Raw genomic sequence first — 283,196 nt, 5'->3', positions numbered from 1 at the left:
AGCCTCATTCTTAACAGCAAAGTTAACCATCCCTAAGCCTCATTTCATCTTAGGTTTGCAGGTTATTTCCCACACAGCCAATGACTGTTTCGGAGTGTCCGTGTCATCCCTCCAAAGGCACTGTCGAATAATCCTGTTCAACTGATTGATAATCCCTGGAGGTAGGGCCGAATTAATCAACTGCAGTCTACACGCAACCTCCTTTCCAGTCTACACACAATAGGAGTAAGATCATGAATTTTTAGTCTTGTGATACCCACTGGCAATCCAAGATAAGTAAAGAGGAAAGTACCAATCCGACAGCCAAAAATATTAGCCAATTGCAGCATATGATCGTCATCAACATTAATAGGAAGCATAGAGGACTTATGGTAATTTATGTGTAAACCAGTAGATTCAGAAAAACAATGTAGCAAATTCTGTAGAGCAAGGAGCTGCCTTTCATCCGCTGGCATAATGGGCAAAGTATCCTCTGCATATTGGATTATAGGGTAGTCTGGGTCTGAAGTAATAATTGGCATCTGAACATGTCCATTGGCAAACAGATCATTTACGGCGGATTGTAACAAGTCAGAGCCAATAGTGTATGCCAATGGAGCTAGGGGGTCACCCTGCCTGACCCCCCTCTTACGAAGGAATTGTTTCGCAAAAAAAAGGGAATTGTTTACCTGGCACCCCGTTCAAAAGGACAGAAGATGTACCAGAAGAAAGTAATTCCCTTACCCATCTGATAAATATCTCATCAAAGCCCTTACACTTCATAATCTGCAACAAAGCTTCATGCTCGATGGAATCAAAGGCCTTCTCGAAATCCAACTTCAAAATGATAATAGGTTTCTTGGAGATATGACATAGATGCAAATATTCCGAAGTCCAAGCCAGATAATCTTAGATAGTTCTGCCTCTTAAAAACCCATATTGATTTTTATGAATAATTGAAGAATTTGATCTTGAAGCCTATTTTCTGCTAATTTAGTGATAAACTTGAGGCATACATTTTTCAAAGATATAGGACGATAATCGTTAACCTTCTCCGGGAAGGCTGTCTTGGGTACTAATGTAATATAAGAGCTGCTGGTATTATGTAATCCAGTAGTTCCATCATGAAAATATTTAGCAAGCTGATAGAAATCATCACAAATAATGTCCCAACACTTCTTTAAGAAAATACCACTGAATCCATTCGGGCCTGGAGCTCTATGCACTCGCATATACTTAATGACAGAGTCCATTTCCTCCTTTGTAAATGGCTGAGACAAAACTTCTAGCCCATCAACATGTTTAACCAACCTTTGTAAATTAAAGCCCATATTAGTGCCCATAGTCCGGACCATTCTAGATTTAAAAGAATCAAGGAATTTCCATACCATCTGATGATGATCATAAATGATCGAGCCATCTTCAAGTTTTAAATTTGCCACAGAATTCCTTCTGAACTGCTGGCTGTCAATTGCATAAAAATACTTTGAATTTTCTTCTCCTACCTTTATCCATTTAGCAGTACACCTATTTCTCCAATATTTACTTTGAGCCGATAGCAGCTTTTGAAGATGAAGCTTAACTAACTTTCTGAAATTGCATTAAAAAAAACTTTCTGAAATTGAATTCAGGCCGGGACAACACTTTATATTCCTCCATTTCATCAAGTAGAAAGATAACTTCGTTGCAGCACTCAATCAGCAGTTTAATTTCTGATAAAGAAGTCTGCCACTTCTTTAAACATAAGGCCATTGGCCCGGCTTTATAAATAAAGCCATAGCGGCAACATAGTAACGGTACAATGATAGTCCGAGATCACCAGCATATCCACACGCTAGACTAAGGTCTCATACAAGTGCCTCGTGGGCAGCCCACAACAAGAAAATAAAGACGACATGATAATAGAAATAGTCAAGTGCCCTCCGTCCTTATCCTCGCATAGAGCCGCCTAAGCTCGCCCAGCGCCTCGTCCAGAAGGTCCCTGTCCCGCTGTCTGACCAGAACCCTCCAGCTCTTCATGTGAATAGACATGGTGAAGAGAACGTTAGCTGGATGTCCGATCACCTTTCCTTCGATAGCTAGCTTGTTGCGTCTGTTCCAAAGCGTCTAGCCTAGGGCTGCGAAGGCGAACCAAGCTAGCCTACGTAGAGGTCCGGAGAGACCTTGGACTATCACGATGAACTCAACGACCCCTGTCGGATTCCAATTAAATGGGAGGAGTTCCCGCACTCCTGCCCACATGAACTTGGCCAGGTGACATGTGAAGAAGATATGATCGCAGTCCTCAAGCATGCCACACATAGCACAGCTCCCGTCAGATGGCCCACGCCTCTTAGCCACCTGTTCCGCCGACGGTAGCTTCCCCCTGACCAATTGCCACAGGAAAACTCTGATTTTGGGCGGCACCCTCGTTCGCCAAACTTCCTTGAAGTACGTAACTGACGCCCCTTGCGACAGTCTGAGGTACGTCGAGTGTGTGTGTGGAGAAAACCCCGGAAGGTTCCAGTGCCCAAGACACCTGGTCCTCCCCCCCTTCGAAGGGTTATAGCTCGAAGATTCTGCAAAGGTTCTCCCATTCGACTACCTCGTCAGTACCAAAGGTTCTCCTGAACCTAATGCGCTATCCCTCAGCCGTCCTCACTCCAGCCACAGTGGCAAAGTGGTTATCACAGCAGGCGAACAACCGTGGGAAAAGCAGGTGGAGAGGTCCCTTCCCTGTCCACCAATCCAACCAGAAGTACGTCCGTCTCCCATCTCGGACATGGTGTCATGCCCCTAGCTTAAAATGCCATTTCATCTTCTGGATGGCGTTCCAGATCTGAGACCCTCTCGTTGGAACCTCTGGGGAGAACAAGTCTTTGTCGCCAAGACTTAGCCCTAATGAGGTCTGCCCAGAGGCCTTCCTCTCCCTTGTATAGTTTCCAGATCCATTTCAGCATGAACGCAATGATCATGGCTTTCGTGTTGAGAATTCCCAATCCCCAAAACGCTTTCGACTTACACACGGTGGCCCAATCCACCATGTGATACTGACGCGACGCACGGGGCCCGAGACGCGTTCATATCCCCGTGAGTCGCGTCGTATAGGAGGTAGAGCCCCATTGCGAATATCGGTAGGCTCGACAGACACGAGTTAGTCAGTTCTAGCCCCCCCCCCCCGCTGACGCCAGGAAGAGCCCCTGCCATGGATCCACCCTATGGACAACCTTCCCGATGAGGAAGAACCAGTCCGCCACCGAAAGTATTATCGCCGACCGGCATGCCCATGTATCAGATGGGGAAGCTCCCTAGCTTACAGTTCAACGCATCCGCCACCCTACCTCGCTCGTCATCGGAGATCCCTGTCACAATGACTTCACTTTTGTTGAAATTTATCTTCAGCCCTGACATATTCTCAAAGCATAGAAGAAGGAATTTCAAGTTCGCCATTCCCAATTGCGTCGGTTCAATCATAACCATAGTGTCATCTGCGTATTGGAGATGAGTAACTCCCCCCGGAATCAGGTGAGTCACTACCCCATGTAGGTGCCCCGCCTCCCTGGCACGAGTCAAAATTGCAGCCAAGGAGTCAGCCATGAAGTCAAACAGGAGAGGGGATAATGGGTCCCCTTTCCTCACTCCCCTTGCGTTACAGAAGTATGTACCAATCTCCCCATTGAGATTGCTAGCTGTCTGTCCCCCGGACACCAATTGCATTAGCCAGTGCACTACCACCGCCGAGAAACCCTTTCTCAGGAGTACCTCCCCAGGAACTCCCAGTTGACCCTATCATAGGCCTTTTCGAAGTCCAATTTGAGAAATAGTCCTCGTAGTTTCTTGACCCGTAACTCGTGAGCAATCTCGTGTAGTGCCAAGACTCCCTCGTGTAAGCACCTTCCCTTAATGAACGTTGTCTGGTTTTGGTTTATCGTCCTTGAAAATAACATTGATAAGAGCGATAGGCCTAAACTGCTTGATGTCACCCGCCCCTTTAACCTTCGGGATAAGGGAGATAGTCTCGAAGATCAAGAGGGCAATGTCGACTCTCCCTAGAGTGAAATCGTTCAAAATCTGTAGAATGGGACCTCGAAGGATATCCCAGTATCTCTTAAAGAAGGCCACCAGCAGCCCATCCGGACCAGGTGTCGAGGGTACTCCTCAGCAATGCTCTCCATATGGGGCTTAGGGTAGATGGGATCCTGTAGGCTGACACGAGGCATCGACCCTCATTGGGGCTTGTGGAGGAAAATCTTTTACGTCAAATGCCACAATGACAATGACGCCCCCCGTTATTGGCAGCGTCGGCTTTGTCGTCGGAAAGGAGGTTGATTACCTCGACTTCCCGATGAAGGAATCAGTCCAGGGCTGGCGACAAAAATGGTTCTATCTGCGAGATACTCCAGTAGCTGGACGCCGCTCTAACTTGCCTTTGTTTGAAGATGTTCTGGTGGCCACGCCGAAGAAATCCTGGCGGAATACCTTGACTATCGAAGAAAGCACCATAGCCGACCAACTTTTCGGAAAGGTCTTAGATCTGAAGAATGCAGGGGGTCTGACGATGTGTGGTACTGAGGTGGTCTCGGTGTTTCTAAAACGTCGTGTGCAACCATCGATGTCTCGGCCTCATCAGTTGCGGCTGTACGTCGGCAAAGACGATAAATCGAGGATCTGCTCAGCCGACCTGGCTGATGAGGAACTCCGTGACGAGGTGCGGCGTCTTACTTGCTTCAGCCAGAAGGACAATATTGTCCTGACTTCAGCCCGCCCCCATTCGATTTCAAACATCTTCCAGCCGAAGTAATTCTCCTCATATTTGTTTCGAGTGCTATTTCTTATTTTCTTACCCGAACTTTTAATAATTTCTTTATCTGTCGACATGCTTCCACCATTGCTCAGTGCTACCCTCCTACACCTGAAAGCGGGGTAGAGCTAGAGGACGATGATGATTCGGAGGAAACTGAAGATGCGCAGCACGCTCTCGAGGATAGCGACATTCAGGAAGACGAAGCTCCCGAGGAAGATGCTCGTATTAGGGCTATGCGACGCAGGAGGATCAATGAAGACTTGATGACAACGGCTGAATCAAGTCCTAGCGAGCAAGATGATGATGCCGATGAAACTGCATCGCCTCCTCCAGCTGCAAAGAGTTCGACAGGCTTCTTTGCTGTCGAAGATTATTTAGACCTGTGAGTCTCCGCTTTTCCCTTTGTAACTAGCTCCCTTCAATTCTTGTAGTGTAATGTTCTTGTTTCCACGTAGTTCTGACGACGATGATGAAGTCCCTCTCGCAAAGAGGGCCAAGTTAATTTCTGAAAGGACTGAGTCAACTAAGGAGTCGAATCCTTTGCCTGCTGATCCAATGCCTTCTTCAAGGACGACTGTGGCGAAGGTTCCCGAGTCGAAGGTTAACCCTTCTGCCGGCGCCCCTGTTCCTTCAACTGCCCGTGATCATGTAAGTAAACCACTTAACTCGATATTCTTTTATGATTGGTTACCGAATTTGGCTGAGATTCTTCATCTTCTTGTCTTGCAGCCGATTTTCGCCACAGTTGATGTTGTGGCAGATTTCGCTGATCAATTTGCTCGCCTAGAATCGGAAAATGCTCAACTTCGAAAGGCCATCAAAGTTTCGGCTGATCAAGTGCTGGAAGCTAACAAGCTCTCAGCCGATGCTCAAAATGAAAACATCCTGCTGAAAGATGAGCTGAAGAAGCTGAAGAAGAAAATGAAGGACGAGCAAGAGGCCATACGTGCTGCCATTGTAGCTGATGAAAAAGAAGGCGCTCTCCGTGAATCCATTACGAACTTGCTGAGTAAGTCCCTTTTTGCTCAATGCATGATATCTTTCCAACACTATCTTCGGTATTGCTTATTCGTTCTTTTCCAGATGCTCGCAAGCTTCGGGAGGATTCAATGTCTGATGCCCTTTCGCTTGCCACTGACTCCAATATTCAAGTCCTTGGTCTTTTGCAAAAAAACAAGGGGCTTTGTCGAGGTTATTCTCGATGATATTCCCGAAGGTGAGCCAAAATAAGACCCTTGGCGAGATGGCAGACTATTTCTCCGTCGAATCTTCTGAGGCTATAGAGGTACTTAAGAGACGCTCCCGTTTGTTTGGGGCGGTTCTTACTTTCGAACTGCTGATGGGGCACGGGCTAAGCTCAGATTTATAAAAGTTGTCTAAGGCATTGCCCGTAGATGATGACAATAGCATGGTCAATCTTGAGCCTTTCAAACAGTCAGAAGTGATTTGTGCTAACCAGCTCCTCAAGCTAGTCGATGAAGAGAAGACCAAAGCTGCGCCTAAGGCTGCACCTGATTCATCAACGGCTCAACCTTGAAATGTCTCTTGCTCCATTGTTGTAATTTAAACCTGATATAGTTTGATCTAGCTCTGCTTTATACTGGCTCTGTTGTCAGTACCAACAATCTTTTGGATGTAATATATGTGCTCCCGATGGGAGTTTTTATTTGTGCTTTTCTGAGTTGAAAATTGTGCTGCAGATTCCCTCAACTTCTTCCCGTGCTGATCCTTTTTTGAATTCTTCGGCTAACGATGAATCCGAACTTGTCCGTCGTTTGCACGATCAAATATCTCGGCTAAACAAAGACATAACGAATCTTCACGCTATGGCGGCCTTGGTGAAAAGGAAAAGCGAGATTGCTACCGCAATCGAGCAACATGCTCTGGACCATCTTCGTGCTGCTACCGAAAGCTTAAGCTGTGAGCATCAGATCCCCTTCCAATTTTCATCAACTTTCTTGTTAAGTAATCTTCTACTGACTACTTTTTGTATTTCAATAGTGGTGGCTTCCGATGAATCAGAAGAGAACAGGCGAATTCACGAAAAGATCGAAGCGAAGACCGATGTCTCTCATCCGAAACATGAATTGTGGTCAAATCGACCAAAGGCTGTAGCCGTGGCTAAATTTGAGCATCGGGTGGAGAAGGTGCATTACAATTTCGATAAGTACCATGCTCATCTCTCGATGGTATGGAAAACCATGTTTCCACTGGACCCAGCACCCGAGACTTTGTCTGCTTTGTTCACCCGATTTAAGAATCCTGAGAGAATTCGCCTGCTGGTGCGAAAGGAACTTCTTGCTGGAGCTGAACTTGCACTTGCCTCTGTTTTAGCCTGCCACCCGACCTTAGATTTGGAGGTCATAGCAAACACCAATAGGAGGTTAGATCAGTATTATTTCATAGCTAGACACCCTGCATATGCTATTATTTCTCGGATGGAGACAGGAATTGAAAGAGACTTGAAGGCTCGAGAAGACCAAGAAGCCCTGTCATGAAATTGTGTATATATAACCTTGCGCTGCAAGGAGTAATCATGTGTATACTTTGATGTGTTTTTATAAATCATTTGTTTTTGAACTTGTTAGCTCGATAAAAAAGTTTTTGTTAGGGCGGCTGAGTGATCAAGTCAGCCTGCTCACCCGATGACTCCGTTGTATTTTGCATTATTTGCAGATTCGATTTGTATGTTTCGTAAGAGCGGCACCCATCAAATGAACGAGGGATTTAGGCTCTTTATGTATTTGGCTTCGTCACACGGTGCACCGGTATGAGCCTTTTTGTAAGTAATATTTTTGCGTCGACTGAAGCACTCGCGAATTATTTTGAGGCTTGGATGGTTTATTTCGTATTGATAACCATAGCTCCCGATGGGAGTATTAATTAATTATCGGTACTGTAAGTAGCCCCCGAGTGTTATCGAGTTTGGCTTATGTATCATGCAATTATAGCCGAAGCTCCCGATAGGAGTAGTTAGCTAATAAAAGAGGACTCGAATGTGGTGACCCTGCATACCACTGCATGTTGTAGTATGCCAGTCGTTGATATAACATTCACGAAGTACCATTCCGCAAATATTACATCCCTCGGAGTAGTACAACAGAACATAGCAGGTCCATAACTCATTCATTTATTATTACAACTATCATACACATGTCATCTCGGAGCTCCTCTTGGGTCCTAAGAGGAATACTACTGGGTTCGAGGCGAACCCAACTTAACTTACAATATAAGAGTCTCATTAACGTATACATTTATTTCCTCGAGCAGCTAAATACTAAGAGTTCGGGCTGCTCGGCTACTACTACTACTCGAGATGTTTAGGCTTGATCTCCTCCGGAAGCCTCCCCGGATCCGTAGACGATGAGGTAGTCTACGCCTTCGATACCTCCTGAGAGGTCTGGTTCTTCATAGCCGATGATCTCGGCTCCTTCATTGTTGTCGTAGTCCTCCTCCAGACGATTCAGACAGTCTAAGCATGGGATTTAAGAGTGGTATGAGTACGAGCGTACTCAACAAGTTCATTGTAGATAAGAGGTGTTTAATGCACTAGCTACGATATTAGACCAGAAAGTCTAATACCAATGCAAGTTTTGGTAAACATTTCTTCAAGAGATTGCTTTTATTCCAAAGAGCTATGTCCGTCATCCTTCACCGGTTTACTAGAACTTCGTGGAGCTCCTTTCCGGCCGCGTTCGCAGTTCCTCATCCCGGAACAGGGAGTGACAGGTCACAGTTCTTTACACTCTGCAGAGGTGTGTTGCTTTACCCATAAGAGATCTTAACCTTGGTGCCAACCGGGCAGCTTTCCCGTCCACACTTCCTTCGGTGTGAGGCCCGGTATAAGGTCTAGCCAATCATGTTCCTCCGCTACCTCGAACACCCACCCTTTGTTGCATGCCCCGACCCTGGGTCCACGCCGGTCCCATTATTCCCGTAATTTCAGGGTGGACCCCGACCACGACGATAGTGCTGGGCTCTACCATACACTCCTACGCCGGTAGCTGCAACCCATCATAGACCGCATTACCGTGGGGAATTAGAATGGGATCCCCACCCTCCGGTTGTTCCGCAAGACACAACTGCTACAGCAAGCAATGCTTTACCGTGGGGAATTAGAATGGGATCCCCACCCTCCGGTTGTTACGCCAGATACAACTGCTATGGTAAGCGCATCCGTTGATGAACGAGAGGTGGAAACACTTTTGACTACTCCGTCCCACTCCGGATCTTATGGTTAACACGGGTATTACGGCACAAGAATCACTGGCGACATTTGTTGTTTAATCCTAGATGGATATAAACCCTTGCAATGGAACCTCCACCATATCAACACAATCCATGGTTGCATTGCCCACCACATAGTCATATTCATAGTTATGAAAATAGTGGTTTTGGTTTTTATGCAATAGTGATAACCATAATACTTTACAAGTAATTTGATAGAAATACTCAAATGACATGAGCAAGTGATGAACTTGCCTGAACACTGCAAAGTTTTGCAGTTGGAAGGTATGGACTGACCCTTGTCCTCTGTCTCTGAAAAATAGCATCATTGTCCGATAAGGGCAATGGTTAAAGAAGCAATTATGCATGATTCCAGTTTTAGGGTTTGTTCCCCCCTTCCGATGTCGTTGTAATTTCATGTGAGAGGTTAATACTAAGAATAATTCAGGGATACTTTGTTTAGGATAAATACAACCTTGAAATATTGTCAAGGTTTTTTTAAAGTTCAATTGCATTAATGGACTTATTTTCATTTTAGAAAATAATATATGTGGTTTAAATTCTTATTTAAATCATCAAAATAAGACTTATTCTTAATTGTCTTCAAAATTTTTGTTTGGTATTTTATTTAAATAGAGAATTTTATGCTGATCCATTTTCCTATTTTTAATTATTTTTTTAGAGCTTTTATCAATTTTCTATTGAATTTCAAAGTTTCAGATTTTTATCAAATTGTGAAAGGACATATATGCCCCTGGGCCCACCTGTCAGTGGAGCCCAGTGGGTTGGGCTAAACCAGCTCGGGTCCAACCGACCCGAGCGGTCGCTCGCTCACTCCCTCACCTCGCGCCGCTCGACCTAACCCTAATCCCCTCCTCTCTCACTGGCGACCTGCGTCGCCCGCACCGTCGCCGGCCGATTCCGGCGGTCTCCGGCCGCCATGGCATACGCCACGGGGCGCAATCGAACCGCCAGACGATGGCGATTCGTTCCCTCCGCGTCGATTTGGAGCTGACGCCGTCCCTCGCTCGTCATCGACCCTCACCGCCATGCCTAGGGTTCGGGATCCGCTTGATCCCGTGGCTCCCCAAGCTCCGGGCGTGATGGTGCTGTGGCCGCCACGATGGGGTGGTGCTGTGGCGCCGTGATGTCTACGCCCCCTCCTTTTCCTGTAGACAGTGTTGGGCCTCCAAGAGCAGAGGTTTGTAGAACAACAGCAAGTTTTCCCTTAAGTGGATCACCCAAGGTTTATCGAACTCAGGGAGGAAGAGGTCAAAGATATCCCTCTCATGCAACCCTGCAACCACAAAGCAAGAAGTCTCTTGTGTCCCCAACACACCTAATACGTGCACTAGTTCGGCGAAGAGATAGTGAAATACAGGTGGTATGAATATATATAAGCAGTAGCAACGGCACTTAAAAGTGCTTTGCCCAGACAAGATAAACAAGCAGGAGTAACGCAGCAGTAGTAACGCAGTAAAACAGTAAACAAGCAGCGATAGCAGTATTTAGGAACAAGGCCTAGGGATCATACTTTCACTAGTGGACACTCTCAACATTGATCACATAACAGAATAGATAAATGCATACTCTACACTCTCTTGTTGGATGATGAACACCATTGCGTAGGATTACACGAACCCTCAATGCCGGAGTTAACAAGCTCCACAATTCAATGTTCATATTTAAATAACCTTAGAGTGCAAGATAGATCAACAGAACCAAACCAAGTACTAACATAGCATGCACACCGTAACCTTCACACTATGAAAGGAGGAATAGATCACATCAATACCATCATAGTAATAGTTAACTTCACAATCTACAAGAGATCACGATCATAAACTACGCCAAGTACTACATGATGCACACCCTGTCCACTTTACACCATGCAGGAGGAATAGAATACTTTAATAACATCACTAGAGTAGCACATAGATGAATTGTGATACAAAACTCATATGAATCTCAATCATGTAAGGCAGCTCATGAGATCATTGTATTGAAGTACATAGGAGAGAGATTAACCACATAGCTACCGGTACAGCCCTTAGCCTCGATGGAGAACTACTCCCTCCTCATGGGAGACAGCAGCGTTGATGAAGATGGCGGTGGAGATGGCAGCGGTGTCGATGGAGAAGCCTTCCGGGGGCACTTCCCCGTCCCGGCAGCGTGCCGGAACAGAGACTCCTGTCCCCCAGATCTTGGCTTCGCGATGGCGGCGGCTCTGGAAGTTTTCTCGTACCGTGGCTTTTCCGTCTCGAGGTTTTAGGTCGAGGGGGCTTAAATAGGCGAAGAGGCGGCGTCAGAAGGTCGAAGGGGCGCCAACACTATAGGGGGGCGTGGGCCCCCCTTGGCCGCGCCGGCCTAGGGTTTGGTGGGCCTGTGCCCCCTCTCTGGCGGCTCTCGTGTGTTCTGGATGCTTCCGAGCAAAATAGGAACCTGGGCGTTGATTTCGTCCGATTCCGAGAATATTTCTTTACTAGGATTTCTGAAACCAAAAACAACAGAAAACAACAACTGGCACTTCGGCATCTTGTTAATAGGTTAGTTCCAGAAAACGCATAAATATGACATAAAGTGTGCATAAAACATGTAGATATCATCAATAATGTGGCATGGAACATAAGAAATTATCGATACGTCGGAGACGTATCACGCCGCCATGGCCTGGCTTGGCCTAGCGCCGCCGCGCCCTGGCTTGTGCCGCCGTGGCCGCCATGGTGGTTGGCCTGCTCGACCCTGGTACGTCCTCCACCTCTTCTTTTCTCTTATGTCCTGTTCTTCTTCCTCTCTCAGTAGCTCTAGCCAAGGCTTTCCTCCTCATGGAGGGCCTGCCGTGCTGTTGCTGTTGCTCTGTTGCGCCTAGCTTGCTGTGTGGCGTGTGCTGCTGCTGCTTGTGCTACTGCCATCAATCCTAGCTACGGTGCTGCCCTATTCTGCCTATTAGCTGGGCTTAATTCTTGCTATCTTGATTGTGCACAGTTCTGTGCATGTTCCAGAGCCACATGCTTGTTGAATCTTGCATATCTGGCTTGGATCCTTCCCTGTGCCTCTGTTCTAGTTACTATTCTTGCTAGACATTCATGTGTATTCAATTTGGCTGCCCTGGCTTGATTACCATGTGTATTCCTTGCAATTTGCAAGTTCCAGGGCACTGGTATGTTGTCCCTTATGCTCAATTTCATGTGTATGCTTGATTGAGCATTACTGCTGGTCTAACTGCATGATTCAGTGATGAGCACCAAGTGCTTTACTTATTTATCTTGATCTAGTGGTTCATCCTGCCTTGGATGTGCTTCTGGATACAATCATTTAATTATCTATTTGGTTGTCTGTGAAACACTTGTTGATTATCTGTGGCCAATTAAATACCTGGTCCATGCTCTGTTGCTTAGTGATGCTCTAGCATGCCCTAGCATGCTATGACAAGCTCTGATGATCATGTGATCATCAACAGCTGATAATTGGTTTGCTTACCTGTGCCTGTGCATTGCTGTTATCTATTTATGTGTATGTGTGTGGCACAGATCAGTGCTGGTGCTTGCTCAAGCATCAGCTGATACTTGCAGTGATCCTCTGGATTATTAGCAAATGTTTATTCCAAGGTTTGTTTGTTAATATCAATTATCTGTGTTGCTTTAATTGATGGAGTGGATAATTGATGTGAACTGTGATCAGTGATGATCATCACAATTGATTGGCTTAGGCTAGATGGATGCCCACAGTGGTTGGGAACCCTAGCCCTTCTTTGAACCCAATCAGGGTGATGATATTTGTATTTGGCTTGTTGGTTTGGCTGTTCTAGGGTTTGAGGTGACCCTGGCAGTAGTTATATGCTGCCCTAGGGTAGCTCCCCTATTTGGTGGTTTTCTGTGATGGATAGATGCTCACTGGCTAGTCACTTAGTGAATTTCTAGTAGCCTTAATGTTGATAAACAGGATAGGCACATGTTGCCTGTCAATCTGATGGTTTAGCTAGGCTAATAGGTGCTTTGTGAATCTGAATGGCTACAAGGAGTAAATCCATGCTGGATTTCTCTGGTTTTGACACTGTGTTGTCACAACCAGTGTTCCCTGGTTTATTTTCCTTTTAGCCTTGGTTGTACTTGCTGGCACCAATTGGTTTAGTAACCAAATGATGATACACCCAGGGTTTTCCTACCCTTCTGTGCTCCTGTGATGCAAGCATGCTTAATTTTGAGCAAGGTATGATCTTGCTCAGGCTCTTGTGTGGTATACCTCACTCCAGCTCCTAGAATGTGCTGTTGGTGTAGAGGTTTGCCTCTGTGTTGATCTTATGGTTGCTTTGCTTGCCCTGCTCCTCCTGGTGACTTGATGAACTTGATTTTAATTCAGTGGTGTGCTGGAATAGATTGAACAGTGAGGCTGTTCTATCTGTTCTAGCTGTTCTTGGTGTTCTTGGTGTTCTTGGTGGCTTACCAGTTCAGTTCTGCCGATGGTTGAATCAAATGGCTAGGGTTTGGCTGGGAAAAGCTTTTATATGTTGCTGGCTTGCTCTTGCTGGTCGACAGCACCACCTGCAGCTTGTGGTGACTCACCCTGGTGTGTGTGTGTGTGTGTGTGTGTTACACATGCACATAGCCTGGTGAGCTGCCTGGTTGTGTGTGTGTGCAAGTGCTGTGCACTTGGGCTTGATTCTATCCGTGGCATGGCTCTGCTCGGCAGAGACTTGAGCATACCACTTCATTTCATTTGTTTGCTAACCTGCCAAGTGGCTATGCCACTTGACATAACACTTGTTTTTATTTGCTTTGTGTTTGTTTGCAGGAAAACAACCTGATGCTCCAAGGATCATGGAGATCATCAAGTACAAGGCTAGATGAAGACTAGCTTGTAGTGTTAGGATAGAACATTAATTTGTACTTTTCTTTTCTTTTCATTTTTCCATTTTGTCCAATTCTTGTAATATGTTGTAATATGCATTTGTTCCAATTTTGAATATTGTAAGTGACAATGTATTATGTGTGTGATGATCAATAAAGCCCAAGTTTTCCTTATTGAGCTTAATGTAATAGTTGTATTACTTGTATCATTGCTTAATGGTAATTGTTGGTGAAATTATCTCAAATTTGAATTATGTGATGATTATTTAATGTTTGAATTTGAAATTCAAATTCAAATTTGGTTTGAATTTAATCAAACAACTTAACTTGTAATTCAATCATGCAACTTAAGTTTGTGATGCAAACTCTCCCCTCTCTTCTCAAAACCCTAGTTTAGTTGAATAAGGAACAGGTTTGTCGCACTCTCGAAACCCTAACCCTGTAAGGTGTCGAGAGAGAAACTTGTTCCCCTTCGATGCAGTTTTTGTTTAAAAGCGCGAAATTTCCCCGTAAATTACAATGCAATGCACACCCCTTTCTAAAATCTACCCCTCGATCGTCTCTAAACCTGGGATATTACAGCCTTTCCCCCTTAAAGAAAACTTCGTCCCGAAGTTGTGGTTGTAATACCTGAAAAGTTCGGGGTATGTTTTCCTCAGGTCTTCCTCCTTTTCCCAGGTGGCTTCCCTCTCGGGATGGTGCTTCCATTGTATCTTGCAGTACTTTATCGCTCGATTCCTGAGTTGTTTCCAGTTTTCCTCGAGAATCTTCGCTGGCTTCTCGATGTATGTCAAATCTGGTTGTAACTCAAGCTCTTCATGTGATACTGGTTCATCAGGGGTCTTTAAACATTTTGTGAGTTGCGACACATGAAATATGTTGTGAACCTGTGATAACCTTCCCGGTAGTTCCAATTCGAAGGCTAACCCTCGGTTTTGACTCAAAATCTTGAAAGGTCCGATGTACCTAGGGCTAAGCTTTCCTTTTACTCCAAACCTCTGGAGTCCTTTCATCGGGCTCACCTTAAGGTATACCATGTCTCCAACTCGTGGCTCCCATGTTCTTCTCTTTTGATCGGCATAACTCTTCTGTCGGCTCTGGGCTATCTTGAGCCTATCCCTGATAATGTCGATGATTTGTTGCTTTTCCTTGAAATAATCAGGGTTAAACTCTTTGCTTGCTCCGGCTTCATACCAACATATAGGTGATCTACACTTTCTTCCATACAGAGCTTCAAATGGTGCCATCTTGATGCTGCTTTGGTAACTATTATTATATGAAAACTCTGCTAGTGGTAAGTGCTCCTCCCATGATCCTCCGAAGTCTAGAGCACAAGCCCTGAGCATATCCTCTAAGATCTGGTTGGTTCTCTCGGTTTGTCCAGCGGTGTGGGGATGATAAGCGGTACTATAGTCCAACTTGGATCCTAAAGCTTCGTGTAGTTGCTTCCAGAATGCTGATGTGAACACGGATCCTCGATCCGACACGATCTTCTTGGGCACTCCATGCTTACTCACGATCTCTTTGATGTAAAGATCGATGAGTTTCTCTCCTTTATCCTGCTGATTTACCGCTAAGAAGTGTGCAGTTTTCGTCAACCGGTCCACGATTACCCATATCATGTCCTTCTTTTTATTGGTCATGGGTAGTCCGGTGATGAAATCCATCCCTATTTCCTCCCATTTCCACTCTGGAATAGGTAAAGGTTGTAACTTTCCTGCCGGACTTTGGTGTTCAGCCTTCACTCTCTGGCAGGTATGGCATTCCGCCACATATTGTGCTATCTCTCTCTTCATATTATTCCACCAGAATAACTCCTTTAGATCCATGTACATCTTTGTACTTCCCGGATGAATGGAGTATGGTGTTTGATGGGCTTCCCGGAGTATTACTTTCTTGATTTCAGCAATATCCGGAACACAAATTCTCTTCTGGAACAATAATGATCCAGATTCTCCGTGGTGAAATTCTGATGGTCTTCCCTCATCTATTCTTCTCATCTCCTCCACGATGAATGGATCGTCTAGCTGACCCATCATTATCTCATTCTTCAGGTTGACATTTAGCTCATCGGCTACTTGTAAAGCCGATAGTCCTTCATGAGTTTCCTTCTCCCAAAGTTGTATTTGGGCTTGACTTATTTCCTTCCTCAACTCCGGTGAGATTTCTTGTTCCACTCCGCCAGTGCTCTTCCTACTCAAGGCATCTGCTACAACATTGGCCTTCCCTGGAGTGTAATTGATGGTCAAATCATAATCCTTGATCAATTCTAGCCATCTTTTCTGCCTCATGTTGAGTTCCTTCTGAGTGAAGAAATATTTGAGACTCTTATGATCTGTATAGAGCTCACACTTGGCTCCATAAAGGAAATGTCTCCATGTTTTGAGTGCAAATACAACTGCTGCTAACTCTAAATCATGTGTTGGATAATTCACTTCATGAGGTTTGAGTTGCCTCGATCCATAAGATACTACTTTCCGATCTTGCATGAGTACGCAACCCAATCCATGCTTGGATGCGTCACAGTACACGGTGTAATCCTTGCCAACTTCCGGAACTGCTAACACCGGTGCCGTGGTGAGTTTCTCCTTTAGAGTTTGAAAACTCTTCTCACACTCCTCTGACCACACGAATGGTGTGTTCTTTCTTAACAGCTTCGTCATTGGTCCTGCTATCTTGGAGAATCCTTCAATGAATCTCCGATAATATCCTACCATTCCTAGGAATCCTCGGATTTCCTTGACAGTCTTGGGTGCTTCCCATTCTAAAACTGCTGCTACCTTGCTCGGGTTAACAGCGATTCCATCTTTAGTAATGACATGACCAAGAAATTCCACTTGATCTAGCCAAAATTCACACTTGCTGAATTTGGCATAGAGTTGATGTTCTCTTAGTGTTTGCAACACTAACCTCAAATGTTCAGCATGTTCGGCCTTGTTCTTGGAATAGATCAAAATATCATCGATGAATACGATGACAAACTTGTCTAGATATGGCATGAAAATCTTATTCATGAGATTCATGAATATTGCTGGGGCATTGGTTAATCCAAAAGGTACTACAAGGTATTCATGATGTCCATACCTTGAGACAAAGGCAGTTTTCGGAACGTCTTCCTTCTTGATCTTTATCTGGTGATAACCGGATCTTAGATCAATTTTGGAAAAGACTCCCGCGCCCCTAACTTGATCGAATAAATCTTGTATTCTTGGAAGTGGATACTTGTTCTTGATTGTGACGTTGTTTAGATTCCTGTAGTCTCTGCACATCCTTCTTCCTCCATCTCTTTTATCCACGAAGATTACAGGTGATCCCCATGGTGAAACACTCTCTTGTATGAATCCTTTTTGTTCCAAGTCATCCAGTTGCTCCTTAAGTTCTTTCAACTCCTTGGGCCCCATCTTGTATGGTGCTTTAGCAATCGGAGCTGTTCCTGGAATTAGGTCGATAGTGAATTCTATCTCCCTATCTGGTGGCATCCCAGGTAATTCCGCAGGAAACACATCCTGGAATTCATTCACTACAGGTATATCTTCCAATTTCACTTCCTTCATGCTGTTCAGCTGTAGCTCCACTTCAATCTGTGTATGTTTGTCGCCTTGGTAAATCATTCTACTTCCATCGGGCTTTTCAAAGATATCGTCTTGTTCACACAGTCGATCAATGCTCCATTGGCTTCCAACCAGTTCATACCAAGAATGACATCAATGTCCTTCATCGGTAAAATGAACAGGTCCGCGTCAAACGCGCACTTATTGATCATGATGACTTGTTTTTGTTTGGTATGGGTTACTACTATCGTTCCCCCCGCAGAAAGTATGGTTATGGGTGTATCTAACTTAGTGCAACTAATCCCATGTTTGATGATGAATTGTTGAGAAATGAATGATGTAGTTGCACCAGTATCAAAAAGTACTTTGCCAGGATGAGTGAGTATCTGGAGCGTACCTATCACCGCCTGATCGGAGTTGACCACCTCCTCCAGACTAGTGCAGTTCAGCTTGCCGAAGGGCTTCTTATTCTTCCAGTTCCCTCCGGTGTTCCCTCCTCGGCTTCCACTTCCTCCAGACTGACCTCCCCCAGTGTTCCTCTTGGGGCAGTCCTTCAGCATGTGCCCCTCCTGGCGACAACCAAAGCATATGATCTTTGGCTTCTTGCAATCCTTGGCAAAATGCCCTGTGAATCCACAGCTTCTGCAAACTATTTGATTTGCAGACTGGAATGCTTGGTTCTTCCTACTACCGTAGTAGTTGCTGTTGTTGTTGTGGTTGTTGTTGTTGTTGTTGTTGTTGTTGTTGTTGTTGTTGTTGTTGTATCTGGGCTTGAAACTCAAGCTGGTATTAGGCTTGTTACTAACAAACCTCTTAGGCTCAAACTTGGCCTTCTTCCTTTTCTCCTCCTGCAGTTGTTTGAAATCATCTTCCAGAGTGATGGCAGCATCCACCAACTCTTGAAACTCCGTCGCTCTCATCATACGGAGCTGTACCTTGAACTGGGGACTTAACCCCCTCAAGAACCTTTTCTTCTTCTTGTCCTCGGTGTTGACTTCTTCAACCGCATACCGGGATAGTTTAGAGAATTCCCTGACATAGGTCAGGATGGCCTTGTCCTTCTGCTCGAGACTTTCAAATTCTCGACGCTTCAGTTCCACGATACTTTCAGGGACATTGGATTCCCTGAATTTCCTTGCAAACTCCTCCCAGGTAAAGACTTTTCCAGCCGGATAAACGGCTACAATATTGTCCCACCATGATGCGGCAGGTCCACATAGCAGATGGGTAGCATAACGGACCTTCTCTTGGTCGTTACATCCAACGGTATTGAGCTTTCGCTCGGTATCCATAAGCCAATCTTCCGCGTCCATTGGCTCGGGCGCGTATGCGAAAGATATAGGCTTGGTGTTCTGGAAGTCTGCTAAGGTGACTCCCGGATTCTCGGGTCTCTCTACCCGGTTACATTTGCAGCAGCTCTTGAAAGAATTTGTTCTGCTGCTCCAACGTCACACGTTGTCTTTCCTCCACCAGCTGCATGTACTGGACGAAATTCTGCTGCGTCATGGGTGGTGGTGGTGGAAACTGATCTCTGGCTGCTCCCTCAGCCTCTTCCTTTTGTTTTGCTTCGCGCTCCATGCGCTGCGCTTCGGTCTCCTCTCCTAATGCTCCCGACATAACCCCCTAGTTTTGCAACACAAGATGATACTCATAATTACTCCATGCGCAAGTTTTCTGAGCTCAACTTTGTGCACAGAACTAGTCACGCAATGGAAATCAAGAAGCAAATCCAAATCATACAAAACATATACCATGTATATACATACTTAAGTGGTCTTATTACAATACTCAAGTCGATGTGAGTATGCAAACTCACTTATTAAAGTATATGTACAAATTTATACAAATATTACACACTACAATACACGTGGTACTTGTGTATTATAGCCTCGCCTCCCTTGGTGGACTCTAGTCGATCTTCACTCCCGGTACATCCCAGGCTTCCATCCGGTCGAACGTGTCGTCCTCCTGATAGACCCTGGAACATAAGGTCTCCCCGTCGGCTGGTAGTCAGAATCAGATGATGATCCTAGGGAGAAATCAGTGTTCACAAACTGGTCGTTAAGTGCATCATAGTCCACCCATCGGGTGTACTCCCCGGTAGCTCCACCATAGGTATTTCCAACACTTGTACCCGACTCAACCTGGGTCGGATACCCCCCATCAACTCCTTCTTGGGTTCAGTAAACTCCTCTAGCATCGTATCAATTGCTCCCGTCAGATGATGGTTCAACTGAAAGAGTAATGATATGAAGTTGCGGCTATTGTCCATGTATTTTGCAGCTGCTATTGGTTTGCATTTTGCATATTTGTAGTGGTTAAGCATGGGATCCTCTTCCTCCTGATTATGAGGAATGTGGGCAAATTCGGAACCCATAAGCTCTTTTGTCTTATGCTCCCGAATATCTGTGATGGCTCTCATAACAGCTATATGATAGGCTGTGTTGATAGTTCTGGCTTCACCTGCTGGCATTACTACGCTCATTCCCAAAGATTCGGGAAGTCGCAGTCCTACCCTACACTTGGCCAATACAGTACCATCATAGTACATGTATTTCTTTACTTGGATCTGGGGATCACACCCAAATTCAAGTAACATGGCTCGTAGAATATCTGCAAGTCCTCCTTCATATTCACTCAGTGTGGAATCCATCACTTTCACGTTTCGTCCGGGATGTGAACTTGCCATGTTGGCTGTAGAAATATAAAGATTATAAGATTAGTAATAAAGCATCATAATAGAGATAATAAAGAATTATCGCACTAAAAGATATGATTGTTGTATTCTCAATTGAATATACACCATATTTTTAGAGAATTCTTTACTAATCCTATTCGAATCCTAACGTTTGGTCCCATTTACTAGGTTCCAACCTAAGGTCAAAGCTTTTGCTCTGATACCAACTGTGGTGACCCTGCATACCACTGCATGTTGTAGTATGCCAGTCGTTGATATAACATTCACGAAGTACCATTCCGCAAATATTACATCCCTCAGAGTAGTACAACAGAACATAGCAGGTCCATAACTCATTCATTTATTATTACAACTATCATACACATGTCATCTCGGAGCTCATCTTGGGTCCTAAGAGGAATACTCCTGGGTTCGAGGCGAACCCAACTTAACTTACAATATAAGAGTCTCATTAAGGTATACATTTATTTCCTCGAGCAGCTAAATACTAAGAGTTCGGGCTGCTCGGCTACTACTACTACTCGAGATGTTTAGGCTTGATCTCCTCCGGAAGCCTCCCCGGATCCGTAGACGATGAGGTAGTCTACGCCTTCGATACCTCCTGAGAGGTCTGGTTCTTCATAGCCGATGATCTCGGCTCCTTCATTGTTGTCGTAGTCCTCCTCCAGACGATTCAGACAGTCTAAGCATGGGATTTAAGAGTGGTATGAGTACGAGCGTACTCAACAAGTTCATTATAGATAAGAGGTGTTTAATGCACTAACTACGATATTAGACCAGAAAGTCTAATACCAATGCAAGTTTTGGTAAACATTTCTTCAAGAGATTGCTTTTATTCCAAAGAGCTATGTCCGTCAGCCTTCACCGGTTTACTAGAACTTCGTGGAGCTCCTTTCCGGCCGCGTTCGCAGTTCCTCATCCCGGAACAGGGAGTGACAGGTCAAAGTTCTTTACACTCTGCAGAGGTGTGTTGCTTTACCCATAAGAGATCTTAACCTTGGTGCCAACCGGGCAGCTTTCCCGTCCACACTTCCTTCGGTGTGAGGCCCGGTATATGGTCTAGCCAATCATGTTCCTCCGCTACCTCGAACACCCACCCTTTGTTGCATGCCCCAACCCTGGGTCCATGCCGGTCCCATTATTCCCGTAATTTCAGGGTGGACCCCGACCACGACGACAGTGTTGGGCTCTACCATACACTCCTACGCCGGTAGCTGCAACCCATCATAGACCGCATTACCGTGGGGAATTAGAATGGGATCCCCACCCTCCGGTTGTTCCGCAAGACACAACTGCTACGGCAAGCAATGCTTTACCGTGGGGAATTAGAATGGGATCCCCACCCTCCGGTTGTTCCGCCAGATACAACTGCTACGGTAAGCGCATCCGTTGATGAACGAGAGGTGGAAACACTTTTGACTACTCCGTCCCACTCCGGATCTTATGGTTAACACGGGTATTACGGCACAAGAATCACTGGCGACATTTGTTGTTTAATCCTAGATGGATATAAACCCTTGCAATGGAACCTCCACCATATCAACACAATCCATGGTTCCATTGCCCACCACATAGTCATATTCATAGTTATGAAAATAGTGGTTTTGGTTTTTATGCAATAGTGATAACCATAATACTTTACAAGTAATTTGATAGAAATACTCAAATGACATGAGCAAGTGATGAACTTGCCTGAACACTGCAAAGTTTTGCAGTTGGAAGGTGTGGACTGACCCTTGTCCTCTGTCTCTGAAAAATAGCATCATTGTCCGATAAGGGCAATGGTTAAAGAAGCAATTATGCATGATTCCAGTTTTAGGGTTTGTTCCCCCCTTCCGATGTCGTTGTAATTTCATGTGAGAGGTTAATACTAAGAATAATTCAGGGATACTTTGTTTAGGATAAATACAACCTTGAAATATTGTCAAGGTGTTTTTAAAGTCCAATTGCATTAATGGACTTATTTTCATTTCAGAAAATAATATATGTGGTTTAAATTCTTATTTAAATCATCAAAATAAGACTTATTCTTAATTTTCTTCAAAAATTCTGTTTGGTATTTTATTTAAATAGAGAATTTTATGCTGATCTATTTTCCTATTTTTAATTATTTTTTTAGAGCTTTTATCAATTTTCTATTGAATTTCAAAGTTTCAGATTTTTATCAAATTGTGAAAGGACATATATGCCCCTGGGCCCACCTGTCAGTGGAGCCCAGTGGGTTGGGCTAAACCAGCTCGGGTCCAACCGACCCGAGCGGTCGCTCGCTCACTCCCTCACCTCGCGCCGCTCGACCTAACCCTAATCCCCTCCTCTCTCACTGGCGACATGCGTCGCCCGCACCGTCGCCGGCCGATTCCGGCGGTCTCCGGCCGCCATGGCATACGCCATGGGGCGCAATCGAACCGCCAGACGACGGCGATTCGTTCCCTCCGCGTCGATTTGGAGCTGACGCCGTCCCTCGCTCGTCAACGACTCTCACCGCCATGCCTAGGGTTCGGGATCCGCTTGATCCCGTGGCTCCCCAAGCTCCGGGCGTGATGGTGCTGTGGCCGCCACGATGGGGTGGTGCTGTGGCGCCGCCATGGCCTGGCTTGGCCTGGCGCCGCCGCGCCCTGGCGTGTGCCGCCGTGGCCGCCATGGTGGTTGGCCTGCTCGACCCTGGTACGTCCTCCACCTCTTCTTTTCTCTTATGTCCTGTTCTTCTTCCTCTCTCAGTAGCTCTAGCCAAGGCTTTCCTCCTCATGGAGGGCCTGCCGTGCTGTTGCTGTTGCTCTGTTGCGCCTAGCTTGCTGTGTGGCGTGTGCTACTGCTGCTTGTGCTACTGCCATCAATCCTAGCTACGGTGCTGCCCTATTCTGCCTATTAGCTGGGCTTAATTCTTGCTATCTTGATTGTGCACAGTTCTGTGCATGTTCCAGAGCCACATGCTTGTTGAATCTTGCATATCTGGCTTGGATCCTTCCCTGTGCCTCTGTTCTAGTTACTATTCTTGCTAGACATTCATGTGTATTCAATTTGGCTGCCCTGGCTTGATTACCATGTGTATTCCTTGCAATTTGCAAGTTCCAGGGCACTGGTATGTTGTCCCTTATGCTCAATTTCATGTGTATGCTTGATTGAGCATTACTGCTGGTCTAACTGCATGATTCAGTGATGAGCACCAAGTGCTTTACTTATTTATCTTGATCTAGTGGTTCATCCTGCCTTGGATGTGCTTCTGGATACAATCATTTAATTATCTATTTGGTTGTCTGTGAAACACTTGTTGATTATCTGTGGCCAATTAAATACCTGGTCCATGCTCTGTTGCTTAGTGATGCTCTAGCATGCCCTAGCATGCTATGACAAGCTCTGATGATCATGTGATCATCAACAGCTGATAATTGGTTTGCTTACCTGTGCCTGTGCATTGCTGTTATCTATTTATGTGTATGTGTGTGGCACAGATCAGTGCTGGTGCTTGCTCAAGCATCAGCTGATACTTGCAGTGATCCTCTGGATCATTAGCAAATGTTTATTCCAAGGTTTGTTTGTTAATATCAATTATCTGTGTTGCTTTAATTGATGGAGTGGATAATTGATGTGAACTGTGATCAGTGATGATCATCACAATTGATTGGCTTAGGCTAGATGGATGCCCACAGTGGTTGGGAACCCTAGCCCTTCTTTGAACCCAATCAGGGTGATGATATTTGTATTTGGCTTGTTGGTTTGGCTGTTCTAGGGTTTGAGGTGACCCTGGCAGTAGTTATATGCTGCCCTAGGGTAGCTCCCCTATTTGGTGGCTTTCTGTGATGGATAGATGCTCACTGGCTAGTCACTTAGTGAATTTCCAGTAGCCTTAATGTTGATAAACAGGATAGGCACATGTTGCCTGTCAATCTGATGGTTTAGCTAGGCTAATAGGTGCTTTGTGAATCTGAATGGCTACAAGGAGTAAATCCATGCTGGATTTCTCTGGTTTTGACACTGTGTTGTCACAACCAGTGTTCCCTGGTTTATTTTCCTTTTAGCCTTGGTTGTACTTGCTAGCACCAATTGGTTAAGTAACCAAATGATGATACACCCAGGGTTTTCCTACCCTTCTGTGCTCCTGTGATGCAAGCATGCTTAAGTATGAGCAAGGTATGATCTTGCTCAGGCTCTTGTGTGGTATACCTTACTCCAGCTCCTAGAATGTGCTGTTGGTGTAGAGGTTTGCCTCTGTGTTGATCTTATGGTTGCTTTGCTTGCCCTGCTCCTCCTGGTGACTTGATGAACTTGATTTTAATTCAGTGGTGTGCTGGAATAGATTGAACAGTGAGGTTGTTCTATCTGTTCTAGCTGTTCTTGGTGTTCTTGGTGTTCTTGGTGGCTTACCAGTTCAGTTCTGCCGATGGTTGAATCAAATGGCTAGGGTTTGGCTGGGAAAAGCTTTTATATGCTGCTGGCTTGCTCTTGCTAGTCGACAACACCACCTGCAGCTTGTGGTGACTCACCCTGGTGTGTGTGTGTGTGTGTGTGTGTTACACATGCACATAGCCTGGTGAGCTGCCTGGTTGTGTGTGTGTGTGCAAGTGCTGTGCACTTGGGCTTGATTCTATCTGTGGCATGGCTCTGCTCGGCAGAGACTTCAGCATATCCACTTCATTTCATTTGTTTGCTAACCTGCCAAGTGGCTATGCCACTTGACATAACACTTGTTTTTATTTGCTTTGTGTTTGTGTGCAGGAAAACAACCTGATGCTCCAAGGATCATGGAGATCATCAAGTACAAGGCTAGATGAAGACTAGCTTGTAGTGTTAGGATAGAACATTAATTTGTACTTTTCTTTTCTTTTCATTTTTCCATTTTGTCCAATTCTTGTAATATGTTGTAATATGCATTTGTTCCAATTTTGAATATTGTAAGTGACAATGTATTATGTGTGTGATGATCAATAAAGCCCAAGTTTTCCTTATTGAGCTTAATGTAATAGTTGTATTACTTGTATCATTGCTTAATGGTAATTGTTGGTGAAATTATCTCAAATTTGAATTATGTGATGATTATTTAATGTTTGAATTTGAAATTCAAATTCAAATTTGGTTTGAATTTAATCAAACAACTTAACTTGTAATTCAATCATGCAACTTAAGTTTGTGATGCAAACTCTCCCCTCTCTTCTCAAAACCCTAGTTTAGTTGAATAAGGAACAGGTTTGTCGCACTCTCGAAACCCTAACCCTGTAAGGTGTCGAGAGAGAAACTTGTTCCCCTTCGATGCAGTTTTTGTTTAAAAGCGCGAAATTTCCCTGTAAATTACAATGCAATGCACATCCCTTTCTAAAATCTACCCCTCGATCGTCTCTAAACCTGGGATATTACATCGAACAATTGTTCGAGTGATGAATTAATAAAGATAGGAGCCCAATCAAAAAAATTATTCATAATATGTGATAGACTAAGAAGCCTTCATGTAGCGAATAAAGAGTAGATGTGTCCTATGCGTAGAATCGCCGCAAGTGGGCGATGTTCCATGGATTGTCAATGTCCTTGCCCGAAGCAGGATTCCTGAGACGATAGGCTCCTCCTGGTATAACTTCGGTGACTATGAACGGTCCTTCCCATGGAGACTCAAGTTTCAAAGTTCTTTCTTGCTTCAGTCGTAACACCATGTCACCAGTGCTAAAACCACGGTTGCGAACTCTTCGACTGTGATAATTTCGAATTGCCTGTTGGTATACAGCCGTCCTGGCTCAAGCAATGTCTCGAGCTTCGTCAAGAAGGTCTACAGCATCTTGCATCGCGATATTGGACGTTGTCTCCGTGTACGCAGTCACCCGGGGAGCTTCGAAATGAACATCGGCTGGTAAAACAGCTTCAGCTCTGTACACGAGGAAAATGGAGTGTACTTGGTTGACCTATTTGGTGTAGTCCGTAGGCTCCATAGCACAGATGGTAATTCTTCGACCCAAGCTTTAGCTGCGCCAGTCAGACGCTTTTTAATGCTGTCGCATATGAAGCCATTTATCCTTTTGACCTGACCATTGGTTTGAGGGTGTGCAAATGAGGCAAATTTAAGCTTGATATTACCATCATCGCAGAATTTGCGGAGTTCCTTGGAATCAAAATTGCTTCCATCATCTGTAATGATGCTATGAGGCATACCGAAGCGACAAGTTATCCCTTCGAAGAACTTAACAACAGTGTTAGCTGTTTGATCTCTGACCGGTACGGCTTCAATCCATTTAGTGAATTTGTCGACTGCGACCAATAGGCATGTGTGCCCTCCTGGCGATGATCTCGGCAGTGGACCAACTTGGTCGAGTCCCCATTGTGCAAAAGGCCAGGCCAAAGGTATTGTCATCACACTACAAGAAAAGTTCTAATAGCCAACGTCCCAAAATCGTCCGCTAAGGGGTATTTTTCATCGCCTATGGGCCTAACCCGACGATATGGGTTCTGTTGTCGAAACTGCGTCAGGCAAAGTCCTACCACGTTTTTTTCGGTCCGTCGCGCTTGGGCGCCCTTCCGCCACGGAAAATCGGACCGTTGCAGAAGTGTTTCCGGGAGCCCGTTGACTGCTGACGTCATGCAAGCGACACGTGGCGTACGCCGTTAAGCGCGGTTAACGGCGTTAACCGGCTAAACCCCGTGGTAGATGGTAGGCCCACACGAGGCCTGCCACGTCTTAAGCGGGCCGGCCCATTAAGTTTGCGGGCCGGGCCAGCTGACTTAGTTTGACCGGTCAACTATATAGCTGGGCTGGTCCATTAGTTACGTGGGTCGGGCCTAGCCTCTTAGGTTGATTGGTCAAAACTTTAATGGGCCGGCCCACTAAGCATGTGGGCCGGGCCGAATGCACTCGTTTGACCGGTCAACAGGCAAAAGGGCCGGCCCACAAGACATGTGGGACCCACTTTCCTGTTATCGGGCCGACCCATTTACAAAGTGGGGTCCACCTTAAAGCAAGTGGGCCGGCCCAAGAAGTTATTGGGCCGGCCCAATTAGCATGTGGGTCCCACTTTCCTGCTATCGGGCCGGCCCATTTAGTACGTGGGGTCCTCAATAGATCAAATGGGCTGGCCCAACAAGCCAGTGGGCTGGGCCAAAAACACAGGTGGGGCCCACTTTCCTGTTAAAGGCCAGGCCCATTTAGTATGTGGGGTCCACCATATAGCAAGTGGGCTGGCCCAACAAGATAGTGGGCCGGGGCAAAAACACAGGTGGGTCCCACTTTTCTGTTAAAGGGCCGGCCCATTTAGTATGTGGGGTCCACCATATAGCAAGTGGGCCGGCCCAACAAGATAGTGGGCCGGGCCAAAAACACAGGTGGGTCCCACTTTCCTGTTAAAGGGCCGGCCCATTTAATATGTGGGGTCCACCATATAGCAAGTGGGCCGGCCCAACAAGATAGTGGGCCGGGCCAAAAACACAGGTGGGTCCCACTTTCCTGTTAAAAGGCCGGCCCATTTAATATGTGGGGTCCACCATATAGCAAGTGGGCCGGCCCAACAAGATGGTGGGCTGGGCCAAAAACGCAGGTGGGTCCCACTATCCTTTTAAAGGGCCAGCCCATTTAGTGTGTGGGGTCCACCACAAAAGCTTTTGGGCTGGCCCAACAAGTTAGTGGGCCGGCCCAATTAGTATGTGGGGTCCACGGTAAATCAGGTGGGCTGGCCCGACGAGTTAGCGGGCCGGCCCAATAAGCTTGTGGGGCCCACTTTTCTGTTACTGGGCCGGCCCAGTAGTGGGTGGGGTCCACCTTAAAGCAAGTGGGCTGGCCCAATAAGTAAGTGGGCCAGCCCGTTTAGTTGGTGTGTATATGCCGGCATAATAGGCGCTTTAGGATTTTGCGGGCCGGCACATATGTGATTTCGATTAATTGTGCCGTTTAAGTGATGGGAATTTGTGATTTAGATACTGAGAATATTTACGCAGCACATGATTTCTGTCGGATAGCCTCACTTACCACAAGCACCAAAGAAAAAATGCGCGAAAGAACTATAAAAACTAACTAAATATTACATCAGCTGCAAGGCTTTGAAAAAATATTACAGAACCCATAGAAATTGAATGGTAATTAAACCTAGCAATACAATGAAGCGATCCGGCAATCTTCTAAGTTGTCCATGCAGCACCTATATCTGAAACAAAGACATTACAAGTTAAGACAGCAACAATGGAAAGGCAAAGACACTACAATATTGTTTGCCAAAGAATTTGGAACTCATCATTTCGTCGGTATAACGAGATCATTGTAATGCGCACAATAAGCAAACAAAGAGTGCATGCCGCATACCAATAGCCAATATAACAGAGCATGTTAGAATGAAGCAATGAGACTTACTATCGTCGAGTCCCATGCAAACCAACATGTTCAGGGAGTACAAGATTGGCATGAACAACATAGTAGCAGGCTATAAATTTTGTAACAACGACTGAGCAAGATGAAGTTATGATGGCTACATCTACAGAGCAGGGAATGTAAACCAAAAATAGAAGTTACGATGGCAAAAGCTAAAGAGGAGGGAATGTGAACCAACATGTGCCAAGTGCAATTACTTCATTTTGTCCGTGAACTAAATAATACTCCTGAACTTATAGTGAAGGGGATGCAAATCAAGATGTTTTGGGATATAAACTTGTAATGAGCAACACATAGAGGATAGTTAATGCTGGAGCTTAGGATGGAGCAGATACAGAATATAGTGGGATCACCTGTGAACTTGTATAAGAGGGAATGCAAACCAATATGTTCAGCATTCCATATGTGAGCGTCATGCCAAGTCAGAGAAACAAGTCAATAATGCAGCTTTTGAAGAACAAGATGGCACGCAAAATTATTATCTAGTAGTATGACAAGTTTATTTGTACTACAGGCTAGATAGCAGAGTGATAGCATGCCAAACTAAGTCCTTACTTTGTTAGCTTACAATGAACTAGATACAAAACAATGGCATCACCTGTAGTACAGGGAATGCAAGCCAACATGTTCATGGAGTAAAAAATTGGCACAAATAACATAGTAGCATGCCATATTTTTTGTAACAACGACTGAGCAAGATAAAGTTATGATGGCTAGATCTACAGAGCAGGGAATGTAAACCAAATATAGAAGTTACGATGCCAAAATCTATAGAGCAGGGAATGCGAACCAACATGTGCAATTACTTAAAATTGGCCATGAACTAAATAATAGCAGGATGTTACTATAATAGCTAGGAATAAAACAGATAGGAGTTATAATGGCATCACTCATAAACTTGTAGATAAGGGAAACAAATCAATTTGTTTCGGGATATAAAGTTGTAATGAGCAACACATATAGGATAGTTAATGCTACGGCTTAGGATGGACCAGAAACAGAATATATTGGGATCACCTGTGAACTTGTAGAAGAGGGAATGCACACAAACTTGTAGAATCATATGGCAGACAAAATTATGATGGAAGTAGCTGCTGTGATGAGTTCAAATAAATTTGTATTGCAGGATGGCAGAGCGATAGCATGCAGGAACTAATAGCAGGCAGTTACTTTGTTAGCTTACAGCGAAGTGGATAGAAATAACAATGGCATCACCTGTAGTACAGGGAATGCAAACCAACATGTTCAGGGAGAACAAGATTGGCATGAACAAAATAGTAGCAGCCTATAATTTTTGTAACGACGACTGAGCAAGATAGAAGTTATGATGGCTACATCTACAGAGCAGGGAATGCAAACTAAAATGTTCAACCGCTTAAAGTTAGCAATGAACCAGAAAATAGCAAGGTGTTACGGTCATATCTAGGAATGAACTAAAAGAGCTTCAGACAAACAAGCATCTGAACCCAGAACATGGCGCTAAAACAAGGGACTTACATTAGGAGAAGCACTCTGTGGGAGTCACAACAGATCTTCCTAGGGTTGATAGATCTGGTGATGAGTACGCTACATGTGCTACTTGGGGTTGGAGAGACGGCCATTACAATTCATGGTTACTCATCTCATCTGCAAAAAACATAACGGCGCGTCGTTAGCACAAACAGGTTCCCCCAAGATTAAACAAGAACTTGCAGGCAAGCAATAGAAAACCGATAGTAGAAGAGTTTAGATCATGCACGGCGCCGGTGAAGCAGATCCGGTTCATGCACAGCGGTGTCGGTGAGCAAGATCCGATGCGGTGGACGACGGATCCGGCGAAGCGGCTCCGGTGGGGTGGACGATACCGCAGCTGAAGCGACTGCGGTAGACTGCTGGATGAGCATATGGTTTGGAGGTTCGGCGGGGATGATCCGGTCCGGTTGATGACGGTGTCGATGAAGCGGCTCCGGCAGGCAGCCGGATGACGAGGATCGCGAGGCCTCGGGTAGGCCAGGGAAGTCCGGCGGGGATGTTCCGGTGCGGTGGTCGTGGAGGTGGGAGAGAGAGGGACTTGGAAGTTCCGGTGGGTGTGGTCTCAGAGGAGAGACTGAGGGAAATGAAATTTTTTCTGTTAGTTTCCGGGGCTAGGGAGGTGGTGATCGAAAAAAATGACGGGTAGACCCCCCACCAACCGACTTATACATGGAAATTGTTGTCATCTTTACGAGGGTAGAATGGGAAGTTAGAAGCGTGTGAAATATTTGCATTTTTCGGCCGGGAAGTTTTGCCGCTGGAATGAGATTTCGAATTTGGCTACAATCCAAGTAATACAAAAATATGAGACCGTACTAGTACGGCCAAATGTCACATCAAGTCATCATCACGTTGAAAATTAGCATCATTAGAAAGTGCTTTTCAATACAAATCCAACGATACTAATTACATACGGAGTATAATATAATCAAGATTGTGTTGCTCAAGTTTTATTGTCAAAGTTCGTCTTGGAATACGCGTGGGCCTTATTCCTTGGGACGGAGGTAGTACTTACCACTATGACTAGTCTAATATAAAAATGGTAGACCATGCGAAGTAGCTCTACTCAGGCATTTATTCCCAGCGGTCATATCAAGCCATTATCACAAACAAAATCAGTTACTCCCATGTCCTCCGAACTGCAATTCAAAAATGCCTCTGAAATATTTCGGAGTTAATTGGCTAGTGGTTTTGCAGCTCAACTGATTTTGAGTTTGAGTGTGGCTACAGTCGAAGCTATATCTGTATCTATCCATCTATATCTATATCTGTCCACCTATCCACTATATATAAAAAAATCTCAGTTTTTGAAATCAGATAAGCCATCACCATGATGCACAAGCAATTATTGGCCGTTGGCACATCAGTTCTCCAACGCTTGATCCAACGGTCAAAGTTCCCTTTTTTAAGAGAAGGTCAAAATTCATTTGATTCGCTCGGGAACTGCGCGCGCTAAAACGAGTCTGACGAAGATGTTTCACGGACGCGCCTTGGCGATACATTGAATGCATATCGTGCAAGGTCAAAAAAAATGCAAATATTGCAGGATCGTATGTGGCTCCTATGAGCTGAAGTACTCCATGAAACCATGAACATACATGTAGATGGGAATCCCATGTAGATGATCTGAAGAACGACCCGCTGCATCTTTCACAAATCCCTCTACATGACATCATAAACTTTAATTAGGAAGCAGCCACTTAACAATCATTGCCCAAAATCTAACGGGTTCGACAATAAGCTGGTAATTCTCTATTATATATAAACATGAAAAAAATAATTTAGCAAGTAAGAAAGGAGTGTCAATGCCACCAGGACTTACAAAAAAAGGGAATTAGCACTTTGTAATCTCTTTGTTTTAACACATACGTTCTGCTCAGGAATCCAGGGCCTAGGGTCACATCAAGTCATAATCAGAACCAAAGTCGGTTCCCATGTTCTCCAATTCAAAATACGTACAAAATATTTCAGTGTGTGAAATAATTGTATTCGATAGGCGGGAGGTAAATGCTACAGTGTTGAGATTTTGAATTAGACGGTTGTTAAGCTATTGATTATATGGAGTCGAAATTTGGTAGCATACATAAGTATCTCTGTTCACAACTCACCTCTACAGAAGCAGGAACAGCTGTTGAGTTGAAGCACAACACAAAGGAGAAGCCACTGTTCCGTTCATTGCACTCAATACAGCGATGAATGAACCAGACCAGTTGACAAGCTTCTAGACCTGGGCTATATGTAGAAAGCTGGAAATCAATGGATCACAGAAAATCATCAGTGTCAAGCTTTAATGCATTAGCCAACGCGACCAAAAGTCCGAACTGATGGAAAGGGCTAGGCAATCCACTTTATACATCTCAACATAGCCAACGCAACAAAAAGTCCAAACTGACAGAAAGGGCTAGACCGGGAGAAGAGAAGAAAAGGTTTGCGAAAGCGATGACTCGAACTTGAGACTATGGGCTCTGATACCATGTCAAAGCTTCATCCACAAGCCAACGGAACCACAAGTCAGAACTGATGGAAAGGGCAAGGTAATCCACTTATAATATTAACAATCAGTAGGGTTCCGGTTCAAAAAAAAATCCACATCACAACAAGGAAACGACCACCAAGATCATAGCAATTGCAGATAAATGCACCTACGAAGTATGCTCAGACTAAGGAACCATTTTACAAGACCAAGATACTGACCTGTCACTGTCCCCGTTCATCTCCAATTATCTACCAGATACTCTTCTTACTACTTACTAGCATTCCTAACCTGCTCCAGTAGGGCCTCCTTCTGTGCTGCTATCGTTCTTAAATTGCCGACTTCTAGTCTTAGCGCAGCTGATGCATCTCGTTCTACTTGGAGTTGCTCCTCTAGAACTTGAGCATGCAAATACTTTGACTTGGATGGACTTGCACTTCACCAGTCCAGCATTCCGTAAGAAAGTGTTTTTGGCAATGCCTTTCTTTTTTATTGCCATGGAAAATGCCTTCACACATTCTTCATCGGTTTTTTCCAGACCGTTTTTACCGGGTTTTGCCATCTCTAATTTCATATCTTCCTGCAAAAAATTCAGTTCGTACACATGTGTAAACATGATAGTTACTACAGAGAAACTTGCTGATAGTAGATTTATCATGTGTATGACCTACTTTTATTCCTACAGTTTGACATGTCTGATTCACATCACATGAATTTTAATAAACATCTATAATATCATATTGACATGTACTTTACTACTCCTACAAGTTGGGATGTGAGTCGTCACAAAATTTCAATCTTAGGGAAGACTTACAAGAACACTCTGTGCGACTTATCCAATCACTTCAAGTTTGTTCTTCTGGCATGCTTCAAAAATCTCTGGCAGAGTCATCTCTTTGTTTGGTTCCCTTTTACTTGCATTATGTAACATCTTCATTTTAGTACTACCATTTATAAATCGAATAACGCGGTTGAAATGGAGGATCATAATATATGCTGCACATTGGTGTATATACTCTGCATGATCTTTTACTAAAATATTTCTAAATAGCAGTATAAAACAACATGTCCTTACTTTTTGCCGAATATGCACTATAAGGTTACGAGATCCCGTACGGCTAGGTAAAAGTAGTTTACCGCGGTTTATCTGATTCTGTTTAGCCAAATTCTGCAAAAAGGAGACTAGTGAGACACTGCTATAAATAAGAATCCAAGATGCGATCTGGTCTCAGTCTTACAAATCATACCATATTCTTTGGATCAGACCAGTGCTTCACAAGATCTCCCCACTGTTTGTCAGTCATTTGCTTAAGAGGAGATCGAGTTGGAACACTCTCAGTAATCTTTCCAGTGAAGTATTTCTTATTTAGCCTGCTGCGATACTGGCGCAGACAGTCTGAGAATAGACTGTTGAGAACATGCTTTACTTCCTCTTGGTCATCATCGAACTCGAACCTTAACTATTCACAACAATATAAACCGTTGGTGCGATATACATAGAGCCAACAACAAGCTAGAAGGAACGGGACGAGCCAATGTGGTATGAGTAACATTACCAAGAGAAAGATGACTTACGTGTAACCTGTGCACTAATTTTTCAAAATGCGCAGAGGTGTCTACGTGCTCTTTCCATGTTGGGAAGATAGGAATTTCATTCCTGACGAAAATTCCTACATCCGATGCTAATTTACAAGATTCTTCTGGGTCCAGTGGCCTTCTGCCACCTACGATAGATGAAAGGCGAAATCTTGATTCCATCCCAGCAAGCTTAGCTACGAACATTTTCCCTACTGTTGGGCCCCTCGTTTTTCTTGATCGTGGTGCAACTACAAAGTTAAGCATTACATCAAGCTATCAAGGTAGATATATATATATATATATATTTATCTATAAAGTATAACTTTATAACGGAGAATGAAACTATAAGCATTGGAAAATGTACCTTCTTCGGTGTGGGGCTCATCCTCAGGGGAGTTGTCTATGGCAGGACTAATATGGGTCAGTGGGAGATCATCAACAGTTTGTTCATGTTGTGCTAGCAGTGTTTGTCCAGTTGTGGTTGTGTCACCGACCGGTACGGTGTGTCCTTGGGCGATATTTCCTACCACAGCCTCTCGCCGATCCCAATTGTCGCTGAGAAGTAGCCGTGGAAACTGGTTCTGCTGCCAATTGTGGTTGAGAAGTTGCTGTGGAAACTGGTTCTGCTGCCAATTGTGGCTGAGAAGTTGCTGTGGAAACTGGTTCTGCTGCCAATTGTGGCTGAGAAGTTGTTGTGGAAACTGGTTCTGCTGCCAATTGTGGCTGAGAAGTTGCTGTGGAAACTGGTTCTGCTACCGATTGTCGCTGGTTGACTGGATTGGTAACAGGTGGCTGATTCAACCGCTTGGGGTGTTCACCACATTTTTTTTATTTCAGTACTCTTAGCATTTGCGTTATTTTCTTCAACTAGTGCCATGAATCGCTGAGACTGTCTAGTAGCAGAAGCAGATTTCTTTTTTGGTTGCAGTTGTTCTATCACCGATTCAGGCTGTTGAATGGTCTTCCTCTCATTGGTGGTTCCTGCGAAATTCTTACTTGAAGCTGCAGATTCCTAGCACACATAAACGATATTTCAGTCTACAGAAGTGCCATATATGATGATATGCAAATGGAATAGAATGAAGAACAGTAAAGGATGACGTGCATGCTGAAACATATATATGATGCATTAAGGAGACCTAGAGGTGGCATGTGAACATGTTTGGTGGGATTCAGGATACAAGTATACAACACATGGAAGTTGCAACAGATATCTCAAAGTAAAAAAACAGAAATCACCTGGTGGGGTTGAGGAGAATGGTCAGGCAAGGCATCTTCCTGAGTCAGCTCTCCAAGAGGCTCAGCAGGATCAAATTGTGAATCATAACATTGTTATTTATCTTTGGGGAGGGGAAAGGGTTCTTCTCCCATTTTGTTCAGGTTTGCACTAGAGGCAATAGCGTTACAGATGTTTGTGCCCACACGGCTTGCATATCTGCTACATATCTTCCGTCTCCGTTCCTCTTTTAATTCATTCTGTAGTGCAATAATATCTAGCATGCATTACAAAAAAAATGCTAATGAGATGGCGGTGCAAGTAAGCAAAAAAATACTTTTCGAAATCACCTGCATAACGAAAGCGGCCATATCAACCTTCTTGGGAGTGGGCGCGTGTACGCTTTGGTTTCCTGCCGTGGACCATGGAGGCGCTTTGTGTACCCATCTCTCCAGTCCGGTGGACGGAAGGAGTTGGGGATTAAGATACGAGAACCCGGCGATGGTGAATGTCGCTGACAAGGCGGCGGTGGAAGTCGGCTACGGAGGAGCTCGTATGGTACAGTGGTCGTCAGTGGGGGTTGGGGGAGGTGGAAGCTACTCCGGCTTGCTAAAAAGCAAGGGAGACGGTGGAACGTCGTCGGTTACTACGGTGGCCGATGAGAAGGCAGTAGTGCTGGTGTGGGAGTGGGACAGTGGGCCGGCACCGGCGCCAGCGTGTGAGATGATCCGGTGGGTCATGCAAGGTGGAAGCGTGAGAGAGAGATGCGGGGTTCGGAGCCGCCGGTGATAGGTCTGAATTGAGCGGTCCGGGGGGATAAGATCGGCACTGTACTTATTTCACATCGCTTTGAATTTTCGAAGCGGGGGGGATTTCGGCGGGAATTTTGGGGCAGAGTTGAAATTATTACTGGTTGGTGGAAAACTGTGGAACCCTAGCCTACGAAATCCCAGGTCTGAAGCTGAGGGCCCTTTTGTTGTGGCTTTTTTTGGCTTTTTGGCTTTGGCAAAAGCCAAAAAAAAGCACTTGAATAGGTGCTTTTTTGGCTTTTGGATTTTGGAAGCCAAAAATATTGTTGCTTGCATTCTCCCGATGGGAGTACCTTCCGATGCTAGTGTGAATCGGTTTGTCATGCTTTTGACGCTGTTTCTTGCAGGTGTTCCCCGTGCCTGCATCTGTCGAAGATTCTTCGAGTGCTCTTCCTGAAGATGATCGGATCCAACGTATGAAGGATCGGATCACGCAGTTGGACAAGGATCTGCGAAGCACCTATGCCTTGGCTGCTATCATCAAGAAGAAGGGCGAGATTGCGGTTGAAGTAGAACGCTATGCCCTTACTGAACTCCATAAAGCCACTGAAAGTTTAAACTGTAAGTTCCCTGGTCCTTGCATTCATTGTTCTTCCGCCAAGAACGTATTGCCCGATCTTCCGTTAATTGCTCTGCTAGTCATATCTTTGAACCGTGCGGAAGAGAATAAGCGGGTTCACGAGTGTGTACACGCATTGACCCAGTTATCATCAGCCGAAGAAATTTTCTGGCGGGAGCAGTCGAAGGCTTCGGCTGTTGCACAATTTCAGGATCGGGTCCAACAGGTCCACCATTTCTTCGACAAGTGCTACAAAGCCCTGAGGGTAGTTTGGAGGACAATGTTTCCCTTGAACAGGGTTCCTCCTACGCTGCTAACTCTGATGTCGGAGTTTGGAAATACCAAGAAGATTCACGACTTGGTGCGAGCTCAGGTCTTTGCAGGGGCCAGGTTTACACTTGCCCTTGTCCTTGCACGTTATCCCTCAGCGAGTTTGCTGTCTATCGCCAACGCAACTGGTGATTTGGAGACACTGTATCCGAAGGTATTGTTGCCTGCCAATATGATTGTCGACAAGCTTGAAAAGGATTCAAAGGTACCTGAGGAAAAAGAAACTCCACAAGGGTGATTCCAGGGGTTAAGGTTATTTTGTAAATAAGTATTTTGGCTACTTTATCCAAGTGCTAGGATTGTTCAGCCGAAACTTTTTATTCGGTAGATACATGTGTATGTACTTTTACCGTGTTGGTGCCGTTGGCAAATTTTGAAGGAGCAAATCTTAATTGCCCGTTTAGATGTATGTATATTCGTTGGTCAGCAAATCATTTGAGTGATCAGCTCGTGTTGCGGGTTTTGCTAAGCCCGTTGTATGCGCAACTTTGCTTTCAACCGATGTATGTTTCGACGGTCATTCCTGAATATTTCGGGTGCAATGAGTCTGTCGTTGAGCCCGTTGTTCTTTGATATTTCCATAAGTAAAATATCGAACGTGGGTTGTGTTTATGTGTATTTCCAAACTCTTGCTATTTACGGCGCTCGTAGAGGCATCTATAGCAGAGGGAAGAGTTAATGTCCTTGTTTGTTTTGCATCCTGTAGCACTCGTAGAGGCTTTTTTCGGAGCACGATCCTTTTGCCGCGCACTATGTTGTACCATAGTTCACCACGGGACGTGGGCAAGGTTTACAATGATGCGGTTTAGGTGCTCCGGTCAACTGCAATGCTTTTCAAGGAATCAAAACTTAAGTTCTTATTAATAATAAAAAACACGGGACTAAAGGGCGAAAAAAGAGAGAGCCCTGTTTGAAAAGGAAAGGGAAGCTAAACACTAGTAGGTTGCTTAAGTGTTGAAGGGGTTCTTCTCATCTTCTGGCTTGTTCACCGTGTTGGTGTTTTTCGAAGCGTCGTTGATTTCGTCAGAGGCCTGGGCAGTGATTGTCAGTGTCTTGCTGCCCCCTATGTATTTTGCACCATCAACTGCCGAAGCTTTTGCTGCCGAAGCTTGAGCTGCCGAAGTTTGTGCTGCCGAAGCTTCAAGGGCAAGGTCGGCTAACTTCTTCTTTGCTCCTCTGGCGCGTTCTTCTTCCTTATTACTGCGTGACGATGTCTTTGATGGAAGGTCAGTAATTTCCTGCCTCAGACCAAACTTAGCAGCAATCCTCTGAAAGTCCCGATCACAATTGTCCGAGCGTGAGAAACTTCCATAGACTGTAATGTTTGTCCCGTTGTTCCCAGGCATTTCCAACTTGAGGTATGCGTAGTGCGGTACAGCCATGAACTTGGCATAAGCTGGTCTCCCGAGTATAGCGTGATACTGCGACTCCCAGTTCATGACTTCGAACTCGATCTTTTCCTTCCTGAAATTGTCGGGTTTGCCAAAGACGACGTTCAGGTAAATTTTGCCAAGAGAGTACGCCGGTGAAGTGGGGAGGATCCCATGAAAGCAGGTGTCTGATTCTTCTAGCATTCTCATGGTGATCCCCATACTCTTAATTGTGTCGAGAAATATCAGATTTAGTCCACTTCCACCATCCATGAAGACTTTGCTGATGAGGACATCCCTACTACACCACTACCTCTGTCATTGATAAATGAAGATGAACCTGCTGTGAAGCTCAAGTCCAATGAAGTTCGGATTGGACCAATTACAAGGGCTCGTGCGAAGCTACTTAAACAACAGGTGAACTTGTTTCTAAACGGTACTTCGATTGATGAGAACTTTATACTGCCTAAGTCCTATTACTTATGTATCATCAGGTATCAAGAGGAGACGAGCATCGCACGAGGAGTAGAGGAGCAGCTGGACATGAACACGGACGTCAAGATGGACGTGAAGCTGGACATGGAGCTGGACATGAAGATATCTCATGGACGCGCGAGGGAGGAGCGGGAGGCATGCGTGAGAGGAGAAGTCGACATCCAGGCCGGTCCAGCACCCGGTTAGACCGGCCAGCCCGGTCCCTGGCCCGGTTGACCGGGCGCCAACCGGATGGGATGCATCGTACCGGGCCAAAACCGGAACGTTGCGAAGTTTCCGGTTGCCGCCCGGTTGACCGGACCCCAAACCGGCCGATCCGGTCCCTGGCCCGGTTGACCGGATTCCAGACCGGATTCGTCCGAGTCTGTCTCGACCAGATCTATTCTGGGTCGGTTATTTTTGTATCTTTTCGACCAGAAGTCGTCCCGGACGCCTATATAAGTGCCCAGGACGCCCCCCTAGCTGCTTTAGACCACGTTTAAGATAAACCCTAGTTCTTAGTTGTTTGCTCTAGCAAAACTATTGAATCCCTACACCATATTGCTTGATATTGTGTAGATCCTGAAAAAGTCTTGTGTGATCTGCTGTTCCATTGGGAATTAGACGGTTGCAACTTACCGCTTCGTGGTCGGCGGCTGCGTGCGCAAGTGTGTGGAGTTGCGAATATCTTGCAGGGTTGAGAGCTGTTGCATTGGCGACAAGGACCAATCGAGAGATCTCGTTGCGTCATACAAGTTATCATCCACTACATCGTCGTGTTTTTCCGCTACCATCACTCCGTGATCATCATCACCACCGTTGCTTACTGAGAAGATCGGGCCACCCCATATCATCTTGGTATCAGATTTCCAGTTTTCCTCGGTAAGCCATCCACAATCCACCCCATAGTTGAGTTGTGAGTGTTTTCCTATCCAGAAAAGGCCATAAAAAGTTAGGGTTAGGGTTTGCCATAGCCTTAGATTGCACTAATTTCAAGTTTTAGTTGCTTTTCGTAGTTGTTTTTGCGTATCTTTTCTTTCCATCTAGTCTTTTAGGGTTTGAGTTTACTCTCTCATCTTGTCTTACTTTGTTGTCTAGTGTCAGTTTTTGTTACTCCGAGTCCACATAGCGTACAGTGTGCTTGTTCCCAACCATAGACACAGCCTTTCGATATAAAGTGACTAGGAACTTCCCCAGAAGAGACTAGTTTTACCGCTCGACAGGCTGCTCGTTAGGTTATCAGTGCTTTGCATATTTCTGTTGGCCGTGTTATCAAGGAGTTGTGTCAGAAAATCAAAAAAAAAAGAGAAAATTGAAAAGAAGCAAAAAGAGCTACATAGCTGCGTGTGTTATACAAAAAGAAAAATCCAAAAAGAAAAGTGTAGTGCTAGTTGAATCAAGTGAAGGCCTAAGTTTACTTTACTGCACCTGTAGTTGAGCAATCTTGTGCCTGTCTCGTTGAGCTTTGCTAGCGTCTCTCGTGTGCATTGCAACCTTTCTCACATATAGTTGCATTGCCCCATTATATCGCCTTGTGTGAGTATCATTGGTTGTCTACGGTCAGTGCTAGAGCTTGTTATTGGTGCAAATAGGTAGCCTACCTACAGCCCCACATATACCCTGCTTTGTCGTGTGATTTGTTCTTATACCCTTGATATTCGCTTCGCCACATCCGTGCACTAGTTGTTACTACAAGTGGTAAGCAACACTAATTTACTTTGGAACGGTAAGATCTCCTTTTCTTATCAGTTTTGAGTGAGTTGTGAGGGTACCACCATATATTTTTGATTTAGTGCACTAACCTACTAACGATGTCTGCTGGTGATCATAAAATTGTTAACCAGGAAAACAAGAGTGTTGCAGATATCATCACATGGAGGGAGTATGAGGCTCTTCGTAATGAGATGCGACGTGAATTCCGCGCTCAGGACGATGTGCTTAATGGGAAGATTGACGAGATCTCCCAAAAGCTGGATGCTACTCATGTGACCATCACTACAATGCAAGATCAAATGACGGATGTACAATGCAATCTTGCTGATTTGCGCTTAGCTGTTGAGAATTTGACCGCGCAACATCAACAAGAAGATGACGATGATCCTGAGCTTCAAGATGACGCACACAATGCTCGTGATGCGCCACGTGGTAATCGTCCTCGCGGTTGGGCTCCACTTGGCCGCAATGGTCGTGGACAAGATGAAGAAGATGGTTTGGGTAAGCCCAAGTTTTCGATACCCAAGTTTGAAGGAGGAGCTGATGTTGAAGAATACCTCACTTGGGAGCTCAAGATTGAGAAGTTATGGAGCTTACATCCACATTATACTGAAGATCGGAAGATCAAGCTTGCTTCTTCTGAATTTGATGGCTATGCTTTGCGTTGGTGGGATGCTTTTGTTCGTAACCGCGAAGAGGATCATGAGCAACCTATATGCACATGGCGTGCTATGAAGGAGGCGATGACTTCTCGTTTTGTGCCTACAAATTACTTGCGGAATATATATGATAAGCTGACACCAATATGAATCAATTGTTACATCATGCAAGAGAGGCTGAATCACAGTTGGCTGACGAAGCAAAGATCAAAGGTCGAGCTGCAGGAGCTGGGCGTTTCACACCCCGCGTGGCCCCATCTACGGCGCCGGCGCCTTCGACGCGCTCCGCACCTTACTCTACTCCGCCTAGTAAGCCAGTCTCCAATGTGTCTAACACAAAGAAGTCCGAATCTGCTGCAAGTACGAGTGGCTCTAATGTGTCTACTGCGTGTAACCGTGATATGGTTTGTCATACATGTGGTGGCAAGGGTCACTTCAAGAGAGATTGTCCTAACCGCAAAGTCATGATTATCAATGAGGACGATGAGTACGAGACTGGAGATGATGTTGATCCTAATGCTCCAGAAGATGATGACTATGACACTGATGGTGAAGATGCATATCCGTCTGATGCTCGCACCATTGTTGTGTCGCAGCATGCTCTTAATGTGTTGCCTAGTGCATCTACTCAGCGCTGCAATTTGTTCCAAACAAAGGCGTTAGTTGGTCCTGACAAGGCTTGTAAGGTCATTATTGATGGCGGGAGTTGCCGCAATTTAGCAAGCAAGGAGCTGTGTACCAAGCTGAAGTTGAAGTATCTACCGCACCCGCATCCATACTATATTCAGTGGTTGAGCGACAATGGTGAGATGAAGGTAAACCACATGATGCGTGTTGAGTTTGCTATTGGACCGTATAAGGATTGCATTGATTTTGATGTCGTTCCTATGACGGTGTGTCACCTACTATTGGGTCGGCCTTAGCTCTATGACCGTTCTGTGCAACACAATGGCCGTGCCAATACATATCACTTGGAGTTCAAGGGAAAGAAAATTAATTTACAGCCTATGACACCACAGCAAATTGTCAATGAGTCTCGTCAGAAAGTTGAAGTCAACTTGGAGGATGCTTCTTTAGATAGGCGAGAGAATTGTAATGTTGTGAGTGATATAACTAAAAGTGAGAGAGTGAATTCCTTAGTCTCATTAGCCACCAAAGAAGACATGAGGGAATTTAGTGAGGATCCTACAGCCATGCCTCTTGTGCTCTTGTACAGGGGTACAGTTTTGGTTTCTAACGACATGACCCCTCTTCCTCTTGGTGTTTCTAATGTTTTGCAGGAATTTGGCGACGTGTTTCCGGATGAGGTACCCGCAGGACTTCCACCATTGCGAGGTATTGAGCATCAAATCGACTTGATTCCCGGAGCTTCGCTACCCAATCGGGCACCATATAGAACGAACCCCGAAGAGACGAAGGAGATACAGAAGCAAGTACAAGCGCTACTCGACAAAGGTTATATCCGCATAAGCCTTAGTTGTAGCGACCCAGGAAAATACCTCTAATTAGATTTGATTGTTCTTTCTCGTTTATGCATCATCATGGCATCATGCATCATAACATCCATGTTTTACTAAATAAAATTATTTTTATAAACCCTTCTTATTTTATTTTGCCCTCTCATATGGTTTATATATAAAGCCTCCCCTTGTCTATTCATTTAACAAAACCCGAAACTAAATTTCTAAAACTTTGCAATTTGTTTTGTTTCGGTAATAAAGCTTTTCAAAATGTACTTGGTTTCTTCCCGTTTACTTCATTTCCTTTTCTATGATGCCTCTTGTTTCTCCCATAATCCTTTCCTGCAAAAATCAAATGCTAATATCAGATTTTGGTAAAGGCCACAATTCTTTTCTTGGACCTTTTCTTCTATCTAACCTTCCTTGACGTTCAGCCCAACAACACTGGTGGCCCTCTTAACATTTCCAGGAAAGGACTCATGTAGCTTGGCTTCAGCTCACGCAACAAGCGTGAGGCACTCGTGGAGTCGTGGTCAACTTCACTGATGCCCTCCTCTCATCTGGATATTTCTTTGGAGCAAGCATATCCGCGCACGCCAATCCATCAGGGGCCTCCAGAAAACCTAGCATCCTCCATCTTCCCCTACTTGCGCCGCCGCTAAATTTCCCCTCTCATGAAAAATCAGAGACAGTTTCAGAAAAATTCAGAGAGCTCGACACTGTTTCCGGTGGACCTGGTCGTCGCTCTGGATGCCGCCGCGCCTGTCTGAGTACGGGGATGGAGTCCCTGCATCATCCTCGACCTCCTCGATGAAGAATCGTGACCGAAGCCGCCTCAGGTCGTCGTCGCCATCAAGGTCTTCACCCCGCTGCCGTCCGTGCTCGTCAGCGTCAGCAGCGGCGTCTTCTTCATCTTCCTCTCCATCGCTGGGCGCGGAATTCGTCTCCGATGAACCAAGGTGAGCACCCGCTCCGTATCTCCCTCTTCTAGTTCCTCTGCTCCGACTCTGCTTGACTCCACGCGCTCCGCCATCCCGGTCCTTGTGCCGTCCGTGTGTTCACTGTTCTAGGCAGACACGAGTGGACGTCCTGGTTTCCTGGCCATCTCGATCCGTTTGCCAGTTCCTTTGTTTTCCCGGTTAGCAGCAAATTCAGCTAACTAGACTCGTTGCCGATAGAACACGCAGCACAACCGCTGATGGTCACTGCCGCCGATCGTTGCCACAGCTTGCCAGTCTTGCGACACTGTCTCCTTTCTTCAGTTCATTCAGTTAACTGTTCTTCCTCCAGATCCTGTGCAAAATCATGGCCACCTCCGTCCGGCGCGCGTCCAGTCTTCAGCCTAGCATCGCTCCAGGCCACAGCCCCGTTGACAAACAGCAGCGCCATCATCTCTCCGTGCGTACGCCATGCACCCATTCCCGTTTTGGGTTGGTTCGAAAGCAAGCGAACCACTTTCTTTGCTACCAGCAGTCACAGCAGCCTAGTTGGTGCGTGCGCCTTGCTCGCTCCAGTAATTCTGGTTGTGAGATCAAATTCCATCTTGAGCAAAGCTCTTTTTCTTTAATCCTCATGTGTTTCCTCTGGATCATCAATGACAGGCCGGCCACTTTGGTCTTTGGTACTACAACACAGTCAGCATCTTCCTGCCACTTAGGCAATCAACTCCTAGCAACCCAGACGATGCTCCTTTGGTGAGAACCATCTCTGTGTCCGTTTACCTGCTTCTCCAACTTCTTCAAAATTCCAGAAAATGATACAAACTTGTAAAATCTATATCTTTCAAATGGTAACTTGGATTAAAAAGTATGTTATATGATTTTCGATCAGAAAAATACATTGAATATGAATATGACATCCCTATAATTGTTTGCATCCCGCATCATGTTGTTACGTTATAGTTTGCATCGCACCTAATAATTAAACATGGAGTATTTGGGAATTACCGGCTACGGTCCTCCTCCGATTAATTTTGAAGTAGCGCACCATGCCATGGCAAGTCTTGCCATGCTAATCAACAATTAAATTTGCCGATAGAAAAATAACTTGAATCTAATAATTGTTTGTCGGAATTCCGATTCCGTTTAAATTGGATATAAGTTGCATCGCCGCATCATGTTTTCCATGTCATGCATGCATACCATATCTTGAGCATGCCGATTCTTCTTTCGTAGTTATAAGATTTGCATCCGATGTTTGTTGTAGCATTTGCTTCTTCTCGGATAGGATCGCGAAGTGGTGCTGTGAGATACGACAAGTTCTTCGGCTGATCTTCGGCAAGCTTTAACAGGCAAGCATTTCCCCTATACTCCTGCCCCTGCAGAAGTCGCTCACCTATTTTATTTTGCCTTCTCCCTCATGCTAGCTTTAAGTTGCGTTCTGGTCACGTGTCCCTTCCACTTGTTACCCCAAGCAGCCCATATTGCCACCACCACCTCCTACAACTATTGTTTGGTTATCGGGTCTGCCTTGCGAGTCGTAGTGCATGCTAGTGCTGTTTATATCGTGTTACCGTTATGCTATCTTATCGGGTTATCTGTTGGGGAATCATGACACATGGTTTATGGTTATATATGTTGAGGATATCATGGTTACTTGTTAATAGTTGTTAGCGGAGGCATCGGTGGGTCAGCTGATCGTTTTGTGACGGCTCACTTGTGTTTCCTAAATATCTTAGGACCCCGAGTTCTTGTTATCTGCTCCGAGATTGAGCGCTCTAACCACACGTGGGTATGTTTAAGGTCTCCCTCGACCACCGCCGAAATCTACAGCTTTGTCCAAAGGCCACAACTAGTTTGTAATGTTTTACCATTTGTTGTTTGCGTGCATGCCACTGTTACTTATTTACTTTGGGAAGCCCCTGGGTGCCTTGTATCCCTTGTTTCGGTATGCACGTATAGGTCGCGGAGCCATTGCGAAGTGGTTTATCGCCCAGTGTGTGTTTAAACCACCTAGTACGCCGTCGCAAACAGCCTAGGTCCGCTTCGGAGATACTACGGACTTCGATACGGGTTCAACTTGGTTAGGTGGCTTCCTGGACATTGTTGTCGTGAAGGAGAGTGCGAGTCGTTATATCCACCGTCGCAAGTGGGTTGATCGTGCGTGTGGGCACATTTGGGCACCCTGCAGGTTAAATCTTATCGATAAGCCGCGTCATGATTATGGACGACTTGGAGCTGTATGACTCGACCATAGACAACTTACACCTGTTGTTCATTAATAATAACTTGCGTAGTAAGTTAGCACAACTTCAATAATAAATGGTTAAAACTTGACAACCGTGTGAGTACCCTTGTAAGTACTTCCTTGCGAGGGGGGAACGCATCGGCTGTGTTATGTTTGCAGAGTATAGAACTGTTAGTTTATGCGCTCTCTCACCTTCTCTGTTTAGACGAATGTTGTAGAGTGTCTCTATAGGTTTTTAGTGCTTGCGCGCTGCCGCTTAACCCCACCATATTGCCTATGACGTTCCTCTTGCGTCCTCTAAGTCCCCTGCGTGCCTCAAGTACAAAGGACGACTGGTTGACGATTGCTTATACGTCTTGAAGTCTTGTTAAGTACGAACCCGTACTTATTGCTGCTTCTACGGGATATAACCGGGCAGGTATGAAGATATGTTCGATGAAGGCGACGCTAGCAAGGTTACCCTTCCGGCTTGGCCTGGGCAGGGTTATGGACGCCACTGGTTATCTTCGGGACTCTTAGTCCAAATTTGTATCTTGTCCGTACTCGGACGTATTTGATCTTCTGTATGATTTGGATCTTTGTATTGTATATTTGTATCTTGACTCGTTGGAGTCGTTGTTGTAATATATCTGTATCTTGTGGGCTCTATTGTAATCCTGTTGTAATGTTACTGCTCGTGATTGATTCCACCCGCATCGCGTGCATGCTTCGGCGTGTACGAGGCGCTTGGTGGTGCGTCTCCTAGAATCGATATCGTGCGGATTTCGGCGGGTTTGCTGGGATCCTCATGGTACCGGTTTTGGGGCGTCACAAGTTGGTATCAGAGCATCAGGTTGACGGTACCCCACTAGTCCAGCCTGTAGGATAACCTTGCCAACGGTCGTTGAGTTTAGAGTGTCCAAACTATTTTCTAAAAATCGTTGGATAGATCTTCTTACCTCTATTATTTCTCCTCTTACCTTGCGAGTTTTGAGTCTTCTCTCTTATCTGAGTTTTTCGAGTCTTAGGTCTTTACGCGGGTTGGACGATCTTTGCCTAATCCTAATAGGTCCGATCTTCGGAGGATCCCGACAGAAGCACATCATAATCAACGGAGCAACAACTCTTGTTAGTGGTGTCGACCTGAACAACATGGAGCAAGAACTCTTGTTAGTGGTGTCGCGACGATCTACACAGCGCATGAAGATCCGATAGTTTAACCAACTCCCCCTTAGGTTGACGTGGAACCTCGGGGCGAGGTTCCTTGTTAGTGGTGTCGATTGTAGCGACCCAGGAAAATACCTCTAATTAGATTTGATTGTTCTTTCTCGTTTATGCATCATCATGGCATCATGCATCATAACATCCATGTTTTACTAAATAAAATTATTTTTATAAACCCTTCTTATTTTATTTTGCCCTCTCATATGGTTTATATATAAAGCCTCCCCTTGTCTATTCATTTAACAAAACCCGAAACTAAATTTCTAAAACTTTGCAATTTGTTTTGTTTCGGTAATAAAGCTTTTCAAAATGTACTTGGTTTCTTCCCGTTTACTTCATTTCCTTTTCTATGATGCCTCTTGTTTCTCCCATAATCCTTTCCTGCAAAAATCAAATGCTAATATCAGATTTTGGTAAAGGCCACAATTCTTTTCTTGGACCTTTTCTTCTATCTAACCTTCCTTGACGTTCAGCCCAACAACACTGGTGGCCCTCTTAACATTTCCAGGAAAGGACTCATGTAGCTTGGCTTCAGCTCACGCAACAAGCGTGAGGCACTCGTGGAGTCGTGGTCAACTTCACTGATGCCCTCCTCTCATCTGGATATTTCTTTGGAGCAAGCATATCCGCGCACGCCAATCCATCAGGGGCCTCCAGAAAACCTAGCATCCTCCATCTTCCCCTACTTGCGCCGCCGCTAAATTTCCCCTCTCGTGAAAAATCAGAGACAGTTTCAGAAAAATTCAGAGAGCTCGACACTGTTTCCGGTGGACCTGGTCGTCGCTCTGGATGCCGCCGCGCCTGTCTGAGTACGGGGATGGAGTCCCTGCATCATCCTCGACCTCCTCGATGAAGAATCATGACCGAAGCCGCCTCAGGTCGTCGTCGCCATCAAGGTCTTCACCCCGCTGCCGTCCGTGCTCGTCAGCGTCAGCAGCGGCGTCTTCTTCATCTTCCTCTCCATCGCTGGGCGCGGAATTCGTCTCCGATGAACCAAGGTGAGCACCCGCTCCGTATCTCCCTCTTCTAGTTCCTCTGCTCCGACTCTGCTTGACTCCACGCGCTCCGCCATCCCGGTCCTTGTGCCGTCCGTGTGTTCACTGTTCTAGGCAGACACGAGTGGACGTCCTGGTTTCCTGGCCATCTCGATCCGTTTGCCAGTTCCTTTGTTTTCCCGGTTAGCAGCAAATTCAGCTAACTAGACTCGTTGCCGATAGAACACGCAGCACAACCGCTGATGGTCACTGCCGCCGATCGTTGCCACAGCTTGCCAGTCTTGCGACACTGTCTCCTTTCTTCAGTTCATTCAGTTAACTGTTCTTCCTCCAGATCCTGTGCAAAATCATGGCCACCTCCGTCCGGCGCGCGTCCAGTCTTCAGCCTAGCATCGCTCCAGGCCACAGCCCCGTTGACAAACAGCAGCGCCATCATCTCTCCGTGCGTACGCCATGCACCCATTCCCGTTTTGGGTTGGTTCGAAAGCAAGCGAACCACTTTCTTTGCTACCAGCAGTCACAGCAGCCTAGTTGGTGCGTGCGCCTTGCTCGCTCCAGTAATTCTGGTTGTGAGATCAAATTCCATCTTGAGCAAAGCTCTTTTTCTTTAATCCTCATGTGTTTCCTCTGGATCATCAATGACAGGCCGGCCACTTTGGTCTTTGGTACTACAACACAGTCAGCATCTTCCTGCCACTTAGGCAATCAACTCCTAGCAACCCAGACGATGCTCCTTTGGTGAGAACCATCTCTGTGTCCGTTTACCTGCTTCTCCAACTTCTTCAAAATTCCAGAAAATGATACAAACTTGTAAAATCTATATCTTTCAAATGGTAACTTGGATTAAAAAAGTATTTTATATGATTTTCGATCAGAAAAATCCAATGAATCTGAATATGCCATCCTATAATTGTTTGCATCCCGCATCATGTTGTTACGTTATAGTTTGCATCGCACCTAATAATTAAACATGGAGTATTTGGGAATTACCGGCTACGGTCCTCCTCCGATTAATTTTGAAGTAGCGCACCATGCCATGGCAAGTCTTGCCATGCTAATCAACAATTAAATTTGCCGATAGAAAAATAACTTGAATCTAATAATTGTTTGTCGGAATTCCGATTCCGTTTAAATTGGATATAAGTTGCATCGCCGCATCATGTTTTCCATGTCATGCATGCATACCATATCTTGAGCATGCCGATTCTTCTTTCGTAGTTATAAGATTTGCATCCGATGTTTGTTGTAGCATTTGCTTCTTCTCGGATAGGATCGCGAAGTGGTGCTGTGAGATACGACAAGTTCTTCGGCTGATCTTCGGCAAGCTTTAACAGGCAAGCATTTCCCCTATACTCCTGCCCCTGCAGAAGTCGCTCACCTATTTTATTTTGCCTTCTCCCTCATGCTAGCTTTAAGTTGCGTTCTGGTCACGTGTCCCTTCCACTTGTTACCCCAAGCAGCCCATATTGCCACCACCACCTCCTACAACTATTGTTTGGTTATCGGGTCTGCCTTGCGAGTCGTAGTGCATGCTAGTGCTGTTTATATCGTGTTACCGTTATGCTATCTTATCGGGTTATCTGTTGGGGAATCATGACACATGGTTTATGGTTATATATGTTGAGGATATCATGGTTACTTGTTAATAGTTGTTAGCGGAGGCATCGGTGGGTCAGCTGATCGTTTTGTGACGGCTCACTTGTGTTTCCTAAATATCTTAGGACCCCGAGTTCTTGTTATCTGTTCCGAGATTGAGCGCTCTAACCACACGTGGGTATGTTTCTGGGTCTCCCCTCGACCACTGCCGAAATCTACAGCTTTGTCCAGTGGCCACAACTAGTTTGTAATGTTTTACCATTTGTTGTTTGCGTGCATGCCAGCCTGTTACTTATTTACTTTGGGAAGCCCCTGGGTGCCTTGTATCCCTTGTTTCTGGTATGCACGTATAGGTCGCGGAGCCGCTGCGAAGTGGTTTATCGCCCCAGTGTGTGTTTAAACCACCTAGTACGCTGTCGCAAAGCCTAGGTCCGCTTCGGAGATACTACTACTTCGATACGGGTTCAACTTGGTTAGGTGGCTTCCTGGACATTGTTGTCGTGAAGGAGAGTGCGAGTCGTTATATCCACCTGTCGCAAGTGGGTTGATCGTGCGTGTGGGCACATTTGGGCACCCCTGCAGGGTTAAATCTTATCGATAAGCCGCGTCCGCGGTTATGGACGACTTGGAGCTGTATGACTCGACCATAGACAACTTACACCTGTTGTTCATTAATAATAACTTGCGTAGTAAGTTAGCACAACTTCAATAATAAATGGTTAAAACTTGACAACCGTGTGAGTACCCTTGTAAGTACTTCCTTGCGAGGGGGGAACGCATCGGCTGTGTTATGTTTGCAGAGTATAGAACTGTTAGTTTATGCGCTCTCTCACCTTCTCTGTTTAGACGAATGTTGTAGAGTGTCTCTATAGGTTTTTAGTGCTTGCGCGCTGCCGCTTAACCCCACCATATTGCCTATGACGTTCCTCTTGCGTCCTCTAAGTCCCCTGCGTGCCTCAAGTACAAAGGACGACTGGTTGACGATTGCTTATACGTCTTGAAGTCTTGTTAAGTACGAACCCGTACTTATTGCTGCTTCTACGGGATATAACCGGGCAGGTATGAAGATATGTTCGATGAAGGCGACGCTAGCAAGGTTACCCTTCCGCTTGGCACAGGCGGGGTTATGGACGCCACTGGTTATCTTCGGGACTCTTAGTCCAAATTTGTATCTTGTCCGTACTCGGACGTATTTGATCTTCTGTATGATTTGGATCTTTGTATTGTATATTTGTATCTTGACTCGTTGGAGTCGTTGTTGTAATATATCTGTATCTTGTGGGCTCTATTGTAATCCTGTTGTAATGTTACTGCTCGTGATTGATTCCACCCGCATCGCGTGCATGCTTCGGCGTGTACGAGGCGCTTGGTGGTGCGTCTCCTAGAATCGATATCGTGCGGATTTCGGCGGGTTTGCTGGGATCCTCATGGTACCGGTTTTGGGGCGTCACATTAGTCCTTGTGCTGTTCCTGTTATTCTTGTTCCTAAGAAAGATGGTACATGGCGTATGTGCGTAGATTGTAGAGCGATAAATAACATTACTATTCGATATTGTCATCCTATTCCCCGTTTAGAGGATATGCTAGATGAATTGAGTGGTCTTTCTTGTTTTCACTAAAATTGATTTGCGTAGTGGTTATCATCAAATTAGGATGAAAGAAGGGGATGAGTGGAAAACCGCCTTTAAAACAAAATTTGGTTTATATGAGTGGTTAGTAATGCCTTTTGGTTTGACTAATGCACCTAGCACTTTCATGAGACTGATGAACCATGTTTTGCGTGAATTTATTGGCAAATTTGTGGTTGTGTATTTTGATGACATATTAATTTACAGCCGCAATGAATCTGATCATATTATACATATTCGACATGTTTTGCAAGTGTTGCGTGATAGTAAACTCTATGGTAATCTTGAGAAGTGCACATTTTGCAAAGATAAGGTCATATTTCTGGGTTATGTTGTCTCTAAGCATGGAGTAGAAGTAGATGTGTCTAAAATTGAAGCTATTCAAAATTGGCCTACTCCCATGAATGTGAGTCAAGTAAGAAGTTTTCATGGTCTAGCTGGGTTTTATCGCCGTTTTGTGCCCAATTTTTTTACTATTGCTGCACCTTTGAATGAATTGACTAAAAAGGGTGTTGCATTTGAGTGGGGCATTGCCCAAGATCATGCTTTTGATGAACTGAAACGATTGTTAACTTCTGCACCGTTGCTTGCACTTCCTGATTTCAGTAAGCAATTTGAGATTGAATGTGATGCTAGTGGTATTGGAATTGGTGGTGTGTTGATGCAAGAGGGTCGCCCAATTGCATATTTTTCTGAGAAACTTTCCGTGCTAAGTTGAACTATCCAATATATGATAAAGAATTGTATGCTTTAATTAGAGTTCTTGAGGTTTGGCAACATTATTTGTGGCCAAAAGAATTTATCATACATTCTGATCATGAAGCTTTGAAATATCTGAAAACCCAATCTACTTTGCATAGGCGTCTTGCTAAGTGGGTTGAATTCATTGAGTCTTTTCCATACATTATTAAGCATAAGAAGGGAAAATATAATATTGTTGCTGATGCTCTATCTAGGAAGAATATGCTATTAACTCAACTTGATGTTAAAATTCCTGGATTAGAAGTGCTATGTGATTTGTATGCTACGGATCATGATTTTGCTGAACCATATCGCTTATGTGCTCTTGGTAAAGCATGGGAAAAATATCACATACATGATGGGTTCTTGTTTCGAGCTAACAAACTATGTGTTCCAAAATCGTCTGTGCGTTTGCTCTTATTGCAGGAATCACATGCTGGAGGTTTGATGGGTCACTTTGGGCGTGAGAAGACGCTACTCATGCTCGCTGATCATTTTTATTGGCCAAAGATGAGGCGGGATGTGGACAGGTATGTGAAGAGATGCATTACTTGCAACAAGGCCAAGTCCAAGCTGAAGCCTCACGGTTTGTATACTCCATTACCGGCACCTACTACACCTAGGGAAGATATTAGTATGGATTTTGTATTGGGTTTGCCGCGTACTAAAAGAGGCCATGATTATATATTTGTGGTAGTGGACAAATTTTCTAAAATGTCAAACTTTATTGCCTGCCACAAAAGCGACGATGCGTCGCATATTGCTACCCTGTTTTTCAGGGAGATTGTTCGACTACATGGATCGAGTCCCGAAGAATATTGTTTCTGATCGTGATGTGAAGTTCATGAGCTACTTCTGGAAGACAATTTGGGGAAAGCTAGGGACAAAGCTACTATTCAGTACTACTTGTCATCCCCAAACTGATGGTCAAACTGAGGTGGTGAATCGAACCTTGTCACAACTGTTGAGATCCATGATCAAGAAGAACCTGAAGGAGTGGGAAGAGTGTTTGCCGCATGTAGACTTTGCTTACAACAGGGCGGTACATTCTACCACGGAGCTATGTCCTTTTGAGGTGGTGTATGGTTTCAAACCCATTACTCCACTTGACTTGTTGCCTTTGCCCATACATGAGAGAGTTAATATGGAGGCATCCAAGAGGGCAGATTTTGTGCGAAAAATCCATGTGAAGACTAAAGAGTTGATAGAGAAGAAAGGCAAAAGCAATGCTGCAAGGATGAATAAGAAGCGCAAAGAGATGTTGTTCAAGCCTGGTGATATGGTCTAGGTACATTTTCGCAAGGATAGGTTCCCGAAGCTGCGGAAGTCTAAGTTGAAGCCTCGTGGTGCTGGTCCTTAATTACAAAGTGCTTGCCAAGATCAATGATAATGCATACTCGATAGATCTTCCAGTTGATGAGTTTGGTGTCAGTAATTCTTTCAATGTTGCTGATTTGACACCATATGACGGAGAAGACCTTGGAGCGTCGAGGTCGACGCCTTTTGAAGGGGCGAGATGATGAGGACATCCCTACTACACCACTACCTCCGTCATTGATAAATGAAGATGAACCTGCTGTGAAGCTCAAGTCCAATGAAGTTCGGATTGGACCAATTACAAGGGCTCGTGCGAAGCTACTTAAACAATAGGTGAACTTTTTTCTAAACGGTACTTCGATTGATGAGAACTTTATACTGCCTAAGTCCTATTACTTATGTATCATCAGGTATCAAGAGGAGACGAGCATCACACGAGGAGTAGAGGAGCAGCTGGACATGAACACGGACGTCAAGATGGACGTGAAGCTGGACATGGAGCTGGAGATGAAGATATCTCATGGACGCGCGAGGGAGGAGCGGGAGGCATGCGCGAGAGGAGAAGTCGACGTCCAGGCCGGTCCAGCACCTGGTTAGACCGGCCTCCAGACCGGCCAGCCCGGTCCCTGGCCCGGTTGACCGGGCGCCAACCGGATGGGATGCATCGTACCAGGCCAAAACCGGAAAGTTGCGAAGTTTTCGGTTGCCGCCCGGTTGACCGGACGCCAGACCGGCCGATCCGGTCCCTAGCCCGGTTGACCGGATTCCAGACCGGATTCGTCCGAGTCTGTCTCGACCAGATCTATTCTGGGTCGGTTATTTTTGTATCTTTTCGACCAGAACTCATCCCGGACGCCTATATAAGTGCCCAGGACGCCCCCTAGCTAATTTAGACCACGTTTAAGATAAACCCTAGTTCTTAGTTGTTTGCTCTAGCAAAACTATTGAATCCCTACACCATATTGCTTGATATTGTGTAGATCCTGAAAAAGTCTTGTGTGATCTGCTGTTCCATTGGGAATTAGACGGTTGCAACTTACTGCTTCGTGGTCGGCGGCTACGTGCGCAAGTGTGTGGAGTTGCGAATATCTTGCAGGGTTGAGAGCTGTTGCATTGGCGACAGGGACCGATCGAGAGATCTCGTTGCGTCATACAAGTTATCATCCACTACATCGTCGTATTTCTCCGCTGCCATCACCCCGTGATCATCATCACCACCGTTACTTACTAAGAAGATCGGGCCACCCCATATCATTTGCTCATCTTGAATCCTCCGACCTGCACCTCGACTACTAGGGCAGCGTGTCCTGGTTTTGGTATGGTCATCGGGTGATCTGCTCGACTGAACAGTGATGCTTCAACTTGGACATGGACTTGTTGCAAGTAATGCACCTCTTCACATACATGTCCACATCCCGCCTCATCTTTGGCCAATAGAAGTGATCAGCGAGCATGAGTAGCGTCTTCTCACGCCCAAAGTGACCCATCAAACCTCCAGCATGTGATTCCTGTAATAAGAGCAAACGCACAGACGATTCTGGAACACATAGTTTGTTAGCTCTAAACAAGAACCCATCATGTATGTGATATTTTTCCCATGCTTTACCAATAGCACACAAGCGATATGGTTCAACAAAATCATGATCAGTGGCATACAAATCACATAGCACTTCCAATCCAGGAATTTTAACATCAAGATGAGTTAATAGCATAGGTTTCCTAGATAGACCATCAGCAACAATATTATCTTTTCCCTTCTTATGCTTAATAATGTATGGAAAAGACTCAATGAACTCAAGCCACTTAGCAAGACGCCTATGCAAAGTAGATTGGGCTTTCAGATATTTCAAAGCTTCATGATCAGAATGTATGACAAATTCTTTTGGCCACAAATAATGTTGCCAAACCTCAAGAACTCTAATTAAAGCATATAATTCTTTATCATATATAGGATAGTTCAACTTAGCACCAGAAAGTTTCTCAGAAAAATATGCAATTGGGCGACCCTCTTGCATCAACACACCACCAATTCCAATACCACTAGCATCACATTCAATCTCAAATTGCTTATTGAAATCAGGAAGTGCAAGCAACGGTGCAAAAGTTAACAATCTCTGCAGTTCATCAAAAGCATGATCTTGGGTGACGCCCCACTCAAATGCAACACCTTTTTTAGTCAATTCATTCAAAGGTGCAGCAATAGTACTAAAATTGGGCACAAATCTTCTATAGAACCCAGCAAGACCATGAAAACTTCGTACTTGACTCACATTCATGGGAGTAGGCCAATTTTTAATTGCTTCAATTTTAGACACATCTACTTCTACTCCATGCTTAGAGACAACATAACCCAGAAATATGACCTTATCTTTGCAAAATGTGCACTTCTCAAGATTACCATAGAGTGTATTATCATGCAACACTTGCAAAACATGTCGAATATGTATAGTATGATCAGATTCATTGTGGCTGTAGATTAAGATGTCATCAAAGTACACAACCACAAACATGCCAATAAATTCACGCAAAACATGGTTCATTAGTCTCATGAAAGTGCTAGGTGCATTAGTTAAACCAAAAGGCATTACTAACCACTCATATAAACCAATTTTTTTTAAAAGCTGTTTTCCACTCATCCCCTTCTTTCATCCTAATTTGATGATAACCACTACGCAAATCAATTTTAGAGAAAATAGCAGCACCACTCAATTCATCTAGCATATCCTCTAAACGGGGAATAGGATGACGATATTGAATAGTAATGTTTTTTATCGCTCTACAATCTACACACATGCGCCAAGTACCATCTTTCTTAGGAACTAAAATAATAGGAACATCACAAGGACTAAGGCTTATGCGGATATAACCTTTGTCGAGTAGCGCTTGTACTTGCTTCTGTATCCCCTTCGTCTCTTCGGGATTCGTCCTATATGGCGCCCTATTGGGAAGCGAGGCGCCGCGGATCAAGTCTATTTGATGCTCAATACCACATGATACGTCTCCAACGTATCGATAATTTCTTATGTTCCATGATACTTTATTGATGATACCTACATGTTTTATGCATACTTTATGTCATATTTATGCATTTTCCGGCACTAACCTATTAACAAGATGCTGAAGAGCCAGTTGCTATTTTCTGCTGTTTTTGGTTTCAGAAATCCTAGTAAGGAAATATTCTCAGAATTGGACGAAATCAACGCCCAGGATCTTATTTTTCCACGAAGCTTCCAGAACACCGGGGGAGATACAAAGTGGGGCGACGAGGCAGCCACACACCAGGGCGGCGCGGCCCAGGCCCTGGCCGCGCCGGCCTAGCGTGTGGGCCCCTCGTGGCACCCCTAAACCTACCTCCTCCGCCTACTTAAGCCTTCGTCGATAATAACTCCAGTACCGAGAGCCACGATACGGAAAACCTTCCAGAGACGCCGCCGCCGCCAATCCCATCTCGGGGAATTCAGGAGATCGCCTCCGGCACCCTGCCGGAGAGGGGAATCATCTTCCGGAGGACTCTTCACCGCCATGGTCGCCTCCGGAGTTATGAGTGAGTAGTTCACCCCTGGACTATGGGTCCATAGCAGTAGCTAGATGGTTATCTTCTCCTAATTGTGCTATCATTGTTGGATCTTGTGAGCTGCCTAACATGATCAAGATCATCTATCTGTAATGCTACATGTTGTGTTTGTTGGGATCTGATGAATATGGAATACTATGCTATGTTGATTATCAATCTATTATGTGTTGTTTATGATCTTGCATGCTCTCCGTTACTAGTAGAGGCTCTAGCCAAGTTTTTGCTTGTAACTCCAAGAGGGAGTATTTATGCTCGATAGTGGGTTCATGTCTCCATTAAATCTGGGGGAGTGACAGAAACCTCTAAGGTTGTGGATGTGCTGTTGCCACTAGGGATAAAACATCAATGCTATGTCTAAGGATATATTTGTTGATTACATTACGCACCATACTTAATGCAATTGTCTGTTGTTTGCAACTTAATACTGGAGGGGGTTCGGATGATAACCTGAAGGTGGACTTTTTAGGCATAGATGCATGCTGGATAGCGGTCTATGTACTTTGTCGTAATACCCAATTAAATCTCACAATTCTCATCATAACATGTATGTGCATGGTCATGCCCTCTTTATTTGTCAATTGCCCAACTGTAATTTGTTCACCCAACATGCTTATTCTTATCGGAGAGACACCTCTAGTGAACTGTGGACCCCGGTCCATTCTTTTACATCGAATACAATCAACTGCAATACTCGTTCTACTATTCTCTGCAAACAATCATCATCCACACTATACATCTAATCCTTTGTTACAGCAAGCCGGTGAGATTGACAACCTCACTGTTACGTTGGGACAAAGTACTTTGGTTGTGTTGTGCAGGTTGCACGTTGGCGCCGGAATCCCTGGTGTTGCGCCGCACTACACTTCGCCGCCATCAACCTTCAACGTGCTTCTTGGCTCCTACTGGTTCGATAAACCTTGGTTTCTTACTGAGAAAAAACTTGCTTCTGTACGCATCACACCTTCCTCTTGGGGTTCCCAACGGACGCGTGCTGTACGCGTATCAAGACTGTTTTCTGGCGCCGTTGCCGGGGAGATCAAGACACGCTGCAAGGGGAGTCTCCACCTCCAATCTCTTTACATTGTTTTTGTCTTGCTTTACTTTTATTTACTTTCTTGTTTGCTGCACTAAAACAAAACACAAAAAAAATTAGTTGCTAGCTTTACTTTATTTGCTATCTTGTTTGCCATATTAAAAAAACACAAAAAAATTAGTTACTTGCATTTGCTTTACTTATTTCATCATGTTACCTCCTAATTTTACTTTAAAAGATATACCGGTAGGATAGGGTCTATAATTGGAAGAGATAATATAGAAGATTTTTCACCCATGTCAGTATGCATGAAGATCTTGAAGATATACCCCTGGCAAAAGCTGTCCCTATTTATGAAGATGCCTCTGTCTGTTTGGTACGCATGATGGAAACTAGATTTATTAGTCTCAACCCCATGATACAACACATGTTTCTTACACTTTCTGATATGGAGAGGGGAGAGAAGAGAGATTTTGTTTTAAAAGTTCTTGTTAGAGAATTTGAGGATATAGCTAAAGAAGCTAGAAAAGTTTTTATTAAGCATAAGAGGCTTGGTATGTTCACCGATTTTAAAAGAACACTTGAAAAGATGGACATGGATAGAATAAGGTATACTAATAATGTTAATAATGGTGGGGAGATTAAAGCACCAATACCTTGCAAGCTCCTAGGAATGCATGAAGCTCTAGATAATAATTATGCTTGGCTTGTCCCTGAAAATTTGTTTGATGAGAATAGCAAGCCTAAGACTAATGAAAAGGGAGCCTCTGAAACTTATGTATACAAAATACAATGCATGGTTAAGAAAACTCCAAACCCCGCTGTAGATGCACCGTCTCTTGATAATACTTGATGCACACTTTCTGCGCCTAGCTGAAAGGCGTTAAAGAAAAGCGCTTATGGGAGACAACCCATGATTTTACTACTGCACTTTTGTTTTATATTTGAGTCTTGGAAGTTGTTACTACTGTAGCAACCTCTCCTTATCTTAGTTTTGTTGCATTGTTGTGCCAAGTAAAGTCTTTGATAGTAAGGTTCATACTAGATTTGGATTACTGCGCAGAAACAGATTTCTTTGCTATCACGAATCTGGGCAGAATTCTCTGTAGATAACTCAGAAAATTCTGAAAATTTACGTGAGTGATCCTCAGATATGTGCGCAAATTTCATTCAATTTGAGCATTTTCATTTGAGCAAGTCTGGTGCCTCTTAGAAATTCATCTTTACGAACTGTTCTGTTTTGACAGATTCTGCCTTTTATTTCGCATTGCCTGTTTCGCTATGCTTGATGGATTTTTCTATTCCATTAACTTTCAGTAGCTTTGTGCAATGTCCAGAAGTGTTAAGAATGACTATGTCACCTCTGAACATGTGAATTTTGATTATGCACTAACCCTCTAATGAGTTGTTTTGAGTTTGGTGTGGAGGAAGTTTTCAAGGATCAAGAGAGGAGGATGATACAATATGATCAAGGAGAGTGAAAGCTCTAAGCTTGGGGATGCCCCGGTGGTTCACCCCTGCATATTTCAAGAAGACTCAAGCGTCTAAGCTTGGGGATGCCCAAGGCATCCCCTTCTTCATCGACAACATTATCAGGTTCCTCTAGTGAAACTATATTTTTATTCCATCACATCTTATGTACTCTGCTTGGAGCGTCTGTATGCTTTTGTTTTTGTTTTGTTTGAATAAAACTGGATCCTAGCATTCATTGTGTGGGAGAGAGACACACTCTGCTGTTGCATATGGACAAATATGTCCTTAGGCTTTACTCATAATGTTCATGGCGAAGGTTGAACATGCTTCGTTAAATTGTTATATGGTTGGAAACGGGAAATGCTACATGTAGTAATTGGTAAAATGTCTTGGATAATGTGATACTTGGCAATTGTTGTGCTCATGTTTAAGCTCTTGCATCATATACTTTGCACCTATTAATGAAGAAATACATAGAGCTTGCTAAAATTTGGTTTGCATAATTGGTCTCTCTAAGGAATAGATAATTTCTAGTAAGGGTCGAACAACAAGGAAGACGGTGTAGAGTCTTATAATGCTTAAAATGTCTTTTATGTGAGTTTTGCTGCACCGGTTCGTACTTGTGTTTGTTTCAAATAACCTTGCTAGCCTAAACCTTGTATCGAGAGGGAATACTTCTCATGCATCCAAAATCCTTGAGCCAAACACTATGCCATTTGTGTCCACCATACCTACCTACTACATGGTATTTCTCCGCCATTCCAAAGTAAATTGCTTGAGTGCTACCTTTAAAATTTCCATTCTTCATCTTTGCAATATATAGCTCATGGGACAAATAGCCTAAAAACTATTGTGGTATTGAATATGTACTTATGCACTTTATCTCTTATTAAGTTGCTTGTTGTGCGATAACCATGTTCCTGGGGACGCCATCAACACTTTGTTGAATATCATGTGAGTTGCTATGCATGTCCGTCTTGTCTGAAGTAAGGGCGATTTACCATGAGTTGAATGGTTAGAGCATGCATATTGTTAGAGAAGAACATTGGGCCGCTAACTAAAGCCATGATCCATGGTGGAAGTTTCAGTTTTGGACAAATATCCTCAATCTCATATGAGAATATTAATTATTGTTAAATGCTTATGCATTAAAGAGGAGTCCATTATCTGTTGTCTATGTTGTCCCGGTATGGATGTCTAAGTTGAGAATAATCAAAAGCGAGAAATCCAATGCGAGCTTTCTCCTTAGACCTTTGTACAGGCGGCATAGAGGTACCCCTTTGTGACACTTGGTTAAAACATATGTATTGCGATGATAATCCAGGTAATCCGAGCTAATTAGGACAAGGTGCGGGAACTATTGGTATACTATGCATGAGGCTTGCAACTTGTAGGATATAATTTACATAATGCATATACTTTATTACTACCGTTGACAAAATTGTTTCTTGTTTTCAAAACCAAAGCTCTAGCACAAACATAGCAATCAATGCTTCCCTCTGCGAAGGGCCTTTCTTATACTTTTATGTTGAGTCAGTTCACCTATTTCTCTCCACCTCAAAAAGCAAACACTTGTGTGAATTGTGCATTGATTCCTACATACTTGCATATTGCACTTGTTATATTACTTTGCATTGACAATATCCATGAGATATACATGTTACATGTTGAAAGAAACCTCTGAAACTTAATCTTCCTTTGTGTCGCTTCAATACCTCTATTATGAATTTATTGCTTTATGAGTTAACTCTTATGCAAGACTTATTGATGCTTGTCTTGAAAGTACTATTCATGAAAAGTCTTTGCTATACGATTCATTTGTTTACTCATTGCATTTACATTGTTTCGAATCGCTGCATTCATTACATGTGCTTACAATAGTATGATCAAGATTATGATGGCATGTCACTTCAGAAATTATCTTTGTTATCGTTTACCTACTCGGGACGAGTAGGAACTAAGCTTGGGGATGCTGATACGTCTCCAACGTATCGATAATATCTTATGTTCCATGCTACTTTATTGATGATACCTACATGTTTTATGCATACTTTATGTCATATTTATGCATTTTCCGGCACTAACCTATTAACAAGATGCCGAAGAGCCAGTTGCTGTTTTCTGCTATTTTTGGTTTCAGAAATCCTAGTAAGGAAATATTATCGGAATTGGACGAAATCAACGCCCAGGATCTTATTTTTCCACGAAGCTTCCAGAACACCGGGGGAGATACGAAGTGGGGCGACGAGGCAGCCACACACCAGGGCGGCACGGCCCAGGCCCTGGCCGCGCCGGCCTAGCGTGTGGGCCCCTCGTGGTACCCCTAAACCTACCTCCTCCGCCTACTTAAGCCTTCGTCGATAATAACTCCAGTACCGAGAGCCACGATACGGAAAACCTTCCAGAGACGCCGCCGCCGCCGATCCCATCTCGGGGGATTCAGGAGATCGCCTCCGGCACCCTGCCGGAGGGGGGAATCATCTCCCGGAGGACTCTTCACCGCCATGGTCGCCTCCGGAGTGATGAGTGAGTAGTTCACCCCTGGACTATGGGTCCATAGCAGTAGCTAGATGGTCGTCTTCTCCTAATTGTGCTATCATTGTTGGATCTTGTGAGCTGCCTAACATGATCAAGATCATCTATCTGTAATGCTACATGTTGTGTTTGTTGGGATATGATGAATATGGAATACTATGCTATGTTGATTATCAATCTATTATGTGTTGTTTATGATCTTGCATGCTCTCCGTTACTAGTAGAGGCTCTGGCCAAGTTTTTGCTTGTAACTCCAAGAGGGAGTATTTATGCTCGATAGTGGGTTCATGTCTCCATTAAATCTGGGGGAGTGACAGAAACCTCTAAGGTTGTGGATGTGTTATTGCCACTAGGGATAAAACATCAATGCTATGTCTAAGGATATATTTGTTGATTACATTACGCACCATACTTAATGCAATTGTCTATTGTTTGCAACTTAATACTAGAGGGGGTTCGGATGATAACCTGAAGGTGGACTTTTTAGGCATAGATGCATGCTGGATAGCGGTCTATGTACTTTGTCGTAATGCCCAATTAAATCTCACAATACTCATCATAACATGTATGTGCATGGTCATGCCCTCTTTATTTGTCAATTGCCCAACTGTAATTTGTGCACCCAACATGCTTATTCTTATCGGAGAGACACCTCTAGTGAACTGTGGACCCCGGTCCATTCTTTTACATCGAATACAATCAACTGCAATACTCGTTCTACTGTTCTCTGCAAACAATCATCATCCACACTATACATCTAATCCTTTGTTACAGCAAGCCGGTGAGATTGACAACCTCACTGTTACGTTGGGACAAAGTACTTTGGTTGTGTTGTGCAGGTTCCACGTTGGCGCCGGAATCCCTGGTGTTGTGCCGCACTACACTTCGCCGCCATCAACCTTCAACGTGCTTCTTGGCTCCTACTGGTTCGATAGACCTTGGTTTCTTACTGAGGGAAAACTTGCTGCTGTACGCATCACACCTTCCTCTTGGGGTTCCCAACGGACGCGTGCTGTACGCGTATCACCACACAATGGTGGCAATCCTGCGGGCACCTCCTCCGGAAACACATCGCTGAATTCATGCAACACATTAGAAACACCAAGAGGAATAGGGGTCATGTCGTTAGAAACCAAAACCGTACCCCTACACATGAGCACAAGAGGCATGGCTGTAGGATCCTCACTAAATCCTCTCATATCTTCTTTGGTGGCTAAAAGCACGAAGGAATTCACTCTCTCACTTTTCGTTATATCACTCACGACATTACAATTCTCTCGCCTATCTATAGGTGCATCCTCCAAGTTTACTTCAACTTTCTAACGAGATTCATTGACAATTTGCTGTGGGGACATAGGCTGTAAGTTGATTTTCTTGCCCTTGAACTCCAAGTGATATGTATTGGCACGGCCATTGTGTTGTACAGAACGATCATAGAGCCATGGCCGGCCCAACAATAGGTGACACACAGTCATAGGAAACACATCAAAATCAATGGAATCCTTATACGGTCCAATCTCAAAATCAACACGCACCATGTGGCTCACCTTCATCTCACCATTATTGCTCAACCACTGAATATAATATGGATGCGGGTGTGGTAGATACTTCAGTTTCAGCTTGGCACATAACTCTTTGCTTGCTAAATTGCGACAACTCCCGCCATCAATAATGACCTTGCAAGCTTTATCAGGACCAACAAGTGTCTTTGTCTGGAACAAATTGCAGCGCTGCATAGATGCACTAGACTGCACATTGAGAACACTCTGTGACACGACAATAGTTTGAGCTTCAGAAGGATAAGCATCGAAACCATCACTATCATAATCATCATCTTCCGGAGCATTTGGATCAACATCATCTCCAGTTTCATACTCATTGTCCTCATTAATAATCATAACTTTGCGGTTAGGACAATCTCTCTTGAAGTGACCCTTGCCACCACATGTATGACAAGCCATATCGCGGTTGCGAGCCGTTGACATGTTAGAACTAGTTCCACTTGCTGCAGGAACGGGCTTCTTTGTGTTGGACACATTGGAGACCGGCTTATTAGACGAAGTAGAAACATCCGCAGGGCGCGAAGATGGCGCCGTGGAGGGTGGCGTCCTAGGCGTGTAGCGCCCAGCTCCTATAGCACGACCCCTCATTTGCGCTTCTTCAACCAACTGTCACTCATCTTCTCTTGCATGATGTAGTAGCTCATTCATTGTAGTGTAATTGTGATGACGCACAATGCTTTTGATGTTAAACTTGAGGCCATTCAGAAAACGCTGTAGTGTCATCTCAAGAGACTCACGGACACGGGCACGCTACATAAGCATCTCTATCTCCATGTAGTAAACATCAACCGTCATAACACCTTGCTTTAATTGGGTCAATTTGTCAAAAACTGAACGCAAGTAATTGGTAGGAACAAAACGAGCTCTCATTGCTGCCTTCATAGCACGCCATGTGATAATAGGTAGTGATACGTCTCCGACGTATCGATAATTTCTTATGTTCCATGCTTGTTGTATGACAATACCTACATGTTTTGTTCACACTTTATGATGATTTTATGCGTTTTCCGGAACTAACCTATTGACGAGATGCCGAAGTGCCAGTTCCTGTTTTCTGCTGTTTTTGGTTTCAGAAATCCTAGAAAGGAAATATTCTCGGGATTGGACGAAATCAACGCCCAACATCTTAGAATCACACGAAGCTTCCAGAACACCCGAGAGCCACCAGAGGAGGGCCCTGTGGGCCCCAGATGATAGGCTGGCGCGGCCAGGGGTGGGCCGCGCCCCCCTAGTGTGTAATCGCCTCGTCGACCTTCCGACTCCGCCTCTTCGCCTATTTAAAGGTCCCTGACCTAAATCTTCGATACGGAAAAGCCACGGTACGAGAAACCTTCCAGAGCCGCCGCCATCGCGAAGCCAAGATCTAGGGGACAGGAGTCTCTGTTCCGGCACGCCGCCGGGACGGGGAAGTGCCCCCGGAAGGCTCCTCCATCGACACCACCGCCATCTTCATCACCGCTGCTGTCTCCCATGAGGAGGGAGTAGTTCTCCCTCGAGGCTAAGGGCTGTACCGGTAGCTATGTGGTTAATCTCTCTCCCTATGTACTTCAATACAATGATCTCATGAGCTGCCTTACATGATTGAGATTCATATGAGTTTTGTATCACTATTCATCTATGTGTTACTCTAGTGATGTTATTAAAGTACTCTATTCCTCCTCCACGGTGTAATGGTGACAGTGTGTGCATCGTGTAGTACTTGGCGTAGGTTATGATTGTAATCTCTTGTAGATTATGAAGATAACTATTGCTATGATAGTATTGATGTGATCTATGCCTCCTTCATAGTGTGATGGTGACAGTGTGCATGCTATGTTAGTACTTGGTGTAATTGCAATGATCTATCATGCACTCTAAGGTTATTTAAATATGAACATCGAATGTTGTGGAGCTTGTTAACTCCGGCATTGAGGGTTCGTGTAACCCTACACAATTAGTGGTGTTCATCATCCAACAAGAGAGTGTAGAGTATAGCATTTATCTATTTATTCTGTTATGTGATCAATGTTGAGAGAGTCCACTAGTGAAAGTATAATCCCTAGGCCTTGTTTCCAAATACTGCTATCACTGCTTGTTTACTGTTTTACTGCATCTCTACTGCCTGCAATATTACCACCATCAACCACACGCCAGTTGTAGCATCAAGTATTTTTTGGCGCCGTTACTACTGCTCATATTCATTCATACCACCTGTATTTCACTATCTCTTCGCCGAACTAGTGCACCTATACATCTGACAAGTGTATTAGGTGTGTTGGGGACACAAGAGACTTCTTGCTTTGTGGTTGCAGGGTTGCTTGAGAGGAATATCTTTGACCTCTTCCTCCCTGAGTTCGATAAACCTTGGGTGATCCACTTAAGGGAAAACTTGCTGCTGTTCTACAAACCTCTGCTCTTGGAGGCCCAACACTGTCTACAGGAAAAGAAGCGTGAGTAGACATCAAGCACTTTTCTGGCACCGTTGCCGGGGAGGAAAGGTAAAAGGCACTCATACTCCGGTCCCAGGTAACTAAGTACTTTTCTGTTGCCATTGTGTGTGTGGTCGAAGCTATTTCCTTTAGATCCTGCAATTGCATCTTTTTGTTTCTTGTTTTACACTAGTAAGGCATAATGGAAAACATCTGTGAGCTTTTTATACTATTTCCTGAGTCAAGACACGAATGGTTTAATGCGAAAATTAAAAAACCTATGGAACCTTATTTGCATGCTAGTAGCAATGATATTAGTATGAACGCTTTGAACACCATTGATGCTAATGATATGGAAAATTCTAAGCTTGGGGAAGCTGGTTTTGATGAGCATGACATTTTTAGTCCCCCAAGCATGGAGGAGAAAATTTTCTTTGATGATACTTTGCCTCCTATTTATGATGATTATAATGATAGTGGTCTTTTGGTGCCACTTACTATGGAGGATAAATTCTATTATGATTATAATATGCCTCCTACATTTGATGATTATGGTAATAATAATGATAGCTACTTTGTTGAATTTTCTCCCACTACAATTAATAAGAATGACTATGCTTATGTGGAGAGTAATAATTTTATGCATGAGACTCATGATAAGAATGTTTTATGTGATAGTTATATTGTTGAGTTTGCTCATGATGCTACTGAAAATCTTTATGAGAGAGGACAATATGGTTGTAGAAGTTTTCATGTTACAAAAACACCTCTCTTTTTGTTGAAAATCTTGAAGCTGCGCTTGTCTAGTCTTTCTATGCTTGTTGCATTATGCTTCATGAAATTGTTTATTTACAAGATGCCTATGCAGAGGAAGTGGGTTAGACTTAAATGTGTTTCATAATTGCTTCTTGATGCTCCTTTTGCTTCATTTGCTATTTTCATGAGAGCATCATTAAAACTGCTGAGCCCATCTTAATGGCTATAAAGAAAGCACTTCTTGGGAGATAACCCATGTGTTTATTTTGCTACAATAATTTCGTTTTATATTTGAGTCTTGGAAGTTGTTACTACTGTAGCAACCTCTCCTTATCTTTATTTTATTGCATTGTTGTGCCAAGTAAAGTCTCTAATAGAAGGATAGTACTAGATTTGGATTACTGCGCAGAAACAGATTTCTTGCTGTCACGAATTTGGGCAGTGTTCTCTGTAGGTAACACAGAAAAATATGCCAATTTACGTGCGGGATCCTCAGATATGTACGCAACTTTCATTAGTTTTGAGTTTTCTCATCTGAGCAAGTCTGGTGCCTCGTAAAAATTCGTCTTTACGGACTGTTCTGTTTTGACAGATTCTGCCTTTTATTTCGCATTGTCTGTTTTGCTGTGTTGGATGGATTTCTTTGTTCCGTTAACTTCCAGTAGCTTTGGGAAATGTCCAGAAGTGTTAAGAATGATTGTGTCACCTCTGAACATGTGAATTTTGATTATGCACTAACCCTCTAATGAGTTGTTTTGAGTTTGGTGTGGAGGAAATTTTCAAGGGTCAAGAGAGGAGGATGATACAATGTGATCAAGAAGAGTGAAAAGTCTAAGCTTGGGGATGCCCCGGTGGTTCATCCCTGCATATTTCAACAAGACTCAAGCATCTAAGCTTGGGGATGCCCAAGGCATCCCCTTCTTCATCGACAAATTATCAGGTTCCTCCCTTGAAACTATATTTTTATTCGGTCACATCTTATGCAGTTTGCTTGGAGCGTCTGTGTGTTTCTATTTTTGTTTTTGTTTGAATAAATGCTTGTGTGGGAGAGAGACATGCTCCGCTAGTTCGTATGAACACATGTGTTCTTAGCTTTTAATTTTCATGGCGAAGGTTGAAACTGCTTCGTTAATTGTTATATGGTTGGAAACGGGAAATGCTACATGTAGTAATTGGTATGATGTCTTGAATAATGTGATACTTGGAAATTATTGTGCTCATGATTAAGCTCTTGCATCATATACTTTGCACCTATTAGTGAAGAAATACATAGAGCTTGTTAAAATTTGGTTTGCATGAGTGGTCTCTCTAGAGTCTAGATATTTTCTAGTAAGGTGTTTGAACAACAAGGAAGACAATGTAGAGTCTTATAATGCTTGCAATATGTCTTTTATGTGAGTTTTGCTGTACCGGTTGATACTTGTGTTTGTTTCAAATAGCCTTGCTAGCCTAAACCTTGTATTGAGAGGGAATACTTCTCGTGCATCCAAATCCTTGAGCCAAACACTATGCCATTTGTGTCCACCATACCTACCTACTACATGGTATTTCTCCGCCATTCCAAAGTAAATTGCTTGAGTGCTATCTTTAAACACTTCAAAAGTTATTACCTCTTATTTGTGTCAATGTTTTATAGCTCATGAGGAAGTATGTGGTGTTTATCTTTCAATCTTGTTGGGCAACTTTCACCAATGGACTAGTGGCTTCATCCGCTTATCCAATAATTTTGCAAAAAGAGCTGGCAATGGGGTTCCCAGCCCCAAACTAATTAACTTTCATGATTTTACAAAAAATAGACACTCCTCCATGGTATGTGATTGTTGGACGGCACCCGAGGATTCGGTTAGCCATGGCTTGAGAAAGCAAAGGTGGGGAGGAGTGTCATCTAAATAAAACTAAAATAAAAGGGCACTCCTTCATGGTATGAGATTGTTGGCAGGCACCCGAGGATTCGGTTAGCCATGGTTTGTGAAAGTAAAGGTTGGAAGGAGTGCCACCCAAAAATAAAAATGTTTCATGGGAGCCGCTCTTTGAAGGTTTGTCTGGCAAGGGGGTTAGAGTGCCCATTACCATTCATTGACAACAACAAACACCTCTCAAAACTTTACTTTTATGCTCTCTTTATGTTTTCAAAATCAAAGCTCTAGAACAAATATAGCAATCCATGTTTCCCTCTTCGAAGGGCCATTCTTTTACTTTAATGTTGAGTCAGTCTACCTATTTCCTTCCATCTTAGAAGCAAACACTTATGCTAACTATGCATTGATTCTTACATATTTGCATATTTGCATTCATTATATTACTTTATGTTGACAATATCCATGAGATATACATGTTACAAGTTGAAAGCAACCGCTGAAACTTAATCTTCCTTTGTGTTGCTTCAATGCCTTTACTAAGAATTTATTGCTTTATGAGTTAACTCTTGTGCAAGACTTATTGATGCTTGTCTTGAAAGTACTATTCATGAAAAGTCTTTGCTATATGATTCAATTGTTTACTCATTGTCTTTACCATTGCTTTGAATCGCTGCATTCATCTCATATGCTTTACAATAGTATGATTAAGATCATGTTGGTAGCATGTCACATCAGAAATTATCTTTGTTATCGTTTACCTACTCGGGACGAGTAGGAACTAAGCTTGGGGATGCTGATACGTCTCCGACGTATCGATAATTTCTTATGTTCCATGCTTGTTTTATGACAATACCTACATGTTTTGTTCACACTTTATGATGATTTTATGCGTTTTCCGAAACTAACCTATTGACGAGATGCCGAAGTGCCAGTTCCTGTTTTCTGCTGTTTTTGGTTTCAGAAATCCTAGTAAGGAAATATTCTCGGAATTGGACGAAATCAACGCCCAGCATCTTAGAATCACACGAAGCTTCCAGAACACCCAAGAGCCACCAGAGGAGGGCCCTGTGGGCCCCAGATGATAGGCTGGCGCGGCCAGGGGGTGGGCCGCGCCCCCCTAGTGTGTCATCGCCTCGTCGACCTTCCGACTCCGCCTCTTCGCCTATTTAAAGGTCCCTGACCTAAATCTTCGATACGGAAAAGCCACGGTACGAGAAACCTTCCAGAGCCGCCGCCATCACGAAGCCAAGATCTGGGGGACAGGAGTCTCTGTTCCGGCACGCCGCCGGGACGGGGAAGTGCCCCCGGAAGGCTCCTCCATCGACACCACCGCCATCTTCATCACCGCTGCTGTCTCCCATGAGGAGGGAGTAGTTCTCCCTCGAGGCTAAGGGCTGTACCTGTAGCTATGTGGTTAATCTCTCTCCCTATGTACTTCAATACAATGATCTCATGAGCTGCCTTACATGATTGAGATTCATATGAGTTTTGTATCACTATTCATCTATGTGTTACTCTAGTGATGTTATTAAAGTATTCTATTCCTCCTCCACGGTGTAATGGTGACAGTGTGTGCATCGTGTAGTACTTGGCGTAGGTTATGATTGTAATCTCTTGTAGATTATGAAGTTAACTATTGCTATGATAGTATTGATGTGATCTATGCCTCCTTCATAGTGTGATGGTGACAGTGTGCATGCTATGTTAGTACTTGGTGTAATTGCAATGATCTATCATGCACTCTAAGGTTATTTAAATATGAACATCGAATGTTGTGGAGCTTGTTAACTCCGGCATTGAGGGTTCGTGTAACCCTACACAATTAGTGGTGTTCATCATCCAACAAGAGAGTGTAGAGTATAGCATTTATCTATTTATTCTGTTATGTGATCAATGTTGAGAGAGTCCACTAGTGAAAGTATAATCCCTAGGCCTTTTTTCCAAATACTGCTATCACTGCTTGTTTACTGTTTTACTGCATCTCTACTGCTTGCAATATTACCACCATCAACCACACGCCAGTTGTAGCATCAAGTATTTTTTGGCGCCGTTACTACTGCTCATATTCATTCATACCACCTGTATTTCACTATCTCTTTGCCGAACTAGTGCACCTATACATCTGACAAGTGTATTAGGTGTGTTGGGGACACAAGAGACTTCTTGCTTTGTGGTTGCAGGGTTGCTTGAGAGGGATATCTTTGACCTCTTCCTCCCTGAGTTCGATAAACCTTGGGTGATCCACTTAAGGGAAAACTTGCTGTTGTTCTACAAACCTCTGCTCTTGGAGGCCCAACACTGTCTACAGGAAAAGAAGCGTGAGTAGACATCAAGCACTTTTCTGGCGCCGTTGCCGGGGAGGAAAGGTAAAAGGCACTCATACTCCGGTCCCAAGTAACTAAGTACTTTTCTGTTGCCGTTGTGTGTGTGCTCGAAGCTAATTCCTTTAGATCCTACAATTGCATCTTTTTGTTTCTCGTTTTACACTAGTAAGGCTTAATGGAAAACATCTGTGAGCTTTTTATACTATTTCCTGAGTCAAGACATGAATGGTTTAATGCGAAAATTAAAAAACCTATGGAACCTTATTTGCATGCTAGTAGCAATGATATTAGTATGAACGCTTTGAACACCATTGTTGCTAATGATATGGAAAATTCTAAGCTTGGGGAAGCTGGTTTTGATGAGCATGACATTTTTAGTCCCCCAAGCATGGAGGAGAAAATTTTCTTTGATGATACTTTGCCTCCTATTTATGATGATTATAATGATAGTGGTCTTTTGGTGCCACTTACTATGGAGGATAAATTCTATTATGATTATAATATGCCTCCTACATTTGATGATTATGGTAATAATAATGATAGCTACTTTGTTGAATTTTCTCCCACTACAATTAATAAGAATGACTATGCTTATGTGGAGAGTAATAATTTTATGCATGAGACTCACGATAAGAATGTTTTATGTGATAGTTATATTGTTGAGTTTGCTCATGATGCTACTGAAAATCTTTATGAGAGAGGACAATATGGTTGTAGAAGTTTTCATGTTACTAAAACACCTCTCTTTTTGCTGAAAATCTTGAAGCTGCGCTTGTCTAGTCTTTCTATGCTTGTTGCATTATGCTTCATGAAATTGTTTATTTACAAGATGCCTATGCATAGAAAGTGGGTTAGACTTAAATGTGTTTCATAATTGCTTCTTGATGCTCCTTTTGCTTCATTTGCTATTTTCATGAGAGCATCATTAAAACTGCTGAGCCCATCTTAATGGCTATAAAGAAAGCACTTCTTGGGAGATAACCCATGTGTTTATTTTGCTACAGTAATTTTGTTTTATATTTGAGTCTTGGAAGTTGTTACTACTGTAGCAAACTCTCCTTATCTTTATTTTATTGCATTGTTGTGCCAAGTAAAGTCTCTAATAGAAGGATAGTACTAGATTTGGATTACTGCGCAGAAACAGATTTCTTGCTGTCACGAATTTGGGCAGTGTTCTCGGTAGGTAACACAGAAAAATATGCCAACTTACGTGCGGGATCCTCAGATATGTATGCAACTTTCATTAGTTTTGAGTTTTCTCATCTGAGCAAGTCTGGTGCCTCGTAAAAATTCGTCTTTACGGACTGTTCTGTTTTGACAGATTCTGCCTTTTATTTCGCATTGCCTGTTTTTCTGTGTTGGATGGATTTCTTTGTTCCATTAACTTCCAGTAGCTTTGGGCAATGTCTAGAAGTGTTAAGAATGATTGTGTCACCTCTGAACATGTAAATTTTGATTATGCACTAACCCTCTAATGAGTTGTTTTGAGTTTGGTGTGGAGGAAGTTTTCAAGGGTCAAGAGAGGAGGATGATACAATGTGATCAAGAAGAGTGAAAAGTCTAAGCTTGGGGATGCCCCGGTGGTTCATCCCTGCATATTTCAACAAGACTCAAGCATCTAAGCTTGGGGATGCCCAAGGCATCCCCTTCTTCATCGACAAATTATCAGGTTCCTCCCTTGAAACTATATTTTTATTCGGTCACATCTTATGCACTTTGCTTGGAGCATCTGTGTGTTTCTATTTTTGTTTTTGTTTGAATAAATGCTTGTGTGGGAGAGAGACACGCTCCACTGGTTCGTATGAACACATGTGTTCTTAGCTTTTAATTTTCATGGCGAAGGTTGAAACTGCTTCGTTAATTGTTATATGGTTGGAAACGGGAAATGCTACATGTAGTAATTGGTATGATGTCTTGAATAATGTGATACTTGGAAATTATTGTGCTCATGATTAAGCTCTTGCATCATATACTTTGCACCTATTAGTGAAGAAATACATAGAGCTTGTTAAAATTTGGTTTGCATGAGTGGTCTCTCTAGAGTCTAGATATTTTCTAGTAAGGTGTTTGAACAACAAGGAAGACAATGTAGAGTCTTATAATGCTTGCAATATGTCATTTGTATTGAGAGGGAATACTTCTCGTGCATCCAAATCCTTGAGCCAAACACTATGCCATTTGTGTCCACCATACCTACCTACTACATGGTATTTCTCCGCCATTCCAAAGTAAATTGCTTTAGTGCTATCTTTAAACACTTCAAAAGTTATTACCTCTTATTTGTGTCAATGTTTTATAGCTCATGAGGAAGTATGTGGTGTTTATCTTTCAATCTTGTTGGGCAACTTTCTGCGGTGACCCAGCATACCACTGCATGTTGTAGTATACAAGTCGTTGATATGATCTTTGCGAAGGGACCTCTTCACAATTTGCCATATCCCTCAGAGTGATACAACAGAAACATTGCAGGTCATAACACTCCATACTTTATTACAAACATTGTCTTAACAAGTTGGTATTCTCACAGGTCCTATGAGAACACCCTAAGATACTACTTAAGTACGATTACAACTCATAACAAATATAAAGAGAGCTCAACAACTTATTTAGGTAAGTTCTACGTTGCTCGGCTCTATGATGCTAGGATATGTCACTACTCCTCCACCTCTGTGTCATCTGGTCCGTAGACTATCCCATAGTCTACGCCTTCCACTCCGCCGGTAAGATCAGGTTCTTCGTAGACCAGCTCGTAACTTCCTTCTGGTGCTCCATCGTTGATGGCCTCCACTTCCGGATCACAGTCTAGCAAGGGTGTCGAAAGAAAGTGAGTACAGGGGTACTCAGCAAGTTCTAAAAGAGTAAAAAGGTGTTTGATGCACTAGCTACGACCATTGATCAGGAAATCGCAGGTCAATGCATGTTTTGAAATCATTTCTTCAAAAGGTTGCTTTTATTATGAAAACTATGTCCGTCAGTCTTCACAGGTTGACTAGAACTTCGTGGAGTTCCTTTCCTGCCGCGTTCGCAGTTCCCTTCCCGGAACAAGGAGTGACAGCCACAATTTGATACACTCTGCAGAGGTGCGTTACTTTTCCCACAAGAGATCTCACCCTTTTTGCCATCCGCAGGGACTTGCCCCCGTTCACACTTCCTTTGGTGTGAGGCCAGGTATAAAGATCCAAGCCCACACCGCCTTCTCCGCGACTGCAAACCCACCCTTTTGTCCAACCGTACACCTCCAGTAGACTTCCCCCGATAATACGGCTTTACTCATGGTGTACTCCGGACAATCCTTCATAGATCGTAGAGCCATCATCACTAATGGATGGGGATTTAAAAGGCTATCCCAACCTACGGCAGTGCCTCCAACACCCCGCTGGCTCTACCAATCCGTTGGCGTGCAGAAGGGAAAAGATACGACTGGCTTCCCCAGAGCCATTATAGATCTCATGGTCAACGCGATTTGTACAGCGCTAGAATCACTGGACGGCATTGGTAATTTAATCCTAGGGTGATATAACCCATTGCAATGGAACCTCCACCATATCAACACATACCATGGTTCCATTGCCAGCCACATAGTCATATTCATAGTTGGAAAGTAACATTTCATTTGCGATGCAGGAATGATAAGTATATAGCTTTGCATTAAAGTAGTAGAAAATACTCAAGTTGACATGAGCAAGGGTGAACTTGCCTGTGGACTGCGAGATAGTGCAGTGATACGTCTCCAACGTATCGATAATTTCTTATGTTCCATGCCACATTATTGATGTTATCTACATGTTTTATGCACACTTTATGTCATATTCGTGCATTTTCTGGAACTAACCTATTAACAAGATGCCGAAGTGCCGATTCTTTGTTTCTGCTGTTTTTGGTTTCAGAAATCCTAGTAAGGAAATATTCTCGGAATTGGACGAAATCAAAGCCCAGGGGCCTATTTTTCCACGAAGCTTCCAAAAGTCCGAAGATGAAACGAAGTGGGGCCACAGGGTGCCCAAACCCTAGGGCGGCGCGGCCCCCCCCTTGGCCGCGCCGCCCTGTCATCTGGGGCCCCTGTGCCCCCTCCTGACTTGCCCTTCCGCCTACTTAAAGCCTCCGTGACGAAACCCCCAGTACCGAGAGCCACGATACGGAAAAGCTTCCAGAGACGCCGCCAACGCCGATCCCATCTCGGGGGATCCAGGAGATTGCCTCCGGCACCCTGCCGGAGGGGGGAATCATCTCCCGGAGGACTCTACGCCGCCATGGTCGCCTCCGGTGTGATGTGTGAGTAGTCTACCCCTGGACTATGGGTCCATAGCAGTAGCTAGATGGTTGTCTTCTCCCCATTGTGCTATCATTGTCGGATCTTGTGAGCTGCCTAACATGATCAAGATCATCTATCTGTAATTCTATATGTTGCGTTTGTTGGGATCCGATGAATAAAGAATACTTGTTATGTTGATTATCAAAGTTATATCTATGTGTTGTTTATGATCTTGCATGCTCTCCGTTATTAGTAGATGCTCTGGCCAAGTTGATGCTAGTAACTCCAAGAGGGAGTATTTATGCTCGATAGTGGGTTCATGTCTCCGTGAATCTGGAGGGGTGACAAGAACCTCTAAGGTTACGGATGTGCTGTTGCCACTAGGGATAAAACATTAGTGCTATGTTCAAGGATGTAGTCACTAGTTACATTACGCGCAATACTTAATGCAATTGTCTGTTGTTAGCAACTTAATACTGGAGGGGGTTCGGATGATAACTTTGAAGGTGGACTTTTTAGGCATAGATGCAGTTGGATGGCGGTCTATGTACTTTGTCGTAATGCCCAATTAAATTTCACTATACTCATCATGATATGTATGTGCATGGTCATGCTCTCTTTATTTGTCAATTGCCCAACTGTAATTTGTTCACCCAACATGCTGTTTATCTTATGGGAGAGACACCTCTAGTGAACTGTGGACCCCGGTCCAATTCTCTATACTGAAATACAATCTACTGCAATCTTTGTTCTCTTGTTTTCTGCAAACAATCATCTTCCACACAATACGGTTAATCCTTTGTTACAGCAAGCCGGTGAGATTGACAACCTCCACTGTTTCGTTGGGGCAAAGTACTTTGGTTGTGTTGTGCGGGTTCCACGTTGGCGCCGGAATCCCTGGTGTTGCGCCGCACTACATCCCGCCGCCATCAACCTTCAACGTGCTTCTTGGCTCCTCCTGGTTCGATAAACCTTGGTTTCTTTACGAGGGAAAACTTGCTGCTGTGCGCATCATACCTTCCTCTTGGGGTTCCCAACGAACGTGTGAGTTACACGCCATCAAGCTCTTTTTAAGGCGCCGTTGCCGGGAGATCAAGACACGCTGCAAGGGGAGTCTCCACTTCTCAATCTCTTTACTTTGTTTTTGTCTTGCTTAGTTTTATTTACTACTTTGTTTGCTGCACTAAATCAAAATATAAAAAAATTAGTTGCTAGTTTTACTTTATTTGCTATCTTGTTTGCTATATCAAAAACACAAAAAAAATTAGTTTACTTGCATTTACTTTATCTAGTTTGCTTTATTTACTGTTGCTAAAATGGCCAACGCTGAAAATACTAAGTTGTGTGACTTCACAACCACAAATAATAATGATTTCTTATGCACACCTATTGCTCCACCTGCTACTACAGCAGAATTCTTTGAAATTAAACCTGCTTTCTTGAATCTTGTTATGCGAGAGCAATTTTCTGGTGTTAGTTCTGATGATGCTGCTGCCCATCTTAATAATTTTGTTGAACTATGTGAAATGCAAAAATATAAAGATGTAGATGGTGATATTATTAAACTAAAATTGTTCCCTTTCTCATTAAGAGGAAGAGCTAAAGATTGGTTGCTATCTCTGCCTAAGAATAGTATTGATTCATGGACTAAATGCAAGGATGCTTTTATTGGTAGATATTATCCCCCTGCTAAAATTATATCTTTGAGGAGTAGCATAATGAATTTTAAACAATTAGATACTGAACATGTTGCTCAAGCTTGGGAAAGAATGAAATCTCTGGTTAAAAATTGCCCAACCCATGGACTGACTACTTGGATGATCATCCAAACCTTCTATGCAGGACTAAATTTTTCTTCACGGAATTTATTGGATTCAGCTGCTGGAGGTACCTTTATGTCCATCACTCTTGGTGAAGCAACAAAGCTTCTTGATAATATGATGATCAACTACTCTGAATGGCACACGGAAAGAGCTCCACAAGGTAAGAAGGTAAATTCTGTCGAAGAAACCTCTTCCTTGAGTGATAAGATTGATGCTATTATGTCTATGCTTGTGAATGATAGGACTAATATTGATCCTAATAATGTTCCATTAGCTTCATTGGTTGCACAAGAAGAACATGTTGATGTAAACTTCATTAAAAATAATAATTTCAACAACAATGCTTACCGGAACAATTCTAGTAACAACTATAGGCCATATCCTTATAATAATGGCAACGGCTATGGTAATTTATATGGGAATTCTTACAACAATAATAGGAGTTCACCCCCTGGACTTGAAGCCATGCTCAAAGAATTTATTAGTACACAAACTGCTTTTAACAAATCTGTTGAAGAAAAGCTTGGGAAAATTGATATACTTGCTTCTAAAGTCGATAGTCTTTCTGCTGATGTTGATCTTTTGAAATCAAAAGTTTTGCTTAATGCAAATCATCATAATAAAATTGTTACTACAGCAAATGCCATTCAAGTTAGAATTAATGAGAATATAAGATTAATGGCTGAACTGCGTGCTAGCTGGGATAGAGAAGAAAATGAAAAACTAGCTAAAGAGAAGAATGTAGCTAAAGTTTGGACTATTACCACCACTAGTAATGCTAATGCTACACATGTTGCTGCACCTCCTACTACTAATAATAAAAGAATTGGTGTTAGCAATGTTTCCACTTCTAATGCAAAGCGCGAAAAACTGCCTGAAACTGCTAAAACTGCTGAAATTGCCTGTGATAAAGCTGCTGAAATTTTTTCCAACATTGGGGATGATGATCCCATTGCTTTAGATTATAATGGTTTGAATTTTGATGATTCCACATCTCTGAAGTTATAAAGTTCTTGCAAAAACTTGCTAAAAGTCCTAATGCTAGTGCTATAAATTTGGCTTTTACACATCATATTACAAATGCTCTCATAAAAGCTAGAGAAGAGAAACTAGAGCGCGAAGCCTCTATTCCTAAAAAGCTAGAGGATGGTTGGGAGCCCATCATTAAGATGAAGGTTAAAGATTTTGATTGTAATGCTTTATGTGATCTTGGTGCAAGTATTTCTGTTATGCCTAAGAAAATTTATAATATGCTTGACTTGCCACCGCTGAAAAATTGTTATTTGGATGTTAATCTTGCTGATCATTCTACAAAGAAACCTTTGGGTAAAGTTGATAATGTTCGCATTACCGTTAACAATAACCTTGTTCCCGTTGATTTTGTTGTCTTGGATATTGAATGCAATGCATCTTGTCCCATTATATTGGGAAGACCTTTTCTTCGAACTGTTAGTGCTATCATTGATATGAAGGAAGGTAATATAAAATATCAATTTCCTCTCAAGAAAGGTATGGAACACTTCCCTAGAAAGAGAATGAAGTACCCTTTTGATTCTATTATGAGAACAAATTATGATGTTGACACTTCGTCTCTTGATAATACTTGATACACACTTTCTGCGCCTAGCTGAAAGGCGTTAAAGAAAAGCGCTTATGGGAGACAACCCATGTTTTTACCTACAGTACTTTGTTTTTATTTTGTGTCTTGGAAGTTGTTTACTACTGTAGCAACCTCTCCTTATCTTAGTTTTGTGTTTTGTTGTGCCAAGTTAAGCCGTTGATAGAAAAGTAAGTACTAGATTTGGATTACTGCGCAGTTCCAGATTTCTTTGCTGTCACGAATCTGGGTCCACCTCCCTGTAGGTAGCTCAGAACATTAAGCCAATTTACGTGCATGATCCTCAGATATGTACGCAACTTTCATTCAATTTGAGCATTTTCATTTGAGCAAGTCTGGTGCCATTTTAAAATTCGTCAATACGAACTGTTCTGTTTTGACAGATTCTGCCTTTTATTTCGCATTGCCTCTTTTGCTATGTTGGATGAATTTTTTTGATCCACTAATGTCCAGTAGCATTATGCAATGTCCAGAAGTGTTAAGAATGATTGTGTCACCTCTGAATATGTCAATTTATATTGTGCACTAACCCTCTAATGAGTTGTTTCGAGTTTGGTGTGGAGGAAGTTTTCAAGGATCAAGAGAGGAGTATGATGCAACATGATCAAGGAGAGTGAAAGCTCTAAGCTTGGGGATGCCCCGGTGGTTCACCCCTGCATATATTAAGAAGACACAAGCGTCTAAGCTTGGGGATGCCCAAGGCATCCCCTTCTTCATCGACAACATTATCAGGTTCCTCCCCTGAAACTATATTTTTATTCCATCACATCTTATGTGCTTTTTCTTGGAGCGTCGGTTTGTTTTTGTTTTTGTTTTGTTTGAATAAAATGGATCCTAGCATTCACTTTATGGGAGAGAGACATGCTCCGCTGTAGCATATGGACAAGTATGTCCTTGGTTTCTACTCATAGTATTCATGGCGAAGTTTCTCCTTCGTTAAATTGTTATATGGTTGGAATTTGAAAATGATACATGTAGTAATTGCTATAAATGTCTTGGGTAATGTGATACTTGGCAATTGTTGTGCTCATGATTAAGCTCTTGCATCATATGCTTTGCACCCATTAATGAAGAAATACATAGAGCATGCTAAAATTTGGTTTGCATATTTGGTTTCTCTAAGGTCTAGATAATTTCTAGTATTGAGTTTGAACAACAAGGAAGACGGTGTAGAGTCTTATAATGTTTTCAATATGTCTTTTATGTGAGTTTTGCTGCACCGGTTCATCCTTGTGTTTGTTTCAAATAAGCCTTGTTAGCCTAAACCTTGTATCGAGAGGGAATACTTCTCATGCATCCAAAATACTTGAGCCAACCACTATGCCATTTGTGTCCACCATACCTACCTACTACATGGTATTTTCCGCCATTCCAAAGTAAATTGCTTGAGTGCTACCTTTAAAATTCCATCATTCACCTTTGCAATATATAGCTCATGGGACAAATAGCTTAAAAACTATTGTGGTATTGAATATGTAATTATGCACTTTATCTCTTATTAAGTTGCTTGTTGTGCGATAACCATGTTTACTGGGGACGCCATCAACTTTTCATTGTTGAATTTCATGTGAGTTGCTATGCATGTTCGTCTTGTCTGAAGTAAGGGCGATCTACACTGAGTTGAATGGATTGAGCATGCATATTGTTAGAGAAGAACATTGGGCCGCTAACTAAAGCCATGATCCATGGTGGAAGTTTCAGTTTTGGACAAACATCCTCAAATCTCTAATGAGAAAAGAATTAATTGTTGTTGAATGCTTAAGCATTAAAAGAGGAGTCCATTATCTGTTGTCTATGTTGTCCCGGTATGGATGTCTAAGTTGAGAATAATCAAAAGCGAGAAATCCAAATGCGAGCTTTCTCCTTAGACCTTTGTACAGGCGACATAGAGGTACCCCTTTGTGATACTTGGTTAAAGCATATGTATTGCGGTGATAATCCAGGTAGTCCAAGCTAATTAGGACAAGGTGCGGGCACTATTAGTACACTATGCATGAGGCTTGCAACTTATAAGATATAATTTACATGATGCATATGCTTTATTACTACCGTTGACAAAATTGTTTCATGTTTTCAAAATCAAAGCTCTAGCACAAATATAGCAATCGATGCTTTTCCTCTATGGAGGACCATTCTTTTACTTTCAATGTTGAGTCAGTTCACCTATTTCTCTCCACCTCAAGAAGCAAACACTTGTGTGAACTGTGCATTGATTCCTACATACTTGCTTATTGCACTTATTATATTACTCTATGTTGACAATATCCATGAGATATACATGTTACAAGTTGAAAGCAACCGCTGAAACTTAATCTTCTTTTGTGTTGCTTCAATGCCTTTACTTTGAATTATTGCTTTATGAGTTAACTCTTATACAAGACTTATTGATGCTTGTCTTGAAGTGCTATTCATGAAAAGTCTTTGCTTTATGATTCACTTGTTTACTCATGTCATATACATTGTTTTGATCGCTGCATTCACTACATATGCTTTACAAATAGTATGATCAAGATTATGATGGCATGTCACTCCGAAATTATACGTGTTATCGTTTTACCTCGCTCGGGACGAGCAGAACTAAGCTTGGGGATGCTGATACGTCTCCAACGTATCGATAATTTCTTATGTTCCATGCCACATTATTGATGTTATCTACATGTTTTATGCACACTTTATGTCATATTCGTGCATTTTCTGGAACTAACCTATTAACAAGATGCCGAAGTGCCGATTCTTTGTTTTTCTGTTTTTGGTTTCAGAAATCCTAGTAAGGAAATATTCTCGGAATTGGACGAAATCAAAGCCCGGGGGCCTATTTTTCCACGAAGCTTCCGGAAGTCCGAAGACGAAGCGAAGTGGGGCCACAGTGGTGCCCAAACCCTAGGCGGCGCGGCCCCCCTTGGCCGCGCCGCCCTGTCATCTGGGGCCCCTGTGCCCCCTCTGACTTGCCCTTCCGCCTACTTAAAGCCTCCGTGACGAAACCCCCGATGCAGGAGCCACGATACGGAAAAGCTTCCAGAGACGCCGCCAACGCCGATCCCATCTCGGGGGATCCAGGAGATCGCCTCCGGCACCCTGCCGGAGAGGGGAATCATCTCCCAGAGGACTCTACGCCGCCATGGTCGCCTCCGGTGTGATGTGTGAGTAGTCTACCCCTGGACTATGGGTCCATAGCAGTAGCTAGATGGTTGTCTTCTCACCATTGTGCTATCATTGTCGGATCTTGTGAGCTGCCTAACATGATCAAGATCATCTATCTGTAATTCTATATGTTGCGTTTGTTGGGATCCGATGAATAGAGAATACTTGTTATGTTGATTATCAAAGTTATATCTATGTGTTGTTTATGATCTTGCATGCTCTCCGTTATTAGTAGATGCTCTGGCCAAGTTGATGCTAGTAACTCCAAGAGGGAGTATTTATGCTCGATAGTGGGTTCATGTCTCCGTGAATCTGGAGGGGTGACAAGAACCTCTAAGGTTACGGATGTGCTGTTGCCACTAGGGATAAAACATTAGTGCTATGTTCAAGGATGTAGTCACTAGTTACATTACGCGCAATACTTAATGCAATTGTCTGTTGTTAGCAACTTAATACTGGAGGGGGTTCGGATGATAACCTGAAGGTGGACTTTTTAGGCATAGATGCAGTTGGATGGCGGTCTATGTACTTTGTCGTAATGCCCAATTAAATCTCACTATACTCATCATGATATGTATGTGCATGGTCATGCTCTCTTTATTTGTCAATTGCCCAACTGTAATTTGTTCACCCAACATGCTGTTTATCTTATGGGAGAGACACCTCTAGTGAACTGTGGACCCCGGTCCAATTCTCTATACTGAAATACAATCTCTTTGCAATACTTGTTCTCTGTTTTCTGCAAACAATCATCTTCCACACAATACGGTTAATCCTTTGTTACAGCAAGCCGGTGAGATTGACAACCTCACTGTTTCGTTGGGGCAAAGTACTTTGGTTGTGTTGTGCAGATTCCACGTTGGCGCCGGAATCCCTGGTGTTGCGCCGCACTACATCCCGCCGCCATCAACCTTCAACGTGCTTCTTGGCTCCTCCTGGTTCGATAAACCTTGGTTTCTTTCTGAGGGAAAACTTGCTGCTGTGCGCATCATACCTTCCTCTTGGGGTTCCCAACGAACGTGTGAGTTACACGCCATCATGCAGTTCGATGCAGTTGATGGAACCTGGACCTCGGGTTCTGTAAGAAGCATCATTGTCCGGTAAGGACAATGTTATAAAATCCAAATAATGCAATCATGGATGTATTATTTTATGTTGAATCCCTTTACCCCGCTGAGTCATATCAATTTAGGGTTGCGTTTAAGATTTATGTCTTTGACAGTAATTTACAATTGATTTAAAAGTATAAACCATTTTTAATTCACACAAAGTACAACAATTCAAAGTAAAACTATTTACTTGTTGATTCCCTTAATCATTCCAAAAATAATTGAAAATTATAGAGTTACCTCTATAGTTTTTGGAATAAAAAGGAGTATAGTATTTTTCTGGGAAAAATACCCTTTTCCAAAAGAAATGACTTGGAATAATAGAATTTCATTTTGAAATGTTTGAAAATAAGTATTTGAACTTATTTGAGATTCTTCCTTGAATTTTAAATACAAGTAAATAATAATTTTAAATTCCAAGTTATTATTTGAATTCTTAAAATTCATAATTTTGAATTTGTTTCATAAATTCCATTTCATATTTTATTCTTGTTAAGATTTATTTTTCATTCGTTAATCCAATTTTTAATGGATTTTTAGAGTTGTATTTGATTTATTAAAATTTGGTAAAGTTCTGGCCTTTTATTAAATGTTAAAAGACCAAAATACCCCCTGGACCTTATTGGGCCCAGCCCAATAACCTAAGCCCATGGGACAGCCCACTAAGGCTTGCCCCATAGCGGCTCGGTGGAGCCGAACGGCCCACCGCTCTCACTCACTCGGCCCTCTCTCGCTTTTCATCTCTAACCCTAGCCTCTCTCGCGACGCCCTGGCGATGGCGTCGCCGCCATGGCCGCCGCCTCGCTCCGGCCATCGTCGTGCTCCTCCGCCGTAGCCACCTACTGATTCGGAACCGCCGCGTGACGATCTATCGATCTGTCCGCGTGGTTTCCTCGATTGCTTCCTCTCCCGGCGAATCGCCTCCCCTCTGGATCTCGTGGAGAATCGCCTTGGGCGATTGGGGATCTCCGACGAGCTCTCGTCCTCGCCGACGACGCGTGCGCCTCCGAGACCGACCAGGCGCGGGTGCTGCTCGCAGCGCCTGTGCCGTCATCTCCATGTTGTGGTGCTGCTGGTGGTGTTCGTCGGCGTAACGCCGGCGACTTCCCTGGCTTTGCAGCTGCTATGGCCGCGCGGGCACTGCCTCGCCATGCCATAGCTTCTGCCTCCAGGCGCGGGTAAGGTCTTCTGCTCCTCCTCCTTCTCTACACCATGCATGTGATTCCCCTTTCTGCAAGCTCTGACCAATTTACCATTCAAGGGTACTGGCCAGTGTTGCTTTGCTTATTGTGCATGCCATGTGTTGCTTTCCTACTGCCCCTATCATGCTAGGATCTTACTATGCCATGTTGTTCATGCTTATGAGCCTGCTCGTGCTTACTGGCATGCTATCCATGCTTGTCTAGGTGTATAACTAGGCTTTGTCTTTGTGGTGGTGTGCTCAGTAGCCTGTGCATGATCCAATTGATCTCTGGGATCATCAGATATGCTTGGTTATTTGTGGCTTCTTTTGCTAAATGGATGGGTTGCTTCTATTACTGCTACTCAAGCATGCTTATGATCCTGTATATGTGGCCTGCGGCTCCCCATAGCCTTCTGGATTTAATCCAGAAGCTATGACGCCTTGATACATGCTTGTGTTGCCTCACAGCGTGCTACTGTATAATTACTGCATGGATTTGTTATAAATTCATGCTTGGTTGGATTAATTATGAATGAATTGATATGCTGATTCTTATATTATTACTTGTTCAATAGTTTTGGTAGCCAGATAGGCACTTCAGTAATCCTTCTGTGCAAGTCATGCTATTACCAAGTTTTAAATTCAGTCAGTTATACTTGATGAACCATGTTTGGTTATGATTCAGTGCTTCAGCTGTTGCCTAAATTAATTCCAAAATCATTTTGGAATATGAATCTCTGACTGAACCTGTGTGGTGATGATTTCAAATTGCCTGTGTGGCCTTGCTTGCATACTGAGATGGTTTGTGACCTCTGTAGTTTTCTACTGCATCTGGTTGCATCCTATTTGGCTATTTGGTTGGCTTTGTGAAAATAAAACAAACTCCACAGTTGGGAATCACTAAGGTGAATGCCATGTGGATGCTTTTGATTAAAAATGGGTTGAATCTGATGGTTACTTGCTTAGGATATTCTATGTAGTCTTGGTTAGCTGCTAATCCTTGCAATAAATCTACTGGTGCTATCTGTGCATGAGATCTTGCTAGTGTGTGCATCTGTGCATGATTTCTAGCTTCTGTGCACAAGATCTGTATCTGGATGTTTTCTATCTTAGTGGCTTCTAGACTGACAGTAATCCTTGGTGAAACCAAGTGATGACTAACCCTTTGAGCATCTGCTCAACCCATGACCATGTCATGCATGATTTATGGATTAGATCCATTGGATCTTTTCCAGGAACTAGGTATACCTTGTTCCAGCTCCTAGAAAGAAATGTTTTGTTGATGCAGACTTGTGGTTTGTATCACAACCCTTCACCTCCAGGTCTTAGATGATCTTCTCAGGTCACCATGATTTCTGGTGGAGGAGTGGTTGTGTGTGTTGGTTCTGTCCTTGTGCAAGAACTGGATGAACTATGCTGTGTTAACTTCACCTTACCTTATCCCGTGAATCCCATCTGGTCGACTGGTTACTACTGCTAGGGTTTATGCCCCTTTTATATGAGCTCTACTTTTGTTCCTGCCATGACACACAAGCATGGCTTGCTTTGTGACTAAGCTGATGCATGGCCTTGCTGTGGCTTGCCCAGCACACATGAGCTGTGTGCTCTCATATGCTGAAACTTGAGCCCCTGATGGATGTTCAGTTTTGGTCTGCTCCTTCTTATCCTGGTGTTGTCCTTGGTTTTGGACAAGCACAAGTGTGCATGACACTTGGTGTCTATCCAAACTGAATATCTGTGTAATACATAACCCTTGTCTAGTGTTGGTGTTTTATTTTGCAGGTTTTGAAGATAAATATGACCAGAAGATATTCTTCAAGGCATTTAGTCTAGGTTTTAGTTTAGAACAACCTTGTAATTTTCCTTTTTCATTTCTGTTTATTATTTATCAATTCTTGTATCAAGAATATTGTAAAGACAATGTATTCTGTGTTGATTATCAATAAAGCTCAAGTTTTTGTTTATGAGCTTTTGCTTTATGTAATGTTTATATTCTGAATTAAATATTGTATTTAATATTCAATGTGAAATTCAAAGTCATTTGATTTCATAAGTTGTGTTTGAATTGTGAATTCCATATTTATATTGTTTAATGCTTATTGTTAAATGTATTAACACTTGTCAAATGAAATCATTCCCCAAATCAATAAGATACAAAAGAGATCATGTCAAATTTCCCTAACTCATATTGCCTAACCCTAAGTGCAAAATGAGAGAGAACCTCGATCCCTCTTAGGTTTAGTTGCAATAAGGCGCGAAAATTTCCCCCGTTTTGCGATGAAATGCACATCCCATTTCTATATCTACCCTTCGTTGTTCCTATGTTCTGGGTTATTACAGCCTCTCCCCCTTAACAGAAACTTCGTCCCGAAGTTAAGATTGGTACCTGAACATCTCGGGGTAAGACTTCCTTAATTCTTCTTCCATCTCCCAAGTTGCTTCTCGCTCAGGATGATATTGCCATTGAACTTTGCAGTATTTGATTGCTCTGTTTCTTAACTTCTTCCACTGTACTTCTAAGATCTTTTCCGGTCTTTCCACATAAGTTAGGTCAGATTGCAATTCTATTTCTTCATATGTGATGGGATCATCCGTTGCCTTCAAACACTTCCTGAGTTGTGAAACATGAAACACATTATGAACTTGACTTAATTGTGCCGGTAACTCCAACTCAAAAGCTGTTCCTCGATTCTGACTGAGTATCTTAAATGGTCCAATATATCGAGGACTTAACTTTCCTTTCACTCCGAACCTCTTAAGTCCTTTCATTGGGCTAACCTTTAAATAAACCATGTCTCCCACTTTCGGTTCCCAATCTCTTCTCTTTAAGTCGGCGTAACTCTTCTGACGACTCTGAGCTATTTTGAGTCTATCCCGGATCACCTCGATGACTTCTTGTCTCTCCTTGATGTAGTCCGGTGTAAACTCCTTGTTTTCTCCGGTTTCAAACCAACAAATTGGTGATCGACACTTTCTTCCGTACAATGCTTCGTACGGTGCCATCTGGATGCTACTCTGATAACTATTGTTATATGAGAACTCCGCTAAAGGTAAATGGTCCTCCCATGAGCCTCCAAAGTTCAGAGCACAAGCTCTAAGCATGTCCTCAAGTATCTGATTGGTTCTTTCGGTTTGTCCTCCGGTTTGTGGATGATATGCTGTACTGAAATCCAATTTGGATCCCAAAGCTTCTTGTAGTCGTTTCCAGAATGCTGATGTAAAAATTGAACCTCTATCTGAAACTATCTTCTTTGGTACTCCATGCTTACTCACAATCTCCTTCACATATATATCCACCAGCTTTTCTGCAGTATCTTTAGTGTTTACGGCTATGAAATGAGCACTCTTGGTAAGTCTGTCCACTATTACCCATATCATATCCTTCTTCTTACTAGTCATTGGTAAACCAGTAACAAAATCCATTCCGATTTCATCCCATTTCCATTCCGGTATCTCTAGTGGTTTGAGTAATCCCGCAGGACTCTGATGCTCTGCCTTCACTCGTTGACATGTATGACATTCCGAGACATATTGTGCTATTTCTCTTTTCATGTTGTTCCACCAGAACATCTCCTTCAAATCCATATACATCTTAGTACTTCCCGGATGTATTGAATAAGGGGTTTCATGTGCTTCCTTTAATATGATTGACTTCACTTCTGGATCATCCGGTACACAGATCCTTTTCTGGAAGTATAATGAATCAAAATCCCCTAGATGAAATTCCGATGTTCTTCCTTCTCCAATCCTCTTGATTTCCTCTTGGATGAACAAATCATCCGCTTGCTTTCGGATAATCTCATATTTCAAGTCTGCGTACATCTCATCCATAATCCTCATGGTTGCTATACTTCCTTATCATCACCTTGAATAAACAAAATCTGAGCATCCTCTAACTCTTTCCGAAGTTCATTTGGAATCTCCCATTCCGTAGGTTGATTCTCCGTACTCTTCCTACTTAGGGCATCTGCTACTACATTAGCTTTGCCTGGTGTATAGTTGATCTTAAGGTCGTAATCCTTAATCAACTCTAACCATCTCTTCTGTCTCATGTTTAATTCCTTCTGGGTGAAGAAATACTTCAAACTTTTGTGATCGGTGTATAACTCACACTTGGATCCATATAGAAATTGTCTCCAACTCTTCAGAGCATACACAACTGCCGCTAACTCTAGATCATGTACTGGATAGTTGTGTTCATGTGGTTTCAACTGCCTTGATCCATAAGCTATTACCTTCCGATCTTGCATAAGAACACATCCAAGTCCATTCTTGGAAGCATCACAATACACCGTGTAATCATTTCCAGGTTCAGGAACTGCTAACACCGGTGCTGTGGTTAACTTATCTTTGAGTGTTTGGAAGCTGGCTTCACACTCATCAGTCCACACAAATGGAGTATTTTTCTTGAGTAACTTGGTCATTGGTCCTGCAATCTTCGAAAATCCCTCTATGAATCTCCGATAATAGCCTGCCATACCAAGAAATCCTCGTATCTCCTTAGCATTTTTAGGTGATTTCCATTCCAATACGGACTGAACCTTGCTTGGATTCACCGCTATGCCTTCTTTGGTTATGACATGTCCAAGAAACTCAACACTATCCAACCAAAATTTGCACTTGCTAAACTTTGCATATAGCTGATGTTCCCTCAAAGTTTGCAGAACTATCTTCAAATGCTTGGCATGTTCTTCTTTATCTTTGGAATAGATTAGAATATCATCTATGAACACTATCACAAACTTGTCCAAGTACTTCATGAATATCTTGTTCATCAAATTCATGAAAATTGCTGGTGCATTTGTTAGTCCAAATGGTACAACCAAGTATTCATGGTGTCCATACCTTGATACGAATGCTGTTTTTGGTACATCCTCCTTCTTGATCTTGATTTGATGGTATCCTGACCTTAAATCTATCTTCGAGAAGACTCCCGCTCCTTGAACTTGATCAAAAAGGTCTTGGATTCTAGGTAAAGGATACTTGTTCTTGATAGTTACATTGTTCAAATTTCTGTAATCTCCACACATTCTCTTTCCTCCATCTCTTTTATCCACAAAAATAACTGGTGTACCCCATGGTGATACACTTTCTTGAATGAATCCTTTCTGTTCTAACTCATCAATCTGAGCTTTCAGTTCCACTAATTCCTTTGGCCCCATCTTATATGGTGGTTGTGCTATTGGTGCTGTGCCTGGAATCAGATCGATTGTGAATTCTATCTCTCTATCGGGTGGCATTCTCGGTAGTTCCTTAGGAAATACATCCTTAAACTCATTCACTACAGGAATATCTTCAATTCTCACTTCCTTCAAGCTATTTAGTTCCAATCCGATCTCCAACTCACTATAATTATCTCCTTGGAACACTATTCGACCTCCGATGGAGTTGCGAAGTGATACTGTTTTGTCTCCACAGTTAATCACCGCTCCATTTTCTGTCAACCAATCCATCCCTAGGATGACTGATATGTCCTTCATGGGTATGATGAATAGGTCCGCGAAATACACACAGTCACATATGGTTAGGACTTGTGCTTCTTTCACGTGGGTTACTAAGATCGCCCCCCCCCCCCGCAGATAGAACAGTTATAGGGGTTTCTAACTTAGAACATCTAAGCCCGAATTTTTCCACAAACTCCAATGCAAGAAACGATGTGGTTGCTCCAGTATCAAATAATACTTTGCCAGGATGAGTAAGAATGCTTAGCGTACCTAAGACTGTTTGATCCGACTCTTCTGCTTGTTCCAAAGATGTGCAATTCAGCTTTCCATAAGGCTTTCCCCTCTTGTTGTTGTAGTTGTAGTTGCGGTTGTTGTTGTTGTTGTTGTTGCGGTTGTTGTTGTTGTTTCCACCTCGTCCTCCAGAGCTCTGTCCGCTCCAAGACGCCTTGTTTGGACACTCCGGCTTGATGTGTCCTTCATTCCCACAACCATAACAAATGATTCTGGGTTTCTGACAATCCTTCTGCAAATGACCCTTTAGGCCACAATTGTTGCAGATGATTTGGCTGATTGGATTCTGATTCTGACCTCCCCGGTTGTATTGATTACCAGTAGTAGGTCTGTATCGGGGTTTGAAACTCCGATCAGGTGTTGGTTTACTGATTGGGTACTTCCTTGGCTCTATACGAGCCCTCTTCCTTCTGTCCTCCTGGACTTGCCTATAATCATCCTCGAAAGTGATTGCCGAGTCAATCAGTTCCTGGAATTCAGCAGTCCATGCAAACCTCAGTTGCATCTTCATGTATGGATTCATGCCTTTCATGAACCGCTTTTTCCGCTTCTCCTCTGTATCTACATCCTCAGGTGCATACCTGGATAACCTGTTGAAATCCCGAACATACTGCATGATGGGTGCAGTATTCTGTCTTAGTTCTTCAAACTCCCTCTTCTTCAGCTCCACCACGCTGTCCGGAACATGAGCATCCCGAAACTTCTTCTTGAACTCCTCCCAGGTGAATACCTTATCTGGAGGGTGTACTGCTACAAGGTTCTCCCACCATGACGTTGCTGGTCCTGACAACAGATAAGTGGTATATCTGATCTTCTCCTCATCGTTGCAACCAACGGTCTTCAGCTTCCGTTCCGTGTCCATAAGCCAATCTTCAGCGTCCATTGGTTCTGGAGCTGATGTAAATGGTAGTGGTCTTGCATTTTGGAAGTCCGATAGTGTTACTCCCTTGCCTTCATTACCCCTATCATTGATGACGTGGGTAAAGAAATCTTGCATGTTCTTGCTCTGGCTTTCCTGGTAACGCCTCCTATCTTCCTCCATTGACCTCATATACTGTTGGAAGTCTGGGTGCATCATTGGGTGTGGTGGTGGTGGTGCGTTCTCTGCTCTAGCTGCTGCATCTGCCTCCTCTTTCTCTCTTGCTTCCCGCTCTCTGCGAGCCTCTTCGGTTTCTACTAACGCCATTTCCCCCTAGTCCTGTAACAAAGAGCGATTACTCATAATTACACCATGCAAATGCTTTCTGAGCTCAACTCAATGCCCAGAACTAGTCACACAATGAAATCAAGAAGCAAATACAAAACAAACATTTATTATGCATATACTTTGTATAATACATAACACACTCACAAACTTATATTACATGTGGTACATATAAACCACTTATTTGGCTCAAAGCCCAAGCCAACGGGAATTTAAAATACGCTCAATTACAATACCACCTAGATTACTTTATTCTTCCTCGGAGCTCTACTCCTCGTCATCATAGCTCGCCTCCGCGTACATCCCTGGGGTCCATCCGGTACAGCGGTTTGTCCTCCGAACACCGTCCGGAATGAAGGTTCTTCCCGTAGGTATGTAGTCTGAATCGGACGAAGTGCCGAGACAGAGATCTGTCATGCCAAAGTAACTAGATAAAGACTCATACATATCCCCAGTGGAATACAGCTCATCTTCTCCTGTCATCCATGGAGGATTCCTATTCACTTGACCCCTCATCTTCTTCTTCTTCTTTTTCTTGGTTCCAGAACTCTCACCTACGACGTACTGGGATGTTTTGGGTAACCCCATCTCCAAATCTAAAGAAATGGAGTTGGTGTCTTTCTCTTCCTGCCCAAAGCTTTGGTTAACATTCTGGTTAACCGCGCCTCCTTCATCCTCTGACTCACAAGTGATGGGTTCTCCTTCATCTCCAAATGGTTCCCCGAAACGCCAACCAGTCGAATTCTCGATTGGTGACTCCGAGCAGTTTAGGTTCCTGGAATCATCTCTCCCATATCCAGATTCATATGATGCTGACACATGTGGATAATGTGGAACAAAGTTGGGTGTAAGTTGAACTTTATGGGATAACTGGTCACTCAAATCTACATAGCTGTCTAGGCTAAAGAAAGGTGTAGTATGTTGTGGTTGTGCTCTCAAATCACGCATCCGAGTCTGGACTTTATCAGGGTCCGTGAACTCAGCTAGCATGTGGTCAATCTCACCTCTCATCTTCATGTGTAAAAGGTACATCGTGGTCAATAAAGACTTACAGCTATCCATGTGCTGTGCTGCAGCTTCAGGACTTCTGTGTGCTAACACCAAATGATTCAGAGTGGGATCCTCATCTTCCTCGGCATGAGGTATATGAGAAAACTCTGAACATAGCAGTTCTACTGACTTGTGCTGCCTTATCTCAAGGATTGCCTTGAATAGACCCATGTGGTAGGCTGTGGTGATAGTTTTGGCTTCTCCGTATGGCATTATGCGACTCATCAGCAGTTTTTCCGGTAGTTGGACCGATACTCTGCACTTGGCTAGGATTTCCCCATCATAGTAGGTATACTTGATAACAGGTATTCGTGGATCACAATGAAGTTCCTTCAGCATCCCACACAGGAGAGCTGTTATTGGTCCATCATAATCACCAAGCCATCCCTCAACCTTCCTCAAAGTCCTCTTAGGAAAAGTGTTCGCCATTACGGCTGTATACAAAAGCAGAATATTAGTAGTGATAATGCATTATAATAGCTATAATAAAGAATTATCGCACTAAAATATATGGTTTTGCTATTCTCAAGTGAATAATCACCATATTTCTAGAGAATCCTTTACTATTTCTACTAGACTCCTACAGGTTTCTTCCCTATACTAGGTTTTTCCAACCTAAGGTCGCAACATTTGCTCTGATACCAGCTGCGGTGACCCAGCATACCACTGCATGTTGTAGTATACAAGTCGTTGATATGATCTTTGCGAAGGGACCTCTTCACAATTTGCCATATCCCTCAGAGTGGTACAACAGAAACATTGCAGGTCATAACACTCCATACTTTATTACAAACATTGTCTTAACAAGTTGGTATTCTCACAGGTCCTACGAGAACACCCTAAGATACTACTTAAGTACGATTACAACTCATAACAAATATAAAGAGAGCTCAACAACTTATTTAGGTAAGTTCTACGTTGCTCGGCTCTATGATGCTAGGATATGTCACTACTCCTCCACCTCCGTGTCATCTGGTCCGTAGACTATCCCATAGTCTACGCCTTCCACTCCGCCGGTAAGATCAGGTTCTTCGTAGACCAGCTCGTAACTTCCTTCTGGTGCTCCATCGTTGATGGCCTCCACTTCCGGATCACAGTCTAGCAAGGGTGTCGAACGAAAGTGAGTACAGGGGTACTCAGCAAGTTCTAAAAGAGTAAAAAGGTGTTTGATGCACTAGCAACGACCATTGATCAGGAAATCGCAGCTCAATGCATGTTTTGAAATCATTTCTTCAAAAGGTTGCTTTTATTATGAAAACTATGCCCGTCAGTCTTCACAGGTTGACTAGAACTTCGTGGAGTTCCTTTCATGCCGCGTTCGCAGTTCCCTTCCCGGAACAAGGAGTGACAGCCACAATTTGATACACTCTGCAGAGGTGCGTTACTTTTCCCACAAGAGATCTCACCCTTTTTGCCATCCGCAGGGACTTGCCCCCGTTCACACTTCCTTTGGTGTGAGGCCAGGTATAAAGATCCAAGCCCACACCGCCTTCTCCGCGACTGCAAACCCACCCTTTTGTCCAACCGTACACCTCCAGTAGACTTCCCCCGATAATACGGCTTTACTCATGGTGTACTCCGGACAATCCTTCATAGATCGTAGAGCCATCATCACTAATGGATGGGGATTTAAAAGGCTATCCCAACCTACGGCAGTGCCTCCAACACCCCGCCGGCTCTACCAATCCGTTGGCGTGCAGAAGGGAAAAGATACGACTGGCTTCCCCAGAGCCATTATAGATCTCATGGTCAACGCGATTTGTACGGCGCTAGAATCACTGGACGGCATTGGTAATTTAATCCAAGGGTGATATAACTCATTGCAATGGAACCTCCACCATATCAACACATACCATGGTTCCATTGCCAGCCACATAGTCATATTCATAGTTGGAAAGTAACATTTCATTTGCGATGCAGGAATGATAAGTATATAGCTTTGCATTAAAGTAGTAGAAAATACTCAAGTTGACATGAGCAAGGGTGAACTTGCCTGTGGACTGCGAGATAGTGCAGTTCGATGCAGTTGATGGAACCTGGACCTCGGGTTCTGTAAGAAGCATCATTGTCCGGTAAGGACAATGTTATAAAATCCAAATAATGCAATCATGGATGTATTATTTTATGTTGAATCCCTTTACCCCGCTGAGTCATATCAATTTAGGGTTGCGTTTAAGATTTATGTCTTTGACAGTAATTTACAATTGATTTAAAAGTATAAACCATTTTTAATTCACACAAAGTACAACAATTCAAAGTAAAACTATTTACTTGTTGATTCCCTTAATCATTCCAAAAATAATTGAAAATTATAGAGTTACCTCTATAGTTTTTGGAATAAAAAGGACTATAGTATTTTTCTGGGAAAATACCCTTTTCCAAAAGAAATGACTTGGAATAATAGAATTTCATTTTGAAATGTTTGAAAATAAGTATTTGAACTTATTTGAGATTCTTCCTTGAATTTTAAATACAAGTAAATAATATTTTAAATTCCAAGTTATTATTTGAATTCTTAAAATTCATAATTTTGAATTTGTTTCATAAATTCCATTTCATATTTTATTCTTGTTAAGATTTATTTTTCATTCGTTAATCCAATTTTTAATGGATTTTTAGAGTTGTATTTGATTTATTAAAATTTGGTAAAGTTCTGGCCTTTTATTAAATGTTAAAAGACCAAAATACCCCCTGGACCTTATTGGGCCCAGCCCAATAACCTAAGCCCATGGGACAGCCCACTAAGGCTTGCCCCATAGCGGCTCGGTGGAGCCGAACGGCCCACCGCTCTCACTCACTCGGCCCTCTCTCGCTTTTCGTCTCTAACCCTAGCCTCTCTCGCGACGCCCTGGCGATGGCGTCGCCGCCATGGCCGCCGCCTCGCTCCGGCCATCGCCGTGCTCCTTCGCCGTAGCCACCTACTGATTCGGAACCGCCGCGTGATGATCTATCGATCTGTCCGCGTGGTTTCCTCGATTGCTTCCTCTCCTGGTGAATCGCCTCCCCTCTGGATCTCGTGGAGAATCGCCTTGGGCGATTGGGGATCTCCGACGAGCTCTCGTCCTCGCCGACGACGCGTGCGCCTCCGAGACCGACCTGGCACGGGTGCTGCTCGCAGCGCCTATGCCGTCATCTCCATGCTGTGGTGCTGCTGGTGGTGTTCGTCGGCGTAACGCCGGCGACTTCCCTGGCTTTGCAGCTGCTATGGCCGCGCGGGCACTGCCTCGCCATGCCATAGCTTCTGCCTCCAGGCGCGGGTAAGGTCTTCTGCTCCTCCTCCTTCTCTACACCATGCATGTGCTTCCCCTTTCTGCAAGCTCTGACCAATTTACCATTCAAGGGTACTGGCCAGTGTTGCTTTGCTTATTGTGCATGCCATGTGTTGCTTTCCTACTGCCCCTATCATGCTAGGATCTTACTATGCCATGCTGTTCATGCTTATGAGCCTGCTCGTGCTTACTGGCATGCTATCCATGCTTGTCTAGGTGTATAACTAGGCTTTGTCTTCTTTGGTGGTGTGCTCGTGCACATGCATGATCCAATTGATCTCTGGGATCATCAGATATGCTTGGTTATTTGTGGCTTCTTTTGCTAAATGGATGGGTTGCTTCTATTACTGCTACTCAAGCATGCTTATGATCCTGTATGTGTGGCCTGCGGCTCCCCATAGCCTTCTGGATTTAATCCGGAAGCTATGATGCCTTGATACATGCTTGTGTTGCCTCACAGCGTGCTACTGTATAATTACTGCATGGATTTGTTATAAATTCATGCTTGGTTGGATTAATTATGAATGAATTGATATGCTGATTCTTATATTATTACTTGTTCAATAGTTTTGGTAGCCAGATAGGCATTACTGAAGCATCTGCTTCAGTAATCCTTCTGTGCAAGTCATGCTATTACCAAGTTTTAATTTCAGTCAGTTATACTTGATGAACCATGTTTGGTTATGATTCAGTGCTTCAGCTGTTACCTAAATTAATTCCAAAATCATTTTGGAATATGAATCTCTGACTGAACCTGTGTGGTGATGATTTCAAATTGCCTGTGTGGCCTTGCTTGCATACTGAGATGGTTTGTGACCTCAGTAGTTTTCTACTGCATCTGGTTGCATCCTATTTGGCTATTTGGTTGGCTTTGTGAAAATAAAACAAACTCCACAGTTGGGAATCACTAAGGTGAATGCCCTGTGGATGCTTTTGATGAAAAATGGGTTGAATCTGATGGTTACTTGCTTAGGATATTCTGTGTAGTCTTGGTTAGCTGCTAATCCTTGCAATAAATCTACTGGTGCTATCTGTGCATGAGATCTTGCTAGTGTGTGCATCTGTGCATGATTTCTAGCTTCTGTGCACGAGATCTGTATCTGGATGTTTTCTATCTTAGTGGCTTCTAGACTGACAGTAATCCTTGGTGAAACCAAGTGATGACTAACCCTTTGAGCATCTGCTCAACCCATGACCATGTCATGCATGATTTATGGATTAGATCCATTCGATCTTTTCCACGAACTAGGTATACCTTGTTCCAGCTCCTAGAAAGAAATGTTTTGTTGATGCAGACTTGTGGTTTGTATCACAACCCTTCACCTCCAGGTCTTAGATGATCTTCTCAGGTCACCATGATTTCTGGTGGAGGAGTGGTTGTGTGTGTTGGTTCTGTCCTTGTGCAAGAACTGGATGAACTATGCTGTGTTAACTTCACCTTACCTTATCCCGTGAATCCCATCTGGTCGACTGGTTACTACTGCTAGGGTTTATGCCCCTTTTATATGAGCTCTACTTTTGTTCCTGCCATGACACACAAGCATGGCTTGCTTTGTGACTAAGCTGATGCATGGCCTTGCTGTGGCTTGCCCAGCACACATGAGCTGTGTGCTCTCATATGCTGAAACTTGAGCCCCTGATGGATGCTCAGTTTTGGTCTGCTCCTTCTTATCCTGGTGTTGTCCTTGGTTTTGGACAAGCACAAGTGTGCATGACACTTGGTGTCTATCCAAACTGAATATCTGTGTAATACATAACCCTTGTCTAGTGTTGGTGTTTTATTTTGCAGGTTTTGAAGATGAATATGACCAGAAGATATTCTTCAAGACATTTAGTCTAGGTTTTAGTTTAGAACAACCTTGTAATTTTCCTTTTTCATTTCTGTTTATTATTTATCAATTCTTGTATCAAGAATATTGTAAAGACAATGTATTCTGTGTTGATTATCAATAAAGCTCAAGTTTTTGTTTATGAGCTTTTGCTTTATGTAATGTTTATATTCTGAATTAAATATTGTATTTAATATTCAATGTGAAATTCAAAGTCATTTGATTTCATAAGTTGTGTTTGAATTGTGAATTCCATATTTATATTGTTTAATGCTTATTGTTAAATGTATTAACACTTGTCAAATGAAATCATTCCCCAAATCAATAAGATACAAAAGAGATCATGTCGAAATTTCCCTAACTCATATTGCCTAACCCTAAGTGCAAAATGAGAGAGAACCTCGATCCCTCTTAGGTTTAGTTGCAATAAGGCGCGAAAATTTCCCCCGTTTTGCGATGAAATGCACATCCCATTTCTAAATCTACCCTTCATTGTTCCTATGTTCTGGGTTATTACACTTTCACCAATGGACTAGTGGCTTCATCCGCTTATCCAATAATTTTGCAAAAAGAGCTGGCAATGGGGTTCCCAGCCCCAAACTAATTAACTTTCATGATTTTACAAAAAATAGACACTCCTCCATGGTATGTGATTGTTGGACGGCACCCGAGGATTCGATTAGCCGTGGCTTGAGAAAGCAAAGGTGGGGAGGAGTGTCATCTAAATAAAACTAGAATAAAAGGGCACTCCTTCATGGTATGAGATTGTTGGCAGGCACCCGAGGATTCGGTTAGCCATGGTTTGTGAAAGTAAAGGTTGGAAGGAGTGCCACCCAAAAATAAAAATGTTTCATGGGAGCCGCTCTTTGAAGGTTTGTCTGGCAAGGGGGTTAGAGTGCCCATTAACATTCATTGACAACAACAAACACCTCTCAAAACTTTACTTTTATGCTCTCTTTATGTTTTCAAAATCAAAGCTCTAGAACAAATATAGCAATCCATGCTTCCCTCTTCGAAGGGCCACTCTTTTACTTTAATGTTGAGTCAGTCTACCTATTTCCTTCCATCTTAGAAGCAAACACTTGTGCTAACTGTGCATTGATTCTTACATATTTGCATATTTGCATTCATTATATTACTTTATGTTGACAATATCCATGAGATATACATGTTACAAGTTGAAAGCAACCGCTGAAACTTAATCTTCCTTTGTGTTGCTTCATTGCCTTTACTAAGAATTTATTGCTTTATGAGTTAACTCTTGTGCAAGAATTATTGATGCTTGTCTTGAAAGTACTATTCATGAAAAGTCTTTGCTATATGATTCAATTGTTTACTCATTGTCTTTACCATTGCTTTGAATCGCTGCATTCATCTCATATGCTTTACAATAGTATGATTAAGATCATGTTGGTAGCATGTCACTTCAGAAATTATCTTTGTTATCGTTTACCTACTCGGGACGAGTAGGAACTAAGCTTGGGGATGCTGATACGTCTCCGACGTATCGATAATTTCTTATGTTCCATGCTTGTTTTATGACAATACCTACATGTTTTGTTCACACTTTATGATGATTTTATGCGTTTTCCGGAACTAACCTATTGACGAGATGCCAAAGTGCCAGTTCCTGTTTTCTGCTGTTTTTGGTTTCAGAAATCCTAGTAAGGAAATATTCTCGGAATTGGACGAAATCAACGCCCAGCATCTTAGAATCACACGAAGCTTCCAGAACACCCGAGAGCCACCAGAGGAGGGCCCTGTGGGCCCCAGATGATAGGCTGGCGCGGCCAGGGGTGGGCCGCGCCCCCCTAGTGTGTCATCGCCTCGTCGACCTTCCGACTCCGCCTCTTCGCCTATTTAAAGGTCCCTGGCCTAAATCTTCGATACGGAAAAGCCACGGTACGAGAAACCTTCCAGAGCCGCCGCCATCGCGAAGCCAAGATCTAGGGGACAGGAGTCTCTGTTCCGGCACGCCGCCGGGACGGGGAAGTGCCCCCGGAAGGCTCCTCCATCGACACCACCGCCATCTTCATCACCGCTGCTGTCTCCCATGAGGAGGGAGTAGTTCTCCCTCGAGGCTAAGGGCTGTACCGGTAGCTATGTGGTTAATCTCTCTCCCTATGTACTTCAATACAATGATCTCATGAGCTGCCTTACATGATTGAGATTCATATGAGTTTTGTATCACTATTCATCTATGTGTTACTCTAGTGATGTTATTAAAGTACTCTATTCCTCCTCCACGGTGTAATGGTGACAATGTGTGCATCGTGTAGTACTTGGCGTAGGTTATGATTGTAATCTCTTGTAGATTATGAAGTTAACTATTGCTATGATAGTATTGATGTGATCTATGCCTCCTTCATAGTGTGATGGTGACAGTGTGCATGCTATGTTAGTACTTGGTGTAATTGCAATGATCTATCATGCACTCTAAGGTTATTTAAATATGAACATCGAATGTTGTGGAGCTTGTTAACTCCGGCATTGAGGGTTCGTGTAACCCTACACAATTAGTGGTGTTCATCATCCAACAAGAGAGTGTAGAGTATAGCATTTATCTATTTATTATGTTATGTGATCAATGTTGAGAGAGTCCACTAGTGAAAGTATAATCCCTAGGCCTTGTTTCCAAATACTGCTATCACTGCTTGTTTACTGTTTTACTGCATCTCTACTGCCTGCAATATTACCACCATCAACCACACGCCAGTTGTAGCATCAAGTATTTTCTGGCGCCGTTACTACTGCTCATATTCATTCATACCACCTGTATTTCACTATCTCTTCGCCGAACTAGTGCACCTATACATCTGACAAGTGTATTAGGTGTGTTGGGGACACAAGAGACTTCTTGCTTTGTGGTTGCAGGGTTGCTTGAGAGGGATATCTTTGACCTCTTCCTCCCTGAGTTCGATAAACCTTGGGTGATCCACTTAAGGGAAAACTTGCTGCTGTTCTACAAACCTCTGCTCTTGGAGGCCCAACACTGTCTACAGGAAAAGAAGCGTGAGTAGACATCAGGCAGCTCACCATCATCTTCTCGAGCATGAACAAGTCCATCCCACCAACGCAATGCATAGCCATCAAATTCAGAGGAAGCAAGATTGATCTTCCTATCTTCAGTATAGTCATGTACACGCCATAATCTCTCAATTTTCAGCTCCCATATGAGATATTCTTCAACATCAGTACCTCCTTCAAATCTGGGAATTGAGAACTTGGGCTTACCCAAACCATCGTCTTGCGGCTGTGGAGGAACACGGCGGGCTCCAAGTTCGACAAAACCATGCCCACGTAGACCATCACCAACGCCACGTCCAAGACCACGACCAATACCACGTCCTTGAGTAGCAGCAGCTTCCGCATTGTCACCTTGCACACTGCCATCTTCATCAGGTGGTGGTTGTTGTGGTTGTACCATTGTACGTATCTCACCAACGGCTTGAGTCAAATTTTGTATAGATGCTTGCAGAGTCGTCATTGATGTTTGAACGATGGTAACAGCCGTAGTAGCCTCATCGACCTTCAAGTGGACACCCTGAATATCCTTGTACAGTGCTTCAGTAGCACCACGGATTTCATGTTGTAGATGATCACGAAGTGCTTCATATTCTAGCTAAGTAACTGTTGAAGTTGGATCCTTTTTCTGCATCACATTGATACGTCTCAAACGTATCTATAATTTCTTATGTTCCATGCTACTTTTATGATGATACTCACATGTTTTATACACACTTTATGTCATTATTATGCATTTTCCGACACTAACCTATTGATGAGATGCCGAAGAGCCAGTTGCTATTTTCTGCTGTTTTTGGTTTCAGAAATCCTACAAAGGAAATATTCTCGGAATTGGACGAAATCAACGCCCAGAGTCTTATTTTTCCACGGAGCTTCTAGAAGACCGAAGGTGTTACGAAGTGGGGCGACGAGGCGCCGCCACGCTAGGGCCACGCGGCCAGGGTGGGCCCCGCGCCGCCCAAGCGTGTGGGGCCCTCGTGCCGCCTCCAACCCTACCCTTCCGCCTACTTAAAGCCTTCGTCGCGAAAACACCTGTACCGAGAGCCACGATACGGAAAAACTTCCAGAGACGCCGCCGCCGCCAATCCCATCTCGGGGGATTCAGGAGATCGCCTCTGGCACCCTGCTGGAGAGGGGAATCATCTCCCGAAGGACACTTCATCACCATGATTGCCTCCGGGTTGATGTGTGAGTAGTTCCTCATTGGACTATGGGTCCATAGCAGTAGCTAGATGGTTGTCTTCTCCTCATTGTGCTATCATGTTTGATCTTGTGAGCTGCCTATCATGATCAAGATCATCTATTTGTAATGCTACATGTTGTGTTTGTTGGGATCCGATGAATATGGAATACTATGTCAAGTTGATTATCAGTCTATCATATATGTGTTGTTTATGTTCTTGCATGCTCTCCGTTGCTAGTAGAGGCTCTGGCCAAGTTGATACTTGTGACTCCAAGAGGAAGTATTTATGCTCGATAGTGTGTTCATGCCTCCATTGAATCTGGGATAGTGACAGAAAGTTCTAGGGTTGTGGATGTGCTGTTGCCACTAGGGATAAAACATCAATACTTTGTCTAAGGATATTTGTGTTGATTACATTACGCATCATACTTAATGCAATTGTCTGTTGTTTGCAACTTAATCTACTGCAATACTTGTTCTTACTGTTCTTCACAAACATCATCTTCCACACTATACATTTAATCCTTTGTTTACAGCAAGCCGGTGAGATTGACAACCTCACTGTTACGTTGGGGCAAAGTACTTTGATTGTGTTGTGCAGGTTCCACGTTGGCGCCGGAATCCCTGGTGTTGCTCCGCACTACACTCCGTCACCATCAACCTTCACGTGCTTCTTGACTCCTACTGGTTCGATAACCTTGGTTTCTTACTGAGGGAAAACTTGCTACTGTACGCATCACACCTTCCTCTTGGGGTTCCCAACGGACATGTGCTTCACGCGTATCAAGCTCTTTTTCTGGCGCCGTTGCCGGGGAGATCAAGACACGCTGCAAGGGGAGTCTCCCACTTCCAATCTCTTTACTTTGTTTTTGTCTTGCTTTACTTTATTTTATTTACTACTTTGTTTGCTCATTATATCAAAAATACAAAAAAAATAGTTACTTGTTTTACATTATTTACTATCTTTCTTGCGTTCTCCATATTAAACATACAAAAAATTAGTTACTTGCATTTATTTTATTTAGTTTGCTTTATTTACTATTGCTAAAATGGGTAATCCTGAGAATACTAAGTTGTGTGACTTCACTAGCACAAATAATAATGATTTCCTATGCACACCTATTGCACCACCTGCTACTACAGCAGAATTTTTTGAAATTAAACCTGCTGTACTAAATCTTGTTATGAGAGAGCAATTTTCTGGTGTTAGTTCTGATGATGCTGCTGCACATCTTAATAATTTTGTTGAACTATGTGAAATGCAAAAGTATAAAGATGTAGATGGTGACATTATAAAATTAAAATTGTTTCCTTTCTCATTAAGAGGAAGAGCTAAAGATTGGTTGCTATCTTTGCCTAAGAATAGTATTGATTCATGGACTAAATGTAAGGATGCTTTCATTGGTAGATATTATCCTCCTGCTAAAATTATATCTTTGAGAAGTAGAATAATGAATTTTAAGCAATTGGATAATGAGCATGTTGCCCAAGCATGGGAAAGAATGAAATCTTTGGTCAAGAATTGCCCAACCCATGGACTGACTACTTGGATGATCATCCAAACCTTTTATGCAGGATTGAATTTTTCTTCGCGAAACCTATTGGATTCAGCTGCTGGAGGTACTTTTATGTCCATCACCTTAGGCGCCGTAACAAAGCTTCTTGATGATATGATGACTGATACGTCTCCAACGTATCGATAATTTCTTATGTTCCATGCTACTTTTATGATGATACTCACATATTTTATACATACTTTATGTCATATTTATGCATTTTCCGGCACTAACCTATTAACGAGATGCCGAAGAGCCAGTTGTTGTTTTCTGCTGTTTTTGGTTTCAGAAATCTTAGTAAGGAAATATTCTTGGAATTGGACGAAATCAACGCCCAGGGGCCTATTTTTCCATGAAGCTTCCAGAACACCGAAAGGGAACCGAAGTGGGGCGACGAGGCGCCGCCACACTAGGGCGGCGCAGCCTAGGAGGGGCCCGCGTGGCCCTAGCGTGTGGGGCCCCCGTCAGCCCTCCGACTCCGCCCTTCCGCCTACTTAAAGTCTTCGTCGCGAATACCCCAGTACCGAGAGCCACGATACGGAAAACCTTCCAGAGACTCCGCTGCCGCCAATCCCATCTCGGGGGATTCAGGAGATCGCCTCCGGCATCCTGCCGGAGAGGGGAATCATCTCCCGGAGGACTCTTCACCGCCATGGTCGCCTCCGGAGTGATGTGTGAGTAGTTCACCCCTGGACTATGGGTCCATAGCAGTAGCTAGATGGTCATCTTCTCCTAATTATGCTATCATTGTTAGATCTTGTGAGCTGCCTAACATGATCAAGATCATCTATCTGTAATGCTACATGTTGCGTTTGTTGGGATCCGATGAATATGGAATACTATGCTATGTTGATTATCAATCTATCTATGTGTTGTTTATGATCTTGCATGCTCTCCGTTATTAGTAGAGGCTCTGGCCAAGTTGATACTTATAACTCCAAGAGGGAGTATTTATGCTCGATAGTGGGTTCATGTCTCCATTAAATCTGGGGGAGTGACAGCAACCCCTAAGGTTGTGGATGTGCTGTTGCCACTAGGGATAAAACATCAATGCTATGTCTAAGGATGTATTTGTTGATTACATTACGCACCATACTTAATGCAATTGTCTGTTGTTTGCAACTTAATACTGGAGGGGGTTCGGATGATAACCTGAAGGTGGACTTTTTAGGTATATATGCATGCTGGATAGCGGTCTATGTACTTTGTCGTAATGCCCAATTGAATTTCACAATACTCATCATAACATGTATGTGCATGGTCATGCCCTCTTTATTTGTCAATTGCCCAACTGTAATTTGTTCACCCAACATGCTATTTATCTTATGGGAGAGACACCACTAGTGAACTGTGGACCCCGGTCCATTCTTTTACATCGAATACAATCTACTGCAATACTCGTTCTACTGTTCTCTGCAAACATCATCATCCACACTATACATCTAATCCTTTGTTACAGCAAGCCGGTGAGATTGACAACCTCACTGTCACGTTGGGGCAAAGTAATTTGGTTGTGTTGTGCAGGTTCCACGTTGGCGCCGGAATCCCTGGTGTTGCGCCGCACTACACTCCGCCGCCATCAACCTTCGACGAGCTTCTTGACTCCTACTGGTTCGATAAACCTTGGTTTCTTACTGAGGGAAAACTTACTGCTGTACGCATCACACCTTCCTCTTGGGGTTCCCAACGGACGCGTGTTGAACGGAAAAGACATACGTCAACCACGCGCAGCAAGAAGATTTTCTGGCGCCGTTGCCGGGGACGTGAAGGAAATTACACCACAGAGATTTCTAACTCCCACGTCAACTACAAGCCAGCAAAGATTTTCTGGCGCCGTTGCCGAGGAGATCAAGACACGCTGCAAGGGGAGTCTCCACTTCCAATCTCTTTACTTTGTTTTTGTCTTGCTTTACTTTTATTTACTACTTTGTTTGCTGCACTAAAACAAAACACAAAAAAATTAGTTGCTAGCTTTACTTTATTTACTGTCTTGTTCTCCATATTAAAAACACACAAAAATTAGTTATTTGCATTTACCTTATTATTGTTATTATGACTAGTCCCGTAGTTGTTACTCTATCACCTGAGGAATCGATCTTTACTTTTAAACAAGGGGGTGAGGAGAGTTTTAAAGAAGCCTGGTCGAGAATTTTTGATTCTTATAGTAAAACTGAACCTAAAATAACGCTAAGTTTGCTTCTTAGTAATTTTTATTTTGGGCTTATTCTTCGTTATAGATATGCCTTAGATGTTGTAGTGGGAGGAGATTTCCTTCATTGTGATGGGGATCAAGCTTTTAATGCCATAAGAAAATTGATTACATCATCTTGCTCCGATAATAATTTTGATTCATCTCTTGCCAGCATTCATAATAGATTAAACACTCTCGAAACAAATATATCCTGTTTAAAAGAAGGGTACAACCAGATCCGCGAATATTATGATTATGTTCCATTAAGCTTTGAACCTTCAATGTGGGTGCCTACCGTTGAAGTTTCTATTTGTGGTGAAACTTTTCATGCTCGTTGTGATATTATGTCTGAGTTTTGCCTTATGCCTAAAAGTATTTATGAATCTTGGACACTTTGGGAACTTACTGAAGGAGGAGAAGGAATAACTCTTACTGATAACTCTGTTATAAATCCTAAGGGTATAGCTGAAGGTGTGTTCACAACCTTTCTTGGAAGAACGGTATCCACTGATTATCTCGTTGTTGAATGTGTATGGACAGGACAAATTACACTTGGAAGGTCCCTGCTGAAACTCATGGGAGCAATCATAGATATGGGGAAAGGCACTCTAAATTTTGCCTCTACACCCGGATGCGGTCATGTATTCCCTAAACCAAAGAGTAGAAATAAGAGTATGAAGGGTAAGTGCAGCGCCCCTGGTAAGAATGCTAATGCTTCGTCTCTTGATAACACTTGATACACACTTTCTACGCCTAGCTGAAAGGCATTAAAGAAAAGCGCTTATGGGAGACAACCCATGATTTTACTACAGCACTTTTGTTTTATATTTGAGTCTTGGAAGTTGTTACTACTGTAGCAACCTCTCCTTATCTTAATTTTGTTGCATTGTTGTGCCAAGTAAAGTCTTTCATAGTAAGGTTCATACTAGATTTGGATTGCTGCGCAGAAACAGATTTCTTGCTGTCACGAATTTGAGCAATAGTTTCTGTAGGTAACTCAGAAAATTCTGCCAATTTACGTGAGTGATCCTCAGATATGTACGCAACTTTCATTCAATTTGAGCATTTTCATCTGAGCAAGGCTGGTGCACCTATAAAATTCGTCTTTACGGACTGTTCTGTTTTGACATATTCTGCCTTTTATTTCGCATTGCCTGTTTTGCTATGCTTGATGGATTTCTTTATTCCATTAACTTTCAGTAGCTTTGTGCAATGTCCAGAAGTGTTAAGAATGATTATGTCACCTCTGAACATGTGAATTTTGATTATGCACTAACCCTCTAATGAGTTGTTTTGAGTTTGGTGTGGAGGAAGTTTTCAAGGGTCAAGAGAGGAGGATGATACAATATGATCAAGGAGAGTGAAAGCTCTAAGCATGGGGATGCCCCGATGGTTCATCCCTGCATATTTCAAGAAGACTCAAGCGTCTAAGCTTGGGGGTGCCCAAGGCATCCCCTTCTTCATCGACAACATTATCAGGTTCCTCTAATGAAACTATATTTTTATTCCATCACATCTTATGTGCTTTACTTGGAGCGTCTGTATGTTTTTATTTTTGTTTTGTTTGAATAAAGTTGGATCCTAGCATTCATTGTGTGGGAGAGAGACACGCTCCGCTGTTGCATATGGACAAATATGTCCTTAGGCTTTACTCATAATATTCATGACAAAGGTTGAACTGCTTCGTTAAATTGTTATATGGTTGGAAACGGGAAATGCTACATGTGTTAATTGGTATAATAACTTGAATAATGTGATACTTGGCAATTGTTGTGCTCATGTTTAAGCTCTTGCATCATATACCTTGCACCTATTAATGAAGAAATACATAGAGCTTGTTAAAATTTGGTTTGCATGATTGGTCTCTCTAAGGTCTAGATATTTTCTAGTAAGAGTCGAACAACAAGGAAGACGGTGTAGAGTCTTATAATACTTACAATATGTCTTTTATGTGAGTTTTTCTGTACCGGTTCATACTTGTGTTTGCTTTAAACAACCTTGCTAGCCTAAACCTTGTATCGAGAGGGAATACTTCTCATGCATCCAAAATCCTTGAGCCAAACACTATGCCACTTGTGTCCACCATACCTACCTACTACATGGTATTTCTCCGCCATTCCAAAGTAAATTGCTTGAGTGCTACCTTTAAAATTTCCATTCTTCACCTTTGCAATATATAGCTCATGGGACAAATAGCCTAAAAACTATTGTGGTATTGAATATGTACTTATGCATCTTATTTCTTATTAAGTTGCTTGTTGAGCGATAACCATGTTCCTGGGGACGCCATCAACACTTTGTTGAATATCATGTGAGTTTCTATGCATGTTCGTCTTGTCTGAAGTAAGGGCGATTTACCATGAGTTGAATGGTTTGAGTATGCATATTGTTAGAGAAGAACATTTGGCCGCTAACTAAAGCCATGATTCATGGTGGAAGTTTCAGTTTTGGACAACAATCCTCAACCTCATATGAGAATATTAATTGTTGCTAAATGCTTATGCATTAAAGAGGAGTCCATTATCTGTTGTCTATGTTGTCCCGGTATGGATGTCTAAGTTGAGAATAATCAAAAGCGAGAAATCCAATGCGAGTTTTCTCCTTAGACCTTTGTACAGGCGGCATAGAGGTACCCCTTTGTGACACTTGGTTAAAACATATGTATTGCGATGATAATCCAGGTAATCCGAGCTAATTAGGACAAGGTGCGGGCACTATTGGTATACTATGCATGAGGCTTGCAACTTGTAGGATATTATTTACATGATACATATGCTTTATTACTACCGTTGACAAAATTGTTTCTTGTTTTCAAAATAAAAGCTCTAGCACAAATATAGCAATCAATGCTTCCCTCTGCAAAGGGCCTTTCTTCTACTTTTATGTTGAGTCAGTTTACCCACTTCTTTCTATCTCAAGAAGCAAACACTTGTATTAACTGTGCATTGATTCCTACATACTTGCATATTGCACTTGTTATATTACTTTATGTTGACAATATCCATGAGATATACATGTTACAAGTTGAAAGCAACCGCTGAAACTTAATCTTCCTTTGTGTTGCTTCAATGCCTTTTCTATGAATTTATTGCTTTATGAGTTAACTCTTATGCAAGACTTATTGATGCTTGTCTTGAAAGTACTATTCATGAAAAGTCTTTGCTATATGATTCAATTGTTTACTCATTGCATTTACATTGCTTCGAATCGCTGCATTCATTACATGTGCTTACAATAGTATTGATCAAGATTATGATGGCATGTCACTTCAGAAATTATCTTTGTTATCGTTTACCTACTCGGGACGAGTAGGAACTAAGCTTGGGGATGCTGATACGTCTCCAACGTATCGATAATTTCTTATGTTCCATGCTACTTTTATGATGATACTCACATGTTTTATACATACTTTATGTCATATTTATGCATTTTCCGGCACTAACCTATTAACGAGATGCCGAAGAGCCGATTCTTTGTTTTCTGCTGTTTTTGGTTTCAGAAATCCTAGTAAGGAAATATTCTCGGAATTGGACGAAATCAACGCCCAGGGGCCTATTTTTCCACGAAGCTTCCAGAACACCGAAAGGGAACCGAAGTGGGGCGACGAGGCGCCGCCACACTAGGGTGGCGCGGCCCAGGAGGGGCCCGTGCGGCCCTAGCATGTGGGGCCCCCGTCAGCCCTCCGACTCCGCCCTTTCGCCTACTTAAAGTCTTCGTCGCGAATACCCCAGTACCGAGAGCCACGATACGAAAAACCTTCCAGATACGCCGCCGCCGCCAATCCCATCTCGGGGGATTCAGGAGATCGCCTCCGGCACCCTGCCGGAGAGGGGAATCATCTCCCGGAGGACTCTTCACCGCCATGGTCGCCTCCGGAGTGATGTGTGAGTAGTTCACCCCTGGACTATGGGTCCATAGCAGTAGCTAGATGGTCGTCTTCTCCTAATTATGCTATCATTGTTAGATCTTGTGAGCTGCCTAACATGATCAAGATCATCTATCTGTAATGCTACATGTTGCGTTTGTTGGGATCCGATGAATATGGAATACTATGCTATGTTGATTATCAATCTATCTATGTGTTGTTTATGATCTTGCATGCTCTCCGTTATTAGTAGAGGCTCTGGCCAAGTTGATACTTGTAACTCCAAGAGGGAGTATTTATGCTCGATAGTGGGTTCATGTCTCCATTAAATCTGGGAGTGACAAGAACCCCTAAGGTTGTGGATGTGCTGTTGCCACTAGGGATAAAACATCAATGCTATGTCTAAGGATGTATTTGTTGATTACATTACGCACCATACTTAATGCAATTGTCTGTTGTTTGCAACTTAATACTGGAGGGGGTTCGGATGATAACCTGAAGGTGGACTTTTTAGGCATAGATGCATGCTGGATAGCGGTCTATTTACTTTGTCGTAATGCCCAATTGAATTTCACAATACTCATCATAACATGTATGTGCATGGTCATGCCCTCTTTATTTGTCAATTGCCCAACTGTAATTTGTTCACCCAACATGCTATTTATCTTATGGGAGAGACACCACTAGTGAACTATGGACCCCGGTACATTCTTTTACATCGAATACAATCTACTGCAATACTCGCTCTACTGTTCTCTGCAAACATCATCATCCACACTATACATCTAATCCTTTGTTACAGCAAGCCGGTGAGATTGACAACCTCACTGTCACGTTGGGGCAAAGTAATTTGGTTGTGTTGTGCAGGTTCCACATTGGCGCCGGAATCCCTGGTGTTGCGCCGCACTACACTCCGCCGCCATCAACCTTCGACGAGCTTCTTGACTCCTACTGGTTCGATAAACCTTGGTTTCTTACTGAGGGAAAACTTACTGCTGTACGCATCACACCTTCCTCTTGGGTTTCCCAACGGACGCGTGTTGAACGGAAAAGACATACGTCAACCACGCGCAGCAATGACCAACTACTCTGAATGGCACATAGAAAGAGCTCCACAAGGTAAGAAGGTAAATTCTGTTGAAGAAACCTCCTCCTTGAGTGATAAGATTGATGCTATTATGTCTATGCTTGTGAATGGTAGATCTAATGTTGATCCTAATAATGTTCCTTTAGCTTCATTGGTTGCTCAAGAAGAGCATGTTGATGTGAACTTCATTAAAAATAACAATTTCAACAACAATGCTTATCGGAATAATTTTGGTAACAACTGTAGGCCATATCCTTCTAATAATGGTAACGGTTATAATAATTCTTATGGTAATTCTTACAACAATAATAGGAGTGTGCCCCCTGGTCTTGAAGCCATGCTTAGAGAATTTATTAGTACACAAACTGCTTTTAACAAATCTGTTGAAGAAAAGCTGGGTAAAATTGATATTCTTGCTTCTAAGGTTGATAGTCTTGCTGCTGATGTTGATATTTTAAAATTGAAAGTTATGCCTAATGAAAATAAAGATATTAAGTCATTTGCTACAGCAAACGCTATCCAAGTTAGAGTTAATGAGAATATTAGATTGATGGCTGAATTGCATGCTAGGTGGGAAAAAGAGGAAAAATTTGCGAAAGAGAATAATGTAGCTAAAGTTTGGACTATTACCACCACTAGTAATGTTGATGCTCCACATGTTGCTAAACCTCCTACTATCAATGGTAAAATAATTGGTGTTAGCAATGTTTCTACTCCTAATGCAAAGCGTGCAAAACTGCCTAAAATTGCTGAAATTGCTAAAACTGCTGAAACTGCTTGTGATAAAACTGCTGAAATTTTTCAAAATATTGTGGACAATGATCCCATTGCTGTAGATCATAATGGTTTAGATTTTGATGATTGTCACATCTCTGAAGTTATAAAGTTCTTACAAAAACTTGCTAAAAGTCCCAATGCTAGTGCTATAAATTTGGCCTTTACAAAACATATTACAAATGCTCTCATAAAAGCTAGAGAAGAGAAACTAAAACTTGAAACTTCTATTCCTAGGAAGTTAGAAGATGGTTGGGAGCCCATCATTAAGATGAAGGTCAATGATTTTAATTGTAATGCTTTATGTGATCTTGGTGCAAGTATTTCTGTTATGCCTAAGAAAATCTATGATATGCTTGACTTGCCACCATTGAAAAACTGTTATTTGGATGTTAATCTTGCTGATAATGTTGTGAAGAAACCTTTGGGGAGGATTGATAATATTCACATTATGGTTAACAATAACCTTGTCCCCGTTGATTTTGTTTTCTTGGATATTGAATGCAATGCATCTTGTCCCATTATATTGGGAAGACCTTTTCTTCGAACTGTTGGTGCTATTATTGATATGAAGGAAGGTAATATTAAGTATCAATTTCCTCTCAAGAAAAGTATGGAACACTTCCCTATTAAGAGAATGAAGTTACCTTATGATTCTATTATTAGAACAAATTATAATGTTAATGCTTCATCTCTTGATAATACTTGATTCACACTTTTTGCGCCTAGCTGAAAGGCGTTAAAGAAAAGCGCTTATGGGAGACAACCCATTATTTTACTTCTGCACTTTTGTTTTATATTTGAGTCTTGGAAGTTGTTATTACTGTAGTAACCTCTCCTTATCTTTATTTTATTGCATTGTTGTGCCAAGTAAAGTCTTTGATAGTAAAGATGATACTAGATTTGGATTACTGCACAGAAAAAGAATACTTACTGTCACGAAATTGAGCCGACCTGTCTGTAGGTAACTCAGAAAAATCTTCCAATTTACGTGCGTGATCCTCAGATATGTACGCAACTTTCATTCAATTTGAGCATTTTCATATGAGCAAGTTAAGTGCCCCATAAAAATTCGTCTTTACGGACTGTTCTGTTTTGACAGATTCTGCCTTTTATTTCGCATTGCCTGTTTTGCTATGTTTGATGGATTTCTTTATTCCATTAACTTTCAGTAGCTTTGTGAAATGTCCAGAAGTGTTAAGACTGATTATGTCACCTCTGAATATATGAATTTTCTATTATGCACTAACCCTCTAATGAGTTTGTTTTGAGTTTGGTGTGGAGGAAGTTTTCAAGGGTCAAGAGAGGAGAATGATACAATATGATCAAGAAGAGTGAAAAGTCTAAGCTTGGGGATGCCCCTGTGGTTCATCCCTGCATATTTTAAGAAGACTCAAGCATCTAAGCTTGGGGATGCCCAAGGCATCCCTTCTTCATCGACAACTTATCAGGTCACCTCTAGTGAAACTATATTTTTATTCCGTCACATCTTATGTGCTTACTTGGAGCGTCTGTTTGTTTTTATTTTTGTTTTTGTTTGAATAAAATCGGATCCTAGCATTCTTTGTGTGGAAGAGAGACACGCTCCGCTGTTGGATATGAACACATGTGTTCTTAGCATTACTTTTAATGTTCATGGCGAAGGATGAAACTGCTTCGTTCATCATTATTATGGTTGGAAACGGAAAATGCTTCATGTGGTAATTGGTATAATGTCTTGAATAATTTGATACTTGGCAATTGTTGTGCTCATTTAGATCATGTTTAAGCTCTTTCATCATGTACTTTGCACCTATTAATGAAGAACTACATAGAGCTTGTTGATACGCGTACAGCACGCGACCGTTGGGAACCCCAAGAGGAAGGTGTGATGCGTACAGCGGCAAGTTTTACCTCAGTATGAAACCAAGGTTTAATCGAACCAGTAGGAGCCAAGAAGCACGTTGAAGGTTGATGGCGGCGAGATGTAGTGCGGCACAACACCAGGGATTCCGGCGCCAACGTGGAACCTGCACAACACAAACCAAGTACTTTGCCCCAACGAAACAGCGAGGTTGTCAATCTCACCGGCTTGCTGTAACAAAGGATTAGATGTATAGTGTGGAAGATGATTGTTTGCAGAAAACAGTAGAACAGTATTGCAGTAGATTATATTTCAGTATAGAGAATTGGACCGGGGTCCACAGTTCACTAGAGGTGTCTCTCCCATAAGATAAACAGCATGTTGGGTGAACAAATTACAGTTAGGCAATTGACAAATAAAGAGGGCATGACCATGCACATACATATTATGATGAGTATAGTGAGATTTAATTGGGCATTACGACAAAGTACATAGACCGCTATCCAGCATGCATCTATGCCTAAAAAGTCCACCTTCAGGTTATCATCCGAACCCCCTCCAGTATTAAGTTGCTAACAACAGACAATTGCATTAAGTATTGCGCGTAATGTAATCAATAACTACATCCTCGGACATAGCATCAATGTTTTATCCCTAGTGGCAACAGCACATCCATAATCTTAGAGGTTTCTGTCACTCCACCAGATTCACGGAGACATGAACCCACTATCAAGCATAAATACCCCCTCTTGGAGTTACTAGCAAAAACTTGGCCAGAGCCTCTACTAATAACGGAGATCATGCAAGATCATAAACAACACATAGACATGAATTGATAATCAACATAACATGGTATTCTCTATTCATCGGATCCCAACAAACACAACATATAGAATTACAGATAGATGATCTTGATCATGTTCGGCAGCTCACAAGACCCGACAATTAAGCACAATGAGGAGAAGACAACCATCTAGCTACTGCTATGGACCCATAGTCCAGGGGTAGACTACTCACACATCACTCCGGAGGCGACCATGGCAGCGTAGAGTCCTCCGGGAGATGATTCCCCTCTCCGGCAGGGTGCCGGAGGCGATCTCCTGAATCCCCCGAGATGGGATTGGCGGCGGCGGCGTCTCTGGAAGGTTTTCCGTATCGTGGCTCTCGGTACTGGGGGTTTCGCGACGAAGGCTTTAAGTAGGCGGAAGGGTAGGTCAGGGGGCGACGCGAGGGGCCCAGGAGACAGGGCGGCGCGGCCAAGGGTGGGGCCGCGCCGCCTGCCCTCCTGGCCACCTCGTGGCCCTACTCTGTTGACTCTTCGGTCTTCTGGAAGCTTCGTGGCAAAATAGGACCCTGGGCGTTGATTTCGTCCAATTCCGAGAATATTTCCTTACTAGGATTTCTGAAACCAAAAACAGCAGAAAACAGCAACTGGCACTTCGGCATCTTGTTAATAGGTTAGTTCCAGAAAATGCACGAATATGACATAAAGTGTGCATAAAACATGTAGATATCATCAATAATGTGGCATGGAACATAAGAAATTTTCGATACGTCGGAGACGTATCACTTGTTAAAATTTGGTTTGCATGATTGGTCTCTCTAGAGTCTAGATATTTTCTGGTGAGGTGTTTGAACAACAAGGAAGACAATGTAGAGTCTTATAATAATTGCAATATGTTCTTATGTAAGTTTTGCTGTACCGGTTCATACTTGTGTTTGCTTCAAACAACCTTGCTAGCCTAAGCCTTGTATTGAGAGGGAATACTTTTCGTGCATCCAAAATCCTTGAGCCAAAAACTATGCCATTTGTGTCCACCATACCTACCTACTACATGGTATTTTTCTGCAATTCCAAAGTAAATTACTTGAGTGCTACGTTTAAAATTCTATTCTTTGTCTTTGCAATATATAGCTCATGGGAAAATAGCTTAAAAACTATTGTGGTATTGAATATGTACTTATGTATCTTATTTCTCATAAGTTGCTTGTTGAGCGGTAACCATGTTTCTGGGGACGCCATCAACTATTACACTTTGTTGAATATCATGTGAGTTGCTATGCATGTTCGTCTTGTCTGAGGTAAGGGTGATTTATCATGATCCAATGGTTTGAGTATGCATATCGTTAGAGAAGAACATTGGGCCGCTAACTAAAGCCATGAATCATGGTGGAAGTTTCAGTTTGGACACTAATCCTCAATCTCTTATGAGAATATTATCTGCTGTTGAATGCTTATGCATTAAAGAGGAGTCCATTATCTGTAGTCTATGTTGTCCCGGTATGGATGTCTAAGTTGAGAACAATCAAAAGCGAGAAATCCAATGCGAACTTTCTCCTTAGACCTTTGTACAGGCGGCATAGAGGTACCCCTTTGTGACACTTGGTTGAAACATATGGTATGCAATGATAATCCATGTAAATCCAAGCTAATTAGGACAAGGTGCGAGCACTATTGGTAATCTATGCATGAGGCTTGCAACTTATAAGATGTCTTATGCATAACACATATGCTTTATTACTACCGTTGACAAAATTGTTTCTATGTTTTCAAAATAAAAGCTATAGCACAAAAATAGTAATCCATGCTTCCCTCTGCGAAGGGCCATTCTTTTACTTTATGTTGAGTCAGTTACCTACTTCTTTCTATCTTAGAAGCAAACTTGTGTCAACTGTGTGCATTGATTCCTACATACTTGCTTATTTGCATTCATCATATTACTTTGTGTTGACAATTATCCATGAGATATACATGTTGAAGTTGAAAGTAACTGCTGAAACTTATATCTTCCTTTGTGTTGCTTCAAAGCTTTCTACTAAAAATTTATTGCTTTATGAGTTAACTCTTATGCAAGACTTATTGATGCTTGTCTTGAAAGTACTATTCATGAAAAGTCTTTGCTATATGGTTCAGTTGTTTACTCATTGTCTCTACCATTGCTTCGAATCGCTGCATTCATCTCATATGATTTACAATAGTATTGATCAAAATTATGATAGCATGTCACTTCAGAAATTATCTTTGTTATCGTTTACCTACTCGAGGATGAGTAGGAACTAAGCTTTGGGATGCTTGATACGTCTCAAACGTATCTATAATTTCTTATGTTCCATGCTACTTTTATGATGATACTCACATGTTTTATAGACACTTTATGTCATTATTATGCATTTTCCGGCACTAACCTATTGACGAGATGCCGAAGAGCCAGTTGCTATTTTCTGCTGTTTTTGGTTTCAGAAATCCTCCAAAGGAAATATTCTCGGAATTGGACGAAATCAACACCCAGAGTCTTATTTTTCCACGGAGCTTCCAGAAGACCGAAGGAGTTACGAAGTGGGGCGACGAGGCGCCGCCACGCTAGGGCCGCGCGGCCAGGGTGGGCCCCGTGCCGCCCTAGCGTGTGGGGCCCTCGTGCCGCCTCCAACCCTACCCTTCCGCCTACTTAAAGCCTTCATCGCGAAAACACCTGTACCGAGAGCCACGATACGGAAAACCTTCCAGAGACGCCGCCGCCGCCAATCCCATCTCGGGGGATTCAGGAGATCGCCTCTGGCACCCTGCCGGAGAGGGGAATCATCTCCCGGAGGACTCTTCATCACCATGATCGCCTCCGGATTGATGTGTGAGTAGTTCCTCATTGGACTATGGGTCCATAGCAGTAGCTAGATGGTTGTCTTCTCCTCATTGTGCTATCATGTTAGATCTTGTGAGCTGCCTATCATGATCAAGATCATCTATTTGTAATGCTACATGTTGTGTTTGTTGGGATCCGATGAATATGGAATACTATGTCAAGTTGATTATCAGTCTATCATATATGTGTTGTTTATGTTCTTGCATGCTCTCCGTTGCTAGTAGAGGCTCTGGCCAAGTTGATACTTGTGACTCCAAGAGGGAGTATTTATGCTCGATAGTGGGTTCATGCCTCCATTGAATCTGGGATAGTGACAGAAAGTTCTAAGGTTGTGGATGTGCTGTTGCCACTAGGGATAAAACATCAATGCTTTGTCTAAGGATATTTGTGTTGATTACATTACGCACCATACTTAATGCAATTGTCTGTTGTTTGCAACTTAATACTAGAAGGGGTGCGGATGCTAACCCAAAGGTGGACTTTTTAGGCATAGATGCATGCTGGATAGCGGTCTATGTACTTTGTCGTAATGCCCTGATTAAATCTCATAGTAGTCATCGTGATATGTATGTGCATTGTTATGCCCTCTCTATTTGTCAATTGCCCAACTGTAATTTGTTCACCCAACATGCTATTTCTTATTGGAGAGACACCACTAGTGAACTGTGGACCCCAGTCCATTCTTTTACATCTGAATACAATCTACTGCAATACTTGTTCTTACTGTTCTTCGCAAACATCATCTTCCACACTATACATTTAATCATTTGTTTACAGCAAGCCGGTGAGATTGACAACCTCACTCTTACGTTGGGGCAAAGTACTTTGATTGTGTTGTGCAGGTTCCACGTTGGCGCCGGAATCCCTGGTGTTGCGCCGCACTACACTTCGTCACCATTAACCTTCACGTGCTTCTTGACTCCTACTGGTTCGATAACCTTGGTTTCTTACTGAGGGAAAACTTGCTGCTGTACGCATCACACCTTCCTCTTGGGGTTCCCAACGGACGTGTGCTTCACGCGTATCACACATCAACATCCTTAGAAGAAGACATGATTAGTAGGTTAGTGCACTAAACAAAAATCTTTGGTGGTACTCTCACAACTCACTCAAAACTGATAAGAAAGGTAAATCTTACTGCTCCAAAGTGAATTAGTATTGCTTACCAACTTGGATTGACGGACTAGTGCACGGATGTAGCGAAGCGAATATCAAGGGTATAAGAACAATCACACGACAAAGTAGGATATATGTGGGGCTGTAGGTAGGCTACCTATTTGCACCAATAACAAGCTCTAGTGCTGACCGTAGACAACCAAAGATACTCACACAAGGCGATAAATGTGGCAATGCAACTATATGGATGAAAGGTTGCAATGCACTCGAGAGACGCTAGCAAAGCTCAATGAGATAGGCACAAGATTGCTCAACTACGGGTGCAGTTAAAGAAAAACTTAGGCCTTCACTTGATTCTACTAACACTACACTTTTCTTTGTTTTTTTCAACTATTTTTTTTATTTTACGACTCTTCTCCTTGGAACACGGCCAACAGAAATTGCAAAGCACCGAAAACTTAACGAGCAACCTGTCGAGCGGTAAAACTAGTCTCTTTCGGGAAAGTTCCTAGTCACGTATATCGAAAGGCTGTGTCTATGGTTGGGAACAAGCACACTGTACGCTATGTGGACTTGGAGAAACAAATACGAAAACTAGATGATAGCGGAAACACAAACCCTAACAATACTAGATGGAAGAAAAAGATACGCAAAAACAACTACGAAAAGCAACTAAAACTCGAAATTAGTGCAATCTAGGGCTATGGCAAACCCTAACCCTAACTTTTTATGGCTTTTTCTGGATAGGAAACACTCACAACTCAACTATGGGGTGGATTGTGGATGGCTTACCGAGGAAACACTGAAAACTGATACCAAGATGATAAGGGGTTGCCCGATCTTCTCACTAAGCGATGGGGTTGTGATGAACGCACGATGAACACAACGGATGGAATCGATGATATGAGGAGGATAACTTGTATGACACCGACGAAGTCTCTCGATTGATTCCTATCGCCAATGCAACAGCTCTCAACCCTGCAAGATATTCGCAACTCCACACACTTGCGCACGTAGCCACCGACCACGAAGCGGTAGATTGCAATCTTCTTATCCCCAATGGAACAGCAGATCACACAAACTTTCAGTAGCATAAAAATCCAGATCGAAATGAATTGGAGAGTTGGGAATCAATAGTTTTGCGTAGCAAACAACTATGAACTAGGGTTTATCTTAAACGTGGTCTAAAGCTATTATGGGGGCGTCCTGGGCAATTATATAGGCGTTCGGGACGACCTCAGGTCGAAAAGATACAAAAATAACCAACCAGAATAGATCTGGTCGAGACAGACTCGGACTCGGCCGGCCTGGGGGTCGGTCGACCGGGCCTGGGACCGGGTCAGGCCGGTTCAAACCGGGCCTGGGACCGGGTGCTGACCGGGTGAGGGAAGTGTCCTGCAGTAACCCCCCGGTTGGCATCACCGTAGCGCCCGGTCAGCGCCGGGACGGATCCGGCGTACCGCCCGGTTGGACCGGGCCAGAGACCGGGCGCGCCGGCGTGGTGGCCGGTCTGACAAGATGCTGGGCCGGCCTGGACTGTGATGTCTCCTCTCGCGCATTCCTCCCGCTCATTCCTCGTGCGTCCATGGGGTATCTTCATGTCCAGCTCCATGTCCAGCTTCACGTCCATCTTCACGTCCAGATGCTCCTCTTCTCCTCGTGCGATGCTTGCTCCCTCTTCATACCTGATCATACATAAGTAACAGGACTTAGGCAGTATAAAGTTCTCATCAATCAAAGTATCATTTAGGAACAAATTCACTTGTTTCTTAAGTAGCTTCGCACGAGCCCTTGAATAGGTCCAATCCTAACTTCATTGGACTTGAGCTTCACAACAGCTTCATCTTCATCTTGCAATGACGGAGGTAGTAGTGTGGTAGGGATGTCCTCATCATAGATATATTCAAATAACAAAAGAGCGCGTTGAGGAACCTCTAGTAAGGAGGAAAACATACCCTCGTTGTTTTTCAAACGAGTTTCAAGGAGTATGATGGCCTGCCGGTCCTCTGCCTCCTTCTTGTTCAGCCGCTCGATCTCCGCCTTCTGCTCCAGCACTAGCGTCCGCAGATCCTCGTGTAGTTGACGGGTGTTCTGTGAAGCAAGTTGGAATGGTTAGCCGGAAATTTAAAATCTAGGGGGCTGGATGCGAAGTTAAAGTTCTTCTTGTGCTAGGAAATTTTAAGTTTCCGCCAAGATCCAACCAAGATAATACAGTTGAAGCATCGGTTCACAAATTTCACTCGGAGAATATCTAAACGATGCTTGGGGGCTAGTGTTACCTTGCGCACGGCTTTGTGCTTGGCAAAGAAGACCTGGAGATTGTCCTCGAGGGTTGCTAGGTCTTGTTGCTCCGTCTCCGCCGACCCCCACACTTCATTCATCAAGTTGGTCATTTCCGAATGACGCTGATGGGAGGGAGCTTTTCGAAGTACCGGAAAAAATGTGGGTGCATTTCGGGCGTACCAGTGGCACCACTTAGCAACAATTTCTTTGTGGCATCATTAGTCGTAGCTTCAGCCGAGGTGGTTTTGGGCTCTTCAGGCGAAGGTTTGGACGAGGAGGCATCTTTGCCGGAATCTGCAGTAGGCTCCGGAATATAATCAAGATTGATGACATTCTTCAGATCTGGAGCGGCAGAGGAGGAGGGCTTAGGCGGAACCTCTACTTCCGGGGGAACTGGCATAGAGGCAGGCGAGGGCTTGATCTTCTTCTTCTGGGGCTTGCTTCCGGAAACTTTGCTGCATGATGAAAAGAGCATGACACTTAGCAGATTTTGAGATGATTTGCGCAAGGAGTAAGTCGGAATTTGAGTTATTACCCAGGCTTGGTGAAGAACCACTCGAGGCTGGTCTGCGAGCCTTTGCCGGTGTCGATATCCTTGAGGCGTTGTTTCTCCTTTTCGAGCTTTTTGGTGGTCGCGACGCTAGCAGACTCACGCGCACGTTTGGGCGCCGACCCTGAGTCTGCGCCTCTCGTCCGCTTTGCGGGAGGAGGGCCCTCAGGAATTTCCGCGTCAGACGTGGCTTCCGGGTTCGTGGTGCTAGTGTGCGGGACCCGGGTCAGGTTCCCAAGATCCTTTTCCTCGAGGGCTTCGAGCTGTGTACACAAGATAAAGTCCTTAGACAAATTCGCAGGCATAAAAAGGAAATGATGATTAGTTGATAGACTTACCGCGGTGCCTGCACCATCCGTGAATATGTCAAAATGACACACGTGAGAATGAACGTCACACGGAATTTTGATCATAACCCGGAGCCGCTTGTCCAGGGCGTCGGAGGAAAGGTTGTCCTTGGTGGCGCTCATGGTGTCATCATGGCCGCTGTACGCATACATCATAACATAACGATGTTGGAGAGGTTGGATCCGCTTGGTGAACCATGAGAGCATCAGGTCCTTTCCCGACAAGCCGGACTCTGCCAGCTTCCAGATCCGCCTTACCATCCTGTTCAGTGTAGGTGACTCGGAGATGTGCGGGCAGTTAGTCCAGGCGGGGGTCTCGCTGGCGGGCCCATCCTTGAACGTCGGCAATGTCTTCGGGCTGGCCGGATCCGAGATGTCCTTCACATAGAAGAACCCCCAGACCAATACCTCACGGATTCATGACAATCCGTGTAAGGGTACACGCGGTCGAGGTGGATCTTGAAAGTTATGCTCCCGCAGGTGGCGAGCGACGAAGTCTGCGGGACCGTCCCCTTCTTGACGGAGAAAAAATATTGAAAGAGAGGCAAGTCAGGTGTTACCCGGAGATGACCCTCGCACAGAGCGACATGGTTGGCGATGGCTAGGACGTTGTTGGGGGAGATGTTGTGGGGTTGCAGCTTGTATGCTTCTAGGATTTCTGAGAAGAAATAGCTCGGGGGCAAGGAGAATCCACACTCTACCAACGCCCTGGTCAGCACCCATTCTCTGGCTTCGGGCGCCAGGTTCAGGGCACCCGGAACCGCTCTCCAGGATCCGGGTTGCAAAAATTCCTTCACCTAGAAGCTGCGGAGTTCATCCTCTGTGGTGGTGCAGGGCCACCATTGCCCTTTGACTTCACCGTCGCGCATCCGGGCTTTGGATTTCTTGGCGGCGGCTTCCTGCACTTTCTTCTCCATTTGCTTCTTTCCAGCAAAATCCACCGGATTAGAAGTGGCTCCCTCAATGGTCTTGCTGGATCATTTGGTAGGATCCAGCTGGACGGGGATGAATAGCGGAGGGGCGGATGAGATTGGCGTAGCCGCGATCGGCTCCGACTGCGTTGGAGGCGGAGTGGAAGAAGACATCTACATTAAAGGGTAAACTAACTTAGTCGGAACTATCACTTCATACTAGTCATCCCTACCGATGCTGATGAAAAAGCTCGAGGTCAGAAAGCTTACCAGAGATGGCTGCTACGGTGGTCGGAGACGCCGGCGATGAGGTTTTTGCTATGGTGGCTCGCCGAGGTTAAGAACTCGACGCGGCGGCGCTAACTCCGGCGAAACTCCGTCAGACTCCGGCGCGGCGGAAGCAGGAGCTCGGTGGCGGCGCTCGAGTGAGAGGTGAAATGAGGAGAATGGGGTGATTAGAGTGTGCGGTGAGGATATTTATAGGCGCGGGATGAGATTCATGCTCCGCATCTTGTGGTCGGAACGCAAGCGTCTCGCCGTTGGATGATGGACACGTGTCGAAAACCCTAGCGGTAAAAATGGCAAATGATCGAGTTACCGTTCAAATTACCCGAAAATGGCGCCAAGATTGGTGGAACCGTTTGAACCTTTTCAAGTTTCCGGGTAACAATTTTAAATTACAAGCCATTATCTCTGCAGGGTAGTAACCTGGAAAATCGTTGTAATGATGAGATCGATGCATGCAGTCCCACGGGATGAAGGATCTTTCCGGCATACAGGCTAGAAAGGGAAGTTTCAAGAAGTCGGAGTTCTTCAAGTTTCCCCATATTTCCAAGAAGTTTGTCAGACATGAAGATGGTTCGAGCAAGGTGGAAATAAGAGGTGAATCTCAGAGAACTCTGGGGCTACTATTGTGGGTATACTTCATGGGTGTACCATCGACGATGGCTAGATCCGGCAAGCCAGGGTGGCCCATCGACGGTGATGGTGGCGTATAGCCCATCGGGCGGCCCAATTGCTGTAGATCAAGATGGATGAAGTCCAGCCCAGGATAGAGGAGCCGGATCCACCGACCAACTCTGGAAGTCGGATCCAGCCTAGCCCATCAGGGGTAGATGGATCCAGTACGGCGTTTAAGGAAATGTGGATCTTTGACATGCACGGCAATGTAATATTCCATAGTTAGGAAACTTTTATTCCGGCTAGGACTCTCCGTGTAAACCCTAGATCCTGGCGCCTTTATAAGCCGCATCCTAGGAGCCCTAGATGCACAACCACAACTCATCGTAACATTGTGAAAGCGCCCAGATAATTCCGGACAAGCAGTAGTAGGCCCTGTCATCGTGCAGGTGTTCTGAAGCTGGGTAAATCGCGTACCACCGTCTCGAGGACTCTCTGCCCGATGGCCCCTAATTCTTCTCCCCCTCGTGAGGATCCCTCCTCCGAGGTACCATCGAATAGGCAACGACAGGCAGTGTCTTATATATTTTACAAGTTGTTCTTTTATTGTGACATGGACATCAAAACAACACATGAAGAAAATTGGCATGGAAGAAAGCACCGATTTGACCAATTGTAGTTTACCTCCATAGTTTAGAAAATCAACAATCCCTCCTAGTCTTGATTGTGTTCTTTGCACAATGGGAAGGAAATGTTCCATGGAGGATTTAATAATACATAGTGGCAATTCAAGGTATGTAAAAGGGAGGGTTCCTTTCTTGCAATTTATTGTTTCTGAGAAGTGATTGAGCCTTTCTTCACTTAAGTTTATGGGTATCATATTTGATTTGTTATAATTCACTCTCAGACCAGTAGATTCAGCAAATGTTTGTAACAGAGCTTTAAGGAAAATAAAACTTCTTGCATCTGCTTTCATCATAACAAAGGTATCATCAACATATTGCACAATGGGGAAGCCAGGACAAGCTGTACAAGGAATTGTTCTATCAATAATGCCTTGTGCCATAGCCTTGTTTAAAATTTATTGAAGTAGATCAGCTGCTAACACAAAAAAAAAGCAAAGGTGGGAGAGGATTACCTTGCCTGACCCCTCTTTTGCAATAGAATTTCTTCCCATGTGTACATTTAGAAGGATAGTCGATGTTCCAGTGCCAGGAATCAAATTAATCCATTTTATCCATCTTTCACCAAATCCCCTTGCTCTTAGAATATCCAATATTGTACTATGCTCAATTTTATCGAAAGCTTTTTCAAAGTCAAGCTTGAGAATAACATTCTCTTCTTTTGATTTATGACATTGGAAAAGATATTTGAATTCCTTGCCCAAACATTGAATTGATCTTTGTTTCAGAAAACCATATTGATTCTTGTGAACTAGTTGAAGGATTATTTTCTGTCATCTGTTAGCCAGCTGTTTGGTAATAATCTTAAGAACTGTATTGAGCAAGGATATTGGTCTGAAGTCACTTGGAAGAATGGGAGAGTCAACCTTTGGTATGAGAGTAATGAAGGAAGAATTTATATTTTCCATGTTGAAATTTCCTTGATATAATTTCTGAAAGAACATGTCCTTTACCCCATGTGTGGTTTTGGTAATTGATGACAATCCCTATTGACTAACTGTTGCATTGAGAATCAATCTTAGGTCAAGTCCATAGCTATGTGTTGGACTCAAGGTTGTTCGTACAAGATGGAAGAAGACGGTGGCGTGTATGTTGAAGGAAGACGGTGGCATGTACAATCATGAAGAGTGTGAAGATGAAGCTCGCTGACTCGAGAGGAATGCGCGAAGACAAGGTTTGTGCTCGATAGGTTAGCGGGTCGCATCATCGGAGAGAGCTCAAACCTTGCATGCATTGCATCGTGTTTCTTGGTTCTTATGCATGAAACGGATTCCGGTTGCATAGCATGTTGCATGTGCGAGGGTGATGATTTTCCCGATATACCGTATTGAGAGGTTACACCTCTATGACCATGTGAAAATCATCACTCACTCTTTTGCATGGTTTCACCTTGTAAAGATGTAGCTCTTGTCACCCTCTTTCCAACGAAATTGGTTTCATGTCATTCTGATCTTCCTAGCTCAAGTTATTACGTTTTCCGTGTTGCATATTATTTGAAAAAGAAAAAGCACATATGGGCCGGGCGGTACTACCGCGGGCGGTACCGGGCTAAATACCGCAGGCGCGGTTTTCCTTACTGGATCCGGAGCGGTACCGGGCCGGTACCAGGCCGATAGTACCGTAACCCAATTACGGTACCAGGCCGGTACCGGGCCCGGTACTACCGGCCCGCCTCCCGCCTTGGCCCAGCCGCACGCACCACGCTGCCTCGCTCGCTGACCGCGCCCACGCTCCACGCCCGCCGCCAGCTCGCTTCTGCGCGGGAGCGCACGCACACGCTCGATGCGGGCGTTGACCCCGCTCGCTCGCTTCGCCCGAGGCTCGCCCGGGAGATAGCCTGCTGCCGCTCGCTGCGCCTGCTCCTCGGTCCCACCTGCTACTGCCGCTGCGCACGCCCCGCATGCATGCTACTGCTGTTGCTGCCCGGCTGCTCCATTTGCTGGCCCCACCTCGCTGCTGCTGCTGTCCCTCCTCTCTCTCTCCTGCATACGATTTGATTTCGTTCTGCTCAGATTTGCACAAGCGGTAGTACCGCTCTACGGAGCGGTACTACCGGTTTGGCCCGATTTTCAGCTGTTTTCTGCACAGTTCGCGCGCGCGCGGTAATACCGCTTTGACAAGCGGTAGTACCGCTTGGGCGCGAATCTGACCGTTTTCCCAGCCCAACAGCTATATTTCTGGGTCCCCTATATATACCTCTCTTCCACCTCCGACCCAACTAACCCTTTGAAAGGACACAGATGTCGCCTAGAGGGGGGGTGAATAGGCGATTTAAAACTTTTACGAGATGGGCTTAACAAATGCGGAATAAAACTAGCGTTTACTTTGTCAAGCCCAAAGCCTATATACTATGGTTCACCTATGTGCACCAACAACTTATTCTAAGCAAGGGTTCCCCTATGTGCACCAACAACTTATGCTAAGGAATACAAGCAACTTATGTGATAGCAAGATATATATAACTTTAAGCACGATGGCTATCACAAGGTAAAGTGCATAAGTAAAGAGCTCGGGTATAGAGATAACCGAGGCACGCGGGAGACGAAGATTTATCCCGAAGTTCACACTCTTGCGAGTGCTAATCTCCGTTGGAAAGGTGCGGTGGCTTAGTGCTCCCGAACGCCACAAGAGGCTCACCTTGAGGTGTGGTTGCTCGATGCACACCAACGCCACAAAGGCCTCACCCCAAGATGCGGTACTCACACCACACACCGAACGCCACGAAGGCGCCTCACCTAAATCTCCGGTGACCCTCGCCACAAAGGCCTAGGTCACGGTTCCACTAAGGGATTTCCTTCGAGGCGGAAACCGAGCCTTACACAAAGCTTGGGGCACGAATCCAAAACTTAATTGGAGGCTCCCAAGAAATCGCCACAAAGGCCTCAAATCCGTCTAGGGTTCCAAGAACCCAAGAGTAACAACTTTCTTGCTTTCACTTCGACGAATCACCGTGGAGAACTCAAACCGATGCACCAAATGCAATGGCAAGAACACCACAAAGATGCTCAAGTACTTCTCTCTCAAATTCCAACAAAGCTACAAAAGCTATTGGGAGAATAAGAGAGGAAGAACAAATAGGAGGAGGAACACCAAATTTCTCCAAGATCTAGATCTAGTGGATTCTCCTTACAAAGAGAGGGATTTGATTGGTGAAGATGTAGATCTAGATCTCCTCTATCTTTCTCTCAAATAGATGCAAGATTCATGGGAGGGAGAGGGAGATAGCAAGCTCAAAGAAGGTCAACAATGGAGGCAAAAACGAGCTCAAACGGTTTTGGAACTTTGGGGAAGAAGACCCCCTTAAATAGGGCAAGAGAAATCTGCCCGTTATGCACAAAACTCGTCAAAACCGGAACTTCCGGTCATTTGGGGCGGAACTTCCGCCCCCCGGAAGTACCGGCCAACTTTCGGGTGAAGTAGGGCGTCCCCGGAAAGCTTACAGTATGTTTTCTGCGTGCAGAATCGCCATTTCCGGAAGTTCGGCGGAAGTAGGGCGGAAGTTCCGGCCACCGGAACTTCCGGCCAACTTCCGGCCAAAAAACTGCTTCACGGAAACTTGAATAACTTTTGCATCCGGACTCCGATTTTGATGATCTTGGGCTCGTTTCGAAGCTAGTAACAAGCTCTACAAGATCATGCAGGGAACCATCATAGTCCAGTAAGTTAGGATAGAAACAAATGATGAAAGGTTTGACCTATCTAAAAAAGACATACCGGTAAAACCTCCAATCTTGAAAGTGCAACAAGTTGCCCATGCAAAAACCATTTTCGATGAACAAGAGCTTGTCATGAGAATAAGAACAAGCTCTAAAACATAACATGGATAAGATCCAAATAAAACCAAGAAAGATGATGAACCAAACTCGAAAACGCAACAAGTGATCTATGCGAAATCCGTTTTCGATGAACTAGAGCTTGTCATGAGAATAAGCACAAGCTCTAAAACATCACATGGATAAGGTCCAAATAACAACCAAGAAAGATGATGCAAGGATGCAAAGGTTTGAGCTCTCTCCGAACGATACGATCGAGTTACTCACTCGAGAGCTCTCTTGATAGTACGGCAAATAACCTATAAACCGGTCTCCAACTACACTATGAGACCGGTGAGAAAGAAACCCTATCAAGAGCAAACCTTATACTTGCGCATTCCACTTGAGCTTGATGACGACGATCTTGACCTCAATAAGATGGAACACCTTTCTTGCTTGTGCTTGCTTGACGAAGTCTTGTAGATTGCTCCCCCATAATCCACCATGGGAGAGCTTCTTCTTCGGCGCATCTTCACATAACCATGACCACCATGTGGATTGCTCCCCCATAATCCACCATGGGAGAGCTTCTTCTTCGGCGCATCTTCACATATCCATGATCACCATATGGATGGCAAGACTCAAGCAAAGGATCTCTTCGAGATGGCTCATCTTGAACTTGCACTTCATTTCTCCATGGAAAGCTTCAAGCTTACGAACTCTTCGAGTTGGCTCATCTTGAACTTGCACTTCATTCTTCATTCTTCATCATGTTGATGTCTTGAAGTAACTTGAGGGCTCACTTCATCTTCATCTTCAAGACATACTTGACACTTGATATCCTTCATCAAATTCTTCTTATTGCAACCTTGAAGCCAACAAATGGTTCAAGAATTGCCTATGGACAACTCCTACAAATATAACTCTATGCAAACATTAGTCCATAGGGATTGTCATTAATTACCAAAACCACACATGGGGGCTCCATGCACTTTCAATCTCCCCCATTTTGGTAATTGATGACAATCTCTTTGAGAGGGTTTATATAAGGAATTTAAGTAACAAATAAGTTGAATATATAGAGCAAACTCCCCCATAATATATGCATGTGTGAATGATCTTTACTTTCATTGCATATATTGGCATTCAAAGCCTAGTGGAGTTTCCTCTAACTATTCAACTATGCAAAGCAACAAGATGCAATGCAATAAAGGCACATGCTTAAGCACAAAGCAAAGACATAACCAAATTCCCTTAAACCCTCCAAACTTCTCCCCCATTGGCACCAATTGCCGAAATGGGTGAAAATTTTAGAAGGCCAATATAGTGAGAGTTCCTCCATAGCGTGTGCATTTCTCATAATTTGAGTGGAATCAAATGCACGTATCCAATGACGAATATTCGGAAAGAATCACACTATAGATAGGATCAAAGATTGCAAAAAGATAACAAAGACTAGAAGCTTCAACAAATGAAGCAAGCAACCAAATGAACCGCAAAGAAGATACCAAAAGAAAGATAGATATTATGATAAGATCAAGAAGATTGCTCTAAATAATATGAGGAAGCTCCCCAAGGTTTGTGCACAAAACTAGACAATTTGCATTGGAGTATAAAGTGCACAAACATGGAATCATCACTCCCATAATATCATTCAAGAAACAAAAGATACCAAGTGAATCAAACTCTAATGATCACCAAAATATAGTGCTCTAAATCAAATGAGGACGCTCCCCAAGGTACATGCATAAAATAAAATGTTGCATTTGAATACAATATGCATAACATGGAATCCTCACTCCCTCATTACCATTTAAAACACAAACATTTGCAATAGATCATAGATAGAAAATTAATCTTAACACTTGCAACAAACAAATGGTTGAGCAATCAAGTAAGAGGCACCATAATAAAAGGCTCAACCAAGAGAATATGTGAAAGGCATGACAAAGCATATTATAAGACTATTATATGGATGAGCAAAAAGCATCATCATAGTCTTCAATGAATTATATTGCTTAGCATGACCAATCAACATGCAAAAAAAATATCAAATGGAGATGTATCATCTCTTATGTGTATAAGTTTCTCTAAGTGGACAAAATCACTAAGATATTTATCCACAAAGAAACATGCACACACAAAATAGACACACAAGACATATAGCATGATATCCAAGACGAAGTCATGCAATATACCAATAAGAATTTTTGCTTAATAGCATGGCCAAAGGCTCAATTTTATCTTATTGTACATTCATGAACTTCAACCACAAACAACTAAAATACATCACAAATATCAACAAGGGATAGAAGATAGTTGGGATGCATTGAGAAAGGCAACAAGTATCACAAACGAGGATACCAAAAGAAGTAAATAAATTTGCACTTTCATCTATATTGCACATGTGAGAGCCTTGAGGAATTGATATGCAATAAAATTGCTAGATAGGCATAGTTGGGATGGATGAATCATGAGCATGATTTAAAATACTTCCCAACAAATGCACTCATCTCAAATTACTCACATTCACAAAAAAGAGGTTTCATTAAGACTTTTGCAAGAAGCACAACATTTGCAAATCAAGAGATTCATGCCAAGATGCAACCATAAGGTTGGATACAAGAAAAGTATGCATGAGAAGATACTTGTTACCAAGATAGCATTGGTGTGGATGTAGTAGATATGTGTTCGTTGACCATCCTAGCTTGCCTCAAGTTACCATTGAGTCACCACTTCTTTGCAAGAGTGAGACAAGCATCCAATGCATATCCATTGTACCTAACACAAAGGTAAGTACAAAATGGTCCCCAAACTAATTGGGTCCGAAGTAGTTAGACACACTACAACATATAGGACAAACTCCACAATTCGATGTGCATATAGATATGAAATTGAATTTCATGCACATCTTAGCCAAATTAGGATTTGATGGAGTTTACCCTATATATTGGATCAAAGAAAGTGACACATGCCATAAGATATACATATATTAAATATGCATGCACAATACTTTCAAGAACCAAAGGAAGATACAATTTGGACAAAACACCAAATAAATCAAGAGACAATGGTTGCCCAAATTATATCAAAGAATCAAATCAACACAAGATTGACTCCAAAGACTTATCTCATTATAAGAAGCTAATTAAGCCTAAGCACAAAGGAATGAGATAACCAACTCCCAAGAGAGCAAGGTTCCAATAAATAAACCAAACCCTCGACACTTTTTATGATGGCACAAAGTACCAAAAAGAAAATTTATGTCTCCCAAAACCAAATTTTTGATAATGATCAAGAGAAGTTTAAACATTCTAACAAATATATAAGAGCTCCCCCAAGATTAGTGCATTATCTAGGATTTTTCATATGAATACAAAATGCACAAAACTAGGATCATCACGCTACCTATATCTACTAAAATGCTAAGAAAGTTTGAATAGACAAATTAGATCCATGAGATGCAAGGAAGACACATGGGAGTCAAAGCACAACAAATTCATGGCAATAAATAAGGCAATTTTAAACACAAGAGCCAATGTAGATATGATCAATAAATATCTACCTCATCATTGATTACCACTTGTCCTAGGACAAGAGGTATTAGGAAATATTTCCCGGTGGTAGTTTGTAAGTATACATAAGATCATATTTACAACGAACAAAGCATATGGTAAAAGATAAGAGTTAACCACCATGCAAACATAGTTTCTTGAAAGCTTCATTTAGTCATACCAACATGCAAGGCAATTAATAGTATTCATACCAACATGCAAAGCAATTAATAGTATTCATACCAACATGCAAAGCAATTAATAGTATGACTTGAAGCACATGGTTTTCCAAAAATGTATTGAGGGACACGTTGTGAAAAACCATGCCAAGAAAAACTTTCACAAATAAGATCCACAAAGATATTAGCAATGAAGCCATTTAAGCAAATTGGAGCTTGTTTGAGCAAACATGCCACATAGGGGAGAGATAATTTACGGTATCAATTCTATGTGACACAACCTCAAATGTTCACATTTTCTAGGCTTGTAATATGCACAAAGCTTATTACTCCCCCATAATGTGATAAGGAAATTATTTTCACAAGAGGCAAATAAGATCCAAGTAGAGATATTAATGGACATTAGAATTTGAATTTCTCATGAAGATGGCATACCACATAGCGACTAGATAATCTCGCAATATCAATTCTAAGTGATATTCCTCATGTACACACATTGTTTAGGATCATGAAATTCCCAAAGGAATATCACTCCCCCAAAATGGGATTGTCCATTAATCGCTCATAAGAGCCATATAAGATACAACAAGATGCAAAGAGGCTCCAACACAAACACAAATACATGGTGTGCAACCCAACATGCATAGACTTGATTTCTCAAGCAAAACAATTAGGAAGCACAACATATACAAACATATGTTAGGAACAAAACTAACACATGCAAAGGGGCGATTAACTTTCAATATAAATGAGTTGAGCACATGTTACCGCAAGGAGGAACATTGAATATATGATAGAAGCAAGATAACCAAGACTTGGCTTGAGATAATATAAATGATGAAGATCCCTTAATTCTTCATGATGTAGCCAAGTCTCCAATGCCCTCCAACAAGCACCTATTGATCAAATTTTGGATTGTTGGTCCCCAACTAAGTTGGGTCCTAAGAGGTTAGTCACAATAGGCTTGGCAACCCAAATGGTTCTTTTCTTGACACCACTTTGAGCACCAACAAATTTGGCAAACACATTGCCACCCCCATCCTTACGAAGAGAATAAACATCATCAATGGTGATAGAGTTGGATAAGGTACCAATAGTGCAAAAGGAGGAGATGTGGCCCTTCTCTCGGCATATGTAGCAAGTTCTTTTCTTCTCCTTCTTCTCACTAGATTTCTCCACAATGGGAGCATTGGCTTGATTCTTCTTGGGAAGTGGCATTTCTTCAACTTGAGGTTGAATATGAGTTTGAGCTTGAGGCCGCTTCTGTAATGTCCCAGGTTTAGAGACGATCGAGGGGTAGATTTTAGAAAGGGATGTGCATTGCATGGTAAATTCTGGGGAAATTTCGCGCTTTTAAACAAAAACTGCATCGAAGGGGGACAAGTTTCTCTCTCGACACCTTACAGGGTTAGGGTTTCGAGAGTGCGACAAACTTGTTTCTCATCTAAATAGTTTAGGGTTTTGTGAAGAGAGGGGAGAGTTTGCATCAAACTTAAGTTGCATGATTGAATTCTAAATCAAGTTGTATGGTTGAATTCAAACCAAAGTTGCATTTGAATTTCAAATTCAAACATTAAATAATTACCCTGAATATTTGAATTGTGAGGAAATTCATTAAGTAAATAATATATAACACATATTATGAATAAGTTAAACATTAAGACAAGCTCATTAGAGAAAACCTTGAGCTTTATTGATTAACCCACAAGATACATTGTCTTTACAATATTCATAATGGAAATAAATGAATATTACATTACATTACAAGAATTGGAGAAATTGAAAAAAATAAAAGAAAACAAAAAAAGAAAAGTACAGGGATGTATCCTAGTCTAAATACTACAAGACCATCTTCACTTAATCTTGGATTTGATGAACTCCATATCCATTTTGATCAATTGTTGATCCCTGCACATAATCAAAACAAAAAGAAGTTATGCCAAGTGGCATAGCCACTTGGCAGGTTAGAAGAATAATGAAAAATGAGGGGATATGGATCAGCTCTGCCGAGCTGATCATCTCTCAGCCAAGTGCAAAGTATCAGGTGCACACACACACACACAGGCAGCACACACTGCATGTGTGCATGATGTACAACACACAAGCCAGAGAAGAGTCACCAAGGGTGGCCAGGCCAAGCTGTCGACCAGGGAGAGCAAGAAAGCACCATATATAAACTTTTCAGAGCCAAACCCTAGTCATTTGCTTCATCCATCGACAAGCAACAGGGTAAGTCACCAAGAACACCAAGAATAGTTAGAACAAGAAGAACAGCCAGTGCTGTTCAACCTGTTCAACCTCACCACTGAACCAAACCAAGAATCACAAGCCACAAGGAGGAGCAGGGCAAGTCAAGCAAACCACCAGAAGCAAATCCTCTACAACAACACTTTAATCTAGGAGCTGGAGTGAGGTATACCACACAAGAGCCTGAGCAAGATCATACCTTGCTCATACTTAAGCATGCTTGCATCACATGAGCACTGAAGGGTAGGAAAACCCTGGATGTATCATCATTTGGTTACTAAACCAAATGGTGCCAGCAAGTATAATCAGGGCTAGAAGGAAACTAAACCAGGGAACACTGGTTGTGTCAACACAAAGGTCAAAACCAGAGAAATCCAGCATGGCTTACCCCTTGTAGCCATCCAAATTTGCAAAGCACCTATTAGCCTAGCTAAACCATCAGATTGACAGGCAACATGTGCCTATCCTGTTTATCAACATCAAGGCTACTGGAAGTTCACTAAGTGACTAGCCAGTGAGCATCTATCCATCACAGAAAGCCACCAAATAGGGGAGCTACCCTAGGGCAGCATCTGAATACTGCCAGGGTCACCTCAAACCCTAGAACAGCCAAACCAACTAGCCTGATACAAATATCATCACCCTGGTTGGGTTCAAAGAAGGGCTAGGGTTCCCAACCACTGTGGGCATCCATCTAGCCTAAGCCAATCATGTGTGATGATCATCACTGTATCACAGTTCACATCAATTATCCACTCCATCAATTAAAGCAACACAGATAATTGATGTTAACAAGCAAAACTTGGAATAAACAATTGCTAATGATCCAGAGGATCACTGCAAGCATCAGCTGATGCTTGAGTAAGCACCAGTACTGATCTGTGCCACACACTTACACATAAATAGGTAACAGCAATACACGAGCAGGTAAGCAAACCAATTATCAGCTGTTGATGATCACATGATCATCAGAGCTTGCCATAGCATGCTAGGGTATGCTAGAGCATCATTAAGCAACAGAGCATGGACCAGGTATTTAATTGGCCACAGATAATCAACAAGTGTTGCACAGACAACCAAATAGATAATTAAATGATTGTATCCAGAAGCACATCCAAGGCAGGATGAACCCTAGATCAAGATAAATAAGTAAAGCACTTGGTGCTCATCACTGAATCATGCAGTTAACCAGCAGTAATGCTCAATCAAGCTTACACAAGAAATTGAGCACAAGGGACAGCATATCAGTGCCCTGGAACTTGCAAATTGCAAGGATTACACATGGTAATCAAGTCAGGGCAGCCAAATTGAATACACATGAATGTCTAGCAAGAATAGTAAATAGAACAGAGGCACAGGGAAGATTCCAAGCCAGATATGCAAGATTCAACAAGCATGTGGCTCTGGAACATGCACAGAACTGTGCACAATCAAGATAGCAAGAATTAAGCCCAGCTAATAGGCAGAATAGGGCAACACCATAGCTAGGATTCATGGCAGTAGCTCAAGCAGCAGCAGCACACACCACACAGCAAGCTAGGCGCAATGTAGTAGCGAACAAAGACGGCAGGCCCTCCATTTGGAGGAAAGCCTTAGCTAGAGCTACTGAGAGAGGAAGAAGAACATGCACATAAGGGAGAAGTAGAGGTGGAGGACGTACCAGGGTCGAGCAGGCCAACCACCATGGCGGCCACGGCGGCACACGCCAGGGCGCGGCGGCGCCAGGCCAAGCCAGGCCATGGCGGCGCCACAGCACCACCCCATCATGGCGGCTACAGCACCATCTCGCCCGGAGCTTGGGGAGCCACGGGATCAAGCGGATCCCGAACCCTAGGCATGGCGGCGAGGGTCGATGACGAGCGAGGGACGGCGTCAGCTCCAAATCGACGCGGAAAGAACGAATCGCCGTCATCTGGCGGTTCGATTGCACCCCATGGCGTAAGCCATGGCTGCCGGAGACCGCCGGAATCGGCCGACGACGGTGCGGGCGACGCAGGTCGCCAGTGAGAGCGGAGGGGATTAGGGTTAGGTCGAGCGGCGCGAGGTGAGAGAGTGAGCGAGCGACCGCTCGGGTCGGTTGGACCCGTGCTGGTTTAGCCCAACCCACTGGGCCACCCCCGACGGGTGGGCCCAGGGGCAAAAAGGACTTTTCACAATTCAATAAAAACATGAAACTTTGAAATTCAACAGAAAATTATTAAAAGCTCTTAAAAATAAATTAAAAATATGAAATAGGATCAGCATAAAATTCTCTATTTAAATAAAATATCAAAGAGAATTTTTGAAGACAATTAAGAATAAGTCCTATTTTAAGGATTTAAATAATGATTTAAATCACATATTATTTTCAATAATAAAAATAAGTCCATCAATGCAATTGGACTTTCAAAACACCTTGTCAATATTTCAAGGTTGTATTTTACTTTAAATCAAGTATCCCCAAATTATTCTTAGTATCAACCTCTTACATGAAATAATAACGACATCGGAAGGGGGGAACAAACCCTAAAACTGGAATCATGCATAACTGCTTCTTTAACCGTTGCCCTTATCGGACAATGATGCTATTTTTCAGAGACAGAGGACAAGGGTCAGTCCACACCTTCCAACTGCAAAACTTTGCAGTGTTCAGGCAAGTTCATCACTTGCTCATGACATTTGAGTATTTTTATCAAATTACTTGCAAAGTATTATGGTTATCACTATTGCACAAAAATCAAAACCACTACTTTCATAACTATGAATATGACTATGTGGTGGGCAATGGAACCATGGATTGTGTTGATATGGTGGAGGTTCCATTGCACGGGCTTATATCCATCTAGGATTAAACAACAAATGTCGCAAGTGATTCTTGTGCCGTAATACCCGTGTTAACCATAAGATCCGGAGTGGGACGGAGTAGTCAAAAGTGTTTCCACCTCTCGTTCATCAACGGATGCGCTTACCGTAGCAGTTGTATCTGGCGGAACAACCGGAGGGTGGGGATCCCATTCTAATTCCCCACGGTAAAGCATTGCTTGCCGTAGCAGTTGTATCTTGCGGAACAACCGGAGGGTGGGGATCCCATTCTAATTCCCCACGGTAATGCGGTCTATGATGGGTTGCAGCTACCGGCGTAGGAGTGTATGGTAGAGCCCAGCACTGTCGTCGTGGTCGGGGTCCACCCTGAAATTACGGGAATAATGGGACCGGCGTGGACCCAGGGTCGGGGCATGCAACAAAGGGTGGGTGTTCGAGGTAGCGGAGGAACATGATTGGCTAGACCTTATACCGGGCCTCACACCAAAGGAAGTGTGGACGGGAAAGCTGCCCGGTTGGCACCAAGGTTAAGATCTCTTATGGGTAAAGCAACACACCTCTGCAGAGTGTAAAGAACTGTGACCTGTCACTCCCTGTTCCGAGATGAGGAACTGCGAACGCGGCCGGAAAGGAGCTCCATGAAGTTCTAGTAAACCGGTGAAGGCTGACGGACATAGCTCTTTGAAATAAAAGCCATCTCTTGAAGAAATGTTTAGCAAAACTTGCATTGGTATTAGACTTTCTGGTCTAATATCGTAGTTAGTGCATTAAACACCTCTTATCTATAATGAACTTGTTGAGTACGCTCGTACTCATACCACTCTTAAATCCCATGCTTAGATTGTCTGAATCGTCTGGAGGAGGACTACGACAACAATGAAGGAGCCGAGATCATCGGCTACGAGGAACCAGACCTCTCAGGAGGTGTAGAAGGCGTAGACTATCTCATAGTCTACGGAACCGGGGAGGCTTCCGGTGGAGATCAAGCCTAGAAGAACCTAGTAGTAGTTGTAGCCGAGCAGCACGAACTCTTAATACTTAGCTGCTCGAGGAAATAAATGTATCACTTAATGAGACTCTTATATTGTAAACTAAGTTGGGTTCGCCTCGAACCCAGGAGTATTCCTCTTAGGACCCAAGAGGAGCTCCGAGATGACATGTGTATGTTAATTGTAATAATATGTGAATGAGTTATGGACCTGCTATGTTCTGTTGTACTACTCTGAGGGATGTAATATTTGCGGAATGGTACTTCGTGAATGTTATATCAACGACTGGCATACTACAACATGCAGTGGTATGCAGGGTCACCACAGTTGGTATCAGAGCAAAAGCTTTGACCTTAGGTTGGAACCTAGTAAATGGGACCAAACGTTAGGAGTCAAATAGGACTAGTAAAGAATTCTCTAAAAATATGGTGTATATTCAATTGAGAATACAACAATCATATCTTTTAGTGCGATAATTCTTTATTATCTCTATTATGATGCATTATTACTAATCTTATAATCTTTCTATTTCTACAGCCAACATGGCAAGTTCACGACCGGGAAGAAACGTGAAAGTAATGGATTCCACACTAAGTGAATACCAAGGAGGACTGGCAGACATCTTACGAGCCATGTTACTTGAATTTGGGTGCGATCCCCAAATTCCAGTAAAGAAATACATGTTCTATGATGGTCCGGTATTGGCCAAGTGCAGGGTAGGACTGCGACTTCCCGAATCTTTGGGAATGAGCGTAGTCATGCCAGCAGGAGAAGCTAGGACAACCAACACAGCCTATCATATAGCTGTTATGAGAGCCATAACCGACATACGGGAACATAAGACGAAGGAGCTTATGGATTCCGAGTTCTCCCATATTCCTCATAATCAGGAGGAAGAAGATCCCATGCTCAACCACTACAAATATGCCAAACGCAAACCCATAGCAGCGGCTAAATATATGGATAATAGCCGCAACTTCATATCATTACTCTTTCAGTTGAACCATCATCTGATAGGAGCAATTGATACGATGCTTGAGGAATTTACTGAACCCAAGGAGGAGAGTAGGGGGAAAGAACCTATGGAGAATGTGGTGCACACACCAGTTTATTCAGCTGGTGATTACATCAGTATTGATCCACTTGAGCGTGAACCTACACCTGTTACACCTGGGAACTACCTGGGTAGTTCCTATGGGGGATACGAGGGCGGAGAGGAATCCGGAAACAATCAGCGTTCCGAGACTCCTATCGAGAATTCCACGGGTTGGCGTTGGGGATCTGATACTGGAACCCATAGTACTTCTGTGTATTATGATGGGGAGATGAATGATGACGCAACAACCCAGAACCAGAGCTATCCTAGTAATAAAGGAGTGGATGGAGGGTATCCGACACAGGTTGAGTCGGGTATGAGTTTTGGTAACCCTTATGGTGGGGCTACAGGGGAGTACACCCGATGGGTGGACTATGATGCACTCAACGATCAGTTTGTGAACACTGATTTCTCCTTAGGATCATCATCGGATTCGGATTACCAGCCAACGGGGAGACCTTATGTTCCAGGGTCTATCAGGAGGACGACACGTTCGACCGGATGGAAGCCTGGAATGTACCGGGAGTGAAGATCGACTAGAGTCCACCAAGGGAGGTGAGGCTATAATACACAAGTACCACGTGTATTATAGTATGTAATATTTGTATAAATTTGTACATATACTTTAATAAGTGAGTTTGCATACTCAGATCGACTTGAGTATTGTAATAAGACCACTTAAGTATGTATATACAGGGTATATGTTTTGTATGATTTGGATTTGCTTCTTGATTTCCATTGCGTGACTAGTTCTGTGCACAAAGTTGAGCTCAGAAAACTTGCGCATGGAGTAATTATGAGTATCATCTTGTGTTGCAGAACTAGGGGGTTATGTCAGGAACGCTAGGAGAGGAGACCGAAGCACAGCGCATGGAGCGCGAAGCAAAACAAAAGGAAGAGGCTGAGGGTGCAGCCAGAGATCAGTTTCCACCACCACCACCACCCATGACGCAACAAAATTTTATCCAGTACATGCAGCTGGTGGAGGAGCGACAGCGTGTAACACTGGAGCAGCAGAACAAATTCTTTCAGGATTTGTTGCAGCAAAACAGGGTGGAGAGACCTGAGAACCCGGGAGTCACATTAGCAGACTTCCAAAACACCAAGCCTATATCTTTCGCATACGCGCCCGAGCCAATGGACGCGGAAGATTGGCTTATGGATACTGAGCGAAAGCTCAATACTCTTGGATGTAACGACCAAGAGAAGGTCCGTTACGCTACCCATCTGCTGTGTGGACCTGCCGCATCATGGTGGGACAATATTGTAGCCGTTTATCCGGCTGGAAAGGTATTTACCTGGGAGGAATTCACGAGGAAGTTCAGGGAATCCAATGTCCCTGAAAGTATTGTGGAACTGAAGCGTCGAGAATTTGAAAGTCTCGAGCAGAAGGACAAGGCAATCCTGACTTATGTCAGGGAATTTTCTAAACTGTCCCGGTATGCTGTTGAAGAAGTCAACACCGAGGACAAGAAGAAGAAGAGGTTTCTGAGGGGGTTAAGTCCCCAGTTCAAGGTACAGCTCCGTATGATGAGAGCTACGGAGTTTCAAGAGTTGGTGGATGCTGCCATCACTCTGGAAGATGATTTCAAACAACTGCAGGAGGAAAAGAGGAAGAAGGCCAAGTTTGAGCCTAAAAGATTTGCCAATAACAAGCCCAACACCAGCTTGAGTTTCAAGCCCAGATACAGCAACAACAACAACAACAACAACAACAACAGCAACTACTACGGTAGTAGGAAGAACCAAGCGTTCCAGACTGCAAATCAAATAGTTTGCAGAAGCTGTGGATTCACAGGGCATTTTGCCAAGGACTGTAAGAAGCCAAAGATTATATGCTTTGGTTGTCGCCAGGAGGGGCACATGCTGAAGGACTGCCCCAAGAAGAATAGTGGAGGAGGTCAGTCAGGAGGAGGAGGAAACCAAGGAGGAAACACCGGAGGCAACTGGAAGAGTAAGAAGCCCTTCGGCAAGCTGAACTGTACCAGTCTGGAGGAGGTGGTCAACTCTGACCAGGCGGTGATAGGTACGCTCCAGATACTCACTCATCCTGGCAAAGTACTTTTTGATACTGGTGCAACTACATCATTCATTTCTCAACAATTCATCACCAAACATGGGATTAGTTGCACTAAGTTAGATACACCCATAACTATACTTTCTGCGGGGGGAACGATAGTAGTAACCCATACCAAACAAAAACAAGTCATCATGATCAATAAGTGCGCGTTTGACGCGGACCTGTTCATTTTACCAATGAAGGACATTGATGTCATTCTTGGTATGAACTGGTTAGAAGCTAATGGAGCATTGATCGACTGTGTGAACAAAACGGTGTCTTTGAAAAGCCCCGATGGAAGTAGAATGATCTACCAAGGCGACAAACATACACATATTGAAGTTGAGCTACAGCTGAACAGCATGAAGGAGGTGAAGTTAGAAGATATACCTGTAGTAAATGAATTTCAGGATGTGTTTCCTGCGGAATTACCTGGTATGCCACCAGATAGGGAGATAGAGTTCACTATCGACCTAATTCCAGGAACAGCTCCGATTGCTAAGGCACCATATAAGATGGGGCCCAAGGAGTTGAAAGAACTTAAGGAGCAACTGGATGATTTGGAACAAAAGGGATTCATTCAAGAGAGTGTTTCACCATGGGGATCACCTGTGATCTTCGTGGATAAAAGAGATGGAGGAAGAAGGATGTGCGGAGACTACAGGAATCTGAACAACGTCACAATCAAGAACAAGTACCCACTTCCAAGAATACAAGATCTATTTGATCAAGTGAGAGGCGCGGGAGTCTTTTCCAAGATTGATCTAAGATCCGGTTATCACCAGATAAAGATCAAGAAGGAAGACGTTCCGAAAACTGCCTTTGTCTCAAGGTATGGACACCATGAATACCTTGTAGTACCTTTTGGATTGACCAATGCCCCAGCAATATTCATGAATCTCATGAATAAAATCTTCATGCCATATCTGGACAAGTTTGTCATCGTATTTATCGATGATATCTTGATATATTCCAAGAACAAGGCCGAACATGCTGAACATTTGAGGTTAGTGTTGCAAACACTAAGGGAACATCAACTCTATGCCAAACTTAGTAAGTGTGAATTTTGGCTAGATCAAGTGGAATTTCTTGGTCATGTCATTAGTAAAGATGGAATAGCTGTTAACCCGAGTAAGGTAGCAGCAGTTCTAGAATGGGAAGCACCCAAGACTGTCAAGGAAATCCGAGGATTCCTAGGAATGGCAGGATATTATCGGAGATTCATTGAAGGATTCTCTAAGATAGCAGGACCAATGACAAAGCTGTTAAGGAAGAACACACCATTCGTGTGGTCAGAGGAGTGTGAGAAGAGCTTTCAAACTCTAAAAGAGAAACTCACCACGGCACCGGTGTTAGCGGTTCCTGAAGTTGGCAAGGATTACACCGTGTACTGCGACGCATCCAAGCATGGATTGGGTTGCGTACTCATGCAAGATCGGAAAGTGATATCTTATGGATCGAGGCAACTCAGACCTCATGAAGTGAATTATCCAACCCATGATTTGGAATTAGCAGCAGTCGTATTTGCACTTAAAACTTGGAGACATTTTCTCTATGAAGCTAGGTGTGAGCTCTATACAGACCATAAAAGCCTCAAATATTTCTTCACTTAGAAGGAACTTAACATGAGGCAGAAAAGATGGCTAGAATTGATCAAGGATTATGACCTGACAATCAATTACACACCAGGGAAGGCTAATGTTGTAGCAGATGCCCTGAGTAGGAAGAGCACCGGAGGAGTGGAACAAGAAATATCACCGGAGTTGAGGAAGGAAATAAGTCAAGCCCAAATACAACTTTGGGAGTAGGAAGCCCATGAAGGATTATCGGCGTTGCAAGTAGCCGATGAGTTGAATGTCAACTTGAAGAATGAAATAATGATGGGTCAGCTGGACGATCCATTCATCATGGAGGAGATGAGAAGAATAGATGAGGGAAGACCATCAGAATTTCACCGAGGAGAATCTGGATCTTTATGGTTCCAGAAAAGAATTTGCGTTCCGGATATTGCTGAAATTAAGGAAGTAATACTCCGGGAAGCTCATCAAACACCATATTCCATACATCCGGGAAGTACAAAGATGTACATGGACCTAAAGGAACTATTCTGGTGGAATAACATGAAGAGGGAGATAGCACAATATGTGGCAGAATGCCATACCTGCCAGAGAGTGAAGGCTGAACACCAGAGTCCGGCAGGAAAGTTACAACCTTTACCTATTCCAGAGTGGAAATGGGAGGAAATAGGGATGGATTTCATCACCGGACTACCCATGACCAATAAAAAGAAGGACATGATATGGGTAATCGTGGACCGGTTGACGAAGAGCGCCCACTTCTTAGCAGTAAACCAGCAGGATAAAGGAGAGAAACTCATCGATCTTTACATCAAAGAGATCGTGAGTAAGCATGGAGTGCCTAAGAAGATCGTGTCGGATCGAGGATCCGTGTTCACATCAGCATTCTGGAAGCAACTACACGAAGCTTTAGGATCCAAGTTGGACTATAGTACCGCTTATCATCCCCAGACAGGTGGACAAACAGAGAGAACCAACCAGATCTTAGAGGATATGCTTAGGGCTTGTGCCCTAGACTTCGGAGGATCATGGGAAGAGCACTTACCACTAGCAGAGTTTTCATATAACAATAGTTATCAAAGCAGCATCAAGATGGCACCATTTGAAGCTCTGTATGGAAGGAAGTGTAGATCACCGATATGTTGGTATGAAGCCGGAGCAAGCAAGGAGTTCAACCCTAATTATGTCAAGGAAAAACAACAAATCATTGACATTATCAGAGATAGGCTCAAGATAGCCCAAAGTCGGCAAAAGAGTTATGCCGGTCAGAAGAGGAGAACATGGGAGCCACGAGTTGGAGACATGGTTTATCTTAAGGTAAGCCCGATGAAAGGACTCCAGAGGTTTGGAGTAAAAGGAAAACTCAGCCCTAGATACATAGGACCTTTCAAGATACTGAGTCAGAACCGAGGTTTAGCCTTTGAATTGGATCTACCGGGAAGGTTAGCTCAAGTTCACAATGTATTCCATGTGTCACAACTCCGGAAATGCTTAAAGACCCCAGATGAACCAATATCACATGATGAGCTCGAGTTACAACCAGACTTGACGTACATCGAGAAGCCAGCCAAGATTCTCGAGGAGAGCTGGAAACAACTCAGAAATAAAGCCATCAAGTATTGCAAAATACAATGGAAGCATCACCCCGAGAGGGAAGCCACCTGGGGAAAAGAGGAAGACCTGAGGAAAACATACCCCGAGCTGTTCAGGTATTACAACCACAACTTCGGGACGAAGTTTTCTTTAAGGGGGAAAGGCTGTAATGTCCCAGGTTTAGAGACGATCGAGGGGTAGATTTTAGAAAGGGATGTGCATTGCATGGTAAATTCTGGGGAAATTTCGCGCTTTTAAACAAAAACTGCATCGAAGGGGGACAAGTTTCTCTCTCGACACCTTACAGGGTTAGGGTTTCGAGAGTGCGACAAACTTGTTTCTCATCTAAATAGTTTAGGGTTTTGTGAAGAGAGGGGAGAGTTTGCATCAAACTTAAGTTGCATGATTGAATTCTAAATCAAGTGGTATGGTTGAATTCAAACCAAAGTTGCATTTGAATTTCAAATTCAAACATTAAATAATTACCCTGAATATTTGAATTGTGAGGAAATTCATTAAGTAAATAATATATAACACATATTATGAATAAGTTAAACATTAAGACAAGCTCATTAGAGAAAACCTTGAGCTTTATTGATTAACCCACAAGATACATTGTCTTTACAATATTCATAATGGAAATAAATGAATATTACATTACATTACAAGAATTGGAGAAATTGAAAAAAATAAAAGAAAACAAAAAAAGAAAAGTACAGGGATGTATCCTAGTCTAAATACTACAAGACCATCTTCACTTAATCTTGGATTTGATGAACTCCATATCCATTTTGATCAATTGTTGATCCCTGCACATAATCAAAACAAAAAAGAAGTTATGCCAAGTGGCATAGCCACTTGGCAGGTTAGAAGAATAATGAAAAATGAGGGGATATGGATCAGCTCTGCCGAGCTGATCATCTCTCAGCCAAGTGCAAAGTATCAGGTGCACACACACACACACAGGCAGCACACACTGCATGTGTGCATGATGTACAACACACAAGCCAGAGAAGAGTCACCAAGGGTGGCCAGGCCAAGTCATCGACCAGGGAGAGCAAGAAAGCACCATATATAAACTTTTCGAGCCAAACCCTAGTCATTTGCTTCATCCATCGACAAGCAACAGGGTAAGTCACCAAGAACACCAAGAATAGTTAGAACAAGAAGAACAACAGTCTTTGTTCAACCTGTTCAACCTCACCACTGAACCAAACCAAGAATCACAAGCCACAAGGAGGAGCAGGGCAAGTCAAGCAAACCACCAGAAGCAAATCCTCTACAACAACACTTTAATCTAGGAGCTGGAGTGAGGTATACCACACAAGAGCCTGAGCAAGATCATACCTTGCTCATACTTAAGCATGCTTGCATCACATGAGCACTGAAGGGTAGGAAAACCCTGGATGTATCATCATTTGGTTACTAAACCAAATGGTGCCAGCAAGTATAATCAGGGCTAGAAGGAAACTAAACCAGGGAACACTGGTTGTGACAACACAGTGTCAAAACCAGAGAAATCCAGCATGGCTTACCCCTTGTAGCCATCCAAATTTGCAAAGCACCTATTAGCCTAGCTAAACCATCAGATTGACAGGCAACATGTGCCTATCCTGTTTATCAACATCAAGGCTACTGGAAGTTCACTAAGTGACTAGCCAGTGAGCATCTATCCATCACAGAAAGCCACCAAATAGGGGAGCTACCCTAGGGCAGCATCTGAATACTGCCAGGGTCACCTCAAACCCTAGAACAGCCAAACCAACTAGCCTGATACAAATATCATCACCCTGGTTGGGTTCAAAGAAGGGCTAGGGTTCCCAACCACTGTGGGCATCCATCTAGCCTAAGCCAATCATGTGTGATGATCATCACTGTATCACAGTTCACATCAATTATCCACTCCATCAATTAAAGCAACACAGATAATTGATGTTAACAAGCAAAACTTGGAATAAACAATTGCTAATGATCCAGAGGATCACTGCAAGCATCAGCTGATGCTTGAGTAAGCACCAGTACTGATCTGTGCCACACACTTACACATAAATAGGTAACAGCAATACACAGGCACAGGTAAGCAAACCAATTATCAGCTGTTGATGATCACATGATCATCAGAGCTTGCCATAGCATGCTAGGGTATGCTAGAGCATCATTAAGCAACAGAGCATGGACCAGGTATTTAATTGGCCACAGATAATCAACAAGTGTTGCACAGACAACCAAATAGATAATTAAATGATTGTATCCAGAAGCACATCCAAGGCAGGATGAACCCTAGATCAAGATAAATAAGTAAAGCACTTGGTGCTCATCACTGAATCATGCAGTTAACCAGCAGTAATGCTCAATCAAGCTTACACAAGAAATTGAGCACAAGGGACAGCATATCAGTGCCCTGGAACTTGCAAATTGCAAGGATTACACATGGTAATCAAGTCAAGGTAGCCAAATTGAATACACATGAATGTCTAGCAAGAATAGTAAATAGAACAGAGGCACAGGGAAGATTCCAAGCCAGATATGCAAGATTCAACAAGCATGTGGCTCTGGAACATGCACAGAACTGTGCACAATCAAGATAGCAAGAATTAAGCCCAGCTAATAGGCAGAATAGGGCAACACCATAGCTAGGATTCATGGCAGTAGCTCAAGCAGCAGCAGCACACACCACACAGCAAGCTAGGCGCAACAGAGCAGCGGCAACAGCACGGCAGGCCCTCCATTTGGAGGAAAGCCTTAGCTAGAGCTACTGAGAGAGGAAGAAGAACAGGCACATAAGGGAGAAGTAGAGGTGGAGGACGTACCAGGGTCGAGCAGGCCAACCACCATGGCGGCCACGGCGGCACACGCCAGGGCGCGGCGGCGCCAGGCCAAGCCAGGCCATGGCGGCGCCACAGCACCACCCCATCATGGCGGCTACAGCACCATCTCGCCCGGAGCTTGGGGAGCCACGGGATCAAGCGGATCCCGAACCCTAGGCATGGCGGCGAGGGTCGATGATGAGCGAGGGACGGCGTCAGCTCCAAATCGACGCGGAAAGAACGAATCGCCGTCGTCTGGCGGTTCGATTGCGCCCCATGGCGTAAGCCATGGCGGCCGGAGACCGCCGGAATCGGCCGGCGACGGTGCGGGCGACGCAGGTCGCCAGTGAGAGCGGAGGGGATTAGGGTTAGGTCGAGCGGCGCGAGGTGAGAGAGTGAGCGAGCGACCGCTCGGGTCGGTTGGACCCGTGCTGGTTTAGCCCAACCCACTGGGCCACCCTGACAGGTGGGCCCAGGGGCAAAAAGGACTTTTCACAATTCAATAAAAACATGAAACTTTGAAATTCAACAGAAAATTATTAAAAGCTCTTAAAAATAAATTAAAAATATGAAATAGGATCAGCATAAAATTCTCTATTTAAATAAAATATCAAAGAGAATTTTTGAAGACAATTAAGAATAAGTCCTATTTTAAGGATTTAAATAATGATTTAAATCACATATTATTTTCAATAATAAAAATAAGTCCATCAATGCAATTGGACTTTCAAAACACCTTGTCAATATTTCAAGGTTGTATTTTACTTTAAATCAAGTATCCCCAAATTATTCTTAGTATCAACCTCTTACATGAAATAATAACGACATCGGAAGGGGGGAACAAACCCTAAAACTGGAATCATGCATAACTGCTTCTTTAACCGTTGCCCTTATCGGACAATGATGCTATTTTTCAGAGACAGAGGACAAGGGTCAGTCCACACCTTCCAACTGCAAAACTTTGCAGTGTTCAGGCAAGTTCATCACTTGCTCATGACATTTGAGTATTTTTATCAAATTACTTGCAAAGTATTATGGTTATCACTATTGCACAAAAATCAAAACCACTACTTTCATAACTATGAATATGACTATGTGGTGGGCAATGGAACCATGGATTGTGTTGATATGGTGGAGGTTCCATTGCACGGGCTTATATCCATCTAGGATTAAACAACAAATGTCGCCAGTGATTCTTGTGCCGTAATACCCGTGTTAACCATAAGATCCGGAGTGGGACGGAGTAGTCAAAAGTGTTTCCACCTCTCGTTCATCAACGGATGCGCTTACCGTAGCAGTTGTATCTGGCGGAACAACCGGAGGGTGGGGATCCCATTCTAATTCCCCACGGTAAAGCATTGCTTGCCGTAGCAGTTGTATCTTGCGGAACAACCGGAGGGTGGGGATCCCATTCTAATTCCCCACGGTAATGCGGTCTATGATGGGTTGCAGCTACCGGCGTAGGAGTGTATGGTAGAGCCCAAGACTGCTGCCGTGGTCGGGGTCCACCCTGAAATTACGGGAATAATGGGACCGGCGTGGACCCAGGGTCGGGGCATGCAACAAAGGGTGGGTGTTCGAGGTAGCGGAGGAACATGATTGGCTAGACCTTATACCGGGCCTCACACCAAAGGAAGTGTGGACGGGAAAGCTGCCCGGTTGGCACCAAGGTTAAGATCTCTTATGGGTAAAGCAACACACCTCTGCAGAGTGTAAAGAACTGTGACCTGTCACTCCCTGTTCCGGGATGAGGAACTGCGAACGCGGCCAGAAAGGAGCTCCATGAAGTTCTAGTAAACCGGTGAAGGCTGACGGACATAGCTCTTTGAAATAAAAGCCATCTCTTGAAGAAATGTTTAGCAAAACTTGCATTGGTATTAGACTTTCTGGTCTAATATCGTAGTTAGTGCATTAAACACCTCTTATCTATAATGAACTTGTTGAGTACGCTCGTACTCATACCACTCTTAAATCCCATGCTTAGATTGTCTGAATCGTCTGGAGGAGGACTACGACAACAATGAAGGAGCCGAGATCATCGGCTACGAGGAACCAGACCTCTCAGGAGGTGTAGAAGGCGTAGACTATCTCATAGTCTACGGAACCGGGGAGGCTTCCGGTGGAGATCAAGCCTAGAAGAACCTAGTAGTAGTTGTAGCCGAGCAGCACGAACTCTTAATACTTAGCTGCTCGAGGAAATAAATGTATCACTTAATGAGACTCTTATATTGTAAACTAAGTTGGGTTCGCCTCGAACCCAGGAGTATTCCTCTTAGGACCCAAGAGGAGCTCCGAGATGACATGTGTATGTTAATTGTAATAATATGTGAATGAGTTATGGACCTGCTATGTTCTGTTGTACTACTCTGAGGGATGTAATATTTGCGGAATGGTACTTCGTGAATGTTATATCAATGACTGGCATACCACAACATGCAGTGGTATGCAGGGTCACCACAGCTTCCCTTTTTGCTTCTTCTTCAAAGGGCAAGATCTAACATGACGCCCTTCAATCTTGCACTTGAAGCAAACAATATTGGCCGGGTCTTTGACTTGTACTTGGCCCTTTTTCTTATTGTTGTTCTTGGACTTGTTCTTGTTGTTGGAGTTGAATCCAAGTCCACTCTTGTCATTGGGGGATTGTTGCACACTCAACATCTTGTCAAGTTTGCATTTCCCTTCATGACTCTTTACCAAGTCGTTCTTCAAAGAAGAGACTTGGGCCTTGAGCTCTTTCATTTCCTCTACATGGTTAGTAACAACACAAGTACTAGAGGAAGTAGAACCTTCATTGTTAGAGCAACAAGGCAAGGAAGATAATTCATCACAAGATTTAGAAATATTATGAGTGGATGAATTACTAGGACTAGCACATTGCAATATAGCATTTTGGGTAGTAGTGCTAGTATCCACATGAGGCTCACAAGGTGTTGCCTTTGATATGATATCCTCATGAGCTAACTTTATCCTATCATGAGAGGCTAGAAGATGCTCATAGGAGCTAGAAAGCTTTCCATGATTTTCTTCCAATTTCCCATAATTGCTAGTCAGCAATTTAAGTTGAGCCCTTAGCTCAACATTCTCCTTCAAGATAGATGTTTCACAAGTAGAGTTAGTAGCACAAGCATCATTATTAATAGAAATGGGAGAAGTCAAGTTGTCATGCTCTTTTAGATAAGAAGCTTTAAGTTGCTCATGCGACTCGGTGAGTTTGGTGAGCGCACTCTCAATAGCCCTTGAGCCCTTTTTGAGTTGCTCAAAATCCTCAAGTAGTTTAGCATTAACAAACACAAGCTTATCATTTTTTATCTTTAGTTCATTTGCCACCTCAAGAGCTCTATCATGGTTTTCCTTTTCTCTAGACAATTCTAGAGCGAAGGTTTCCTCAAGAGCTTCCTTGGTGGTTTGTTCTTCTTCAAGTTCATCCTTTAGAGATGCCACATCATTGGCATACTCTCGTTCAAGATCACCCATTTTATCAATGGTGTTCTCATGCAACCAAATAAGTTTTTGGCTCTCAATAGCGGTAGTCAAGATTTCAAAGAAGTGAGAGCTAGCAATTTTATCTTTGCAAAGAACCTTGAATACACTCTTACCCTTATCGCGTAGAGAGACAACCCAATCATCTTCTTCATATTCATCCTCATCCTTATCCCCACGAGAAATATTAGGTTCCATGGTAGGAGGTACCGTGGAACCCTTGGCCATAAGGCATATATGAGAACCGTGAGATAAAGATGAGGAGTTACTTGAGGCTCCTTTCAAGATCTTGTCTTGACCAATAGAATCTTTGGTTTTCTCTACATTGTTAGCCACACAACAACTAGAGGAAATAGAAGCATTTTTATCATGGCCACAAGACAAATCAAGCATATCATCATGAGATTTATTCAAGCAACTTACACATGATATGCAAGGACTATCAACACAAGCATGTAAATCATTTATAGAGATAGATGTGTTTAAGTCCGAAGATGAAGCATTGCAATGAGATAGAGATGAAGTATCATCAATAGAAAGCTCAATATCAACATTGCAATTTTCATCACCACTCACCATATCATTACCTTGTGTCTTGACACACTTTGGTGAAGTGGATGAAGATGAGAACTCATCACGGCCGGAAGTGGAAGCAATACAATCATCCTTAATAATATTGGACACGTCATATTTGTCTTGAAGCTTTGTCCATAATTCATGAGAGCTCCCAAAAGGCATGATTGACGAAGTAACTACATTGCTCACAACAATGGAAAACACATGAGAAGCAAGAGCATCGAGGCAAGAGTTTTTCTCCTCCTCAAGAGATAAATTTTGAGGATCCTTAGGAGAAGAAAAACCCATGCCAAGAAATCGCTCCATGTCCGGGGACATACCCCGTAAGATTTTAAGCACATAAATTTTCCATAGATCATAATTTGTGCCATCAAATATAAACAAGTTATTGTGCGCTAATCCCCTAACCGACATCTTTACTCTCAAGGCGGTGAAGCCTAAGAATGAGAGACCTTGCTCTGATACCAATTGAAAGGACACGGATGTCGCCTAGAGGGGGGTGAATAGGTGATTTAAAACTTTTACGAGATGGGCTTAACAAATGTGGAATAAAACTAGCGTTTACTTTGTCAAGCCCAAAGCCTATATACTATGGTTCACCTATGTGCACCAACAACTTATTCTAAGCAAGGGTTCCCCTATGTGCACCAACAACTTATGCTAAGTAATACAAGCAACTTATGTGATAGCAAGATATATATAACTTCAAGCACGATGGCTATCACAAGGTAAAGTGCATAAGTAAAGAGCTCGGGTATAGAGATAACCGAGGCACGCGGGAGACGAAGATTTATCCCGAAGTTCACACTCTTGCGAGTGCTTATCTCCGTTGGAGAGGTGCGGTGGCTTAGTGCTCCCGAACGCCACAAGAGGCTCACCTTGAGGTGTGGTTGCTCGATGCACACCAACGCCACAAAGGCCTCACCCCAAGATGCGGTACTCACACCACACACCGAACGCCACGAAGGCGCCTCACCTAAATCTCCGGTGACCCTCGCCACAAAGGCCTAGGTCACGGTTCCACTAAGGGATTTCCTTCGAGGCGGAAACCGAGCCTTACACAAAGCTTGGGGCACGAATCCAAAACTTAATTGGAGGCTCCCAAGAAATCGCCACAAAGGCCTCAAATCCGTCTAGGGTTCCGAGAACCCAAGAGTAACAACTTTCTTGCTTTCACTTCCACGAATCACCGTGGAGAACTCAAACCGATGCACCAAATGCAATGGCAAGAACACCACAAAGATGCTCAAGTACTTCTCTCTCAAATTCCAACAAAGCTACAAAAGCTATTGGGAGAATAAGAGAGGAAGAACAAATAGGAGGAGGAACACCAAATTTCTCCAAGATCTAGATCTAGTGGATTCCCCTCACAAAGAGAGGGATTTGATTGGTGAAGATGTAGATCTAGATCTCCTCTATCTTTCTCTCAAATAGATGCAAGATTCATGGGAGGGAGAGGGAGATAGCAAGCTCAAAGAAGGTCAACAATGGAGGCAAAAACGAGCTCAAACGGTTTTGGAACTTTGGGGAAGAAGACCCCCTTAAATAGGGCAAGAGAAATCTGCCCGTTATGCACAAAACTCGTCAAAACCGGAACTTCTGGTCATTTGGGGCGGAACTTCCGCCCCCCGGAAGTACCGGCCAACTTCCGGGTGAAGTAGGGCATCCCCGGAAAGCTTACAGTATGTTTTCTGCGTGCAGAATCGCCATTTCCGGAAGTTCGGCGGAAGTAGGGCGGAAGTTCCGGCCACCGGAACTTCCGGCAAACTTCTGGCCAAAAAACTGCTTCACGGAAACTTGAATAACTTTTGCATCCGGACTCCGATTTTGATGATCTTGGGCTTGTTTCGAAGCTAGTAACAAGCTATACAAGATCATGCAGGGAACCATCATAGTCCAGTAAGTTAGGATAGAAACAAATGATGAAAGGTTTGACCTATCTAAAAAAGACATACCGGTAAAACCTCCAATCTTGAAAGTGCAACAAGTTGCCCATGCAAAAACCATTTTCGATGAACAAGAGCTTGTCATGAGAATAAGAACAAGCTCTAAAACATAACATGGATAAGATCCAAATAAAACCAAGAAAGATGATGAACCAAACTCGAAAACGCAACAAGTAATCTATGCGAAATCCGTTTTCGATGAACTAGAGCTTGTCATGAGAATAAGCACAAGCTCTAAAACATCACATGGATAAGGTCCAAATAACAACCAAGAAAGATGATGCAATGATGCAAAGGTTTGAGCTCTCTCCGAACGATACGATCGAGTTACTCACTCGAGAGCCCTCTTGATAGTACGGCAACTAACCTATAAACCGGTCTCCAACTACACTATGAGACCGGTGAGAAAGAAACCCTATCAAGAGCAAACCTTATACTTGCACATTCCACTTGAGCTTGATGACGACGATCTTGACCTCAATAAGATGGAACGCCTTCTTGCTTGTGCTTGCTTGACGAAGTCTTGTAGATTGCTCCCCCATAATCCACCATGGGAGAGCTTCTTCTTCGGCGCATCTTCACATAACCATGACCACCATGTGGATTGCTCCCCCATAATCCACCATGGGAGAGCTTCTTCTTCGGCGCATCTTCACATATCCATGATCACCATATGGATGGCAAGACTCAAGCAAAGGATCTCTTCGAGATGGCTCATCTTGAACTTGCACTTCATTTCTCCATGGCAAGCTTCAAGCTTATGAACTCTTCGAGTTGGCTCATCTTGAACTTGCACTTCATTCTTCATTCTTCATCATGTTGATGTCTTGAAGTAACTTGAGGGCTCACTTCATCTTCATCTTCAAGACATACTTGACACTTGATATCCTTCATCAAATTCTTCTTATTGCAACCTTGAAGCCAACAAATGGTTCAAGAATTGCCTATGGACAACTCCTACAAATATAACTCAATGCAAACATTAGTCCATAGGGATTGTCATTAATTACCAAAACCACACATGGGGGCTCCATGCACTTTCACCCTTCCCCTCCATTCTCTCTCCTCCATTGTTGACCTTTGGTTCTAGCTTCCTCCTCTTGATCCCCCCACTATTTGTTGCATATTTTTTGGGGAAAGGAGAGAGGAGATCTAGATCTAGTGCTTCACCAATTGAATCCCTCTCCAAGTGAGGGGATCTTGCTAGATCTAGATCTTGGAGTTTCTTGGTGTTTCTCCACTCTTTGTTCTTCCTCCCTTATTCCCCCAATAGCTTTTCTATCTTTGTTGGAATTTGGGAGAGAAGAACTTGTGCATCTTAGTGGTGTTCTTAGCCATTGCATCAAGTGCATCGGTTTGAGTTCTCTCCGGGGTTTCGATCTCGTAGAGTGTGTGTTCGTCCTTAGTGGTGTTCTTGCCTTAGTGGCCATCTTGCCTAAGTGGCTATCTTGCCTTTAGTGGCCGTGTTGCCTCTTGTGGCGCCGTGTCTCCTTTGTGGCCTTGTAGCCTTAGTGATCTTATCGTCTTAGTGGCGTGGTGGTCTTAGTGGCGTAGTGGCCTTTGTGGAGTGTGTTAGCCTCTTGTGGCACATTAGCATCTTGGTGGCTTGGTGGTGTGTTGTAGCCTCTTGTGGCCGTGTACTTGAGAGCCTCCTTGTTGTGGAGTTGCCTCAAGGCGATACTTGGCGTTTGCCCAAGCGTGTAAGGGTTCGGTGACCACCCCAAGGATCCTTTAGTGGATCAAGGCCTTTCCTTTGGTGGAAAGGCTCGAGGAGAATACAGTGGCCCTAGTGGCTCATTGGAGTGCCACGTGCCTCCACACCGCTCCAGACGGAGACGTAGCACCTTAGTGTGTGAACTTCGGGATACATCGTCGTCTCCTCGTGCACCGGTTACTTCTCAACCCGAGCTCCTTAACCTATGTGCTTTACCTTGTTATATCTATCTTGCTTGATGTGCTTTACCTAGCTTGTTATCACATTGTGATCATCATGCTAGCATAGGTTGTTGGTGCTCTTAGGCAAACCCCTAGTTGACAGGCCTTGAGCTAAACTAGTAAACACATGTGTAGTTTTATTCCGCCTAGTTTAGCTCTCAAGTAGAAGTTTTTATACACCGCCTATTCACCCCCCCCCCCCCTCTAGGCGACGTCCTAGAACATTCAATTGGTATCAGAGCTAGGGCTCTCTTATCTTCTTGGGCTTCACCGCCTAGAGAGTATGACGTTGGCTAGATGATTAGTTCACATTTCCACCTTTACATTTGATGGCACTAATTATGATGCTTGGAAATTCTACATGCTTAATTATTTTAGGGGCATGCACCCACATGTGGAGCGAATTCTTGATATGGGTTTTTCTCCTCCTAAGGATCCACAAAATCCAACTTTTGAGGAGAAGAAAAACTCTTATCTAGATGCTCAAGTTACTAAAGTGCTTTGTCATGTTGTGAGTCATGTAGTGATTTCCTCTATCGCGCCTTTCCGGAGTGCTCATGAGTTGTGGACAAAGCTTCAAGATACATATGGTGAATCCAAGACCATTAAGGATGATCACACTCCTTCCACTTCACCAATGTGTGGTGAGACACAAGGTAATGGTATGGTGAGTGGTGATGAACATTGCATTGTTGATGGTGAGCTTTCTCTTGATGATTCTTCATCCCTATCCCATTGCAATGTCTCATATTTGGACTTTAACACTTGTAGCACTATAAATGCTTTACATGCTAGTGTTAATAGTCCTTGCATATCTTCATTCCATGTTGATATGCTTGCCTTGTCTTGTTGCCACAATGAAGATGCTTCGCTTTCCTCTAGTACTTGTGTGACTAACAATGTAGAGGAAACCGAAGATACTATGGGCCAAGACATGATCTTGGATGGAGCTTCAAGTAGTTCATCGTCTTCATCATCGCACGGTCCCTACACTTGCCTTATGGCTAAGGCTTCTAAGGTACCTCCTTCCTTGGAACCCTATCGATCTAATGATGATGAGGATGATGATATGGAAGGACTTAATGTTGCTTCCTTAAACAAGTTGGGAGAGTCGGTTTTTCATGCTCTTCATAAGAAGAAATTTGCTTGCTCTAACTTCATGAAAATCTTCGATTTTGCCATTGAAAGCACAAAACGTATTGAGAAAATGGAAGAGCATGAGCGCGAGTATGCAAACGAGATTGCAACTCTTAGTGAAGCTCGTAAAGAACAACAAACCACCAATGAAACTCTTGAGGAGAACTTTCCTCTAGCGCTACTTATGGTAGAGGAATCTCGTGATAGAGCTTTAGAGGTGGCACATGATTTTCGAACTAAAAATGTTGAGCTAGTAAGTGCTCGTGCTAAACTCCTTGAGGATTTTGAGCTTCTCAAAAGTAGCTCTAGGGCTATGGAGAGTGAGCTCATCAAACTCACCGAGTCACATGAGCAATTTAAGGCTCTCAACCTATTAGAGCTTGCTAAGTTGCCTTCTCCTTGTGTTATAATTGATAATGCTTGTGCTACTAACTCTACCTGTTGTGAAGCCCCCATCTTGAAGGAGAATGTTGAGCTAAGGGCTCAACTTGCTTTGCTAACAAGCAATTATGAGAAATTGGAAGAAAATTATGGAAAGATTTCTAGCTCCCATGATGATCTTCTAGTCTCTCATGATTTGCTAAAGTTAGCCCATGAGGCTATCGTGTCAAAGGTAAAATCTTGTGAGCCTCATGTGAGTACTAGCACTACCTCTCAAAATGCTATTTTGCCATGTGCTAGTGCTTTTACTTCACCCACTCATGCTATGGACTTATCTTATGGTGAACTACCTTCTATGCCTTGTTCTACAATTCCATGCGCTAGTGCTAGTAATTCACCCACCCATGCTATTGCTATATCTTGTGGTGAATTACATACCTTGCCTTGTTGCTCTAACAATAAAGCTTCCACTTCCTCTAGTACTTGTGTTGTTACTAACCATGTAAGGGAAATCGAAGAGCTCGAGGCCCAAGTCTCTTCTTTGAAGAAGGACTTGGTAAAGGGTCATGAAGGGAAGCAATTCCCCAATGACAAGAGTGGACTTGGATTCAACTCCAACAACAAGAACAAGTCCACCTCGCACAAGCGGAAGAAGGGCCAAGGTCATGTGAAGGACCCCGCCAAGATTGTGTGCTTCAAGTGCAAGATTGAGGGACATCATGTTAGATTGTGCCCCTTGAAGGAAAAGCCACTTGGCGTGAAGAAACAAGCGAAGCGGCCTCAAGATGGAGCTCATGGTCTACCTCAAGGCCAAGCTCAAGGTCTACTTCGACTTGAAGAAGGGCTGCTACCCAAGAAGGATCAAGCCAAGGCTCCCGTTGTGGAGAAATCAAGTGAGAAGAAGGGGAGGAGAAGAAGATGATACATATGCCGTGAGAAGGGCCACATCTCCTCCTTTTGCACTAGTGGTAACTCATCCAACCCTATCTTGATCCATGGTGCTTATTCTCTACATAAGGATAAGGTTGGTGATGTGTTTGCCAAATATGTTGGCACTCAAAGTGGCTTCGTAAAAAGAACCATTTGGGTTGCCAAGCCTATTGTGACAAACTTCTTAGGACCCAACTTGGTTGGGGACCAACAAGCCAAAATTTTATCAATAGGTACATGTGGAGGGCATGGAGGCTTCACTAGTTCATGAAGACTTGGGGGATCTTCATCATTCTCACTTCCTCAAGTCAAGTACTATTCCATTCATCCTTTACCCATGCTCCTCCGTGCGGTAACGAGTCCTCAACTCTTTTACATTGAAAGTTACTCGCTCCCCTTTAACATGTGTTGGTTTTGTACCTTGCATGTGGTTGTGTATGTTGTGTCTCCTACTTGCTTATCTTGCTTGCTTCTTATATATGTTGGGTGGCACATCATGTACAATTGTTCTTTGTTGAGCCTATTGCATCTTGTTCATATCTTAGTTGTTGGCTCGTGTGAGAAATTAATGGACTATCCCATTTTAGGGGAGTGATAAGCTTGTGCATTTCACAATCCTAAAATGTGCGACATGATGAATTAAAATTCTATAATGTCCATTAATTATCTCATGTGGTTCTTATTTGCCTCTTGCATGAAAAATACTATTATCACATTATGGGGGAGTATTATGCTTTTTGCATTCTACAAGCCTAGAAAATGTGAATATTTGAGGTTGTGTCACATAGGTTTGATGTTATAGTTTATCTTGTTCCTATGTGACATTTGTGCTCAAACAAATCCCACTTTACTATATTCTTTCTTAGTTGTGAATATGATCTTGGATATACTCACAAACTACCATATGGACATTTCCTAAACACCTCTTGTCCGTGGACAATTGGTAATAAATTGTGTGGTATTGTTCCGGATCATCCTCACACTTGGCTCATGTGCTCAATTGCTTGTTTCTTGCCAAGATTTTGTCCTTGTGGGTTAGACTCCTATTTGTCTTCCTTGCTTCTTTTGTATCTCCTTATTTCACTTGAACCTTGTTAGTGTTTTGATAAACATGGTTGAGCAATAATCCCGCATTTGTTCATTTTGTATTCAAATGCAAAATTCTAAATAGTGCACAAATCTTGGGGGAGCTCTCCTATGTTTGCTAAAACACTTCCTTCTTTCAAGAATTTGACCTTGGAAGACAAACCTTCTCTTTTCGGTACTTTTGTGCAATCATGAAAAGTGTTGAGGGTTTGGTTTATTTGGAACCTTGCTTTCTTTGGGAGTTGGTTATCTCATTACTTGATTTTTGGTTTTACTTTTCTATAATGAGATAAGTCTTTGAGCATGCTTGTTTTGGATATCTTGTTCCATCTCTCTTGTACCTATCTTGTGTGTGCATGTTTCTTTGTGGATAAACGTCTTCGTGATGTTGTCCACTTAGAGAAACTTATACACACAAGATATGGTGCATATCTTTTGATATCCCTCTTTGTTCGAGTCCATTCCTTTATTCTTATTTGACTTGTTAATGACTCCACAAAGATCTTGATCATGATTGCACAAGCTTCGTTTTTTACTTCCCCCTTATTAAGCTTGTGTTTCTTTTTGGGTCATTGGATTGCTTGCTTCATTTGTCGAAGCTTTCTCACCTTCATATCCTCTTGCAATCTTTGATCCACAATATAGTTTGATTTCCTCCGAATATTCTTCATTGAATATGTGCATTTGATTTCACTCACAATTCTGAGAAATGCACAACTTATGGAGGAACACTCACTATATTGGCCTTCCAAACCTTTCGTCCATTTTGGCAATCGATGCCAATGGGGGAGAAGTTTGGAGGGTTTAAGGGAATTTCTTTTGTTGGTTCTTAAGCATTTGCCTTTCATGCCTTGCATTCGTTGCTTTGCATGGTTGAATATTTAGAGGATACTCCGCTAGTCTTTAATTGCCGGTATATGCAATGAAATTCAAGTTCATTCACACATGCATATATTATGGGGGAGTTTGTTCTAAATATTCAACTTGGGTTGTTCGCTAAATTCCATATCTAAAACCTCTCGAAGAGATTGTCATCAATTACCAAAATGGGGGAGATTGAAAGAACATGTCCTTTACCCCATGTGTGGTTTTGGTAATTGATGACAATCCCTATGGACTAACGGTTGCATTGAGAATCAATCTTAGGTCAAGTCCATAGCTATGTGTTGGACTCAAGGCTGTTAGATGGAGAAGACGGAGTACAATGATGAAGATGGTGTCGAAGAGAGACGAAGACGGTGTTGAAGATGAAGAGAGAAGACGGTGTAGAAGATGAAGAGAGAAGATGGCGTTGAAGATGGATGAAGATGGTGGCGTGCGTACAAGATGGAAGAAGACGGTGGCGTGTATATTGAAGGAAGACGGTGGCATGTAAAATCATGAAGAGTGTGAAGATGAAGCTCGTCGACTCAAGAGGAACGCACGAAGACAAGGTTTGTACTCGATAGGTTAGCGGGTCGCATCATCAGAGAGAGCTCAAACCTTGCATGCATTGCATCGTGTTTCTTGGTTCTTATGCATGAAACGGATTCCGGTTGCATAGCATGTTGCATGTGCGAGGGTGATGATTTTCCCGATATACCGTATTGAGAGGTTACACCACTATGACCATGTGAAAATCATCACTCACTCTTTTGCATGGTTTCACCTTGTAAAGATGTAGCTCTTGTCGCCCTCTTTCCAACGAAATTGGTTTCATGTCATTCCGATCTTCCTAGCTCAAGTTATTGCGTTTTCCGTGTTGCATATTATTTGAAAAAGAAAAAGCACATATGGGCCGGGCGGGGTACTACTGCGGGCGGTACCGGGCTAAATACCGCACGCGCGGTTTTCCTTACTGGATCCGGAGCAGTACCGGGCCGGTACCAGGCCGGTAGTACCGTAACCCAATTACGATACCAGGCCGGTACCGGGCCCGGTACTACCGGCTCGCCTCCCGCCTTGGCCCAGCCGCACGCACCACGCTGCCTCGCTCGCTGACCGCGCCCACGCTCCACGCCCGCCGCCAGCTCGCTTCTGCGCGGGAGCGCACGCACGCGCTCGATGCGGGCGTTGACCCCGCTCGCTCGCTTTGCCCGAGGCTCGCGCGGGAGATCGCCTGCTGCCGCTCGCTGCTCCTGCTCCTCGGTCCCACCTGCTGCTGCCGCTGCGCACGCCCCGCATGCATGCTGCTGCCGTTGCTGCCCCGCTGCTCCATTTGCTGGCCCCACCTCGCTGTTGCTGCCGTCCCTCCTCTCTCTCTCATGCATACTATTTGATTTGGTTCTGCTTAGATTTGCACAAGCGGTAGAGTGGTACTACCGGTTTGGCCCGATTTTTAGCTGTTTTCTGCATAGTTCGCGCGCGCGGTAATACCGCTTTGACAAGCGGTAGTACCGCTTGGGCGCGAATCTGACCGTTTTCCCAGCCCAACAACTATATTTCTGGGTCCCCTATATATACCTCTCTTCCACCTCCGACCCAACTAACCCTTCCCCTCCATTCTCTCTCCTCCATTGTTGACCTTGGGTTCTTTCTTCCTCCTCTTGATCCCCCCACTATTTGTTGCATATTTTTGGGGGAAAGGAGAGAGGAGATCTAGATCTAGTGCTTCACCAATTGAATCCCTCTCCAAGTGAGGGGATCTTGCTAGATCTAGATCTTGGAGTTTCTTGGTGTTTCTCCACTCTTTGTTCTTCCTCCCTTATTCCCCCAATAGCTTTTCCAGCTTTTTTGGAATTTGGGAGAGAAGAACTTGGGCATCTTAGTGGTGTTCTTAGCCATTGCATCAAGTGCATCGGTTTGAGTTCTCTCCGGGGTTTCGATCTCGTAGAGTGTGTGTTCGTCCTTAGTGGTGTTCTTGCCTTAGTGGCCATCTTCCCTAAGTGGCCATCTTGCTTTTAGTGGCCGTGTTGCCTCTTGTGGCGACGTGTCTCCTTTGTGGCCTTGTAGCCTTAGTGATCTTATCGTCTTAGTGGCGTGGTGGTCTTAGTGGCGTAGTGGCCTTTGTGGAGTGTGTTAGCCTCTTGTGGCACATTAGCATCTTGGTGGCTTGGTGGTGTGTTGTACCCTCTTGTGGCCGTGTACTTGAGAGCCTCCTTGTTGTGGAGTTGCTTCAAGCCGATACTTGGCGTTTGCCCAAGCGTGTAAGGGTTCGGTGACCACCCCAAGGGTCCTTTAGTGGATCAAGGCCTTTCCTTTGGTGGAAAGGCTCGAGGAGAATACGGTGGCCCTAGTGGCTCATTGGAGTGTCACGTGCCTCCACACCGCTCCAGACGGAGACGTAGCACCTTAGTGTGTGAACTTCGGGATACATCGTCGTCTCCTCGTGCACCGGTTACTTCTCAACCCGAGCTCCTTAACCTATGCGCTTTACATTGTTATATGTATCTTGCTTGATGTGCTTTACCTAGCTTGTTATCACATTGTGCTCATCATGCTAGCATAGGTTGTTGGTGCTCTTAGGCAAACCCCTAGTTGATAGGCCTTGAGCTAAACTAGTAAACACATGTGTAGTTTTATTCCGCCTAGTTTAGCTCTCAAGTAGAAGTTTTTATACACCGCCTATTCACCCCCCCCCCCCCCTCTAGGCGACGTCCTAGAACATTCAATTTCTTAATCAAATTTTTGACATGTTTTCCAATGATTTGCCAACAACTTTTAAAGAATTCATTGTTGAAACACTCAGGTCCTGGAGATTTATCATTTGGCGGATCCTTTATAATGTCATCAATTTCTTTATTAGTAAAAGGTGCTTCCAACTGTGCACTAGTTTCAGAATCCATCCCCTCACCATAGATATCTTGCAAATCAAACTGCATGTTTGGGCTGTTAGTCTTCCCCATTCTTTCTATAAAGGCTTTCAACAAAATATCTGCTTTTCCATCATGATCAGTAATTTGAGCCAAATTTTCATTCACTAGCACTGAGATATAATTATGTCTATAGCTGATTGTTGCTTTGTTGTGGAAGAATCTTGTATTTGCATCTCCAAGTTTCACGTGTTTTATTTTCCCTCTTTGTTTCCAGTAAGCTTTTTGATTTTGTAGCAAAGTGGTCACATCATATTTAAGGATGTCTCTGACATTCCATTCTTCAAGAGAAAGAGTTCTAAATTCTTCCAAATTATCCAAGAGGGTGATGACTGAGTTGACTTTATCAATTAAACTCCTTAAACAAGGCAGATTTTTGGCCCAAAGCTTAATACTTTTTCTCAGATTTTTTAATTTGGCAGTAATTCTCTTGGCAGGATCAGAATGCCCTACTGGAATATTCCAACAGTTTTCAAGAATTTGCTTGAAGTTACTGTGCTGCAACCAATAATTTTCAATCTGAAGATTTTTGCCTTAGGGATATGGACAGAGATTTGGTGCACATGGGCACCAGTGATCTCGTTTTTAAAATAAATTAAAAATCATATTTTTAATTTTCAAAAAAATCTGAAAAAAATATATTCATATAGCCAATAATGTATCCCACAAAGGTGTAAAATATCAGTTTCAAATACTTTAAATTTTAACCTACACAAAAAAGACAAAGTGTAGATCTGAGTAGTAATTTTCAAATCTACAAAAATATGTCAGATTTTGTTATTTTTGTCTAGCTCAAAGTAAAAAAGAATTTTGGGTTGAGGTTTTCCATGATTGTGCGATGTATCGCTAACAATGTACATAATTATTTTTCAGATTTTTTGATAACTAATAAATATTTTTTAATTTTTTTAAAAATAGCGAGAGCACTGGAGCTCGAGATCCAGATGTACTTTTCGTATGGATATTTGTTCCAATAGATATGACACAAGGCACATGATCAGAAGTAGGGTTAACAAGTGGGAATACCAAAGTGGAAGGATAAGTATTGGTCCAAGAGGAAGAAGTAAAGAACCAGTCTAATCTTTCAAGGAGTGGAGCTTGCTGCATATTGCTCCAAGTATATTTTCTTCCTTTTAGTGGTAATTCCACCAAACCAAGATTACTGATAGCCTCATTAAAAACAAGCATCCCATTTATGTCTCCACCTGGTTTATTTCTATCTGATGGTTTTCTGATAAAATTGAAGTCTCCCAGAATTAACCAGTCCATATTACCAAGCATATCAATATTGGTGAACCACTCAATGAAATCAGTTTTCCTTTCTGTTTGAGTTGGGCCATATACATTTGTTAAAATACATGTGTTGTTTGAAAGATTGCAGGTGAATTGCACAAATATGGAGAATTCATTGTGGAAAGCAAGAGTACCAGTAAAGAGGGAGCTATCCCAGCTAATAATAATTCCCCCAGATGCCCCAATTCATGGCAGAAATTCAAACTTATTAAATCTTTTTGGGCAAAACCTTTTAATATAATCCATATCAAAGGAATCTCTTTTTGTCTCCTGTAAGCATATAATGTCACAATTTTATTCATCAATTTTACTGGCAAGAGAAACCCATTTCTTCTCACAGTTAATACCCTTCAAGTTCCAATTTAGAATTTTCCAATCTGTTTTGATCCATGGGAAACTATGTGTGTATTTGATTTTCTCATGAAGACAACTAGTGCTCCATGTGTAAGTGAACTGTGTGCAGTTGAAGAAACAGAAAGAATGCAGAGGACAACATGATAAACATAAGCACAAGTCACATCTCATAATGTTCAGCATTACATGTGTCCATGACCAGCATAAGATCCAAAAAAGCAACCATAACAAGTTTTGGTTTATGACCCAATCTTTACAAATATCTGAAAGTACTTAATCCCTTTCCATAAAAGCTATTTTTCGGACTATCATTGGGAAACTCTATTTGGAAGTCCTTTTTTGGCCTGTGATGCCACTCCAACAGTAGCACCTATCCCTTTTTCCTTGCTGCTCCCACTAGTGCTTGTTTGAACTTTACCTCTTGTTGTCTTGTTTGCTGTAGCAGCAATGTCTTGAGCTGGACCTGGAGCTTTCTTGTTTGCTTCTAATTTGTTCCTCTTCTGCAGCCTCTTCTCCAGACCCTCTTCCTCCACCTTACAGAATGAGGCAGCCAAAAAATTTACACCTTTAGAATTAATCAAAGGAGGGGCAACATTGCAAGTCAAACAGTTTTTGTCCACACAATTATCATGATTTTTTTAAATATCATTCAGAAGAACCAGTCTAGGACTTCTTCTTATCTCTGATTCAACCTGAGGCACTTTTCCATCTCGCCTCTTCCTTTTAGGAGAGAGAGGAACCAAATCATCAGCCTTAGTGATGTCCTTACTTATCTCATGTGTTTCCTCTAGCAGCTTGCAAACAGGAGCCTGGTTCACAGTACATTCATCAGGTATGACAAAGGAAATAGTATGTTCTGATTCAATAGGTTCCTTGATAATATTCCATAGTTGAGAATACAAGAAATCTTTGTCCCAATCAAATTTATCAGGAGTCATGAGCATGAGAGTGACAAAGTTAAACCAACTTACAGGGATTTCACAAGTAGATTCACTTCCAGAAGAAGAGTGCAGGTGTGGAGCAAAGAAATTCTTGCAGATTTGCATTCCCTGCTTAGAGAACCTTTTTGTCAGGTCATGTTCTTCACGTACAGAAAAGAAATGTGTTTCTATTTTCCCAATGATAAGATGTGCTTCCTGTGGGGGAACCATATTCACATCCTCCAACAGCTGAAAGTCATCATCATTGTTTTCTCCAAGGTGTTCCTCTCCATGTACTTGTTGGGTATATTCTTCCAGGAAATCATTTCCCACTAGCTCCTCTTCTTCTTCATCCAGATAGGCCTAGGCAATGTTCAATAAACCTTCCCCCATCTGATTTTTTGGCAGCAAGCCCATTTCAAGTCCAGCATGAATAATTATTTGTTGATTTGCAACATTATCAGAAGAGTTGGAGTTGGAACTACGAGAGGAGTAAGTAATATCACTGCTTGAGTCAGCAGGTGGAGGATTATCAATATTCATTTCTTCAGCATGGATTGCATCAAGGAGCCCCTGAAAACATATGGAGCTAGATCAACTTCCATCTCATTATCCACATCTTGTAGAATATTATGTCCCATGGACCAATGCCCTCATCCATCATTCTCTTCCACTTCATTATCTCTTCAGCAGGCAGTACTGGCAGCAGGGGAGCAGTAGGTGGTGCCAAGTCAGCAGGCATGGGATGTGGGTCCACTCCATCACCTGGAAGTGGGTCCTCATCTGGTGGGCCCCTCCGAGCAAATTATGTTGCAGTACCTCTACTGAAAAAGTCCAAGATTCTGCTTCTGGCCTGTTCCCTTCAGTAAACCTGATGCTTTTGGGAATTTCTGCCAGGTCAGTAACTCTAACCTTGGTCATCACTCTTCCTTTCTTGTTAGGATCCCTTTCCCAAAGAAGTAAAGTGCCAATGTCATGAAAACAAGCATTGAGGTCCTTTGTGTTCATGTGATCCAAGGGTGGGACTACCAACATTACCCAAGCATCTCTATTAAAATTAGCAGCACGCCAATTAACTCCTTCATCATGTTTACAGAAAGAGATATCAACATCACCAAAAGCATTAGGACTAGAGTGGATTAATCTTTCTCTATCACTGACATTAGTAAACTGTACATATGCGACACCAAAGGGGAATTCTTGGATACTCTGAAATCCCACCTCAGCAACTTCATTGAGATACTCCTCGAGCACATTTCGAACATTACCGAAGTGTACTTGACCTTGGGGGAAAGGATTGATGGTGGCAATGGCATACTGCTCATGCAGACACGGCTTCTGAGCGACGACGACGCGCTTGACCCCCACCCTTCCCTTGATATGCAAATCTGAAAGCCGTGTGGGACGAATGGCTGAGGGTCGATGGGGATGTTCGCCGTTGCCGCCGGTGAGACCTCCGATGACCGAGGAGCGGTGGTCAACAGAGAGGTGTCAGGGTGGTGAGAGAGTGACTCCTGCATCTTAACACAAATCAATCTTGTAAGATAGTATATGCATAAATAGTACACATATTTTTGCTTCCAATAAATGTTTACTTGTTGTAGTGAAACAATGATTTGGCATCAGTGATACCCATAAAACTAGCACGAATTATTGGTGCGACTATATGATCTAATTCAAGTGTTAAGTTAAGATTCAGTTGTTAATATCTTGAAATCCATGTCGATTACGATGAGTATGACTACATGAAATTTGTGCAAGACATGGAAAAGTTTCTTATCCTTTCTTGGTATGTTCCTTGCCGGCGGCAAACAACCCTTCTCTACAGGCCTCCATGTCGGTCCTTTCTTTGAGGGAGCGTCTTACGCGTGTCGAGGGCTGGTCCTCAGCAGGCCGACGTGGCCGCCGTGGGATCTCGATGTCAGGTTAAGTCTAGCTTCAAATTCCTGGATGCATTTTGTGGACGAATAAAGTACTTGTTGCATTCTTTTTCTTCCGCGTTAATTTCTAGCCCATATTATGATTCTGATCTATATTTTCTCAAGGATCAATGGCTCGGGTGAGCCCTCCCCCGTACAAGGACTTGCTACCGATATGGCCACGGAAGATCTAGGGCCGACCAAGGAGATCTCCCCCAGCCTAAGGAGGGACGATGTCACCGATATGGACACATCAGTTCTAGGGCCGACCGAGGAGATCTACCCCAGCTTAAGGAGGGACGATGTCAGTAATTCAATATTGCCTCTAGATGTTGTTATTTTTATATTAGCTATCCGCTTGCTCTTGATTTTCTGTGTTTATTGCAGTTCAGTACCCACATCTCAAGTCTCACAGAGAAGAATTCCCCATCGAACCAGCAGCTGCTGGAGGATAAGGTAACCGATCTTCTCGGCGAACGCGACAAGCTTCGGCGGGAGATCGCCCAGTGGCACGATCTCTAGTAGGAGACTGTTGCAAAGATGAATCGTCACAATAGTCGCCTTCAGGAGGAGATGTCTCAGAATACGGAGCCGCGGCTTGAGCGCCAGCACCCACTAGTAAGATGGGCTTCAATGACGGTCTGCGGCTGACGTTTGAGAAATCTGTCAGCGATTGTTTTTTCTATGACGATACGGCGTTTTGGGCTGCTCGCCCCGAAAAATTAGTGATGTGCGAGTTCGAAATGTCAACGATTGTGCAGAAATGAGTGTCGCGGGTGGTGGGCAGCCGGAATTGTGAAGTCAGCAGGGTGGGTCGTCACAACAACTGGGCTTCGGGCTGGTGGACACGCTCTGCATGCTTCTGTTCACGTATTTTTATGTCTGCCCTCACAACAGTCTAAGGCCTGCAGCACTAGGACCCATATTTGTAAGGGGAGACAACCACTGTATGCACACATGTACCTAGCCTGCAGCACTCGGGCCCGCATTTCAGGTACCGACACGACCCACCTGCATGGGGCCACCCGTTCCGACAACATGTGTTCCACAAGTCAGTTGTCATGCCAATTTGTTTTGCGCACGTGCGAGCACAAGTGTTTGCCTACCGTCAATTATGGATGCATGGCCCCGCAGGTCAGAGCAAGGTGGGACCCTTCTCAAAGAGTTTTTGTGGGTCCAGCATGCTAGAGATCTGTGGGGCCTGCATGTCAGAGCCTGGTGGGACCCATGTATGATAGTTTTAGTGGGTCCGACATGCCAGAAATCTGTGGGGTCCGCATGTCAGAGCCTGGTGGGTCCTAGCATGCCAGAGCTTGGTGGGCCCAATATGTCAGAGTGTGGACCCAATATGTCAAACTTGTGGGGCCATTATGTCAGAGCTTGGTGGGTCCCTGGTCCCATTCTCGTCGGGCCCACATGTAGCCATGGGACCTACTTGATTCACTAGGTGTCCCACCTGTCGGGTACGTGTGGAGGTGTCCTTGGGCCAGATTGGGTGACTAAAGGTCCAAGGCCAATTTATTCAGGTCGAAACAAGACACGCAGAGGAAATTACTGGCCCTAAATTACTTGGCCCAATTCCAATTTATTCTGGTTGAAATAGGACACACAGAAGAGCCCAGAATATATTCAAAGCCAAATAATGGGCCCAAGGATGATTCCTGGAAAGTTAAATCCCGGCCCAGATCTATTCAGCTAGATTCTAGTTCTTCTCACAACGACTCGGTAGGCTTTGGTCTTGTCTAAAAATAAAGCAGTGTTCGCGCCCTGCAAACTGTATTCGGCGGGAGGGCTTTCCCCCAAATTTTTGAATTACCAAATTCAGGCGGGCCAGGGCCGAGGTTGCGCGACCTGCAACGCCGCCGACAACTAGCTAGCTAGCACGGCGACGCAAGCTAGATCATTGCCACTGTGCCCCGTACAACTTCTCTGTACTCCTCCATGACGTTTGTGGGTCTCCCCTCCGTCCCGTATATTGCCGCCACCGGCACCCGAGCGGATCCATCATCGTCATTATTCATTGCTTGCACCTCACCACATTCTCCAACATCCAGCCTGCTCCGAATAACCACTTTTTCATGCCGGCAGGTTGCAGCCACGGTAAGGCTCTGGCCTCTTTCTCTTTTTTGTGTGCATATGTACGGCCATTAGGATGTTGCGTTGTTGGAGAGGCTATGTGTAGTTGGTATCTTCTAATTTTAATATATTCCCTTTATTAAAAAAATCTACAAAAGTATCATCCATATATTACTAGTACATCCGTCCTAAAATAGTTGTCTCCGAGTAATGTGCAATTTTAGAATGCCCTGGAAGTATTTTTTGGACAATTTTCTGAAATTTGAAGCCTCCGAATATTGTCTAGATCAGTGTCACTTGATGGATACAACATGGGTGAGGCATGGTTTGTGTTTTTCGAAAGAATACGTGGAAGGTCTTATTGGATTTATGAACTTTGTTCGAGATAGATTCCGTGAGAATGATAAAATACTCTGCCCATGTACGGAGTGTTTGAATCTTAAGTATAGTACTCAAATTCCCGTGCAGTGTCACTTGTTCGTAAGGGGCATGGATCCTACTTACCAGAGGTGGGTACATCACGGAGAGCCCTCTGATGTAGTTGTTATTGTACATGGTAACGAGTTGCCTGAAAATCACGAAGAGGTGAATATTTTAGAGGACTTCGATGCAGGTGTTATAGAACATCATGTGGTGCCCGGTGATGGAAGTGTGAATCATGCACTAAAATTTGATACAGAAATTACTGAGTATCCTATCGAGCTACCTGACAACAGTCCTAATCATGAATTGGTGAATCATGCAAAGGACTTTGATGCAAATGCGGTTGAGCATCCTACTGAGGTGCCTGTCAACAATGATGCTTATCATGGAGAGGTGAATCATACAGAGGGATTTGCTGCTGATGTCATTGAACATCCTCTCGACGTGCCTGCCAATGATGCTGATAGTGGAGGGGTGAATCATGCAGAGGAATTTTTGCTGATGTTATGGAACATACTGCCGAGGTGCCTGTCAATCATGTTGATCGGTGTGATGCGTTTTTTGCAGACCTACAAACTGCAACTGTCTATCAGGGACATAATCTATACTGCATTAACGTCTACCCAACTCTGAGTAATCATTCAGGGCGTACAACAAGAGGATATGCTTCTTTTGTACAATGTGACAAGAATGGTGTTTCAAATCATCCAAAAGACCAAATTGCAGCAATAATCGAGTTAGCTCTACATTTACCGGAAGAAGAGGCGATGCTCCAAGCTCCTCTCCAATATAGGTGGATGTTCCTAGCCGCGAAGTGGTTGTATGCTACAAAGCATAGTGTGAGGAAAAGTATAGACCTTTTTGGGCATGGAGTTAGTTGTACTTCTGGATACGACTATGGATATTTTAAAGGTGAAATTGATGAAATAGTGTAGTTTGTGTTGAACAACTGTGATGAAGTTGATCAATACATAGAGTATGTTATTCACATCTATTACTTGTGTACCTTCGAACATGCTTATCTACCTATTGACTTATTTTCAAATTTTCGCAGAATGTTCGGACAAGAGTTGGAGCAAGGAAGGGTGCCAGACATTCAGAAAATGATGGCTACATGGTTCAGATGCTATGTTAGTTTTCATTCTCACGTTGTACGAAATCTTGGAACAGAGGTTTTATCAGCAGATGGTGATATATTTCTTTTCTTATGTTTTGGCAGATACTAAAGATTAAGAATGGCGATCTGGTACATGATGATCTCTTCGTGTTGGCATGTGGTCCTGATCAAAGAATCACGAAATACTCAGCATGTATAGTGAATGGGGTTCGATTTTGCACGACTGTAAGGGGTGCGAATAAGAAGCGAGAAAACGGTGGAATCATGATAGGAAGCACATATGACAAAGATAAAGAACTGATTTCTTGCCATGGAACCCTAAAAGAGATTATTATGTTACGGTACCATGGTTACAGCCTTACAGGTCTGTGGTTTTTTTAGATGTGCATGGCTTACACCATAGGAGAAAACTGCTCTAAAAATTACAGATCTTCGAAAAACACACCTGCAAGAAGTCGATGGACCAAGGATGATATTTTAGTTCTAGCTATGCATGCTAAAAAGGTGTTCCCTTTTTTCGTCACTACCAATGGTGAGTACTACAATGACAATTGTAGTTATGGCGAAATGAATGTAGATAGTGATCAGGATTAGATTCCCGCCAAGAAATTATCATTGTGTTGTAATCGCATAACTTGCATTCTGGCCATGTCTCAAACTTATGATAGGTGCATCAATGTTGAATGAGTGTATTTATTTGTTTGTTTAATTACGCAAAACTGAAAATGTTTCAGGAACTGTACTGCAATACTTTGTAAAAAAAAAGTTGTACTTGCAACTACATACATCCACTTCAATTTCCAAATTGGTGTTTACAGAGGATTTCGTTCCTACATCCTGGCCATTTGCATCTCGAGCCAAGATAACCTCCTCCGGTCTCAAACTCATTGACTCCAAGTGATAAATAACTATTGTATGAAACTGCGCTATATAGAGTGTACATCATGATAATCTAATAAAAATAAAATACTGATCTACATCAACAGGCGGTAAGGCCATCCATGGTCGCCTACCCTTACCGCCAGCGAGCTTGCACCGAAGGTGCTGGGGATACCTACATTATCGTTGGCGAATCGAGCACGTAGACACCGGCGATGTGTTGGGTCGCGAGGCCACCGTGTTGGGTCTCGCTTTACCACTGGCGAATGCGGCCCGTGGGAGCCGGTGATACACGTCCTTATCGTTGGCAAATTCAGCACGTAGGCGCCGGGGGTAATGGGACGCAGGGTGGGCCACCCAGGCAGATTTACCGCCGGCACCTGATGCGTGTGGTTGACACGTCCGTTGGGAACCCCAAGAGGAAGGTGTGATGCGCACAGCGGCAAGTTTCCCTCAGTAAGAAACCAAGGTTTAATCGAACCAGTAGGAGTCAAGAAGCACGTTGAAGGTTGATGGCGGCGGGATGTAGTGCGGCGCAACACCAGAGATTCCGGCGCCAACGTGGAACCTGCACAACACAACCAAAGTACTTTGCCCCAACGAAACAGTGAGGTTGTCAATCTCACCGGCTTGCTGTAACAAAGGATTAACCGTATTGTGTGGAAGATGATTGTTTGCAGAAAACAGTAGAACAGTATTGCAGTAGATTGTATTTCAGTGTAGAGAATTGGACCGGGGTCCACAGTTCACTAGAGGTGTCTCTTCCATAAGATAAACAGCATGTTGGGTGAACAAATTACAGTTGGGCAATTGACAAATAAAGAGGGCATGACCATGCACATACATATTATGATGAGTATAGTGAGATTTAATTGGGCATTACGACAAAGTACATAGACCGCTATCCAGCATGCATCTATGCCTAAAAAGTCCACCTTCAGGTTATCATCCGAACCCCCTCCAGTATTAAGTTGCTAACAACAGACAATTGCATTAAGTATTGCGCGTAATGTAATCAGTGACTACATCCTCAAACATAGCACCAATGTTTTATCCCTAGTGGCAACAGCACATCCATAACCTTAGAGGTTCTTGTCACTCCTCCAGATTCACGGAGACATGAACCCACTATCGAGCATAAATACTCCCTCTTGGAGTTACTAGCATCAACTTGGCCAGAGCATCTACTAATAACGGAGAGCATGCAAGATCATAAACAACACATAGACATAACTTTGATAATCAACATAACAAGTATTCTCTATTCATCGGATCCCAACAAACGCAACATATAGAATTACAGATAGATGATCTTGATCATGTTAGGCAGCTCACAAGACCCGACATTTAAGCACAATGGGGAGAAGACAACCATCTAGCTACTGCTATGGACCCATAGTCCAGGGGTAGACTACTCACACATCACTCCGGAGGCGACCATGGCGGCGTAGAGTCCTCCGGGAGATGAATCCCCTCTCCGGCAGGGTGCCGGAGGCGATCTCCTGAATCCCCCGAGATGGGATTGGCGGCGGCGGCGTCTCTGGAAGGTTTTCCGTATCGTGGCTCTCGGTACTGGGGGTTTCGCGACGGAGGCTTTAAGTAGGCGGAAGAGATAGGTCAAGGGGCGTCACGAGGGGCCCACACCATAGGGCCGCGCGGCCAGGGCAGGGGCCGCGCCGCCCTAGGGTTTGGCCGCCTCGTGGCCCCACTTCGTCTCCTCTTCGGTCTTCTGGAAACTTCGTGGCAAAATAGGACCCTGGGTGTTGATTTCGTCCAATTCCGAGAATATTTCGTTACTAGGATTTCTGAAACCAAAAACAGCAGAAACAAAGAATCGGCTCTTCGGCATCTTGTTAATAGGTTAGTTCCAGAAAATGCACGAATATGACATAAAGTGTGCATAAAACATGTAGATAACATCAATAATGTGGCATGGAACACAAGAAATTATCGATACGTCGGAGACGTATCAGCATCCCCAAGCTTAGTTCTGCTCGTCCCGAGCAGGTAAAACGATAACAAAGATAATTTCTGGAGTGACATGCCATCATAACCTTGATCATACTATTTGTAAAGCATATGTAGTGAATGCAGCGATCAAAACAATGTATATGACATGAGTAAACAAGTGAATCATATAGCAAAGACTTTTCATGAATAGTACTTCAAGACAAGCATCAATAAGTCTTGCATAAGAGTTAACTCATAAAGCAATAAATCAAAGTAAAGGCATTGAAGCAACACAAAGGAAGATTAAGTTTCAGCGGTTGCTTTCAACTTGTAACATGTATATCTCATGGATATTGTCAACATAGAGTAATATAATAAGTGCAATATGCAAGTATGTAGGAATCAATGCACAGTTCACACAAGTGTTTGCTTCTTGAGGTGGAGAGAAATAGGTGAACTGACTCAACAATGAAAGTAAAAGAATGGTCCTCCAAAGAGGAAAAGCATCGATTGCTGTATTTGTGCTAGAGCTTTTATTTTGAAAACATGAAACAATTTTGTCAACGGTAGTAATAAAGCATATGTATCATGTAAATTATATCTTACAAGTTGCAAGCCTCATGCATAGTATACTAATAGTGCCCGCACCTTGTCCTAATTAGCTTGGACTACCGGATCATCGCAATGCACATGTTTTAACCAAGTGTCACAAAGGGGTACCTCTATGCCGCCTGTACAAAGGTCTAAGGAGAAAGCTCGCATCGGATTTCTCGCTATTGATTATTCTCCACTTAGACATCCATACCGGGACAACATAGACAACAGATAATGGACTCCTCTTTTATGCATAAGCATGTAACAACAATTAATAATTTTCTCATATGAGATTGAGGATATTGTCCAAAACTGAAACTTCCACCATGGATCATGGCTTTAGTTAGCGGCCCAATGTTCTTCTCTAACAATATGCATGCTTAACCATAAGGTGGTAGATCTCTCTTACTTCAGACAAGACGAACATGCATAGCAACTCACATGATATTCAACAAAGAATAGTTGATGGCATCCCCAGAAACATGGTTATCGCACAACAAGCAACTTAATAAGAGATAAAGTGCATAAGTACATATTCAATACCACAATAGTTTTTAAGTTATTTGTCCCATGAGCTATATATTGCAAAGGTGAATGATGGAATTTTAAAGGTAGCACTCAAGCAATTTACTTTGGAATGGCGGAGAAATACCATGTAGTAGGTAGATATGGTGGACACAAATGGCATAGTGGTTGGCTCAAGGATTTTGGATGCATGAGAAGTATTCCCTCTCGATACAAGGTTTAGGCTAGCAAGGTTTTTTGAAACAAACACAAGGATGAACGGCGCAGCAAAACTCACATAAAAGACATATTGTAAACATTATAAGACTCTACACCGTCTTCCTTGTTGTTCAAACTCAATACTAGAAATTATCTAGACCTTAGAGAGACCAAATATGCAAACCAAATTTTAGCATGCTCTATGTATTTCTTCATTAATGGGTACAAAGTATATGATGCAAGAGCTTAAACATGAGCACAACAATTGCCAAGTATCACATTATCCAAGACATTTTAGCAATTTACTACATGTATCATTTTCCAATTCCAACCATATAACAATTTAACGAAGAAGAAACTTCGCCATGAATACTATGAGTAGAGCCTAAGGACATACTTGTCCATATGCTACAGCGGAGCGTGTCTCTCTCCCACAAGGTGAATGCTAGGATCCATTTTATTCAAACAAAAACAAAAAAAAACAAACCGACGCTCCAAGAAAAGCACATAAGATGTGATGGAATAAAAATATAGTTTCAGGGGAGGAACCTGATAATATTGTCGATGAAGAAGGGGATGCCTTGGGCATCCCCAAGCTTAGACGCTTGAGTCTTCTTAGAATATGCAGGGGTGAACCACCGGGGCATCCCCAAGCTTAGAACTTTCACTCTCCTTGATCATATTGTATCATCTCCCTCTCTTGATCCTTGAAAACTTCCTCCACACCAAACTTAGAACAACTCATTAGAGGATTAGTGAACAATAAAAATTAACATGTTCAGAGGTGACACAATCATTCTTAACACTTCTGGACATTGCATAAAGCTACTGGACATTAATGGATCAAAGAAATTCATCCAACATAGCAAAGGAGGCAATGCGAAATAAAAGGCAGAATCTGTCAAAACAGAACAGTTCGTATTGACGAATTTTATCGAGGCACCAGACTTGCTCAAATGAAAATTCTCAAATTGAATGAAAGTTGTGTACATATCTGAGGATCACTCACGTAAATTGGCATAATTTTCTGAGTTACCTACAGAGAAAACAGCCCAGATTCGTGACAGCAAAGAAATCTGTTTCTGCGCAGTAATCCAAATCTAGTATGAACTTTACTATCAACGACTTTACTTGGCACAACAAAACACTAAACTAAGATAAGGAGAGGTTGCTACAGTAGTAAACAACTTCCAAGACACAAAATAAAAACAAAGTACTGTAGTAAAAACACATGGGTTGTCTCCCATAAGCGCTTTTCTTTAACGCCTTTCAGCTAGGCGCAAAAAGTGTGTATCAAGTATTATCAAGAGATGGTGCATTGGCTTTCTTACCAGGGGTGTTGCTCTTACCTTTCTTACTCTTATTCCTACTCTTTGGTCTAGGGAATACATGACCGCATCCAGGTGTAGAGGTAAAATTTAGAGTGCCTTTCCCAACATCTATGACTGCTCCCATGAGTTTTAGCAGGGATCTTCCAAGCGTGATTTGTCCTGCCCCTACACATTCAATAACGAGATAATCAGTGGATACCGACCTTCCAAGAAAGGTTGTGAAAACACCTTCAGCTATACCCTTAGGTATTACAACAGAGTTATCCGTAAGAGTTATTTCTTCTCCCCCTTCAGTAAGTTTCCAAAGTGTCAAAGATTCATAAATACTTTCAGGCATAAGGCAAAACTCAGACATAATATCACAACGAGCAAGAAAATTTTCACCACCAATAGTAGCTTTAACGGTAGGCACCCACATTGAAGGTTCGAAACTTAATGGGACATAATCATAGTATTCGCGAATTTGGTTATACACTTCTTTTAAACAGGATATATTTGTTTCAATAGTGTTTAATCTATTATGCATGCTAGCATGAGATGGATCAAAATTATTATCGGAGCTAAATGATGTAATCAATTTCCTTATAGCATTAAAAGCTTGATCCCCATCACAATGAAGGAAATCTCCTCCCACTACAGCATCTAAGGCATATCTATAGCGAAGAATAAGCCCAAAATAGAAATTACTAAGAAGCAAACTCAAGGTCATTTTAGGTTCAGTTTTACTATAAGAATCAAAAATTCTAGACCATGCTTCTTTAAATTTCTCTTCACCTCCTTGTTTAAAAGTGAAGATTGATTCCTCAGGTGATAGAGTAACAACTACGGGACTAGACATAATAATAAAGTAAATGCGAGTAACTAATTTTTTTGTGTTTTTGATATAGCAAACAAGATAACAAATAAAGTAAAACTAGCAACTAATTTTTTTGTATTTTGATTTAGTGCAGCAAACAAATTAGTAAATAAAACTAAGCAAGACAAAAACAAAGTAAAGAGATTGGGAAGTGGAGACTCCCCTTGCAGCGTGTCTTGATCTCCCCGGCAACGGCGCCAGAAATTTGCTTGATGCGTGTGGTTGACACGTCCGTTGGGAACCCCAAGAGGAAGGTGTGATGCGCACAGCGGCAAGTTTCCCTCAGTAAGAAACCAAGGTTTAATCGAACCAGTAGGAGTCAAGAAGCACGTTGAAGGTTGATGGCGGCGGGATGTAGTGCGGCGCAACACCAGAGATTCCGGCGCCAACGTGGAACCTGCACAACACAACCAAAGTACTTTGCCCCAACGAAACAGTGAGGTTGTCAATCTCACCGGCTTGCTGTAACAAAGGATTAACCGTATTGTGTGGAAGATGATTGTTTGCAGAAAACAGTAGAACAGTATTGCAGTAGATTGTATTTCAGTGTAGAGAATTGGACCGGGGTCCACAGTTCACTAGAGGTGTCTCTCCCATAAGATAAACAGCATGTTGGGTGAACAAATTACAGTTGGGCAATTGACAAATAAAGAGGGCATGACCATGCACATACATATTATGATGAGTATAGTGAGATTTAATTGGGCATTACGACAAAGTACATAGACCGCTATCCAGCATGCATCTATGCCTAAAAAGTCCACCTTCAGGTTATCATCCGAACCCCCTCCAGTATTAAGTTGCTAACAACAGACAATTGCATTAAGTATTGCACGTAATGTAATCAGTGACTACATCCTCAAACATAGCACCAATGTTTTATCCCTAGTGGCAACAGCACATCCATAACCTTAGAGGTTCTTGTCACTCCTCCAGATTCACGGAGACATGAACCCACTATCGAGCATAAATACTCCCTCTTGGAGTTACTAGCATCAACTTGGCCAGAGCATCTACTAATAACGGAGAGCATGCAAGATCATAAACAACACATAGACATAACTTTGATAATCAACATAACAAGTATTCTCTATTCATCGGATCCCAACAAACGCAACATATAGAATTACAGATAGATGATCTTGATCATGTTAGGCAGCTCACAAGACCCGACAATTAAGCACAATGGGGAGAAGACAACCATCTAGCTACTGCTATGGACCCATAGTCCAGGGGTAGACTACTCACACATCACTCCGGAGGCGACCATGGCGGCGTAGAGTCCTCCGGGAGATGAATCCCCTCTCCGGCAGGGTGCCGGAGGCGATCTCCTGAATGCCCCGAGATGGGATTGGCGGCGGCGTCTCTGGAAGGTTTTCCGTATCGTGGCTCTCGGTACTGGGGGTTTCGCGACGGAGGCTTTAAGTAGGCGGAAGAGATAGGTCAAGGGGCGTCACGAGGGGCCCACACCATAGGGCCGCGCGGCCAGGGCAGGGGCCGCGCCGCCCTAGGGTTTGGCCGCCTCGTGGCCCCACTTCGTCTCCTCTTCGGTCTTCTGGAAGCTTCGTGGCAAAATAGGACCCTGGGTGTTGATTTCGTCCAATTCCGAGAATATTTCGTTACTAGGATTTCTGAAACCAAAAACAGCAGAAAACAGCAACTAGCTCTTCGGCATCTTGTTAATAGGTTAGTTCCAGAAAATGCACGAATATGACATAAAGTGTGCATAAAACATGTAGATAACATCAATAATGTGGCATGGAACACAAGAAATTATCGATACGTCGGAGACGTATCAGCACCCACAGATATATTTCGCCGGGGGTACCCCCCCCCCCCCTGCGCGCAGAAAATACGTCTAAAAAATAAATAAAAATGATAAAAACTTCAAATTTAAAAATCCTTTGACATGCATGTACCTGACGCAACCAACTTATAGGGAAAGGTTGAAAATTTGAATTTTTATATTTTTTGCAAAAAACAGTTGTTGCAAATTAAAAAAGGCTTTAACTTTTAAATACGAAGTGGGAAAAACATATAATATTCAAAATGATCGCGCGAAAAAAGATACATCCAAATTCACCAGGGTTTACCTGGTTAGCTAATATTTAGATTTTAAAAATTCCAAATAGAAATATGAAAGCAGAAAGATTTTAGATTTCGTCAAAAAAATAAGATTTTTTTTGAAATTTTAGAATTTCTTTTGTTGTCAGTTTTTAATTATTTTTATGTTTCACATAATTTTTGTATTTTTTAAGTTTATTGAATTTTCTAAGTTTATTGATTTTTTTAAATTTATTAAATTATGCATAAAGATTCTTTAAAATTCATTGTTGCTTAATATTACTTAATCATTGTTGCTTATTTTTAAAATTATTTGAAATTCAAAAAATAAAATCATGTGTTATCAAAGTCTAAGGGTTAATACTATTCGTAGCATACTATTATCAAGGAGTTGCTAGCGCAGTCTTGGAAGCATGTAGGAAAGGAATGAAGAAGTTAAGCGTGCTAAGGGTGAAGCAGTGTGAGGATGGGTGACCGACCGGGAAGTTCAACCATGAGTATGTACTTTAACATGAGAATAGGGGTGTGATTAGATATTAGAGTGGAAACTATCAAGCAATTCAAATATCCGAGAATAGATAAATAAAAAATCGAAAAAAAAATCAAAAATTCAAAAAAAATAAAATTCAAAATTTTTATTTTCAAAACACCTCACGTTACCCCCGGCGAATAGGCTTGGCGCCAGCGGTAACAAAAAAAAGCGTCGGCAGTAACAAATACCGCTAGCGAATTGGAGAAGGAGTCAGCGATAAGTGCTAGTTACCACCGGCGAATTAGAAAGCGCCGGGGATAAGGCCTTACCACCCGCGAGGTGGTCGCCGACGAATACGAAGGCGCCAGTGGTAGGGGTTTCTGGTGCGCCGGCGGTAAGCGATTTTCTTGTAGTGTCCTTCCCGGACTACCACCGCTTAGAGGCATCAAGCACCGCATCGACCTCATACCCGGCGCTCCACTACCGAACCGTGCCGCCTACCGCACCAACCCCAAAGAGACAAAGGAGATTCAACAACAAATTCAAGATCTCCTCTCAAAAGGGTATGTTCGTGAAAGCCTTAGCCCATGGGCAGTCTCGGTCATCCTTGTGCCTAAACCGGACGAGTCACAAAGGATGTGTATGGATTGTCGACCCATCAATGCCATTACCGTCAGATACCGACAACCCATTCCTCGTTTAGTTGGCATGCTTGATGAGTTGTGTGGTGCCACTATATTTTCGAAAGTTGATTTGCGTAGTGGCTATCACCAAATTCGCATGACCATTGGTGACGAATGGAAGACGACATTCAAGACCAAACTTGGTCTCTATGAATGGCTTGTCATGCCATTTAGTCTTTCCAATGCTCCTTCAACATGTGAGAGAAGTCTTATGCATTTTACGCAATGAGAAACTATATGCAAATCTTCCTAAATGCACGTTTTCACAAAACAAGCTGATCTTCCTTGGATTCGTTGTTTCCTCCAATGGCATCAAAGTGGATTCTTGGAAAGTTGAGGCTATTCATAATTGGTCTACAACAACCACCGTTGGCAAAGTTCGAAGCTTCCATGGCCTTGCCGGTTTGTATCGTCGCTTCATGAAAGAGTTTAGCACCATTGCTTGCCCTGTGAATGAACTAACTAAAAATAATGTTCCATTTGTTTGGGGCAAGGCCCAACAATATGCTTTTGATGAATTGAAAAAGAAACTCACCGAGGCACCACTCCTTGTTCTACCCAATTTTTCTAAAACTTTCGAGATTGAAGGTGATGCAAGTGGACATGGAATTGGTGGTGTTCTTATGCAAGATGGCAAACCCGTTGCATATCATAGCAAAAATTAGACGGTGCTCGCCTAAACTATCCTATATATGACAAGGAACTTTATGATCTAGTTCGTGTTCTTGAAGTTTGGCAACATTATCTTTGGCCTAAAGAATTTGTTATTCACTCTGATCATGAATCCTTGATATTTGAAAAGCCAAACCAATTTGAACAAAAGGCACGCTAAATGGATTGAATTCACTGAGTCCTTCCCGTATGTAATCAAATACAAGAAGGGCAAGGACAATTTATTTACGGACGCTCTTTCCCGCAAGATTACCCTTTTATTCACTCGTTTGGATTTCCATGTTTTGAGTCTCGATGAAATCAAAGACCTATACCCTTCCGATACCTTCTTTGGCCCAATTTTTCCAAAGTGTTCTATTGAAAAGGGCATCGATGATTTCTATTTGCACCAAGGTTTCTTGTTCAAGGGCAACAAAATTTGTATTCCCAAGTCTTTGCTTCGCCTTTTGCTCTTACAAGAATCAGATGTTGGTGGAGACATGGGACACTTTGGACGAGAGAAGACGTATGCAATGCTTTGCACCCATTACTATTGGCCAAGAATGTACCGTGACATGGAACGCCTTTGTCGACGATGGACAACATGCCTACAAGCTAAGTCCAATTCAAATCCCTATGGCCCTTATACTCCTTTGCCCATCCCTTATGCACCTTGGTCCGACATAAGCATGGACTTTGTACTAGGATTACTTCACGATAAATATGTTCATGATTTGGTTTTCATTGTGGTTGATAGATTCTCTAAAATGGCACATTTTATACCTTGCTCCCGAACGGATGATGCTTCACACATTGCCTCCTTATTTTTTAGGGAAATTGTGAGACTCAACGGTATACCAAGAAGCATTGTCTCGGATCGAGATTTCAAATTCATAAGCTAACTTTGGAAGACATTAATGGCCAAGTTCAACGTCAAGCTCTTGTTCTCATCATCGTCGCACCCGCTTACAGATGGACAAACCGAAGTTGTGAACCGAAGCCTCTCCACACTACTACGAGTACTTGTCAAGAAGAAATTGAAAGCTTGGGAAGATTGCATGCCGCATGCAGAGCTTGCCTACAACCGCGCCAAGCACTCAACAACAATCAGAAGTCCCTTCATGGTCGTCTACGGCTTTGAACCACCAACGACGATTGACCTACTACCACTTCCGCTACATGAGCAAGTAAACATGAACATCGACAAACGAGCCCAATACATGAATAAACTACATGTAGACACAAGATCAACAATCTAGAAACAAGTACTTCGTCAAGCCACACGACTCAACACAAAGAAGAAGGCAAGGATTTTCGAAGAAGGAGACCTAGTGTGGCTACACCTTCGCAAAGACCGGTTCCCTCAAGAACGCAACTCGAAGCTCAAACCACGAGGCGATGGTCCCTTCAAGGTAATCAAGCGCATCAACGCCTACTTCATCGACATACCAACATCCAAGTACTTGGTGAGCAACACATTCAGAGTGAGGACGACTCTTTCGCAAGTGGTGGGGAGATGATACGGGGTGGCTTTTGGACACCTCCGCCTCAAGACCGCCAAGCCCTCCTCGTGGCCCAATGACACGAGCTCGGGTCAAAGCCATACACCAAGAGGTCAATTCGCTCCTTTCAATGTATACATTTGATACATCATTGGATGGCATGCTACTTCATGTGAATACCTTGTGTTCAATCAAGTACATCGGACAAGACACAAGCCGTGGAGACCAAACCAATGGAGAAGAAGAGAAAAGAAGCTCCAGCGCTCCAGTCGGAACTACAACCCTCCAGGGTCGGTACTAAGGCCCAGATGCCTCCCAGGAGTGAAGGAAAAGTAGAAGAAGCCCCAGCGCCCCAGCCGGAACTACCGCCCTCCAAGGCTGGTACTTCCGCCCAGATTCCTCCCAGGACTGAAGAACGTCGAACTGAATAAGCTCCAGCTGGTACTTCCGCCTCGTATGACCGGAAGTTCCGCCCGCCGGTACTACCGTCCAAGTTCCGACCAAGTTCCAAAAATGCGCCACAAAGGAACCAGGGGACTCTGCATTCCAAACTGCCAATTCCGGAAGTACGCCGGTAGTGGGCCGGTACTACCGCCCAACCGGTACTACCGCCCCTGGTGGACGGTACTACCGCCGTTACGCGTTTCAGCCGAATCTACCTGTTTCATCTTTGACTTACCCTTTCGACCCTCCTACTATAAATAGCCTTGTTGGCTCAGATCTAGGGTTAGAGTTAATTTTAAGATTAGACACGAGCTTTGCTCCTCCCTATGGGAAACCCCTCCAGATCTGAATCTATGGAGTGTATCACGAATCTTTCGAGGAATTGGTCTCTTCCATTCTAGGGATTTTAGTGTTATGGATCTTTTGCTTCTTGCAATTCTATCTATTTGCACTCTTTCCCTCTTTCGAACTCTACCGATTGCTTGCCAATCTTTTGTGAGGGATTCTACTCCTTGTAGGTCTTTTCCTTTCAATTCTATTGGGTAGGTGTATCGGACCTACGAAGAACAATCGTTTGTGTGTGTGTGTGTTACGTTTGTGTCTCCGTTTTCCCTGTTCTCCACCTGTGTTCTTCGTGTTTCTCACCCCTCCACCAAATCCGTGAAGATCGGGCCTCCCCAAGGGTTCATCCATTATCATATGGTATCAAGAGCTCCTTGGTTGCCATGGATTTGACCCACAAAAATTTTCTTGAGAAAATTTCGAAAATCCCAAAAATAGCACCAAATTGGTCTTGGTTGGATCTCGCAATTTGTTGAGTTTTTTGTGGTTTTGTTCCAATAGAAACTTGTCTTTGGTGTTCATCTACAATTCCCCCATCATCTTTGGTGCTAATTTTTCCACATATTCGAAGGTTTTTGGACCGGATTTCCGCCCAAATCGACGAACAGCCCACAGATCTGTTGCCACCGGTACTACCGCCCCGCATGACCGGAAGTTACGCCCGGCCAGTACTACCGCCCCCAGTGACCGGAAGTTTCGATGGTCCGAAATTTTGACATCTAACTTTGTTTTTCGTTTTGGCACTTCATCTTTGTGTTTGGACTTTGGTTTTGAGTGCCATTTCAGTCATCACAAGCTTCTGCAACATCGATAACGACGACAACACCCCGAGCGGTTCATTTGACACCATCCAACACCATCGCAAGTTCCAGATCATCATCGGCCACCATCATCAAGTTGTATAACTTGCTATTTAACTTATAGCCCTAGCTTCCTTTGCGTACCTATCATATCGAGGGTGTCTTTCTAGTGTTGCGAAGCATTGCGCAAGCGTCCCGACCGTGAGGGTGTGTATGAGTTGAGTAAAGCTACGAAGCAAGCTCGTTGTGAAAAGATAAGTAAAAGAAGCGTGACATACTTACATAGATAGCAGTATCCTTACATAGTGAGAAAAATAAAAAAATACAAAAATAAAAATAGTGTGTGAGTGACACCAAAATACAAAAGAGTCCAAAACTTATAAGCAAAAGAGAGAAAAGAGAAGAGATGTGTCTTGCACAAATCTTTTTGCTTCTCAATTTTGCAACCAAGCCACGATCTCTCTTTTGTTAACGTGACACCGAGCTAATAGTCTTCGTTAGGACCAATTTTGTTCTTGCACATTTTTCTTGGTAGCTACTCAAGGCCAACAAAGCATGGCCAATAAATCTGGGGTTTCCCGCATCTAGCATCGTCGGCGTTGGATAGAATTTTGGCTGCCACGCGCCTCATGCGCTAAACCAGGGTTTTAGATCCCGTGTTATGCTGCTCACTAGCGCCGCCAGATGGAGCCTTTCACCGAGGTTGTTCTGGATTTTCCTGTCAGCAACCTCTAGGGATGACGAGGGAAGAGGGGGAGGGTGGAGGTGGGGGGGGGGGGGGGGCTAGAGACTACTGTTTGTCTCCCGGCCAACTAGGATGGGAGCGAGGCGGCGTGGTCTTAAAAATGGGCAGAGTCGGCTGGTGAGGCACGTGCCGCGGGCAGCACAACAAGGACGTGTTCCGTCGCCATCGTAAGTGCTTGGGTCACAATCCACGGCCCACGGGGTGACTGGATCAAGGTGAGATTAGAGGGTGGTTCGGTGGTGTACCGTTCGTTCACATGAGGCTTTCTCTAGGTACGACTCGGCAAGTGGAAGCACAAGTGTGTGCCTGGCTGGAACCTACTAGCAGCAAGGGTGAAGGGCGAATGTAGATCATGAGCATGGAAGATTGCGATCGGTGAAGCTGACCAGCAACATCCGGAAAATATTTTGTATCCTCAATCAAGAATAACAATGACAAAATGGGACAATCACAATCATATCATGAGTATCAGCCAGGCAGTTGGAGTACGTATTTTGCAGTTGCAGCGGCCGGTGTGGTGTCACGCGGACGGACCGGTCAGTAGGCCGTCGGCCCCACGCGTCATTCCAGCCACCCAACCCAACTCTCTCTCTCGCTCTCACCAGCTCCCCAAGGAAGGACCCAAACTCCCCTATAAACCCAGGCACGGACCAAGGCGCACCTCATTTCCCTTGCCGCTCCCACAAGCCAAACACAAGCACCAAACCCCACACCGCAACGCAACGCAGAAAGCAGAGACGAAGCATCCGTAGATCCCCCCGTTCCACTTTCCCTTCCGCCATGGCCAGGACCCCGGCCTCAGCCGCCGCGCTCATGGCTGCCTCCGTCCTGCTCGTCCTCCTCCTCGCGCGCTGCGCAGACGCTGGGGACCTGCCGCTCAGCTGGGAGCTGGGGCTCACGGGCGTGGAGGAGGTGGCGGACGACGGCTACGGGTTCGCCGCAGGCGACGGCGACGCGGTGGTGAGGCGCGTGCTGCAGGGCGGCAACGGCTACATCAGCTACGGCGCGCTGCGGAGGGACAACGTGCCCTGCTCCGTGCGGGGAGCATCCTACTACAACTGCCGCGCCGGTGCCCAGGCCAACCCCTACACGCGCGGCTGCTCCAAGATCGCAGGCTGCCGCGGCTAACCCCGGCGCTCCTCCACCAGAGTACGTTTCGTCATGAATTGAGTCCATGTCCCCCTCCCCGAGTCCCGATTCAGACTGTTGGTTAGTCGTCCTCTGTCTGCTCTATTGTTTCTTCCAAACTGTTGTAGCGAATTCCAAGTCCTCGTGTCAAAAGAGGCCTTGTCTGCTCATGTAAATTGGATTCTAAGCCGTGTATAAACTGATGGATCGATGATTGATTTCTTATGTCTATCATGTGCTTTGCTTGTTGATTCGGGTGATTTGATTTTCCAAGGGGATCCAACCAACGCCCTTTTATTTGTCTGCTTATATTTCCTGATTATTAGCCTAACTGCTAGTAGAATAGCGACGATTCTTTGCTCGTTTTGTTCCCCTTGGGAATGCATCGCACAAAGAGAAAAAGTCAACTAGAGCTCTCCGCTCGAGGCATTCAGAAGCTACGCCTAGAAGATACGGTTTGCTCCCCGGTTTCCATATAAAATCTTGTTCATGGTCAATGGTTCAACTCGTGACGGTTTCTCAATCTCACCACCGGGTTGCGTCTGTCACGCTCAACCATTCGCCAAGAAAGAAATTTACCATGTTAACACATGTGCTGCTCTTCATCCCTGTTGTCCAACCTTGCCCTTGGATCACTAGTATGGTATCCCTCAAATTCCCCTCCTACTCACCTTCTTCTCCGGCACACCACATGGGTGCATTCATAACCAGAGTGCAAAAACTCGGCCAGGAGAAGAAATTTCTCGCTCGCATGCACTTCACGTGTCCTAATATCAATGCAAATTTCCATTCCACCATACAAGCACAACTACTCTTGGTACAAAAACGGGGGAGGACGCGCATACTGCGAAGACTTCAACCAAACCTCGCCAGCGGGCATCGCATAATTAGTGGCCCGGAACTGGTCAGCACCCACCTTAATCTTTATTCCCATGATGAGCCGGCATCACACTCAGACGTGACACGGAATATAGAATACTGCCGGCTTTATTGAGCGTCGTTGGTGGCCAACTGCAAGCAATCACATCGCGATTCGGTACCGTGACAGGCATTGGCCTGCGTCTGCAAAGATTCATCACCCACCGACACCGCATTCCATTCGACCGTTTGAGGGAATGGAAGGCCGGTTTAACTATTACTAGTAGCAAGAGCGTGCAAAACGTTTCAAAAAACTTGGGGCTATCAACCAGTTTTCAACTTAGACTCGGTTCTACTAATACAACTACCTCCCTAATCTTTTAGATATCAATTTAACTGAGATCCGAGTTATTACGTCAGTTAGGATGCTCCATCGTCTCACACGCAATTACATATTCGCAACTAATTACTCCTCTCTCTGACTCATTACTATGAGATTTGTCAAAATTTAGATGTATCTACATTCTATTTAGTGTTTAGATATATATCTGAATTCGGATGAATCTTAAACAACTTCCATGGAACGGGGGGACTAGTTACTTCCTCTTCATTTGCGAAGGATTTTCTTTTATATATTTGTTGTTGCCTTGCGCAATTCAAATTAGATGAAGTACCTAACTAGCTAATATTATTTATCTTATAGAAAATGTCAAGAAAGATGTAAATTATAATTAATCTAAGAGTAGCCACTCATAATTTGTATATTTATATAAAAAGAACTATGCCTATTAATTTGTGGTAACATGTGTACACCACTAGAGTTATTTTTTGAGAGTATATACTACCACAATTATAACTTCATGCCCTCACGAATGTAGATTTGGATTATTATTTTGAAAAAAATTCTCGTACTCACCCCATCCTAAAAGAAGCTTCCCAACCTTGTTTAGATAAGAAGGTACACAGATATGTTTTAGCTAAAATTTTATCCGTAAAGTTTGGTTCGTGGGAATTGGGGTGGTGTCTAGCCGATGTTCGCCCCTTCCTGGTTCCACTGCTGCGGGCCACCCCTGTTCATGCTTCCACACTGTATAATCAATAGTCTGGTCCGTGGGATTGTACGAAAAATAGGGGTAATATGAAAGATATAGTTGTTAGGAAACTAAACTTTAATCATAATTTTTTTATATTTGGTGTGTGCTCTCTGATCATTTTTTTTACGTTTTTTTAGAGTATACTGTGATGCGGCCTAAGGCCACGTGGGTTGCCCGATCTCACGAATTGACCGAGGGAAAGGCGGGGGAGAGGAAGAACACGAAGAACACGGCGAAGAACACGATGAACACACGCGAACCCACGCAAACACACACCAACCCGATACAATTCCGGTTTACTCCCGATAGCCCGAACCACTATCCCGATAGAATCTCTCAAGGGAGAGACACACGGTAGAATCCCCGAGAGGAAGATCGGTATACGATCGGTGGAATCACACGAGTGAGAGACCGGTGGTAGAATCACAAGTGTGAGAGACTAATCATATAAGGAGTGCCTTGTACAATAGATTTGGATAATCTAAGGAGGGGGTTACCCTAATCCCAAAGGGATGGTGGAGGCATGAGCCAAATTCTAGTTCATCAACTCTAGCCTAATGAAGGGGGAGGTGAGAGCCTATATATAGGGAGCCACTAAGGAGGGGTAGTTTAGGCATACAAAGAGCATAGTGGGATGGTTTATATTATGAGCTTCGCAGTGGGAACGGCGGTGTCGGCGTAGGCATGGCGACAGTGCCGTCTTCCTCCGGCGTCGAGCAGGGTGGCAGTGTCGGCCACTCCATGGCGGTGGTGCCAGCCTTCCTAGACGCCTCTCCTTCTTCCGTCTCCTCTTCCATGCTTCCGTGACGTCGGACTTGAGCGTAGTTCTTGATGATGACCATGATGCGGATAAGACCGAAGGTCGCCCCGTATCATCTCCCCCCACTTGAAAAAGAGTCGTCCTCGACGATGAGTCCTCATGAATGTGTAGAGGAGGTAGATGACACCAACCCTTCAATGTCCTTTCACTTGTCAAGAGCCCTATCAATAGCACAAGAAAAGCAAAGGAGCAATCAAAGCGTAGCCAAAGTTCAATGGATTTAGGAAGAGGGCGCAAGTAGAAGGAGGTCACCTTATCGAAGTGTCGGTGTGCTCTCATTGAGAGGTCTTGTGTAGTGGAAGTGTGCAGGCAAAACCTCTCATTGGAGCTCACTTGTATCATGCTCTCAAGAGCTCTTTTTGTCAACTCGTGCTCAATCGATGTTGACATTGGAGTTTGAGTACCTACACACATGTTAGACAACAAGAACAATGTGTGTGCATGGTATATGAACACATCATCCATCATGATGCGCCATTTCTTTTGCACATCACCATTAGCGGTAAGCAAGATATAATAGTACACATGGTGAATATGCGGGGAAAACTTAGGAACATGCTCAACATGGATATATGCAAAGTCTCCAAAATGTGAGAGAGCTATGGGGGCAATCTCATTCACAAGCATATTAACACTATTGCAAGCCAAGCATTGGAAAGAGAAATTGTTCATCATATTGGTTGCATTAATGGGAGAATATTGCAAGCATGTAGCACAAAACATTTTCAAAATTTCATCATTGTTGTTGACCAACCTAGGGAAAGAGCAATTGTTCATCAAGGTTGTCACAACACAAGCATTATCATTTTCATTGCAAGCAATACATGGGAAAGAGCAATTGTTCGACATATTGCAAGCAATAGGAGAGAAAGTGAAACTCTCATAGCATGGCATGGACATATTATCATAAGCAACTAATTCCACATGATCAACAATGTTATCAAGCAAAGCATCACATGGGGAAATGAACGAAGCATATGACATAGCACTTGGATCATCCAACTCATGCATGCACTCACAAATTATCATGTCCACTAGTGGGATCATGGCATCATCAACACCCATATAGGTACCTTTGTAGTCCCGCTCATATGAGGTAGGTGTTGTGGAAGTGGTAGGCTCCATGTGGCCTCCATGTTCATCTTCAAGCAAGCATGGTGTGATATCATCATCTTCATGCACCATGTACATCTTCTCCATGATCGGCGTCTCGTCATCCATGGTACCTAATGAGACACAAGAGAACACACTAGAGGTAGAGGGTAAGTTGTTAGAACTTGAAATGGCCTCACATGACCTATCAACTACCACCCTCATCTCACTTGGTGTATCGCTCATGCTCTCGAAGTGGAGGCACTCATCAAGCTCACATATAGTGGAGTCACTCATCTCACATATAGTGGAGTCGCTCATCTCACATATAGTGGAGTCCCTCATCTCCATGGCAATGGCGTCGTCGATGTCCGAGCAACCTAGCAAAGAGGAAGACAACACAAGCGGAGTAGAGGTTAAGTTGTTAGAAATCGAAACATCCTCACTCGACTCATGGGGTGTATCACTCTTGCTCTCAAGGTGTTTGAAGTATGCGTTGCACTCGGCTTTTTCTTTGGGTGTCATTTGGGCTTCTCGAGCATCTAGCTCGGCGAAGTATGCTCTCATCTCGGCTTGCTCTTGTGGGGTCATCATGTATATCTCACTAGGATAGGTGTATATGTATGGTGGAAGGAAAACTACACAAGTATCTCACCTATCAAGAAAGTATCGGAAAATGGTTCAAGTCAAGAGCAAAGTCGAAATGTATCGGGTTACTCACACACACACTCAAAGCACACGCAAAAGGCTAAGAACTCTATATGTGGTGGGTAAGGCGTGGATAGCAAACGAAAAAGATCAACGGAAAAGTCTATTGTCAAATGTGGGTAAGATCCAAAGTCAAATGTCAAAAGTGGTGATCTATGTCAAGGAAACACGGAAACACACACAAAGGAGAACAATGGGGTTAGCGCGACCAAGGAAGTGAGCAAGTGACAAAGATGGTCCTAACGAAGACTATATGCTCGGTGTCACGCCAACACAAGAGAGACCGTAGCTCGGTTGCATATGAGAGAAGCAACAAGATTTGCACAAATGCCACTCTTCTCTTTTCTCTCTTAGTGCGCACAAGCTTTGCACTCTTTTGTATCGGTGGACACACACTTCTTTTTTCTATTTCTTTTTTTTTCTTTTTTTTTTCTCTATGCTTAGAAGCTTTATTTCTCTCTATGTATATGTCACACTTTTCTTCTTTTGTGTATTTTTCTCACCGAGCTTGCTTCGGAGCTTCGCTCAACACAACGCACACACACAAACCCTCTCACGGTCGTGACACTTGTGCAATGCTTCGCAACACTCGGAAAGCCACTCTCAATGGGATAGGTACGCAAAGGAAGAAAGGGGCTACAAGGGGTAGGGAGGCAAGTTATACCTATTGACGTTAGGCGGTGTCAAGCACACGAACTTGCGATGGCGAAGTGGTGGTGTCGATGATGATGTCGAGGTTGCGCCGGAATCCGGGGTGCCAACGGTGTCGTCGCGGTGTTGATGTGGGCGCGGAAGTGGAATAGACGACCGATGCACTCCAAATCGGAAACCGAGCAAATTAAGTCAATGCCCGAAAAGTTGGGTCAAAACGAGCGGTCAAAAGTTGGGCTCCAAAAATCGTCAAAAATTAGAGGTGGGTTATGTGGAGTATTTGGGGGATGCTGTTAAAATTTGAAGTTAAACGGACTCCGGAAAGTTGTGAAAATTTGGGGCAAAAAGTGGAGTCAAAATGGTGCGAAAATTGGGTCAAAACTGGGAAATCCGGTCACGGGGCCGGTTGGACCGGATCCTGGGCCGGACCGTCCGGTCTGACGCCCGGTTTGGATCCGGTCCGGTTGCCGCGCGGTTTGGATCCGGTCCGGTTGCCGCCCGGTTTGGATCCGGTCGGTTTCAACCGGGTGGCCCGGTGTGTCGTCCGGTTTGCTCCGGTTCGAGGGAAAATTCTGTGCGTGCGAGGCCAGGAGCGGGACGAGTTTGCTGGTGATGTGTGTGCCTGCGCGTGGGGGCTGCTGCCTGAATGGAAAGAAGCTGAAGACGCACGCGATGTAGAGAAGCTGGCGAACTGGTGCTGGGTGATGTTGGTGAGCGGTACTGAGCTTGGGCGCCGGCGCGAGGAACGGCAGCGCAGCGGTCGGAAGGTCGAGCAGTTGGGCGCGCGTGGAGGCGGCTTGTGCGAGCGGGAGCTGGTGCGCGAGCGCGAAGTGGGGGCGCGGTGGCAGCGAGCTTGCTGAGCGCGTGCGGGTGGTGCGTGGTGGCCTGCTGGCGGCGGATCGAGGCGGGGCCAGGGGCGGGCGGCGGCTCGAGCGAGGCCTGGCGAGGCGCAGCTTTGCGCGGGCGAGCGGGAGTTGTGGAGGCGGGGCGCGCGTTGGAGGCGGCCTGGAGCGAGGAGGGCGGCGCTGAGCGGGCGCGTGGCCTGGGCGAGGATGGACGCGGCGCGTGGATGGTGAAGTGCAGCGGCAGAGGCGCTGCGGCCTGGCGGAAGCTGGTCTGGGCGAGCGGGCGCGCGGAGCCAGGAGGAGTCGGCGATGGTGAGGAACTTGGGAAGAAGATGAACACGTGAGCTGTTCTTGAGGAGAACCGGACCAACTTTGCTCAAATTCGCACCAAAACGAACGGAATTGAAGGGGAAATTATGGGGGAAACATAGATCAGCACCCTAAACAACAGATCTGTGGATCAAAACCACAAAAAACGCAACAAATTCGGAGATCAATTTTCGAGCTATTTTTTGGGGCAATTTTTGGGGAAATTTTTTGGATGAAAATCGGTGGAATTGGAGGTCAAATTCGTGGCAACCTTTGCTCTGATACCATATGATGCGGCCTAAGGCCACGTGGGTTGCCCGATCTCACGAATTGACCGAGGGAAAGGCGGGGAAGAGGAAGAACACGGCGAAGAACACGATGAACACACGCGAACCCACGCAAACACACACCAACCCGATACAATTCCGGTTTACTCCCGATAGCCCGAACCACTATCCCGATAGAATCTCTCAAGGGAGAGACACACGGTAGAATCCCCGAGAGGAAGATCGGTATACGATCGGTGGAATCACACGAGTGAGAGACCGGTGGTAGAATCACAAGTGTGAGAGACTAATCATATAAGGAGTGCCTTGTACAATAGATTTGGATAATCTAATGAGGGGGTTACCCTAATCCCAAAGGGATGGTGGAGGCATGAGCCAAATTCTAGTTCATCAACTCTAGCCTAATGAAGGGGGAGGTGGGAGCCTATATATAGGGAGCCACTAAGGAGGGGTAGTTTAGGCATACAAAGAGCATAGTGGGATGGTTTATATTATGAGCTTCGCAGTGGGAACGGCGGTGTCGGCGTAGGCATGGCGACAGTGCCGTCTTCCTCCGGCGTCGAGCAGGGTGGCAGTGTCGGCCACTCCATGGCGGTGGTGCCAGCCTTCCTAGACGCGTCTCCTTCTTCCGTCTCCTCTTCCATGCTTCCGTGACGTCGGACTTGAGCGTAGTTCTTGATGATGACCATGATGCGGATAAGACCGAAGGTCGCCCCGTATCATACTGAGAGCATACTAAACGAATGTTAAGATTTTATCACGCGGAACGAACGAGTTGCATGAAGGTGAACAACAATTGCCAAACTAAACCACTGCCACATGGCAACTCCTAAGATTAGTTAGGCATTCACTACATGGTAAAACCACATCATAAAACCTATGTGGCGAAGTTTGTACTCTATAGTGGAGAAAATCAAGTTGTCCATAACCTTGTGGATGACCTTAAGTTTGCGTGTTGCCTACAAGTAATAGAAAATAATTTCTCTCTCATTTCTCTTTCGTGCATGATACTACATTATTAGGACACGTGGATCCCAAGTAAATGCGAAAGTTCACATCATACATAGCTGGAGATTCATTCATACTAGATTTTGGTGTGCGCCTTGGCGCACGATCCCGTGTGACTCGTGTGTAGGTGAGAAAATGATAATAAACTTCTTACGTTTTATAAACCGCAGCGAACCAGAATAAATTATACGCAGAGAACAAATATTTATATATAATCAGGAAAATATGAGGAAAATATGTTACATCAAATAACGGTTATTAAGCAAGGAAGGAACTCCAAATCATCATAAGAGCATTTCTCAAGACCACTAATTTCACAGAAGAAATCTAGACTCGTGAACGTGTTCTCATGAACAAGAGGTATTGAGAAAACCAAGAATGGATATAGCTTCGACATGTGAGGAAGAGCACTTGCTAAAATAACAAAGGTAAATATATCAAAAAGAAATAAAATATTTGTAGCGGACTGTGGTAACATGGCCAGTTATTGCGGCAGCACGAAGATGAGGTCCATGCTCCAGTTCTGAAGCCCGTCGCATCCGGTTACGATCCTGTGCACCTCCCAGTCTCGCACGGCCTATCCACACGGCCACGAGCCTAAAGCAGGTCCTCCTGAAACTTCTGCACTCCGAGCGACACCAGGCTCAGAGCATCTTCAAGAAGCCATGTATAACCACCCTGTATAATCGGTTTTACAGCACGCGCGGCGCCAGCGAGAGTTTGACCGGGTGCTGTAAACAGCCACGTCAAAATTTAACGCTGAAATGGTCCTTTTGCAGATGCGCTAAAATGCAGCCCCAAAAACCACATTTTCACATAATTGCACATCTAAATGGATGAGAACCTAAAAATAGCTAAAAATATAAATATATTAGATAGTTCAACCCACATTTGCTACAACCGAATTTAAAACTAAATGTAGACTACACTAATCGGACTACTCGAACTCGGAGGAATTCGTTGTTGTGGACGACATCGGAGTCGACGGCCACTCGAACTCGGAGGAGGAAGAGTCAACGGCGACGGTCGTCGGACCGGCGCCCTTCTTCTTCTCCTCCTTCCTCCTCACGGCCTTCTCCTACTTCTCCTTCTTCTTGGCCCTCCTCGCCTCCCGATATTTCTTCTTCGCCGCCTTCATCTCTGCCTTCTCGGCGAAAAAGGCGACCTCCGCGGCCGCTTCCTCCGGCAAGCGCCGCGCCCACTCGAGGACGCAGACGGTCGTCCCGCTCGGCGACAAGGAGGCGCTGCTCGAGCTCACGCTGGCGCTGCCTTGCCTCCCGCGTGACGGCCAACGGCAGCAGCCCGAGGTCTTTGGCCTGCTGCCGCGTCCAAACGTCGGTGGTGAAGTTTATCGAACGGCGAGGACAGCCGAGGCGCCAGGCCACCGCATCGTACGTGCATGCCACCTCGTGCACCGTCTCATACGTGCTGAGGCCGATGCGCTCCTCGCTACTCCAGATTTCCACGTAGAGTCCCGTTCGGACGCGCGCGCACACCGCAATATCCGGAGCTTGAGCGGGAGCGGGGAGGCATCACGGCGGAGCGGCGCGCGAGGTGAGGTGGAGCAGAGGCGAAGCGACGCGCGGGGTCAGGTGGAGCGGTGGGAAGTTTCCAGGCGGTTGGGTGCACGCTCGCTGGAAGCGGCGAGCCAGTTTTGGCGCGTGGGATGGCGCAGAAGCCTGCAAGCGTTAATGTTTTTACCGTGCGCTGCGTTTTTCGCGTGAAAAAGCTTCGCGCGTCCGCTTCCGCGCTTCGGTGAATTTTTTTCAGCGCGCACGCAGTTTACAGCGCCTGTTGAAGATGCTCTCACACCCATGCCCACCGCTGACATGCCCTTGTTGCAATAAGACAATATGGAGTAAACACCGCCATTAAACTTATAACATTATATTTATCCTGCTAGCATAATTGGTTAACGTCTTTCAACAGTAAGTGAAGTGTTGTGGCTGAACTATATCTATGTAAGGAGGAAAATAAAGAGTAAGTGGATATAAAATATAACACTCACGCTGTGGTTTCATTGGATGAGGATCACTGTTAGTAACATGAGCTGATAGAGGAAGAAAAGAGGCCGGCTACCGTCAGTGATATAAATAGATAACGGTGCGGAACAGAAGCAAGCACTGCTGCATGAATAGATGGTTACATATTACAGTATATACTTTTGAAATTGATAAATTAACTGGTTCCACTTCATTACATATCAGAGGATCCCTGTCCATCGGAACATGCGATGTGGCGATTAACTATTGCAATAGTAGAACAGTAGAACACGGATGGTAGCAGCAGTCACTTTACTGTCAAACAGAAGTGATACATATGCATGGGCTACTCTACTGGTTCGGCATGCTGGACTACTGTGAGATGGGCCACGACAGGAGACTCGGCCACAAGTAGGTAGCTAACTCTAATGACAGTTGCTATTCCAGAAAAAGACAGGTGAAAACGGGGAGGGAATAAAAAAGAACAAAGGAAATTGGGTACTCCAGGAAAGAAAAATGGTCCGAATTCCTGTTGTGGGAGGCGGAGGGGGACAAAGGAGATAGTGGTGGCGGCGGTCGGATATGGGGTTGCTACGCAGCAGCAGCATCCTCTCTGCTGGCCTGTTCTTGAACGCTGGCGCCGTCGCTGCGACAGCGCCGGATCCGGACTCTCTGCAGCTAGCTCGCAGTCCACCTTGCGGAGGCAGAGGCCGATCTCTGGCAGCATGAGCGTTGTTCCGGTCTAGGGCGGTGGGAGTGTGCAGAGAGAAAAGAGAAGCAGAGAACTGCAACCACTTGAAGATGAGAGTCGTTGGTATGTTCCCTTTCTTTCAGCTACTTGACATTCGTTTACCGATTGCGTAGATTTGACTGAAAATTATAGTGCTGAAGAAATCAAAATGAAAAGGTCACAGGTGAAACCAGCTATATAATATAATACTTCAAAACATGCCACCATTTTGCTCATTCTGGTTAAATTCTTTGGTATTATCATAACTGGTAACTGAAAATTAACAGAGATGCAAGACTTTGTATCTTGTATACCACAAATTTATTATTCAGAGTTTCTAAGCTAATTTGGGTAGCCAACTTTACTTGCTGTAGATAGTTTGAGAACCGAGATACTATATCCGTGAGAGATAGTTTTATTCTGCTGAGCTCTTCGCTAAGCATGCCATCACACATACTTTGAATAGCAACGGAAAGAAGCATGAAAACAGGAAACAAAAAGCTAATTTTTTATACATCTACCCATTGCAGATACACATCAGAATACACAAAACAGAACAGATATTCAGAGAAGTTAGTTCGTAGGCCACTACTTGGAAATGTACACAAAACTAAACACTGTCTATGTGCCTCTTCTATATGAACCTAGAAGTCAATGACCATCCAGCCAAGCCTTATAGCCACCAAAAACCTGAACATAAGAATATGCATAGAGACAATAATTAGAAAAGGGCATCAATCAACTGGGTTGAAAGTATACGCATTAAACGATGCAGAAAAGCAAGAGAGGAAATACTGACACATCAAGGTGCACCATCTTCAGCAACAAAACAGGTAGCCATTCATTTTAAACCCATAGCAAACATCATAGCAGAGAGTGAAAGATCAAATCACCTATATAGAAACACATGCGTGTAAGAATCAATGCTTAAAGATGACCAAGCATTTCCCGGTATGCTATATTTCATGTCTGCGGAGTCGGCTCACCAGATTCATCAGGCGCTAGCACTTTCATCCCTTCCCTTGATGTGGCACATAAAACTGCCCATGTGAAAACGCTGGCTTTGGGAAGTAAATGCCAACCTAATTAAGAGTTTAACCTTGGCTTTTGATGTGCCTTTCTAGAATAAAGAGGCTAACATATAGGCATAAAGATGTATTCACTGCTGCAATATTGTTCATGTGGTAAAAGAAGATAAAAATTACCTAGTAACTTACACCATAACTTAAGCCTCAGAGTCTAGTCTGAAATTTTCCCTCGATTGCACCAATGGCTTACGATTATAGCTTGAGATTCTCTACTTTTATATGAAAAAAAGAGCATGAACTGATCATTGCTGAAAGCTTCATCTTCAATTTCGTGTATATACCCAAAAGCAAGGATCTCGCTTTAAGCTGAAGTAAAGTCAGCGACACAAACACAACACCACACCTTCCATTCACTTGTTTCAGAGTTGCACTGCTAAGCTGAACAAAATAAAAGATAAGCCAATATTCCAAATATCAACAATGGAACATCTTGTTATCCAATTGATTAGTTCAACTTCGGGATAAGCTAATTTTGCTATGCTTGGTTATGTAGACTTATTGCTAAAACTTTTCTAACTTCAGAATGAGATGCCATTTTCTCAACGTCCAGCTGTGTAACCATGTACCAGTGAATATGCATTTGCGCTGAAAAAGGAAGCACATGTTCTCCCATTTTTTCGAATTTCAGAAGATGTTAAGCGACACCGTACGCACGACCGTATACGGAAGTGCTGCCGGATTGCAGCACGGGACGATCGACTACATCAACAACGAGATATGATCTCGTAAGGCTTTGGATCTTCGAGGGTTAGTCTCTCATACATCTCGTTGCTTCGATCTTCATAGATTAGATCTTGCTTCTTCCTAGATTGGATCTTGGTTTTTGTTCATGTTCACGGTAGAATTTTTTTGTTTTCCATGCAATGAACCCATCACTTTATTCTGTCAATTGCACATGTCAATTGCACAGCTGTATTTTGTTCACCCAGCATTTTATTTATCTTTATGGAGAGACACCTCTAGTGAACTGTGGACCCCGGTCCTTTCTTTTACACTGATAAAATCATCATGTTCTATTTACTTACTACAAGCACTGTTCTCTTTAATTCCACTACAAACAAACATCTCTTTCCACACTATACAGTTAATCCTTTGTTTTCAGCAAAACCGGTGAGATGACAACCTTACTGTAAGTTGGGGCAAAGTACTTTGGTTGTGTTGTGTGCAGGTTCCCCGTTGTTGCTCACGCCGGTAGTACGCTCTGGCACAAGTCAGCTAGCAACACCTTCAGAAGTCATGCCTTTCTCCTACTGGTCGAAAAACCTTGGTTTCTTACTGTGGGAAAACTTGCTACTGTGCTCATCATACCTTCCTCTTGGGGTTCCCCAATGGTGTGCAATCTGCGCTCATCATACTATCCTCAAGGTTCTATAATCAACACCCAATTGTGCTGATTAGGGTTCTGTCTTACCAAAGGTTTACCTAAAAAGATTTGACCCTCATCCCCAAGATTACGTGCTTGCTTAAATAACTTGAGTGTAACACTTTAGCTTAATCTCTCTTATGTAGGTAATGATTACTCTAGGGTTTTTGATGTGCTCACAAGATCTCTTTAGGTATATAGGTTAAAGCTCCAATTGGGTAACTTAGTTGGATTAGTTTCTTCTTTACTTCTTTAATTCAAGAATATGGTATTATTCCATTTGATATTGGATTGTCTTACCACTCCAAACTGAGATATATTATATCCTAAGCTTTTAACTCAAAGGATGTGATGATATCATTTGGATGGATGGATAGAACTCTACCACCTCTAGGTTTTATTGTAGATAATTTTACAATAGACAAGGATGCAATGATCAAGTTTTAATAAGAGAACTTGTATTAATTTCCTTGTCACAAGTTTAAGAATTGAGTTGAGAATATACCATGAGTATCATGGTAAGAACAAGTATTTGATTATAGACATAGAAAATATAATACATGATTAGCTCCACAACTAATTTCTTGTTTGACTATAGTTGCATAAATATCCATGTGTTGTTGATCATAAATACCATATCATGATCTTTTTAGAAGATGTGATATTTGTTCCTTAGGTCATGTGTTGTTGTATTAGTTTTAGTTCCATTTGTTCTAAGACATAGATCAAGTCATATTTACCAAGAATAAGGTTTTAGCAAAGTGCACATTGAAGTTTATAGCGCTTGACTTGATGATCTACTTCAATTCCATCAACTCAAGTGAAACTCTAATCATTTTGACAAGTTTTATTTGAAGGACCGAAAATTCTCCAGATTTTCTATGCATGAATGCGATGCACACAAGTGTATTCTCTCTTTTTGTAACCCCAAATCTTGGGATGTTACATTTTTGCAGAGGCTCCATGGCACTGTGAAGAGATCACCTATAGAGATACGCACCCATGTTCTCTCTCAGGTCTATAACCATGGACAAAGGATCTCCTAGCTAACACGGGAGATGGGTGACTAGGATAACACAGACAAGGAGGGGGAGGCATGCAGTTTTGCTAGAGGAGACCATGCCATCCACGGTAGGTACGAAACCTAGGCGATCGGTCGCCTCGACTCCGTTCTCAAAGCGATGGGAGTGTAGGGACCCACGAGCAAATCAAGGTATGTGTTTAGTTATGCTAGGACGTAGTGCGTAGGATGGAGCAAACACTGCACCACACCCGTATGGGGGATAATCGACGACGAGATAGACCAAATGTCGAGAAAAACGCATAGTCACAGAAAACGAAATACCCATATTATCTTTAATTAGTAAAATTATTATTAGCCCTTTATTTCTGTTGGGTTTCATAATTAGCCTACCCCAACTTGATTAGAAAAGGCTTTCATGTTGTTGTAGTGCAATTATTAGTAGAGATAGAGGTGGAGGGAGGTAGAGAATTTAGAAGTGGAGACAGATATAGAGATAGAGAAGTAGATATATAGATATAGATAGAGAATTTAGAAGTGGAGATAGAGAAGTACAGATAGAGATAGAGATAGGGATGGAGAATTTATGAGTGGAGATAGAGATAGAGATAGAGATAGAGATAGAGATGGGGATAGAGATATATAAGTAAAGATATAGAGAAGTAGAGATAGAGATAGAGAAGTAGAGATACAGAGAGGTAAGGATAGAGATAGAGAAGTAGAGATATAGAGATAGATATATGGATAGAGATAGAGATTGTGTACCAATCCCCTCAAAACTCCGGATGTTGGTCGAGTTTTAGAGATTCCTTGAATTTTAAATTTGAACGTAATAGTTTAGCCTATATTTTATCTAAATAAGCAACAAGTATTTAGGCTCGGAGGGAGTAGATGTAGCCAACGATGTATAATCATAGTGTGCAAAATGATATAATATAGCAAACAATTCACCTTTTTAAAGACAATTTTAAATTATGTGACCATGGTATGTGTGACATATCTGAGCCTTGTTCATATCGTACACTATTTCAGTATTTCAGTAAAGAAAAACTTTTAAATGTCCAACCTCAGAAAATGATTGTCACATGTCTATAGTTTGAACGGTCAACACCAAGTACATACTCGCTTGAATCAAAACGTTTGGCTTGTTTCTTGCGTGAACACCACATTTATCATCTAGGCACGCATGAACCAACTCCTCCCATAAATCCTCTCAGCCATATATCTAAACCAGTTCAGAAAGTCAAACTATGTTAAGTTTGACTAAGTTTTTATAAAAAATTATTAACATGAAAAGTACAAAATCAATACCATTAGATAGATAATGAAATATATTTTTATATGGTACCTACAAAATATCATATTTGTTCATAAATTCTTCTAAAAATTTGGTCAAACGTTACTTCGTTTGACTTTTTGAAAAAAATATAAGCCTTAAGCCTTCGGATGGAGGTAGTATAAAACTTGCATGCCCGAACATTCCGCTACATTCTCCTTTTTCTGTTGCCTCTTTGACTCCCCCACTAGCCATTGGCTTGGGCCTTCTTCGGCCAAGGCTGATCGATGTTTCATTCGTAAAACGTAACTAACAATGGTCACCCTCCCGCTCCCGCTCCTCATTGTCATCGCGCTCATTTTCTCTGCGGCTTTGGCGCTCACCGCCGAGGAGGCATCAACCATCGGCCGTCGCCAGCTGCTCGCCATCGAGCAGCACGACGACCACGTCCACATTGACATAAACATCAAGATCAAGATCAGCAACCCTCGTCTGCTCGCGGCCCACACGGCCCTGCAAGCGCTGAAGCATGCGCTCTACTCCGACCCCGGCAACTTCACCGGGAACTGGGACGGCCCCGACGTATGCGCCTACAACGGCGTCTTCTGCGTCCCGGCGCCGGATGACCCGTCGGCCAGCGTGGTGGCATCGTTGGACATGAACGGCGCGGATGTGGCCGGTCATCTGCCTAAGGAGATAGGGCTCATGAACGACCTCGCCGTCCTCCACCTTAGCTCCAACCGCTTCTGCGGGATCATCCCTGAGGAGATCAAGAACATGATGCAACTCTATGAGTTCGACGCCAGCAACAACCTCTTCGTCGGTCCGTTCCCTGAAACGGTGTTGCGTGTCCCAAAGCTCAGCTACCTGGACATCCGGTTCAACGACTTCGATGGCCCCATCCCGTCGGAGCTATTCCTGAAACCCTTCGACGCTATCTTCCTCAACAACAACCGGTTCACCGGCGGCATCCCGGACACCATCGGCAAGTCCAAGGCTTCCGTGATTGTGCTCGCAAACAACGAGCTCGGCGGGTGCATCCCTCGGACCATCGGCGAGGCTGCCACCACGCTCGACCAGCTCATCCTCATCAACAACAGCCTCACCGGCTGTCTGCCGATGGAGGCAGGGCTTCTTAGCACTACGACGGTGTTGGATATCAGCGACAACGCGCTCACCGGGTCTATCCCACAGACGTTGTCTGGACTATCCAAGGTGGAGCAACTGGTCCTGTCGCATAACAAGTTCACTGGGCAGGTGTCCAAGGGCGTGTGCGAGCTGCCTGCGCTGGCGAACCTGTCAGTCTCGTACAATTTCTTGGGGCAGGAAAATGGCGAGTGTAGTGTGGGCATGGACAAGGCGTTCGAGGATGAAGCAAACTGCATGGGACAGGCAAGGCCCAGGCAGAGGAGTGCAGCCGAGTGCTTGCCCGTTGTTAGCAATCTGGTGGACTGTACCAAGGAAGAACGTTGTGGATGGCCGGGGCACAATCTAGATCCTCCAACACCAGTCAAAAGTCCCCCACCCGTGGCACCAATGCTCTCACCCCCAGTTTTCTCTCAGCCACCTCCAGTTTACCCGCCAGCGCTGGAGAAAGCATCCCGACCACCACCGACAAAGTCCCCACAGCCACCAGTAGAGTCCCCGCCTCCACCAACAGCCTCTCCGCCGCCGCCAGTAGCATCTCCCCCACCACCAATAGCCTCGCCGCCTCTGCTGATAGCGTCTCCCCCACCACCGGCACCTATAGTAGCGTCTCCACCACCGCCGGTCTTCTCTCCCGCACCACCGGCAGCATATCCGCCACCGCCATATTTTAAGCCAATTATCCTGCCGCCAGTATGGGGTACAAAATACTAGTCGCCACCACCGCCGCAATTTCAAGGCTACTGATCTGGTGAGAATGTATGGTTTGTGTATAAGTTATTGGTGTTGTTCCATTAGCACAACTGAAACTGAATGGAATACAATTGAATTGATAACACCAGTAGTGCACTAACTTGTCTTAGATGTGCATTTTCATACAAAAACTTGCAAGTTGTAGTAAAAAATGTTCCCGTGAGCGCTCTCGTGACAGCACGGGCGATTGCCACTTTACCGACCCGTGCTCCTGTTCATAGCGGGATCGCCTCGATCCCTTACCATGGCGGGCCACGGTCGTCATCTGTTGCCCCTTCTAGCCTCCACTCGTCCACTCCCCTGCTATATCCCTACTCACTTCCTCTCTAGTCGGTTGAAAACCCTAGATTCCCCGCCGATTGCAAAGCTCATCAGAACCAGATCCAAAAATCAACAGCGGCTGACGCTGGTGATCATGGCGGGCAAAGATGTGGATGTGCGGCAGGAGGGCATGGAGCAGGCGACGGGAGGCCAGGTAGCGGCTTTGGAGGGGGGAGGGCTACTGCAAGCCATCAGACTTTGGGGGCGCGCTCAACGAGGGTGCTCATGATCGATCTTGAGTGCTTCTAGGGACAAAAGGAGTGGCGAGCTCTGCTTTGGCTCTTTTAGGTCGATCGCAATTGACCCTAGATTCCAAGCTGCATGTACCACAAGGGCATTTTTTGCTCGTGCTCCAGGATTCGATTCCGAGCAAAAGGCATAGTACATATATTGGACACGAAGTCGCATGTATATAGCTCCCGAATAAACTCATAGCAAGATAGATGGCCTCAGGAAAATTTTCTAATCCATAGATGGACCCCGCTTTACTGTACATGCATCAACTATATTGTGGTGGCTGGTGCCCAAATTTTGTGTCAGGGCTTCGCTGCTTAGGTGCCAACCTTTTGAGTTTTGTCCGTTTAGGGCATCGGCCACACTGTGGAGGGCCGACTTGGAAATATCTCATATAGTCATTTATTTACATGTACTACCCCGTAACCCTAACCCTTCTCTCTCTTCCTACTCTCTCAGGCTTAGAATTGGCGGCGCTACTCGCGCATACGTTGATATGTCGCCTCAGTCGCCATTTCCGGCACCAAAGTTAATTCAGCGTGTGTGCGGGGCATGGCGGCTCTTCCTCACGCCCTTCCCCGTGTTCCCGTCGCGAGATCAGGTGGCACGGAGGAGGTGGCCAGGTAGTCCCCGAGGAGGGTGACACGTGCGCACAATGGTTCGTCACCGGCTGGTCGATCCATGGGAGGCACTGTACCGGATGTTCCAGATCCCGACTTCCCGCTGACTCAAGGTATAAATCATTGTATTACCGGCCATCTTGCCAAACTGCCGATGAACTGGGTTTTATGCGGTGCCATTGTACAAATAAAATAGTTTTTTTTTCTTAGCCATGTCGGGAGTCGTACTAAAATAGTAGTCCATTTCGGTGACACAGAACGAAAGGGATTTGTCTGTCTGCATCGTCAATTCTCTCACCTGGGTATGTTTATGTTTAATGGAAACTTTATTTGGCCAGCCATTGTTGTACTACTACTTTTTTATTTTTGCATAGATGTAAATATTTGCTTAACCTATAAAACCAGAACTGATGTTTGTTTCGAACCCAAAACCCCTGATACGTCTCCAACGTATCTATAATTTCTTATGTTCCATGCTTGTTTTATGACAATATCTACATGTTGTTCACACTTTATATCGTTTTGATGCGTTTTCCGGAACTAACCTATTGACGAGATGCCGAAGTGCCAGTTCCTGTTTTCTGCTGTTTTTGGTTTCAGAAATCCTAGTAAGGAAATTTTTTCGGAATTGGACGAAATCAACGCCCAAGATCTTAAAATCCCACGAAGCTTCCAGAACACCCGAGAGCCACCAGAGGGGAGCCCTGGGGGCCCCACACACCAGCCTGCCGCGGCCAGGGGGTGGGCCGCGCCCCCCTGTGGTGTCACCGCCTCGTCAGCCCTCCGACTCCGCCTCTTCGCCTATTTAAAGGTCCCTGACCTAAATCTTCGAGACGGAAAAGCCACGGTACGAGAAACCTTCCAGAGCCGCTGCCATCGCGAAGCCAAGATCTGGGGGACAGGAGTCTCTGTTCCGGCACGCCGCCGGGACGGGGAAGTGCCCCCGGAAGGCTTCTCCATCGACACCGCTGCCATCTCCGCCGCCATCTTCATCACCGCTGCTATCTCCCATGAGGCGGGAGTAGTTCTCCATCGAGGCTAAGGGTTGTACCGGTAGCTATGTAGTTAATCTCTCTTCCTATGTACTTCAATACAATGATCTCATGAGCTGCCTTACATGATTGAGATTCATATGAGTTTTGTATCACTATTCATCTATGTGCTACTCTAGTGATGTTATTAAAGTACTCTATTCCTCCTCCATGATGTAATGGTGACAGTGTGTGCATCATGTAGTACTTGGCGTAGTTTATGATTATGATCTCTTGTAGATTATGAAGTTAACTATTACTATGATGGTATTGATGTGATCTATTCCTCCTTTCATAGTGTGAAGGTGACAGTGTGCATGCTATGTTAGTACTTGGTATAGTTGTGTTAATCTATCATGCACTCTAAGGTTATTTAAATATGAATATCGAATATTGTGGAGCTTATTAACTTCGGCATTGAGGTGCTCTTGTAGCCCTACACAATTAGTGGTGTTCATCATCCAACACGAGAGTGTAGAGTATAGCATTTATTTATTCTGTTATGTGATCAATGTTGAGAGAGTCCACTAGTGAAAGTATGATCCCTAGACCTTGTTTCCAAATACTGCAATCATCGCTTATTTACTGTTTTACTGCATCTTTACTTCCTGCAATATTACCACCATCAACCACACGCCAGTTGTAGCATCAAGCTATTTTCTGGTGCCGTTACTACTGCTCATATTCATTCATACCACCTGTATTTCACTATCTCTTCGCCGAACTAGTGCACCTATACATCTGACAAGTGTATTAGGTGTGTTGGGGACACAAGAGACTTCTTGCTTTGTGGTTGCAGGGTTGCATGAGAGGGATATCTTTGACCTCTTCCTCCCTGAGTTCGATAAACCTTGGGTGATCCACTTAAGGGAAAACTTGCTGCTGTTCTACAAACCTCTGCTCTTGGAGGCCCAACACTGTCTACAGGAAAAGGAGTGTGCGTAGACATCAAGCTATTTTCTGGCGCCGTTGCCGGGGAGGAAAGGTAAAAGGTACTCACACTCCGGATCTCGGCTACTAAGCTATTTTCCGGCGCCGTTGTAAGTGCTCGAAGCTATTTCCTTTAGATCCTGTAATTGCATCTTTTTGTTTCTTGTTTTACAATAGTTTGGCATAATGGAAAGCAACAATGAGCTTTTAAAATTATTTCCTGAGTTAAGACATGGATGGTTTGATGCGAAAATTAAAAAACCCATGGAACATATTAGTATGAATACTTTGAACACCATTGTTGCTAATGATATGGAAAATTCTAAGCTTGGGGAAGCTGGTTTTGATGAGCATGATATTTTTAGTCCCCCAAGCATTGAGGAGAAAATTTTCTTTGATGATACTTTGCCTCCTATTTATGATGATTATAATGATAGTGGTCTTTTGGTGCCGCCTGTTATGGAGGATAAATTTGATTATGATTACAATATGCCTCCTATATTTGATGATGAGAATATTAATGATAGCTACTTTGTTGAATTTGCTCCCACTACAACTAATAAAATTGATTATGCTTATGTGGAGAGTAATAATTTTATGCATGAGACTCATGATAAGAATGCTTTATGTGATAGTTATATTGTTGAGTTTGTTCATGTTGCTACTGAAAGTTATTATGAGAGAGGAAAATATGGTTGTAGAAATTTTCATGTTACTAAAATACCTCTCTATGTGCTGAAATTTTTGAAGCTACACTTGTTCTATCTTCTTATGCTTGCTACTTTGCTCTTCATGAACTTGTTTATTTACAAGATTCCTTTTCATAGGAAGCATGTTAGGCTTAAATTTGTTTTGAATTTGCTTCTTGATGCTCTCTTTTGCTTCAACTACTATTTCTTGCAACTGCATCATTAAAACTGCTGAGCCCATCTTAATGGCTATAAAGAAAGCACTTCTTGGGAGATAACTCATGTGTTTATTTTACTACAGCAATTTTTTTGTGTTTTGGAAGTTGTTACTACTGTAGCAACCTCTCCTTATCTTTATTTTATTGCATTGTTGTGCCAAGTGAAGTCTTTGATAGCAAGGTTGATACTAGATTTGGATTTATGCGCAGAAACAGATTTCTGTCTGTCACGAATTTGGGCAGGGTTCTCTGTAGGTAACTCAGAAAAATCTGCCAATTTTTGTGTGTGATCCTCAGATATGTGCGCAACTTTCATTCAATTTGAGCATTTTCATTTGAGCAAGTCTGGTGCCTCTTAGAAATTCTTCTTTATGGACTGTTCTGTTTTGATAGATTCTGCCTTTTATTTCGCATTGCTTCTTTTGCTATATTGAATAGATTTCTTTATTCCGTTAACTTCCAGTAGCTTTGAGCAATGTCCAGAAGTGTTAAGAATGATTGTGTCACCTCTGAACATGTGAATTTTTGATTATGCACTAACCCTCTAATGAGTTTGTTTTGAGTTTGGTGTGGAGGAAGTTTTCAAGGGTCAAGAGAGGAGGATGATACAATGTGATCAAGAAGAGCGAAAAGTCTAAGCTTGGGGATGCCCTGGTGGTTCATCCCTGCATATTTCAAGAAGACTCAAGCATCTAAGTTTGGGGATGCCCAAGGCATCCCCTTCTTCATCGACAAATATCAGGTCACTTCTCTTGAAACTATATTTTTATTCGGTCACATCTTATGTACTTTACTTGGAGCGTCTGTATGTTTTTGTTTTTGTTTTTGTTTGAATAAATGCTTGTGTGGGAGAGAGACACGCTCCGCTGGTTCATATGAACATATGTGTTCTTAGCTTTACTTTTAGTATTCATGGCGAAGGTTGAAACTGCTTCGTTAATTGTTGTATGGTTGGAAACGGGAAATGCTACATGTAGTAATTGGTATGATGTCTTGAATAATGTGATACTTGGCAATTGTTGTGCTCATGTTTAAGCTCTTGCATCATATACTTTGCACCTATTAGTGAAGAAATACATAGAGCTTGCTAAAATTTGGTTTGCATGATTGGTCTCTCTAGAGTCTAGATATTTTATAGTAAGGTGTTTGAATAACAAGGAAGACGGTGTAGAGTCTTATAATGCTTGCAATATGTCTTTTATGTGAGTTTTGTTGTACCGGTTCATACTTGTGTTTTCTTCAAATAACCTTGCTAGCCTAAGCCTTGTATTGAGAGGGATTACTTCTCATGCATCCAAATCATTGAGCCAAAAACTATGCCATTTGTGTCCACCATACCTACCTACTACATGGTATTTCTCTGCCATTCCAAAGTAAATTGCTTGAGTGCTATCTTTAAACACTTCAAAAGTATTATCTCTTATTTGTGTCAATGTTTTATAGCTCATGAGGAAGTATGTGGTGTTTATCTTTCAATCTTGTTGGGCAACTTTCACCAATGGACTAGTGGCTTCATCCGCTTATCCAATAATTTTGCAAAAAGAGCTGGCAATGGGATTCACAGTCCCAAATTAATTAACCTTCATAATTTTACAAAAATAGACACTCCTCCATGGTATGTGATTGTTGGACGGCACCCGAGGATTCGGTTAGCCATGGCTTGAGAAAGCAAAGGTGGGGAGGAGTGTCATCTAAATAAAACTAAAATAAAAAGGCACTCCCTCATGGTATGAGATTGTTGGCAGGCACCGGAGGATTCGGTTAGCCATGGTTTGTGAAAGTAAAGGTTGGAAGGAGTGCCACCCAAAAATAAAAAATTTCATGGGAGCCGCTCTTTGAAGGTTTGTCTGGCAAGGGGGTTAGAGTGCCCATTACCCTTCGTTGACAACAACAAACACCTCTCAAAACTCTACTTTTATGCTCTCTTGATGTTTTTAAAATAAAAGCTCTAGCACAAACATAGCAATCAATGCTTCCCTCTACGAAGGGCCATTCTTCTACTTTTATGTTGAGTCAGTTTACCTACTTCTTTCTGTCTTAGAAGCAAACACTTGTGTTAACTGTGCATTGATTCTTACATACTTGCATATTTGCATTCATCATATTACTTTGCATTGAAAATATCCATGAGATATACATGTTGAAAGTTGAAAGCAACCGCTGAAACTTATATCTTCCTTTGTGTTGCTCCAATGCCTTTATTATGAATTTATTGCTTCATGAGTTAACTCTTATGCAAGACTTATTGATGCTTGTCTTGAAAGTACTATTCATGAAAAGTCTTTGCTATATGATTCAGTTGTTTACTCATTGTCTTTACCATTGCTTTGAATCGCTGCATTCATCTCATATGCTTTACAATAGTATGATTAAGATCATGTTGGTAGCATGTCACTTCAGAAATTATCTTTGTTATCGTTTACCTACTCGGGACGAGTAGGAACTAAGCTTGGGGATGCTGATACGTCTCCAACGTATCTATAATTTCTTATGTTCCATGCTTGTTTTATGACAATACCTACATGTTTTGTTCACACTTTATATCGTTTTGATGCGTTTTCTGGAACTAACCTATTGACGAGATGCCGAAGTGCCAGTTCCTGTTTTCTGCGGTTTTTGGTTTCAGAAATCCTATTAAGGAAATATTCTCGGAATTGGACGAAATCAATGCCCAAGATCTTAAAATCCCACGAAGCTTCCAGAACACCCGAGAGCCACCAGAGGGGAGCCCTAGGGGCCCCACACACCAGCCTGGCGCGGCCAAGGGTGGGCCGCGCCCCCCTGTGGTGTCACCGCCTCGTCAGCCCTCCGACTCCGTCTCTTCGCCTATTTAAAGGTCCCTGACCTAAATCTTCGAGACGAAAGAGCCACGGTACGAGAAACCTTCCAGAGCCGCCGCCATCGCGAAGCCAAGATCTGGGGGACAGGAGTCTCTGTTCTGGCACGCCGCCGGGATGGGGAAGTGTTCCCGGAAGGCTTCTCCATCGACACCGCTGCCATCTCCACCGCCATCTTCATCACCGCTGTTGTCTCCCATGAGGAGGGAGTAGTTCTCCATCGAGGCTAAGGGCTGTACCGGTAGCTATGTAGTTAATCTCTCTTCCTATGTACTTCAATACAATGATCTCATGAGCTGCCTTACATGATTGAGATTCATATGAGTTTTGTATCACTATTCATCTATGTGCTACTCTAGTGATGTTATTAAAGTACTCTATTCCTCCTCCATGATGTAATGGTGACAGTGTGTGCATCATGTAGTACTTGGCGTAGTTTATGATTATGATCTCTTGTAGATTACGAAGTTAACTATTACTATGATGGTATTGATGTGATCTATTCCTCCTTTCATAGTGTGAAGGTGACAGTGTGCATGCTATGTTAGTACTTGGTATAGTTGTGTTAATCTATCATGCACTCTAAGGTTATTTAAATATGAATATCGAATATTGTGGAGCTTGTTAACTCCGGCATTGAGGTGCTCTTGTAGCCCTACACAATTAGTGGTGTTCATCATCCAACACGAGAGTGTAGAGTATAGCATTTATTTATTCTGTTATGTGATCAATGTTGAGAGAGTCCACTAGTAAAAGTATGATCCCTAGACCTTGTTTCCAAATACTGCAATCATCGCTTATTTACTGTTTTACTGCATCTTTACTGGGTTTTATGCGGTGCCATTGTACAAATAAAATAGTTTTTTGTTTTTGCTTAGCCATGTCGGGAGTCGTACTAAAATAGTAGTCCATTTCGGTGACACAGAACGAAAGGGATTTGTCTGTCTGCATCGTCAATTCTCTCACCTGGGTATGTTTATGTTTAATGGAAACTTTATTTGGCCAGCCATTTTTGTACTACTACATTTTTATTTTTGCATAGATGTAAATATTTGCTTAACCTATAAAACCAGAAATGATGTTTGTTTCGAACCCAAAACCCCTGATACGTCTCCAACGTATCTATAATTTCTTATGTTCCATGCTTGTTTTATGACAATATCTACATGTTTTGTTCACACTTTATATCGTTTTGATGCGTTTTCCGGAACTAACCTATTGACGAGATGCCGAAGTGCCAGTTCCTGTTTTCTGCTGTTTTTGGTTTCAGAAATCCTAGTAAGGAAATTTTTTCGGAATTGGACGAAATCAACGCCCAAGATCTTAAAATCCCACGAAGCTTCCAGAACACCCGAGAGCCACCAGAGGGGAGCCCTGGGGGCCCCACACACCAGCCTGGCACGGCCAGGGGGTGGGCCGCGCCCCCTGTGGTGTCACCGCCTCGTCAGCCCTCCGACTCCGCCTCTTCGCCTATTTAAAGGTCCCTGACCTAAATCTTCGAAACGGAAAAGCCACGGTACGAGAAACCTTGGGACCGGAGTCTCTGTTCCGGCACGCCGCCGGGACGGGGAAGTGCCCCCGGAAGGCTTCTCCATCGACACCGCTGCCATCTCCGCCGCCATCTTCATCACCGCAGCTGTCTCCCATGAGGAGGGAGTAGTTCTCCATCGAGGCTAAGGGTTGTACCGGTAGCTATGTAGTTAATCTCTCTTCCTATGTACTTCAATACAATGATCTCATGAGCTGCCTTACATGATTGAGATTCATATGAGTTTTGTATCACTATTCATCTATGTGCTACTCTAGTGATGTTATTAAAGTACTCTATTCCTCCTCCATGATGTAATGGTGACAATGTGTGCATCATGTAGTACTTGGCGTAGTTTATGATTATGATCTCTTGTAGATTATGAAGTTAACTATTACTATGATGGTATTGATGTGATCTATTCCTCCTTTCATAGTGTGAAGGTGACAGTGTGCATGCTATGTTAGTACTTGGTATAGTTGTGTTAATCTATCATGCACTCTAAGGTTATTTAAATATGAATATCGAATATTGTGGAGCTTGTTAACTCCGGCATTGAGGTGCTCTTGTAGCCCTACACAATTAGTGGTGTTCAACCTACCTCTCCGACTATAAGAAGCCTTCATCGATAATAGTTCCAGTACCGAGAGCCACGATACGGAAAACCTTCCAGAGACGCTGCCGCCGCCAATCCCATCTCGGGGGATTCAGGAGATCGCCTCCGGCACCCTGCCGGAGAGGGGAATCATCTCCCGGAGGACTCTTCACCGCCATGGTCGCCTCCGGAGTGATGTGTGAGTAGTTCACCCCTGGACTATGGGTCCATAGCAGTAGCTAGATGGTCGTCTTCTCCTAATTGTGCTTCATTGTTGGATCTTGTGAGCTGCCTAACATGATCAAGGTCATCTATCTGTAATGCTACATGTTGTGTTTGTTGGGATCCGATGAATAGAGAATACTATGCTATGTTGATTATCAATCTATTATCTATGTGTTGTTTATGGTCTTGCATGCTCTCCGTTACTAGTAGAGGCTCTGGCCAAGTTTTTTGCTTTTAACTCCAAGAGGGAGTATTTATGCTCGATAGTGGGTTCATGCCTCCATTAAATCTGGGACAGTGACAGAAAGTTCTAAGGTTGTGGATGTGCTGTTGCCACTAGGGATAAAACATCGATGCTATGTCTAAGGATGTAGTTGTTGATTACATTACGCACCATACTTAATGCAATTGTCTGTTGTTTGCAACTTAATACTGGAAGGGATTCGGATGATAACTTTGAAGGTGGACTTTTAGGCATAGATGCATCTTTGGATGGCGGTCTATGTACTTTGTCGTAATGCCCAATTAAATCTCACTATACTCATCATATCATGTATGTGCATGGTCATGCCCTCTTTATTTGTCAATTGCCCAACTGTAATTTGTTCACCCAACATGCTTATTCTTATCGGAGAGACGCCTCTAGTGAACTGTGGACCCCGGACCATTCTTTTAATCGAATACAATCTACTGCAATACTTGTTCTACTGTTTTCTGCAAACAATCATCATCCACACTATACATCTAATCCTTTGTTACAGCAAGCCGGTGAGATTGACAACCTCACTGTCACGTTGGGGCAAAGTAATTTGGTTGTGTTGTGCAGGTTCCACGTTGGTGCCGGAATCCCTGGTGTTGCGCCGCACTACACTTCGCCGCCATCAACCTTCAACGTGTTTCTTGGCTCCTACTGGTTCGATAAACCTTGGTTTCTTACTGAGGGAAAACTTGCCGATGTACGCATCACACCTTCCTCTTGGGGTTCCCAACGGACGCGTGCTGTACGCGTATCAAGCTCTTTTTCTGGCGCCGTTGCCGGGGGGATCAAGACACGCTGCAAGGGGAGTCTCCACCTCCAATCTCTTTACTTTGTTTTTGTCTTGCTTTGTTTTATTTACTACTTTGTTTGCTGCATTATATCAAAACACAAAAAAATTAGTTGCTAGTTTTACTTTACTTGCTATCTTGTTGGCTATATTAAAAAACACAAAAAAATTAGTTACTTGCATTTGCTTTACTTATTTCATCATGTTTCCTCCTAAGTTTATTCTTAAGGATGTACCGGTAGGCCGAGGGTCTATCCTCGGGAAAGATAATATAGAAGATTTTTTCACTTATATTAGTACGGTTGAAGATTTTGAAGATAGACACCTGGTAGAACTTGCTCCTACTTATGAAATTGCTGCTGCTTCTTTAGTACACATGTTAGAAGCTAGATTTGTTAACCTCAACCCCGTAATGCAGCATATGTTCCTTACACTAAGTGATATGGAAGAAGGAGAGAAGAAAGATTTTGTCCTAGAAACTCTTCTTAAAGAATTTGGTGATGTAGCAAGAGAAGCTAGAAAGGTCTTTACTAAATATAATATGCTTGGCTCTTATACAAACTTTGCTAGCACCCTTGAAAAGATGGAAAAAGTTAGACAAAAGTACACTAATAAAGTTAATTATGAGGGGGATATTAAAACATCAATACCTTGCAAGCTCTTGGGAATGTGCCAGGCACTAGAAAAGAATTTTGATTGGATTGTTCCTGAAGATTTGCTTGATGAGAGTAGCAAGCCTAAGGGTAATGAAACGGGAGCCTCTGAAACTTACATAGATAAGATACAATGCATAGTTGAGAAAACTCCAAACCCCGCTGTAGATGCTTCGTCTCTTGATAATACTTGATATACACTTTCTGCGCCTAGCTGAAAGGCGTTAAAGAAAAACGCTTATGGGAGACAACCCATGATTTTACTACTGCACTTTTATTTTATATTTGAGTCTTGGAAGTTGTTACTACTGTAGCAACCTCTCCTTATCTTAGTTTTGTTGCATTGTTGTGCCAAGTAAAGTCGTTGATAGTAAGGTTCATACTAGATTTGGATTACTGCGCAGAAACAGATTTCTTTGCTGTCACGAATCTGGGCCTAATTCTCTCTAGGTAACTCAGAAAATTATGCCAATTTACGTGAGTGATCCTCAGATATGTACACAACTTTCATTAAATTTGAGCATTTTCATTTGAGCAAGTCTGGTGCCTCAATAAAATTCGTCTTTACGAACTGTTCTGTTTTGACAGATTCTGCCTTTTATTTCGCATTGCCTGTTTTGCTATGCTTGATGGATTTTTCGATTCCATTAACTTTCAGTAGCTTTGTGCAATGTCCATAAGTGTTAATAATGATTATGTCACCTCTGAACATGTGAATTTTGATTGTGCACTAACCCTCTAATGAGTTGTTTTGAGTTTGGTGTGGAGGAAGTTTTCAAGGATCAAGAGAGGAGGATGATACAATATGATCAAGGAGAGTGAAAGCTCTAAGCTTGGGGATACCCCGGTGGTTCACCCCTGCATATTTCAAGAAGACTCAAGCGTCTAAGCTTGGGGATTCCCAAGGCATCCCCTTCTTCATCGACAACATTATCAGGTTCCTCTAGTGAAACTATATTTTTATTCCATCACATCTTATGCACTTTGCTTGGAGCGTCGGTTTGTTTTTGTTTTTGTTTTGTTTGAATAAAATGGATCCTAGAATTCATTGTGTGGGAGAGAGACACGCTCTGCTGTTGCATATGGACAAATATGTCCTTAGGCTTTACTCATAGTATTCATGGCGAAGGTTGAATCTTCTTCATTAAATTGTTATATGGTTGGAAACGGGAAATGCTACATGTGGTAATTGGTAGAATGTCTTGAATAATTTGATACTTGGAAATTGTTGTGCTCATGTTTAAGCTCTTGCATCATATACTTTGCACCTATTAATGAAGAAATACATAGAGCTTGCTAAAATTTGGTTTGCATAATTGGTCTCTCTAAGGTCTAGATAATTTCTAGTAAGGGTCGAACAACAAGGAAGACGGTGTAGAGTCTTATAATGTTTACAATATGTCTTTTATGTGAGTTTTGCTGCACCGCTTCATACTTGTGTTTGTTTCAAATAACCTTGCTAGCCTAAACCTTGTATCGAGAGGGAACACTTCTCATGCATCCAAAATCCTTGAGCCAACCACTATGCCATTTGTGTCCACCATACCTACCTACTACATGGTATTTCTCCGCCATTCCAAAGTAAATTGCTTGAGTGCTACCTTTAAATTTCTATCCTCTATCTTTGCAATATATAGCTCATGGGACAAATAGCCTAAAAACTATTGTGGTATTGAATATGTACTTATGCATTTTATTTTTTATAAGTTGCTTGTTGTGCGATAACCATGTTCCTGGGGACGCCATCAACTACTCTTTGTTGAATATCATGTGAGTTTCTATGCATGTTCGTATTGTCTGAAGTAAGGGCGATTTACCATGAGTTGAATGGTTTGAGCATGCATACTGTTAGAGAAGAACATTGGGCCGCTAACTAAAGCCATGATCCATGGTGGAAGTTTCAGTTTTGGACAAATATCCTCAATCTCCTATGAGAAAATTAATTGTTGTTGAGTGCTTAAGCATTAAAGAGGAGTCCATTATCTGTTGTCTATGTTGTCCCGGTATGGATGTCTAAGTTGAGAATAATCAAAAGCGAGAAATCCAATGCGAGCTTTCTCCTTAGACCTTTGTACAGGCGGCATAGAGGTACCCCTTTGTGACACTTGGTTAAAACATATGTATTGCGGTGATAATCCAGGTAATCCGAGCTAATTAGGACAAGGTGCGGGCACTATTAGTATACTATGCATGAGGCTTGCAACTTGTAGGATATAATTTACATAACACAAATGCTTTATTACTACCATTGACAAAATTGTTTCTTGTTTTCAAAACCAAAGCTCTAGCACAAATATAGCAATCAATGCTTCCCTCTGCGAAGGGCCTTTCTTTTACTTTTATGTTGAGTCAGTTCACCTATCTCTCTCCACCTCAAGAAGCAAACACTTGTGTGAACTGTGCATTGATTCCTACATACTTGCATATTGCACTTGTTATATTACTTTACATTGACAATATCCATGAGATATACATGTTATAAGTTGAAAGCAACCGCTGAAACTTAATCTTCCTTTGTGTTGCTTCAATGCCTTTACTTTGAATTTATTGCTTTATGAGTTAACTCTTATGCAAGACTTATTGATGCTTGTCTTGAAAGTACTATTCATGAAAAGTCTTTGCTATATGATTCATTCGTTTACTCATTGCATTACCATTGCTTTGATCGTTGCATTCATTACATGTGCTTACAATAGTATTGATCAAGATTATGATGGCATGTCACTCCAGAAATTATCTTTGTTATCGTTTACCTACTCAGGACGAGCAGGAACTAAGTTTGGGGATGCTGATACGTCTCCAACGTATCGATAATTTCTTATGTTCCATGCCACTTTATTGATGATACCTACATGTTTTATGCATACTTTATGTCATATTTATGCATTTTCCGGCACTAACCTATTAACGAGATGCCGAAGAGCCAGTTTCTGTTTTCTGCTGTTTTTGGTTTCAGAAATCCTAGTAAGGAAATATTCTCGGAATTGGACGAAATCAACGCCCAGGATCTTATTTTTTCACGAAGCTTCCAGAACACCGGGGGAGAAACGAAGTGGGGCGACGAGGCGGCCAGACGCCAGGGCGGCGCGGCCCACCCCCTGGCCGCGCCGGCCTAGTGTGTGGGCCCCTCGCGTCGCCCCTAAACCTACCTCTCCGACTATAAGAAGCCTTCGTCGATAATAGTTCCAGTACCGAGAGCCACGATACGGAAAACCTTCCAGAGACGCCGCCGCCGCCAATCCCATCTCGGGGGATTTAGGAGATCGCCTCCGGCACCCTGCCGGAGAGGGGAATCATCTCCCGGAGGACTCTTCACCGCCATGGTCGCCTCCGGAGTGATGTGTGAGTAGTTCACCCCTGGACTATGGGTCCATAGCAGTAGCTAGATGGTCGTCTTCTCCTAATTGTGCTTCATTGTTGGATCTTGTGAGCTGCCTAACATGATCAAGATCATCTATCTGTAATGCTACATGTTGTGTTTGTTGGGATCCGATGAATAGAGAATACTATGCTATGTTGATTATCAATCTATTATCTATGTGTTGTTTATGATCTTGCATGCTCTCCGTTACTAGTAGAGGCTCTGGCCAAGTTTTTGCTTTTAACTCCAAGAGGGAGTATTTATGCTCGATAGTGGGTTCATGCCTCCATTAAATCTGGGACAGTGACAGAAAGTTCTAAGGTTGTGGATGTGCTGTTGCCACTAGGGATAAAACATCGATACTATGTCTAAGGATGTAGTTGTTGATTACATTACGCACCATACTTAATGCAATTGTCTGTTGTTTGCAACTTAATACTGGAAGGGGTTCGGATGATAACCTGAAGGTGGACTTTTTAGGCATAGATGCATGCTGGATAGCGGTCTATGTACTTTGTCGTAATGCCCAATTAAATCTCACCATACTCATCATATCATGTATGTGCATGGTCATGCACTCTTTATTTGTCAATTGCCCAACTGTAATTTGTTCACCCAACATGCTTATTCTTATCGGAGAGACTCCTCTAGTGAACTGTGGACCCCGGTCCATTCTTTTAATCGAATACAATCTACTGCAATACTTGTTCTACTGTTTTCTGCAAACAATCATCATCCACACTATACATCTAATCCTTTGTTACAGCAAGCCGGTGAGATTGACAACCTCACTGTCACGTTGGGGCAAAGTAATTTGGTTTTGTTGTGCAGGTTCCACGTTGGCGCCGGAATCCCTGGTGTTGCGCCGCACTACACTTCGCCGCCATCAACCTTCAACGTGCTTCTTGGCTCCTACTGGTTCGATAAACCTTGGTTTCTTACTGAGGGAAAACTTGCCGCTGTACGCATCACACCTTCCTCTTGGGGTTCCCAACGGACGCGTGCTGTACGCGTATCAACCACCATCAACCACACGCCAGTTGTAGCATCAAGCTATTTTCTGGTGTCGTTACTACTGCTCATATTCATTCATACCACCTGTATTTCACTATCTCTTCACCGAACTAGTGCACCTATACATCTGACAAGTGTATTAGGTGTGTTGGGGACACAAGAGACTTCTTGCTTTGTGGTTGCAGGGTTGCATGAGAGGGATATCTTTGACCTCTTCCTCCCTGAGTTCAATAAACCTTGGTTGATCCACTTAAGGGAAAACTTGCTGTTGTTCTACAAACCTCTGCTCTTGGAGGCCCAACACTGTCTACAGGAAAAGGAGTGTGCGTAGACATCAACCCCTGATTTTGTAACATGATTAATGCTTGTGCTCTCTCTTCCGGGCAAACACTATCAGAAAAGACATTGAGGATGGCGTAGAGAAGCACCAAAGCAATTATACATCACCTATTTAGGGATTTTCTTTCCGCTTTCACATCGCCTGATTTTTTTTTGGAATTGATACGTCCCAAACGTATCTATAATATTTGATACTCCATGCTTGTTTTGTTACAATTTTTATATGTTTTATGTGCACTTTTCCACACTTTTAGCATTTTCTGGGACTAACCTATTAACGCAGTGCCACAGTGCTAGTTCCTGTTTTCTGCTGTTTTTGTATTTCAGAAAAGTTGTACATGAAAGTTTCTCGGAATTCGACGAAACAAAAGCCCATAGTCTTATTTTTCAGGGACGAAGACGGGGCCAGAAGGACACGCGCAGGACAGCTGCCATGTGGCAGTACATAGGGCAGGCGCGGCCCCACCCTTGGCCGTGCCTAACCCATGTACTGGCGCATCGTCGCCTCGTTTGCTCCGCCCTTTCGCCTATTTATTCCTCGTATCGGGAAAATCCCAGGGACCAGAGCCTCCATCCACGAAAATTTCCGATGCTGCCGTCAACCGAAACCCTAGTTCGGGAGGGTTCTGGAGTCCATCCCGGCACCCTGCTGGAGACGGAAATCACCGCCGGAGGCCTCTACATCGCCATGTCTTCATCCGAGGTGATGCATGAGTAGTTGTCCACGGGACCGTGCGTCCATAGTAGTAGCTAGATGGCTGTCCTCTCCTTGTTGTGCTTCATGTATAGATCTTGTGAGCTGCCTAACATGATCAAGATCATATATTTGTAATTGCTACATATTGGTTTGATGTGGATCCGGTTTATAGAGAGATTGCTTTGGTTGAGATTATGTATTATGTTATTATGATCTTGCATGCTCTCCGTTTCTAGTAGATGCTCTGGCCAAGTAGATGCTAGCGACCCAAGAGGGAGTATTTATGCTCGATAGTGGGTTCATGCCTCTATTTAACCATGATAAGTGACCTTGTTCTCTACAGTTGTAGATGTGCTGTTGCTACTAGGGAGAAAACAGTGGTGTTCTATTCAAGGGTAGTTTCATCGTTTACTTTACACACATTTCTTAAAGCGATAGTCCGTTGCTTGCAACTTAATACTAGAGGGTGTCACGGATTCAATCCTGAAGGTGGATTATTAGTCATAGATGCAGTTGGATTACGGTCTATGTATATTGTTGTAATGCCCGCATACTTTCATAGCATGTATTCTGCACCAACCATTAGCGTAGAATCGCTGTTTTTCAATTGCCCATATGTAATTTATTTACCCATCATATTTATTTATTGGGGAGGCGCCTCTAGTGAAATATGGACCCCAGTCCTTCTTCTTTTAATTGCAATCTTCCACAACATTTTTCTGTTCTGTTCTCTACAAACAATTCTTCTTCCACACAGTTCATTTAATCCTTTGTTTTCAGCAAAACCAGTGAGCTTGACAACCTTGCTGAAAGTTGGGGACAAAGTACTTGGTTATTTGTGTGCAGGTCTCCATGTTGCTGCTGACGCTGGTAGTCCGCCCTGCCACGAGTTGGTTTGCAACACCTCGGGAGAGAACGTTTTTCTCCTACTGGTCGATAAACCTTGGTTTCTTACTGAGGGAAAACTTCATGCTGTGCTCATCATACCTTCCTCTTAGGGTTCCACTCAACGTTGCGCATAAATTCTCCTTCATCAACTCCGCGCCTAGCAATACTTTTTCTGGCGCCGTTGCCGGGGAGAAAAGCATCTCTTCTGCGAGGGGAGTCTCTCACTCTCAACTCTTTTACTTTGTTATTGTTTTGCTTACATATTTTATTTTTATATTGTTTGCATTTTATATCAAAAATCCAAAAAAAATAGTATAGTTTTTATTTGTGTTGTTTACTTTACTTTGCAAAATGAATGTCCCTGAAGTTGAGGTTCGTACTTTTAAGCAACAAGGGGGTGAAAGTTTGAAAGATGCTTGGTATAGAATATGTGATGCTCATCATCGATGTACTAAGAAATATTCTACTATGATTCTTCTTAGGAATTTCTATGTTGGTATTTCTACTTGGAATAGATACGTTCTAGATACTCTTATTGGCGGTAATTTCCTAGGTGCTCCCGCTTTGAAAGCCTATGTTTTAATTGAAAGTTTAGTAGGAAGTCCTCCCATTAATGTTGCTAAAACTGAGACCATTTTAGAAGAGGTGGTAAAAAGACTAGATTCTTTAGAGAAAAGTTTGCCCAATTTACTTTTTGATGCTATCCATACTAATGAGTTGATAGGAGGAATCAATAAAAAAATTGTTGTTTTGGAGGGTAGCATTGCAAATGATGATAGAACTATTAGAATTGGTAAACTTGAAGAAGCTATGGAAACTTTGAGTTCAACTTTTTCCTCTCTTGGTTTCAAAAAAGGAGAGAGCTTTTGTTGGGAAAGAACAAAAATTTATGTATGTCCCTAAGGCACCCAAACCAAAAACCCGTGATATGTTTAAATTTGATAAAACTTTTAGTGCAACTAAGAGTAAATTGCATGTTGAATCTTCAGAGCTGTCTAAGATACTTGATGATACAAATGGTTTTTGGAAGAATTAATTGATCTTGATGCTTTACCTCTTGATAATACTTGATTTGCACCCTTTCTGCGCCTAGCTCAAAGGCGTTAAAGAAAAGTGCTTATGGGAGACAACCCATGTTTTATTTCTGTCATTTTTGCTTTTTTGAGTCTTGGAAGTTATTGCTACTGTAATAACCCCTCCTTATCGTTTTTATTTCATTTTTGTGCCAAGGGTAGCCTCTAATAGAAAGAAAGCAGTGTTTGGGGTATTTGCAATTCTGAAACAGATTCTGTGCTGGTCAAGAACAAATTCTTAAAAATCGCCAGAACGTTATTTTGTGATTATGCCCCAGTATGTTACGTTAGTTTAGCATTTTTCGATTTGAGCAAAAGAACTATTTCTTTAATTTTGATCTCTTCATGCTGTTCTGTTTTGACAGATTTCTACCATGTTTTGTATTTGCGTCTCATGCTTCGTATTTTTGAGTTCTTTTGTGAAAAATAGCTTTGGGAAAAAGTATATATAGTATCATATGTTAAAATGAGTGTTTGATATGTGCCATTACTGAAGCCTTGCTGGTTTGATATATTTTTATTTGCACTAATGTTGCTAATCAATTGTGCTGAGTTTTGTGTGAAGGAAGTTTTCAAGTATAGGGAGAGAAGAATGATGCAATAAGATGAAGCATGGACAAGAGCTCAAGCTTGGGGATGTCCCCTGGACCCCCAAGAAATATCCAAGAAGTACAAGCGTCAAAGCTTGGGGATGCCCAAGGCATCCCCTCTTCATCAACAAAAAGCACCAAGTAATTTTTCAAGATGCTATATTTTTATTCCTTCATGTGATATGTGTTATCCTTGGAGCGTCTTTCCTTTTTGCTGTGTGTTTACTTTCAATAAATTTGGATCCCATCATTCATGTTTACTTTGGAGTGAGACACGCTCCACCGCTTTGCATATTTACTTTGGAGTGAGACACGCTTCGCTGTTTTGCATGTTTATTTTGGAGTGAGACACGCTCCACTGTTACGCATTTTGCGTTGGAGAGAGACACACTCCACTTTTACATTTATTTGAGTTTCAATAGCTCTCTGGACATTTACTTGTTTTTCATATATGAGAGTTATTTGGTTTCATTTGGTTTGTGTTGGAAGCCTGAAAAAAGTTTTATGTGTATGTAATGCAAATGGAAGCATTTTTAGACTGTGGCATAGTTATTTTTGCATATCTTGCTAGATGTTCTTCTCATGATGAGCTTTTTAATTATGTTTTCATTATTATTAGTCTCAAATACTGAGAGTTTTTAGTGTGCCATTGAAGGTTTCATGCATTGTTTTTAGCATACAATAGAAAAGCATAATATTGTGGTATATATTCTCCTGCGAATGTTTTTATTTGGGTCAACTTGGCACATGTTTTGCAACATGTTATGACTACATTCCAGTCAATTCTTTCCTCTATGATCATTTAGTTTGCAACTTGTGTATCACTTTATGCTTTGATTAATATATTTTGTCGTTGTTCATGATTATGGCCATTATGCTCTCTTAGTTGGTCGCACCCGGTCTTTTTCTAGCCTCCATTTGTGTGACTATTTTATTCATGCATCCAACCACCAAAAACCAAACATTCCAAAGTGTCCACCATATCTACCTATATGTGGTATTTCATTGCCATTCCATAGTAGTTTGCTCATGTGCTACCTTTAAATTTCAAAGTATTATATTTTTGTTGCTCATGGGAAAGTAGTCAAACATGACTATTGTGCCTAGCGTGTGTTCCTTGTGTAACCATAGCTCTTTTAAGTTGTTTGTTGTGTGATAACCATTGAAATACTGGGGACACCTCAGCGTGTTTTGTCACTGAATATCATGTGGGTTGCTATGCATGTTCATCTTGTCTGAAATGAAGGAGATTATCCATGCAAAATAGCCTCAGTATACATTTTGTTAGAGAAGACCATTGGGCCGCTAACCAAAGCCATGTATCATGGTGGAAGTTTCAGTTGGACAAATCCTAAATGTCTTATGAGAAAGCTTCTAGCAATAAAAAATAAGAGTGGTCCATTTATCTGTTGCTCATGTCGTCCCGGTATGGATGTCCCAAGTTGAAGATGCTTTAAAAATGAGAAATCAAAAGCAATGCATCTCCTAGGACCTTTGTACAGGAGGCACGGGGGTACCCCTTTGTGATACTCGATTAAAACAACTTGTATGTGATGAGAGTTAATGGTGATCCAGAGTGAGTAGGACGAGGTGTGGGCACTAGTAGCAATTATGCATGAGTCTTCCGACTTAGGAGTAGCACTTTTGTACAACTCATATGCTTTGTACTTACCGTTGACATCATCCACCTCTCAAAAAGTGCATTTTATACTCTCGTTGTTTCAATAAAAAGCTCTACCACATGAGTGATCTTACTTGCCTCTCAAAGAGAGACCTTCTTTTACTTTTATGTTGAGTCTCCACCTTCTAGTTTATGCACCACTTATGAGAGCATAGTTGTCATTCTTAGTTTTATGTGCATGGTCCCAAGATTTTATTGATTGATTCATAATTATGGTATTGCTTGTTCAAACTTTTTGTTTCTAGTCATCCTTATAATCTTTTAAAGGTGTCCAAGCATTTATATTTTGCTTCCACTTATGTGACAAGCTGAGTACCACTTTATTATGTATCTATGCTATGTTCTTGACAATCACTTTGCTTTCCAATCACGTTATACATTTTCTTTTGTTTGATTACTATTCATGTTTTAGCCTGGTTATTAAGTTTCATTGTTTGATTATATCTATCATGCTTATGTTAGGATTTTATGATTCCAGCTATGTTTGGTTTTACACTTAGATTGATCAAAGTAGTGTGACAGCCTGTCACTTGAAAAATTATTTGTTTGTTATCACTTACCTACTCGAGGACGAGCAGGAGTTAAACTTGGGGATGTTGATACGTCCCAAACGTATCTATAATTTTTGATGCTCCATGCTTGTTTTGTTACAATTCTTATATGTTTTATGTGCACTTTTCCACACTTTTTAGCATTTTCTGGGACTAACCTATTAACGCAGTGCCGCAGTGCCAGTTCCTGTTTTCTGCTGTTTTTGTGTTTCAGAAAAGTTGCACATGAAAGTTTCTCGGAATTGGACGAAACAAAAGCCTAGAGTCTTATTTTTCCGGGACGAAGACGGAGCCAGAAGGACACGCCTAGGAGAGCTGCCGTGTGGCAGTACATAGGGCAAGCGCGACCCCACCCTTGGCGACGCCTGGCCCATGTACTGGCGCCTCGTCGCCTCGTTTGCTCCGCCCTTCCGCCTATTTATTCCTTGTACCGGGAAAATCCCAGGGACCAGAGCCTCCATCCACAAAAAGTTCCGACGCCGCTGTCAACCGAAACCGTAGTTTGGGAAGGTTCTGCAGTCCATCCTGGCACCCTGCCGGAGAGGGAAATCACCGCCGGAGGCCTCTACATAGCCATGTCTTCATCCGAGGTGATGCGTGAGTAGTTCTCCACGGGACCATAGGTCCATAGCAGTAGCTAGATGGATGTCCTCTCCTTGTTGTGCTTCATGGATAGATCTTGTGAGCTGCCTAACATGATCAAGATCATCTATTTGTAATTGCTACATGTTGGTTTGATGTGGATCCGATTTATAGAGTGATTGCTTTGGTTGAGATTATGTATTATGTTATTATCATCTTGCATGCTCTCCGTTTCTAGTAGATGCTCTAGCCAAGTAGATGCTAGCGACTCCAAGAGGGAGTATTTATGCTCGATAGTGGGTTCATGCCTCTATTTAATCATGGGAAGTGACCTTGTTCTGTACGGTTGTAGATGTGCTGTTGCTACTAGGAAGAAAATAGTGGTGTTCTATTCAAGGGTAGTTTCATCGTTTACTTTACAAAAATTGCTTAAGGCGATAGTCCGTTGCTTGCAACTTAATACTGGAGGGTGTCGCCGATGCAATCCTGAAGGTGGATTATTAGTCATAGATGCAGTTGGATTACGGTCTATGTATATTGTTATAATGCCGCATACTTTCATAGCATGTACTGTGCACCAACCATTAGCGTAGAATCTCTGTTTGTCAATTGCCCATCTGTAATTTGTTTACCCAGCATATTTATTTATTGGGGATGCGCCTCTAGTGAACTGTGGACCCCGGTCCTTCTTCTTTTAATTGCAATCTTCTACAACATTTTCTGTTATGTTCTCTGCAAACAGTTCTTCTTCCACTTGTTTCGTTTAATCCTTTGTTTTCAGCAAAACCAGTGAGCTTGACAACCTCGCTGAAAGTTGGGGACAAAGTACTTGGTTGTTTGTGTGCAGGTCTCCACGTTGCTGCTGACGCCGGCTGTAACACCCCAAATTCCAAAACAAAGAGAAAATGAATTTCCTTTTTCCAAAAATGAGAACCAACAAAAACTTTTCTTACATAGAGTGCTATGCATAGTGCTCATACATGATACTTGTGCTTTGCCATGATGAGTGTTATTATGCTTAGGTGATAAAACCTAAAACCCTAAAGTTGTCAAGTGAAGATCACAAAGCAAATAAAATAAAAGAGAAAGAAATCAAATAAGAAAAACCCTAAACCCTAACCTTCTCAGAAAGCATTTGGATCTTTTTTTGAGAAACCCAAAATAAAAGAAAAAGAAATATGTGGGCATATAGCCCTAATATGGAGATTTTGAACTCTACCTTTCTTACTTTGCTAAATTGTGGTGAACCATTGCCAAACTTACTAAACCCTAAACCTCATCCCTCTTGTCATCAATCTTTGAAAAACAAAATAAAAAGAAAAGACCTTAATTAAGAAAAAGGCATATGCAAGCCTATGGCTACTTTTTGAAAATGATGAGCTTTGCTTTGTCTACCTTGGGTAGATGAATTTAAATACTTCAACACACTCAACCAAGTGCTTACCAACCAATTCAAGTAAGAAACAAAATAAAATCAAACATATGCATAGAGGCATATGTGGCACTTAGCCAAAATATCAAATCTTGACCTAGGCACTTCCATTACCTCAAAATGGTGAACCTTTCACCCAACTCAATATAACACCAAATAAACCTCACTCTTGTCAAAATGAAGCAAAGAAAAATAAAAGAATAAAAGTTAGAAATTCACAAAACCCTCACATATGGTTTATGCTATTTTTCTAAATCTTTGACCTAGACCATTTTGGTCTTCACCATTAGTTGTAATATGATACCAAACACTTATTACAACTTTTGGAATCAAAGAAACACAAATCAAATCAATTTCAAACTCAAATTGTGATCACATATGATAATGGTCAAATCTGCCATTTATATTCTGGTCACTACTTTGAGCCCCTCTATATCAAGTTTTTCAAACTAAACTCTATCAATTCTTTGCACCTCATCCAAGAGCACATGAAGGAGAACAATTTTGGTAAAGACCACCATGCCAAATTCACTTTGTATAAAATTCTATGCTCATCCAAAGTTGGAACTTTTATCAAATTCAACAATCTCCCACTTAGCAATTTTTGCCTCTCTTTGATTTTTTAAATTTCCACCACCACCCATGTTTGTATCTGGTCGATCGCAACTTATTCAAATACCCCATTCTCAAATTTTTGAATCAAATGAATCCAACAAAATTTGGTGAAATATAGCAAATTACAAATAGGGAACTATGCAAACACTATTCTAAATAGTGATCTACCAAACCCTATTGACCCCTACATGTTCCCTTGTCCCCTCTCTCCCTATTCCAAGCATAGCATCTCCTCTAGCCATGCCATGCCTTGCCATGCTCACCATGGCCAAAGTGTCTCCCTATGTCATGGCATATGTCACTCATGTTGGCCATGATCTTTTGTGCATGATCTAGACAACAAAACACAAACCACTATTTAAAATAGTGTTTGGCCTAACTTGGTTCCCCCATTGGTCACACATAGTGCCCTAGCCTCCCTACCTTGCTAGCCATGCCAACCTTGGTCCCCTCCAACATCTTGTCCCCTCCAACATCTTGCCCCCTCCTTGACACCTTGGACATGCACACCCTATGCCACCCTATCCCCTCTCCTCTTCCTCCTTGAACCTATAAATAGAGCACTTCCCCCACCCCAATTCTTCACACCACTTCACCCCTCTCCTCTCCCTGATCTTCCTCAAGCAATCCCTCATCCCAATTTCAGCCACAAAGCCCCAATCGATCGCCGGAGCGCCGCTAGTACTGCTGCAAGATCGCTGGAGCTAGGAGCCGCCCCAGGAGACGCCGCAAGTACCTGGAGCTTCGCCGTCGTCCACAACGTCGCTGCACCACCTCGCCGACGATCGCCGGACCGCCGGTGAGCCTCTGACCCCCTGCCCTCACCGCGCCAGTAGCCTCCTCTCGCCGGAGCTGACGACGGCCGTGCGCCGTTCGATCCAATTCTAATCGTGTGGCTCGTTTTAAATCATACCGTTTCGCTGTTTAACTACCGCTGACAGTAGGTCCCGCTGTCAGGCGGCCTGCTTGTGCGAGACACACAGTGGGCCATCCCGTTTTCTTTTTCTCCCCTGGCCCAATTCGTTTTCCCGCGCCGCCCAACAATTCAAATTCGAATTATTTCGTGTAACTGAAATTCAATACTGGTGCTTGATTCAAAATTTAATAGAATCAAATCTACTAAGCCAAATTTGATGAATTTTATATTGTTGGAAAGCTTATGAAATTATCTAACCAACCCCACTGGTCCCACTTCGAAATCTTCGGTAGAATTAATGTGACAAAAATAACAAGTCAGAGACTTTTACAACTTCAAATAAATCTTAAAAATCAACCAAAAATGATATTTAGTTAATTCCAACTCTAATAGCTCACATTTCACTTACACTAATTGTTTGTGCAAAAATATGGTGTGGTCACTTTGAATGATCATGCCCTAGTTGAAATAATGGACTATATGGCTAGTTTACTTAAGTGATCTTGTCCAAAACTATTATGCAAATCATATGAAGTGTTTCACTTCATTTAAATCTTGTCCCAAGTACTTTCATATGAAGTTTGAACCCCTGGTCAAATACTCTCAAAGGAAATACTTGGTGATTTTAAATCATGATAAGCATTGTTAAATAGTATGAGGTATTCTACCTCATTTAAATCATTTTCTCAAATGATGATGATGAATGGTTGACTTAGGTCAACATGATTTCATGTATGATTGTTTGAGAAGTTAAATCTTAAGAAGATTCAATGAGAGGAAATTATTCCTCAAGAACTAAATGGAAACTATCATTTACATATGTAATGAGAGGAAATTATTTCTCTAACCCTAAGTAAGAAAAACCTAGATTAATTCTTGGTAGCAATGCTAAGTGATGATGCTAGATCATTTGGAGTGAGCCATTAAGGCTAATTAAGGTTACTTAAGTATTTTTTGGTGATTGTATCCTCGTATTCGTGTATAGACGCTAGTACCGGAGAATACCAGGAAGAGGAAGGATTCTACCCAGAAGAAGAAGAGAACTTTGATCACCTCAACAACCAAGGCAAGCTAGACTATTGCAAGTTACCTTTTGCAAGCTAACACTCTTGTAAGCTCTATGGTTGCAAGCTAATATTCTTGCAAAGTGCAAAGCCCTTTGGGGCAAGGCACCATTAGTCTTACCTTTCTTACCACAAGCCTATCCCAAGTTTTTACCTTACAAGTTTTTACTTGTTTATTCAAAGAGTTACTTTTATAGTTAACTTTGGTCTAAGTTAGAAGGTTACTGATGACCCACAAGTATAGGGGGTGTATCGTAGTATCTTCGATAAGTAAGAATGTCGATCCCAACGAGGAGCAGAAGGTGTTGACAAGTAGTTTCGATGAAGGATTCACTGTAAATGCTCACAGACAAGTATTCAGGGGGTTTTGATGTAACAGTTGAATAAAGTACGAGTATGTAAAGTGCGAGAGTAATAATTGCAGTGAGTGGCCCAATCCTTTTTAGCACAAAGGACAAGCCGGTTTGTTTACTTATAATGACCAAACGTTCTCGAGGACACACGGGATTTTAGTCTAGTGCTTTCGCTACATACGGCTAAATAATCTTCATTGTTGTGATAAGTGTTGTGTGGGTGAACCTATGCTAATGTACCGCCCTTCCTAGGACTAATACATACTTGTGATTATACCCCTTGCAAGCATCCGCAACTACAAGAAAGTAATTAAGAATTAAATCTAACCACAGCCTTAAACTCTGAGATCCTGCGATCCCTCCTGCATCGATATACCAACGGGGGTTTAGGTTTCTGTCACTCCGGCAACCCCGCAATTGGCAAACGAGTACAAGATGCATTCCCCTAGGCCCATAAATGGTGAAGTGTCATGTAGTCGACGTTCACATGACACCACTAGAAGAATAACACCACAACTTAAATATCACACCATTGAATATTACTCAACCATAGTTCACTACTAACATTTAGACTTCACCCATGTCCTCAAGAACTAAACGAACTACTCACAAGACATCATACGGAACATGATCAGAGGTGATATGATGATGAATAACAATCTGAACATAAACTTGGTTCAATGGTTTCACTCAATAGCATCAACAAGTAGAAATCGATACCGGGAGAGTTTCCCCTATCAAACAATCAAGATCAAACCCAAATTGCTACGGCGGTGGCGGTGTCCAGCGGTGATGACGGCGGTGATGATGGTGGAGATGATGATGATGGTGATGGCGATGATGTCCAGCTCGATGACGGTGTCGATGGCGTCGATTTCCCCCTCCGGAGGGAATTTCCCCGGCGGATTCCTGCCCGCCGGAGAGCTCTTTTCTCTCTGGTGTTCTCCGCCCGCAGAGGCGGTCAGTAACTCTTCGCGAGGTACCCTCGTGGCTTAGGTCTTCGGGACGAAGGGTTTGGCGAAGAAAAGGAGGCGAAAAGGGTCGTGGGCCCCCTGCACCATAGGCCGGCGCGGCCAGGGCCTGGGCCGCGCCGCCCTAGGGTGTGGGCCCACCCTGGCTGCTCCTGGCTCCTCCTTCTGGCTTCCTTCGTCATCTTGAAAAATAGGATTTTTGGTATAATTTCCTTCCAGAGTTGATATTCCGAAATATTGCGTTCTGACGGTGCTTTTTCCAGCAGAATCCTGGCTCCGGTGTTCGATCCTCCAATAATGATGAAACATGCAAAATAGATGAAATAACATAAGTATTGTGTCCCAATATGAAATATATCAATGAATAACAGCAAATTATGATATAAAATAGTGATGCAAATTGGACGTATCAACTCCCCCCAAGCTTAGACTTCGCTTGTCCCCAAGCGAAACTGAGCTCGATAGACATGACCACATGTTTATGGAGTGAAGAGTCGATAAATAAAATACGGACAAGAAGCATCATATTCATTCACACAGGACATTATAGTAAACAACCTCTTATAACTCATATTGAAACAAGTATAAGGTAATCACAAGTAAAGGTGCATGAGAAATCATGATTGGTGATTGCAAACTTAGTTCTTGGTCGAGAACAATTAACAGATTATATTTATCTCATTGAGCAGCGCTCTCATGTTAGAGTTTATAAGGCACAACTTGCATACTCAATCGTAATGGTCTACTCATAATCATTGATAACTTGCAAAGCTATATTCATTCAAATAAAACTTGTACTAAACAAAGAAGAATAAAAGACATGATGTAGCAAATCACAATATAATGGTTTGATCACAACTACTCAAATGCTTGCTTGAGATGGAGGGAAATAGGTTACTGACTCAACATAAAGTAAAAGACAGGCCCTTCGCAGAGGGAAGCAGGGATTAAATCATGTGCTAGAGCTTTTTCAATTTTTGCAATCATATAAAGAGAATAAAAGTAACATTTTGAGAGGTGTTTGTTGTTGTCAACGACTGGTAGCGGGTACTCTAATCCCCTTGCCAGACAACCTCCTAAGAGCGGCTCCCATATTATTTTCATTTTGTGTGGCACTCCTTCCAACCTTTCTTTCACAAACCATGGCTAACCGAATCCTCGGGTGCCTGCCAACAATCTCATACCATGAAGGAGTGCCTTTTTATTTTAGCTTTATTATGATGATGACACTCCCCCAACCTTTGCTTACACAAGCCATGGCTAACCGAATCCTTCGGGTGCCGTCCATCAATCACATACCATGGAGGAGTGTCTATTTAGTTTAATCAATTTGGGACTGGGAATCCCATTGCCGACTCTTTTTGCAAAATTATTGGATAAGCGGGTGAAGCCACTAGTCCATTGGTGGAAGTTGCCCAACAAGATTGAAAGATAAAACACCACATACTTCCTCATGAGCTATGAAACATTGACACAAATAAGAGATACTAAGTTTTGAATTGTTTAAAGGTAGCACATGAAGTATTTACTTGGAATGGCAGAAAATACCATGTAGTAGGTAGGTATGGTGGACACAAATGGCATAGGTTTGGGTTAAGGTTTGGATGCACGAGAAGTATTCCCTCTCGATCTGGTCTTTGGCTAGCAAGGTTAATTAGCAAGCATAAGAGTCGAGGGAAACAAACAAATATACATGTGATAGAAACAATCATGCATCTTCCTTGTAAGTACAAACAATTTTAACTTCAGAATAATAAGCTATGAGCTAACAAGAAAGACAATGAAACATCTACATGTATTTCTCTTTTCTATTTAAACCTCAAAGTGTTGTTGCTATTGACCAATGCTAAGTTTGCCAAAACCAAATAGATTTATTCAATGCTCCCAAAGTGATACCAATACTAACAACAAGGTGAATCATATAGTAGAGATTGCAAACTAAAATAAGATGTGCAATATGTAAATGATAAGACTTCTCATTAATATTCCATAACGATAACTCACACCAAGGGATACATAGATAACCAACTAAAGGAGAGATACTTCCAAACGCAACCCATCTTATATGATAACTTCCCTACTCATGATATGATACTACTTGACAATAAAAGTAAAAGGTAGTGATAATGTGATACCGCGGCACTCCCCCAAGCTTGGAACAAACCAAGGGGATGCCAATACCGATGATGAATTACTCCTTTGGCGATGATGGTGATGAACTCCTCCCGAGCTTCTTAATAAGCTCCTTCGTCTTCAGTTTCTCAGCTTGACAACTCTGCACTAAGATTCGAAGAGATTCATTGTTATCCGATGTTGGCGATGACGACCTTGTGACGCGAATCGAGTGGTATTCAATCATTCTTCGGAGACGGCAATTCTCCTCCTGGAGTATCTCCACTTCTCTTCGTAGAGCCCGATATTGATCACAAAACTCATCGGTAATCCGTATGACTTCTTCCATCATGGGGAAAGAGTCGAGGCTAAGAGCGGGTGGTAAAGGTCCCTGCAGGTTATGAGAAAAAGAACGTCGAGTGTCAACAGATCCCACCAAGATTTGCTTGCTTCCTCCGGCTTGCTGCTCTTGTCTTGATGGCACCTCCTTCTCTTCCTCCAAAAGCCCCTTGCCCTTGTTGTTGGAGGCCATGGTGCTTCTAAACCAAAAACAGATCCTGGCAGAAACAGCTTGAAACAAAACACGTCGAGAAAACGATATACGGACCTCCAGGGGTCCGGGGGATTATATAGCAAAATTTTTCTCGTCAAAAGGAAAGCACCGAGATCGAACCGTAGTCGGAAAGGGGCGATGAGGCGGCCAAACCATAGGCCGGCGCGGGCCCAGGTCAGGCCGCGCCGCCCTATGGTGGCACCCCCTCGTGCGTCCTTTCCACTCCGTTTCGAACTCGTAATTTCTCATATTTTCCAAAAACAGCAAAAATATAGTTCGGAAAGTAAATTGCGTACTTTTCATTACCAGTACTGTTACCTATTCGAAGTCGAGTTCTGGCGGACTGTCAATTTGCCCTTTGATGTAGGCCTCCGGTGTTTCCACTTGAATAATATCAACATCAACATTATAAGAATCACCCGAGATATAATGCTTGAGTCTTTGTCCATTCACCACTTGCGTAGCATTGCCTTGGAGAGAGCTAATTTTGATTGCTCCTGAACGATACACCTCCTCGACAACATATGGTCCTTCCCATTTCGAGAGTAATTTCCCTGCAAAGAATCTGAGACGAGACCGATACAATAGGACTTTATCCCCAATATTAAATTCTCTTTTGATAATCCTCCTATCATGCCATTTTTTAACTTTCTCTTTAAAGAGTTTAGCATTTTCATATGCTTCACTTCTCCATTCATCTAGAGAACTCAATTGCAACAACCTCTTATCACCGGCAAGTTTAGGATCTTTATTTAATTCTCTAACAGCCCAATAAGCTTTGTGCTCTAGTTCTAGAGGTAAATGACAAGCTTTCCCATAAACCATTTTATAAGGTGACATTCCCATGGGATTTTTATAAGCAGTTCTATAAGCCCAAAGTGCATCCTTCAATTTACTAGCCCAATTCTTTCTAGTTTTATTAACGGTCTTTCCCAAAATAGATTTAATCTCTCTATTTGATAATTCTACTTGACCACTAGTTTGAGGATGATAAGCGAAGCAATTCTATGATTAATACCATACTTAGCAAGAGTTTTTCTAAAACCTCCATGAATAAAATGAGAACCTCCATCAGTCATAATATATCTAGGTACTCCAAATCTAGGAAAAATAATATCTAAGAGCATTCTTAAAGAGGTCTCACCATCAGCACTTTTTGTAGGTATAGCTTCCACCCATTTAGTAACATAATCAACAGCAACAAGTATATGAGTGTTACCTTCCGAAGACGGAAAAGGTCCCATGAAGTCAAATCCCCAACAATCAAACGGTTCAATAACAAGAGTATAATTCATAGGCATTTCATTGCGTCTGGAGATATTACCAACCCTTTGGCATTCATCACAAGATAAAATAAACTTTCTCGCATCTTTGAAGAGAGTTGGCCAATAAAAACCTGATTGTAAAACCTTTTGCGCGGTTCTTTCTCCAGCGTGATGTCCTCCATAAGCACTACCATGACATTTACTCAATATTTCTTGTTGTTCATACTCAGGAACACATCTTCGCATAATACCATCCACTCCTTCTTTATATAAGTGTGGGTCATCCCAGAAATAATGCCTCAAGTCATAAAAGAATTTCCTCCTTTGCTGAGCTGAAAAGGTTGGAGGCAAGTACTTGGAAACAATAAAGTTAGCATAATCAGCATACCAAGGACTGTCTCGCGAGCTCACCTTTATTACAGCCAATTGTTCATTTGGAAAACTATCATTAACAGGAACAGGATCATAAGCAATATTTTCCAATCTAGACAAATTATCAAAGAACAGGATTATCAGCACCTTTCCTATCTACAATATGTAGATCAAATTCTTGCAAAAGAAGTACCCATCTAATAAGCCTCGGCTTAGCATCTTTCTTTGTCATTAGGTATCTAATTGCAGCATGATTAGTATGAATAGTAACTTTTGAATCAACAATATAAGATCTAAATTTATCACAAGCAAAGACTACAGCTAATAATTCTTTTTCAGTTGTAGCATAATTTCTTTGAGCAGCATCAAGAGTTTTACTAGCATAATGAATAACATTCAGTTTTTATCTACTCGCTGTCCAAGAACAGCGCCTACAGCAAAATCACTAGCATCACACATAATTTCAAATGGTAAGTTCCAATCAGGAGGTTCAACTATAGGAGCAGTTGTTAAGGCTTTCTTAAGAGTTTCAAAAGCTTCCTTACAATCATCATCAAAAACAAATGGTACATCTTTTTGAAGAAGATTAGTAAGAGGCTTTGAAATCTTGGAGAAATCTTTAATAAATCTCCTATAAAACCCAGCATGACCAAGAACACTACGAATACCTTTAACATCCCTCGGATAGGGCATCTTCTCAATTGCTTCAACTTTAGCTCTATCAACTTCAATTCCTCTCTCAGAAATTTTATGTCCCAATACAATTCCTTCATTAACCATAAAGTGGCATTTCTCCCAATTAAGAACAAGGTTAGTTTCTTCACATCTCTGCAAAACTTTATCAAGGTTTCGCAAGCAACTATCAAAAGAATTCCCATAGACGGAAAAATCATCCATGAATACCTCTACAATACTTTCACAAAAACCATGAAAAATAACAGACATGCATCTTTGAAAAGTAGCAGGAGCATTACATAAACCAAAAGGCATGCGTCTATAAGCATAAGTTCCATAGGGACAGGTAAAGGTGGTTTTCTCTTGATCTTTAGCTTTAACAGCAATTTGTGAAAACCCAGAATAACCATCAAGAAAGCAAAAATGAGTATTTTTAGACAATCTTTCTAGCATTTGATCAATAAATGGTAAAGGGTAATGATCTTTCTTAGTAACTTTATTTACTTTTCGAAAATCAATGCACATTCTATACCCTACAACTACTCTTTGAGGAATGAGCTCATCATTATCATTAGGCACAACAGTCATACCTCCTTTCTTGGGAACGCAATGCACATGACTAACCCATCTACTATCAGCAATAGGATATATAATACCAGCTTCAAGAAGTCGTAATACCTCATTCCTTACCACTTCCTTCATCTTCGGAATTAGACGACTGAGGTTCAACAACAGGCTTTGCATCATCTTCCATATTAATAGCATGTTGGCATATAGACGGAGAAATCCCCTTCAAATCATCAAGAGTGTAGCCAATAGCGCCTCGATGCTTCTTCAATATTTCCAATAACCTTTCTTCCTCAATCTCTGAAAGCTTAGAACTAATAATAACAGGATATATTTTCTTATCATCAATATGAGCATATTTAAGATTATCAGGTAAAGGCTTTAAATCAAAAACAGGATCTTCCTTTGGTGGCGGTGTTGTACCCAAATCTTCCACCGGTAAATCATGCTTGAGAATAGGTTGGCGAAGAAAAATTTCCTCAAGCTCATCTCTTTCTTTCCTAAAAATTTCGCTCTCGCTATCCTCCAAATGTTGCTGCAAAGGATTATTAGGAACAAGAACAATAGATGCACATTGCTCCATTTTAAAATCATTACTAGGCAAATCAGCTTTATAAGGAGTTTTAGTAAATTTAGAGAAGTTAAACTCATAAGATTCACCAGCGAATTTAGTCAAAATTTTCTCTTTCTTGCAATCTATAATAGCTCCACAAGTATTTAGAAAAGGTCTACCAAAAATAATAGGACAATAATCACTAGCAGCAGAACCAAGTACCAAAAAGTCAGCAGGATATTTAATCTTACCGCATAAAACTTCCACATCTCGAACAATACCAATTGGAGAAATAGTTTCTCTATTAGCCAGCTGAATAACCACATCAATATCTTCAAGTTCACAAGAATCAATTTCGTGCATAATCTCCGTGTAAAGCTCATACGGAATAGCACTAACACTTGCACCAATATCACATAATCCATAATAACAATGATCACCAATTTTAACAGATAGCATAGGAACACTAGCTTGTTTGGGTTTATTAGGATGTGAAACAATATTAGAAGCATCTTCACAGAAAATAATATGACCATCCTCCACATTTTCAGTCACAAGATCTTTAACTATTGCAACAGCAGGTTCAACTTTTATTTGTTCTTCAGGTTCTACAGGTTTCTTTTCACTTTTATGAACCGCACTATTTATAACAGAGTACTGTTTCATTTTAGCAGGGAAAGGAGTTTTTTCAATATAAGCTTCAGGAATAACATGATCAGCAGTTTCAACTACAACGCATTTATTAATAGATGAATCAATTTTATCTTTATACGATTCATGATACTTATCAAAATTCTTCTTTGGCAATTCATAATGAGAGGCAAAAGCTTTATAAAGATTTACAGCAACTTGAGAATCAAGACCATATATAGCACTCATATTACGAAATTTATCAGTATCCATAAAAGCTTCAATGCATTTATAATCATAAATTATACGATTCTCTATCCTTGTCGTTCTCCCAACCTTCAGTATTTTCTTGGATCCGATCAAGAAGGTCCCTTTTAAACTCTTCTTTGTTGCGTGTAAATGATCCAGAACAAGAAGTATCCAGCAAGGTCTTGTTTTGAAAAGAAAGTCTTGCATAGAAATTATCAATAATAACATTACCAGGAAGCTCATGAATGGGGCATTTGAGCATTAAAGACTTCAATCTCCCCCAAGCTTGGGCGATGCTCTCTCCATCATGAGGCCAAAAATTATATATGCGATTCCGATCCTTATGAATTTCACTTGGAGGATAGAACTTAGAATAAAACCGGGGCACAATATCATTCCATTCAAGAGAATCCCCATTATCCAGTAATTTATACCAATGCGCCGCCTTACCGGACAGCGACAAAGAGAATAGTTTCTTCCTCACTTCATCCATAGCAATACCTGCACATTTGAATAACCCGCATAATTCATGCAAAAATAGTAAATGATCACCAGGATGGACAGTTCCATCCCCTTCATAGCGGTTATCCATAACACGTTCAATAATTTTCATAGGTATTTTATATGGTATCACTTCCTCACCTGGCGCCTCATCCACTACCGTTGCAGTAGTAGTAGATTTCCCAAATAGAAATTGAAGAGAAGATCTCTCCATAATGACTTGTAGCAGCAGGCAGAAATAAAATCAGCACAACAGTAAAGGTTTTCCTTACCAATTCCACTTACCAATAGCGCTTCACTCCCCGGCAACGGCGCGCCGAGAAAATAGTCTTGATGACCCACAAGTATAGGGGTGTATCGTAGTATCTTCGATAAGTAAGAATGTCGATCCCAACGAGGAGCAGAAGGTGTTGACAAGTAGTTTCGATGAAGGATTCACGTAAATGCTCACAGCACAAGTATTCGGGGGTTTTGATGTAACAGTTGAATAAAGTACGAGTATGTAAAGTGCGAGAGTAATAATTGCAGCGAGTGGCCCAATCCTTTTTAGCACAAAGGACAAGCCGGTTTGTTTACTTATAATGACCAAACGTTCTCGAGGACACACGGGATTTTAGTCTAGTGCTTTCGCTACATACGGCTAAATAATCTTCATTGTTGTGATAAGTGTTGTGTGGGTGAACCTATGCTAATGTACCGCCCTTCCTAGGACTAATACATACTTGTGATTATACCCCTTGCAAGCATCCGCAACTACAAGAAAGTAATTAAGAATTAAATCTAACCACAGCCTTAAACTCTGAGATCCTGCGATCCCTCCTGCATCGATATACCAACGGGGGTTTAGGTTTCTGTCACTCCGGCAACCCCGCAATTGGCAAACGAGTACAAGATGCATTCCCCTAGGCCCATAAATGGTGAAGTGTCATGTAGTCGACGTTCACATGACACCACTAGAAGAATAACACCACAACTTAAATATCACACCATTGAATATTACTCAACCATAGTTCACTACTAACATTTAGACTTCACCCATGTCCTCAAGAACTAAACGAACTACTCACAAGACATCATACGGAACATGATCAGAGGTGATATGATGATGAATAACAATCTGAACATAAACTTGGTTCAATGGTTTCACTCAATAGCATCAACAACAAGTAGAAATCGATACCGGGAGAGTTTCCCCTATCAAACAATCAAGATCAAACCCAAATTGCTATGGCGGTGGCGGTGTCCAGCGGTGATGACGGCGGTGATGATGGTGGAGATGATGATGATGGTGATGGCAATGATGTCCAGCTCGATGACGGTGTCGATGGCATCGATTTCCCCCTCCCGGAGGGAATTTCCCCGGTGGATTCCTGCCCACCGGAGAGCTCTTTTCTCTCTGGTGTTCTCCGCCCCGCAGAGGCGGCTGTAACTCTTCGCGAGGTACCCTCTGTGGCTTAGGTCTTCGGGACGAAGGGTTTGGCGAAGAAAAGGAGGCGAAAAGGGTCGTGGGCCCCCCAGACCATAGGCCAGCGCGGCCAGGGCCTGGGCCGCGCCGCCCTAGGGTGTGGGCCCACCCTGGCTGCTCCTGGCTCCTCCTTCTGGCTTCCTTCGTCATCTTGAAAAATAGGATTTTTGGTATAATTTCCTTCCAGAGTTGATCTTCCGAAATATTGCGTTCTGACGGTGCTTTTTCCAGCAGAATCCTGGCTCCGGTGTTCGATCCTCCAATAATGATGAAACATGCAAAATAGATGAAATAACATAAGTATTGTGTCCCAATATGAAATATATCAATGAATAACAGCAAATTATGATATAAAATAGTGATGCAAATTGGACGTATCAGTTACTAGAGTAGTAAAGTTAGTCTCAAGCTAGCCAAGCAAGATAGCACCCCTCATGATTAATGCTAGTGCTAAATACTAAAACTTGACTACTCTAGATGGGAACATGTGACTTGAACTGAATTTTGAAACCTTGGAATGATGAGTCATTCCATTGAATGAATTTTGAAGGTGAATATGACTTGGAGAAGATGGTGATTTTTGATAAAACTGATATTGGTTTGAATGCGATACCTTTCCAATATTGAGTACCCCCACAATACCTGATTATGGGTAGGGCTTAACTGGAAATTTATGCATCTTAGTATGGGTTCCCTCTGAACACACGTCATAGGGGTTACGCTTGAGGCTGCCTCCGTTGTTGAGAAATGATGTGAAATTGAGGTGAATTGTACGGCCAAGCCATGTGCAGTTCCCAGGTTGACAGTTGGTCTTCACTGGGAGGCCAAGCTCATGGGGAGAGGTGCTCATACTAGGATTCGTAAGTGAAAGGTTATGGTTGATGATCCGCGTACTGTGTTACGATGATTCGGGGTAATCCCGACGGATGAAATCAAATGTTGTGGCACAAGTGTGCAACCTCTGCAGAGTGTAAACCTATTCGAATAGCCGCATCCACGGTTACGGACGGTTGGAAAGGCCATACAGTTTCCGATGTCATATTTTTGAAAATGATGTTGAAAGGAGATGGTGAAATGAATTATGGTGAATTGAATTGAAATCACCACTTGAATGGTGGGAATGACACTAACGTTCCCACTTGAGTTAGTTAGCATTTGAATAAGCTTTTCTCAAATACTTATGAACTAAAACTAGCTTTATGCAAATAAACTAGAGCTTAGCAAACCTTACTAGAATGTCTAGCACTTACATTAGTATTAGGTTGCGAGTACTTAAAGTACTCACGGCTTTGTCCCTGGCTATTCAAATGGCCAGAGTATGAAGATGAACAAGGAGATGACCAGCAGGACACCTACGACAACTAGGAGTCTTCCGACGTCAAGCGTTGGCCTGTGGACTAGAGAGTCCCTTCTATTTTACGCTTCCTCTATGAACTTGTGCTTGTTCGTTGATCGATAGATCAACTATTTGTGTAATATGGATAATGTGATCTAAATTTGTAAGACGACTATGGTATGTAATAAATGATGACTTATGATATTCAACTGTTATGTCTCGCAACAACAATATTCCTGGGATTGCGATGTATGGCATAACAGGCATCTGGACTTAAAAATCCGGGTGTTGACAAGTTGGTATCAGAGCCATTGTTTGACCTTAGGAGACCCTAGTTAGAATGGACGTCTGCAAAACTTAGTTTCAAAATCAAAGAAGTGAATATTTGTGAAAAACTTATTCTCACTCTTATCCTTGAGATCTTTTTCAAAATGAGAATTTCAAGCTCTACTTTTTCCTTGAAGAATTACATAAAACTTTACACACTTGACCACTTCTTTAACTTACTCATCCTAAGTGCTCACAGATGGAGTACAAATGGGAGTTCTATCAGCTTGGTCACAGAGGAAACCTGATGTTCGCGAGAGACTTGAAGCAACTAGTCGAATATCTAGGACACCCGTATCCCGAGTTCTTCGGAATACCCCTCAACAACCACTCCGGAGAAACACCTCGGTGGGAAGTTTCTACTGATCTACGAAGAAGGCTTGGAGGCCCCGGTATGGGAAACCATCTGGATTTCTGTAACGGGAAACACTTGGAAGGAAGGACTAGCCAGGGCTATGCAAGAAGCAATTTCCCGTCTGTGTGGACAAAATGAAAACAAGATCAAGAACACTCGCTTCATCTACTACCCAAGACATGACTCCTTGGGACGATCGATGACCATGCCCCCACACACGGAGATGAACCCCTATGTAGCACACCAGGACTTCAGGCTGTACAAAACCCGCAGGGATTTGGACAACGCCCTCGCCTCTCGCCAAGCACATCACCCGTGAAGACGAAGAATCCACCCGGAAGAGTAGTATCACCCCAGCACTTAAGTAGGTGTGAGTTGTATCAGGATCCCCTTGTATCGTAGAGCGAATGAATGGTTCTTCAAGCCAACGGTGTGTTAGATTTGTAATGTGTGATGTTTGGTATGAATGAAAAAGTGTTGTTGGTTTTTACTACTAAATTTTCAAGTTTTGAACTTGTGAACTTTAATTCAAACAAACTGTAGAAATTTCCCTTTTATCTTATCATCTACTCCGATACTCAGATGGCCCCACCAACCCGCAGCGCCACCCAGGACGCCATGATGCAGATGCTAGAGATGATGATGGCAGACCGAGAAGCCGAGAGAGCTGAACGCCATGCCAACATTGCTGCACTGCAGCAGATTGCTCAGAACAACAACGGCCATGGAAACCACGACCACCCTGGGTCAAAACTGAAGAACTTTCAGAACACCAACCCACCTATCTTCAACAAGACCGAAGAGCCCCTCGATGCCGATGACTGGCTCCAGACAATGGAGAACAACTTGGAAGTAGCTGGAGTGGAAGCCAATGAGAAGGTGTTGTTTGCAACCCACTATCTTGCCGGACCAGCCCGCGCTTGGTGGACAAGCACCCGTGCCATGAACGGAGGTCAGTTCATGACTTGGGAGGATTTCAAGCTCAAGTTTAGCAAGTACCATGTGCCCCAAGGACTGATCAAGATGATGAGAGACGAGTTCCGCGAACTCAAGCAAGGCAGGATGTCCGTGGTAGAATACCGCGATAGATTTCTTACTCTGTCAAGGTACGCCCCGGACGAGACCGATACCAATGAGAAGAGGAAAGAAAGATTTCTGAACGGACTCCACGACGAGATGCAGACTGTACTGGTCAACATTCCCTTTGCTGACCTAGAAGCCCTGGTGGACTCCGCCATCCAGATGGAGGGCAAGCTTCACCAAGCCAATGAGAACCGCAAACGCTGAATGATGAACCAGCATGGGTCCAGCAATACCCAGAAGTACCGCAACAACTCATCTGGAGGATTTACTCCAAAATACAACAAACCCCCTGCTTAGAATTACCGCCCAAACCACACCAACAACCACGGAGGACCCCCGAAGCCCGGAGGCAACAACAACAACAATCACACCAGCAACAACAACCCCAACAACAACAACAACGGGAACCACAACAACAACAACAACAACAATACTGGCCCTAGGACTGGAAGCAACACCATCCCCGTCGCCAACAAGGACAAGGCCACCATCACTTGTTATGAGTGTGGAGTGGTTGGGCATTACTCCAATGAGTGCCCCAAGAGACTCGCCAATATTGCCGGCAACACCGCTGCACCTGCTCAGAACCAACGCCGCTTTGCCGCATGAAAGAACCAGAACAACAACGGCCGCTTCTACAACATGACTGCCACAGAAGCCCAAGAAGCACCTCAGGCCATGCCAAGTATGTTCCTTGTTAAATCATATCGCCCAATCTCTCTTAGGAACCTAACTTTTCTTAAAATCTCGGGACGAGATTTGTTTAAGGGGGAAGGGTTTGTAACACCCCAAATTTCAAAACAAAGAGAAAATGAATTTCCTTTTTCCAAAAATGAGAACCAACAAAAACTTTTCTTACATAGAGTGCTATGCATAGTGCTCATACATGATACTTGTGCTTTGCCATGATGAGTGTTATTATGCTTAGGTGATAAAACCTAAAACCCTAAAGTGGTCAAGTGAAGATCACAAAGCAAATAAAATAAAAGAGAAAGAAATCAAATAAGAAAAACCCTAAACCCTAACCTTCTCAAAAAGCATTTGGATCTTTTTTTGAGAAACCCAAAATAAAAGAAAAAGACATATGTGGGCATATAGCCCTAATATGGAGATTTTGAACTCTACCTTTCTTACTTTGCTAAATGGTGGTGAACCATTGCCAAACTTACTAAACCCTAAACCTCATCCCTCTTGTCATCAATCTTTGAAAAACAAAATAAAAAGAAAAGACCTTAATTAAGAAAAAGGCATATGCAAGCCTATGGCTACTTTTTGAAAATGATGAGCTTTGCTTTGTCTACCTTGAGTAGATGAATTGAAATACCTCAACACACTCAACCAAGTGCTTACCAACCAATTCAAGTAAGAAACAAAATAAAATCAAACATATGCATAGAGGCATATGTGGCACTTAGCCAAAATATCAAATCTTGACCTAGGCACTTCCATTACCTCAAAATGGTGAACCTTTCACCCAACTCAATATAACACCAAATAAACCTCACTCTTGTCAAAATGAAGCAAAGAAAAATAAAAGAATAAAAGTTAGAAATTCACAAAACCCTCACATATGGTTTATGCTATTTTTCTAAATCTTTGACCTAGACCATTTTGGTCTTCACCATTAGTTGTAATATGATACCAAACACTTATTACAACTTTTGGAATCAAAGAAACACAAATCAAATCAATTTCAAACTCAAATTGTGATCACATATGATAATGGTCAAATCTGCCATTTATATTCTGGTCACTACTTTGAGCCCCTCTATATCAAGTTTTTCAAACTAAACTCTATCAATTCTTTGCACCTCATCCAAGAGCACATGAAGGAGAACAACTTTGGTAAAGACCACCATGCCAAATTCACTTTGTATAAAATTCTATGCTCATCCAAAGTTGGAACTTTTATCAAATTCAACAATCTCCCACTTAGCAATTTTTGCCTCTCTTTGATTTTTTAAATTTCCACCACCACCCATGTTTGTATCTGGTCGATCGCAACTTATTCAAATACCCCATTCTCAAATTTTTGAATCAAATGAATCCAACCAAATTTGGTGAAATATAGCAAATTACAAATAGGGAACTATGCAAACACTATTCTAAATAGTGATCTACCAAACCCTATTGACCCCTACATGTTCCCTTGTCCCCTCTCTCCCTATTCCAAGCATAGCATCTCCTCTAGCCATGCCATGCCTTGCCATGCTCACCATGGCCAAAGTGTCTCCCTATGTCATGGCATATGTCACTCATGTTGGCCATGATCTTTTGTGCATGATCTAGACAACAAAACACAAACCACTATTTAAAATAGTGTTTGGCCTAACTTGGTTCCCCCATTGGTCACACATAGTGCCCTAGCCTCCCTACCTTGCTAGCCATGCCAACCTTGGTCCCCTCCAACATCTTGTCCCCTCCAACATCTTGCCCCCTCCTTGACACCTTGGACATGCACACCCTATGCCACCCTATCCCCTCTCCTCTTCCTCCTTGAACCTATAAATAGAGCACTTCCCCCACCCCAATTCTTCACACCACTTCACCCCTCTCCTCTCCCTGATCTTCCTCAAGCAATCCCTCATCCCAATTTCATCCACAAAGCCCCAATCGATCGCCGGAGCGCCGCTAGTACTGCTGCAAGATCGCTGGAGCTAGGAGCCGCCCCAGGAGACGCCACAAGTACCTGGAGCTTCGCCGTCGTCCACAACGTCGCTGCACCACCTCGCCGACGATCGCCGGACCGCCGGTGAGCCTCCGACCCCCTGCCCTCGCCGCGCCAGTAGCCTCCTCTCGCCGGAGCTGACGACGGCCGTGCGCCGTTCGATCCAATTCTAATCGTGTGGCTCGTTTTAAATCATACCGTTTCGCTGTTTAACTACCGCTGACAGTAGGTCCCGCAGTCAGGCGGCCTGCTCGTGCGAGACACACAGTGGGCCATCCCATTTTCTTTTTCTCCCCTGGCCCAATTCGTTTTCCCGCGCCGCCCAACAATTCAAATTCGAATTATTTCGTGTAACTGAAATTCAATACTGGTGTTTGATTCAAAATTTAATATAATCAAATCTACTGAGCCAAATTTGATGAATTTTATATTGTTGGAAAGCTTATGAAATTATCTAACCAACCCCACTGGTCCCACTTCGAAATCTTTGGTAGAATTAATGTGACAAAAATAACAAGTCAGAGACTGTTACAACTTCAAATAAATCTTAAAAATCAACCAAAAATGATATTTATTTAATTCCAACTCTAATAGCTCACATTTCACTTACACTAATTGTTTGTGCAAAAATATGGTGTGGTCACTTTGAATGATCATGCCCTAGTTGAAATAATGGACTATATGGCTAGTTTACTTAAGTGATATTGTCCAAAACTATTATGCAAATCATATGAAGTGTTTCACTTCATTTAAATCTTGTCCCAAGTACTTTCATATGAAGTTTGAACCCCTGGTCAAATACTCTCAAAGGAAATACTTGGTGATTTTAAATCATGATAAGCATTGTTAAATAGTATGAGGTATTCTACCTCATTTAAATCATTTTCTCAAATGATGATGATGAATGGTTGACTTAGGTCAACATGATTTCATGTATGATTGTTTGAGAAGTTAAATCTTAAGAAGATTCAATGAGAGGAAATTATTCCTCAAGAACTAAATGGAAACTATCATTTACATATGTAATGAGAGGAAATTATTTCTCTAACCCTAAGTAAGAAAAACCTAGATTAATTCTTGGTAGAAATGCTAAGTGATGATGCTAGATCATTTGGAGTGAGCCATTAAGGCTAATTAAGGTTACTTAAGTATTTTTTGGTGATTGTATCCTCGTATTCGTGTATAGACGCTAGTACCGGAGAATACCAGGAAGAGGAAGGATTCTACCCAGAAGAAGAAGAGAACTTTGATCACCTCAACAACCAAGGCAAGCTAGGCTATTGCAAGTTACCTTTTGCAAGCTAACACTCTTGCAAGCTCTATGGTTGCAAGCTAATATTCTTGCAAAGTGCAAAGCCCTTTGGGGCAAGGCACCATTAGTCTTACCTTTCTTACCACAAGCCTATCCCAAGTTTTTACCTTACAAGTTTTTACTTGTTTATTCAAAGAGTTACTTTTATAGTTAACTTTGGTCTAAGTTAGAAGGTTACTAGAGTAGTAAAGTTAGTCTCATGCTAGCCAAGCAAGATAGCACCCCTCATGATTAATGCTAGTGCTAAATACTAAAACTTGACTACTCTAGATGGGAACATGTGACTTGAACTGAATTTTGAAACGTTGGAATGATGAGTCATTCCATTGAATGAATTTTGAAGGTGAATATGACTTGGAGAAGATGGTGATTTTTGATAAAACTGATATTGGTTTGAATGCGATACCTTTCCAATATTGAGTACCCCCACAATACCTGATTATGGGTAGGGCTTAACTGGAAATTTATGCATCTTAGTATGGGTTCCCTCTGAACACACGTCATAGGGGTTACGCTTGAGGCTGCCTCCGTTGTTGAGAAATGATGTGAAATTGAGGTGAATTGTACGGCCAAGCCCTGTGCAGTTCCCAGGTTGACAGTTGGTCTTCACTAGGAGGCCAAGCTCATGGGGAGAGGTGCTCATACTAGGATTCGTAAGTGAAAGGTTATGGTTGATGATCCGCATACTGTGTTACGATGATTCGGGGTAATCCCGACGGATGAAATCAAATGTTGTGGCACAAGTGTGCAACCTCTGCAGAGTGTAAACCTATTCGAATAGCCGCGTCCACGGTTACGGACGGTTGGAAAGGCCATACAGTTTCCGATGTCATATTTTTGAAAATGATGTTGAAAGGAGATGGTGAAATGAATTATGGTGAATTGAATTGAAATCACCACTTGAATGGTGGGAATGACACTAACGTTCCCACTTGAGTTAGTTAGCATTTGAATAAGCTTTTCTCAAATACTTATGAACTAAAACTAGCTTTATGCAAATAAACTAGAGCTTAGCAAACCTTACTAGAATGTCTAGCACTTACATTAGTATTAGGTTGCGAGTACTTAAAGTACTCACGGCTTTGTCCCTAGCTATTCAAATGGCCAGAGTATGAAGATGAACAAGGAGATGACCAGCAGGACGCCTACGACAACTAGGAGTCTTCCGACGTCAAGCGTTGGCCTGTGGACTAGAGAGTCCCTTCTATTTTACACTTCCGCTATGAACTTGTGCTTGTTCGTTGATCGATAGATCAACTATTTGTGTAATATGGATAATGTGATCTAAATTTGTAAGACGACTATGGTATGTAATAAATGATGACTTATGATATTCAACTGTTATGTCTCGCAACAACAATATTCCTGGGATTGCGATGTATGGCATAACAGGCATCTGGACTTAAAAATCCGGGTGTTGACACCGGCAGTGCGACCTGCCACGAGTTGGTTCGCAACACCTCGGGAGAGAACGTTTTTCTCCTACTGGTCGATAAACCTTGGTTTCTTACTGAGGGAAAACTTCCTGTTGTGCTCATCATACCTTCCTCTTGGGGTTGCCATCAATGTTGCGCATAAATTCTCTTTCATCAACTCCGCGCCCAGCGGGAATCCAGATGATCTACATCACCTGTGCAATTATACACCCTTGTCAAACACGTTATGTGCAACCCAGAGCTCGTCTGCTACAGGATGGCCGAACACAGGTTGCGTGGGAGCTTGTGGCAGGCATAACTAAGCTCGAAGGTGTCGCGTCAGCCACGCAGACTGACTGCCAGCAGGGCACGGAGGTGAGCCGGAATCGGCCCGGCAGTTGGGCGTTGCATGTGATGTATATTTGCATCACGTGGTGCAAATTATATATTGCAATGTATTTTTTTGGGGACGTTTTGTAAACTATATCATCTGTTGTTGCTCACTTTTTGGGGGCTAATGTGATTTATATGAGTGTTTTTTTGACAAATACATCATCTGTTGGACACATGCTCTAATGATCAAAATGATTTTCCTATCATATGAATAAAATGAGAGCTTATATTATTTTAAAAGAATCAAACTATGTCAAGTTTGACTATGTTTTTTACCAAAAATCATTAACATGAAAAGTACAAAATCAACATCATTCGATAGATAAAGCAATATATTTTCGTATGGTATCTACAAAATATTATATTTGTTGATATATTCTTCCAAAAGTTTGGTCAAACTTTACTTGGTTTGACTTTTCAAAAAAATCCTTAAGCTTTGGGATGGAGGCAGTAGTACTCAAGATCTCATGGCTACAGTATTGTGTCGAGCTTCGTGCACTCGGCAATATCAACATTATGGTCCTGGATGATAGCAAGCAATTGTTATCCGTGCAAGCCCTATGAACTGGACGGGGGTAGTATTTTGCACAACTTGTCAAGTTCGAACATCCATTGATGATCAATTCTAACAACGCATTAGGCAATGATAGCATACTATGTGATAAGCATATGAAATGATCTAGTCTCACATGTTTCAGGCATCATAAGGGAAATTACATAAGTTTCAGACATGGTAAGAAAAGAAGTTTGGCCATACTGAAACAAGATGACTACTTCTACAATGGGAAAAGCTACTCCTCATCACTGTCGATATCTGGAAAAGAGTCATCCTCATCTACGTAATTCTCACACGTGTCATGAAATTCATCTCCATTGTCATTATCAAAGCCAGCTTCAATATTGTTCATCATATTTTCAACCAGAGCCGCAGGAATACAGTGGGGTCCATTTCTACTTAAATTTGTAGTAGGTACGACTTGTTCTATTCTTATAGCATATGTGTCCTATCCTTGTTGCCCACCAGCTTGTTCTTGCTCTTGATAGGCATCTGCATCATATCTGATGCCTTCATTTTCACTAACATTGTAGAGATGGCGATGGTCGTATGTTTGGACAACTTTCCAACAATTATTAGCTAGGTCTCTATCAGTCCAATAGAAGACCTTTTTAGCCTAAGTAGCGAGAATATAATCATCATTCATCTTAGCCAGCCTCCCCACATTGATGCTCTTGAAGTACCCACTATTTTTGATCCGATCTTTGCCTTGCATAAACCATTCGATTTTAAAAATAAAAACTGACCTGTGATCATGGTACTATAAACAAATATTGTCCTTAAGGTTTCCAAAGTAATCACTGTGATCATTGTTTGTGCGATTTACGGCACCGTATAAAATGATTTCACTGTTCTATGTCGTATTATTCGCATCACGGCTGGTAGTGCTAAATTGAACCTTGTTACCTATGCACGATGTGTATCTCGTGATCCTGAAATCCGGAGAACAACCCAACGCAAAGACATCCTTATTTACATTAATTCCCCTTCTCATATCCTCCTTAAGCTGCAACACCACAAGCAAAGAAATATATGAAAAATCTGCAGTGACAATAGATATCAAATAGATGTAGCAACACGTGAACGAAGAGCGAAAACTAACTTTATTCTCGAACTAGTGCGCAAATCCTGTTCTCATTTCTTTATCAATGTCTCGAACTCTCTGTTGGGTTAATTCATTTTTCTATCGACTATTTTTTTAAAGTCAGTTGTCCAGACATTGTTAAGTATGGATGTATAAAAGTAGGCAGGCTAAGATGTGAAAACATACCGTCTATATTCGACCGTTTCATCACTGTTGTGCAAAACATACCACACCATTGTTTTAACTTCTAGAGGATTTTCCCCACCATAATTGCATGCTGAAATAAATTTAACCCCGTGTCTAAAAACTTGAACATCATAGGCATCAAGATCTTCAAAATCTGAATTTCTTGGTTCCTTGTTATACACTGTGTTGACTTCATCCATGTATATCGAGCAAAATGTGAGACATTCATCGGCAACATATCCCTCAGCAATAGAACCTTCTATCAGTGCCCTGTTCCTCAGATAGCGCTTCAAAGTGTATAGTCGCCTTTCAACTGGGTACATCCACCCATAATGCACAGGACATCTTTGGCGTGCCTCTTCCGGTAAATGTACTTCTAGGTGCACCATCACATCAAAGAAAGTTGGGGGAAATGCACTCTAGCATGCACAAGATCTTAGGTATCTCTACCTCTAGTTCTTTCAGCACGGTCTTGTTTATAGTTTTGATGCACAGTACCCTGAAAAACCTGCCTAACTAAGCAATTGCCTCATATATATCCTTACTTACGTGTCCTCTCAATCCAGCAGCTAAGATAGTTTGCAAAATAATGTGACAATCATGTGTTTTTATGCCTTATACCTTGGTTCCATCAGAAATTATACATTTTGCAAAGTTCGAATCATATCCATCTAGAAACCTCAACTCCCATAGGAATTGACAGAATGAACGCGCAAGTTCTCGAGAAAGGGCATATGGAGCCTCCGGCCACTCATAGTGGACTTCCCCTTTCTTCTTTTCCAATTGTATATGTTTTAGAACATTGAAGCTATCCTTCCCGATGTCACACCTAGCATTAATGGTGTCCTTATTTTTCCCATCCATCTTGAGAATTGTTTCAAGAAACTTGTCACAAATATTTTTCTCAATGTCCATGACATCAAGATTATATCTCAGCTTCAAGGTGGGCCAGTACTCCAAGTCCCACAAACTCATCCTCCGGCCCAAATTGGCAAATGTTTGGGCTCACTTTTCTTGGTTTTTGTTGTGCCGCGTTGGGGCTGGGAGTGGTAGGATCGCTTCCTTTTAGTGTTGTCAGCTTCTTTATTTTTATCTTGCTAGTTGGATGAGTTTTGCTTCTTTTGCATGGCTGCACTTTCCTTCCTTTTCATGGCTTCTTGTTCCTTCTTTTTCATGGCTTCCACTTGTAATTCCTCTGGAGAAAGCTTTCTAACCTTCTCCAACAATTCTTTCAGCTCATCTGTAGTGAAACTATCGGGCTTATCATGATTCGTATGAGCCTTCAGATATATATTATTTGTGCACATACAATGTTTCTTTGGAAGGAGACGAAAGTGCCCAAAATACCCAAGTTTTCCTTTTAGAAGTTTTGAAAGCAGATCTTTGTCATAGTGAATAAAAGCAACATAGCCTTTTGTAGTACGTCCTGAAAGAGTGCTTAGAGCTGGGTAGTCGTGAATACACCAAAGAACTGTTGCTTCAAGAGAAAACATTTTATCCTGAGCTTATGATAGAGCATCAATTGTATCCATAGCTTTCCAAAGTAATTGTAATTCTTCCATAAGAAGCTCTTGAAAGACATTAAAGTCCTTCCTAGGTGATTGAGGGCCTGGAATCAACAAGGACATCATGAAATTTGACTGCTCCATTGTAACACCCCAACTTTTGCAACCTTGTTTAGTTGTCCAGAGTGCAAAAATCACGGGGAACAAATACTTTTTAAGTTTTGCTTGTGCTTCCATGTGTTTAATTGAAGAGTTGTCTGACTTTGTTTGATGAGCGATGTTTGATGAATAATGTTAAGTGAAGCAACTCAACCCACATCTTCTTGTCTCGATAGAACACTCATGCTATGGCCACTCTTATATCACCTTAATCTCCTCTCTTCAAAAACATTTGAACCTTATGTCTAACCAAAAACCTCTCTTGTTTTGTCTTATGACTCAAGGTTTTTGTTTCAAAAGATTTTACCAAAAAACCTTTTATTTTAAATTGGCTATGGTCACCTCAGAGCATAGTATCACAAAAAAGGGTTTCTAAAGTTATTTTGGTCTGACAAAAAAGTATTTTCCAAATGTCTTACCCTTACTTTGTGTAACTTCAAAAATTTATAAAAGATTTTATATGCACTTTTGATTTCCGAATGTAAAATGCAGTGATCCATATTTTATTCTAATTTGACTATGGATCATCCTACTCTTCGAAAACCCTCTCTCATCTCCAAGTTTTCAATTAAACTTTTTTTTATCTATTTTAAATCAAATAAGAGCCATAGACACCAAAAATAATTAGAGGGCTATTTGATATGTGATCAAGTATCCTTGGCATTTTCCTTGCCACTAATATGTATCATTGATCTATCATTTAACATCCCAACCTCATCTAGTCAAGATCTTGTTAGATGATCATTTGGCCAACAAATGAATGATTAATCTCCAATTGTATCTCAAGCCCTCAAATATAATACAACTTTACGTTAGAAAACACTCTTGGCCTAACCATCTTATGTCTTGATCACCTTCTCTAAATCATCATACCTAGATCCTATTCTTAGAACCTTATCCTCAAGAAACTCAAACAAAACATCATCTATAAAAATAAAAAAATCTGTCTATTGCCCTATGGTAATGCTCCCAATCTTCAAAGTTTGAGTTTCCCTCCAATACATCTAAAACCCTATTCTTCTCTATTTTGACTTCCAAAATAATTCTAGTTTTATCAATACTTTTCATTTATTTTCTCAAATAAAATAGGGAATGTGTGTGGTATTTTATATCACCTTATTTCCACCCAAAAATAATTCTATATAATTATTTGCTTCGTTTTATTTTATTTTTGACAAAATGCATGTTTATGGTACTTATACCATTTCTTGCTTTGCTCTTGCTTGTTTTTAAATTTAAGAAAAAACCTAGCTTTCTTAGTAAAGTAAGTAGATCTTTTTGAAATTTTATGTAATACCTAGCTTCTCTCAATTATTTTTTATTTTTCAAAATCCTTTTCAATTGGATTTCTTTCAAATGGTCCTTAGGGATTTGAGGTGATTGAAAGATTTATCAAATGAGTTCAGTTTTAAAAGGTATCCCTTAGACCTCAAGTCCACCTCTCCGATCTATCCATCGACATCATCATCTATCAACTCATGATCCATTGACGTGATCTTTTGATCTTTTCATCACTATCTCCTTAATTATTTTCTAAACACCATCAAGACACCATCTTGGTGACTATCGCCAACACTAGTTCATGGTTGACATGCATGTCATCCTTGGCTCCTATTGGCCTCTTTATTGCATGGCTAGAGGGAAGGCCGACCATGCCATACCTTGCATTGGCATAGGTGTATAGCTATGACTCTATGTCTCTCCATTCTCCAAGCTCGTGTGCTGCACCTAGAATCTATCTTTTCCACCTTTCGTTGCACCTCGTCTCCAATTCTGGATGACCACCTAGAAGCTACAGCAACCCTTTTGGCCTCATCCTCTTGGATGCTTGAGATGGCCGATGCCAATCTTGTGCCAATGCTTGGGAAGCCTCTTCCTCCCTTATTTTCCCCCCTTTGCCTCTGATCCCCAAGCAGCTACTGGACCTCATCCAGATCACCTCCACAACCCCACCCATCAGGAGCATCGTCTAGATGATCCAAGCCCTCACCTTCATTTTCTCTCGCCCCCCATGGTCGCCCAATTTTGGCAGCGGACCAAAGAGCACGCCAGGCTCAGAGTCTGCGCCAAGGACTAGTCACTTTCCATCCTCTGTATTGTAACATCCCAAATTTTAAAACAAAGAGAAAATGGATTTCCCTTTTTCAAAAAATGAGAACCAACAAAAACTTTTATTGAATCAAGTGCTATGCATAGTGCTTATGCTTGATAATTGTGTTTTTTCCAAAATCCTTATGAGAACTACTTTGATATATTCCTAAACCCTCAAACCTCACCCTTCTTTTTCATCCTCCAAGAGAAAACCAAAATAAAAATAAATTTAAATTAAGAAGAGAGGCCTAGGTAAGCCTATGGCTATTCTTGCAAATACTAAACCTTGCCATGCCAACCTTGTGTAGATGGTTTGAAAAACCTCACCCCACCCAACCTATCACCTACAAACCCAACAAATTTAGTAATGGTCAAATCACCTACAAACACTTATAAACACTTTTGGAGTCAAAGAAACTCAACTCAAATCAAATTTGAAATCAAATTGTGCTCACATGCACTAATGGTCAAATCTGCCATTTTTAACCTGATGCCCACTTTGAGCCTATGTTTTGGGAGATCTTCAAACCAAACAATTCCAACTCTTTGCACCTCATCCAAGACCACATCAAGGTGAACAACTTTGGTAAAGACCACCCCTGCAAATTCATCCTAGATCAAAAGTTATGCTCAAGCAAAGTTGGAACTTTTTAACAGATTCTAGTTAGTACCTATTTTAAAATTTCACAAATCTTTTTAATTTTCAAAACCACCACCACCCTTGTGTGCCTTTGATCATTTGAACCAAGTCCACCAATATTCATTCAAAATTTTCAATTTTTTTTTCATGCGGCCATTATAGCAAACACTTGGTGAGCAAGATCAAACCTAAATCAAAATCACTATTTGCAATAGTGCCCTGGCCAAACTTTGATCACCACTTGCTCAAGCTTTGTCTCCTGGTTCCCTCACACACATTGCCGCTACTTGGACGTGCTAGAGAAGGCCAGACATGGCCATGCCAAGACCATGCCGGTCATGTCTCACATATGCCATGCCAACCCTAGCCCTCCTCTTTTCTAGCTGTGCCCACCTTGTCTCCTAGATGCACCTCACTCTCCTGGTCACGCCTAAGCTAGCCACGATCGAAGAGGAACCCTGCACCACCGGGAAGGCGCCATGTCTGCGGCGCCCAGAACGCGCGCCAGACACGCTCTGGACGCGCCAGTGCATCGCCTGCCGCCGTCGACACAGCGCTCCTCTCGCCCTCTCCCTTCTCACACGCACTCACCTAGACGACAGCAACCCGCCAGACACGCTCCCGTGCCTGTGCAAGCGCGGTAGCCATCGCCATCATCGCCGTTCTTCCGCCATCGTGCCACACGACATCGACATTGCAAGGGCTATCCTGACCACCCCCGTCCCCGCCAGCACGCTCCCTAGCCTCGCCTTGACGTCGCCTACCTAACCCTGCCCTCGCCTTGCCCCTTCGCTCACCGGAACAGCCGCGCCACGGTCGACCCGACGAGCACCCCCGCAGACCTCCTCGCCCCTATAAAATGAGAGCTCCCCCTCCTCAAATCTTCACACCAACAGCTCCGCCTCTCCTCTCTGATCATCCTCAACACCTTGCTCCTCCACATTGACCACCGGAGCAAGACAATTCGTCGCTGGAGCCCGCGGAACCGTAGCAGACGCCACCGTTGATTGCGACCACCTCAAGCGCTCCCACGACCACCGCTGAACTCGCCGTCATCGACAACCTCCAGCACCGCCGACGCCCAGCCTCGCCTACCGCCGGTGAGCTCGCCCATGCCAAACCCTCGCCGCGCCAGTAAGCCCTCTTGCCGTCGACGATGATGAACGTGGATCGTTGGATCCCATTCTAATCGTGCGGTCCATGATAGAACATACCGCTTCGGGTTTTATGAGGCACTGATAGGCGTGCCCCACCCTGTCAGGCGGCCTGCTCACGCTGGACGCGCAGTTGGGCCAGCCCACTTCTCTCTCTCCCTTCATGGCCCATTATTTTTCCCGCGCGAGCCCAGTAGTTTGAATTTGATTTAATTCAATTCAATTCAAATGCATACTGGCGTCATCTTTAATTTTGAATAAACAAAAAATCTACCAAACAAAAAAATCTACCAAACCAAATTTGACCAACTATATATTGGTGTCCTACGGCCGTTTGGACAAAAAATGGATTCGTCAATTGGAAAACAGAAACATGACTTTTTTCAGGTTTTAGATTTTGATGAAAAAAATAAAAAATACCCCCGGCGCACCGCCATATAGGTGCGCCGGCAGTAACTTAGGCTATATATGCCAAACTAGCCCGGTGCACCTTTTCTCTCTTCCATTTCCCCCATCTTCTCTTTCACTTCTCCTCCTCCTCACTTCTCCGGCCTCCTTCTCTTCTCCTCCATTTTCCCCCTCTTCTACCTTCTTATCCCTCTAATCCCTCCCTCCGGCGAGCACCTCCTTAAGCTACTCACCGGAGCACCTCCTCAAGCTACTCCATGCAGCACCTCCTCAAGATATCTCACCAGAGCACCTCCTCAAGCTACTCAACGGCGAGCACCTCCTCAAGCATCTCGCCGGTGAGCCCCTCCTCAAGCATCACCTCCTCTCACCCCTGGTCCGGCCACCTCCTCTCACCCCGACGATCACCGACGACCACACCGGAAACCACTTCCTCTTTGCAAGCAGATGACCACGGTGGCGGCGGTACATCTCCAAGGCACGACCTAGAACTTGACGTACGACCTAGAACATGACCGACCTAGATCTAGATCTAGATCTAGATCTGCTTTTTTTGAATCCTGGAAAACATACACTACAAGAAAAGTTCTGATAGACAACGTCTCAAAATCGTCCGCTAAGGGGTGTTTTTCGTCGCCTATGGGCCTAACCCGACGATATGGGTTCTGTTGTCGAAACTGCGTCAGGCAAAGTCCTACCACGTTTTTTCCGGTCCGTCGCGCTTGGGTGCCCTTCCGCCACGGAAAATCGGACCGTTGCTGAAGTGTTTCCGGGAGCCCGTTGACTGCTGACGTCATGCAAACTGACACGTGGCAGACGCCGTTAACTGGCAGTTAACGGCGTTAACCGCTGAAACCCCGTGGTAGATGGTAGGCCCACACGAGGCCTGCCACGTCTTAATCGGGCCGGCCCATTAAGTTTGCGGGCCGGGCCAGCTGACTTAGTTTGATCGGTCAACTATATAGCTGGGCTGGTCCATTAGTTACGTGGGCCGGGCCTAACCTCTAAGGTTGACTGGTCAAAACATTAATGAGCCAGCCCACTAAGCATGTGGGCCGGGCCGAATGCACTCGTTTGACCGGTCAACAGGCAAAAGGGCCGGCCCACAAGACATGTGGGACCCACTTTCCTGTTATCGGGCCGGCCCATTTACCTAGTGGGGTCCACCTTAAAGCAAGTGGGCCGGCCCAAGAAGTTATTGGGCCGGCCCAATTAGCATGTGGGTCCCACTTTCCTGCTATCGGGCCGGCCCATTTAGTACGTGGGGTCCACAATAGATCAAATGGGCTGGCCCAACAAGAAAGTGGGCCGGGCCAAAACACAGGTGGGTCCCACTTCCCTGTTAAAGGGCCGGCCCATTTAGTATGTGGGGTAGCAAGTGGGCCGGCCCAACAAGACAGTGGGCCGGGCCAAAAGCGCAGGTGGGTCCCACTTTCCTGTTAAAGGGCCGGCCCATTTAGTATGTGGGGTCCACCATATAGCAAGTGGGCCGGCCCAACAAGATAGTGGGCCGGGCCAAAAACACAGGTGGGTCCCACTTTCGTCTTAAAGGGCCGGCCCATTTATTGTGTGGGGTCCGCCATATAGCAAGTGGGCCGGCCCAACAAGATAGTGGGCCGGGCCAAAAGCATAGGTGGGTCCCACTTTCCTGTTAAAGGGCCGGCCCATTTAGAACGTAGGGTCCACCATATAGCAAGTGGGCCGGCCCAACAAGATAGTGGGCCGGGCCAAAAGCACAGGTGGGTCCCACTTTCCTCTTAAAGGGCCGGCCCATTTAGTATGTGGGGTCCACCATATAGCAAGTGGGCCGGGCCAAAAACATAGGTGGGTCCCACTTTCCACTTAAAAGGCCGGCCCATTTAATATGTGGGGTCCACCACAAAAGCAATTGGGCTGGCCCAGCTAGTTAGTGGGCCGGCCCAGTAGTGGGTGGGGTCCACCTTAAAGCAAATGGGCCGGCCCAATTAGAGTGTGGCGTCCACCGTAAATCAAGTGGGCTGGCCCAATAAGTAAGTGGGCCAGCCCATTTAGTTGCTGTTTATATGCCGGCATAATAGGCGCTTTAGAATTTTGCGGGCCGGCACATATGTGATTTCGGTTAATTGGGCCGTTTAAGGGATGGGAATTCGTGTTTTAGATACTGAGAATATTTACGCAGCAATGATTTCTGTCGGATAGCCTCACTTACCACAAGCAACAAAGAAAAAATGCGCGAAAGAACTATAAAAACTAACTAAATATTACATCAGCTGCACGGCTTTGAAAAAATATTACAGAACCCAGAGAAATTGAATGGTAATTAAACCTAGCAATACAATGAAGCGATCCGGCAATCTTTTAAGTTGTCCATGCAAAAGACCTATATCTGAAACAAAGACATTACAAGTTAAGACAAAGAACAATGGAAAGGCAAAGACAATACAATATTGTTTGCCAAAGAATTTGGAACTCATCATTTTAAATGCGTTATAACAAGATCATTGTAATGCGCACAATAAGCAAACAAAGAGTGCATGCCGCATACCAATGACCAATATAACAGAGCATGTTAGAATGAAACAGCAGACTTACTACTGTCGAGTCCCATGCAAACCAACATGTTCAGGGAGTACAAAATTGGCATGAACAACATAGTAGCAGGCTATAAATTTTGTAACAACGACTGAGCAAGATGAAGTTATGATGGCTACATCTACAGAGCAGGGAATGTAAACCAAAAATAGAAGTTACGATGGCAAAAGCTAAAGAGGATGGCATGTGGGACCGACCTGCCAACAGCGTTCTCATCGTTTCAAAGGGGGCATGAGATCAAAAGAAAAAGGCAAGTAGCCAGAAATTAGGGGTAAAAAATAACTCCAAGAAAGGAAACTTTTATTGTTCGTAGAGGATGACATGCGGGACCCATGAGCCAGCAGCTTACTTAAAGTTTCAAAGGCGGCATGAGATCGAAAGAAAAAGGCAGGTGACAAAATATTAGGAGCCAAAGATAATCCAAGAAAAGAAACTTTATTTACATAGAGGATGACATGCGGGTCCCATTTTGCAGCAGCGGTCCCAACGTTTCAAATGCGGCTTGAGATCAAAACAAAAAGAAAGTAGCCCGAAATTAGGGGGTCAAAAAAATCCAAGAAAATAAAGTTGATGGACATAGAGGATGACATGCGGGTCCCATGAGCTAGCAGCTTACTCAACGTTTCCAAGGCGGCAGGGGATCAAAAGAAAAAGGAAATAGCCAAAAATCAGAGGGTGAAAAAAAACAAAGAAAATGAACTTTTATAGTACATAGAGGATGACATGCGGGTCCCATGAGCCAGCAGGTTCCTCAACGTTTCAAACGTGGCATGAGATCGAAAGAAAAAGGCAAGTGACCAAATATGAGGAGCCAAAAATAATTCAAGAAAGGAAAGTTTTATAGTACATAGAGGATGACATGCGGGTCCCATGATCCTGCAGGTTCCTCAACGTTTCAAACGTGGCATGAGATCGAAAGAAAAAGGTAAGTGACCAAATATCAGGAGCCAAAAATAATTCAAGAAAAGAAACTTGATTTTACATAGAGGATGACATGCGGGTCCCATTTAGCAGCAGCGGTATCACCGTTTGAGAGGCTGCACGGGATCGAAAGAAAAAGGCAAGTGACCAAATATCAGGAGCCAAAAATAATCCAAGAAAAGAAATTTTATTGTACATAGAGGATGACATGCGGGTCCCATGAGCCTGCAGGGTCCTCAACGTGGCATGAGATCGAAAGAAAAATGCAAGTGACCAAATATCAGGAGCCAAAAATAATTCAAGAAAAGAAACTTGATTGTACATAGAGGATGACATGCGGGTCCCATTTAGCAGCAGCGGTATCACCGTTTGAGAGGCGGCAGGGGATCGAAAGAAAAAGGCAAGTGACCAAATTTGAGGTGCCAAAAAAAACTCCAAGAAAAGAAAGTTGATTGCTCATAGAGGATGACATGCGGGTCCCAATTAGCAGCAGCGGTCTCAACGTTTCCAAGGCGGCAAGGGACCAAAAGAAAAAGGAAGTAGCCAGAAATCAGGGTGTCAAAAAAAAATCCAAGAATAGAAAGAATTTTGGTTCATAGAGGATGACATGCGGGACCCATGATCCTGCATCGTAACCGGCTCGATCGGAGAGCGTTGAACGAGATGGCGCGATCGAGAGAAAAATCAATGCCAGAGAGGCTGCCATCTGGGCCCTACATCCCTCGGCGGTGCGGATTTGCGTTGACTCGGCCGGCGAACCCGAGAATTCGAGATGTACCACGTCCCGGGCCACCATACGCAATGTTTTGGCCGGTTTTGTCGGGCTAGGTGGCCTCAAAAACGAGAAAAAAAACGTTTTGACATGCACAACGGACAGACCCAAAATCGTCGGCCATGGTACACCAACAACCACGGCGCGACTTCAACTTCGTCGGCCATGGCAACTTTTCTTGTAGTGATACCGCCGGCGCACTAGGCTGGTGCGACGGTGATAAATCGAGTTACCGCCGGCGAACAAGATGGTGCGCCGGCAATAAGCCTTTACCACCGGCCCGTTCGCACCAGCGGGCGCTGGTGCGCCGGCAGTAGTGCTTTTTGGTGCGCCGGCAGTAAGCCTTTTCCTAGTAGTGATGCAGCCGCAAAACACGACACTGAGCATCTCCCCATCTAGTCGTATCTCACTACCCCGCAGGTATCTCACCTCCTTTTCATGGCTGAAGATTCTCTTGCTTTCTACGACACCTAAACTACATGCTCAACAAGATACTAAAATATGGAGATACATAATATTTCGATTAGATCTAACAATGCGCATGCCGCCCTCCGAACCAGATCTAGCTCCGCCGCCACTCAACGCTGCCCCTGCATCTCCGACCAGTTCCGCCGGTGAGCATCCGCCTTCCCTCCGTCGCGCGTTGATCACAGTCGCACCATGGTTTCCCGTCGCCGCTCAATATAACGATCTTGGCCGTCAGTTCGGGAATCCACGGCTGCATGCCTCCCCTTGCCCCCGCATGGCCCGGCCATGGAGGCTCCCATGCTCGGCCATGCCTCTGTTTTCCGTCGCGCGTGTGCGCTGCCACTTAGCTGGGCCGGCATGTGCTGGATCTTGCCCTGGCCGCCGAAATGTCCCATATTCTTTTCCTTTCTTTTTCCAGAATTAATGCACATATGAATCTGCTCAAGCTTTTAAATCTCTAAAATTTAACCCCTCACTCAAAAACATTGATTACAATTTCTCTGTAAGTACCAATAAAATTGGACCACCTGCAGCTGCATGCATGTCCCTTACTGCTCTAGATAATTACTGGAATTATTGTTTATGAAAAGTTACTTCTGTGTGGTTTATTAAATTGTGAGAGTTTTGCTTATCTTTTAGAAGTGAGACCAATTTTGTTAGAAAGTAATCTCTAGTAGCTCCATTTTGGTGTATGACATCATAGCATGAGTTTCCTGGATTTTGTGTAGTTTAGAATTTAAGATCAGTCCAGTTTGGACTTGTGTGATCTTTAGATTGTAAGATAAACAAGTTTTTGCAACCAAACCAACGCCCAGAGGTTCTTACCACACTAGTATATATTTGGGTCAGAGGACAAATTTTTATAAGGTTTAGGGAATTTCTAATACTTTTTGAAAAGGAAAACCGGGCCCTTTTCAGTGTAATTTTTTTAGTAATTATTTTATGACTTGGAAAAATGTGAACCCAATTTTGTGTGAATCCTTGTTCGATTGTCTACCCAGTGATATGAAGTTTGCTTGCTGAATTTGGATACCATTATGTGAGCTAAATAAACTAGTCCTACGTTTTCTGCCTTTAGAAAATTGTTTAAAAATATTTTATTATTTTTTTGGCATGAAACCAACTTGGTTGAACTCTCCTAGAACATACCTACCACTAAGTATAAATATTTCCCACTAGTTGGGTACTAGGATTTTTTGACTAATTATTAGGATTCTAGACATTTGCCACTAGGGAAATTGAGTGGCTTTTATTTAAAATTGTTTATTAATGAACTTTAGCACTAGGTCCCTTCTGGTGGTTTCCAATACTCATTACCCACCAATGGTTGTGTAGTTATTGCATTTTTGTGAGGTAGAGCCTTTTTAGCAAATAGATGTACCGTTAATGCCTGTTCTAGTAATGATAATAAATAGTTTTTTAAAAAGATGAGCATCTTGCCCTAGGTGCTATTTATTTGATGTGTTTAGTGCCTCTGATTTAGTAGTTTGCTACTAGTCTTGTGTGTTTCGTTGATGCTATGGTTATGTGTTGATTGTTCGCCTTTTTTATTTTTGCGATGTTAGAATGCGAACACTATCAGAGAAGGAGAGGATCTTGGTGAGGAATTCGAATAGGAAGGAAGGGCAGATGGTTCATGAAGATGAAGTATCCGGACAAATAGCCAACCAAGGCAAGCCACCTCTTGATTCATACTTTGTCCTAATTATCTTTCTCTTGCATTATTACAAGTTTTATAAATTTCATGGTTTTATTTATTTATGTGAGTGGTTCTGCCACTCGAAGTTTTGTTATTCCACCCTTACGGGTACTGCCCCTCGTTGATACCTACTGGACATTCCTGGTAGCGATATGGTGCTTAACACCTTATCCTCTCTTTGTCACCGCTTTTCAAATAAAGCAGGACTATAGGTTGGGAGCCCTTTGAAAAAGATGTTTTATGAAAGAGGTTTCAAGAAAGGAAGTTCTTCGAAAACCTTGGAACGGGGTAACCCTGCCCAAGTGTGTGTTTTTGAAAAAGAAAACGTGTTTGCAAAGTAAGTTTTGCTGGAGGAAAATGGAAATAAAAATTGTTTCGAAAAGCTTTGGTGACTAATTTCCTAGCCGGACCTAGCCAGTGCAACCACACTACCCCAACGTGGGCACGAGACTTAACCCGTAGTTTATTGAACCTGGTGTGGGACACCTCATAACTTCTATGAGGGTCATCTAGTATGGCCCAATACACCGTAGTTGCCTATGGCCGGACGATACAGTGGGTCTTCCGACATGGTTCTGGGGACACACTCAAGGGTGGAGGTGTACTGCCAGAGTGCCGGGAAGAATAGCACACAGGAAAGGACCCAAACTAGGGGATGTAGGCAAAAGGTTATGTTCAGGAGTTTGTTGTGGCATAGATGATATGCAGGGAGGAGACCCACACGATAGATTGCTGGATAGTTGTGGGGAAAATGTACAACCTCTGCAGAGTGTAAAACTATTCGAATAGTCGTGTCCGCGGTTATGGATGTGGGAAAGGCTGCTGCTTGGCATAAAAGAAAGTTTTGGTTTATAAAAGTGTTTTCCAAAGGGTATGGCAAAGAATACCAGTGGGACTCGTGGAAGTGTACCTCGGAGGTACGGGGGGAATACTAGTGGGACTGGTGGAAATATACATGGGAGGTACGGTGGAAAGTTTGAAAAGTTGTTTTGGTCATAATGATATGACCGGAAAGGAAAATGTGCCACCCTTACCTATTAGTCTCCAAAAGAAAACTTGTTTTCAAAAAGGTTTTCATCAAAAATATAGAGATGTCATACTCTCGAGAGAATCAATCTCTCACTCCTTGTAACCCTAGAATAGTGCATGTTCCTTGCTACTGCCAAATGCATATCCTTTACTTCTCTCTAAGGTTGTTGGCGAGTACAATTCATAATGTACTCAGGGCTTTGTCCCTGGCTATTTACTTGGCCAGAATTGGTGGAGTTCGACAGATGAAGAAGGAGTTGAAGACGTCTATGCGAGCTAGGAATGTGTTCCCAGTCAGTTACATGTAGGTTTATGGCATGACTTGGGCCATGCGAACGCTTTCGTCTGAAGTATTTCCGCTATGTCGTAACAAGTTATACACACTAATCATGGGATCGTGAATGTGTATGCATAACGGGTGTTTCAGTCGGCTAGTCCGGGGCCCCACATCCATACAACCCCAAGGTGCAAAGTTGTATGGAATAACATAGGCAGGCCACATGTTGTAGTTTGTGCTCATGTTGTTTTTGGGATTGAACCCATCAGTAGCAAGGCCAAGTCTAATAATATTCCTGGCATCTGCAGCAAAGCCTTGCCGTCAGCTGAATGGCTCATTTCACCCAAATGTTTTCCTACCTTAGGCTTTCTGTATAACTTGTGCCACTGTGCCTCATCTGATGATTTTTTCATAGAAATAATCCCCCGCAGCCTAGTTATCAATGGAAAATTCCTCAACACTTTCTACGGAGTCTTCTTTGCTTCAATATTTTTCCATCTTGACTCGCCGCACTTAGGGTAATAATCAATGTCAGCATATTCCTTTCTAAAGAGAATGCAATTTTTGATGCACACATGTATCAAAATGTATCCAACCCCTAATTTATCGATAACAGCCTTCGCTTCACGGTATGTTCTTGGGAGTGTATTAGCAGGAGGAAATGTTTCACGCAAGTGATGACCCGCAAGTATAGGGGATCGCAACAGTCTTCGAGGGAAGTAAAACCCAAATTTATTGATTCGACACCAGGGGAGCCAAAGAATATTTCTAAGCTTTAACAGATGAGTTGTCAGCTGCACCTGGAAATAGACTTGCTCGCAACAATTTATCAGTATTAAAATTTTTATAGCAGTAACAGTAGTGAAGTAACAGTAGTAATGAAATAAAAATACCAGTAGTGGTGATATCAGTATACAACATGATTAAAATACTGTAGGCATAGGGATGGATGAACGGGCGCTGCATGGATAAGATAATTCATATAATAAGCAAGACATGGGACTAAGTAACCATAGGAGTGTGTTCCTATTTAGTCGTGCGTGCTCGCAAGGAGAAACTTGCATGACATATTTTGTCCAACTAGCCCGTTTGCAGCATGGCCTCAAGGGAATCTACTGGTAATTAAGGTACTCCTTTTAATAGAGTACCGGAGCAAAGAATTAACACTCCACGAACACACGTGATCCTCACATCATAGCCATCCCCTCTGGTTATCCCAATTTCTATCACTTTGGGGCGTCGGGTTCCGGACAACGATATGTGTATTCAACTTGCAGGTAAGATCAAAAACAATAATTATCCTCATGAATCAATAACATGTTTAGATCTGAGATCATGGCACTTGGGCCCAAAGTGACAAGCATTAAGCATAACAAGTTGCAACAATGTCAAAAGTACTAACAATGAATACTAGACACTATGCCCCTAACAATATTATAACTATTACATGAATGATCTCATCCAATCCAAACCATCCGCTACAGCCTACAATGGGGGAATTACTCACACATGGATGGGAGAATCATGGATGGTTGATGGAGAGGCATTGTTGATGATGGTGGCGATGATCTCCTCCAATTCCCTGTCCCGGTAGGGTGCCAGAATGGAGTTTCTGGTTCCCGGATTGGGGTTTCTAGTGGCGGCGGAGCAGCGGAACTCTTTCTGGAATAACGTCGAACCCCCCTGTATTTTCAGGTCAGGGCCTTTTTGTAACGCCAAGGGTAGTACCCCTATTAGATTTGTTTGTGCCCTTTTTCTTTTACACATCATCATGGCATATGCATCATAGCATTCAAGTTTTATGTAACTAAATAAAATTATTTCTCAAACCCTAGCTATTTTATTTTTCTCTCTCATATGGTTTATTTAATAAACACTCCTCTTTTCGTTCTTTTAACAAATCCCCAACAAAACAAACTATTTTATTTTGGGTCCCTCTTGATTCATACTTTGTCCTAATTATCTTTCTCTTGCATTATTACAAGTTTTATAAATTTCATGGTTTTATTTATTTATGTGAGTTGTTCTGCCACTCGAAGTTTTGTTATTCCACCCTTACGGGTACTGCCCCTCGTTGATACCTACTGGACATTCCTGGTAGCGATATGGTGCTTAACACCTTAACCTCTCTTTGTCACCGCTTTTCAAATAAAGCGGGACTATAGGTTGGGAGCCCTTTGAAAAAGATGTTTTATGAAAGAGGTTTCAAGAAAGGAAGTTCTTCGAAAACCTAGGAACGGGGCAACCCTGCCCAAGTGTGTGTTTTTGAAAAAGAAAACATGTTTGCAAAGTAAGTTTTGCTGGAGGAAAATGGAAATAAAAATTGTTTCGAAAAGCTTTGGTGACTAATTTCCTAGCCGGACCTAGCCAGTGCAACCACACTACCCCAACGTGGGCACGAGACTTAACCCGTAGTTTATTGAACCTGGTGCGGGACACCTCATAACTTCTATGAGGGTCATCTAGTATGGCCCAATACACCATAGTTGCCTACGGCCGGACGATACAGTGGGTCTTCCGACATGGTTCTGGGGACACGCTCAAGGGTGGAGTTGTACTGCCAGAGTGCCGGGAAGAATAGCACACAGGGAAGGACCCAAACTAGGGGATGTAGGCAAAAGGTTATGTTCAGGAGTTTGTTGTGGCATAGATGATATGCAGGGAGCAGACCCACACGATAGATTCCTGGATAGTTGTGGGGAAAATGTACAACCTCTGCAGAGTGTAAAACTATTCGAATAGCCGTGTCCGCGGTTATGGATGTGGGAAAGGCTGCTGCTTGGCATAAAAGAAAGTTTTGGTTTATAAATGTGTTTTCCAAAGGGTATGGCAAAGAATACTAGTGGGACTCGTGGAAGTGTACCTCGGAGGTACGGGGGGAATACTAGTGGGACTGGTGGAAATGTACCTGGGAGCTACGGTGGAAAGTTTGAAAAGTTGTTTTGGTCATAATGATATGACCGGAAAGGAAAATGTGCCACCCTTACCTATTAGTCTCCAAAAGAAAACTTGTTTTCAAAAAGGTTTTCATCAAAAATATAGAGATGTCATACTCTCGAGAGAATCAATCTCTCACTCCTTGTAACCCTAGAATAGTGCATGTTCCTTGCTACTGCCAAATGCATATCCTTTACTTCTCTCTAAGGTTGTTGGCGAGTACAATTCATAATGTACTCAGGGCTTTGTCCCTGGCTATTTACTTGGCCAGAATTGGTGGAGTTCGACAGATGAAGAAGGAGTTGACGGCGTCTATGCGAGCTAGGAACGTGTTCCCAGTCAGTTGCATGTAGGTTTATGGCATGACTTGGGCCATGCGAACGCTTTCGTCTGAAGTATTTCCGCTATGTCGTAACAAGTTATACACACTAATCATGGGATTGTGAATGTGTATGCATAACGGGTGTTTCAGTCGGCTAGTCCGGCGCCCCACATCCATACAACCCCAAGGTGCAAAGTTGTATGGAATAACATAGGCAGGCCACATGTTGTAGTTTGTACTCATGTTGTTTTTGGGATTGAACCCATCAGTAGCAAGGCCAAGTCTAATAATATTCCTGGCATCTGCAGCAAAGCCTTACCGTCAGCTGGATGGCACATTTCACCCAAATGTTTTCCTACCTTAGGCTTTCTGTATAACTTGTGCCACTGTGCCTCATCTGATGATTTTTTCATAGAAATAATCCCCCGCAGCCTAGTTATCAATGGAAAATGCCTCAACACTTTCTACGGAGTCTTCTTTGCTTCAATATTTTTCCATCTTGACTCGCCGCACTTAGGGCAATAATCAATGTCAGCATATTCCTTTCTAAAGAGAATGCAATTTTTGATGCACACATGTATCAAAATGTATCCAACCCCTAATTTATCGATAACAGCCTTCGTTTCACGGTATGTTCTTGGGAGTGTATTAGCAGGAGGAAATGTTTCATGCAAGTGATGACCCGCAAGTATAGGGGATCACAACAGTCTTCGAGGGAAGTAAAACCCAAATTTATTGATTCGACACCAGGGGAGCCAAAGAATATTTCTAAGCTTTAACAGATGAGTTGTCAGCTGCACCTGGAAATAGACTTGCTCACAACAATTTATCAGTATTAAATTTTTTATAGCAGTAACAGTAGTGAAGTAACAGTAGTAATGAAATAAAAATACCAGTAGTGGTGATATCAGTATACAACATGATTAAAATACTGTAGGCATAGGGATGGATGAACGGGCGCTGCATGGATAAGATAATTCATATAATAAGCAAGACATGGGACTAAGTAACCATAGGAGTGTGTTCCTATTTAGTCGTGCGTGCTCGCAAGGAGAAACTTGCATGACATATTTTGTCCTACCAGCCCGTTTGCAGCAGGGCCTCAAGGGAATCTACTGGTAATTAAGGTACTCCTTTTAATAGAGTACCGGAGCAAAGAATTAACACTCCGTGAACACACGTGATCCTCACATCATAGCCATCCCCTCTGGTTATCCCAATTTCTATCACTTTGGGGCGTCGGGTTCCGGACAACGATATGTGTATTCAACTTGCAGGTAAGATCAAAAACAATAATTATCCTCATGAATCAATAACATGTTTAGATCTGAGATCATGGCACTCGGGCCCAAAGTGACAAGAATTAAGCATAACAAGTTGCAACAATGTCAAAAGTACTAACAATGAATACTAGACACTATGCCCCTAACAATATTATAACTATTACATGAATGATCTCATCCAATCCAAACCATCCGCTACAGCCTACAATGGGGGAATTACTCACACATGGATGGGAGAATCATGGATGGTTGATGGAGAGGCATTGTTGATGATGGTGGCGATGATCTCCTCCAATTCCCCGTCCCGGTAGGGTGCCAGAATGGAGTTTCTGGTTCCCGGATTGGGGTTTCTGGTGGCGGCGGAGCAGCGGAACTCTTTCTGGAATAACGTCGAACCCCCCTGTATTTTCAGGTCAGGGCCTTTTTGTAACGCCAAGGGTAGTACCCCTATTAGATTTGTTTGTGCCCTTTTTCTTTTACACATCATCATGGCATATGCATCATAGCATTCATGTTTTATGTAACTAAATAAAATTATTTCTCAAACCCTAGCTATTTTGTTTTTCTCTCTCATATGGTTTATTTAATAAACCCTCCTCTTTCCGTTCTTTTAACAAATCCCCAACAAAACAAACTATTTTATTTTGGGTCCCTCTTGATTCATACTTTGTCCTAATTATCTTGCTCTTGCATTATTACAAGTTTTATAAATTTCATGGTTTTATTTATTTATGTGAGTGGTTCTGCCACTCGAAGTTTTGTTATTCCACCCTTACGGTCACGCCCTCGTTGATACCTACTGGACATTCCTGGTAGCGATATGGTGCTTAACACCTTATCCTCTCTTTGTCACCGCTTTTCAAATAAAGCAGGACTATAGGTTGGGAGCCCTTTGAAAAAGATGTTTTATGAAAGAGGTTTCAAGAAAGGAATTTCTTCGAAAACCTTGGAACGGGGCAACCCTGCCCAAGTGTGTGTTTTTGAAAAAGAAAACATGTTTGCAAAGTAAGTTTTGCTGGAGGAAAATGGAAATAAAAATTGTTTCGAAAAGCTTTGGTGACTAATTTCCTAGCCGGACCTAGCCAGTGCAACCACACTACCCCAACGTGGGCACGAGACTTAACCCGTAGTTTATTGAACCTGGTGCGGGACACCTCATAACTTCTATGAGGGTCATCTAGTATGGCCCAATACACCATAGTTGCCTACGGCCGGACGATACAGTGGGTCTTCCGACATGGTTCTGGGGACACGCTCAAGGGTGGAGGTGTACTGCCAGAGTGCCGGGAAGAATAGCACACAGGGAAGGACCCAAACTAGGGGATGTAGGCAAAAGGTTATGTTCAGGAGTTTGTTGTGGCATAGATGATATGCAGGGAGGAGACCCACATGATAGTTTCCTAGATAGTTGTGGGGAAAATGTACAACCTCTGCAGAGTGTAAAACTATTCAAATAGCCGTGTCCGCGGTTATGGATGTGGGAAAGGCTGCTGCTTGGCATAAAAGAAAGTTTTGGTTTATAAAAGTGTTTTCCAAAGGGTATGGCAAAGAATACCAGTGGGACTCATGGAAGTGTACCTCGGAGGTACGGGGGGAATACTAGTGGGACTGGTGGAAATGTACCTGGGAGGTACGGTGGAAAGTTTGAAAAGTTGTTTTGGTCATAATGATATGACCGGAAAGGAAAATGTGCCACCCTTACCTATTAGTCTCCAAAAGAAAACTTGTTTTCAAAAAGGTTTTCATCAAAAATATAGAGATGTCATACTCTCGAGAGAATCAATCTCTCACTCCTTGTAACCCTAGAATAGTGCATGTTCCTTGCTACTGCCAAATGCATATCCTTTACTTCTCTCTAAGGTTGTTGGCGAGTACAATTCATAATGTACTCAGGGCTTTGTCCCTGGCTATTTACTTGGCCAGAATTGGTGGAGTTCGACAGATGAAGAAGGAGTTGACGACGTCTATGCGAGCTAGGAACATGTTCCCAGTCAGTTGCATGTAGGTTTATGGCATGACTTGGGCCATGCGAACGCTTTCGTCTGAAGTATTTCTGCTATGTCGTAATAAGTTATACACACTAATCATGGGATCGTGAATGTGTATGCATAACGGGTGTTTCAGTCGGCTAGTCCGGGGCCCCACATCCATACAACCCCAAGGTGCAAAGTTGTATGGAATAACATAGGCAGGCCACATGTTGTAGTTTGTGCTCATGTTGTTTTTCGGATTGAACCCATCAGTAGCAAGGCCAAGTCTAATAATATTCCTGGCATCTGCAGCAAAGCCTTGCCGTCAGCTGGATGGCTCATTTCACCCAAATGTTTTCCTACCTTAGGCTTTCTGTATAACTTGTGCCACTGTGCCTCATCTGATGATTTTTTTCATAGAAATAATCCCCCGCAGCCTAGTTATCAATGGAAAATGCCTCAACACTTTCTACGGAGTCTTCTTTGCTTCAATATTTTTCCATCTTGACTCGCCGCACTTAGGGCAATAATCAATGTCAGCATATTCCTTTCTAAAGAGAATGCAATTTTTGATGCACACATGTATCAAAATGTATCCAACCCCAAATTTATCGATAACAGCCTTCGCTTCACGGTATGTTCTTGGGAGTGTATTAGCAGGAGGAAATGTTTCACGCAAGTGATGACCCGCAAGTATAGGGGATCGCAACAGTCTTCGAGGGAAGTAAAACCCAAATTTATTGATTCGACACCAGGGGAGCCAAAGAATATTTCTAAGCTTTAACAGATGAGTTGTCAGCTGCACCTGGAAATAGACTTGCTCGCAACAATTTATCAGTATTAAAAAATTTATAGCAGTAAAAGTAGTGAAGTAACAGTAGTAATGAAATAAAAATACCAGTAGTGGTGATATCATTATACAACATGATTAAAATACTGTAGGCATAGGGATGGATGAACGGGCGCTGCATGGATAAGATAATTCATATAATAAGAAAGACATGGGACTAAGTAACCATAGGAGTGTGTTCCTATTTAGTCGTGCGTGCTCGCAAGGAGAAACTTGCATGACATATTTTGTCCTACCAGCCCGTTTGCAGCAGGGCCTCAAGGGAATCTACTGGTAATTAAGGTACTCCTTTTAATATAGTACCGGAGCAAAGCATTAACACTCCGCGAACACACGTGATCCTCACATCATAGCCATCTCCTCTGGTTATCCCAATTTCTATCACTTTGGGGCGTCGGGTTCCGGACAACGATATGTGTATTCAACTTGTAGGTAAGATCAAAAACAATAATTATCCTCATGAATCAATAACATGTTTAGATCTGAGATCATGGCACTCGGGCCCAAAGTGACAAGAATTAAGCATAACAAGTTGCAACAATGTCAAAAGTACTAACAATGAATACTAGACACTATGCCCTAACAATATTATAACTATTACATGAATGATCTCATCCAATCCAAACCATCCGCTACAGCCTACAATGGGGGAATTACTCACACATGGATGGGAGAATCATGGATGGTTGATGGAGAGGCATTGTTGATGATGGTGGCGATGATCTCCTCCAATTCCCCGTCCCGGTAGGGTGCCAGAATGGAGTTTCTGGTTCCCGGATTGGGGTTTCTGGTGGCGGCGGAGCAGCGGAACTCTTTCTGGAATAACGTCGAACCCCCCTGTATTTTCAGGTCAGGGCCTTTTTGTAACGCCAAGGGTAGTACCCCTATTAGATTTGTTTGTGCCCTTTTTCTTTTATGCATCATCATGGCATATGCATCATAGCATTCATGTTTTATGTAACTAACTAAAATTATTTCTCAAACCCTAGCTATTTTGTTTTTCTCTCTCATATGATTTATTTAATAAACCCTCCTCTTTTCGTTCTTTAGCAAATCCCCAACAAAACAAACTATTTAATTTTGTGTATTAAATATTTTGGCAACGACTATGAAGTTGTTTTCTCTCTCTCCATCTTGTTATTCAAGTTCAATTTTTGTTTGAGCAGGTTTCAATCAAATTTCAAAAATAGTTTGAAAAAAGGGAATTTAAAATAAAACTGTAACTCCTCTAATCCGGGCCTCTTTTTCCCGGAACCATCTTCCCTCTCTTTTCTCTCCTTCCCGGCGGCCCCTTCCCTTTTTTCCTCTGGCCCATCCACTTCTGGATACCATAGTTCCCGCTACTACCCTCATAGGATACTTATCAAAAGCTCAATTTTGTACTGGATCGGGCCATCCTATTAGTAAACCCCCTGTAGCCCTTCGACCTTGTCGTATTCCTATCTTCTCACGCAGAGAACATGAGAGAGCACGAGCTCCACCCCACCTGCTCCCGTGGTCCTCCCCCTCTCAACCACCACCGCACCCACGCTTTTACCCTCCCCTTTTAATCCCTCTCACACCACCAGAAACCCTAGCCCCTCTCCTTCCCAACCGCCGCCACTTCCCAATGACTTCCCTTTCACCTTGTCTCTCCTCACGTGAAGAAACAGAGAAGAAAAGAACCACCAAAGTCATGGCCGGACTTGCAGTGAGCTCGACCGTGCCGTCACCACGGGCGCTCCCTTAGCGAGCCGAGACTACCGGAAGATGCGCCTCGCCTCCCTCGTCGTCCTCCCCAAAGGAATCGACCTAGAAGTTTCTCAGTCGCCCCCAAATTCACCGATTCTGTCTCCAACTCCGGCGAGGAAATCATCAATTCCGGTCGTCTCCGACCTTCTCCGTCGTTTTCGAGCACACCATCGTGTGCATGGTGAGCTTGCACCCCTCCTGGACCTCTTCCCCTTCTGATTCCCTTTCTCAGCCACCCTGCCGGCGTTGACCGCTTCTTGCCGCCGCAGGTGCTCGCCGTTGGCGCCGTTCCGGTGCGTCCCTGGCTTCAACCCCGCTAGATCCTCCATCCCTGTGAAGTTCCGCATCGAGCACGATCTCTCCCATGACTTGGCTCCCTCTCCCACGTCAGATCGGTGCTCAACCAGAGCTTCCTTCCACCATGAACTTCCTGCCCGAGCTCCGACCAATATCCTTCAAAACGTCAAGGGTTCCGCGCCCCACAACAAACAGTATCATCAGCGTAGTGGTAAGTTCCTTGATCTTCAGATCCGGCTTTGGGCCTTAGCCCATTTCTCTCCAGGGAAGCCCGACGCTGGTGCACGCCCAGCATCTGTCCACCGCCAGCCCAGCATGCAGGGCAGGTTCGGCCTAGTTCCCTATGTGGAGCCTTTTCTTTTTATCTATTTTTCATGTAATGGCTAAATCCATATCTTTTGAACCCTATTTTCAAATGCAAAGTATTGTATATGAAATTGATCAGAAAAATGCAAGGAACCTTAGTATGCCATCCATTCATCTGTTTGCATCTCGCCTCATGTCGTTCGATGATAGTTATCCATGTTCACCTCACATATATGCGTAGTATTTCGGATACCGAGCTCACCTTGCCATGCTTTGCCATGCTAATCAACACTTAACTTTGTCGGTAGAAATGCAACTCTAACCTAATTTGTTTGTGCGGGGTTCCGACTCCGCTTAAATTTGATAATTGCATTGCATCATCGTTGCCATGTCATGCATACCATCTTGATCATGCTGGATCTTCTTTATCCGTAGTAGTAAGACATGCATACGCTGTGTGTTCCAGCATTTGCTTCTTCCCAGATAGGATCACGAAGTGGTGTTGTGAGATACGACATGTTCTCCGGATGTTCCTCGGCAAGCTTTAACATGCAAGCATTTCCCATACTTCTGCCTCTGCAGAAGTCGCTCACCTATTTTATTTTGCCTTCTCCCTCATGGGTGCCTTGTATCCCTTGTTTCTGTTATGCACGTATAGGTCGCGGAGCCGGTGCGAAGTGGTTTATTGCCCCAATGTGTGTTTAAACCACCTAGTACGCTGTCGCAAACAACTAGGTACGCTTCGGAGATACGGCTGGACTTCGATTCGGGTTCAACTTGGTTAGGTGGCTTCCTGGACATTGTTGCCGTGAAGGAGAGTGCGAGTCGTCATATCCACCTCTCGCAAGTGGGTTAATCGTGCGTGTGGGCACATTTGGGCACCCCTGTAGGGTTACATCTTATCGATAAGTCATGTCCACGGTTATGGACGACTTGGAGCTGTATGACTCGACCATAGACAACTTACACCTGTTGTTCATTATGAATAACTTGCGTAGTAAGTTAGCACAAGTATAATAAATGGTTAAAACTTGTCCACCATGTGAGTGCCCTTTTGTAACATCCCAAAATTTTCAATAAAGAAAGAAAGAGAGTTTCCAAAATCCAAAATCAAGAACCAACAAAATTTTTTGAATACTACAAGTGCTATGCTTATAACTCACCTTTAATTATTGTGTTAGTGTGCATTTGCCATGATGATTGCTTGTGTGATTACAATTGTGCTAAAACTCTAATCTAGGAACACATGATCAACAAAGAAGAAGGAAAAATAAAAGAAGAAAAGAAATGAGGAAAACAAACCAACACTCACATATGGTTTATGCCATTTTGGCAAATCCTTAACCTAGACCATTTTGGCTTGCACCATTGGGTGTAAATGGTTACTAAACACTTATTAGCACTTTTGGAATCAAAGAAACTCAAATTGAATCAAATTTGAAATCAAAACAAGCTCACATGCACTAATGGTCATTTTGGCAAAAGTTAGTCTGATGCCCTCTTTGAGCCTCTGTTTTGGAAAATTTCTAAGCTAAACCCTGCCAACTCTTTGCACCTCATCCAAGACAACATCAAGGTGAACCACTTTGCTCAAAACAAACCCTGCAAATTCTTGCTCAATTTCAAATGGTGATCAAGCAAAGTGAGGACTTTGAAACAGATTCAACATTATGTGCATTTTGAAATTTTGCAAACCACTTCAAATTTGACCACCACCACCACCATTCTACTGCAAATAATATATGATAGCAACCCACCAAAATTCATTCAAAAATTCGAAAATAATTCTCTTGCGGCCATTGTGTCGAACAGTTGGCATGCACAACCCTGCCAACCCTAGACCTGCTAATATCCATCGGGTATTGGCCTAAACCACTTTGCCTAGGTCATCAAAGACACACTCCTACATCATCTGGACCGAAGCCAAGCCTCAGGAAACTAGTACATGTGTGAGATCATCCTAAACTAGGCCATGCCGTGGCATGTCCACCTCTCCTCATGCCACTCTCTTTTCTACTCAAATATAACGTGCCAAATCATCTCACTGCAACTCCTCTCACTCTCCTACGTATGCTAGACACCTTGTTAGACGAAACGGAGCACCATGCGCGCCAGAACAAGGACGCCCAGTGACGTCCACGACGCGCCAGAGCACGCCGCGACACGCACTGGACGCGCCAGAGCGTCAAAGCCCCTCGTCACCACCGTCCTCCGTTTGACCTCGCCGCTCGCCACTAGCTTCCCCACGTCACCCTCTACGCGCCTGACATGCCCATTCACTCGCTCGACGCCTGTAGACGACGACACCGTCGGCGACTTCCGCCACAGTACTGCCACCTTCGTCATGCACCCGTCCTCATCTCACCCTAGTTTTCACCGCAATCACGCCTGGCGTGACCGCCATGACATCGCCAACACGCGCACGTCATCGCCAGTGCCTCCCTGCCCCTGTAGCCGCGTCGTCGACGATGACCTCATCGTAGAGCCACGGCCACCATCCGCCGCTATAAAAGGAGCCCCTCCCGCTCCCAATCCAACACACCCTCGCCTTCCCCTCTCATCACAACCCCTCCTCGCCACCTCTCTGCTCGACATTGCTCACCACCCTCCTCCAATTTCACCACCGTAGCCGTAGCGCCGCCGCAGAAGAAGAAGGAGCTAGGAGCTGCCCCAGAAGACGCCGTCTATTCGAGAAGGTACACCATCGTCCACAACGTCACCGCAGCCCATCGCCGTCGATCACCGGAGCCCGGGAGCGCCGCCGACCCCCTACCTCCGCTGTGCCCGCACTTGCTTCTCGCCGCCGCCGACGACGACGCTCCGTCGTTCGATCATCGTCTGATCCAACGTCTCCCAGCTCTGCGTACCGTTTCGGTAAGTAACACCCGCTGACTAGTGGCCCCCGCCTGTCGGGCAGCCCACGCGTACTGGACGCGTGGTGGGCTGGCATGTGCGCATTTAAATGATTTGGTTGATTCAAACATTTATTAAAAATCAACCAAAAATGCTTTTTGATTGATTCCAACTTTTAAAAGTCACATTTCATATTGTCTATCAGAATATGTAAGAATATGACATAGTTGTTTGTATGATCATGGACTAGAGCAAAAGAATAGCTATGTAGCTAATTCTGGCCCATTTAAACTTATCCAAAATAAATTCTCAAATAGTATGAGAGGTCCTCTCTCATTTAAATTATGGTCCTAAACAATTCCAAGTGAGGTGTTGACTTAGCCTATATCATCTCATATTGGATTACTTAGAGACATTAAATTGTTGTTAAAGTAAGAATTAAATGGTATGAGGTTAGTACCTCATTTAAATCATTTTCCCCAAATGATAGATATGAAGTATTGCCCTTGAGCAACGTGAATTCATACCTTATTATTATTTGAGGAAATTAAATTATAAAAAGATTCAATGAGAGGAAATTATTTCTCTCTTACAAGTTTTCCTAACACACAAGCCAAACCCCACTTTTGTGATTAGGGTTATGATGAATGAATAGCTTGTGTGAACCATGTGTGTGCTAGTATAGCCTTAAGACTTGTTTGGTGATTGTATACCTCGTATTCGATTTTAGACGCTAGTACCGAGGAGTATCAAGAGGAGGAGGAGGTCTACTTCCAAGGAGAAGAAGACCACTTTGATCAATACCCCAACCAAGGCAAGCTAATATTCTTGCAAAGTGCAAAGCTCTACAAGAGCAAGGCATTACCCCAATTTACTTTATGCCCAATGGTCCTATCCCAAGTTTTTACTTTACAAGTGATACGTCTCCGACGTATCGATAATTTCTTATGTTCCATGCCACATTATTGATGTTATCTACATGTTTTATGCACACTTTATGTCATATTCGTGCATTTTCTGGAACTAACCTATTAACAAGATGCCGAAGTGCCGATTCTTTGTTTCTGCTGTTTTTGGTTTCAGAAATCCTAGTAAGGAAATATTCTCGGAATTGGACGACATCAAAGCCCAGGGGCCTATTTTCTCACGAAGCTTCCAGAAGTCCGAAGGAGAGACGAAGAGGGGCCACGGAGGGGCCACACCCTAGGGCGGCGCGGCCCCGCCCTTGGCCGCGCGGCCCTGTGGTGTGGGGCCCCCGTGCCGCCTCTTGACCTGCCCTTCCGCCTATAAAAAGTCTCCGTGACGAAACCCCCAGTACCGAGAGCCATGATACGGAAAACCTTCCAGAGACGCCGCCAACGCCGATCCCATCTCGGGGGATCCAGGAGATCGCCTCCGGCACCCTGCCGGAGAGGGGAATCATCTCCCGGAGGACTCTACGCCGCCATGGTCGCCTCCGGTGTGATGTGTGAGTAGTCTACCCCTGGACTATGGGTCCATAGCAGTAGCTAGATGGTTGTCTTCTCCCCATTGTGCTATCATTGTCGGATCTTGTGAGCTGCCTAACATGATCAAGATCATCTATCTGTAATTCTATATGTTGCGTTTGTTGGGATCCGATGAATAGAGAATACTTGTTATGTTGATTATCAAAGTTATATCTATGTGTTGTTTATGATCTTGCATGCTCTCCGTTACTAGTAGATACTCTGGCCAAGTTTTTGCTATTAACTCCAAGAGGGAGTACTTATGCTCGATAGTGGGTTCATGCCTGCATTGAAACAGGACAAGTGATGAAAGTTCTAAGGTTGTGTTGTGCTGTTGCCACTAGGGATAAAACATTAGTGCTATGTTCAAGGATGTAGTCACTAGTTACATTACGCACCATACTTAATGCAATTGTCTCTGTTGTTAGCAACTTAATACCGGAGGGGTTCGGATGATAACCTGAAGGTGGACTTTTTAGGCATAGATGCAGTTGGATGACGGTCTATGTACTTTGTCGTAATGCCCAATTAAATCTCACTATACTCATCATGATATGTATGTGCATGGTCATGCTCTCTTTATTTGTCAATTGCCCAACTGTAATTTGTTCACCCAACATGTTGTTCGTCTTATGGGAGAGACACCTCTAGTGAACTGTGGACCCCGGTCCAATTCTTTTTACTGAAATACAATCTACTGCAATACTTGTTCTACTGTTTTCTGCAAACAATCATCTTCCACACAATACGGTTAACTCTTTGTTACAGCAAGCCGGTGAGATTGACAACCTCACTGTTTCGTTGGGGCAAAGTACTTTGGTTGTGTTGTGCAGGTTCCACGTTGGCGCCGGAATCACTGGTGTTGCGCCGCACTACATCTCGCCGCCATCAACCTTCAACGTGCTTCTTGACTCCTACTGGTCCGATTAAACCTTGGTTTCTTACTGAGAAACTTGCCGCTGTGCGCATCACACCTTCCTCTTGGGGTTCCCAACGGACGTGCCAACCACACGCATCAAGCAAATTTCTGGCGCCGTTGCCGGGGAGATCAAGACACGCTGCAAGGGGAGTCTCCACTTCTCAATCTCTTTACTTTGTTTTTGTCTTGCTTAGTTTTATTTACTACTTTGTTTGCTGCACTAAATCAAAATACAAAAAAATTAGTTGCTAGTTTTACTTTATTTGCTATCTTGTTTGCTATATCTAAAACACAAAAAAATTAGTTTACTTGCAGTTACTTTATCTAGTTTGTTTTATTTACTGTTGCTAAAATGGCCAACGCTGAAAACACTAAGTTGTGTGACTTCACAACCACAAATAATAATGATTTCTTATGCACACCTATTGCTCCACCTGCTACTACAGCAGAATTCTTTGAAATTAAACACCTTTCTTGAATCTTGTTATGCGAGAGCAATTTTCTGGTGTTAGTTCTGATGATCTTGCTGCCCATCTTAATAATTTTGTTGAACTATGTGAAATGCAAAAATATAAAGATGTAGATGGTGATATTATTAAATTAAAATTGTTCCCTTTCTCATTAAGAGGAAGAGCTAAAGATTGGTTGCTATCTCTGCCTAAGAATAGTATTGATTCATGGACTAAATGCAAGGATGCTTTTATTGGTAGATATTATCCCCCTGCTAAAATTATATCTTTGAGGAGTAGCATAATGAATTTTAAACAATTAGATACTGAACATGTTGCTCAAGCTTGGGAAAGAATGAAATCTCTGGTTAAAAATTGCCCAACCCATGGACTGACTACTTGGATGATCATCCAAACCTTCTATGCAGGACTAAATTTTTCTTCACGGAATTTATTGGATTCAGCTGCTGGAGGTACCTTTATGTCCATCACTCTTGGTGAAGCAACAAAGCTTCTTGATAATATGATGATCAACTACTCTGAATGGCACACGGAAAGAGCTCCACAAGGTAAGAAGGTAAATTCTGTCGAAGAAACCTCTTCCTTGAGTGATAAGATTGATGCTATTATGTCTATGCTTGTGAATGATAGGACTAATATTGATCCTAATAATGTTCCGTTAGCTTCATTAGTTGCTCAAAAAGAATATGTTGATGTGAATTTCATTAAAAATAACAATCACAATGATTCTAGTCCATACCCTGCTAATGGTAATTTTTATGGTAGATATGCTTCATCTAATGAAGAAAAGATGCTAGAAATTGAAAGATCCACCAAGAGCTTTATGCAATCACAATATGAGCAAAATAAATTGTTTACTAAAACTATGAATGAGCAATCTACCTTGTTGAAGAATATAGGGAATCAACTTGAAAATCTGAATAGGGAGATCTCGGGGTTGCAAACTAAACTTGCTAATGCTGAAACCCGAATCTCATATATGTCTGCATCACAATCTTCTTTAATTAATAAAATGGCTGCTAAACCTGAGGATTTAGATGATAAAATTACTACTACAGCAAATGCCATTCAAGTTAGAATTAATGAGAATATAAGATTAATGGCTGAACTGCGTGCTAGGTGGGATAGAGAAGAAAATGAAAAACTAGCTAAAGAGAAGAATGTAGCTAAAGTTTGGACTATTACCACCACTAGTAATGCTAATGCTACACATGTTGCTGCACCTCCTACTCATACTAATAAAAGAATTGGTGTTAGCAATGTTTCCACTTCTAATGCAAAGCGCGAAAAACTGCCTGAAACTGCTAAAACTGCTGAAACTGCCTTTGATAAAGCTGCTGAAATTTTTTCCAACATTGGGGATGATGATCCCATTGCTTTAGATTATAATGGCTTGAATTTTGATGATTGCCACATCTCTGAAGTTATAAAGTTCTTGCAAAAACTTGCTAAAAGTCCTAATGCTAGTGCTATAAATTTGGCTTTTACACATCATATTACAAATGCTCTTATAAAAGCTAGAGAAGAGAAACTAGAGCGCGAAGCCTCTATTCCTAAAAAGCTAGAGGATGGTTGGGAGCCCATCATTAAGATGAAGGTTAAAGATTTTGATTGTAATGCTTTATGTGATCTTGGTGCAAGTATTTCTGTTATGCCTAAGAAAATTTATAATATGCTTGACTTGCCACCGCTGAAAAATTGTTATTTGGATGTTAATCTTGCTGATCATTCTACAAAGAAACCTTTGGGTAAAGTTGATAATGTTCGCATTACCGTTAACAATAACCTTGTTCCTGTTGATTTTGTTGTCTTGGATATTGAATGCAATGCATCTTGTCCCATTATATTGGGAAGACCTTTTCTTCGAACTGTTGGTGCTATTATTGATATGAAGGAAGGTAATATAAAATATCAATTTCCTCTCAAGAAAGGTATGGAACACTTCCCTAGAAAGAGAATGAAGGTACCTTTTGATTCTATTATGAGAACAAATTATGATGTTGACACTTCATCTCTCGATAATACTTGATACACACTTTCTGCGCCTAGCTGAAAGGCGTTAAAGAAAAGCGCTTGTGGGAGACAACCCATGTTTTTACCTACAGTACTTTGTTTTTATTTTGTGTCTTGGAAGTTGTTTACTACTGTAGCAACCTCTCCTTATCTTAGTTTTGTGTTTTGTTGTGCCAAGTTAAGCCGTTGATAGAAAAGTAAGTACTAGATTTGGATTACTGCACAGTTCCAGATTTCTTTGCTGTCACGAATCTGGGTCCACCTCCCCGTAGGTAGCTCAGAAAATTAAGCCAATTTACGTGCATGATCCTCAGATATGTACGCAACTTTCATTCAATTTGAGCATTTTCATTTGAGCAAGTCTGGTGCCATTTTAAAATTCGTCAATACGAACTGTTCTGTTTTGACAGATTCTGCCTTTTATTTCGCATTGCCTCTTTCGCTATGTTGGATGAATTTCTTTGATCCACTAATGTCCAGTAGCATTATGCAATGTCCAGAAGTGTTAAGAATGATTGTGTCACCTCTGAATATGTCAATTTATATTGTGCACTAACCCTCTAATGAGTTGTTTCGAGTTTGGTGTGGAGGAAGTTTTCAAGGATCAAGAGAGGAGTATGATGCAACATGATCAAGGAGAGTGAAAGCTCTAAGCTTGGGGATGCACCCGGCGGTTCACCCCTGCATATATCAAGAAGACTCAAGCGTCTAAGCTTGGGGATGCCCAAGGCATCCCCTTCTTCATCGACAACATTATCAGGTTCCTCCCCTGAAACTATATTTTTATTCCATCACATCTTATGTGCTTTTTCTTGGAGCGTCGGTTTGTTTTTGTTTTTGTTTTGTTTGAATAAAATGGATCCTAGCATTCACTTTATGGGAGAGAGACACGCTCCGCTGTAGCATATGGACAAGTATGTCCTTGGTTTCTACTCATAGTATTCATGGCGAAGTTTCTCCTTCGTTAAATTGTTATATGGTTGGAATTGGAAAATGATACATGTAGTAATTGCTATAAATGTCTTGGGTAATGTGATACTTGGCAATTGTTGTGCTCATGATTAAGCTCTTGCATCATATGCTTTGCACCCATTAATGAAGAAATACATAGAGCATGCTAAAATTTGGTTTGCATATTTGGTTTCTCTAAGGTCTAGATAATTTCTAGTTTTGAGTTTGAACAACAAGGAAGACGGTGTAGAGTCTTATAATGTTTTCAATATGTCTTTTATGTGAGTTTTGCTGCACCGGTTCATCCTTGTGTTTGTTTCAAATAAGCCTTGCTAGCCTAAACCTTGTATCGAGAGGGAATACTTCTCATGCATCCAAATACTTGAGCCAACCACTATGCCATTTGTGTCCACCATACCTACCTATACTACATGGTATTTTCCGCCATTCCAAAGTAAATTGCTTGAGTGCTACCTTTAAAATTCCATCATTCACCTTTGCAATATATAGCTCATGGGACAAATAGCTTAAAAACTATTGTGGTATTGAATATGTAATTATGCACTTTATCTCTTATTAAGTTGCTTGTTGTGCGATAACCATGTTCACTGGGGACGCCATCAACTATTCATTGTTGAATTTCATGTGAGTTGCTATGCATGTCCGTCTTGTCTGAAGTAAGAGAGATCTACCACCATATGGTTAAGCATGCATATGTTAGAGAAGAACATTGGGCCGCTAACTAAAGCCATGCTCCATGGTGGAAGTTTCAGTTTTGGACAACAATCCTCAAATCTCAAATGAGAAAATTATTAATTGTTGGTATATGCTTATGCATAAAAGAGGAGTCCATTATCTGTTGTCTATGTTGTCCCGGTATGGATGTCTAAGTTGAAGAATAATCAATAGCGAGAAATCCAATGCGAGCTTTCTCCTTAGACCTTTGTACAGGCGGCATAGAGGTACCCCTTTGTGACACTTGGTAAAAACAATGCATTGTGATGATCCGGTAGTCCAAGCTAATTAGGACAAGGTGCGGGCACTATTAGTACACTATGCATGAGGCTTGCAACTTATAAGATATAATTTACATGATACATATGCTTTATTACTACCGTTGACAAAATTGTTTCATGTTTTCAAAATCAAAGCTCTAGCACAAATATAGCAATAGATGCTTTTCCTCTATGGAGGACCATTCTTTTACTTTCAATGTTGAGTCAGTTCACCTATTTCTCTCCACCTCAAGAAGCAAACACTTGTGTGAACTGTGCATTGATTCCTACATACTTGCTTATTGCATCTATTATATTACTCTATGTTGACAATATCCATGAGATATACATGTTACAAGTTGAAAGCAACCGCTGAAACTTAATCTTCTTTTGTGTTGCTTCAATGCCTTTACTTTGAATTATTGCTTTATGAGTTAACTCTTATGCAAGACTTATTGATGCTTGTCTTGAAGTGCTATTCATGAAAAGTCTTTGCTATATGATTCACTTGTTTACTCATGTCATATACATTGTTTTGATCGCTGCATTCACTACATATGCTTTACAAATAGTATGATCAAGATTATGATGGCATGTCACTCGAAATTATCTCGTGTTATCGTTTTACCTGCTGGGACGAGCAGAACTAAGCTTGGGGATGCTGATACGTCTCCGACGTATCGATAATTTCTTATGTTCCATGCCACATTATTGATGTTATCTACATGTTTTATGCACACTTTATGTCATATTCGTGCATTTTCTGGAACTAACCTATTAACAAGATGCCGAAGTGCCAGTTCCTGTTTTCTGCTGTTTTTGGTTTCAGAAATCCTAGTAAGGAAATATTCTCGGAATTGGACGAAATCAACGCCCAGGGCCTATTTTCTCACGAAGCTTCCGAAGTCCGAAGGAGAGACGAAGAGGGGCCACGGAGGGGCCACACCCTAGGGCGGCGCGGCCCCCTTGGCCGCGCGGCCCTGTGGTGTGGGGCCCCGTGCCGCCTCTTGACCTGCCCTTCCGCCTATAAAAAGTCTCCGTGACGAAACCCCGATCTGAGAGCCACGATACGAAAAACCTTCCAGAGACGCCGCCAACACCGATCCCATCTCGGGGGATCCAGGAGATCGCCTCCGGCACCCTGCCGGAGAGGGGAATCATCTCCCGGAGGACTCTACGCCGCCATGGTCGCCTCCGGTGTGATGTGTGAGTAGTCTACCCCTGGACTATGGGTCCATAGCAGTAGCTAGATGGTTGTCTTCTCCCCATTGTGCTATCATTGTCGGATCTTGTGAGCTGCCTAACATGATCAAGATCATCTATCTGTAATTCTATATGTTGCGTTTGTTGGGATCCGATGAATAGAGAATACTTGTTATGTTGATTATCAAAGTTATATCTATGTGTTGTTTATGATCTTGCATGCTCTCCGTTACTAGTAGATACTCTGGCCAAGTTTTTGCTATTAACTCCAAGAGGGAGTACTTATGCTCGATAGTGGGTTCATGCCTACATTGACACCTGGGACAGTGACAGAAAGTTCTAAGGTTGTGTTGTGCTGTTGCCACTAGGGATAAAACATTAGTGCTATGTTCAAGGATGTAGTCACTAGTTACATTACGCACCATACTTAATGCAATTGTCTGTTGTTAGCAACTTAATACTGGAGGGGGTTCGGATGATAACCTGAAGGTGGACTTTTTAGGCATAGATGCAGTTGGATGACGGTCTATGTAATTTGTCGTAATGCCCAATTAAATCTCACTATACTCATCATGATATGTATGTGCATGGTCATGCTCTCTTTATTTGTCAATTGCCCAACTGTAATTTGTTCACCCAACATGCTGTTCGTCTTATGGGAGAGACACCTCTAGTGAACTGTGGACCCCGGTCCAATTCTTTTTACTGAAATAAAATCTACTGCAATACTTGTTCTACTGTTTTCTGCAAACAATCATCTTCCACACAATACGGTTAACTCTTTGTTACAGCAAGCCGGTGAGATTGACAACCTCACTGTTTCGTTGGGGCAAAGTACTTTGGTTGTGTTGTGCAGGTTCCACGTTGGCGCCGGAATCACTGGTGTTGCGCCGCACTACATCTCGCCGCCATCAACCTTCAACGTGCTTCTTGACTCCTACTGGTCCGATTAAACCTTGGTTTCTTACTGAGGGAAACTTGCCGCTGTGCGCATCACACCTTCCTCTTGGGGTTCCCAACGGACGTGCCAACCACACGCATCAACAAGCTTTATTGAAATTGA

The 283,196-nt window shown here is 43.1% G+C and overlaps 2 protein-coding genes and 2 long non-coding RNA genes across 5 annotated transcripts; 3 read left to right on the top strand and 1 right to left on the bottom strand.

Moving 5' to 3' along the window:
* The first annotated feature begins 42,635 nt into the window (after positions 1-42,635).
* On the top strand, positions 42,636-271,783 carry LOC127327065 (uncharacterized). 2 transcript variants are annotated; one of them, XR_011755497.1, is made up of 9 exons: positions 42,637-43,529; positions 43,861-44,060; positions 44,172-44,264; positions 44,776-44,860; positions 46,175-47,957; positions 48,289-48,488; positions 48,600-48,692; positions 49,204-49,288; positions 50,610-50,659. It is a non-coding gene; the product is annotated as an uncharacterized lncRNA (long non-coding RNA). The 2 variants fall into 2 exon arrangements; XR_011755498.1 differs by lacking the exons at positions 49,204-49,288; positions 50,610-50,659 and adding an exon at positions 271,709-271,783 and having other exon boundaries at positions 42,636-43,529.
* Positions 183,631-184,335, top strand: LOC127326922 (uncharacterized). The gene has a single exon (XM_051353706.2). It carries the CDS (start codon positions 183,763-183,765, stop codon positions 184,108-184,110), a length of 348 nt encoding a protein of 115 aa, XP_051209666.1. The 5' UTR covers positions 183,631-183,762; the 3' UTR covers positions 184,111-184,335.
* Positions 194,978-195,666, bottom strand: LOC127327017 (uncharacterized). The gene is made up of 3 exons (XR_007868327.2): positions 195,481-195,666; positions 195,294-195,387; positions 194,978-195,184 (listed from the first exon to the last, which is right to left on the bottom strand). It is a non-coding gene; the product is annotated as an uncharacterized lncRNA (long non-coding RNA).
* LOC127327013 (pollen-specific leucine-rich repeat extensin-like protein 1) lies at positions 199,231-201,102 on the top strand. The gene has a single exon (XM_051353791.2). The coding sequence runs from the start codon at positions 199,558-199,560 to the stop codon at positions 201,100-201,102; it is 1,545 nt and encodes a 514-aa protein (XP_051209751.1). The 5' UTR covers positions 199,231-199,557.
* Positions 271,784-283,196: the final 11,413 nt, after the last annotated feature.

The sequence above is a fragment of the Lolium perenne genome, chromosome 3 (genome assembly GCF_019359855.2).
Source record: "Lolium perenne isolate Kyuss_39 chromosome 3, Kyuss_2.0, whole genome shotgun sequence".
NCBI lineage: Eukaryota > Viridiplantae > Streptophyta > Magnoliopsida > Poales > Poaceae > Lolium > Lolium perenne.
The sequence above is the reverse complement of the archived record's forward strand: the minus strand, read 5'-3'. Positions and strand labels throughout refer to the sequence as shown.

Coding starts and splice junctions, on each gene's coding strand:
- LOC127327013 (XM_051353791.2), top strand. CDS start 199,558: ATGGTCACCCTCCCGCTCCCGCTCCTCATTGTCATCGCGCTCATTTTC.
- LOC127326922 (XM_051353706.2), top strand. CDS start 183,763: ATGGCCAGGACCCCGGCCTCAGCCGCCGCGCTCATGGCTGCCTCCGTC.